The 288,358-nt window shown below is 42.7% G+C and overlaps 1 protein-coding gene across 1 annotated transcript; it reads left to right on the forward strand.

Annotated features, from left to right (window-relative positions):
* The first annotated feature begins 19,103 nt into the window (after nt 1-19,103).
* LOC126272460 (UDP-glucosyltransferase 2-like) lies at nt 19,104-233,305 on the forward strand. Its single transcript, XM_049975339.1, has 7 exons — nt 19,104-19,168; nt 31,155-31,433; nt 44,996-45,247; nt 57,295-57,615; nt 78,559-78,781; nt 87,004-87,223; nt 232,898-233,305. Exons 1-7 carry the CDS (start codon nt 19,163-19,165, stop codon nt 233,187-233,189), a joined length of 1,593 nt encoding a protein of 530 aa, XP_049831296.1. The 5' UTR covers nt 19,104-19,162; the 3' UTR covers nt 233,190-233,305.
* Nucleotides 233,306-288,358: the final 55,053 nt, after the last annotated feature.

Consider the following 288,358-nt stretch of genomic DNA (forward strand, 5'->3'; position numbering starts at 1 on the left):
TACTTTGGTTTATAGTTATATGTTAACAAATTCCTGACAGCTGAACAAGAGATGATATAGGTTTACAAACTTGCTTTATATGGGCAAAGAACTAAGTTGGTTAATCGTTTATTCTTTGCTGCTAAATTTCTCTTTGACTGCGAAATGTCCATGTTTATCCTACTTTAAGATTTCAGTAAAATATTCTATACATTTGTTACTTTTAAAATTTGTTTCACCTTTTAGTACAGTCTGTTGTTGTGATCTTCAGTCCTGAGACTGGTTTGATGCAGCTCTCCATGCTACTCTATCCTGTGCATGCTTCTTCATTTCCCAGTACCTACTGCAACCTACATCCTTCTGAATCTGCTTAGTGTATTCATCTCTTGGTCTCCCTCTACGATTTGTACCCTCCACGCTGCCCTCCAATACTAAATTTGTTATCCCTAGATGACTCAAAACATGTCCTACCAACCGGTCCCTTCTTTTTGTCAAGTTGTGCCACAAACTCCTCTTCTCCCCAGTTCTATTCAATACCTCCTCATTAGTTATGTGATCTACCCATCTGATCTTCAGCATTCTTCTGTAGCACCACATTTCTAAAGCTTCTATTCTCTTCTTGTCCAAACTATTTATCGTCCATGTTTCACTTCCATACATGGCTACACTCCATACAAATACTTTCAGAAATGACATCCGCACACTTAAATCAATACTCGATGTTAACAAATTCTCTTCTTCAGAAACGCTTTCCTTGCCATTGCCAGTCTACATTTTATATCCTCTCTACTTCGACCATCATCAGTTATTTTGCTCCGCAAATAGCAAAACTCCTTGACTACTTTAAGTGTCTCATTTCCTAATCTAATTCCCTCAGCATCACCCGACTTAATTCGACTACATTCCATTATCCTCGTTTTGCTTTTGTTGATGATCATCTTGTATCCCCCTTTCAAGACACTGTCCATTCCATACAACTGCTCTTCCAAGTCCTTTGCTGTCTCTGACAGAATTACAATGTCATCGGCGAACCTAAAAGGTTTTATTTCTTCTCCATGGACTTTAATACCTACTTCGAATTTTTCTTTTGTTTCCTTTACTGCTTGCTCAATATACAGATTGAATAACATCGGGGAGAGGCTGCAAACCCTGTCTCACTCCCTTCCCAACCACTGCTTCCCTTTCATGTCCCTCGACTCTTATAACTGCCATCTGGTTTATGTACAAATTGTAAATAGCCTCTCGCTCCCTGTATTTTACCCCTGCCACCTTTAGAATTTGAAAGAGAGTGTTACAGTCAACATTGTCAAAAGCTTTCTCTAAGTCTACAAATGCTAGAAACGTAGGTTTGCTTTTCCTTAATCTTTCTTCTAAGATAAGTCGTAAGGTCAGTATTGTCTCACGTGTTCCAGTATTTCTACAGAATCCAAACTGATCTTCCCCGAGGTCGGCTTCTACCAGTTTTTCCATTTGTCTGTAAAGAATTCGTGTTAGTATTTTGCAGCAGTGGCTTAATTAACTGATTGTTCGGTATTTTCACATCTGTCAACACCTGGTTTCTTTGGGACTGGAATTATTACATTCTTCTTGAAGTCTGAGAGTATCTCGTCTGTTTCATACTTCTTGTTCACCAGTTGGTAGAGTTTTGTCATGACTGGCTCTCCCAAGGCCGTCAGTAGTTCCAATGGAATGTTGTCTAATCCGGGGTCCTTGTTTCGACTCAGGTCTTTCAGTGCTCTGTCAAATTCTTCACGCAGTATCGTATCTCCCATTTCATCTTCATCTACATCCTCTTCCATTTCCATAATATTGTCCTCAATTACATCGCCCTTGTATAGACCCTCTATATACTCCTTCCACCTTTCTGCTTTCCCTTCTTTGCTTAGAACTGGGTTTCCATTTGAGCTCTTGATGTTCATACAAGTGGTTCTCTTTTCTCCAAAGGTCTCTTTAATTTTCCTGTAGGCAGTATCTATCTTTCCCTTAGTGAGATAGGACCCTACATCCTTACATTTGTCCTCTAGCCATCCCTGCTTATCCATTTTGCATTTCCTGTCGATCTCATTTTTGAGACGTTTGTATTCCTTTTTGCCTGCTTCATTTACTGCATTTTTATATTTTCTCCTTTCATCAGTTAAATTTAATATTTCTTCTGTTACCCAAGGATTTCTACTATCTCTCGTATTTTTACCTACTTGATCCTCTGCTGCTTTCACTACTTCACCCCCAAAGCTATCCCTTCTTCTTCTACTGTATTTCTCTTCCCCATTCCTGTCAATTATTCCCTTATGCTCTCCATGAAACTCTGTACAACCTCTGGTTCTTTCAGTTTCTATAGTTTTAATCTACAGGTCATAACCAATATTGTGGTCAGAGTCGATATCTGCTCCTGGAAATGTCTTACAATTGAATACCTGGTTCCTAAATCTCTGTCTTACCATTATATAATCTATTTGATACCTTTTAGTATCTCCAGGGTTCTTCCACGTATACAACCTTCTTTCATGATTCTTAAACCAAGTGTTAGCTATGATTAAGTTGTGCTCCGTGCAAAATTCTACTAGGCGGCTTCCTCTTTCATTTCTTAGCCCCAATCCATATTCACCTACTATGTTTCCTTCTCTCCCTTTTCCTACACTCGAATTCCAGTCACCCATTACTATTAAATTTTCGTCTCCCTTCACTATCTGAACAATTTCTTTTATTTCATCGTACTTTTCTTCAATTTCTTCATCATCTGCAGAGCTAGTTGGCATATAAACTTGTACTACTGTAGTAGGTGTGGGCTTCGTGTCTATCTTGGCCACAATAATGCGTTCACTATGCTGTTTCTAGTAGCTTACCCGCATTCCTATTTTCCTATTCATTATTAAACCTACTCCTGCATTACCCCTATTTGATTTTGTGTTTATAACCCTGTAGTCACCTGACCAGAAGTCTTGTTCCTCCTGCCACCGAACTTCACTAATTCCCACTATATCTAACTTTAACCTATCCATTTCCCATTTTAAATTTTCTAACCTACCTGCCCGATTAAAGGATCTGACATTCCACGCTCCGATCCGTAGAACGCCAGTTTTCTTTCTCCTGATAACGACATCCTCTTGAGTAGTCCCCGCCCGGAGATCCGAATGGGGGACTATTTTACCTCCAGAATATTTTACCCAAGTGGTCGCCATCATCATTTAATCATACAGTAAAGCTGCATGCCCTCGGGAAAAATGACGGCCGTAGTTTCCCATTGCTTTCAGCCGTTCGCAGTACCAGCACAGCAAGGCCGTTTTGATTATTGCTACAAGGCCAGATCAGTCAATCATCTAGACTGTTCCCCTTGCAACTACTGAAAAGGCTGTTGCCCCTCTTCAGGAACCACACGTTTGTCTGGCCTCTCAACAGATACCCTTCCGTTGTGGTTGTACCTACGGTACGGCTATCTGTATCGCTGAGGCACGCAAGCCTCCCCACCAACGGCAAGGTCCATGGTTCATGGGGTGGGGGGTTTCTATGTCTATGTCTATCTCTATGTCTATGGTTACTTAATGTTGGGCATATATATCACCATTTCTTTAAGAACGTTCACCATTAATCCCTTCCGTATTACTTGGAGGATTTTCGTCGCTTGTTCTATATGTTTTGCTTTGTGGTTCTCAATCTGTAATGTGCAGGAAAAAATGGATACATTACGCTCGTAATCTCTCACGCACTCTCAATATCTAATGTCAATATTTCCTCCTGTTCAAGATATTAACGTTTTTTTTACAAATTTTACTTTCGATTTTATATATGTATGGGGTGTTGTGAACTGGTAATTACGTTTTCCCTAAATGGATTCAATGTAATTTTTCGCTGGTTTGTTAAGAGAACTTTGCTGTTGTATTATTTAGTAATGCATTCAATATATTAGATATGTTTCCTAGATACATCATTTTTTGTGTGGGGTTTCCCGTTTCGTTGGTGATTATCTTACAAGTTTTATGTCGTTATGGATTTCTTTGTGTGTGGTTTAGTGTTATTTCATAGATTTGAACTACCATGTTTGGTATGAAATCGTTCTGTCGGGCAACATATTGGAGTACAGTAATTTATTTGTGTATGGTTGATTTTTATGGCTGTAAATTGATCATTCTATTAATTATTGTGTGGAAATATGCATATTTATGCGCCTTATGGCGACAGGATTTTGCATCTACTAATAGATAGTGTCTCCTGCTCTCAAAATCCTTCATCAATAGTATGTTATGCTCCTGTTATTCATTCGTAGTTCCAAGATCGGATTCCATATCTTCAGGTAGACGTGACCAAGCATCCGCTATTTGGTTGTGCTTCCCTTGAACATATACTACTGTGAAGTTATACTCTTGAAGTTCTAAGGTCCATCGAGAGAGTCTCGCATGAAGTAACTTGCATTGTTGAAGAAAGGACAACGCTTGGTGGTCGCAGTAAACAGCCGTTCTCCCTCTGTTGAGGATACTGGAATTTACGGAATGCCTACACCACCGCTGGTGCTTCTAATTCCGTTGTAGTGTACGATCTCTCCCAACACGATGACACTCCTCGCAAAAGGTTGGTTGTCCATCAATGTTCTTGTTGTTGAACTAGCACGCTCGCAGTCCAGTGGTCGACGAGTCAGACAACAATCCAAATTCGAGGTTCATATCAGAGTGGTGCAGTAGTCTTGCATTTACAAGAGCGTTCTTGGCATTCTAAAAAGCAGTTTGACATTCTCGCGTCCACCTGCACAGTCCATTCTTCTTCGAAACCTGATGGGGCACCTCCGCATTCATAGACTGATCTTGAATGAGACGGCGAAAGAATGACGTCAGACCGAGATAACATTTCAACTGTTTCAAATTGCATGGAGCCGGAAAATTCTTTATTGCACTTATCTTAGCTGCGTCGGCTAATATTCCTTCGTCGTCAATCATGTGTCCGAGGAACTTGACCCAATCGAGTGCGAAGAGAGTTTTTTGTAGGTTTGCAGTGGTTCTTGAGCCTTCAAAAGTTGTAAGGACTCTGGATAAGGGTTCTGTGTGGTCTTCCCATGATGATGTAGCTATTAAAATATCATCAACAAAACAATGCCAGCTCACTTCCAGTTCCGCACCTAAAACAGCAGCTAATGATTAAATAAATACTCCGGGCTGACATTCCGTTCAAAAGGTAAAACTTTGAATTGGCAGCTTCGCCCAGCATATACGAATGCAGTATATTGTCTGGAATGGGGATTTAGTTTGAGCTGCCAATTGGACATTTAGAGATCGATGGTGGTGAAGAATCTTTTCCTGTGAAACGTCTGAATGAGTTCTTCAATGTTTTCCGAATGGCTCCTAACTACTAATAATAAAAGGCAATAAAAGCTGGTAATAAGTTGAAGTAGACGACATTACAAATCTATATTGGATAGAATCATAACTTATCCAACCAATCACGTGAAAGAGTATCTAGAAAATGATAGTCCTTAAATAATTCAGTTCAAATAATACACACCTAATATTCAATTGCAATGAAGATCATGTAAATCTGCGTAATCACAATGGTAGAGACTTCCCTGAAATTGATAAATCATTTCTAGTTGTAAAAATAACAAGGTCCTGTGATTTTAACTAGGCACAATTAGCCCCGGGACAGCACGAGTTCACGTCAAAGTTCCCTGAAGCAATTCTTATGGTGATCGCTCACAGGTAAAGTTCGTACCAACTCAATGAGTCAAAGTCCAACTTCAGTCAGAAATCCATTAAATATGTAACGTATTCGCGACCTCTAGCTCAGAGTCCACACTCACTCCTTTGCAAGATCAACTCTCTCCTCTATCACGTCTCGACACGAAGCTCACTCTATAACCTCTCAACACCGTTTCAACACTCTACTTCTTACAGAAAACCCACCTTGCTCCCAAGAGCCATTCCTAGAATCCAAACGTCCCAGAGCGACACCGATCGAGCCAATAGCAAACATTCGCTCCCCTACAAATAGCATGATCTGCTAAAAGCCGTCATGGACTGTGCGGCTGGTCCCGACGGTGATTCGAGTCCTCCCTCGGGCATGGGTTTGTGTGTTTGTCCTTAGGATAATTTAGGTTAAGTGGTGTGTAAGCTTAGGGACTGACGACCTTACCAGTTAAGTCCCATAAGGTTTCACACACATTTCTTTTTATAGACCATAGTACACATATAACCAAAACACATCTATTACTAACAGTGTAAGGAAAAGACTAAAGTAAATTGTCGCTTTCGCTTGCTAGAGCGCAACATTGTAAATAGCGTTGGCTTCTTAGCGTTCCGTGATTTTTAACACATTTGTGTATTTCGTGATTTTACTAAAGATTTTCTACTCTAAGCTGAAACCTAACTACAGAAGAAAGTATTTTAAAAGGAGGGGTACTTCTATTGTTAAAAAGGAAAGGACAGCCGCCATTGCTGCACGATATAAGATAATATTAAATTTTGTCAGCATACGCTTTTGTAAGAAGATGAATCTCGTGGTAGTTGTGCATTGGGAAGAACGTTTTATGAAATAATAATTTTTATCTTAAAAGGTAAAATTCGCAGTTGTGGTTGGAGAGGTTTAAAGAAGGTGATTTCTGTCTAGTGGACAATTCACGATACGGTACACCATCGACGGCAGTGAGAGATGTGAGTAAGGAGACCATTGATCAGATCATACAAAATGACAGATGTGTGATGACACGACCGCTTGCTGAAATGATTCGTTGGCCATTGGGTAGTATGGTGTCACTAGTCTAGTCAGTAGCGTACAGAAAAATCTGTGCATCTTGGGTTCCTAGGTTATTAACAAGAGAAATGAAAACGACGAAGAAGAATGTGTGCGATGGTCTTATAAAGACCTTTACTGAAGAGTGGAAACTGTTTTGACGGCGTCATTACCCAGGATGGAACATGGTTTTATTTTGTCCGAACATGAGAGCAAAACCCATCCATGCAGTGGCGTCATATGGGTTCCCTGGGAAGAAGAAACCAAGATTTTCACGAACAGCAGGCCGAAAGCTGATGGCCTTCTTCCTCTGGGATCAGTGTGGTGTCATTTTCATTGACTTTTTGGAACCTGGCTCCACAATTAACCGGGACCATTACTTTCTGTCTTTGAACAAGTTGTGACGTGCCATCAAGAGCCACAGACCACAGCTTCAGGGTCACCTCATCAGACTATACCATGACGCAGGAGAAAATGAGGAAAATGGGTTGGAAAATTGTTCCTCATCCTCCCTACATTCCGGACTTGGTTCAAATGGCTCTGAGCACTATGGGACTTAACTTCTAAGGTCATCAGAGCCCTAGAACTTAGAGCTACTTAAATCTAACTAACCTAAGGACATCACAAACATCCATGCCCGAGGCAGGATCCGAACCTGTGACCGTAGCGGTCGCGCGGTTTCAGACTGAAGCGCCTAGAACCGCTCGGCCACCCCAACCGACTTCCAGATTTGGCTCCATCTGACTTTTACCTCTTTGGTAAAAGGCCCACCTGCGCGGTAAAACATTTGATAGTGAGAAAGGCCTTATTTCCTGAGTCAAGCGATGTTGTAAAAGTCAATCCCCAGAATTTTACCAAAGTGCATTTGCATCATGGAAAGAACGTTGGGCCAGATCCGTCACAGCTGATGGAAGCTACATTGAGTACGCTCAACGTATAGCTAAATGTTCCAAGTATGTTCACAAAAAATTTTATTCTCCTCCTGCAAAAACTAAAAAAAATAGAGACGTCTGTGCAAAAGTGTCTGAACGCCCTTTGTATATACCGGGTGATCAAAAAGTCAGTATAAATTTAAAAGCTGAATAAATCACTGAATAATGTAGATAGAGAGGTACAAATTGACACACATGCTTGGAATGACATGGGGTTTTATTAGAACCAAAAAAATACAAAATTTCAAAAATGTCCGACAGATGGTGCTTCATCTGATCAGAATAGCAATAATTAGCGTAACAAAGTAAGACAAAGCAAAGATGATGATCATTAGAGGAAATGCTCAATGTGTCCACCATCATTCCTCAACAATAGCTGTAGTCGGGGAATTATGTTGTGAACAACACTGTAAAGCATGTCCGGAGTTATGGTGAGGCATTGGCGTCTAGTGTTGTCTTTCAGCATCCCTAGAGATGGATTACGATACATTTGCGACTTCAGGTAACCCCAAAGCCAATCATCGCACGGTCTGAAGTCCGGGGACGTGGGAGGCCAAGCATGGCGAAATTGGGTGGTTCTAATAAAACCCCATGTCATTCCAAGCATGTGTGTCAATCTTGACCTGTCTATATACATTATTCTGTGGTTTATTAAGTTTTCTAATTTATACTGGCCTTTTGGTCACCCGGTATGTCTCGGTTCGTTCGAGAACATTCGCTTCCAGAATGTTGGCATGCAGTCTTTTATGGAGTACGCATAAATACACTCCTGGAAATGGAAAAAAGAACACATTGACACCGGTGTGTCAGACCCACCACACTTGCTCCGGACACTGCGAGAGCGCTGTACAAGCAATGATCACACGCACAGCACAGCGGACACACCAGGAACCGCGGTGTTGGGCGTCGAATGGCGCTAGCTGCGCAGCATTTGTGCACCGCCGCCGTCAGTGTCAGCCAGTTTGCCGTGGCATACGGAGCTCCATCGCAGTCTTTAACACTGGTAACATGCCGCGACAGGGTGGACGTGAACCGTATGTGCAATTGACGGACTTTGAGCGGGTGCGTATAGTGGGCATGCGGGAGGCCGGGTGGACGTACCGCCGAATTGCTCAACACGTGGGGCGTGAGGTCTCCACAGTACGTCGATGTTGTCGCCAGTGGTCGGCGGAAGGTGCACGTGCCCGTCGACCTGGGACCGGGCCGCAGCGACGCACGGATGCACGCCAAGACCGTAGGATTCTACGCAGTGACGTAGGGGACCGCACCGCCACTTCCCAGCAAATTAGGGACACTGTTGCTCCTGGGGTATCGGCGAGGACCATTCGCAACCGTCTCCATGAAGCTGGGCTACGGCCCCGCACACCGTTAGGCCGTCTTCCGCTCACGCCCCAATATCGTGCAGCCCGCCTTCAGTGGTGTCGCGACAGGTGTGAATGGAGGGACGAATGGAGACGTGTCGTCTTCAGCGATGAGAGTCGCTTCTGCCTTGGTGCCAATGATGGTCGTATGCGTGTTTGGCGCCGTGCAGGTGAGCGCCACAATCAGGACTGCATACGACCTAGGCACATAGGGCCAACACCCGGCATCATGGTGTGGGGAGCGATCTCCTACACTGGCCGTACACCTCTGATCGTCGAGGGGACAGTGAATAGTGCACGGTACATCCAAACCGTCATCGAACCCATTGTTCTACCATTCCTAGACCGGCAGGGGAACTTGCTGTTCCAACAGGACAATGCACGTCCGCATGTATCCCGTGCCACCCAACGTGCTCTAGAAGGTGTAAGTCAACTACCCTGGCCAGCAAGATCTCCGGATGTGTCCCCCATTGAGCATGTTTGGGACTGGATGAAGCGTCGTCTCACGCGGTCTGCACGTCCAGCACGAACGCTGGTCCAACTGAGGCGCCAGGTGGAAATGGCATGGCAAGTCGTTCCACAGGACTACATCCAGCATCTCTACGATCGTCTCCATGGGAGAATAGCAGCCTACATTGCTGCGAAAGGTGGATATACACTGTACTAGTGCCGACATTGTGCATGCTCTGTTGCCTGTGTCTATGTGCCTGTGGTTCTGTCGGTGTGATCATGTGATGTATCTGACCCCAGCAATGTGTCAATAAAGTTTCCCCTTCGTGGGACAATGAATTCACGGTGTTCTTATTTCAATTTCCAGGAGTGTATCTACTGTGAAAGTGACAAGCCAATATATACCTTACGACGTTTAATACAAGAGCGAGTTTCCACTGTTGACCTCATCTGGCAATTTAAATGTGTGGAACTTTTATTGTCGATTCCGTTTCTTCCTAGTGCATTCGACAGAGGGCATTAATAGTAACATTGCGTTTTTAGGAATCTTCTCGAAAGTCACTGTTACCGGAGATATACGCATCAATGGTTTCCAATACCTAAGTCGTATTACGTGTTAGGTATGGCTAACTATTGTTATATTATTAGTAAGAATATTGTTACTGTGAATTACTATTATTAATACTTCACAATCAACTGATCAATCACACTCTTGACTACACTACACACTTTTACTTGCACTTGCTGTATATAGGAGATTTTACTTATTCATTCTTCAGTCTTAATATTTCTGCTTCTGAATGTAAGCTAGCTTCCTACGGCGAATAGTCCGTATTTAGTAACACTACGTATCGAAGGTTCTCTGTACAAGGAAACAGCAGAATATTCGCGATTTTTCTCGAACAAACGCCAGACAGAATAACGTATTAATATCACTAGAATGGCCGCGACTTTTATCGTAGGTATGTGTTAGCTATCTATGTGCCAGACAGAAATGTAGAAAATACGATGACGCGGACGTTCGTGCTACGTAGGAAAGTACAACTACTCGATAACTCGATCCAGTCGAGTCGACTGAATAAAGAAACGAACGAATGGTGTGTGGGCTGAATGGTGGTAGCGGCGCGGGTGGCACTGCAGGTGGCCCCGCAAGGGGGGTCGCCCCCACCCCCCCTCCCCCACGTCTATCCACCACTGCATAGTATGAATAATTGTTTCGCTTTTAAACGTCCATCGACAGCAGAAAATGTTTTGACGTTTGAGAGACCAGTAACTGGGTATCTCCCGATGTTGATGACTTACCTCGTTCTCTCGCAGAGCCTATATCGTGCGTAAGCAATGTCCTCTTTCCTGTTTTCGACGTGCGTAGCCATCGAAGCGTTACGAAGATAACGAGTTGCGTTATTTACTGTCTCATATCTCACTACACGTCAGCATAGCGCATTTATAATGAGCAATTACGTCGCTTTCGCCTGACGTCAGCTGAGACAGGGCGGAACGAAGTTTCCATAAATGTAGCGTTAAAATTCACCACCTTCGCTACTCTGAACTTCCGTGCATTTTACGACCAACATTCACATACTCCATTTCTTATTTGTTTTAGACACAATTACAGAACAGTGATCGTTAACGTTTGTTAAATTGCCAAATAAGTGTGTAATGTGTCAGTCGCTTTTCTCTGGACATGGAAGGTCAATTTTTCAAAACTTTTACTATGGCAGACGTACAGTGATGTTCATATTAGTCGAAGAGTAAAATTAGGACATTGATGTATGGATAACACTAATAAGAATTATTTTAACTTTAATGACTAAGTATGCCAACGGCCTTGCGCCAGTGATCGCACCTGTTCCCGTCAGATCACCGAAGTTATGTACTTTCGGGCTGGGCTAGCACTTGGATGGGTGACCATCCGGTCTGTCGAGCGCTGTTGGCAAGCAGGGTGCACTCAGCCCTTGTGACGCAAACTGAGGAGCTACTTAATTGAGAAATAGCGGCTATGGTCTGGTAAACTGACATACGGCCGGGAGAGCTGATCACAAGGCCTTCCATATCCACATCCAGTGACGCCTGTGGCTTGAGAGTAACACGGCGGCCGGACTGTTCAGTCGGAGTTTAGTTTTAATGACTAAGAATGAAAAACTGTTGCTGTTAGTGTTCAGTCTGAAGACTCTAGCCTACCACGTGCAAAGTCCATTCATTTTCCTATAACTATTGTGATTCTTGTCTAATACAATAGAAAGAAATGTGTAATATCCTTCACTTTCATCAGTAGACAGGATGTCGTTTGCTTTAAAGAGTCAGTTCAACCATTCGGGTATAGCTTACACCTTTGACCACAGGGCTGATTTGTGCCAGGGAGAGAATAAATGATGTAATTATTTTATTTAAAAATTACTATGTTTTTACTTTTATTTTCTGGATTTGAGAATGGTAGAGTTTAGTAAAGCATTGGTTTGTAATCACTTCTAGGTTGTGCAAAGTACATTGTGACTCATCTATGTATGGCATCTCTGAAAACCAGTTGGCACATAACTAGACATATAATGTTAAACACGTTGGCGCCTGGTGTCAATTCCGTACATAAATACCTGTGAAATTGTCTGCAGCAAGAAGGATACACCAGAGAGGAATGAACTGCGTATTGCAGAGTGTCTAAATGAGGGGAGTGGGGTTACAGATTCGTACGTATCGAACTCTGAGAATTAGATTCTGCTTGCAGCCACTACATCCTGCGGCCAGGGCTTCAAATCTTTGTGTGGTGTGATCAGAGAGCACGCAGGTACAATTCTGGAAAGTGATTGTCCATATTGTTCCCATAACAGTCTGAGGAGCATCAACAGTTACTTGAGGACTCTAATAAAGTAGTTCCTGGCGAACCGTTTCCATGACATGGCCCATAAACGATATGTTACACAAACATGCTTGCAAGGGAAGTGATGATTCTTCGTAAAAGCTTAGGATGTACGTCGCCATATGAGGACAGTAATACGTCAGCTGAAATATGTTGTGCAAAAGTACCTCAAGGACTGCTCAGTCATAAACCTTCCTCGCGTTTCGACTGATGCTGACATCGCCCTGAACATGTAGGAGTTGAGATAACATATTGTATTCCAGATTGCCTCAAACCAGCACAGTAATGTACACGTTTGTTCACTTGTATTCTTTATGAACGCTGCATGCAGCATTACATTCACCATGGCGGTTCTATATATATCATAGGAACTGCATAGCTTTGATTATATAGTTGGTGATTCCCAGTAGCTTTGTCATCTGCACAACTTGCAGCTCAGAAATATTGCTGACACTGTTGGAGCAGTACACCTCTGAGCCAGAAGTTCTCACACAGGACACAGTATGATATTGAACTGGAGGTAATTGAGGTAACAGAAGTAAGTGCAGCTCCCCAGCATTTGCATTTCACTGGGAAGAACGTTAGCAAGAAAAAGAGAACAAGTGCTTTGTGGATGCTTTGTTTTTTGAGTAAGAGATTCGCTTCCGAAAATCTGGCTCATGATTTAATGGTGGATACATACTTATTCCACAATTTAGTAAAATGATTTGAGTGTTTCATAAAAACAATATGTACTACAATCTGCAAGGCCAATACCAATATGAAAAAATGTATGCCAGTTACAACTGGATACGCGACAACCCTTCAGAGTTTGGCTACTGTTGATTCATAGAGACGTTTGGTGTACATCTTTACTAGGCGTTTGCAGTTTCTGTTGGAAGGACTATAGCAAGTCATTAAGGTAATCTAAAATAATAATAAGTAGTAAATGGGTAAGTTGAGCGAACTAGAGGATTATTTAATAAGAAAATCCACCCAACCTACAAAAATAAAAACAAAAATTTGCTCAGATAATGAACTCCAGATTGTGATATTCGCATCATTCCTTTATATTACTATCTTTGAAAAATTGGAAACCCAATTAAATTTTTAAAACTATGTAAATGTGAGTAATGTGATTGATGAATTACTATTAGTCATCTTTGTTAATAGAAATTATAAACCAAGAGAGAGGCTAGTTGAATGTAATATTTGCAAAAAACGTTTTAAACCAACTGTAATTATAGAAAATTTGAAAAGTCAGGATAATAATGACGCTATTATTGTATTTATGCAAATTTATAAATAAGAATACAAAATGAGAGTCAATAGTTATGCTGAAACTGATATAGAAATATGAGAGGATGTAGGAAACTCAGATTCCCTCTTTTTGATGACTGTAAAAAAGCAGCAAATTATAATTTACCAATCAATAAATTACCAAAAATATTACAAAATTATGTCAAAGCCTATTCCTTATTATTAATAGTTCCTCGGCCAATAATTAGAGAAGTAGAAGATAGAGAATGCAGTAAAAAACAACTAATAAATGCACATCAATGGTACAATGAATACGATATGAATTTTATTCTTATATTAAAAGATACAGAAAATTATTTTAATCTTATTAAAATATATTGCCCCCCCCATGAACCATGGACCTTGCCGTTGCTGGGGAGGCTTGCGTGCCTCAGCGATACAGATGCCCGTACCGTAGGTGCAACCACAACGGAAGGGTATCTGTTGAGAGGCCAGACAAACGTGTGGTTCCTGAAGAGGGGCAGCAGCCTTTTCAGTAGTTGCAGGGGTAACAGTCTGGATGATTGACTGATCTGGCCTTGCAACATTAACCAAAACGGCCTTGCTGTGCTGGTACTGCGAACGGCTGAAAGCAAGGGGAAACTACAGCCGTAATTTTTCCCGAGGACATGCTGCTTTACTGTATGATTAAATGATGATGGCATCCTCTTGGGTAAAATATACCGGAGGTAAAATAGTCCCCCATTCGGATCTCCGGGCGGGGACTACTCAGGAGGATGTCGCTATCAGGAGAAAGAAAACTGGCGTTCTACGGATCGGAGCGTGGAATGTCAGATCTCTTAATCGGGCAGGTAGGTTAGAAAATTTAAAAAGGGAAATGGATAGGTTAAAGTTAGATATAGTGGGAATTAGTGAAGTTCGGTGGCAGGAGGAACAAGACTTCTGGTCAGGTGACTACAGGGTTATAAACACAAAATCAAATAGGGGTAATGCAGGAGTAGGTTTAATAATGAATAGGAAAATAGGAATGCGGGTAAGCTACTACAAACAGCATAGTGAACGCATTATTGTGGCCAAGATAGACACGAAGCCCACACCTACTACAGTAGTACAAGTTTATATGCCAACTAGCTCTGCAGATGATGAAGAAATTGAAGAAAAGTACGATGAAATAAAAGAAATTGTTCAGATAGTGAAGGGAGACGGAAATTTAATAGTAATGGGTGACTGGAATTCGAGTGTAGGAAAAGGGAGAGAAGGAAACATAGTAGGTGAATATGGATTGGGGCTAAGAAATGAAAGAGGAAGCCGCCTAGTAGAATTTTGCACGGAGCACAACTTAATCATAGCTAACACTTGGTTTAAGAATCATGAAAGAAGGTTGTATACGTGGAAGAACCCTGGAGATACTAAAAGGTATCAAATAGATTATATAATGGTAAGACAGAGATTTAGGAACCAGGTTTTAAGTTGTAAGACATTTCCAGGGGCAGATGTGGACTCGGACCACAATCTATTGGTTATGACCTGTAGATTAAAACTGAAGAAACTGCAAAAATGTGGGAAATTAAGGAGATGGGACCTGGATAAACTGAAAGAACCAGAGGTTGTACAGAGTTTCAGGGAGAGCATAAGGGGACAATTGACAGGAATAGGGGAAAGAAATACGGTAGAAGAAGAATGGGTAGCTCTGAGGGATGAAGTTGTGAAGGCAGCAGAGGATAAAGTAGGTAAAAAGACGAGGGCTGCTAGAAATCCTTGGGTAACAGAAGAGATGTTGAATTTAATTGATGAAAGGAGAAAATATAAAAATGCAGTAAATGAAGCAGGCAAAAAGGAATACAGACGTCTCAAAAATGAGATCAACAGGAAGTGCAAAATGGCTAAACAGGGATGGATAGAGGACAAATGTAAGGATGTAGAAGCTTATCTCACTAGGGGTAAGATAGATGCTGCCTACAGGAAAATTAAAGAGACCTTTGGAGAGAAGAGAACCACGTGTATGAATATCAAGAGCTCAGATGGCAACCCAGTTCTAAGCAAAGAAGGGAAGGCAGAAAGGTGGAAGGAGTATATAGAAGGTTTATACAAGGGTGATGTACTTGAGGACAATATTATGGAAATGGAAAAGGATGTAGATGAAGACGAAATGGGAGATACGATACTGCGTGAAGAGTTTGACAGAGCACTGAAAGATCTGAGTCGAAACAAGGCCCCCGGAGTTTACAACATTCCATTAGAACTACTGAGGGCCTTGGGAGAGCCAGTCATGACAAAACTATACCAGCTGGTGAGCAAGATGTATGAGACAGGCGAAATACCCTCAGACTTCAAGAAGAATATAATAATTCCAATCCCAAAGAAAGCAGGTGCTGACAGATGTGAAAATTACCGAACTATCAGTTTAATAAGTCACAGCTGCAAAATACTAACGCGAATTCTTTACAGACGAATGGAAAAACTGGTAGATGCGGACCTCGGGGAGGATCAGTTTGGATTCCATCGAAATGTTGGAACATGTGAGGCAATACTGACCTTACGACTTATCTTAGAAGAAAGATTAAGAAAAGGCAAACCTACGTTTCTAGCATTTGTAGACTTAGAGAAAGCTTTTGACAATGTTGACTGTAACACTCTCTTTCAAATTCTAAAGGTGGCAGGGGTAAAATACAGGGAACGAAAGGCTATTTACAATTTGTACAGAAACCAGATGGCAGTCATAAAAGTCGAGGGGCATGAAAGGGAAGCAGTGATTGGGACAGGAGTGAGACAGGGTTGTAGCCTCTCCCCGATGTTATTCAATCTGTATATTGAGCAAGCAGTAACGGAAACAAAAGAAAAATTTGGAGTAGGTATTAAAATTCCTGGAGACGAAGTAAAAACTTTGAGGTTCGCTGATGACATTGTAATTCTGTCAGAGACGGCAAAGGACTTGGAAGAGCAGTTGAACGGAATGGACAGTGTCTTGAAAGGAGGATATAATATGAACATCAACAAAAGCAAAACGAGGATAATGGAATGCAGTCAAATTAAATTGGGTGATGCTGATGGAATTAGATTAGGAAATGAGACACTTAAAGTAGTAAAGGAGTTTTGCTATTTAGGAAGTAAAATAACTCATGATGGTCGAAGTAGAGAGGATATAAAATGTAGACTGGTAATGGCAAGGAAAGCGTTTCTGAAGAAGAGAAATTTGTTAACATCGAATATAGATTTATGTATCAGGAAGTCGTTTCTGAAAGTATTTGTTTGGAGTGTAGCCATGTATGGAAGTGGAACATGGACGATTACTAGTTTGGACAAGAAGAGAATAGAAGCTTTCGAAATGAGGTGCTACAGAAGAATACTGAAGATAAGGTGGATAGATCACGTAACTAATGAGGAGGTATTGAATAGGATTGGGGAGAAGAGAAGTTTGTGGCACAACTTGACTAGAAGAAGGAATCGGTTGGTAGGACATGTTTTGAGGCATCAAGGGATCACAAATTTAGCATTGGAGGGCAGCGTGGAGGGTAAAAATCGTAGAGGGAGACCGAGAGATGAGTACACTAAGCAGATTCAAAAGGATGTAGGTTGCAGTAGGTACTGGGAGATGAAGCAGCTTGCACAGGATAGAGTAGCATGGAGAGCTGCATCAAATCAGTGTCAGGACTGAAGACAACAACAACAACAAAATATATTTAAAAAAAATAATTTTTAATATCCACAAGGCAATGTAACATAATTTTCTAGAACTACTGTTTTATCATACTGAAAGGTGAACTCTTTCTTAGCCTGTTTGTTGTCTAGATTTTTAATATCAGCATCTCTAGTGATTTGATTGTATTCTAATTCTGTCTTTTCCTTTATTTCACTTTCGATTACTCTTATGAAAGATGTGTCATTCAGCTTTATAATATTCTTATAATGTAAGATGACTCCCTTTACTATTATCCATCTTTTTTTACCATTTATCTCATCATAATAACTTTTTGGGCCAGTTGAAGCCCATTCTGTAACTCAGTTATTTCCTGAATCATCAGTTCCTCGACCTAACTTACAATCGGTTTCCACAATATTTTCACCATTATCAAAATATACTACACTATCCATTCCATAAAATATAACAGATCCTCTTAGTTTATCTAACATATCACACAATCTAAGCTTTGCATTTGATGTAGTGAATGCAGCTATAAAAATATTTGTAGCTGTATTTTTTTCCACATAATAGTCCCAGAAACAGGTTTTATCTGAATTATATCGTTTTTAATGAAATTATCTATATTATCTAATCGATCATCGAATGATATATCATAAAATCGCTGTAAATTTGTTATGTATTCTTTTTGACTCCTACTTTGCCTTTGCCCATATTTCCCACATAATGAATTAAGACATACCTTAGCAACAGCTCATTTTCCTGATCTAGGATCTAAGTCAATATCTAATTTCTCTTTAACTTTTTCGATATACTCACTATCAGTTTCAAAATAATGTGGACTGGTTTCTAATTTTATTTTCATAAAATTTTTCACATAATTTTTGAACATGTTGCTTTTATTTCTACAATCCCATTCTTCATAGACACCTGAAATTTTATATCCTTTTTCTACAGCTTTCTTCATCAGTTGTCCAAATTCCAATAGAACTTCTTTCATCATCATTGTGATTGCATTTATTTTTTGAATACATATGACACAGAGAGGAAACAACAGCTTTCCATTTATGGTTACTCATAAAAAAGGGTGATACAATCTTTTAGGTGGCACTACTTTACATTTTATTATACCATACTATTTTTACAATAATATCTTAGTCTATATATTTTTCTTGGGTGCTGCTCAGGATAAAAATCATAAAATTGCACAGTAGGATAAAGACTACAACGTCAATATATTTTATTTCGGTGTTAACACCGTCTTCTTTAGCTCTTAATTTTACTGTATTTGATTGACCACCATAAAAGGTTTCTCTTGGATTCAATGGTTCGATCACTTTTGGTAATTGTTTTTTTAAGCATCTTATACTCTGGAGAGATAAGCCAGTTACTTTCCTAGATTTCCACCAAATTATATCCTTCATTTTGTATTTCTGCACATCTTGTTAAGGTCTTTTGATAAAGATCATCATTATGGTTTCTTTATTTTTATTGCTAATCGTCTCACTTTTAAAACATTTTTACAACCATTTAAAAACCAACCATTGCATAGATAAACAGTATTATTTTCTTCATGAAATCCATGTATATCTTTGGCCTGGTTATTTTTACTCTTCTGCCATTAAGACCATGCAAGATGATATGATTGTTGAAACCTGTTTAACCACCACATGGATTCTATACTATAATTTTCTTTTTGTATTTATCGAATACAGTGATAGTATTTTCAGGTAATTATGAGATCTGTAAAGAGCTATACAAACACCTAAAATTGTCAAATAATGGAATGGATCAATATTAGTTATCTCTAGAAATTGTTTTCATAATTGTGAACTACCCCTTCCCAATATATCTATTGCAGAATTACAGAACTCATTAATTTCTTTCTTCATATTGAGTGCATAATTTTCTTTAACTCAGGACCTATGTAATTTCAGAAATGCTTCAATATCTTTCGGTTTCATAGTGTCAACACAATAATGCTGAGTACGTGGAAATGGTCGTAAGTAATTTTCATTTGCTTGTGTATTGAATAAATGTGGAAAATATCCTTTCTTCAGTTCATTCAAATCAAATGTTTTTGGAAACTACTAAATGGATCTTGTTCAAAATTACTGCTGTCTATAATTTTTAGACCTAAGTGTTTTATCTCTAACAAGATCAGCTTACTTCCCATGTACATGGTATATGGTTTTATTGAATTTTCAACACAGTAAAAAATGTTCACATGTGTGAGAATTCCTAAGGAACCAAACTGCTGAGGTCATCGGTCTCTAGACATAGACACTACTAACTTAAACTAACTTATACTAACAACATAACACACACACGCGCACACAAGCACTCACACGCATGCGCGTGCTCGCTCTCACACACTCACACACACCTAGGCTTGAGGGAGGACCTGAACATCGGCAAGAGGGGCCACACATTCCCTGATATGACGCCTCAAGCTGCATGGCCACTCTACACGGCTTCAGTACTTGACAATGAACTGTGAATCATAATTTTAGCAAAGTCAGCTATGAACCTTTAATACTTGTTTTCCAGATATTACCCATTTACAGAATTCACCACTTGTCTTAAATTTATAAACAGTATTTCTTTGAAAATTGTAAACTATTATGAGATTATGAGATTATGAGATGTAGAATATGTATACCAGTCATAATCAAACCACATGTATCTTTCTGTATAGGTACAATTCAGTCTCTTAGGCAATCCATCTTCACAACACTCAAACTATTTACCGGCAACCATTTATTCACATTCCCAGCTTGGTAAACATAAAAGTCTTTAAATTCTCCGTTAATATAACAACCATGCTTATTACAATTTCGACAACCTTGTACCATAAAATCCTCAACCAATTTTTTCACAAATACCATCTTTTTGCAATCTGTTTTGCAAGCAAAATACAAGATTTTCAGTTTTTTACTAGTTGATTACAGTTGCTGCAAAGTTCAAAGTTATGTTCATGTTCTTTAGATCTCAAACAAATCTTTTTAATCCTTCACATTTATAAGTGGTATCACAACTTCTTGGTGAATTTTTAAGCATTCTTCATTGTAACTGTATCTATTGCAAGTTTTCATAGCATATCTTGTTTTCCACAGTTTTGTGTCCTGGGCCATTGCATGGTATACAGATTTCTCTCTATTTTGAAATTATGTTTTAATTGTTGTTATATGGCTTATTACATTTACCACAAAAACATACTCATCCAGAGAAAGCCTTAATACTATTAATTACATCAAAAGTGTTGTCATCTTTATACTGATACATCTTTATTTCTTTCTAAGGCCATTATAGAAAGCTAATTGAAATTCTCAGCATGTTCAATATTTAGTTCAATATCCAACAATTCTTCAACATTACCTCATTCTCTAATTTGTGTAGTTAGTTCTCAACCCAAAATATTATTTTCATAGTATGTTAAAGCCACTGTAATTGCTCTAGGACAACACAAATTATCACCACTATTAATTCTTGTGCTATGTCTCTTAGTGTCTTCATCTTCAACTAGATTAATATTTTTTTACCTGCACCACCTCTGCCTCTAGGACTTGCTATCATCTGAATAATAACTGAAGTACCTGCTTTATCACTAGTCTCATCAGATGTTAATATATTTCTGATTTTGTCACACAAAACTTGAGCAGCTTCTCAAGTATTATTTGATGTCTTATATCCTACAGAAATTGTGAAAGACGTTTATGGATTTTCTGATGTTATATTCAGCTTATATCCTTTTCTAAAATTAATCTTATTTTTTGCTACTTCAACTATAGAATTGAGTGCTTTCGTTATGTAATCTTTTTTCCACTAACAGTATTCAGTTTACAATATCGGCATCATAAAAACAGTTTTATAATCAATAGCATGAAATTTTTCATTACATCTCGCTTTTATTTCTTTAACCTCAAAAAAATACTTTTCAGATGTCTCAGTCTCTTTTCCTTGCTCGGATAGTTTGCTACTCAGTGGATAAGTTTGATCTAGTATCACTATTTTTTGTTCTCTAGGTAGTCGAGTTTTTCCAGTAACACCATGAAATTTGTAACAATAGCTTATATTAGGTACATGTTTTGTTCTTTACGTGGTGTTTCCAAATAATTCTTGACGAAATTGAAACTCCTGTAGCCCAATAGTACTAACTAACTCTGATTTCTATAAACATATACTCATTTGTATAGTTTATAATCAATTATATTCATTTTTCTTTTAACTTTAAAAACATTATAGCTTCTACTTACTTTAAAAATGATCTTCAATTCTTTATGAATATTTTTAATTATGTTAAATGTTTTTGAGTCTACTGATTATTGAATAGTTTTGATAACTGAAATAAATTAACTATCAGTTTTTGGTTCTAGTGATGCAATTCTTTTCAAACTCATAATTGGCCTTATTTCCAAAAATGTCCATTTATTTAGTCAAAATATCATTAAACTTATATTTTTCTGGCTGCATACCAAAGCTTACTTCAGCTGCTGGTGCAAATAGTTTTAAACAAACAAGCATAAATGGCCGCAAATTACTCCATTAAAATTTTGTAGTCTCTCAGCATTGAAGTACAAATCATACTTTCCCAATTTATTAAGGTAATATTCTAGCTTAAATAAGTAAATTATTATCTATTGTGATCTATATATTGAAGGCTTGTCTTTTACAGCAGGTATGTTTTGTGGAAAGGTAACTGTTCTAAAGTGCCGCTGTTGGCATGGGTTTGTTTTCGTTATCGACCACAGTAAGTTGTGTGATTATTCAGTAATATCCAGGTAGTGTCGGTGTGGCTTCGTTTTGAAGAGTATTGTGCATGTATAGTTTGCATTCGGTTCATGTTTTCTGTGTCTATACATCTGTATAGTCAGTTTTACATGTTGTTCAGTAAAGTCGTTAAGTGGAATTTTTGTTTTAATCAGAGTACTATACATATTTCAGTGTACCCCTATTCAAATTTGTCATTAGTAAATATGAGCCTCTTCAGTTTCTTACTCTTTTTGTGATTTACGCCACTATAACCTACGATACCAATTAACTTAGCACTGTTTACATTCGCCTGCTGCTACATTCGCCTGATGCCCAGAAGTTCTCTGCTCATCTCACCGGAAGATAAGTTACTTTGTACTAATTATTAACTGGTATAGTGGAATTGTTTGTAGTGTAATTTGTATTGTTTAATCTGTCATCATGTGTGACAAATGTGGATGTTATCATAGATTAGTGAGCATGGGAGTGAAATGTCAGGGTTGTGGGTTGGTGTTTCACTGGGGTGATTAGAGCAGGGAAGCTGTTATAGTGCCAGATGAGGTCCGTCATTGGCGTTAGAGGTTATGTGCCCATGACATGAAAACTGTAAAATGGGGAAAAAAGATATGTGCCCTTAAGGCTGAACTAGAAATGGCATACTTAGAATTACACAAGTTGAAGGGGGAAAGAGACAGTGAGAGCTTGGAACAGGTAACAAGTCGTAGTCAGAAGAAGAAAACCCCAGAAATCACTTTTCAGATTCCAATGAGCAATCAATTTGATTTGTTAGCTGAAGTAGAAGAGCCTCAAAAAGTTTTTGAGCAAACTAGGGTGCATCAGACTCGTAGTAACAATGGTAATGCTAGGTCGGGAGCAAAGTCAAGCAGAAAGAAGAGAGTCCTGCTGTCATGTAGCATTCATGGGAGAGGTGTAGGCCAGTTGCCATGGGATAGGCTAGGAGTCGAGTACCAGGTCACAAGCGTTGTGAAACGGAGTGGTAAGCTTAACCAGATTACAGAAAACCTAGGGGTCTTGAGCAGAGATTTTGATGGCGAGGACCATGTTCTTACAGTAGGAGGAGCAGGGAGCAGCGTTCAGAGTATAGTATTAGGTATTACCTGCATGTAATAGGAGCAGCAACAGCTCACACTCGTGTGAGGTTTCTGGATGTTTTGCAGCGCCATGACCAGCCTTGGGTTAATACAGCTGTCAACCATATTAACAGAGAGCTGGGGGGATGGGGTGTTACTGTTGGCAGAAACTGAATCTCATATCTGTGCTGTGGCGTTACACTAGTCATGGCCTGCACCTGAATAGGGGGGGGGGGGGAGGGGCAGGATAGATTAGTTGAGCTTCTAGCAGAAAATGTAAGAAGGGCCACATGCACATATGACAAAATATCTGTGATTACTGGAGTCAGAGGTAACGTTTTATTGGTTAGGGGCATGTTATAGACAGAGAGTATTGAAAGAGATTAAAAAAGAACAGTGCCATAATGTCTGTAGCAATATCCAAAGAAATAAAATTTGTGTGTTTCATTAGAACATTAGAGAATTGAAAAATAAGATAGATGAGCTTCTTGTATGCTTAGAAAATGGCGTAAATTGTGAAGGTTTAGATATTTTGTGTCTCTCTGAACACTATATTACTGCAGGGATGAAGAAGTTGCATTTAACTGATTACAGATTAGCATCTTATTCATGCAGAGTCAACATGGAAACAGGAGGAGTTGCTACTTATATAAAAACTGTACACAAAGTCAAATATATTGAAACAAATAGTTTTTGTGTAGGTCAGGTCCTTGAAGCATGTGCTTGTGAGTTTCTACTCCAATATACTTCTATAGTAATTTAAGAATCTACAGATCCCCTCAAGGTAACTTTCAGCTATTCATGAAAATCTAGAGGCAATATTGAGCTTCCTGTCAGACAAAAGGAAGCAGTTAGTGGTTTGTGGTGATTTTAATGTAGATTTATTAAAATATACAGATAGGGAAAGTAAGCTAGAATCTTTGTTTGGTTGTTTCAGTCCAGTATCTGTAGTCAATTTTCCAACTCATGTGCAACAGGATAGTAGGTTATTTATCAATAACATTTTCCTAGACAGTGCTCATGCAGAAACTGTTAATGTGTATCCAGTTGTTAATGGGCCATCAGATCATGATGGTTAATGGAAATAACACATATAGTACCCTACAGGCTTGAGGCAGATTCATACAAGGCTGGGAAGCTTATTGATGCAAACCAGGATACAGAGTCTTAAGAGCAGTCTAGAAGGGGTATTATGGGATGAAGTACACCAGAAAATGATGCTGATACCAAATTCAATTTATTCCACCCTAAATTTGTCTCAATATTTGAGAGTTGCTTTCTTGAAATGTTATCCAAAAAAGCCATGGATTACTAGGGAATTAAGGCACAGAGTAAGACAAAGAGGGAAATATGTACAGACCAGAATAAGTCAGGATCCAACATTACTTGCTTGCTACAGAAGATTCTGTAATATTTTAAGGAATGTCATTAAGAAGTCGAGAAGTTTATGTGTCCTAACAGAAATTAATAATGCAGATGACAAGATTGAAACTACATGCAATATTGTCAAATGCGAGACAGAGCAGCCTGACACTACACAGCATACCATCAAAATAAAGCAAAATGATAATGTTGTGAGTGATAATTCACAAATTACAAACATTTTTAACAATCACTTTCCGAATGTAGCATCAAAAATAGGATGAAAGGGCTCAGTCGAAGAAGCAAAAAAATATGTTAATATGTCGTTCCCCAGGACTTTAGGTCTTTAGAAATAGCAACAACATTCCCCACTGAAGTTAAGGGAATTATAAATATACTAAAAAACAAGAGCTCATTTGGTGTTGATGGAGTCTCTAGCAGAATTTGAAGTGTTGTTCTGATTGAATAAGAGGAGTCCTTAGTGATATATGTAATGATTCGCTGGCACAGGGAATTGTTCCAGACAGATTGAAATACACCATTGTTAAACCTCTTCATAAGAAAGGGGACAAGAGAGACTTAAATAATTGTGAACCAATCTAGTCACTGACTTCATTTTCTAAAATATTCGAAAAAGGTATGAATTCAAGAGTAGTCTCACATTTAAGTGAAAATAATTTACTCAGCATGTCACAGTTCGGATCCTCGACTGTGAATGCTATCTTCACATTTACCCATCAAATAGTACAAGCTCTAAATAACAAATTATCGCCAGTTCGTATTTTCTGTGATCTTTCCAAGACTTTTGACTGTGTAGATCATGTTACACTCTCATAAAAACTCAGGTTTTGTGGAATTGAAGGCTATATACACAGCTGGTTGGAATCATACTTAACAAACAGAAAGTAAAAAGTTGTGCTAAATAATACAAATAATGTTTGGAGGGTGGTAAATTCTAGTGAACAGGAAGTTATGACAAAGGGAATCCCACAGGATTCGATTTTGGGTCCTCTGCTGTTCCTTGTTCATGTGAATGACCTCTCATTTAACGTTCAGCAAGCAGAACTAGTACTTTTTCCAGATGATGTGAGTGTTACAATAAATCCCATTCCAGAAAAAGGAGCTGAAAATATTGTTAAGGATGTCTTCCAAAGAATTATTAACTTGTTCTCAGAAAATGGACTCTCCCTTAATTTTGAAAAAACTCACAATATCCAGTTCTGTACACCGATTAGAGTCACACCGATAATTGATGTAGCTCACGAATGGGGCTCAGTTAACAATGTAGATATCTACAAATTTTTGGGTGGTCACATTGATGACAACTTGAACTGGATAAACTATATTACTGAGCTTCTCAAAAAATTAAGTTCAGCTTCTTTCGCTCGTCATATAATCGGTAGATTGCTGTTAAGACTCTGTATCCTTGGTAATAAACAGATCAGCCTCCTAACATACTTTACACATTTCCACCCAACAATGTCTTATGGAATAGTTTTCTGGGGCAACTCACCACTGAGACACAAAGTATTTATTGTAAAAAAGAGAGAAGTCAAAATAATTATTGTTGTTGATCTAAGGACATTATGTTGGCACCATTCAAGGAGCACTAATGAAATTCGTTATAAATAATCCATCAAGTTTGCGAAGAACAGTGATGTTCATACATATAACACTAGTGGGAAAAATGACGTTTACTATCCATTACTGATGCTGTCAGTTGCTCAAAAAGGAGTACATAATTCAGCAACAAAAATCTTTGATCATTTGCCCAACATAAAATGTCTGGTAGGTAGCAGATCAAGTTTTAAATCTAGCTTAAAATCATCTCTTTTGGACAACTCCTTCTATTCCATGGATTAGTTTCTGTTTCAAAACTGGTAAAAAAATTGATCAGTCCTATGTAGTTGATCCTTATTGGCTTTAATTTCAATTCTATTTGCTTTAATTTTGCCACTAGTAGGCAAGGAATAATAAATTGTAAAGTTATTTATTTATATAGATTATTAAGGACAAATTTTTTTACACTTCTCAACCATTATCATTCACACCTAATACCATACCTAATTTTCTCTTTCTGTACATTATTCCCCTAACTGCAACTGCCACTAAGTTTTCTGCAAATGAAGCATCCTTGCATACATTTTTTCTTTTGCAGCTAAATGAAATTCTTTGTATGCTTTGTGTCTTTTTTGTAAATTTTTATTATCTTTACATTGTGTTTTCTACATTCTTCATCTGACTTTCTTATTCCTGGATCACCACATGCTAGTCTTCCTCCTAGCTCAGTAAAAGGCTCACAGAACTAATACCCTGATAGATGCATGTCTGACATCGGTAAATTATTTACAACCTATTTGACTAAACCATCACAACGTGTTTCACTTTTCCAAAAGGTGTGTGGAAGATTATTCAAAGTTCTGAACAATTACACAATTCCTTTTGGATTGTTGATGACAAGATAACTATATTTAATTTGTCAACATTAGAGTTTTCGAACTTTTTTATTGCAATAATTTTTGTTTCTGGCTTATCTTATCCTTGAACTACCGATTACCTATCAATTACTTGACAGACATCTCGGTTTTTATGTATATTTCTTTATTAAACCTTCACCAATTGTTTCTTCCTTAGTTTGTAGTGAATAATCTAATTTTTCCCCCCATTGCCAGACAGAGTTATCAACAATTTCTTTTATCATATTTTTATATTTACTTCCTCTATTCCATTTTATTTTATTTGGATTATTACCAGAATATAATGTTCCCAAATGGATTATATATCTGCATAATTTAATAAATCAGAACCAGGAAATAGTGTATTCATGTCTTTTGTGGTTATTCATCTTTTAGTTAAAAGATTCATTAATCCATCTGTAGCGTCATATGTCCCATCGACAATAGTTAATTAATCACCATCAAATTTTACTTGTAAGTTACCACTGAATTTAAAACTAGTGGGTCTCAATCCAAAAACATTTTCACAATGGTTATATATTTTAGCATTCTTTCACTTACAATTTTTTTTAGTTTCATCCTTTTTTTCTCTATTCTCCATACTTACTTAATAAATCTTGAGTTTGATTCACTTAAATCATAGTTACGCTGTGGAATTTCATATTGTTTGGTTGCTGTTATATCATTAAATTCTTCTAACTAATAGTGAGAAAAAGGAACCATTTGTTTTTCAAGTTCTCTATTTTCTTCACTCACTTTTAAGGCATTATCACCAAATCCTAGAATTAACTGTTTTACTAATTCATTGCAATGGTAACTGGTTGATTTTCTTTTGTATATTTTTCGTGATGTGATCATTCTCTTTTTCCCATTTTTAAACTTTTTTGTAATTGTTCTTTTACTCTTCTGTTTTCTATAGCTTTTCTAACAACTTATGGATCGTATTTGACAGACATTTATCAGAAATGGAAAAAAAACATTAACTAAACATCCTGGCAGATTAGAATTGTGTGCCACACTGATACTAGAACTCGTTGCAGAGTGAAATTTTATTGTATTAAAAAAAAATTTTTTTTTGAATTATGAAATTCTGTAGTCAATTTCTGAACTTATCTTCATTCTGTTTTGTAATCAAGTCTCTCATAAAAAATCTAAAGTGATCTTTCAAATATTACACACACATTTCTTTTAAAATCATCGAACTTATGATAAATATGGTTTAAATTTGTGTAATCTTGTTTGCAAATATTCAAAAAATTAAGAGTAGCTCTGACTAATTGTTTTGGTATTTCTGAGTATGTTTGACCTAAATAAAACTTTTCTTTTATGTCTTCCTGTAGTAAAATACACTATTGGCCATTAACATTGCTACACCAAGAAGAAATGCAGATGGTAAAAGGGTATTCATTGGACAAATATATTATACTAGAACTGACATGTGACTATATTTTCACGCGATTTTGGTGCATAGATCCTGAGAAATCAGTACCCAGAACAACCACCTCTGGCTGTAATAACGGCCTTGGTACTCCGGGGCAATGAGTCAAACAGAGTTTTGATGGTGTGTACAGGTACAGCTGCCCATGCAGCTTTAAAACGATTCCACAGTTCATCCAGAGTAGTGACGTGCTTTTGTGACGAGCCAGTTGATCGGCCACCATTGACCACACGTTTTCAATTGGTGAGAGATCTGGAGAATGTGTTGTGTTGGCAGAAGAGCCAACACCGTGTTACGAATGGAGGCCGAAATGCACGCGTTTTAGATCACGCAGGTTGGCGTGAGGAGGGAAGAACTATACTGACGTGAGGTCTGGAAAAGGACAAGGAATTAGAATTCAGAAAGCGGACGTAATTAGTTTGATACTTAACTTTAATCCATTAATGAGGAACGTCGCTCTTGACGGTACGTGATTCACTATATTATCTGTTCAGAATAGTAACTGAATATGGCGCCTTGCTAGGTCGTAGCAAATGACGTAGCTGAAGGCTATGCTAAACTGTCGTCTCTGCAAATGAGAGCGTATGTAGTCAGTGAAACATCGCTAGGAAAGTCGGCTGTACAACTGGGGCGAGTGCTAGGGAGTGTCTCTAGACCTGACGTGTGGTGGCGCTCGGTCTGCAATCACTGATAGTGGAGACACGCGGGTCCGACCTACACTAACGAACCACGGCCGATTTAAAGGCTAACACCTAGCAAGTGTGGTGTCTGGCGGTGACACCACAGAATGTGCTGTCCAGGGCAGCAGTCTAACATTTTTCTGTATCCAGAAAGGCCCGTACAGGATCTGCAACATGCGATCGGGCATTATTCAGCTGAAATATAGGGTTTCGCAAGGATCGAATGAAGCGTAGAGCCACGGGTAGTAACAAATCTGAAATGTAACGTCCACTGTTCAAAGTGCTGTCAATACGAACAAGAAGTGACCGAGACCTGTAACCAGTGGCACCCTACACCATCACGCCGGGTAATAAGCCAGTATGTTGATGACGAATACACCGCGACTTCGCCAAACACGGATGCGACCACCATGATGGTGTAGACAGAACCTGGATTCATCCGAAAAAATGACGTTTTGCCATTTCTGCACGCAGGTTCGCCCTTCAGTACACCATCGTAGGCGCTCCTGTCTGTGATGCAGCGTCAAGGGTAGCTGTACCCATTGTCTCCGAGCTCATAGTCCATGCTGCTGCAAACGCACTCGTACTGTTCGTGCAGATGGTTGTTGTCTTGGAAACGTCCCCATCTGTTGATTCAGGGAAAGAGACGTGGCTGCACGATCTGTTACAGCCACGTGGATACGATGCCTGTCATCTCGACTGCTAATGATACGAGACCGTTGGGATCCAGCACGGCGTTCCGTATTACCCTCCTGAACCCACCGATTCCATATTCTGCTAACAGTCATTCGATCTCGACCAAGGCGAGCAGCAATGTTGCGATACGATAAAGCGCAATCGCGATAAGCTATAATCCGACCGTTATCGAAGTCGGAAACGTGATGGTACAAATTTATTCTCCTTACACGATGCATCACAACATCGTTTCACCAGGCAACGCTGGTCAACCGCTGTTTGTGTGTGAGAAAAGCGGTTGGAGACTTTCCACGCGTCAGCACGTTGTACGTGTCGCCACCGGGGCTAACTTTATGTGACTGCTCTGAAAAGCTAATAATTTGCATACCACAGCATCTTATTCCTGTTGGTTAAATTTCGCGTCTGTAGCACGTCATATTTGTGGTGTAATAATGTTAATGGCCGCTAGTGTATTCTCTAACTACATCTTTTCTTTTCAAGAACTAAATCATCAAATACTGCTACTGAATTACCTTCACATTCTTCCAGTGGTATAATTTCATCATTATTTTCATAGAAGTATCAATTTTTTGTTACACTTATCTTCAATTCTTTCACATCTTTTTACAAATTCTCGATATTTTGGTTGATCTAAAGGTTTTGGATAAACGTACAAATGATTAATTTTCTTCCAGTTCAACCATCCAGGTGCTAGAACATAATTAGCTGTTATTAATGTTGTTTTTCCTTTGATTGTGGTAGGAAGGGCGAATGGTCTACTTCGGTTTATTGGAAGAATTTCTTAAAAGTGTGGTTCATGTGAAAATGAAACTGCATATAGGACGCTAGTGCGACCTATTCTTGAGTACTGATGGAGTATTTTGCACCATACACAGATTGGACTAAAGGAAGACATCGCATCATTTGAAAGGTGGGGTGCTAGTTTGGTTACTGGACGGTTTAAACGACACATAAGTGTTATGGACGCGCTTGGCGAACTCAATGCTCTTTTCGAGGAACGCTATTGAGAAAATTTAGGAATACGTCATTTGAAGCTGACTGCAGAACGTTTCTACTGCTGCCATTTAACCAAGAAAACGTGAGAAATTATCTGCTGGTGGAATGGGAAAGGAAATGATAGTAATGGTAAAGAGAACCCTCTGCCAAGCACAGAACAGTGGCTTGTGGAGAACATATGTAGATGTAGATTTCCGTCCTGGAGCATACAATGGATTTAAACTCAGAGAGATGCTCTCTTTTGTGACATGTGATATTTTTCTATATGTCTCACACATTTAAAACTATCGCCTTTTGATGTCACAGAGATACATACGAATAACTTTGTATACAAACGTTCAGTTCTCTGCAGCAAGCAGCAGCAAGATGGAGGAAGCGAGAGTAAGCAGTCTGCTCAATGCGTCAGAGTCTTGTTGTGCGCTAAAAGGAACTTGCAAATAGTGTATGTGTGCTTAGTACCGATAAAACTTGCTTACAGTCGGGCGGCTGGTACTACAGGCGCCGCCAGTTGTTACAGATGTTGCTGGCTCCTCTCAACCCCACCTTACTGCGCCTGGCGCTGGTCCTGCTACTGTGGCCTGTGGGCGCGCCGGTGGAGGGCGCGCGCATCTTAGTGGCTCTGCCGCTACGCGCAGTCAGCCACTTCCGGCTGCTGCAGCCGCTGTTGCGCACGCTGGCCGCCAGGGGTCACCAGCTCACCGTCATCTCACATTTCCCTCAGCAGCCGCCGCCACCTAATTACACCGACATCAGCCTCAATCGCGGCGACTACCAAGGCCACGTTCCACCGCCTTTCGTAAGTTCTCTGCACACGAGTCGCATGAAAAGTAAGCCATGGCGCGTACGTCACAGCATGTGCCACTATAGGTCTTACAGTACAGATTTCTGGCGGGAAGCTGATCATCCAGAACATTATGACCGCAGACCAACCATTAATATGAATCCTTACTGACGACAGTAGCGTTACCTGGTGAGGAACAACTACTAGTCAGACACACATGCAATAAATGTAGTATGCGTAAGTGTGCCTGTGTCTAGAATGAGACTGACTGAGGGCAGATGGCCTGGAGGCTTTGCAGGAGCATTTCAGAAACTACAACACTTGTCGTGTGTTCGAGAAGAGCTGTGGTGAGTATCATCAACACATGGTGAAAGCAAAGTGAAACTATGTATAGACGTCGCACGGTTGGGCAACCACCTCTCGTTACAGATGTTGGACGTCTTAGGCTGGTCAGACTGGTAAAACAGGAGACCCATTTAACTGTGGCGGAACGAATATCAGAATTTAATGCACTACTGGGTACAAGTGTGTCTAAACACAGAGTGTACTGAAAACTCCTGTTATCTGTTCCAAAGGTGGACATTCTGGCTGTTAGGTAGGTGGTCATAATTTTCCAGCTGATCATTGTATTTCAGCCAAATTTAATAATTCATGACTACATTTCAACGCATGCAAGATATCGGTAGCATATAACAAACGCCTTTAGCGGGTACCTTGTCAATTGCATATTGATTTCTTGTGGGCCCTGCATGGAGCCGAGCATTCGCGATGTATGGGAGGCAGGCAGACTACGGTGACTTCAAAATTTCGTTGTGTGGACCGTCTTTGTCGTTGACATACTCTCTCTAGCATGGTGGCCTGCTAGACTGCCCCACTTTGCACAGATCGGGCAAAATGACGTGACACTAGTACAAAACCGCTTTCTGTCGTGAGTAGTAGACGATTCCATACTGAGGCTAACTCAGTTGACTCTGGCCTACTGACCTGAAGACTTCGAGTATTCTCGTTACTCTCTCTTTACTACAAAGCATGCCATTGCAGCCTTAGTGCACTGTAGAGTCAGGGAAAGTTCTTCACAATCAGACACGTATGATTGTATGCAATGCCATTAAATTTTTGTCGGAAGAGACAGACCAGGAAGACGAAATGTCATTAAAAATATTGTCATGGAGAGTCACAGGAACCACTAGTTACTCCAGTCACCCATAAACACAGTAAAGAGAAAGGGTGAAAATGTAGCTAATTGTATGAGTGTAAGCCGAGGCTTCATTCCTTCAGAAAGATGAAGGAGAAGGAAAATTTAATTTTTATATAATAGTCCTGAAGAACGTATTACAGGACTTCGCAACTTCGACATGACACATGTTTTTTATTTTACACTGTCAGTGCTGTAATAAGTGATATTGTCTGCTATACTAAATTTTTACCCCTTTTTTGTGAGATTTGCTTCTGGTAGTGCCTGGCCGATCTTGTCATCCTTTGGTTGATCCTTTCTTTATGCGCGTATTTCTTTTTCAGAGCTCTTAGCTAGAAACTATATTGTATCAACTTCTCATGGCACTGACATTACACATTAATACTATTGTACGTGCACCTGCTAGCTGTAACTTAAAAGTTAGGACACATGTGCATTCATGCATAAGTTTCAGCTGTTGAACCACACTTCCCCTAACCTGCAGTGGGCCCCAAAACTACCGTATTATTTCCCTCCCCCCTTCTACCACATAAGAATCTCGCTGTATGCACTGCTACAGTGCTAAGTAATATGATGCAGTTACCAAAAACACTGGACATTATCGACTTTGAGGTTTCCCACAAGCAGTTAAGAACAAAATGTTTCAGTCTATTCAGCCAAATTGTCCCTAACAAAATTATATAGCTGTGGAGACGAAATATGCTGTGGTATCATCACTTTTGATTCCCCCCCCCCCCCCCCCCCCCCCCAGGAACCATAGACCTACCCGTTGGTGGGGAGGCTTGCATGCCTCAGCGATACAGATAGCTGTACCGTAGGTGCAACCACAACAGAGGGGTATCTGTTGAGAGGCCAGACAAACGTATGGATCTTGAAGAGGGGCAGCAGCCTTTTCAGTAGTTGTAGGGGCAACAGTCTGGATGATTGACTGATCTGGACTTGTAACATTAACCAAAACGGGCTTGCTGTGATGGTACTGCAAACGTCTGCAATCAAGGGAAACTACAGCCGTAATTTTTCCTGAGGGCATGCAGCTTTACTGTATGGATAAATGATGATGGCGTCCTCTTGGGTAAAATATCCTGGAGATAAAATAGTCCCTCATTCGGATCTCCAGGCAGAGACTACTCAAGAGGACGTCGTTATCAGGAGAAAGAAAACTGGCATTCTACGGATCGGTTCATGGAATGTCAGATCCTTTAATCAGGCAGGTAAGTTAGAAAATTTAAAAAGGGAAATGGATAGGTTAAAGTTAGATATAGTGGGAATTAGCGAAGTTCGGTGTCAGGAGGAACAAGACTTTTGGACAGGTGAATACAGGGTTATAAATACAAAATCAAATAGGAGTAATGCAGGAGTAGGTTTAAAAATGAATAAAAAAATAGGAGATCGGGTAAGCTACTACAAACAACATAGTGAACGCATTATTGTGGCAAAGATAGACACAAAACCCACGTCTACAACTGTAGTACAAGTTTATATGCCAACTAGCTCTGCAGATGAAGAAATTGAAGAAATGTATGATGAGATAAAAGAAATTATTCATATACTGAAGGGAGATGAAAATCTGATGGTCATGGGTGACTGGAATTCAATAGCAGGAAAAGGAAGAGAAGGAAACGTAGTACGTGAATATGGATTGTGAGAGAGAAATGAAAGAGGAAGCCGCCTGGTAGAATTTTGCACAGAGCACAACTTAATCATAGCTAACACTTGGTTCAAGAATCATAAAAGGAGGTTATATACATGGAAGAAGTCTAACAGGTTTCAGATAGATTATTTAATGGTAAAACAGAGATTTAGGAACCAGGTTTTAAACTGTAAGACATTTTCAGGGGCAGATGTGGACTCCCACCACAATCTATTGTTTATGAACTGTAGATTAAAAATAAAGAAACTGCAAAAAATGAGGGAATTTGAGGAGATGGGACCTGGATAAACTGAAAGAACCATAGGTTGTAGAAGTTTCAGGAAGAGGATGAAGGAAAAGTTGACAAGAATGGGGGAAATAAATACAGTAGAAGAAGAATGGGTAGCTTTGAGGGATTAAGTGGTGAAGGCAGCAGAGGGTCTAGTAAGTAAAAGACGAGGGCTAGTAGAAATCCTTGGGTGACAGAAGAAATATTGAATTTAAAAGCAGGCATGGCTAGAGGACAAATGTAAGGATGTAGAGGCATATCTCAATAAGGGAAAGATAGATACTGCCTACAGGAAAATTAAAGAGACCTTTGGAGAAGAGAGAACCACTTGTATGAATATCAAAGACTCAGATGGAAACCCAGTTCTAAGCAAAGAAGGGAAAGCAGAAAGGTGGAAGGAGTATATAGAGGTACTATACAAGGGTGATGTTCTATTGGACAATATTACGGACATGGAAGAGAATGTAGATGAAGATGAAACGGGAGATATGACACTGCGTGACGAATTTGATAGAGCACTGAAAGACCTAAGCCGAAACAAGGCTCCCGGTAGTAGACAACATTCCATTGGAACTACTGACAGCCTTGGGAGAGCCAGTCCTGATAAAACTCTATAATCTGGTGAGCAAAATGTATGAGACAGGTGAAATACCCTCAGACTTTAAGATGAATATAATATTTCCAATCCCAAAGAAAGCAGGTGTTGACAGATGTGAAAATTACCAAACTATCAGTTTAATAAGTCACGGCTGCAAAATACTAACACAAATTCTGTACAGACGAATGGAAAAACTAGTAGAAGGCGACCTTGGGGAAGATCAGTTTGGATTCCGTAAAAATATGGTAACACGTGAGGCAATACTGACCCTACGACTTATCTTAGAAGCTAGATTAAGAAAAGGCAAACCTATGTTTCTAGCATTTTTAGACTTGAAGGAAGCTTTTGGCAATGTTGATTGAATACTCTCTTTCACATTCTAAAGGTGGTAGGGGTCAAATACAGGGAGCGAAAGGCTGTTTACAATTTCTACAGAAACCAGATGGCAGTTACAAGAGTCGAGGGACACGAAAGAAATGCAGTGGTTGGGAAGGGAGTGAGACAAGGTTGTCACCTCTCCCCGATGCTATTCAATCTGTATATTGAGCAAGCAATAAAGGAAACAAAAGAAACATTCGGAGTAGGTATTAAAATCCATGGAGAAGAAATAAAAACTTTAAGGTTCACCGATGACATTGTAATTCTGTCAGAGACTGCAAAGGATTTGGAAGAGCAGTTGAACGGAATGGACAGTGTCTTGAAGGGAGGATATAAGATGAACATCAACAAAAGCAAAACGAGGATAATGGAATGTAGTCGAATTAAGTTGGGCGATGCTGAGGGAATTAGATTAGGAAATGAGACACCTAAAGTCGTAAAGGTGTTTTGGTATTTGGGGAGCAAAGATACTGATGATGGTCGAAGTAGAGACGATATAAAATGTAGACTGGCAATCGCAAGAAAAGCGTTTCTGAAAAAGAAAGATTTGTTAACATCGAGTATAGCTTTAAGTGTCCGGAAGTCGTTTCTCAAAGTATTTGTATGGTGTATAGCCATGTATGGAAGTGAAACATGGACGATAAATAGTTTATACAAGAAGAGAATAGAAGCTTTTGAAATGTGGTGCTACAGAAGAATGCTGAAGATTAGATGGGTAGATCACGTAAGTAATGAGGAAGTACTGAATAGGATTTTGGAGAAGACGAGTTTGTGGCACAACTTTACAAGAAGAATGCATCGGTTGGTAGGACATATTCTGAGGCATCAAGGGATCACCAGTTTAGTATTGGAGGGTAGCATGGAGGGTAAAAATCGTAGAGGGAGACCAAGAGATGAATACACTAAACAGATTCAGAAGGATGTAGGCTTCAGTACGTATTGGGAGATGAAGAAGCTTGCACAGGACAGAGTAGCATGGAGAGCTGCATCAAACCAGTCTCAGGACTGAAGACCACAACAACAACAACAACATATAAATATATATTTGCCTATTGGATATAATTTCAAGGATGTATTGACTGTGATAAAGTCTTACATCAACAGTTTTACAATACTGTAGTTCATTTATTTCAGTGGAATAAAATATTTCAATAAAAAAATTAAGCATAAAGCTTTCATGCCTCGTAAATCTTAGATTTTCGCTACAGGAAGTTTTTGAAATTTTCATTAAAATTCGATATTTATATTATCTAATACAAATGAAATTTCACAAATATTGTACCATAATTTAAAAATAGATTTTCTCATGTCCCATCAGGAAAGAAAGCTTTTACACATAGCAGATCAGAATCTAATACAAAAATGGGAATCATCTTATATGGAAATCACAAATAATTTACATAACAACACATATCAGTTATGTTATTATTTTATTTCATTATGTATTACTAGATCCTCATTTGGAATTCATGAGCCATATTTGTTGGAGTTTGATTATTGTTCTTAAATCTTCTGTTAATTGTGAATGAAAGAAAGCTTATACAAAAGTAGAGGAAATTTGACTTCCAAGGGAACATACGCTACTCAAAATTCTCATTTGGCTGTTCACTTTTGAATGTCGCATTTATACTCGAAATGTAAGGTTCTTTTATTTGGTGTTTCCCATCATTGTTGCAAATTGTAATTTATCAAAAATACACTTTTTCATACAAATAATACCTAAAAAGGAAAATTTATTTACATGATGTGTGACTCAGACAATATTACTGAAGTAAAATAAAACTAAAAATCTAACTCTAACACAGAATTTCTCTTCCTAATAGCTCTTGAGAAATTTCAATGTACATCTTTTCCAGTATTTTTGAGAACTACATCTTATTCCTCTTGAAGTCATCCTGGGAAATGAATTTCATATCCTATAAGAACAAAGGAAATTGATGGTCTCCTCGTAAGTGCTCTTTAGTTATTATCAACTAGTATGCATACTATGTTCAGAGACAAAAAAAGAGAAAAGTTATATGTTGCCCATGAAAGTGACAAGGCGGCCAAACTCTCAATAGTTTGTCTTGAAAGGAATATTATATGCTGTGATTTAATATACTGAAACATGTCCAGTGGAGCAAAGACCATTTAATGATATGGGTAAAATGTACTGGATCATATAAAAAAATTATAAACCGAAGAGTATGTTGTGGTTGACTTTACATAAATACGTCTCTTTCTAAAGCCTAACAAATCTCACATTCAACATTTGCCTAACGACCATTAGCCTACCTAGAGTCATGAAATAGGTTGCTTAGTTCATCTTTCCCACACACATCGAAAAAGATCTCGAAAACCCCTTCTCATGACAGTCACCAACTTCCCTGTCCATTCAAATATCTCTCTGGATGCCCAATTCTGGCATCTACACTACTTTTCTTAATAATGCTGTAACAGGTATCAATGTCCTCTTTTATATCTCTGGAGATATGAATGACAACAAGCATGAGTGCCATTCAGGACTCCCAAACAAGCTTCACTTCCAGTCAGCTACTTCCTCCAATCTCTATTCTTTATTTTTTTTTTATAACTAACCTTGCCCCCCACAAAACTAGCTGCTATACTCATTACTCTAGTTGACATTTTACCGCTAGTGTGCATGAAATTCCATTCTATTGCTACTCCTTTATCTTTTAACACACAGTGAATGTCCCAAGTCCATCTCCTCATCATGTACCTAATAAGATGATGTCACCAATCTAGGTTTCCTTCACCAAACTGAAATCTTACACATATTCTGACACCAATGCCTCATTCACGAGTGAAATCATTTTTATGCATTGGTCCTTGAGTTCTACCACACATATGAGTGCTATCCACAAAGTACATTACGTTTTGGAATTAAAAATAAATAAAATATTGGAAATATTTTTTTATTATATACAGACGAAAGCCACACTTAAACACTACTTTTCTACATAGTTGCCATTAAAATTAAGGCACTTATCGTAGCGATGGACGAGCTTGGAAATTCCTTCGTTGTAAAATTCAGCCGCCTGCGCCTTCAACCATGTGGTTACCTCTTCTTGAAGCTGAGCGTCGTCATCAAAACGCTGCATAGCCAACCACTTCTTCATTGCTGGCAATAAGTGGAAGTCGCTCGGTGCCAGGTCGGGACTGTACGGCGGATGAGGAAACAACTCCCACTTAAAAGATTCGAGAACTTCACGAGTGGCATTTGCTGTGTGGGCCCTGGCATTGTCATGAATCAGCAAGATCTTTGAGCCCAACTTTCCCCTGCGCTCCTTTTGTTTTGATCTTCTGGGGTTGTGCAGAGTTTGGCAATACCTTTGAGAGTTTATTGTAGTGCCTCTTTCCAGGAAATCCACAAAAATCACACCTTTTCTTTCCCGAAAGACAGTCGCCATCACCTTCCTTTCCGACATTGTCTGCATGCATTTCTTGGGGGTTTGGGGGAATTTGTGTGCCCCCACTGCATTGACTGCAATTTTGTCTCGCAGTTCACATGCTTAACCCATGTTTCGTCACCAGTAACGATGCAATCGAGTAATGAGTCCCCATCTTTCTCGTAAGCACCCAAAAACGTTAACGCTGCAGCCATTCACTGATTTTTGTGAATCTCTGTAAAGATTTTTGATATCCATTTTGCACAAAACTTGTGGTAACCAAGCTTTACGGTAATGATTTCGTGCAACAAACTTCGTGAAATTTGTGGATAACTCATAGAGAGTTCCGTTATTGTGAAATACGGACCGCAGCATCGACTTTTTCGACAAGTTCGGCAGTCACTATGCTGGGTCTTCCACTTCGCTCTTCGTCGTGAGCGTTATTTCGGCCATTATTAAATTTTATGTCTCATTGACGCACTCCACCTTCAGTGATTATGTTGTCCCCATACACTTCACAAAGCTGCCGATAGATTTGTATCGGTGTACAGTTTTTCTCAGTCAGAAATCTTATTACAGCACACACTTCACACTTCGCGGCATTTTCAATTAACGCTGACATATCAAACTCTCACAGTAACTCAACGGAGTACATCATGAACCTCTCACTAGCACGGTAGGATGCCGACTGAGCGGCGGAATGCCATCACACCAAGATGGCCGCGCTAACACCGCCCCTAACGGACACAAACGAAAACGTAATGTACTTTGTGGAGAGCCTCGTATTTAAAGTAGTCCAAGGCGCCGCCAACACAGTTGTAGCTATCAGATATAGATCGATGTGCATCATGACAAAAACAACAAACGCGAATAATTGTACCTGGTGACTAGGGGCATGGAAGGTCACATTAACACATCTCAAAAATGATGGTTGTAATGTTTGAGACCTGTGATCTCAATAGTTTAATTATCTCTGAAAGTAGGGAGTAAAACACATTAAATAAAAAAAAGGTTATGTAAGGAAATGTTAAGAGAAATGCGATAAACACATTCCTGGAGCTGGAAATCGGAATCACTATGCACATTTCCAGGTAACCGCCAGTCTTTATTTTTTAAACAGGTAAATAAATGTCTGATCTTAAGGTGTACTAAAGTTTTCCTTTTTCTTCTTTTTTCCTGTTTTCCCCAGAATATCAGAAAATCACAACAAAAGGCATCAACAGAGTCATTGAATAAGACTAGGCGTTTCTTCGTAAATCTTCATCACATTTTCATTATTTTCCGCGTACTTTCATTATTTTGCGAATATTTTCACTGTTTTTCGAAACTGTTTTCTAATGACAGCTGTTTTGGCTTCCATTTCGTCAAATTTTCTACCACTTCCCATGATATTTACCTGAAATTTCATGAGTTTCTCATTTTCTTGGAAAGTGAGTCAAAAAGTTCCAGCAGCTTGTTTAGTCAGTTGCTGCACTCCCCAAGCTGGGCAAGAGGTGTCAGACAAAAAAATTATACGTAGTTCCAAAAATATAGTTCAGATATTAGACTACAAAAATACTAAAAATGCCATTATAGAACATTAAGATTAGGAAGATAAAATTAAGTAATTTACAGAGGTCACAGATTATGACCACTGAAATATTGATGAAAGAAGTGCATTCATTACCGATTCTGGCTTATATTGTCTCATTTTATCGTCTAGAAAAGAAGCAGCATAGTAGTTTAAAAATGTTAACAAAAGATATTTTACCGTTTGCCATTAGAAAATATGGTGAATATAAAGTGCAAAAAGAAAGAAGAACGACTTCGATTCCGAAAATGAAATAAAAATTGAAGGAAGGCACTAACAACAACTGGCTATAGAGCTCTAAAGAAAGTCATTGATACTGGGGAGAAGAGGAATATGTGGCACAACTAGACTAGAAGAAGGGATCGGTTCGTAGGACACGTTCTGAGGCGTCAAGGGATCACCAATTTGGTCTTGGAGGGCAGCGTGGAGGGTAAAAATCGTTGAGGGAGACAAAGAGATGAATACACTCAGCAGATTCAGAAGGATGTAGGGTGCAGTAGTTACTTAGAGATAAAGAAGCTTGTACAGGATAGAGTAGCATAGAGAACTGCATCAAACCAGTCTCTGTAGCGAAGAGCACAACAACATCACTACAAAAAATTAAATACAAAAAAAGTGAGACCTGTTTAACTACTTCTGAGGAACTTTAAGCAGAACGCTGAGAAGAGGTACTCTAATGAGTTTCTATAAGGTTTTGGCCAAACCAGCCCCACTCTGTGGATGGGAAAACTGGACTAATAAGAAGAGAGATAAAAGAGAACAGAAGAATGTGAAGCGAATTTCCTCAGGGATTTGGTTAGTCGTACATGAATGGATAAAAACAGAAATTATGAGTTCCTAGCTAAAGTGAATATACAAAACATAACTGACATTATAAAACAATGTAAGACATGAGTCTCTCCTGGCGTATACAACTTTCAAATAACTTCCGGGAATTCAGCTAGGTAACACTTTCAGCGACCGCTGATATTTCAGCAGGAGAACACCCCGCCATTTTCAAGGCAAACTGCAACGGACAGGCGATGTACATGCAAAATTAAAAACCTCGGTTCTCGGATTGATGCATGAAAGATAACACATACACTGAACACAAGTGCCACCAAAGATAACCAAAGTCCGAACTATCCATAGTGAGACTTCGAACTCGCATGTGAGGTAGCATTGACTCTGTCCCTCTGCTTTTTGACAAGGGAGAGAGCCGGAAACCAAACAGAGTTTAAACAAAAACCTCCATCCCTATTAACGAGGTTGCTCGCTAATTTAATCTCAACTGCCTCCTTAATAACAGTGTCCCAATAGCTGGATGTGCATTCCAATATCTCAGTGTTACTATTCAACATGGGGTGACCAGTTTGCAAGCAATGTTCGGCAACAGCAGATCTACTTGCCTGCTGTAATCATGTGTGCCGTTTATGCTCAGTACATCGGTACTCCACTGTCCTGATTGTCTGATTTCACTTGGGATTGGTTGGACGGTGCCTCATGGGCTCAAGCTGACTGGGAACACAATTCGTTACTGCCCGGCATTTGGAAAAGTTTGAACGTTTTCATTGCGTGAAGTCTGATGTTATACCTCGATGTTGTGTGGTAAATCTCACAGAGATATCTTTTGACGACGCAACCTTATCCGTGCTTGGTAAGGGTTTAAATTTGCACCCACTCCGAAGAGTTTGCCGGGAGTTGATTTTATTAGTTCAATTGAACAGGCAGTTTGCAAACTACCTCCTGACGCTGCAGAGGAAGTTAGGAGGGAGGCATGCCGTGTGTTGACTAGGGTTCGTCTACCCAAGAGTAATGTAACAGTAGCAAAGAGTGGTGCTTTACGCTCTCTCAGAGTTGATCCTGATATTGTTATTTTAACTGCGGACAGGGGCAATGCCACCGTTGTTTTAAATAAACAGGATTATGTGCAAAAGATGCAATGTTTATTATCTGATTCAGCGTATCGCAGAATCGATACTGACCCCACAAAACGTGTTGAGAGAAACACCAACAGCCTCATGAAGAAAAGTGGTTTGTCGCAGGACACTATCAAGAGTCTGCTGTTCCCCCTAGGCTATATGGCCTTCCGAAGGTTCACGAGAAAGGGGTTCCTTTCCATCCTATAGTGAGTAACATCGGTGCTCCGATATATCGTTTAGCTAAGCATCTTGCTTCTCTGTTGAGTCCACAAGTAGGTCGGTGTGAACATCATATCAGGAACTCAGCTAATTTTTTAAGTCGCTTGGAGTGACTGCGGTTGAATGACTGATATTTTAGTGAGTTTCTATGTGGTCTCTCTCTCCACTCGTGTTCATCTGTTTGATTCGTTGCGGTTAACAAGGTTTAGTGCTGAATTAACTAATCTCTTTCGGCATGTGTTGACATCCATTTATTTTTTTATTTAGTGGCCAGTATTACGAGCAGACAGATGGAGTTGTGACGGGTAGTCCGTTGTATCGTGTGATCGCAAATTTGTTTATGGAAGACTTCGAGGAATGAGCATTGGAGTCGGCGCCTTCCAAACCCACCTGTTTATTTAGATATGTTGACAATACCTTTGTTGTTTGGCCTCATGATAGGAAGAATTTGAATGCCTTTCTAGGACATTTGAACTCGATCCACCCGAACATTCGTTTTACGATCGAGGTGGAAGAGGATGGTTGCCTTCCCTTTCTTGACGTGTTGGTTAGGAGGAAGGGTGATGGATCATTGGGACATGCAGTCTACAGGAAACGTACTCAAGCCGACTTGTACTTACAGGCTAATAGTTGTCACCATCCGGCTCAGCGTGAAGGGGTACTTCGTACCATGGTACACAGGGCATATGTCGTTTCTGACGCTGAGACTTTGCCAGCTGAGCTGTCCCATCTTGAAGTTACGTTTCGTCAAAGTTGTTATAGTGACAGACAGATTGAACGTGCATTGCGCTATCGACCAACTGTACATCGGGTGGTTGATGATAATTCTGAGTCAACACCTAAGTCTACTCCTTTTAGACTTACGTAGGAAACACTTCCAACAAGATCGGTCGTATTGTACGGAAATACGATGTGAAATGTGTTTTCCGACCTCCATTTAAAATAAGAGCGCTTTTGAGTTCTGTTAAGGATGATCTTGGTGTGTGTAAGGCCGGTTTATATCGCATTCCTTGTAGCTGCGGCATGGCATATATTGGTCAAACTATCAGGACCGTGGAGGACGGATGCACTAAGCATAAACGGCACACACAATTACAGCAGCCAACGTACCAGCCATTGTGACTCATTGTGTAGACAAATAGCACATCTAACTCACATCCACCATGGAGCTATGGTTCGATATGAGCCCTTCATATACAGGGTGAAGAAAAAATACTGCACTTGGAAGTGGGCATGCGATTCCTGAACCAGATTCAATGGAGAAGTTTACCTAGCAAAAACAGATTAGATGCATCTTGAAAACACATGTATGAAAATGAGGAGCTGGGGACACAGTCACATCACACAGCACATCAGAGTATCACCCCACACTAACGTGGCCGGCGTTTAGAGATATCAGCGTGTCTTCTATTACTACCACAGGTCGCATGCAAGCACAGGAGAATGTCTCCTACATCATAATGCTGCTCCCACCAGCCTGCGTCCATGGCGCGTTGCGTGTTTCGAACAGCCGTTCACCTCGACGACAGCGTTTTTGGAGGCGACTATCGACCTAGTATAGCAAAAATGTGATTCACTTGAAGAGCCGACACATTTCCATTGATCGACGGTCGAATATGGACGGTCCCATGCCAAGTGCAATCATAACTGACGATGTTGTTGATCGGTGCATGAACACGTAGGGGAGGTTTGCTGTAGAGCTCCATGTTCAGCAACGTACGATAAACAGTGTGCTCTGAAACTCTTGTGCTGTTTCGGCAGAGATGTCACGGATCACCATCTATCCTACTTTACAGAGGAGACCATCCTCCAAACACCATGTTCTGTGAAGAGTAGTGGACGTCCAGCCATTTGGTGCCTAGTGGTGGTTTCGCTATCCTTCTACCTCTTTCCATAGATGCTCGCGACATTAGCACATGATCATTGGACCAGCTTCGCCGTTTTCGATACACTCGTTCACAGGCTAGGCTTAATAACAAACTTCTCTTTGTCAAAGTCGCTTATGTCAATGGATTTGCTCATTTACAATCCTTATCTTTGCTAGGTTGATGCCGTCCGTGTCTGCCGTGTTGCCACGTGTCTGTAACACCACCAGGCTGCATCGGACGTCTCATTGGGCAGTGGTCATAATTTTTTGGTTGATCGGTGTATCAATATTGCAGGAGTTGGCCTTTACCACAGCTGTGAACACTATTGATTATGAACAAATTATACATATAGGTGATACCGTGGGCACTGCCGTTTTGCACATTAAAAAGGGTCAATTCCGAGCCACTCTTACATCCTGCATCAGAGTACGACATGCTGAACTTTGTCTTTGTCAGTGAATGTGCTGTTCGTCGAATGTGCTGGAGTAGCTCTGGTACCACGCGACGCTCTAGTACAGTGTCGCCGCGATTCCTGCGCAGCTGCCGGTGGAGGAGGCCACCCTGGTGTCCGGGGTGCGGGACTGGACGAAACTGTGGTCGGTGACGGCCGACCACTGCCGCGCCGCGTACGGCGCGCCCGCGGTGCGCCGGCTGCTCGCCTCGGCCGCCCAGTTCGACCTGCTGCTGGTGGAGGTCTTCTCCGGGGACTGCATGGCCGGCCTCGCCCGCCGCTTCCGCGCCCCGCTGGTCGCCATCGCCTCCTGCGTCGCCCCGCCATGGGCCCGCGACAGGGTCAGTACCGCCGCGGAGCGAGCCGGCGCGTGAATACGTGTTGTTCCAAAGCACCGGCACATTGATAAGAGCTCGAGAACGCGTCGTTTTCGGTACGACTGGTGAAAGTTAAAAATTGGTTAATGACATATCGCTCGTTAAATTATTCAGGACACGTTAAGGGAAACACGAGGAGAAAATCCGTCGAAATAACGATTTTGTTATTGTGTTAACTTGTACTACAATCCTTTCTGAACCACAATATGTGTTTTCTTGGATGTTTCGAGCGTATTAATGGGAAAACAGCGTCACTTCCTTTTCTATCTGCTGTCAACTGAGTTGTTTATACCAGCTGGAACAGTCGTTCTTTGTCTTCATTTATTATTTGAACACATTTTTGCAAGTTGATCAACACAGTTAAATGCGGTGGCTCGTTTTATTTTACAGGTTATTATTCCTTGCTGTAGGGGCTGTGATTTTTGATATTTTTTTTCTAAACCAGCAAGGTAAAACAGAGGCCACTACTTCCACTACGTCAAGTGGGTTTTGTGCTCACGTACTCACACTGAGCCGTGAACACTTCCCAACTGGGGAATAGTTGGACATGATTACTACTGTTATAGGTGCCATGCGTGCAATGGTCGTGCCAGGCGCGCGATATTCAATCTTTATACTGTCGTTAGTGGCGCGAGACCTGCACGACCTTATAGCAACCGTTATAGTTCTGCATTATTCTGTTACACTACGGGTGAGTTCACGTAAGAAAAGAGAGAGAATGTACGATTAACGGACTTATTTATTAAAAAGTTGAAAATCGAGCAATAATACAACAAAATGGGGGTTGGGGGAAGAAAGATTCGAGTTCAGCAGCCTGCCCCAACGTACGTTCATAACCAACCACGATACCAGCAGGAAAGGAATTTTAGTAACGATCGCCGTATTATCAAATAGAATCCAATTTAGTAAAGTGAGGGGTTGCAGGCGTGCAACAACCACCACCATGTAACAGCTAAAGACCAAGAAAGATACTACTGTGCGTGAATTGCTAGGTAGCTTACCGTACTGAAGGAATAAAACCCGCAAGACGCGAAACTATTCACAGTGACCTATCAGGTTCCCTCTGGGCCGCAGGGCGCGTTTCTACAGTGCACGTCGGCGCTCATGCTTACCGAACTTCATCTCCTGGAAGAGCAACTCCGGTCTCCGGCACGGTCACACTAGAACTGCCTCTACTGTCCCTTTGTCCGGCATCTATCCGCGGAGGGCGGTTGGCGCCCGCCCGCGAAAACCGGCGTGCACCTGAACTGGCCAACCACAGGGCCGGAATTTCAGAGGGAGGCAACCTCGCGACGTTAAAATTGAGCAGAAATAGCGGTTACAAGGTTGGTAAGGCAGGTTGGGGAACTGAGAACAGGAGAAACTTTGGCCACTACTGAATGTTCAAACGACGTGCTACCCTGGCGACCGGAAAAGTTATGGGAAACGGGAAGCCTTCGTGGCTGCTAGGAAGACTGCTGCCCTCGCCCATAAATAAAGAAAATTTCCAGCGCCAAGCTCCTCTCACAGATAAGTGTGAGACAAGCTGTAAAAATAGTCAAATAAATCTGGCAACCTATAGGACATATTAATATTGCATGAATTATTATTTTACCAAATACCCGAATGCTGGGATTAGAAATATGAAATGCGAGCACTGAATGGTGAATGAAGTGCGCGTTTTCACAGCGCTGAGCAGGCGCAGGCAACACCTAAACATCGGTTCAGCCTCGTGTTTTCGTTTCACTCATCGTAGTAATCTAAAATATTACTTCATTTTAGGAGATAATCTTATTGTGTTTATAGTTATATTTTATTCATGAAAATCGTAAATATGTGCAGAATAAGGACGTGTAACAGTAGCAAGAGGATTAAAGATAGCAGAAGATCCCGGTTTTCCACTTTGTCCAAAAAGTACTGAGTCATCGTTTAGATATCAGAGAGCTAGTGTTAGTGAATGAATGTAGACATAACCAGCCCCTACCAATGCCAATAGCACATAAAAGCTATCTACAGAGACTTGCTTGCATGATGAATCCATGGGAAAACTCAAAATCACAACCAAAGTTTCCGTAACCGTATGTGGGAACACTTGCCTCAAACATAATTTTTCGCTCTCAAACTCCTAAAAGCTGGTGTCATGCATGAAGTATTGTGTTTCAGTGATGGATCATCCAGCAAGCTAAAAGTTTTCAGTGATACACATAGAGTTTGCGGTGAACATGAAGAATATGGGTCTGTCAATTGACCAGCTGAGGGTGTGCCCTACAAATGAAAAAACAGCCCAGAACTCAAAAGAAGACCCCAAACGTAAGCTCGAGCATAGAGAAACACGCGATGGGGACAATTTTAACTGTGTATGTAGGTTGAAAAATTGGGTGAAAACTTAAAATCAATTTTTTCAAAGTATGACATTATTAGTTTTAAATACAATTTCTCTGAAAAAATACATCTAGATCAATGAAACTTGGTACAGAGATTAATGACACAACTTTCATTAAAATGCATTAGAACTGTGGCAATAAAACAAAAGGATTGAAAAATATTTAGATTTTTTTTGTAAATGCCAATTTTTGATCACATGTCCGTTTTTGAGTTTATACTATAACAACAATCCTACTACCACATAAGCTCTACACTTTGATGAACATATCACAACCATTTGTTCAAAAGAAACGAAATTTGAATTATCAATAATTCAAATTTCGTTTCTTTTGAACAAATGGTTTTAGAGAAAAATGTACCAACCATAGGGAACTCGCTCACGACCAGGTCCCCTTACAATAAAAGACTTAAACTGTAAGGTGAATAGAGACGATAGCTATTTTCTATAACTTTGACATTTCGTGTCCTTTCTGTGTGCACATTAATCTGCCAGAACATTATGGTCACCAATCTACTATAGATATAAATCCGTCCAGGCGATATCAGCGTCACGTGGCAAGGGATGACTGCTAGTCAGAGACACATGGTGCATACAGTATCAGTGAGTGTGCTGTCCGTGTGCACAATTCGGAAGGCGTCTGATATATCTGACTTCGACTAAGGGCAGATTGTGATGGACCAGAGGCTCAGTCCGAGCATTTCGGAAACTGCACGATTTGTAGGGTGTTCGAGGTGTGCTCTGGTGAGTGTGTTCAGCGCGTGGCGGAACCGAGGTGAAACCCCTTCTACATGGCGGATGTCGGACGTCATAAGCTGAAGTAAAACAGGACAGATGGTGCACTGTGGCGGAACTGAAATCAGACTTTATTTCTGGGCAAAGTCCAAGTGTGCCTCAACACACAGTGCACCAAAAACCCGTAACGATGGGCCTCCACAGCTGACGAGCCATTCATCTGGCAGTGTTAACACCACGACATCGGCAACTAGGACTGAAATGTGCACGTTACCACCAACACTGGACGAAACAGCTCTTTGAGACCTGTACTGCGGGATGGAGACAAGCTGGCGGCGGCTCGATTATGCTCTGGGCATAACGGGCATTCTTTGCTCAAGTGGAGGCATCATAAAAGCCAAGGAGTATCTTACACAGATTGAAATCCACGTAACCACTTCATGACGATCATTTTTCCCTATGGCACTGGCGTTTTTCAACAACATAATGCGCCTTGCCACAAGGCCAGGAATGTAATGAAGTGGTTTGCGGAACACTGTGGAGAGTTTCGATTCATATGGTGCCCCACGCCCTCTGCCCAACTTGGAATTTACGGGGAATAGGTGACTTGTGTGTTCCCTCCAGCTGCCTATTAAGGCCTCACTGCTTGCATGCTATGATGCACATCACCGCTGATGTATGTGCCAAAGGTGGACATACCCGCTGTTAGGTGGGTGGTTATAATCTTCTGGATTTCCGGTACTCTAAATCAACTTTGGAATTTATTGCAAATTTAAAAGATATGTTTTATGTAATATTTTATGTGATGTACGTAAAAGAGAGTTCTCCATTCAGGACTTAGTTTGTTCGATTTTATGAACTTGTCAAGTAACGTGGACCAATGTACTGAAAGATTCCAGTCAACGAAACACCTAGTTCGCTAGCAATTTGTATTTATTTGTGCATCCATTTGTTCTTAGGGTACATAATGCCTTCGTAAAAGTTCTGTAAGAATGTAAACACACACACACACACACACACACACACACACACACACACACACACACACACACACCGCACTCTTAGAAGGACCACAGAAAATTTACCATAAATACTGCACATATTAAGTTATTGCTCTCTGCGTTACGTACAAGAGAACTTACATTTCTTGCAGTACGTGATTTTTCACTTTCTTGTTACAAATCTATCTTCTTGAAAAAATTCTGCTAAAGGACAGAAGCACAGATCTAATAACAATAGCTTTAGGCTTTTAGTAAAAAGGGACGATGACGAAGTAATTTTTATTCTTTGTGGAAGGTTATTATATATTTGCATCGCACTATTTGTAATTAAAGTTTCAAAAGCTAATGTCGTTCCTGATGCCACATGGAACTTTTCATTTTGGCTTGTACCATGTTCACGAACATGGAACTCTTTATGTGTACTTTAGACAGAAGAACATGAGCGACTTTGAAGGAGCTGACCTAGTAATTTTACGTGCATCCATTTTCTAGAAAAACTGTTCTTTACTCGCCATACGTAAATACGAGGGTGGTTTGAAAACTTCTCGGAATCAGCACGAGAAGTCACCGCTAGGGCAACGAATTGTTCACGTGATATTCATTGGACTGTTGCCCAATAAACACGTGCCACGTCAGTGCTCTGTGGCGGTGACGTAACTCTGTTATTGTTCCCGTGTAGTGATTTGCGAAGATGGAAAAAATCAAGATTTGAGCAGTGATTAAGTACTTCGTAAAGAAAGGTGTGAAAGCAAAGGCCATTCATGTCGGTTTTCAGAATACACTGGAGGACTCTGGTCCTTCATATTCAACTGTTGCCAAGCGTACAAATGAATTAAAAGTTGCTCGGCAGAGCTTGGATGATGATCCGGGCAGTGGTCGGCCAAAATGTGTCACTACTCCAGAAATCATTGCAAAAGTGCAGAAAATGTTCATGGAGGATCGCCGAATGGTTCAAATGGCTCTGAGCACTACGGGACTTAACTTCTGAGGTCATCAGTCCCCTAGAAAGTAGAACTACTTAAACCTAACCAACCTAAGGACATCACACACATCCATGCTCGAGGCAGGATTCGAAACTGAGACCGTAGCCGTCGCGCGGCTCCAGATTGTAGCACCTAGAACCGCTCGGCCACTCCCGCCGGATCGCCGATTGAAAGTGCGTGGAACTTATCTCGCTTGCCAGCTGCCATCTGAAAGGATATATCACATTTTAACTGAAGAATTAGAAACGAAAAAATTATCAGCAAGATAGGTGCCTCAACTCATGTGCCGTCGCCATGGCAAAATAACACGAACTAAGGTATGAATTGTTGCCACACTCGCCCTATTCACCTGATATGGCTCCATCAGACATCTGTCTCTTCTCAAAACTGAAAATATTTTTTTGGTGGACGAAGATTCACTTCAAACGAAGACTTGATAACCGGAGTTGACAGCTATTTTGCAGGCCTGGAGGAAACTGATTTTCGAGATGGGACCAAGGCACTGGTTCATCGTTGGACCAAGTGCAGGACAGGAGACCACATTGAAAAATAAAAAAAAAAGTTTCAATGATATAAGTACTTTTTTTTCTATTCCGTTCCGAGAACTTTTCAAACGACTCTCGTAAGAACTGGCCCTGGAGATCGCAAACTATGATGAGGAGCACTTTACGTTCCACGTCACGTGTCAGCTCCTTTCTGAGTGTGTATCACGATGAAAAACACGTCTCGTTTGAGGACGGCTTTACTAGATAAACTTCCAGGGTATGAACGTGGCACATACGCGCTAGCCTAGCAGAAGCTAGAGAAATGTCGTTTTCCAGAAACACACTGTCAGGTTTACCTTTCCATTCACTAGTAATTAAACATGTGGAGTTGAGAAATTTCGTGAAAGCTGTTCACATGCTTCCGTAAGAGATGTTGGTTGACGATTTGCGCGAGGCACTTCTCGCCCCATCACATCCCACAGGAGCTCCGCTGAAGCGAAGTCCGGATACCGTGCTGGCCAGGGAAGTTGCTGCACGTCTGGCAGAGCACATTGAGTTTCAAGGGAGGTGTGTGGGTGAGCGTTGTCCTGTTGGAACGACACAGCGCCTTTGCGTTGGAAGACCGGCAATAGAACGGGCGTAACAACGCTCCGCACGTACCGAAGGGTCGTTAGCGCACGCTCCATAACATTAAAGCTTAATGGGAGTTGTAGCTTATCGCACAACAGACTGTAACGCGTGCGGTAGGGCCAGAGAGCCTTGGACAAATGCAACAGGCCTACGTTGCATGCGCAAACGACCATCACTTGCGTGCAGGCAGAACGTGCTTTGGCAGCTGAAGACCGCGGCGCGCCGTCCCATCTTCCAAGTGGTCCTCTGACGGCACCAGTCGAGCCGTGCCGCTGTGGAGTGAGCGACCCGTGCACGTCGACGCTGTGGCGTGAGCGCTAGACGGGCTACAGGTGTGCGCGCCGGTAGTCCCAGGACTAGTAACCGGTTCGCAGCAGTTCGTGTTGTCACGTCTGTCTCCACAAAGAATCTTAATTCTACGCTCCTGGCAATTAAAACTGCTACACCAAGAGGAAATGCAGATGATAAACGGGTTTTCATTGGACAAATATATTATACTAGAACTGCCATGTGATTACAGTTTCACACAATTTGGGTGCATAGATCCTGAGAAATCAGTACCCAGAACAACCACCTCTGGCCGTAATAACGGCCTTGTTACTCTTGGGCATTGAGTCAAACAGAGCTTGGATGACGTGTACAGATACAGCTGCCCATGCAGCTTCAACACAATACCACAGTTAATCACGAGTAGTGACTGGCGTATTGTGACGAGCCAGTTCCTCGGCCACCATTGATCAGATGTTTTCAATTGGTGACAGATCTGGAGAATGTGCTGGCCAGGGCAGCAGTGTAGCATTTTCTGTATCCAGAAGGGCCCGTACAGGACCTGCAACATGCGGTCGTGCATTATCCTGCTAAAAGGTAGGGTTTCGCAGGAATCGAATGTATGGTAGAGTCACGGGTCGTAACACATTTGAAATTTAACGTCCACTGTTCAAAGTGCCGTCAATGCGAACAAGAGGTGACTGAGACCAAATGGACCCCATACCATCACGTCAGGTGATACACCATTATGGCGATGACGAGTACACGCTTCCAATGTGCGTTCACCGCGATGTCGCCAAACACGGATGCTACCACCATGATGTTGTAAACAGAACCTGAATTCATCCAAAAAAATGACGTTTTGCCATCGTGCATGCCGGTTCGTCGTTGAGTACACCATCGCAGGCGCTCCTGTCTGCGATGCAGTGTCAAGGGTAACCGCAGCCATGGTCTCCGAGCTGATAGTCCATGCTACTGAAAACGTCATCGAACTGTTCGTGCAGATGGTTGTTGTCTAGCAAAAGTCCCCATCTGTTGACAAGGGATCGAGACGTGGCTGCACGATCCGTTACAGCCAAGTGGATAAGATGACTGTCATCTCCACTGCTAGTGATACGAGGCCGTTGGGATCCACCACGGAGTTTCGTATTACCCTCCTGAAGCCACCGATTCCATATACTGCTACCAGTCACTGGATCTCGACCAATGCGAGCAGCAACATCGTGATGCGATGAACCACAATCGCGATAGGCTACAATCCGACCTTTATCAAGGCCGGAAACGTGACGGCACTCATTTCTCCTCCTTACACAACAACGTTTCACCAGGCAACGCCGGTCAACTGTTGTTTGTGTATGAGAAATCGGTTGGACACTTTCGTCATGTCGGCACGTTGTAGGTGTCACCACAGGCACCAACCTTGTGTGAATGCTCTGAAAAGCTAAAAATTGGCATATCACAGCATCTTCTTCCTGTCGGTTAAATTTCGCGTCTGTAGCACATCTTCGTGGTGTAGCAATTTTAATGGCCAGTAGTGTACTATGATAGCTGTGCGGTCTGCCGTTGGTACCCTAACAATACGTCTGATCTGGCGGGCGTCCGTGCTGTGTAGCCGTCCAGAACCTCATCTACGGGTGTGACAATGTTCTCGTGACCATACTAGCATCGCTGCACAACTGACATACCACATCCAACTTATGCGGCAGTTCTCCGAAAAGAAAATCAATCCCGCCACTCAGAGATCCACAATACGGTCCCTTCGAAGCTCGCTCATTTGACTGTAGGAAGCACAAGTGCATCTCTGTGGCCTGGTTGCCTGTCTGCGGCACGCATCTGTACCACACTGAGCCTCCTGCCTCCGGTGGGTATGCAACCACGCTATCTGCTGGCGCACGACGCTGACGCCGTTGTCAGTACATCTACTGCCCCCCCCCCCCCCCCCCTCCCCAGGTGGTACACGCTGTCGCCGGGTCAAAAACAACGTCGTCTTCCCAGGAGCTCTATTTTTTTCCAGTGGTTTATTTTTTCCCTGTTAATTATCAGACATTTCATTTCCATCTCTTATGCCATCGTCTCTCTTTTGTCACATCTTCGTGCCGAGAGACTAAAGTTGTCGCTGGATCCCACGGTTCATAATGCTTTTCACATCCACAGTCCCTTTACTTCAAGCTTCATTGCAAACAATTACAATTTCATAGTACCCTTGAGTGTGAGGTCGCAAAAGGCCAATATTTCCGGCATTCGGCAGCCCACGTACTGTCTGCCACGCAACCAACATAATGGCTACTAATAGCAACGGGGGGCGAGTTTAGATTTGTAACGGGGAAAGAACGGGCCTAACAACCGACGAGAAACTCACAAAAATGCTGCACTGGTAGTGGTGTTGATACAAAGCACAGCATTGTCAGCGATAAACAAAACACGCATTGTATTATATCTACAACACTTTCAGAAGTTCTCCACTGAAAAATGGTAAGGACGATAGAAGTCCAAGGAACAGGTTGTTGTTGTTGTTGTGGTTCTCAGTCCTGAGACTGGCTTGATGCTACTCTACCTGTGCAAGCTTCTTCATCTCCCAGTACCTACTGCAGCCTACATCCTTCTGAATCTGCTTAGTGTATTCATCTCTTGGTCTCCCTCTGCGATGTTTACCCTCCACGCTGCCCTCCAATACTAAATTGGTGATCCCTTGATGCCTCAGAACATGTCCTACTAACCGACCCCTTCTTCTAGTCAAGTTGTGTCACAAACACCTTTTCTCCCCAATTCTATTCAATACTTCCTCATTATTTATGTGATCTACCCATCTAATCTTCATCATTCTTCGGTAGCACCACATTTCGAAAGCTTCTATTCTCCTCTTGTATAAACTATTTATCGTCCACGTTTCACTTCCATACATGGTTACACTCCATACAAATACTTACAGAAACGACTTCCTGACACGTAAATCTATACTCGATGTTAACAAATTTCTCTTCTTCAGAAACTCTTTCCTTGCCATTGCCAGTCTACATTTTATATCCTCTCTACTTCGACCATCATCAGTTATTTTGCTCCCCAAATAGCAAAACTCCTTTACTACTTTAAGTGTCTCATTTCCTAACCCAATGCCCTCAGCATCACCCGACTTTATTCGACTACATTCCATTATCCTCGTTTTGCTTTTGTTGATGTTCATCTTATATCCTCCTTTCAAGACACTGTCCATTCCGTTGAACTGCTCTTCCGAGTCCTTTGCTGTCTCTGACAGAATTACAATGTCATCGGCGAACCTCAAAAATTTTTTTTCTTCTCCGTGGATTTTAATACCTACTCCGAATTTTTCTTTTATTTCCTTTACTGCTTGCTCAATATACAGATTGAATAAAACTGGGGAGAGGCTACAACCCTGTCTCACTCCCTTCCCAACCACTGCTTCCCTTTCATGCCCCTCGTCTCTTATAAGTGCCATATGGTTTCTGTACAAATAGTAAATAGCCTTTCGCTCCGTGTGTTTTACCGTTGCCACCTTTAGAATTTGAAGTGTTCCAGTATTCCAGTCAACATTGTCAAAACTTTCTCTAGGGCTACAAATGCTAGAAATGTAGGTTTGCCTTTCCTTAATCTTTCTTCTAAGATAAGTCGTAAGGTCAGTATTGCCTCACGTTTTCCAATATTTCCACGGAATCCAAACTGCTCTTCCCCCAGGTCGGCTTCTACCCGTTTTTCCATTCGTCTGTAAAGAATTCGTGTTAGTATTTTGCAACTGTGATTATTAAACTGATAGTTCGGGAGTTTTCACATCTGTCAACACCTGCTTTCTGTGGGATTGGAATTAGAATATTCTTCTTGAAATCTGAGGGTATTTCGCCTGTCTCATACATCTTGATCACCAGATGATAGAGTTTTGTCAGGACTGGCTCTCCCAAGGTCGTCAGTAGTTCTAATGGAATGTTGTCTACTCCTGGGGCCTTGTTTCGACTTAGGTCTTTCAGTGCTCCGTCAAACTCTTCACGCAGTATCATATCTCCCATTTCATCCTCATCTACATTCTCTTCCATTTCCATAATATTGTCGTCAAGTACATCGCCCTTGTATAGACCCTCTATATACTCCATCCACCTTTCTGCTTACTCTTCTTTGGCTGGAACTGGGTTTCCATCTGAGCTCTTGATATTCATACAAGTGGTTCTCTTTTCTCCAAAGGTCTCTTTAATTTTCCTGTAGGCAGTATCTATCTTACCCCTAGTGAGATAAGCCTCTACATCCTTACATTTGTCCTCTAGCCTGCCCTGCTTAGCCATTTTGCATTTCCTGTCGATCTCTTTTTTGCCTACTTCACTTACTGAATTTTTGTATTTTCTCGTTCTATCAATTAAATTCAGTATCTCTTCTGTTACCCAAGGATTTCTACTAGCCCTCGTCTTTTTACCTACCTGATCCTCTGCTGCCTTCACCATTTCATTCCTCAGAGCTACCCATTTTTCTTCTACTGTATTTCTTTCCCCCATTCCTGTCAGTTGTTCCCTTATGCTCTCTCTGAAACTCTGTGCAACCTCTGGTTCTTTCAGTTTATCCAGATCCCATCTCCTTAAATTACCACCTTCATGCAGTTTCTTCAGTTTTAATCTATAGTTCATAACCAATATTGTGGCCAGAGTCGATATCTGCCCCTGGAAATGTCTTACAATTGAATACCTGGTTCCTAAATCTCTGTCTTACCATTATATAATCTGTCTGAAACCTTCTAGTATCTCCTGGGTTCTTCCATGTATACAACCTTCTTTCATGATTCTTGAACCAAGTGGTAGCTATGATTAAGTTGTGCTCTGTGCAAAATTCTACCAGGCGGCTTCCTCTTTCATCTCTTAACCCCAATTCACATTCACGTACTACGTTTTCTTCTCTTCCTTTTCCTAATGTCGAATTCCAGTCACCCATCACTATTAAATTTTCGCCTCCCTTCAGTACCTGAATAATTTCTTTTGTCTCATCATACATTTCATCAATTTCTTCATCATCTGTAGAGTTAGTTGGCATATAAACTTGTACTTCTGTAGTAGGCATGGGCTTCGTGTCTATCTTGGCCACAATAATGCGTTCACTATGCTGTTTGTAGTAGCTTACCCACACTCATTACTACGGCGTATGTAATGTATCCCAGTAACATTCAAGTTTATGATTGAGAAAGTAGTTCGTGTCCATTGAAAGTACTTATGTTGGCAGCATCCTATCCAGTCAACGCAAAATTAATTAAAACAGTTTGTGTTTTGTAGTCTCCTGCCAGATAGTTCCAAATGTAAGGGAACAAAATAGTGTTTATAAATCAATTAGGTTTTACTAATTGAAAAAAAATCTGTCTTGGAGAAAAATCTTCTGAATCATGACATAAAATTCAGTAAAGCAGTTTTGTTACAGCTGTATGGGTGTTTTAGCTATTGATATTAACAAGAACCACAGTTAAACCTAGCTTAAAAATGTTGGCATTCAAATGAATGTTGCTCGATAGTAAATGTCAGGAGACATATTGGTGTTTGTATCGTTATTGGGTAGCTGTGTGTTGCAGATGGGCACCCCTGACCATCCAGCCTACATGGAGAACTTCTTCCTGCCACTGGTGGCACCGCTGGGCTTCTGGGAGAGGACGGCCAACACGGCGTTCCACCTGCTGGCGAGACTGGGCAACTGGTGGCTGTCGGAGCGGGAGATCGACGCCGTGGAGCGGGCTGCCCTGGGCAGCGGGGCGCCGGCCACCAGCCAGCTGGTCCACAGCACCGACCTGCTGCTGCTCAACAGCCACTCCAGCGTCAACCAGCCCGTGCCGCTCACGCCCGGCGTCGTCGAGGTCGGGGGTCTCCACATACAACAGCCTAAGCCCCTGAGAAAGGTCTGTGCCACTGTCTCACCTCCGGAGTAACTGTCAATTGTGCCACTCAATACGTGTAAGATTTGTTTTATTTATTTCTCTAATCCTATCGCTTCCCTCTTATCAACTTTATTTCATCATGATTATTACCTCCACTACCATCGACTGCTGGTTTACACACTCTTTCACCATCCCATTAATTAGAGCTTTTAGCAGTCTCATATCTTAAAAGATGGAATAAAGAAAGTCAAATATACACTTACAGTATTTTTAATTTTAGAGAAAATGTTTGATTAGAGCATTGTCTTTCAATTTAAGAAAGTAGTAGGTTTAAACTACAGGCAGTGAAAGGTTATTCACAACAGACTACAATTATAGGAATAATATGATATGATAGAGGAGTTGCAGTTACGAAGGAAGTGGGACGGATTGTAGCCTATCACTGATATTATCCAAAATTTACATTGAGGTACCAGTAAAGGAAACATAGAAAAAAGTATAGGAAACAAATGAATCTCTTTTGAATGAGAATTTTCTTATATCTTAACAAATCAAAAATGTAAGACCGCCACTGGCAAATTGTGTATACAATTATTGTTTAAAATTACATATAAGGAGAAAGAATACATATGGGAGAAATAATCTGTAAAATGTTTAAATTTACTCCTGCCGTAGGTAAACTAGACACTAAGAATGAATGGAAATTACACTTTTTTTCAGCACAGAATGTTACTTTTCACAATCGGTATTAACAGGAAACCTGTATGCTGTTGTTTACAAAATATACAGCTGCCTGAACATTTATCAGACTATCGCGTAAAAATGTGAAGTAAGTTGGTCAGAAAATTTGGAGACTGTTGCTAACAGTTTTTCTCTCTTAACAGATCTTATACACACACACACACACACACACACACACACACACACACACACACACACACACACACACGTAAGTAAGTTAGGAACATCGAGATTTCTGCTAACTAAGGTTCTCTTTTATATATTATGTAAACGTATATACACGATATACATACTTCACGAATATAGAGCCTATATCAGTCCACATGTTTATTAGAGTATCAAGTAAAAATCTGAAGTAAATCCGTCGAGAACTGTTGAAGATTTTCGGTAACAACGTTAGAGGTGGCAAAGAACTTGCAAGAACATAAGAAATGGGCGTGTATGGAAAGAAGATTATAAGATAAACACCAATAAGAGTAAAAAGCTGTGTTTATTAGATTATCACGTAAAAATTTGAAGTATCTCGACCAAGAATTTTGGAGGTTTTCGATCACAAGTTTTTCTGTACTAATATGTTATATACATTTAAATGAGTAATATATGTAGGCAGGCAGTGCTGCACATACGCACTGCGAGAGCTGTGCCAGTAAGCAAGCCGCCTCAGTGCCGGGCCGTAGCCCCCATTTCACACAGCACCCGAACTCCGCGACGCACTTTTGGCCTCTGTACACCAAGGAATATGTCAAAGGCCATGGGCAAGGACAGGTCGGGAGCGCTGAATAATAACTGTACATTTCTCGCCAGAACGTTACTTATAAATGTTCAGTTTTCCAATTCTTCATTATGTCTGAAGTTCAGTTCACGTTTGGCGCGTTTCTTAGGTCGTACACTGGCACATGCGGAGTGTTGGAAGCATACAGGAGCAGCTAGGGCTTGCGCGTCATTGTGCCACCAACGTGGGTAACCTACAAGGTACTAAAACAATCGCACGCAGTCATCTACAGCGAATCGTATGCTACCGCATGGTTCTGCGATCCGTCTTGTCTTGATATAGCACCCTTGGAAATAAAGTGGATGCCAATTCTGTCTACATTTCACTTCAATTCTGAACAGTCTATACCAGTTGTCTCACAGGCTTAGGCAGAACACCGATTGGTAGTTAGGATCAATATCATCTCGTTTTCTCCCCACAAATTTAGACATTTTTAAAATGTATTTTTTTACATCTACCAGCTTAGTTAGTATGGGCAGAGGTTACGTTTGACAAATGGAATAAATTAATGACTTGCTAATTTCACTCACCTCCCGACTCAGATAATACAGTTGCTGAACATTTCAAAGAAAAACTTGTATTTCTTTTCAAATAGGTATTCCACCAATACAAATATAGTTGGTGGTGACTTCAATCTGCACTCTATAAGTTGGCGAAAGTACTTGTTTAAAGTGGGCGGTAGACATGAAACGTCATCCAAAATCGTAGTGAATCTCTTCTCAGAAAATTGTTTTGAATAATTAGTTCAGAAGCTCAACCATACGGTAAATGGTTGCCAAAACATGCGTCACCTGTTAGCAATGAATAATCATGACCAGACAGGGGGCATCATGACAGACACGGGGATTGTCGGCAGCAAGGTTGCTGTACCTCGACCGACTACCGTAACATCCGAAACCACCAAAAATAAACGCGTAAAACGTCTACTTGAAAAAGCAAATGAAAATTCTTTTGACACCTCCATAAGAGACAGTCTCCACTTCTTTCAGTTTACGTAAGGATTTACATTTAAAGAAATAATATCGACGGCAGTTGAGAGCTACTTAACAAATAAATTAAAAAGAAATGGTACTAGTCCGACATGGTACACAAAACAGTTCAGAAGAGTGCTGCAGAAGCAACGAGAAAAGCATGCCAAATTTAAAAGAATATAAAATTCACAAAACGGCGAAGTTTCACTGAAGTACCAAATTTAGCGCAAACATCAGCGCGAGGTGCTTTTAATAATCTCCACAATGAAACTCTGCCTTGAAGTCGGCAAAAAACCGAACGAGATTCTGGTTGTACAGAAGCGCAAACAATACCTTCACTACGCGATGACAGTGGTGACACTACTCACTACAGTGCCATTAAAGCAGAGTCACTAAACACGGTTTTCGAAAATTTCTTCACGAAAAGGACGAAGTCAGTATCCAGAATTCTAATCAAGAACAACTACCAACATAAGTAACTCAACTTTCAAGGCAAGGCCTCTGGTCCAGAATTTACACCACTAAGGTTTCTTTCAGATAATGCTGATTCAGTAGCTCCAGACTTAGTAATCAAGATTGTAAAGTTGCAGAAGTGATACCAATACACAAGAAAGGAAAAAGGAGTAATCGGCTGAACTATAGATATATATTACTAACGTCTATTTGTCGTAGGATTTTGGAACATATACTGCTCTCGAACATTATGAATCACCTACAAGAAAAAGATTCGTTGACAAATAGCCAACTCGGAATCAGAAATATCGCTCTTGTGAAACAACTAGGTCTTCACTTTCACGAAGTAATGAGTGCTATCGACAGAGGAGGTCAAACGGATTCCATATTTTTCGATTTCCTGAATGCTTTTGACATCGTTCCTCACAAGTGACTTCTAATTAAACTGCGTGCCTGTTGAGTATCGTCTCAGTTGCGTTACTGGATTCGTGATTTCGTGTAAGAAAGGTCACGGTTGATAATAACTGACAGAAAGTCATCGAGTAAAACAGAGGCAGTATCTGGATTTCCCCAAGGAAGTGTTATAGGAACTTTGTTGTTCTTGGTCTACATAAACGATTTAGGAGACAATCTGGGCAGCCTAATTAGATTGTTTGCAGACAAAGCTGTCATTTATCGTCTTGTCAAGTCATCCGATGATCAAAACCAGTTACAAAATGATATTTGAGCTACACGATAAACGATACAGATCTCTGGGCTGTAAACTCAACACCATATTTAGGGTCTATAATTACGAAGACCTTAAAATGAAACTCACCACATAGATAATGTTGTGGGGAAAGCGATCCAGAGCGATTTATTCGCAGAACCCTTAGAAAAGTAACAGGTCTATTAAAGAGACTGCTTATACCACGCTTGTTCTGCCTCTTCGGGGGTATTGCTGTACGGTATGGAAAACACATCAGATATGATTGACGGAGTACACCAAGAATTTTTGAGAAAGGGAAGCTCGTTTTGTATTACCACTAAATAAGCGAGAGAGTACCACGGATATGGTACATGAATTAGAGTAGCACGCATTAAGAGATTTAAGAGTTCGTTTTCTCGTGCTCTGTTTGAGAGTGGAACGGTTGAGATGTAACTTAAAAGTGGCTCGATGAACCCTCTGCCAGGTACTCAATCGTGAATTATAGAATAATTATGTGGATGTAGATGTAGTTGACTGATGGTTCCTCAGAGAATGATACGTCCAGTCCACCTCACCAACCCTACCAAACCCGCACTTGTGCTCCTTCTGTTGTTTACATCAGGCAACTTCGTATACTCAATAAAGCTTTTGTTAGACGATACCATTGTCTGTATGTAGACCGTACTGAGAATGAGATGCATAACAACTGATTATCACCTTATGGTGTGTGATGGGGAGTAAGTCGGTAGCCCCAACATTTAACGCTCTTCCCTCCTCCATCTCAGAAAGGCGCGGGGAATGAAAGATTGTCGGTAACCTCTAATTTCTCGGATTTTGAGTGATCTGTGTCCAGAACATAGTCTCTCAGATTTTCAACGGTTAACCTCTCCGTGGTGCACATCGACTCTCTTATAGCGTTTACCATTGCAGCTGTTCAATATCTCTGTGACACTATCACCCCAAACTAAATGATCGCATGTTTGGTACTGTGTCGTCGATCTAGTATATTTATTCTATAAGTGCGGCCTAGTAAGTATCTGATATTGATGAGCAATACTAAAAAGTCGATAAAAAATATTTTGTAAGCCGCGCCTTTCGTGGATGATTTAAATTTACTCAAGATTCCAGCACTGAAGCTTTGCTGATATCGGTTTTTTTCCTGCATTTCGATTTATGTGGTCATTCCACTTCAGGTCACTTCATATGGTTACTTCCATTTATTTTTATAGTGAGATCGTACAGGACTGCATTTCTCGGTCTCCTTATGTATACTAGGTATATTACAGTGAGTTACATTCGGTGTCAACTCGCAGTTCCTGTAGGGCAAATTGTTGTTTTGCTTGGTTTGATAGTATTAATTTATAATTTAAATCTACACCACGATGCATACCTAAAACGTATGTTCTAGACTTCTGATATGTACCTAATTTGCCGGCCGCGGTGGTCTCGCGGTTAAGGCGCTCAGTCCGGAATCGCGTGACTGCTACGGTCGCAGGTTCGATTGCTGCCTCGGGCATGGGTGTGTGTGATGTCCTTAGGTTAGTCAGGTTTAAGTAGTTCTAAGTTCTAGGGGACTGATGACCTCAGATGTTTAGTCCCATAGTGCTCAGAGCCTTTTGAACCTAATTTTTTCCTGTAAACTATCTACCTTATCCTGTTAACAGTTATGTCTGTTTCTTCTTGCAGTTCTTCAAGCCGACAGTGTTGTTGTTTAAGCATGCCACATTCTCTTGGTTGTACGTTGGCAACTCTCCTCCTTCACATTTCTGTGTAATTTCCATATAGAACTTTAAGTTTACGATTTCTACAAATGAACTATCATTAAATGTACTCATTCCATCAGTTATACGTTCCACAAACGAATTTCCTGTTGCTAGATGCACGACATCCAGTCCACCACACTAGAAACAATGTAACCAGCCATATAGACAGTTGTTTCTTCTTCGCTGTATTTGCAATTTTAACAGGAAAGGAGATGACTATTAGTTGTACAGGGTGCTCTTTGCTACACAACATACGGTGGCTTGTGGAATGTGAAGGTGGATACAGATGTTGTGAAGCAAAACCAGATAGGAATGGAGGTTTATAAATAGATTTTTCGTGTATCCTTTAACATAAATTAATCGTATTCATTATTTAACTACATACAACCGCTATCCATTGCTGCAGTTGTGTCTAAATTTCTCCATGTAATGTACTCAAAGTAATTTGTAACCTTTGCTTGCATATCTGCAGTAACCTGCCTTTTTCCTAGTAGCAGATTATTTCTTTCTTTCATGGCTGTTTTTGACATATACTCCAGTTTTCGTTTTTTGACTTGACCCGCTTTTTTCTAGTTTTCGTTTCCACACACATGATACATAAACTGTACTCTAGGAAATAATTTATTTGGTAGATAACGGGTTTTAGTCCATTCAGTATGTTGCTTCTGTTTCCTAATACGCTTGGAGTAACGTTATTCGTGGACACCAGTCGTAATTCGGTAACATACTTATTTCACATTACTGTGGAGAACAGTGCCGTAGGTTGAGAAACACATGTTTCTTCAACTTGAGTGCAACACTAATGTATAATGCTTACATTGTCTTCTTCAGAGTCTGTATTAACAATCTCCGTTTATTTTACAGGTAAGTAATTAAAACTATAGGCACTCGGAACATATCGGTATTTATAGTCTTTTCTCGATCTTGATTGTCCAGAAGTTTCACTAGCACACCAGCCAACTTCTGTGTGCTGTTATTGCCCCCGTGGACAAATTGCGTAACACTATTTAATACAACGCAGTAGGTGTTTTATGAGCTATCTGATAATTTACACAACGTAGAAGTCACTGGAATACAGTACAGTAGAGCATACTGTAAAGAATGCTTATTAACATTTGATACACTTAGGTATTTTTCCACAGGATCAAATACATCATTCACACCATAGTCATAAATAAGCTTCATTCTGATAGTACCACGTACTTTAGCTAAGGAAGACTACAAAACGATATCAGAACACTTTATAAGATAGTTGAGGTGGTTAATGATAACTTTGTTCACTCCTGGGTTTGTGATATGACATAAAAATTTGTTATACATGTGTACTTTACGATTGGAGCTCATTGACATCGAACAGTTTGTTCCAACTTTATTATCGTTTTTTACATTCACGTTTTTATCTTTTGGGTAGTCTCCTGACACATAGAAATCGTGAGTTGATGTTAGATTTCCACACAACTCCATTTTCTTAAAAAATCCAATAAAATATTGCGTTATGTCCAGATCCATTAGGTACACGACTTTGTTGCAATATTCCTGTCTTTTGATCTCTTAGTACACCTGCTTTAATACTGGCCAATTTCATATTATACGGTATAGCGACAGGATTATTACATTTCCTCTAAATGGTTTCCAGTGTTTCCTTGACAGTTTTTTCCAATACGCCACTTTCTGTTTATATTACGGTTCCCATGCAGAAGAAATTGTGGTTTTACCTTGACACCCTATCTCACCGAGATACACTTGGAGTATCTGCCACATATATAACTGTTAAACACACCACAAATATTCTTCTTTAACATTAAACATCTTCCCTCCTTTAATTGTTCTTGACAGTGAACGTGATCACATATTTTAACCTCCATAATGTTGTCACACAGCAGTTCTGTAATGAATGGAAACATCGTGTACCGTGCAGCTTTTTTACATGTACCAGATTAGTAGTGCAAGTCTGCACTTCACAAACAACTATGCTCTCTAGTGTCGATTTAAATATGATTCTTTTAGTTCGGTTTACTACATTTCTGCTCCATAAGACTGAGTTGAGCATCCCAATGACCTTTCTTGCACTGCTAATTCTTGTATTAATTTCTACCTCTGATTTTCCCTCCATCTCTAAAATGGATCCCAAATAACAGAAAGTACTGTCCTTCTTATATTTCTTTCCCTGTATGTATATGTCACCTGGATCATTAGTGAGGTATTCTGGTTTTTGATAATTAATCTTTAATCCCCAGTTTCTGTATTCCATTGCTGACTGGTTACATATATAATTTACATGCTCCCTGTCTTTTGCTATAGCTACTTGATCATCGTTGAAACGATTCCTTGACAACCATCGCCTTTTCGCTGTATGTTCGTCCCATTTCTCGTCTACGTGAACAGCAAGTTTACATGCAAGACGTCTAAATTTGTTCAGAACACGAACAAGCGAAGCTGCTGAAGTCACTGTTCCCGCTCCCCTAGCCGTGTATCCTCGAGTCAGCACACGGAGAACTCAACATGAAGCTGATGTCTCCAAAAGATGTGCACATCCCGTTCTGAAACGTCATAAATTCCATCCTTACCATGTTCATTTGCACCATGAACTTCATGGAAATGACTTCAGTAATATAGTTCAATTTTGTCTGTGGGCTTGGCAACAAATTCCGACTTATCCTAATTTCTTCTCAGATGTTCTTTTTACTTACTAGGCTTCAGTCTCCAACAGAGAAACTGTCAATATGAGAATATTAATATTTGGCGATGGCTCCGACAGGTAGAGCATCAACGTCCTTCGAACTTTAATGTTTGGTGCGGAATAATCTGAGATACTATTAGCGTGCGTTTCTTTGTGAGTGGCAACCAAAACGTCAGACAGGTATGACCAGTTTTTAAGACACACTCTTCCTGTTCTCTTGGACACCGTACCTCTGAATCAGAGTACAGAGGATGATCATACGGTATGTCCTGCACATAACGCCTTACGAGCCCGACGAATTCTGGACCTTAAATACCCTGGTACGTGGACTGGAGGTGGTGGGCATGCCCGATCTCCGGATCTTACACCGTTCGATATTTATTTTTTTTGTGGGGAGTAGTCAAGAATGCTGTCTACCAAAAATGTTCCAACAACACCAGAGAACATGCAGCAACGCATTAATGAAGCTTGTACAGGTGTCACAGAGGAAGAAGTAGCCTGATGTAGGGTGTGTTTCATTCACAGACTGACCCTATGTGTGAAAGCCAACGGTCACAAGTTTGGGCATGTGATGTTTTTCATGTGGTGGTAATATCTCAGTAAAAGGTACCATAAAGGGCGACATTTATTCTGCATTGTCACAAGTACTGTAACACGGTACTGTAAAATAACAAAATTAAGTTACTGTACAGTGCAGTACTGTTGCATTCAGTGTTTATTGGTAACATGTAAAATGTTAAGACGCTGTTTGAGAGGTTAATTGATTTAGTTAATAAAATGCGTTCATGTGATATTTAAGCTAGGGAAGTTGTGTATTATTTATCATTTCCATAGCTATTAGTTTCGTGGACAAAATAGCATAGTGTGACACATTTCTGAGTAGCTCTTGGAGAGTGTCAGTGTATTCTTGAATAAAATGTGCCTGGTTCCAGGTGAAAAATTTAAACTCTATGCTAGTAACTCGTACATCTGTGATGATAAATAAAACGTGCACTGGCGAACCAGAACATTATGACCACAGCCACCCTAAACGTTAGGCGCCGCATGGTGGCGTTGCGGGCACGTGACGCGGAAACAAAAGTACGTAAGTGTAGCGGACACGGGCAGGGGATCATCCTAGAGAATATATGGGCTGCAGATCTGGAAACCCATTGAGATAATGGCTGATTATTACTGTAAGAGACTGTAAACGAGTATCTCGAAAACGGCGTAGCTGGTCGAATATTCACGCGCTGCTGTCGTGAGCATCTACGGAAAGAGGTAGAAGGACAATGAAACTATCACTTGGCACTAAATGGTTGGACGTCCACGACTCTTCATTATATCGTATATACGCAATGCCAGACATGTGAAAAGTATTTAGTTCAATTCTCATGACGTGATGGGTTTAGACATCAAGTCAATCTGCCTTAGCGCTCGTAAAAGTGTAGAACAAACTTTGGACTGAGTCTTAGCAACGCAGTTTGACCACCAATAGGAAATGCTTTCTATTAACCATGATCATTCACTCTAGTAGCAAAGAACCATCGAGTATAGATCACAGTGACAATACTTCTAGTCCCCTAATCTTCTAAATGTAATTGAAGTTGCACTCTATGTTGTGCACTGTGATCTGTGTTTCCCAGAGTCACGGGCTGGGGGCGAGGAGTCCAACTATCACGAGCAACGTGCGTATTGCTACCCAGAAGACCAGATACGCACACGTTATTGTGTTTGTTTATTAAAGTGTTAGTTCTGGTGTCTGAGATACAACGTCCAAGCCCGAGAAACACGTGGAAGAACATAATAATGCACCATAACATGGGGGGTCGCTAGAATATATTGTGTCGTTTTAAGTGGAACTAAACTAAGACGTCTTATCGATAAAATAACACACATAATCTAGTCTCAGGTCCTCAGTTCACCGATTATGGGCTCTCTGTAGTAGGAAACGGCTCAGAAAATATTTCTTTATATGTGCACACACGAGCAACGTTTTTGATTAATCAATTTCCACATTACATAATTAAAATTCTAGACAGATAGGAAGTATTTTGCACATGCCAGATACAATTAGTAGAAGATCTGTATAAAAATCTGGATAAAGGCTTAAAACCCGCTCGGTTATGACTTCTAAAATATGTTTGTAATTACTTCATTTTATGTGCATGCTGCGATGTGGATATCCTAGTCGTGGGTAGGATAGATGTCATTCTTCTTTTTGTATACATAACGTTACTGATGGAGCAAATTCACTTTCAAGGCACCCACACCATTTTGAAAAAGATGAGTAATTGTTTACTTAAACTATAACAACGCACGACGGTATAATGTAAATCAGAGGAGGGACGCAGGAGGCCGCAGGCAGGCAGATGTAGCTGTCTGGACGACCAGACGCTTCGGATCACACTAACCTACCGCACAGCGCCGCAGTGAGGAGATACGAAGGAGAACCAGCGCTGATGGCTTCTTAGACGATCCATCGCTAATGTAAATTCACTCCCCACCAAAACCCTCCAATGTACATGTGTCGAAAACTGTAAATTTTTCACAGCTCATACCACCAGAAAGAAGAATCGAAAAGATGGGTTTAAAAATAAGACAAATGCCAACAAGTAGTATCTGGAGCTAATCTAAGTCATATAGATAAAAATTATGTCATCCTTATTTTCAACAGAGCACCTTTTTATCCTCTATCATCAAACTCCGTCGTTGATTTCTAGACCTTTCGCATTATATTTGTGACACCATGTTTTAAGACTTCTGTCTACAGAGATTTTAAATAATGTTGGTGACATGGGGAAGCCTTGTAACAGACTCTTGCCCATTCTAAATTTCTCTGAAAGTGTGCTACCAATTTTCATTTGACGTATGTTATCTTTATACATGTCTTGCATTATTTTAATGTTCGCGGTATGTAATGCTTTCCAAAGTAGTTTCCTCAGGACAGTATTGTAGGCCTTTTCTAAATCTATGAAAATTAATCCTATGTTTTTTTGATTTTTTCTCTACGTTTCCCTAAGATCTGTCGTAATATGAAAATATAGTCTAAGCTTGATCTACCAGTTGTGAAGCCACTTTGATCTTCCTGGGCTTTAAATCTATTTCCAGCTTATTTTTTCTTATTTTCTCAAGAATTCTCATTAATGTGTTTATAAGACAAATATCTTGACAGTTTGAGCAGCTTTTGCGAACCTCTTTCTTCAATGTAGTACTCTACATCTACATTTACATGGATACTCTACAAATCACATTTAAGTGCCTGGCAGAGGGGTCATCGAACCACCTTCACAATTCTCTATTATTCCAATCTCGTATAGCGCGCGGAAAGAATGAACACCCATATCTTTCCGTACGAGCTCTGATTTTCCGTATTTTATCGTGGTGATCACTCCTCCCTTTGTAGGTCGGTGTCAACAAAATATTTTCGCATTCGGAGGACAAAGTTGGTGATTGTAATTTCGTGGGAAGATTCCGCCGCAACGAAATGGTTCAAATGGCTCTGAGCACTATGGGACTCAACTGCTGTGGCCATCAGGCCCCTAGAACTTAGAACTACTGAAACCTAACTAGCCTAAGGACATCACACACCTCCATGCCCGAGGCAGGATTCGAACCTGCGACCGTAGCGGTCGCGCGGTTCCAGACTGTAGCGCCCACATCCGCTCGGACACTCCGGCCGGCCGGGCGCCGCAACGAAAAACGCCTGTCTTTTAATGATGTCCAGCTCAGATCCTGTATCATTTCTGTGACACTCTCTCCCATATTCCGTGGTAATACAAAACGCACTGCCTTTCTTTGTCCTTTTTCGTTGTACTCCGTTAGTCCTACCTGGTGAGGATCCCACACCGCGTAGCAGTATTCTAAAAGAGGACGGACAAGCTTGGTATTGGCAGTCTGCTTAGCAGGCCTGTTACATTTTCTAAATGTCCTGCCAATAAAACGTCATTGGTTAACGTTCCCCACAACAATATTAATATAGCCCAGCTTTATTTTCGAGGGCATTCAATCTCCATGCAACATTATATTGAAAAACTGTGTTATTATTTTCACAATTTTGTCATCACCACATTTTAAGAAATCTAGATTGATACTGCTTGATCCAGATGATTTATCATTCTTCCCTGTTCCTAATACCTAACTCACCTCACTTTCTAAAATTCGGATGTCCTCCTCTTCCTGTTCCTTTTCTTCCACTATTTCTTCCTCCAGGTATTCTCTACTCTCATGTACTAACTCCTGGAAACATTATTTCTTTTCTTTTGGTGTTAACAGTTGAAGATTGATTTTGGCTTTGTCTCTTGTCGATGTCCTAATACTGATCACGTTTCTTTCGCTCTAACAAATCCAATTCGCTATTGACATTGGCACATGTCTGTTCCCTGTTTCATTCTTTGCTATCCTGTTTTTTATCACTTTACTCTTCGTTTCTTTATAGATTTTTCTTTTATTTTGGATTTACCATTCAACCACTATTTGAATTTGTTCCTCTTTTCTTTAACTGCCACCTCCATTTCTTCCTACCACAATTCTGTTGATGGCTGTGGTTGTTTCCCTATATGCCCACCACCTCTGTTTTGCTATATTTACAACAACTGATTTTATGTTTTCATATCTTTCCTTTATGCTTCTTTCAAATGTTGCTTCCAAAGTTCTTCTTATTCTGGCAGCAAAGAATGTTCGTATACTTTCGTCTTGCGTATTGTCAATTTTGATGTGTATGTTTTGAGATGTCTCAGCGCAATTCGTTTTAATGTTGTTAGAATCACTTTTTGCATTCTTACATGGCCAAAAACTCTTCTTTTTTAGTAGATAATGGTCTGATCGACACTCGGCCCCTCTATAAGTTCTAACATCTGTCGCCTTGAAACTACTTGTTTGTCTAATTAAATTACAGAACGATGTTCTCTAGTAGTCTGTTGCCAAGTATTTTACTAATATCCTTGTGTTTAAAAAATGTGTTGGAATTTTCAGATCAAACTGTTCACAAATTTCAGTTAGTCGTTCTTCATTGTCGCTGTATTCTGTCTCTCTATGTTTTCCCAATGTCGGGCATGATTCTTTAATTCCTCCTTATCCGTTCATATGCCCCATGATCATCAGTTCATTCCTCCTTGGGATTTTTCCGTAGTCTCCCTAAGTAGTCCAGAAAGTATCTTTCTCGTGGTCTCTTGCATCATTCGTGGGTGCACATACACCAATAATTACAACTACCCTGGGACATGGAGTCACTTCCACCACAATAATACGATCATTAACAAATTCCCAATTTGTGATTCTCTTTTTCCATGCTTTCTTTGTCATAATGGCGACTCCTGCTTTCGCTCTTACCGCTTTGGACATCCCTCACCAAATATGTACGTAATTACCAAGTTCTCCTTTGCCTGTTCTCTTGGTCTCAGAGAGTATGACAATATCCGCTTTGAACCTGCCAAGTTCTGTGGATAATATATTCAGTTTTATGGAGATACCGTGCACATTCCAGCATCCAAATGTCATTTTTCTTTTTTCCTCGCCGTTTCGTCGACTAAGATTCAATTTTTTCCGAGACATATTATTAGGTTTTTTAGCATTTTAATGTTTTCACTTTAGTGAGGAGCTGGCCCGTGCACAATCCCAACCTGGGGGACCAGGTAATTTATTCTCATGCCCTTGATTACCAATATCCCGCTACAAGGTAGCAGCCTCTAGTTTTGGTCCACCCCGGGTATTTTATTTCCCCAGTGCCCACCACACCTGGTGAGCATACCCCTACCTGCCACTTGTGGAGGCCCCTGATGACAGACCAGCAACTCCACACGGGAAGTTTACGTTATTATTATTTAATTGAACAGTGCTTTAGGTCATGTTATATGAGTTTGTTTAAGCACTGATTAATTAACCTAAGATTAAACTGTGATTTTCCTCATACATATCTCCCTTGGTAACATAAAGGCAGCTACTCTTTACATGCGTATAAAGTACACAGTGTGCCCACTCGTGCTATGAAAGTCAGTGCACCTTCTCGACAGTTAACAGTTGTTTGGTGTTTCCTAGATTTTTACTCAGTTATTCTATACAGTTGCCTGGGTGGGACATCTTGAATTAAAAATACAATTAGGCTGATGCTTTCATAAACATACATCACTGAATTTTGTTTCTGTGTAGATGCTTTGATATGTCGAGTATTACTGAGCATATAAAAACACATTTGATTGTCATAATACACATATGTGATTACAGTTCACTGATGGTAGATCACAACCATTAGAAACGTTGCAAATAGACTTGAGCTTTAACATTTTACTACACAAGGATGTAATGTAGCTGTCAGGCTTCTGCAATGAAGCAGATAACATCAATGAAGTGTTTTACAGCTGATTCTGATACATTTGGCAGAGTTTCACATGGTGGTACCATATTATATGGCAAATCACAATCATCAAAAAAATTTGCAGATACGCGGGCTATTCGGAAAGTAAGTTCCGATCTGTCGCGAAACGGAAACCACTGTGAAAACTGAACCACCTCTCTACATAGTAGCCGCTCCAACTTAGACATTCGTCGTGACAGTGTACTAACCTTCCACTATCCTCGTCATAGAATACAGCTACCTGTGCTTGCCACCAATTCTCTATACTTATCTGCGGCTTGTTGTCTGCCTTCATAGCCAGCGGTTCATGTGAGCAAAGATGAAACTCAGGACAAGCCAGTTACGGTCCGTGTTGTGAGTCATCATCAATGCCGCAGCAGTAAGCGGACGAGAATTGTCGTAAAGGAGAAAACGCATGACAGTTATGTTTTGAGGGCTGCACAACATCACTCGTAATGTCTCACCAGGCCCTCATATTTGGCGGGAGACACTATTCTGTAGGCATTTTTACGTGTTCATTGTGCTCTCAGCCATGGTAGAGACTCTACCCTAACAGATCTGCGCAAAATAATCAGATTTTCACAGTGGTTGCCATTTCGTGACTGATCGGAACATACTTCGCGAAGAGGCCTCGTACATACAGTTTTGCAGTAGGAATCACTTTACTGTGTGATGATGCAGAGTGGCTATCAAGCTATAATACAGAGTGTCCTTTTAAACTACCCAAATTTCAAAGGCGCAGGAAAAAAACAACAGTACTTATGATAATGAAAGTGCACTGTATGCTAGAGCATCTCAAAGAATTTATTTAATAATCAGCAGTGAACTTTAACATGTGAATTCTTTGTAGCCATATTGCTTGTTTCATGTCTTCGGTCACTGTTGCATTCGCATCAGTGGTACGATATCTTAACACAGGAATATCGTCCACTTTGGTCTCATACATACAGTTCTTCACGAATCCCCACAAGAGTAGCTCTAGTGGGGTAACGTTGCGGTACCGTGGTGGGTAAACAGTGGGACTAATCCAGCGAATGGGAATTTTCGTATCCAGTACTTTCCATTAGCGGTTTATCAATATTGCGGAGCTCCAGCTTGCTGAAAGAAGACGTTGGGACGGAAGTCTTAATCTGAGGATATGCGGAATGTTCCAACATGTCCAGGTACATTGATCCATTCAGTGTGTTTCCTGCAAAGAAGAACCGTCCGACAATCCTCTCGTGCCTTAATGCACACCAGATGTTCAGTTTAGGCTTATCACAAACATGTTCGATGACAGTGTGTGGACGTTGCAAGAACACAACAGAAACATTATGACGGTTAACTGTTCTTGATACATGATAGATTGCTCTACCTGACAATAAACATTTGTGCAAGCAGCCAGCATTCATTTCAATACGCTGCAGCATTTCTGTAGCAAATAGCTGTTAGCACGGTTTGTCATTCGGCATCTGGTGTTGTAGAATTTGCACTTTGTAAGCATACAGTCGAAGACGCTGGGGTACATTAAACTGTCTAGATGCTTGCCGAATCGACTTACACGAAGTCCTGAAAAGCTCTTGTGAACTTTGTGTCTTCTGTAGCACTACCATGTGCAGTGCTGGAATGTTTCGGAACACTTTCAGCAACCAGAAACGTACAATACCACTCTTCAATTGCTTTCACATCACGTGAATCACATCCATCCAGCCTACGATAATTTCTTTGAACAATGGTCGGCGGTTTTGTTTCTGCTAATTACACTATTGCTAATCACTGCTTGTGCGCACAGCTCTGCAGTTGCCATTTCCACTGTATGTGATCGTGCTGCCCTCTGGCGACGACTGAATATAAATTGTTTGAGTTGCCATACGGCGCGATATCATATCTACAGTAATTGTTGTTCCTGTGGTTTTAAATGTGGGAGGTTTGAAAGATACACTATGCATAACTTTGGGGTGACATCACATTGAGACATATGCACCGCCAAATATACATGTCTCTAAGTAGGTTTTGTACACTGCATATCGCAACACGCTAGTACAGAAGTTTGACTACAGATCTCTGATCGTAAACTATAAAAATGCGCCTCGTGTCAAAATAAAATTACTAATTAATTAAGTATAATTATTATCACAGCTCTTAAATTATTTATGAAAATACATAATATGTGACACAAAACTGACATAGATTTACTATTGTAACTTGATTGTTCTACAGCAGTAGAAAGACACGCTTGGATCACAAAGTGCCACCACTGATAAAATTGACACGGAGCAGTCGCACCAATATAAATGATCCGGGAGACCGTGTTGGCAGCTCCTTGATAATGGTAACAAACGATACGATTGTCAATAAGAAGATAACAACGCCAGAAGTCTGTATCGAATTGGATGATAACCTCCCCAGAACCTATGGTTTGTGTAAGGACATGAACTGAGTCTGAATGTACCTAAACATGACGTAGTGCACGTAAATAGGAAGATAAATCCAGTTCTTTACGATTACGCTACCCACACGAAATCATTAGAAATAGCAACTATTGCAAAATACCCGGAAGTAACAGTATGGAGAGAACTAAAGTAGAATAATCACAGTAACCACAATGTGGGGAAAAACAGATGTGAGGCCTAGGTATATTAGAGGAAAAACAATTCATCCATGAAAGAAGCAGTTCACAAAACAGTTCTTCAACCGACTCCGAGTATTGCTTATGACTGTCGGACTCATGTCGGGCCACAGGTAGACGAGATCCAACACTGAGCGACACTGAGACAGTGATTTAATCACCACGAGAGCAATATTGAGAGGTTAAAGGATCTCCATTGATAGACGCTATGTGAGAAGCATTGTACGTCACGCTGAGGTTTACTGTTGAATAAAAGGGAGAACGTACAAGGAAGGGTTCGGTAATGTATTACTTTATCTATCATACGAGTTGCAAAATGACCACAACGAGAACTTAGAGTCGATGCTGGTAGGTGTTATATCTCAGCCTGTTAGGAAACGGCTGTAGACTGTACAGTGTTTAAGTGAACTGAAAACGTAACGCCATCCTCATAATGTAAAGGCACACTGAAACAAGACAATAATCGCATCGCAGTCTACATCACATGGTGCGTGATTTCCTACGATGTCATAGCTCCCGAACACTGTGCCGTGACGCCTCACAAACTCTGCCGAGCGGTATGTGTGTCGTGATCTGGTTGCACGTGGTGTCGTGTGGACTGTGATGGGCTCAACACCTCCTGCAACACTTGCACTGCCAACGTACAGCGTCACTCGTAGTGACGGCAGCAGGGGAGGCGACGGCCCTGCCAGCGTGTGCGCTCGCTGGTCGCGTGTGGCAGCTAGAGCCGGTGAGTGTTCGCGCAGTAAAAAGGTTTTAATCGTACTCTTCCTTCCTACAACATTTAATGTAACGCCACGACCACATAATAAGCACCTATGCTAGTTCTTAAACATGAAATTTGGTACTATCACTGTAACAAGTTTAAACATAATTGAGCCTGCAACCTATCAATATGGTTGTTACATAGCAAAATTGTACTTTGCTTAAAACAAATAAATCCGTACATTTCTACAGTGTAATTTTTATATAGCAAAAGTGTGCGTTGCTACATCTCCACAAAGCACTTTGTAAATTAGCAAGAGTGTAATTTCAATAAAAAACGAACCACATCTCGGCAGCGTAATTGTTATGTATCAGGAGCGTACTTTATTTTAAAAAAAGTTTCTTGCATGTTCAAGTGAGGCAATCAATAAAATACCTGGCCCTTTAGGATAGAGGGGGGGGGGGTGGAGGTGAGAGGAGGAGGGGGGGGGGGTGATATCTATCCTGAAATACACCATACACAACCAACACGTTAACTGCCCCCCTAACTGGGAAACAAATTATACAAATAAGGGTAATAAATTGTGCAATAAATTATATCGATAAATATTCTAAATAAACAACCTTATCTCTTCTCCAGTCAGCAAGATAACATTTCTCCATTTATATGTAAAGCAGTTGGTGTAGGCGGGTCGGTGAGAGGGATGAGGTTAATCTTGGGTTTGACAAGGTGGGATGGGTGACCCAAATCACTGGGCTCGCACCAGCACAGCCCTGTACACGCATCCTGAGGCAGGAAGACGTCGTCACTTTGGTAATGCAGGTATATGTTCGTGCCGTGAAACCTATAGAGTATGACGAAGGCTGAGTTACAGTAACCAGTTTCATATGGAAGGAGTTCACAGCATATATGCAGAGATGAAGAGGCTTGTACAGAATAAATTGTCATGTAGAGATCCATCAAACAAGTTTTAAGACTCAAAACCAATATAAAAACAGCGGATTCATGTCACCATATGTGCCAAACCGAACTATCTCTTCCTGTTTCGTTAGAGCAACTTTTTTCTTCCAGAAAGACCCCAGAGCGTTTCCTGATATCTACTTTATGTTTTTGTGTGGACCGTACCACCCTGTCACAATGCAGCAAATGAATTTATGAAATAATTTGACGGGCGCTGTGTGACTATTTGCTGAAGACTCGAAACATTGGAGTCCACGTCCACAATGTCTCACTCCAGCATCTGCTATGCGGTGCTCTTGTGTGCTGTCGTAACTTCTTGCTGAAGATTCGAGACTTTGGAGTACAAATGCAAGAGTTCCTGACGTCAACAACCCCTGTGTCCTACATTAAACGGATGCACCACACTTCCTCACAAGTTTTCCAATGAACCTAATTCTCTCATTCTCCGTTCTTCATACTGGTTATACGTACTCGTCACATGTCATTATGCATCATAGTGTTCACCCTGATTTTTGAAATGACGAGACGGGCTCTGGAATGCTACCACTGTAGATGTGACAGTACGCTCTCTGACTCTTTCTCTTTGATATGGACGTTATATTCCATTTATACACATTCAAAGAGAACTGACTTTCAGCTCACTAAGCGAGAGTACAATCTAAGCAGCACTGCATTTCCTTATGACCTTCTAGCGACGATTCTTCCCAGCCCACAATAATACTGTCAACGCCAGTGTGATAACGATGCTGATACTACATGATAAATCAATTATGTATAGTAAGAACAAAATTATTAGGAGTTTAGTGACCACTTGTTGACAAGCTGCTTGTTGCCTTATGTCAGTTGATGTTTTTCTAAAGTTTTTCCAGCACAAGTAAATGGAATTGTTAAAGTTTCACCTGCCATTCATGGTCAATCCACCACCAGCTGTAGGCGATGAGCCTTGAGAACGCCAGCCACTTGTGCTGGGGAAGTGTGACAAAAATGATCAAACAAACGGCGGTCGAGGAACCCGAGACAGAAGCATATATACTGCGAACATTAGCAGTTATGGTACTTTTCCTTGGAAAAAAACAGAATGTACTTTCATTTCTTGTCAGCATTCACTATGTACAATGTGGTATGAGTCATAAATTCTTCCAAATATTTTTGAAGTTTCTTTAAATGAGAGTATATTTGTGGGAAATGTTTAAGGTTGTACAGTTTCGCAGCCCTCTCAGACATCTATGGAGATGAAATTTACCTGTTTACCAGCATATACTGTTATCAAGGAATCGTACGAGGAAAAAGAAGAAAAAGAAAATGAAGCGTTAATGATTCTTTGAGAGAAGTATCCTCTCCTTCAAGAATACTGTAAAGCCAATCGTGCTACGTACTCAAAGGTCGTAGAAACGTACGAAGGTTTTGATACTATGCTGAATTCCTGTACATGCGTTAACATACCTTACTTCGGAGAGAGGAGACGTGCACTCTTTTCCAGGCATACCAATGTTTTCCGTGCCTGAAATACTCTTGACGAATATGAACTAGGTACGAGAGTAGTCTATAGCGTTGTATGGATTCAACAGGTTCTTCTGCAGAGTTAAATTTAAGAAGGCTTAACTATGTTTCAGTGGAAAGAATTGTTCATTGTCTCTTATTTGTGAGTGCGTAAGGTAGAATTTAGTACTTCGACATTCTGTCAGTTGTCTTCAGTATCAACGTCGGGCTGAACTGTGCTAGACTGAACTCAAGAGTTGATCTACTAGTTATAGTGACCCATTTCCAAATCTGTTTTCGTCAACACCACCTGATTTAATTGAACTACACTCTTACACTCTTGTTTAACTTCCCATCTCTTTCCAGACCATTATGTGTTGCACTGAACTAACCTTCCAAGTGCTTTGCGATCTCTGACAGAATTACGATTTCATCGGCAAAGCTTAAAGGTTTTTATTTTTCCTATCTGAACTTTAGTAATGTTTCCAAATTCCTCGTTGGTTGTTTTCTCTCTTTAACCTCTGGGTGCTATACAGAAACATTTGAGGTTGCCTGCGATCCTTTCACACTTCATTCCCATTTACTGAGTCCATTTCATGTACTTGTACTCTTAGAACTGCTGCCTGTAACTAAATATGTCACCAAAGAGTAACAAATTCTCGAAATTTTCGCCGCCTCCGTTCCAGGTAAAGAGAAAGTTTCGACATTATATCCCATCATGTGTCTCAAGAGAAACGATGCTAATGTCAATAACTGTTGTATCTTCGTTACGTGTGGTGTGGTTGGTGCAGTCTGTGTCGTGGTGGTGACAGGAGCTGCAGCAGTTGTTCGACTCGAGCGAGCGCGGCGTGGTGTACTTCAGCACGGGCACGCTGCTGCGCGTGGAGAGCCTGCCCCGGGAGCAGCTGCGCGGAATACTGCGGGCGTTCGCGGCGCTGCCGCAGCAGGTGCTCTGGAAGGCCGACCGCACGCTGCTGCCGCCGCTGCCGCACAACGTGCACACCTCCAACTGGCTGCCGCAGAACGACGTCCTCAGTGAGTCCGACAGCTCGGCACTGTATTGATTTCAGTGTGAGGGCGCGGCTTTGCTAAGTGGAGGCATGCTCCTCAGCAGCACTTGCCGTACATCGCTACAGACTCGTTGCTGTCTGTCGCATCAATTTACATTGGCAGCTTCGGTGTAGCGACGCGATCTCCTTATGATACCACAGTTATGGCCCAGTTATCAGCATCTGGCATCTGATGGTTTCTCACCCCTGTCCATATGTGCACAGAGGAGCCTATCAGCCCAGAGCAGACTGGTGTGATGAGGTGTAGAGCTGCAGCTAGCTGCGACAGTGGTGAGGGAACACGGAAACAAGATCTGTTTAAAAATCGATGAACATATATCGATGAGCCAAAACACTGTGACCGCGGTTCTACTTGATACGGATTATACAAGTCCTCGACAGCACTCCAGGGATATGTAGCAGCAGATGTGTAAGCACAGGTAAAGCAATTCCTGCAAATTATGGGTTGGTGGTTTACAGGCACAGAGCTCGTACACGGTATGTGTTCCATTGGGTAACGATCAGGTACATTTGCTGACAAGAGGTCAATGTGATTTCTTTATAATGTCCCTCAAAGCAGTGTAGCACAATACTGACCTTGCAACACGAACTTCTGTCCTACTAGAAGAAGTGATCGTCGTGTGGGAAGACTTCAGGTCTGCAGAAAGTTCACTGCTGTCACGATGCCTTTAGGTATCACCACACATCTCATGGGTCCCCAACTCAAGATATTCCACAGCTCGATTCAGCTCTCACCAGACTCACTGCACATGTGACACTGTGCATGTTTCGTGCAGCCATTCGCCTCGGCAACGGCTAGTAGGGACCCAACCATCGATCTCGTGTAACACGAAGTGCGATTCATTCGCCAGGTGACACGTGCCTATTGATATACGGTGAAAACTCAGTGATGCTCACTGAAATCATAACTGAATATGTCGTTGTGTCAATACACGAAGAAGTTGGGGTCGCGTGATGTGGAGTTCCATGTTCAACAATGGCCTTTGAAGGATGCGTTCTGCAACACTTGTGCCTGCACCAGCAATGTACCCTGTCGTCAGATCTGCCACAGATCGCTGCCTATCCTGGATTACACGGTGGGGGGTCTTTGCAAATGTGTTTTTCGTGATGAAACGTGGTCGTCCACGCTACTCGTTATTTCACCATACTTCAACCACCTTCCATAGGTGCTGACGACAGAAGTACATCAGGCGACCAGCTTCGCCATTTCAGATATACTCGTTTCCAGCCGTAGCGCCACGACAATGTGTCCTCTGACAAAACCACTTATGTAACTGGATTTCTGCATTTGTGGCTCGTTTCTTTGATGTAATGATTGCCCATACGTCTCTCTTCCTTACTGCGTCACGTTCCCACATTACCACCAACAGGCCTCAACCTCACGGTGGACTGTGGTCACTATGTTTTGTCTTATCTGTGCATATGATATGTGTGTATGTTGCTACGTAGCTGTGGACTATGTGGGCAAATTTAAACCAAACTTCATACATACAAAACTCAGTGTCCAGGAAAAATGCTTATGGATAAGACAATCCTAGCACCCCCATAGGAGGAATCGTGTGACATCCAAAAGTTACCGAAACTGAGTGCTATTAGTGCTCAAGTGTTTCTCATCAGTATATGATATTAACAAGGCAGCATTGTTACAGAAAGTAAAGACCCACAAAAATTCTTGTGGATTCATTTAGCAAGCCCGAAAGCGTTTCTGCGATGCTCGTCCACTTACATTGGCGCCTGCTACAAGAAAGGCATTCCACGTCAAGGTGTGGTTTAGTACCGAAATTCCGAAAGGGAACTTTCCTAGAGGAGTCAGTTTACGGTGCTTCCTCATATGAACATATCGCGAGAAGAGCAAATATTTATATTTTGACAGCTTTGTGCACAATATGAGAGATATCAACAGTTGTTCTTCCCATGCACCATTCGTGGGAGCGAAGCAGTTGGTGGAAATGACAGTGGGTTGTACAATTTCGATGGAAACATCAGGATTTGTAGGACCATTCGTCATAGTCCAGAAGACGGTGTAGCGGTAGGAGCAGGCGAGATGAGGTGTAGAGCTGCAGCTGGCTGCGACAGTGGTGAGGGAACACGGAAACATTGCGAGAAACGCATCCTACAACATAAATTCAGATGATAGCCATATCTTCAGGTAGATATGTTGTATGTGACTTTGAACCACACCTGACCAAGGTGTCAACCATGATCAGAGCAGTGTTCTGTGCAGCTGTGAGTGCATTACGTCGAAGCTAAGAGAAACTGAATACCAGCAAATAATCGGTGCTCTATGGTGTGTATTTCCGTGACCAAGACAGCTAGTGTGTTTGTTACTTCAAGGAGCATCATACGAAGATTTATACCGCATACATGGGAAGACGAAAAAATATCTTCCTCCATGTCACAAAACGGACGAAAGTGCAAACTGGGTGATCGTGATTGACAGTCACTGAGGGGGAAGCGCGACAAAAAATTAAGGGTCTGAAGAACTGGACGACGCACTCGCCAACCGTGTCAGCACCAAAATAACACGAAGGGCGCTCCATAAGCAGCGAACTGCAGGGCGAGCTCCTATTCCAAAACCAAAGATCGGAGATGGAAATGACCGTAATACGAAAATTTGGTTCTGAAGCCATACGAAATAGCCTATGGACCTATGCAAGCAATTCGTTTGGTCATATGTGTCTTGCTGCACGCTGTTTTCAGCTTATCACCGAGTTTACATCACAAGAATGGAAGATGAGGATGGGGTTGGGAGCTCGGTGACGAATTGGAACACATATCGTGGTATTCTATGAGCTCCACGGATACCCTGCAAGGTCACATTACTCACAAGGAATGTCCAATGTACAACATTCGTTCCTCAATGCTGATGCTCTGTTCCAAGACAACTGAGACCTGTCCATACGGCTTGCATCGTCCAGGACTGGTTTTGAGAGCTCAAGCACAAACTGTCACCCCTCTCCTGGCCACTGAGTCAACAGATACATCCATTACCGTCACCTGAATATGCCACAATTTCGAGGGAGGAATAGTATGAGATTCCCCTGAAAAGTATACAGAGCCCGTATTTACCCACTCCGAGACGACTGGAATCTGTTTCGAATGTTAACGGTTTTCCTACACTGTATTTGACCGGGTAATGTGTTTTGTTTTTGGTATTTCAACGTTTTAGTCCAACCTCTGTAAGTCTGAACATTTAATAGTGTGATTTGCGTGAAACTATTTTTACCTTTCCATTACACAGTAAAAGCGTAATATGCATTCCATAGCTCAACAATTAATATGTCTGGCGTTATGCATGCCTTTTTTGTCATAAACAGTCTCATGATGTATGTAAAATCATAAATCAGTTGGAATAATTAATATGTACTGAGAAATGCGATCCTTAACAGTACTAGTGATTGCCAGTAGCTGACTAATCTAACTCACAATTCATTTACTATTTCATTCTTATTTTGATGCGTTATATAAAATAAGTGGACGTTGAAAGCAGATTAGGATGAGGCGGCGGAGTTGTGGAGTCTAGTAGGCACTACCCCAGGAGCAGTTGTCTGTTCTATGAGGGGAGAGCTCGGAGGTACGCAGGTCAATGGCTCGCAGGCCACCACACAGTGTTTTGCAGTGCCACTGTTGGGTGCCAAAGCAACACTGGCAAACACAGACAATATCTTCTGTGGGTGGCGCAAGGCACCATAACGTGACCGTTATTACAGCCAAGAAGTGGAATGGAAAGAAATGCCGTTTTTGGCAAATGCCGAGAAAGCTGTGTTTTCTGGGAGATGCCAGATGCCACAGATGCTATCTGGAAAATATTTTACTGACGTGAGATGTTGTGGAAACTGACTTCATAAAAACCAAATTTTATGCTACGTAAGAACTGCCATGGTTGGCTAATGTGAATGAACTGGAGGTCAGACAGAGAAACGCGATTGTACAGATAGCTGTCATAGCTTCACCTCTGAGAGTCTTAACCACTAAGGTCCACCATCAAAGCGGGTGTACCCAAGGACTTGGAGAGATTTCTGGCTGATTTGCACTTAGTCAGTGGCAAGAGTCGTTGGTGAGGTGCCAGATTCAACGACCAATTTCCTTTTTCAATTCTGACCATAGGTTCAATGCATTTTCTTCTTTAGTACTATCGGTCTTTTGTACTAACATCGTGGTAATCGTGGTACAACTTCAATTGAACCGTTTACGCGATTATTAGAATCTTATTCCAGACACATTCATCAGATGTCCGAAATTTTACTAGGATAATTGTTTCATTGCTCGTCAAATGTTTTCTCTAACATAACAAAGCCAATTAATTGTAATTCTTGTTTCATTTCACAGTCGTTTAATTCCTAATTCATTATTCTGGATGGTGTGGCATTAACGTATGACAGTTACAGGGCTCAAGGTCCACACTTCCAACTTTGAATCACACGAGCGTAGGCTAGCACTGGGTGTCATGTGGAGGACCAGAATTGAATCTGTGGTACTTCCAGAGACTTCTCCGTGGTGCAACTACAGGACTGGGGTACACTTCCTTTCGTGAAGGCAATTGAGGAGCTAGACGAACGTTAAAAATTGGCTGCAATATTTGGAAAGCTTATAAGAGCTGGTAGGCGAATGTATGCACTCACTATATCTGGATGACGCCATGTGGCACTGGATGACTCGGCGGCCAAAGTTCGCCAAGCGTTCAACAGAATCAGAACGAGGAGTTCGTAAAACTTCGTATTGTTCATGCAGACTTGGCACAACTTCTATACTTGTATTCTCAGTAAGTCTTGTTACTGATTATTTCACCTGGCAGTACTATTGCACGCCAGCTCTCTCACTCACATCTAAGCAGGTGTCCTTGATAAGTCAATATCAAATATGTACAGTATATTAGCAACTTATAATCAAAATGATAATTAATTGTATTAGCGGTAACAATATGTACAATAACGCGTATGTGGGATTTAAGAAATTTCTGTCTTACTTCCTGATTATTTTCTTGTGGAATATAAGCAGTGATGTCTAACAGGAACGTGAGGTAACAATGCAGAAGAAATAAATGGTGGAGAGTCGACAGGACAGACGAAGGGCGAGAAATAATAGGGTAAGATTGGCAGATGAAATAGAGAAAACAAAACATAAATGGACAGGACTGAGAAAGTCATAGATGGTGTGTAGTGCGAGAAGGGCACTGGCTCCATGTTTGACAGAAGAAAAGCAGCCGCAATAAGCACAAAGAGAAGCTATGGCGATGACAAGAGGGAGAGATCCAATCTCTTCTTGAATGCAGGGTGGTTTCAGGCACGATGTATGTTACAGGGTGGACAAGTATATGAAGAAATATTTGATGTTGTGCAAAGTACAGCTAAGATACCTCCTGTATCCATTATGGCACTGCATGCGAAAATCATATTGCTTATCCAGTCTCATCGAAACTACGTTTAGGAAGGACTGATGTGATAAAACTACGAATGTTGCAGGCATATCCTACAGTAGCATTTCCAGCTAGCCCTACAAGTGGCGTGCTGAGCTACATCACGGTAGTAAACATTTGACAGGTGTAAAGATTGGATTACTTTTTGTTCAATTTGAGATGTAAGAATTTCCCAAAACTTGGATGGCATAAAAGCAGGACGGATATATCGCGTCCCGTAACAGTGAAAAGAAATCTAAAATGTCTGTAAAAAAGTAATCTTTAGTTTGCGACACTATTGGTAGGGATACTTCCCTTAAGACACTGTCGATAAAATGTTTAGTAGTGGTTGTTTTTCGAATCATCAATCTTCTGATTGGTTTGATGCCGCTCCCCCACATATCTCCTGTGCCATCCTCTTCATCTCGGCGTAGCCCTGGCAACATATATCCTCAATTATTTGTTGCATTAATTCCAATATCTTTCTCTCACTACTGTTTTTACGCTCTACAGCTTACCTAGCACTATGAAAGTTACTCTGTGTTGACTTAACACATGTCCGATCATCCTTCCCCTTCTCGTTGTCAGTGTTTTCCAAATAGTGCTCTCTTCGTGGATTCTGAAGAGAACCTCCCACTTCTCACAGGTCCTCCTAAGTTTCAACATCTTTCAATACCACTACATAACAAACGCTTCGATTCTTTTCTTTTTCAAGTTTTCCCACAGTCCATTCTTCACTACCACACAATTTTGTATTCCAGGAATACATTTTAAGAAATATTGAAATACTGCAGATCCTTTGGATTCGCCTTTCCTTTCACTTTTGTAGCAGGCTATGTTACATTATTCCAGAGGGCAGTGATACAACGTTTCACAACTGCTTTAGCAGACCTTCGACGGTCCGACACGCGGACACCTGTTCTCGACCAAGGAGAGTACATTCCTCCGATTCTTTGGGTGTTTTCGTGATGTCTTCTGTGGACCTTCCTGTAATATCAGTATCACCTAGGCTTGTGAAAACATTTCGCCTCAGTGGCCGAAATGGGCCAGCACTGCACGATTCCCAATACTATGTCGCCGGGACAGCTGTTGCGTTTTTTGGGGTGACTTAGGCACCCAAGCTGTGCTACTTCCCTAGTGGGAGAGCAGCAGCGTTTTAATTGTGACGCTGGCTGTGATGTCAGAAAGCATAGTGGTGGCTGCCTGTTCAACGACGTGAGACGTGTTAGGATTGGAGGAAAAAATTTTGCACGTCTTCTGGAGGGAAGCAGGTTGGAACACAGATACGTCTGAGACTGGTACATGAATGTCGTACCGTTTCCGACTGGCGATTTTTAGCTCTTGGTGCGTGTCCCATGTGTATTTTACTGATTTGAGAGGAGTGTGAGGATACTATTATTGGTGTGATGGATGTGAAGGAGAGAGGAGTGTTGGAGAGTAATTATCCATGGACGCAGTGAAGGAGAGATTAGTTTTGGAGAGTGGATCCTTGCTGAGGTCTTGAACAAATAGGTGGATTCGGACGAGAGTAAGAAATGGAGATCCACACTGGAGCCGACGCAGAGGCCCACTGATCACCACATTCTAGAAATCTACATGCACGTGGTGAGCAGTTCGGAGCAGCGGCAATAGGAATCTTTAAAGTGAATTTCACCAACTGCACTGTGCTCTTTCAAAAGCAGGAATCACTGATTTAAATATATGGTTCTAGCTTTGGTATTATCAGCTACAATGAATTAGTTACAGTAATGGCGCATAATTCACAATTAAAGTGAGAAGCAGAGTCGCTTTTCCACTCTCTTTGCAATTTTGTCAACTGTGCATCAGTACACACTTAATTTTATTAAACAGGAGCATGAATATAACCGACATGTTTTGCTGCTCTGTGTCCCATGTCTTCTGGAAATAAATATGTCGCTATCTTGAATGTCATCTGTTTTTCAACTAGGCATCATTACTTTGGCAAATTTTATAAATTACGTTAACCTATGTTTGGAGTAGTACGAGTAATCTTGAAGTAGAGAACATGATGCCTACCTCAGTTTCACTGCTCATCGCAGAAGACTTTTTTCATTCGTGTTTAGATTTCGTTGGGTTTAATTTTACAATAATAAGACTGAGGGGTGTTTCTGTGTCGTAGAAATCATCTGATGAAGAGGCTCATAGGCAGTAGGCACATTCTTTAAATTAAGGCCACTGCTTATTACTAATATATTTTTTCAACCAATAATTCCCTTTTTGCTTTGCTAGGCTGTTTTCTATGTCCTCCTTGCTCCGTACATCATGTTATTTTGCTTCTAATGCAGCAGAATCCCTTCACTCCTTGTACTTCATTGTCCCATAAGTAGACGTGAAGTTTATCAGTAGAGTAATAATCTTGTTTCTACTACTCCTCATTTCTTTCTCTTTCTTCACTTTCTTTCACACTGCATTCTATATTCATTAACCTATCCATTCCATTCACAAATCCTGTGACTCAACTTGACTTTCACTGATGATAGCAATGTTGTCAGCGAGTTGTATTGTTATTTTTTCACCCTCAGTTTTAAACACACTTTTGAAATTCTCTTTTATTCCCGTTACTGATTCTTTTATGTCGTGACTGAACAGTAGGGAAAAATAATGCGTTTGCAGTCTTACATCCTTTTCAATCCGCGCACATTGTTCTCAATCTCCATGATGTCTGTCACAAATATCACTTGAGTCTAGCGTTGAAATGCTAGTACCCATGCGCCCGGTATCTTCGAGTCAAGAGTGAGAGACGATACTCTGTGACTGTACTTGTGTGGCAGACCACCCCAAGACGGTGGCGTTCATCACGCACGGCGGGCAGCTGGGCCTGCAGGAGGCGGTGTGGGCGGGGGTGCCGCTGCTGGTGGTGCCCGTCAGGTCCGACCAGCGCTACAACGCCGCCGCCATGAGCCGCCGCGGCGTCGCTCTCACCCTCACCGTGGGCCAGCTGACGGAGCACAGCCTGCGAGACGCTCTGGACAGGCTCGTCAACGACACCAGGTGAGCACGCGTGACGAGCTGCAGGTTTCTACAAAACCCGGCCACGAGTCGCGTGACAGGTCACAGCATGCGCGAAGCTCTTTGCCGTCTCGCCAATGACACTATGTGCTGGCACCATGAACGGCCACGGTGTAGCCTCCACCCTGACCACGTGACAGCTGACCGACCGCAGTGTGTATGAAACTCTGGGCAGTAATCACAGTGGCGCTAACATCCGACAATTTGGTCGATTGTTGATATGGTACTACGGAATTGTTGATAATTTCATGACCACTTGTTAATGTCTTGCCTGTTAGCTTCAGTCTCAGGATATTCTGCCAACGTTTGTTTAACGATTTTCCCGAAGTTTAGCTGAATCGGGTGCCTGTCAAAGGTTAACGTCCCATTGCTGGTGGTGTACTCAATCTCGTGGCCACAGATTTTCTGTATCTGTCATACCAACGCCTGAGGGCTTTTCCCATAACAGCTGTTGCCCTGACTTTGTTACTTGCAACGACCCATCGCTGCAGAATGGGACCTCAGGATCCGTTTACCTCGAGGCGTTCTTCTTGTTAAGTGTGGCGTTTGTGTCATACATTTCAAGGGTGCGGCATATAATCGGCCATATCTTTCGCAAACGTAGTATAAAGAATATTTACAATATGACCAAGAAAATCGAAGATTGCTACAGACCAGGAAAAGAGATCCACTTACAACGTTGGGAATTTATTACATACCGAGTACATGTGGGAAAGTCTGTACTGCAATGACTGGAGAACCCATCAAAACCAGGATCATCGAATACTAACAATATTACTGGTTGGGCCAGATGAGGAAACAAGCTACTGCAGAGCATATGCTGTCTGAAGCCAGTTGCACAATAAAATTAGCTGACACATAGGATCCTACTGTGAAACAGAAGCCATAGAAGTTCACAAACCTGACAATAGATTCAACGAGATACAAGAAAGCCTTTGGAGAAACGGATACTGTATTCCTGTGCTACAGTGAACGACCATTGCCGGTAGCAAGGGGAGAAGCACAGTGGTAACGATGACGTGTCCCACTGACAAGTCCTGAGAGGCAGTGGAAGGACTGCAAGAATGCGAGTCAAAAAACTTACTTGGCAGAAGGTCTAGTCGTCGTGGGCTGCCTTCTGTGCATTTGCTCCACTGAAAAGAGGGCTGTAGGGTGAGTTAGAATACGGAACTCGGCTGCGATCTCAGGATACACTGGATGCAATAATAATTCATTGCATGAGGATATGTACATCGGAAGCACCTCTGGCACATCCGTTTTATAAACAGTTATATATACAAAGTCTACTAACTGATTTCTTAGTAGTGCAACTTCTCATTGCTCCCTGAGTCTAAGTCCCAATATAGCAGAGGTGGGCGCACCAGACTGTTGACTACATGGAAACGAGTCTAAGCCCCTAGTGGTTATGCAACACTGCACTACAATCTCACAGCATCATAACTCCAGCTAAACCATAACGGACCACCTGACCAGCTGCTTCATTACTGCCATCACAGCCGTCACTGCCATCACTCTATGGCGGCTAGCCTTTTTATAGGTCGCAGTGCACTTGGCACCACTTCTTTCTAGAAATTTCCATTACTCTCGAGCATTGCGTGTTTCTTACGCGGCAGCACGTGATGCCTAGGTGACGAACAGTCCTTACTCCGTTATGTTCGCTGTGTCCAAGGGTTGCAGCTTGTAGCGGCTCTGGAGCCTCGTGATGCAGCATAGTCCGCTCTTGTTAAGGGAGTAAACATTACACATAAGCTACGTCCGGCCACGTCCGATGCGGACGAATTCCTGGTAGCAGGAATTTCCAAGCCTACATCTAACTTGATTTTTAACCCTGTTTTCTATCATTCGCGACAATGACCAGCGTAAAGCTCTCAGACGTTGGCATACGTGTGGTCTCTGGCTACGGGTTCGACGCTAGTCCGCCAACGGAAGTCGAGGGTGAACCGTTGGCGATGCCAGCCACTTTTGCTGGCGAACCGGCATGAAAATCTGTAAATAAAAGACATCTAAAGAACCCGAGACAGGCATCAACAGACAATCTACAAGAATGCCTTGCAATTCACACTCAGGTGCCTAGCAGATATATTGGATGATAGTATCATTTAGTGAACAAAATACAGTGCAATTACTAACTACCGGACGAGATTTATGACTTAATACAGGACTTCCTAGCAAAAACAAAACTCAAAACATCGTTCTTGGCAGTACGTAATTGACAACCGTGAAATAAACTACATGGCTACACCGAGCTATTCTATGGGACTACTATTCATTACAATGTATACAAATTAGGATGCGAATGACAGTAGAAACTCCATGAGGCTGTTTGTAGACGATGTTGTTGTCTATGGGCTGCAATGTCAGAAGAGTGTAGCGAACTGCAGATGGCTGTACAGATGACTCCCACTTAGCACTGAGGGTAAAGAAATGTGACAAACTGATCATTTGCAGACGAAGTGGACTGTTACTCTTCGATTACACTATTGCATATAAGTCACTGAAACCAACCATAAAATAGCTAGGAGCGACCTAAACTGGAGTGCTCACATAAAACTGATAGTGTGGAAAGCAGACGCAAGCTGCGATTGATGGGAAGAATAGGCAGGAAGTGTGATTCGTCCATTAAATGAATGGCTCACGAGCACTTGTTTGACCGATTCTTGAATGCTGCTTGCCAGTGGTGGAGCCCTAAAGGTTGAGCTAACTGAGGAAGAAGATCCAACGAAGGGCGGAGTCTCTCGTCACAGGATCGTTTAGTAGCCATAAGAGCATTACGGAGTTACTCAACAAACTCCACTGTCAGAGGCTAAAGGAGAGGCGTCGTGCAGAGAATGTTTTTAAGCGACCCAGAAACGTTTACCGTTGAAATTCCGAAAGTAAGCTTCCGCTGAGATTTTGGAAACCTATTGCTTCCTCCCACAGAAGTACATCTCGCTCTCTGGTGACAATGAGAAAATAATACTAGTCAGAGGTCGCACGGAGCCTTATCGACAGCCGTGCACATCAGGGACTACTCGCGAACGGAACAGGGAAAGCTAGAGGTGACGTTAGCGCCAAACGTACCCTCCGCTACACTGTCATTATGAATGTTCTTTATTTTGCAACGTATTTCTGACTGCTGTCGGATAGTATAAGTATCCTCGCATCTGACTAGGGTTTGCAGATTCTTGGCTGGAATACTGGAAATACCAATATTTTATTTTCCTTTCTTAAAAAAAATGCATTTGGCTGATCATTCCGAAATGTTATTACTAACAGTAGGAAATCAGCTGAACCCAACTGATATGTGTTTTGAATGTAGTTGTTATATAAGACGGCGATAGAGTAATTAATAGGTTCATGAATTTTAATGTCAGTGTAATGTGGGATCCCTGACTGATGACCTATATCTGGCTTGGGTTTGGTTACGTGTAGTTTGAGTTCTTTGGTAAAATACTGGCTGATGGTATTTTATGTAGTATATGATTAATTTGTGTGAACGGGGCAAATAATGTCACTTCATCACTCGACATTGACTGTACTGGCAGAAACTTCAGGATCTAACATAGTACCAGAAACTGTGGTTTCCAACATACTAATAAAACTGTAGTGTTACGTAAGGTAGCACAAACTGTGAGTTCCAATGACCTAGCAAAAACTGTGATTGTATCTCACTTGCAGAAATTGCTGTTTCCAAAACACCAGCAGAACCTGAGGGTTCTATCGCTTTAGCAAAAACTGTGGGTTTTATCAATCGCAGAAGTTGCACTTTCCCATTTAGTAGCAGGAACTGAAGGTTCCACTACACTAGCTGAAATTTCGGTGTAATATAAAAATCTGTTGGTTCCATTCTGCCAGTAGAAATTGCGGGTTCCAAAGTATTAGCAGATACTGTGGACTCCATCATGTTGAAAGAAATCGTAGATTCCAGGGTGCTAAGAGAATCTGTGGGTTTCAATGTATTAGAGGAAACTACATCTCAAATATATTAACAAAAACTGTGGGTTCCAGCAACCTAGCGGAAACTGCATGTTTGATAGTAGTATCAGAAATTGCTCTTTGCAGTAGGCTAGCAGAAACAGCGAAGTTCAGCATGCTGACAGAAACTGTGTGTTCCATTGTGTTATGAGAAACTGCCTGTTGTAATGCACTAGAAGGAACTAAGGGATCAATTGCACTAGTTGAAACTGGGACTGTGGTATCAGAATCTGCAAGTTTCTTTGTGCTACCAAAAACTGCACATTCCAATATACTGTCAGACACTGTAGTTTCCTTTCTGATATGACTTTAACAAGGATGTTAATTAATGAGATGACACCATCACCAGGTCTTAATGTAAGGACTGGGTAACAATTTGAACATCCTTGGATTCTTCAAAATAACATTTTCATAAATTTATTAGTAGAATACTGCAAGTTACTAGAATACTACAATACTAAAAATTACTACAATACTACAAATTTTCGTTAATTCCTTTCTTTTGAGAAAAAACATTTACTAGCAGTAAGAACTAAACCTTGCTACAGCGATGTAACTCTACGATAAGGTTCATTTACGCCAAGAAACCAATTTTCATCATATTCCAAAAGTTGTACAAAAAGCAATTTACTAATTTAAGGCATTAAATCTATTCTTACTAAAAGAGTGCAACTATAGAACACAGTTCATTTACATTAAAAAACCGAATTTGCATTATGTTCCTAAGGATTACGGAGGTAAATTAGTTACTTCAGGTATTAAATATTTTCTTATTAAACAGTGCAATGTGTATAGTCTCTTTATGCTTCCAGAATTTCAAGCAAAACAATTTACTCAAAAAGGTTCCTTAGGCGACAATAAATCACGTGGATCCGGCCCGCGAACAACACGTATCACTCCGAGGTAGACATAGGGCACCCGATCCGCAGCGACAAGGCATGGAGATAGTTAGCATTAGATCAACTACGACATACATAAAACCTCTCTTAACACTAGAACGGTGGGCGGCAAATAGTTTCAAGATTAGTCGGAGTGCGTCTGTGGGACCCACTAAATAAAAGAAAACAAGTGAGGAACAGTATATTTCCATGAAATGACAAATTTTTATTTTGTTAAGGTACTAGTTAATGCTATATTTACATTATTTTAACCTTCTGAATTATACAATAACTGTAAAAAAGCAACTGAAAAAAATTTCACCATATACAACGAAATTGTGAGTATAATGAATAGTTTGTGAGATATCTTCCTCTAAAATCATCATTTTTCAAAACAGTCGCCGCAAACCATTTCAGCATGTGTCGAGCATAACCATTCCTTTCAAACTTTGCAGAAGTGTTTGGTTTTGCATCTTCGCCTTCCCTCTGGTTGTCGATCTTCGACTAATTTTTTTCTTTGGTGCCGGAGTGGTTAGAGGCAGGGCTGCGAATTTGTCACAGGAGGTTTGGCTGGGTTGCACGCATCGTCAAATATAGTGTTATGAGAGACTTTCCTAGGGTTCTGAGGTATTCTCTTCTAGCTCAAATCTTTCAGTTTGCTTTGAATACAATGCAGCCATTGAGAGCAGCAAAGTTCAGCAGCTGAAAAAAGAGTGAAATTCCAACGTCTTGTCCCTCTAGCAACAGTATATTCACCACACGTAGCATCAACAACATCAACACCGCCCTTTGTAGTACATTATTACACTTCGTTTTTTCTTTTCACAACTGTCACTGTCAATTTCATCACAATGATACATTGACGAAAAAGCAGTACTGAGATGTTTCGTTTTGGTACATATGAGAGTAATGTGACATCTTCCTAAAATCTTAACATACCTGGGTATTCTTTTTCAGACTCACCTGGAATTTCGGGTTTATTTTTTAACGTACCAAGAACAGTACTAGTCTTTACTTCTGACGAGTGGGTAGGCAGTAAATCAATTACCTATTATCAGGTTTCTTCGAGACCCTTTCACTGCATCTACAAGACGCAAAACAACATCATCTGCCTTATTACTGACTTTCTATTGTCCTTGTGGTTGTGCACATCGATAGACGTCCAAATATTTTGCATAGCATGTTTTAGAAGAAGCCAAGATCAGAACCTTGATCCCATACTTGGCCGGTTCATGCTAGAGAAAAATATGCACGGAAGTTAGATACATCAAGAATGAATCTTATGGCAGCAAGAATATCTTATGCTTTTCTTTCTTTCCTCGTTTGGATGTTGTCAAATCTGATATGAGTAAAAAATCTGAACCTTTCCAATGACATACTTGCTCGAAAGGTTTCTATTCCGGTCGCATCTGTATTCCAAACGTCTTCGACATACATTTTACCGCCATGCAATGTTCCAGCTAAGTAAAATAGGACAAAATATGCCTTCTAGTCATCAAAACTTGTGACGTCTTGTTCGACAATTTGTGGGAAACAATTTTTTCTCCAGGTAGTTGCTCCAGTCCTTCCTTCATAAAATCGCATAGGTTATGTACCTGAGTCAGTTATGGCACATGTGCCTGAATCAGCAACAGTAGGTGCATCGGTGCTGGTGGAAGACTGAACATCTTTGACTTCACCAACACATATTTCCCTATTACTGTCCTGATCACGGTATATTTCGAACTCTGGGTCCTTGTCAGAATCGTGTACTTCACTCTCACCATCAGACAAAATTCGGAAATCTCACTGCATGAAAATATTGTCTTACCATTTCAAACTGTAAACTATTGACAATGATAATTCGGTTTTAGAACATCACAAATAGTTCGCAAAGTAACTAAGTGCCAGATTACACCATCATAATAATGGGATAGTACTGACAGAAATGGGTAACGTAAATTGGCGGGCTGGATCTGACAGACCTATGCGCTTTTTGGAAGACTGCCAAACAATAACTAAAAGGAAGAAAACCTTCATTCACGACGTGAATGTTTTCTTTCGGATATTAAAAGAAGTTACCACAGTGCTCGAGTCAAATGGGCAACTACAAGAATATAAGTTCAGTGAAACAAAAATTAGTGGGTCTCACACACGCAGCCCGACAATTTTAGGGTCAAATAAGGCTGGGATCAAACAGTAGTTTACTGGCACATGTCAGAAAACATGTTCTCGAGGTTAGAGCAGAAGCTGGCACGAGAAATTTAATAGCATCTCGAAAAAAATTTCATATTAATCAGGCGTGCCGAACAATGTAAGCCTCTATCCTGGGTGCAGCTCAAATGCTACCGGTTGCCTCAACCGTGAACAAGTGTTTGGTTAGACAATTTGAGTTACACACGCTAACAAGTATCGAGCACTTCAGTACGACAGAAGGATCACTCAGGCAACTATTAACTAAAACTTAACAAGAATTACAAATCACTCATACTTTCGCACAACTGTTGTTATCGTCACCTTCTTGATAAACAAAAGCTGAACAGTTAAAGTAAGACAACACATACAGGTCGCAACATCCTTTAAAAGAATAAAAACGAATAACACTAAAAGACTGATCTCCCTGCAGTATTTGGCTTTTTAGTTTAAGAGTGATCAGCTATAATAGGTCCAGTAGTTTGCTTGCGAGGAAGAAGGTTGAGCATACGTGACAAAAGTTCAGAGATAGACTTTATGAAAGCAGGGCAGCAAAACGGGTAGCGGAGAATTAGTCACTCAAAAGCCACCGGCCGGAACGAGTGTCGTAGAAATGCCAAAATAACGGTCACCATTAAAACAGGTAGCGGCAGACCCCAAACTTTGTCTTCGACCGAGCATGGCACGCAAGTAGAGTAAACGCCCGCTCCGAATGCTCGTCAAACGGCCGCCACGGCGCAGGAAGTGCCGCAGAGGTGTCCACCGGCAGCGCCAGAAGGCGCGCACCGCTGCTGGAACGTGATCACACCGGGCAAGCTGCCTCGTGCGCCGCCCTCCCCAAGGCTCTGCACGAGCCTTCGCCCGACTGTCGCTTCCATCATCCCCCCGTCAGAGAGTCCTAGCTCTGCACATACTCCGAATCAGTTCTCAAGTTCGCCAGGTAGGAGGTATTTGTCTCGCACACGGTTCACATTGTACAGGAAGGAACTCTACTTCGCAGGATACTGACAGAAACTGTGGGTTCCGAATATTAGCAGAAACTCCATCGTGAAATATGTTATCAGAAACTGCCGGTTCCAACATCCTGGTAGAAACTGTTGGTTCCACGGTACATCAGAAACTGTGGGTTCCAGTGCCTTTACAGCAACTATTGGTTCACTGGTATTTCACTGCTGTCCCTTACCCGTGGTCTAGGGGTAGCGTCTTTGATTCATAATCAAAACGTTTTCGGTCCCGGGTTGGATCCCCGCCACTGCCTAAATTTTGATAAATAATCAGCATTGGCGGCCGAAGACTTCTGGCATAAGAAGTCAGCCTCATTCTGCCAACGGCCTTGTCAAAGAGGGCGGAGGAGCGGAAGGAGTTTCAGGGCACTCTCTTGTCCTAGGGGTGGGAAATTGCCCCTAAAGGCGGAAGAATCAGCAATGATCAACGACATGAGGATGCAGAAGGCAATGGAAACCACTGCATTAAAGACACGTAACGTGTATCCACAGGACATGTGGCCTGTAATTGAAGAAGTGTTATGATGATCTCTCCATAGGCAAAAGATTCCGGAATAGTCCCCCATTCGGATCTCCGGGAGGGGACTGCCAAGGGGGAGGTTACCATGAGTAAAAGATTGAATAATAAACGAAAGGATAATGTTCTACGAGTCGGGGCGTGGAATGTCAGAAGCTTGAACGTGGTACGGAAACTATAAAATCTGAAAAGGGAAATGCAAAGGCTCAATCTAGATATAGTAGGGGTCAGTGAAGTGAAGTGGAAGGAAGACAAGGATTTCTGGTCAGATGAGTATCGGGTAATATCAACAGCAGCAGAAAATGGTGTAACAGTGAAACGTCCCCTTTGAACAATTATACATAACTGTGCTTAAACTGACACATATTATTTTTAGCGCAACGCAATCTGACTTTCAAAAATCCCAAAAAAAATGGCCCTGACTAACATTAACCTATACGTTTCACATATCACTTACCTCACAAAAATCTTCGTTACTCGAACTACTGCATTACAGCGAGCACCACTACTGCGAGCTAAATAAAAGATTCAAACTACGGGAGGCACTAACTACTGATAGGCCTAGTTAGCGAATGAAAGATTTTAATAGAGAACAAACAATGTATTTAAATTAATAGTCATAATATATATAGCAGTTCATGACATCCAGTCTTACAAATTTCAAAACTCCGCCATTTCTCTCCCCACATCCACCACTGCTGGCGGCTCACCTTCAACTGTGCAACGCTACGCGCTGTTAGCATCCAGCTGCCGCTGCCCAACACTACAATGGCAGACAACAATGCAAACCAGCCACAGACTGCACACGGCACAGCCAGTGATTTTCATACAGAGCGCTACGTGGCGGAGTTACCAATAAAAAAAACCAAAACAGCCTACTTACAACAGGTGTAGGATTCGTTATGAATAGGAAGGTAGGGCAGAGGGTGTGTTACTGTGAACAGTTCAGTGACTGGGTTGTATTAATCAGAATCGACAGCAGACCAACACCGACAACGATGATTCAGGTATACATGCCGACGTCGCAAGCTGAAGATGAACAGATAGAGAAAGTGTATGAGGATATTGAAAGGGTAATACAGTATGTAAAGGGGGACGAAAGTCTAATAGTCATGGGCGACTGGAATGCAGTTGTAGGGGAAGGAGTAGAAGAAAAGGTTACAGGAGAATATGGGCTTGCGACAAGGAATGAAAGAGGAAAAGCCTAATTGAGTTCTGTAACAAATTTCAGCTAGTAATAGCGAATACCCTGTTCAAGAATCACAAGAGGAGGAGGTATACTTGGAAAAGGCCGGGAGATACGGAAAGATTTCAATTAGATTACATCATGGTCAGACAGAGATTCCGAAATCAGATACTGGGCTGTAAGGCGTACCCAGGAGCAGACATAGACTCAGATCACAATATAGTAGTGATGAAGAGTAGGCTGAAGTTCAAGACATTAGTCAGGAAGAATCAATACGCTAAGAAGTGGGATACGGAAGTTCTAAGGAATGACGAGATACGTTTGAAGTTCTCTAACGCTAGAGATACAGCAACAAGGAATAGCGCAAAAGGCAACACAGTTGAAGAGGAATGGACGTCTCTAAAAAGGGCCATCACAGTAGTTGGGAAGGAAAACATAGGTACAAAGAAGGTAGCTGCGAAGAAACCATGGGTAACAGAAGAAATACTTCAGTTGATTGATGAAAGGAGGAAGTACAAACAGTTCCGGGAAAATCGGGAATACAAAAATGCAAGTCGCTGAGGACTGAAATAAATAGGAAGTGCAGGGAAGCTAAGACGAAATGGCTGCAGGAAAAATTTGAAGACATCGAAAAAGATAAGATTGTCGGAAGGACAGACTCAACATACAGGAAAGTCAAAACAACCTTTGGTGACATCAAAATCAACGGTGGTAACATTAAGAGTGCAACGGAACTTCCACTGTTAAATGCACAGGAGAGAGCAGATAGGTGGAAAGAATACCTTGAAAGCCTCTATGAGGGTGAAGATTTGTCTGATGTGATAGAAGAAGAAACAGGAGTCGATTTAGAAGAGATAGGGGATCCAGTATTAGAATCGGAATTTAAAAGAGCTTTGGAGGACTTACGATCAAATAAGGCAGAAGGGATAGATAACATTCCATCAGAATTTCTAAAATCATTAGGGGAAGTGGCAACAAAACGACTATTCACGTTGGTGTGTTGAATATATGAGTCTGGCGACATATAATCTGACTTTCGGAAAAGCATCATCCACACAGTTCCGAAGACGGCAAGAGCTGACAAGTGCGAGAATTATCGCACAATCAACTTGACAGCTCATGAATCGCAACTGCTTACAAGAATAATATACAGAAGAATGGAAAAGAAAATTGAGAATGCGCTAGGTGACGATCAGTTTGGCTTTAGGAAAAGTAAAGGCACGAGAGAGGCAATTCTGGCGTTATGGCTAATAATGGAAGCAAGGCTAAAGAAAAATCAAGACACGTTCATAGGATTTGTCGACCTGGAAAAAGCGTTCGACAATATAAAATGGTGCAAGCTGTTCGAGATTCTGAAAAAAGTAGGAATAATCTATAGGGAGAGATGGGTCATATACAATATGTACAACAACCAAGAGGGAATAATAAGAGTGGACGATCAAGAACGAAGTGCTCGTATTAAGAAGGGAGTAAGACAAGGCTGTAGCCTTTCGCCCCTACTCTTCAATCTGTACATCGAGGAAGCAATGGTGGAAATAAAAGAAAGGTTCAGGAGTGGAATTAAAATACAAGGTGAAAGGATATCAATGATACGATTCGCTGATGACATTGCTATCCTGAGTGACAGTGAAGAAGAATTAAATGATCTGCTGAACGGAATGAACAGTCTAATGAGTACACAGTATGGTTTGAGAGTAAATAGGAGAAAGACGAAGGTAATGAGAAGTAGTAGAAATGAGAACAGCGAGAAACTTAACATCAGGATTGATGGTCACGAAATCGATGAAGTTAAGGAATTCTGCCACTTAGGCAGTAAAATAACCAATGACGGACGGAGCAAGGAGGACATCAAAAGCAGACTCGCTATGGCAAAAAAGGCATTTCTGGCCAAGAGAAGTCTACTAATATCAAATACCGGCCTTAATTTGAGGTGGTAGTGAAACATGGGCTGTGGGAAAACCGTAACAGAAGAGAATCTAAGCATTTGAGATATGGTGCTATAGATGAAAGTTGAAAATTAGGTGGACTGATAAGGTAAGGAATGAGGAGGTTCTACACAGAATCGGAGAGGAAAGGAATATGTGGAAAACAGTGATAAGGAGAAGGGACAGGATGATAGGACAATTGCTAAGACATGAGGGAATGACTTCCATGGTACTAGAGGGAGCTATAGAGTGCAAAAACTGTAGAGGAAGACAGAGATTGGAATACGTCAAGCAAATAATGGAGGACGTAGGCTGCAAGTGCTACTCTGAGATGAAGAGGTTAGCACAGGAAAGGAATTCGTGGCGGGCCACATCAAACCGGTCAGTAGACTGATGACAAAAAAAAGAGACAATCTGCACAGCCGCCACAGGATGTTTGTAGATTGTGCTGTCATTTACCGTCTACTAAAGCCGTCAGAAGATAAAAAAATTCAAAACGATTTAGAAAAGATATGTATCTGGTGCGAAAAATGCCACTTCACCCTAAATAATGAAAAGTGTGAGGCCATCGACATGAGTGACGAAAAGTACACGTTAATCTTCGTATTGTTGTTGTGGTCTTCAGTCCTGAGACTGGTTTGATGCAGCTCTCCATGTTACTCTATCCTGTGCAAGTTTCGTCATCTCCCAGTAGTTACTGCAACCTACATCCTTCTGAATCTGCTTAGTGTATTCATCTCTTGGTCTCCCTCTAAGATATTTAACCTCCACGCTGCCCTCCAATGCTAAATTTGTGATCCCTAGATGACTCAAAACATGTCCTACCAACCGGTCCCTATTTTTTGTCAAGTTGTGCCACAAACTCCTCTTCTCCCCAGATCTATTCAATACCTCCTCATTAGTTATGTGATCTACCCATCTAATATTCATAATTCTTCTGTAGCACCGCAATTCGAAAGCTTCTATTCTCTTCTTGTCCAAACTAGTTATCGTCCATGTTTCACTTCCATACAAGGCCACACTCCATACAAATACTTTCAGAAAAGACTTCCTGACACTTAAATCTATACTCGATGTTAACAAATTTCTATTCTTCAGAAACCATTTCCTGGCCATTGCCAGTCTACATTTTATATCCTCTCTACTTCGACCATCATCAGTTATTTTGCTCCCCAAATAGCAAAACTCCTTTACTACTTTAAGTGTCTCATTTCGTAACCTAATGCCCTCAGCATCACCCGACTTTATTCGACTACATTCGATTATCCTCGTTTTGCTTTTGTTGATGTTCATCTTATATCCTCCTTTCAAGACACTGTCCATTCCGTTCAACTGCTCTTCCAAGTCCTTTGTTATCTCTGACAGAATTACAATGTCATCGACGAACCTCAAAGTTTTTATTTCTTCTCCATGAATTTTAATACCTACTCCGAATTTTTCTTTTGTTTCCTTCACTGCTTGTTCAACATACAGATTGAATAACATTGGGGAGAGGCTACAACCCTGTCTCTCTCCCTTCCCAACCACTGCTTCCCTTTCATGTCCCTCGACTCTTATAACTGCCATCTGGTTTCTGTATAAATAGTAAATAGCGTTACGCTCTCATATTTTACCCCTGCCACCTTTAGAATTTGAAAAAGAGTATTCCAGTTAACATTGTCAAAAGCTCCCCTAGTCTACAAATGCTAGAAACGTAGGTTTGCCTTTTCTTAATCATTCTTCTAAGATAAATCGTAATGTCAGTATTGCCTCACGTGTCCCAACGTTTCTACGGAATCCAAACTGATCTTCCCCGAGGTCCGCTTCTATCAGTTTTTCCATTCGTCTGTAAAGAATTCGCGTTAGTATTTTGCAGCTGTGACTTATTAAACTGATAGTTCGGTAATTTTCACATCTGTCAACACCTGCTTTCTTTGGGATTGGAATTATTATATTCTTCTTGAAGTCTGAGGGTATTTCGCCTGTCTCATACATCTTTTCATCAGATGGTACATTTTTGTCATGACTGGGTCTCCCAAGGTCGTCAGTAGTTCTAATGGAATGTTGTCTACTCCCGGGGCCTTGTTTCGACCCAAGTCTTTCAATGCCCGGTCACACTCTTCACAAAGTATCTTATCTCCCATTTCGTCTTCATTTACATCCTCTTCCATTTCCATAATATAGTCCTCAAGTACATCGCCCATGTATAAACCCTCAATATACTCCTTCCACCTTTCCGCCTTCCCTTCTTTGCTTAGAACTGGGTTTCCTTCTGAGCTCTTGATATTCATACCAGCGGTTGCCTTCTCTCCAAAGGTCTCTTTAATTTTCCTGTAGGCAGTATCTATCTTACCCCTAGTGAGATAAGCCTCTACATCCTTACATTTGTCCTCTAGCCATCCCTGCTTAGCCATTTTGCACTTCCTGTCGATCAAATTTTTGAGACGTTTGTATTCCTTTTTGCCTGCTTCGTTTATTGCGTTTTTATATTTTCTCCTTTCATCAATTAAATTCAATATTTCTTCTGTTACCCAAGGATTTCTACTAGCCCTCGTCATTTTACCTACTTGATCGTCTGCTGCCTTCACTACTTCATCCCTCAAAGCTACCCATTCTTCTTCTACTGTATTTCTTTCCCCCATTCCTGTCAATTGTTCCCTTATGCTCTCCCTGAAACACTCTACAACCTCTGGTTCTTTCAGTCTATCCAGGTCCCATCTCCTTAATTTAGCACCTTTTTGTAGTTTCTTCAGTTTTAATCTACAGTTCATAACCAATAGATGTGGTCAGAGTCCACATCTGCCCATGGAAATGTCTTACAATTTAAAACTTGATTCCTAAATCTCTGTCTTACCATTATGTAATCTATCTGATACCTTTTAGTATTTCCAGGATTCTACCATGTATACAACCTTCTTTTATGATTCTTGAACCAAGTGTTAGCTACGATTAAGTTATGCTCTGTGCAAAATTCTACCAGACGGCTTCCTCTATCATTTCTTCCCCCCAATCCATATTCACCTACTATCTTTCCTTCTCTCCCTTTTCCTACGGACGAATTCCAGTCACCCATGACTATTAAATTTTCGTCTCCCTTCACTACCTGAATAGTTTCTTTTATCTCATCATACATTTCGTCAATTTCTACATCATCTGCAGAGCTAGTTGGCATATAAACTTGTACTACTGTAGTAGGTGTGGGCTTCGTATCTATCTTGGCCACAATAATGCGTTCACTATGCTGTTTGTAGTAGCCTACCCGCACTCCTATTTTCCTATTCATTATTAAACCTACTCTTAATCTTCATGTACAAGATAAATCAGTCAAATCTAAAGGCCGTAAGTCCAGGAATTACAGTTACGAACAACTTAAATTGGAAACAACACATAGAAACTGTGGTGCGAAAAGCGAACCAAAGACTGGGTTTTATTGGCCGAACATTTAGCAGATGCAACAGTTCTACTAAAGAGAGTGCCCACGCTACACTTGTCCGTCCTCTTTCACGGTACTGCTGCGCTGTGTGGGGTCCTTGTTCTTGTTGTTGTGGTCTTCAGTCCTGAGACTGGTTTGATGCAGCCCTCCATGGTACTCTATCCTGTGCAAGCTTCTTCATCTCCCAGGACCTACTGCAACCTACTTCCTTCTGAATCTGTTTACTGTATTCATCTGTTGGTCTCCCTCTACGATTTTACCCTCCACTTTGCCCTCCAAGACTAAATTAGTGATCCCTTGATGCCTCAGAGTACGCCCTAACAACCTTCTAGTCAAGTTGTGCCATAAATTTCTCTTCTCTCCAATTCTACACAATAGCTCCTCATTAGTTATGTGATCTCCCATCTAATCTTCAGCATTCTTCTGTGGCACCACATTTCGAAAGCTCCTATTCTGTTCTTGTCTAAACTATTTATCGTCTACATTTCACTTTCATACTTCCTGACACTTAAATCTATACTTGATGTTAACAGAGTTCCCTTGTTTCAGAAACGCTTTCCTTGCCATTGCCAGTCTACATTTTATATCCTCTCTACTTCGGCCATCATCAGTTATTTTGCTCCAGAAATAACAAAACTTCAAGGGTCTCATTAGCGTCTCATTTCATAATGTGATTCCCGCAAGCATCACCCGATTTACTTTCGATACACTGTCCATTCCGTTCAGCTGCTCTTCCAGGTCCTTTGCTGTCTCTCACAGAATTACAATGTCATGGGCAAACCTCAAAGTTTTTATTTCTTCGCCATAGATTTTAATTCCTACTCCGAATTTTTCTTTCTTTTCCTTTATTGCTGGCTCAGTATACAGATTGAATAACATTGGGGATAGGCTACAACCCTGTATCACTCCCTTCCCAACCACTGCTTCCCTTTCATGCCCCTCGACTCTTATATCTGCCATTTCTGTACAAATTGTAAATAGCCTTTCGCACCCTCGGTGTGCCGACGCCCCACCTTTACTATTCGAATCCTCCACTGAGGATGACACAGTGGTCGGGCGGTCCCGGTAGGCCACTCGTGGCCTGACGACGGAGTGCTTTAGTGCGTGCATTTGCTCCCTGCCACATTCAGAATTTGAGAGAGAGTATTCCAGTCAACATTGTCAAAATCTTTCTCTAAGTCTAAAAATGCTATAAACGTGTGTTCGCCTTTCCTTAATCTACTTTCTAAGATACCTCTTATGGTCAGTATTATCTCACGTGTTCCAACATTTCTACGGAATCCAAACTGATCTTCCCCGAGGTCGGCTTCAACCAGTTTTTCCGCATGGAATTTGTGTTAGTATTTTGCAGCCATGACTTATTAAACTGATCGTTCGGTAATTTTCACTTCTGTCAACACCTGCTTTCTTTGGGATTGAAATTATTTTATTCTTTTTGAAGTGTGAGGGTATTTTGCCTTCCTTATACATCTTGCTCACTAGATGGTAGAGTTTTGTTAGACCTGGCTCTCCCAAAGCTGTCAGTAGTTCTAATGGAATTTGTTCCGACTTAGATCTGTCAAACTCTTCACGCAGTATGGTATCTCCTATTTCACCTTCATCTACATTCAATTCCATTTCCATAATATTGTCCTCAAGAACATCGCCCTAGTATAGACCCTCTGTATATTCCTTCTACCTTTCTGCTTTCACTTCTTTGCTTGAAACTGGGTTTCCATCTGAGCTCTTGATATTCATGCAAGTGGTTCTCTTTTCTGCAAAGGTCTCTTTAATGTTCCTGTAGGCAGTATCTATCTTACCCCTAGTGATATGCGCCTCTACATCCTTACATTTGTCCTCTAGCCATCCTTCCTTAGCCATTTTGCACTTCTTGTCGATCTCATTTTTGAGACGTTGGTTTCCATCTGAGCTCTTGGTATTCATGCAAGTGGTTCTCTTTTCTGCAAAGGTCTCTTTAATTTTCCTGTAGGCAGTATCTATCTTACCCCTAGTGATATGCGCCTCTACATCCTTACATTCGTCCTCTAGCCATCCTTGCTTAGCCATTTTGCACTTCTTGTCGATCTCATTTTTGAGACGTTGGTATTCCTTTTTGATAGCTTCATTTACTATATTTTCTCTTTTCATCAATTAAATTCAATATCTTTTCTGTTACCCAAGGATTTATATTAGCCCTCGTCTTTTTACTGATTTAATCCTCTCCTGCCTTCACTATTTCATCTCTCGAAGCTACCAATTCTTATTCTACTGTATTTCTTTCCCCCATTCTTGTCAATCGTTCCCTAATACTCTTCCTAAAACTCTGTACAACCTCTGGTTCTTTCAGTTTATCCAGGTTCGATCTCCTCGAATTCCCACCTTTTTGCAGTTTCTTAGTTTTAATGTATAGTTCATAACCAATAGATTGTGGTCACAGTCCACATCTGGCCCTGGAAATGTCTTACAATCCAAAACATGGTTCGTGAACCTCTATCTTACCGTTATATTATCTGTCTGAGAGCTTCCAGTATCTCCAGGCTTCTTCTATGTACATAACCTTCTTTCATGTTTCTTGAACCAAGTGTTAGCTATGATTAAGTTATGCTCTGTGCAAAATTCTACCAGGTAGTTTCCTCCTTCATTCCTTACCACCATTCCATATTCATCTGCTTAGTTCCCTTCTCTTCCTTTTCCTACTGTCGAATTCCAGTCACCCATGACTATTAAATTTTTGTCTCTCTTCACTATCTGAATAATTTCTTTTATCTCATCATACTTTTCATCAATATCTTCGTCATCTGCAGAGCTATTTGTCATATAAACTTGTCACGAAATATCAATCACCAATTTTCTCCTCTGAATGTGAAAATATTTTTTTGACGCCATGTTACATTGGGAGAAACGATCATCATCATAATAAAAGGAGAATCAGAGGTTGCACGTAAAGATATAGATGTTCGTTCATACTGCCTGCGTGGAGTAACAGGGAATTATTGTGAAGATGCGTCGACGAGTCATTTGCCAGGCACGTATATGCGATTTGGAGAGTAACAATGTAGGTGTAGATGTAGAATTATTTGCCTCCTCTCTTTAGTAGAACGTAAAGCGACCAATTCGCCGTCACTCGTACCGGTGCTGTTTCAGCTACCGAGAGCGCATGAGGGAGCTGTCTGCGCTCTTCCGGGACCGGCCCCGGCCGCCGCTGGAGGAGGCGGTCTACTGGCTGGAGTACGTGCTGAGGCACCGGGGGGCGCCGCACCTGCGCCCCGCCTCCCTGGACCTGCCCTGGCACCAGCTCCTGCTGCTCGACGTCGCCGCACTCGCCCTGGCCGCCCTGCTGCTCGCGCTGGCGGCCGCCTACGCCTGCCTGCGCTGCCTGCGCTGCCTACTGGCGGCTCTCTGGAGGGGCGACGCAGCGCGGCGGAAGGAGGTCAAGAGTGACTGAGCGACACGCGACAGAGCTGGTCCTAAAACATCCAGGGGCGATGCCTTGCATTCTATGTGCAGTGTTACTTGCTGGTTGGACGTGTTGTGGTACAGAGAATTATCACCTGAGATGTTTTCAACACCAGTTCCGAAGAACAGTTATACTTTCGGAAAGTATTTGGCAGGGTAACACTTTGTAATACTGACTGACTAAGTTCCCCTGACAAATAAGTAAACTTGAAATCTAGCCCGTCATATGTATTATGTAAGATTTTTTCCATGCAGCATCATGGTTCATACATTTTGTTTTTAATTTTTTTCTCAGTAAGTACAATCATTACCACACCAAATGAAAAATATATTTTACAGAATCCTTAATCTAAATCAGAGCGATACGTGTCTTCGTGTGAAAACGTTGTGTAAACGTGATATGTCCAAGTAAAGGGTGAAAAACACTTCCTGCCTTTTACTTGATTTCAGTTTTCTGCGAATTAAAAATAAATGCTGATCCATAGACTACAGAAGGTATTCTATTCAAGAAATCTGTGTAATAAATTGAGAAACAGCAAAGTCTGAAATTTTATGTGTTGAAACACACAATGAAACTTATATCAAAAATGTAAAATATGGCCGGCCACGGTGGCCGTGCAGTTGTAGGAGATTCAGTCCGGAACCGCAAGACTCCTACAGTCGCAGGTTCGAATCCTGCCTCGGGCATGGATGTGTGTGATGTCCTTAACTTAGTTAAGTTTAATTATTCTAAGTTCTAGGAGACTGACGACCTGAGATGTTAAGTCCCATATTGCTCAGAGCCATTTGAACCATTAAATTTTGTAAAATATTCAACGTAGTTTCTAGTGAATGTATACGATATTCTAACGCCAAAATGAACATCGTGAACCACTGCTCCCCGTAATTTTTTTCCTGTGATGGTGATTTGTCAGCGCAAAGAATGTATGAAAGAAAAATTTTGGAAAATTAACCGGGGAGGTCGGGGACCTGGATGGTGTTTACGCACGAAACTCTCAACACAAGAGAGTTCTGCTGCCACATTTGTTCAGAAAAAATTTTTATTTAAGTTTCACAGCTCTGCTATCTCATGTTTTCATAACAACGACAAATTGCGCATTGAATAATGATATCTTGCGAAAGAGAAAATATAATTGAAAACAATAATTCAGTGTGTTAGCGGTGTCACATCTTTGGCGTGTTGTAAAGATTCAACTGATATGACTTCGTGGAAATTTCCTGGGTTGCGGCCGAAAGTATGCAGGGGAACAATGGAACAAGTCTCTCTGCCAAAAGCTGAAGAACAACGTGACAGAAGAAACGGTAATTGTAGGTAAGATCAAAAGCGAGTATGTTCTGTGTCCAACCGAATTGCCTTTTCAATTTAAGCATGTCCAGTTCCTGGTTGGTCTCATATTTGTAGTGATCATTAATAAATCCTCAGGCTAGTCGTTGGAAGAGTGTATATTATTCCTTGGACTGAATTGTTTTTTTCCTATGGGCAGTAGTGTGTGGTTTGGTCGTGATTCAGTAAATCATTCGTTTTCTCTCTGGAAGTTGGATAAATGCCTGCTCAACTAACTGACTGTCAGCAGTGGGGTAAACTATGTTCTGCACCACTTTTGATTTCAAATGTATCAGTAAATTAATTAAATTGTGACAGCTGATTGATTTATGATCTTACACAATTGTTCTGCTTAGTGCTTTTCATGCAACCTCTCCCCTTCCCCTCAACCTACATCGCTGTAAATTAAAGTTGTATTCTTGTTAGAAGAATTCCGTGTGTGTGCTCACCTTGACGTGCAGGCATCGACTGAGCTAGTGCACAACGCCACCACCAGAAGATGCCCCATCCCCAGCCCTCGCTCCTACCCTCCCCACAACCCAGACAAAAATGGCAGGAAGGAGAGTCAGGCAGTGCTGGAGAGGAAGCATCTCACAACACGAAATTCAAATCAAGGCTAGTAAGATACTGATGGGTATTTTCATTTAAACATTTCCCAAGAGAACGGGCTCCCCCACTTAGACTTCATGTATGATCCTCGATTACCAGCCCCGCTTTCCATGAGGTAATAACTGTAACCACAAAGGTACAGAATGAAGTGCAGTATAGTAGCCGCCGTGTGGGATCTCCTGCACGTCTCTCTGTCGTTCGGGGGCCGTCACGGAGGTCATAAACAGTGCAGTGGCCCAATTAGAGATCATGATACTAAATACCACTCGCCATGGGCCGGATGTCGGCCTCCTATAATCTTGCGACCTGCAAAACAGCATGCAGTGGCGGCGTTGTGTTGATCGAGAGATTCCAGACACGCTTCCTGTCCCTGTCTTCCTCAAGTGGTCACTCCCTCTTTGTGTGGTGAAGACACGTCTCCTAACAAACACATGGCCATTTTTATCTCGCCTCGGAATGCTATGTTCCTATCCGATAACACTGGATACAAATGGGGAGCTAGTGCAATTTGGGTATCAGAAATAGTGGGAAATATTCCATTTACACTACGCTATCCAATTAATTTTTAGCAATTTACAGGAGTCAAACAGATCGCTTAAAGCACTCACTACCACCTTAGGATGATCCTACTTGATAATAAAACATGCTTTCATCGTTTGAAAATCACTCACATACACTCCTGGAAATGGAAAAAAGAACACATTGACACCGGTGTGTCAGACCCACCATACTTGCTCCGGACACTGCGAGAGGGCTGTACAAGCAATGATAACACGCACGGCACAGCGGCTACACCAGGAACCGCGGTGTTGGCAGTCGAATGGCGCTAGCTGCGCAGCATTTGTGCACCGCCGCCGTCAGTGTCAGCCAGTTTGCCGTGGCATACGGAGCTCCATCGCAGTCTTTAACACTGGTAGCATGCCGCGACATCGTGGACGTGAACCGTATGTGCAGTTGACGGACTTTGATCGAGGGCGTATAGTGGGCATGCGGGAGGCCGGGTGGACGTACCGCCGAATTGCTCAACATTTGGGGCGTGAGGTCTCCACAGTACATCGATGTTGTCGCCAGTGGTCGGCGGAAGGTGCACGTGCCCGTCGACCTGGGACCGGACCGCAGCGACGCACGGATGCACGCCAAGACCGTAGGATCCTCCGCAGTGACGTAGGGGACCGCACCGACACTTCCCAGCAAATTAGGGACACTGTTGCTCCTGGGGTATCGGCGAGGACCATTCGCAACCGTCTCCATGAAGCTGGGCTACGGTCCCGCACACCGTTAGGCCGTCTTCCGCTCACACCCCAACATCGTGCAGCCCGCCTCCAGTGGTGTCGCGACAGGCGTGAATGAAGGGGCGAATGGAGAAGTGTCATCTTCAGCGATGAGAGTCGCTTCTGCCTTGGCGCCAATGATGGTCGTATGCGTGTTTGGCGCCGTGCAGGTGAGCGCCCCAAGCAGGACTGCATACGACCGAGGCACACAGGGCCAACATCCGGCATCATGGTGTGGGGAGCGATCTCCTACACTGGCCGTACACCTCTGGTGATCGTCGAGGGGACACTGAATAGTGCACGGTACATCCAAACCGTCATCGAACCCATCGTTCTACCATTCCTAGACCGGCAAGGGAACTTGCTGTTCCAACAGGACAATGCACGTCCGCATGTATCCCGTGCCACCCAACGTGCTCTAGAAGGTGTAAATCAACTACCCTGGCCAGCAAGATCTCCGGATGTGTCCCCCATTGAGCATGTTTGGGACTGGATGAAGCGTCGTCTCACGCGGTCTGCACGTCCAGCACGATCGCTGGTCCAACTGAGGCGCCAGGTGGAAATGGCATGGCAAGCCGTTCCACAGGACTACATCCAGCATCTCTATGATCGTCTCCATGGGAGGATAGCAGCCTGCATTGCTGCGAAAGGTGGATATACACTGTACTAGTGCCGACATTGTGCATGCTCTGTTGGCTGTGTCTATGTGCCTGTGGTTCTGTCAGTGTGATCATGTGATGTATCTGACCCCAGGAATGTGTCAATAAAGTTTCCCCTTCCTGGGACAATGAATTCACGGTGTTCTTATTTCAATTTTCAGGAGTGTACATTGTTGTTGTTGTGGTCTTCAGTCCTGAGACTGGTTTGATGCAGCTCTCCATGCTACTCTATCCTGTGCAAGCTTCTTCATCTCCCAGTACCTACTGCAACCTACATCCTTCTGAATCTGCTTAGTGTACTCATCTCTCGGTCTCCCTCTACGATTTTTACCCACCACACTGCACTCCAATGCTAAATTTGTGATCCCTTGATGCCTCAAAACATGTCCTACCAACCGATCCCTTCTTCTAGTCAAGTTGTGCCACAAACTTCTCTTCTCCCCAATCCTATTCAATACCTCCTCATTAGTTACGTGATCTATCCACCTTATCTTCAGTATTCTTCTGTAGCACCACATTTCGAAAGCTTCTATTCTCTTCTTGTCCAAACTAGTTATCGTCCATGTTTCACTTCCATACATGGCTACACTCCAAACAAATATTTTCAGAAATGACTTCCTGACACTTAAATCTATATTCGATGTTAACAAATTTCTCTTCTTCAGAAACGCTTTCCTTGCCATTGCCAGTCTACATTTTATATCCTCTCTACTTCGGCCATCATCAGTTATTTTGCTCCCCAAATAGCAAAACTCCTTTACTACTTTAAGTGTCTCATTTCCTAATCTAATTCCCTCAGCATCACCCGATTTAATTTGACTACATTCCATTATCCTCGTTTTGCTTTTGTTAATGTTCATCTTATATCCTCCTTTCAAGACACTGTCCATTCCGTTCAACTGCTCTTCCAAGTCCTTTGCCGTCTGTGACAGAATTAGAATGTCATCGGCGAACCTCAAAGTTTTTACTTCGTCTCCATGAATTTTAATACCTACTCCAAATTTTTCTTTTGTTTCCTTTACTGCTTGCCCAATATACAGATTGAATAACATCGGGGAGAGGCTACAACCCTGTCTCACTCCTTTCCCAACCACTGCTTCCCTTTCATGCCCCTCGACTCTTATGACTGCCATCTGGTTTCTGTACAAATTGTAAATAGCCTTTCGCTCCCTGTATTTTACCCCTGCCACCTTTAGAATTTGAAAAAGAGTATTCCAGTCAACATTGTCAAAAGCTTTCTCTAAGTCTACAAATGCTAGAAACGTAGGTTTGCCTTTTCTTAATCTTTCTTCTAAGATAAGTCGTAAGGTCAGTATTGCCTCACGTGTTCCAACATTTCGACGGAATCCAAACTGATCCTCCCCGAGGTCCGCATCTATCAGTTTTTCCATTCGTCTGTAAAGAATTCGCGTTAGTATTTTGCAGCTGTGACTTATTAAACTGATAGTTCGGTAATTTTCACATCTGTCAGCACCTGCTTTCTTTGCGATTGGAATTATTATATTCTTCTTGAAGTCTGAGGGTATTTGGCCTGTCTCATACATCTTGCTCACCAGCTGGTAGAGTTTTGTCATGACTGGCTCTTCCAAGGCCATCAGTAGTTCTAATGGAATGTTGTCTACTCCGGGGGCCTTGTTCCGACTCAGGTCTTTCAGTGCTCTGTCAAACTCTTCACGCAATATCGTATCACCCATTTCGTCTTCATCTACATCCTCTTCCATTTCCATAATATTGTCCTCAAGTACATCACCCTTGTATAAACCTTCTATATACTCCTTCCACCTTTCTGCCTTCCCTTCTTTGCTTAGAACTGGGTTGCCATCTGAGCTCTTGATATTCATACACGTGGTTCTCTTCTCTCCAAACGTCTCTTTAATTTTCCTGTAGGCAGTATCTATCTTACCCCTAGTGAGATAAGCCTCTACATCCTTACATTTATCCTCTAGCCATCCCTGTTTAGCCATTTTGCACTTCCTCTCGATCTCATTTTTGAGACGTTTGTATTCCTTTTTGCCTGCTTCATTTACTGCATTTTTATATTTTCTCCTTTCATCAATTAAATTCAATATTTCTTCTGTTACCCAAGGATTTCTAGCAGCCCTCGTCTTTTTACCTACTTTATCCTCTGCTGCCTTCACTACTTCATCCCTCAGAGCTACCCATTCTTCTTCTACTGTATTTCTTTCCCCTATTCCTGTCAATTGTTCCCTTATGCTCTCCCTGAAACTCTGTACAACCTCTGGTTCTTTCAGTTTATCCAGGTCCCATCTCCTTAATTTCCCACATTTTTGCAGTTTCTTCAATTTTAATCTACAGGCCATAACCAATAGATTGTGGTCAGAGTCCACATCTGCCCCTGGAAATGTCTTACAATTTAAAACCTGGTTTCTAAATCTCTGTCTTACCATTATATAATCTATCTGATACCTTTTAGTATCTCCAGGGTTCTTCCACGTATACAACCTTCTTTCATGATTCTTAAACCAAGTGTTACCTATGACTAAGTTGTGCTCTGTACAAAATTCTACTAGGCGGCTTCCTCTTTCATTTCTTAGCCCCAATCCATATTCACCTACTATGTTTCCTTCTCTCCCTTTTCCTACACTCGAATTCCAGTCACCCATTACTATTAAATTTTCGTCTCCCTTCACTACCTGAATAATTTCTTTTATTTCATCGTACATTTCTTCAATTTCTTCGTCATCTGCAGAGCTAGTTGGCATATAAACTTGTACTACTGTAGTAGGTGTGGGCTTCGTATCTATCTTGGCCACAATAATGCGTTCACTATGCTGTTTGTAGTAGCTTACCCGCATTCCTATTTTCCTATTCATTATTAAACCTACTCCTGCATTACCCCTATTTGATTTTGTGTTTATAACCCTGTAATCACCTGACCAGAAGTCTTGTTCCTCCTGCCACCGAACTTCACTAATTCCCACTATATCTAACTTTAACCTATCCATTTCCCTTTTTAAATTTTCTAACCTACCTGCCCGATTAAGGGATCTGACATTCCACGCTCCGATCCGTAGAACGCCAGTTTTCTTTCTCCTGATAACGACATCCTCCTGAGTGTACATTATGCAAATCAAATAAATACATTAGCGCCACAAACAGATCGTAGTGCTAAATATATCCGGGCAGACGTCTGACAACACAAGCAGTCTCGTCCACCACAACGTTTCCAATGAACGTATCTGGTGAGAAAGATCCTACTGAACACACACGCGAAGAGCGCGCCGAAAGCCGTTCACCACACCATAAAGAAACAACTGTGCGCATCGAACGTGAAGCGTCAGTGTGCCGGTAGTCCCACGATGAACGTTGTTCCATTAAATGATTTTTGTCCTAATAATGTTTTAACTCTCGGCGGTCAAGCAGTCATCCGATCAATTTTCCTGGGGGGCTCACCACTCTTTGATGAGTTCATACTTGGCTACCATGAGGCCCCAGCTATTGAAGCACCACTTTCATTTGTGTGGTGCATCTCTATGCATGTCTATCATTCTGCTATTCTTTTTCACCTCCATTGGGGAACATGTCTAGGATATTTTTGGGAATGCGTTCTGAGGTTTTAAAAGCCTGACATCAGAACTGCTCTCATCCTTTTTTTTTTATATGTACTCCATCTCCCACCCTTCCTCTGCTTCAGCATCTGGGAGTCTTAAATTCCCACCTTTTTGCAGTTTCTTTAGTTTTAATCTACAGGTCATTACCAATAGATTGTGGTCAGAGTCCACATCTGCCCCTGGAAATGTCTTACAAGTTAAAACCTGGTTCCTAAATCTCTGTCTTACCATTATATAATCTATCTGAAACCTATCAGTGTCTCCAGGTTTCTTCCATGTATACAGCCTTCTTTTATGATTAAGTTATGCTCTGTGCAAAATTCTACCAGGCAGCTTCCTCTTTCATTTTTTTGCACCAGTCCATATTCACCTACTACGTTTCCTTCTCTCTCTTTTCCTATTACCGAATTCCAGTCACCCATGACTATTAAATTTTCGTCCCCCTTCACTATCTGAATAATTTCTTTTATTTGATCACACATTTCTTCAATTTCTTCGTCATCTGCAGAGCTAGTTGGCATGTAAACTTGTACTACTGTAGTATGTGTAGGCTTCGTGTCTATATTGGCCACAATAATGCGTTCACTATGCTGTTTGTAGTAGCTTACCCGCATTCCTATTTTCCTATTCATTATTATACCTACTCCTGCATTACCCCTATTTGATTTTGTGTTTATAACCCTGTAGTCATCTGACCAGAAGTCTTGTTCCTCCTGCCACCGAACTTCACTAATTCCCACTACATCTAACTTTAACCTATCCATTTCCCTTTTTAAATTTTCTAACCTACCTGCCCGATTAAGGGATCTGATATTCTACGCTCCGATCCATATAACGCCAGTTTTCTTTCTCCTGATAACGACATCCTCTTTAGTAGTCCCCGCCTGGAGATCCGAATGGGGGACTATTTTACCTCCGGAATATTTTACCCAAGAGGACGTCATTATCATTTAATCATACAGTAAAGCTGCATGCCCTCGGGAAAAATTACGGCTGTAGTTTCCCCTTGCTTTCGGCCGTTCGCAGTACCAGCACAGCAAGGCTGTTTTGGTTGTTGTTACAAGGCCAGATCAGTCAATCATCCATATTGTTGCCCCTACAACTATTGAAAAGGCTGCTGCCCCTCTTCAGGAACGACACGTTTGTCTGGCCTCTCAACAGATACCCCACCGTTGTGGTTGCACCTACGGTACGGCTATCTGTATCGCTGAGGCACGCAAGCCTCCCCACCAACGGCAAGGTCCATGGTTCATGGGGGGAGGGAGGAGCATAGCACTTAATTTCACGTGCCAGATGCCGCTGCTATGCGTTTGTTAATTCCTTCATAACTTATTGTCGTTTCATGTATTTCCCTTGCTGACGATAATTTTATAGGACTGAAGCGAGCATAGCATATTTTCTGGACCGTAATCGGATGTGAAAAGTGGGTGCAGTATGCCTAGGGAGACAATATATTGCATGCATACTTTTCTTTTTTATGTCCTTTGGTGCAGTGGGTAGTAGTTTTGTGATCTTAAATTTTCTCATAGTAGTGAGTGTGATAGAAAACTTGCAGGGTGAATGTACTGAAACGTCCACTTTGAACAATTATACAAGAACTGTGCTTAAACTGACACACAATATTTTTAGCACAACGCAATCTGACTTTCAAAAATCCCTACAAAAGAATGGCCCAGACTAACATTAACCTATACGTTTCACAAATCACTTAACTCACAAAAATCTTTGTTACTCGAACCACTGCAATACAGCGAGCGCCACTTGTGCCAGCTAAATAAAAGATTCAAACTACGGAAGGCACTAACTACTGATAGGCATAGTTAGCAAATGAATGATTTCAATAGAGAACAAACAATGTATTTACCTTAATAGTCATAATATATATATCAGTTCATTACATCCATTCTTACAAATTTCAAAACTCCGCCATCTCTCTCCTCACCTCCACCACTGCTGGCGGCTCACTTCCAACTGCGCAACGCTACGCGCTGTTAACATCCAGCTGCCCAACACTACAATGGCGAGTATTACAACAATGCCAACCAGCCACTGACTGCACACACCCCAGCCAGTGATTTTTCATACAGAGCGGTATGTGGCGTTACCACTAAAAAAACCTAAACAGCCTCCTTACAGTACGTCATGTAGTACATATATATTCCCTGTATTGGAGTATTTACAGTCTTTCATTCCACATGAGTAATATACCAGAAACCGCACTGCTTTAACTGCTGAACTGTGCAGCGTTACTGGTGAGTGTTTACGTTCTACAATCACTTCTCTCTTCCCAGTACCTCTTTGGAATGGAATCCAAACACTACAACAATTCTACAGAATTTTGTAAAACAAGGCATTTACGTAAAACGTCTCGAACTCCTTCACGTTCGAGCTTCATAAAGCATAAATTATATGTTCCTTCTTCCTCTTAATCGTCTTTCAAATAAATTAGGCTCATATCTACTATACACAAATAAGGAGTACTAAACTCATCAGCATGGAAGCATCCAGAGAGATCACGTGTAATTGGATAGGTGATGTAAGTAAGACTAGTAGATGTACAGGTACCCTCCCATGCACATCGTATGAAGGCTCGCGAAGTAAGCGTATAGATGCAAACGTAAATTTAGTCTATCTGTTAAGATATCACTCCATCCATGTACAGGCACACAAAAGTTACAGAAGAATGTTGCTTATTACTTATCGAGAAAACAAAATATGGAATAGTTAGATGTCGATGAAGAAAGACCACGATGTAGCAGGTTGGTGTCATCGCGTAGCCGCATCTGGTCTCCCACTTACGACGACCTGGAATCCGACTAGGACGACGGAATGACACCCACTCAAACTCTCTCGCGATGTCGTGGCCGAGAGTATCTCGGTCCCCAGAACCTTCTTACCGGCGGTTCACTATACCACAGAGAGGATAATGAGCTGAAATCACTCGCTGTACAGTCGATGCAGCGTTCTGTTGCACCTCCAGTAGAGACTTTCTAAGAGGTCGTTGCACTGGAGCGGCGCTGGCAGGTGTGGCGATGCAGGACGTCACAGTACTGCCAGGGAAGGCTCAGATAGTGACGGTCACTCAAGCAGTCACTGTCCTGCTCAGCAGACTCTGCTCTATGAAGAAGCCAGTATACTGCCGCCATCAGCCCTGCGAAACATGCCTCCACAAGAGCTCTTCTGGCTGCTGCCCAGCCAGTCATTGCAAAGTAAGATGCCATGGACCTGTCTGAAACAAATCTGATGATCCTGATGGTTTTTTTTCTGACATGTGCGTCCCACGAAGTCGACCACATGGAAGTTTCATAGGTCTGGTACAAGTACTCAGCAGCGACAGTTGAAGATTACTTTTTTGCATCCACCTCTGCCACATGGCAGCCAAAGAAGAGAACAGATAATGTGACACTGATGGTGAAAAAAACTTCGTCCCATCCTCCGGTCGTCATCCAGTGGTGGGAAGTGAAGATTTACGATTGATGATCCATAGGTTGGCAAACATCAAATTGATCTGTGCCGCCAGTGATGACTTTTATAAGATGTACCTGGCGACCCCACCTCGCTCATGGCCTACATCTGCATGGAAGGGCTAAATTGCTTCATGCACATTGCAGAGCCTCTCAAGCTGTTGAGGTGTTCTTCTGCTACATCCCACTCAAGATGGACCACTTCAAAGAAAACCTAGTGGCCATGGGATATGGTGTATGGGATACTGAAATCATATCGTCACTTAGGACTTGCAGTAACATGCCAATGTTACGTGTCATCCTGGGGCACAATGCTGACAACCATAACATCTTGCTGGTTATACATGTTGCTGACATCACAGTCGACGTTGCTACTTCTTCCGTCACGGCCTTGACCATATGCCATAATACTGTTGCGTTATCTACACTGGATCAGAGTAGAACTATAAGTACATGAAGAAGAGGGAGGACCCGCTATGGTGCAGTAATTGCAGCATGCGACCAGTTACTAAGGCTGCACAGCGTTGAAACATCGTCACTGTGGCGTCAGTTTGTTATGCTAGGTGCAGCCCAGCACTAGTTTTGCCGACAATGCCGGTGGGCATCGGCCCCCTCCCACCTTCACCAGCGCCTAACGCCACCGCATTTGTCCTGCCACATACACCAATTGCCACTTCATCAGTGGAGGTGACTGCCAGCTACCCAGTCTCATCAGCTGCCCCTAGGACTTCTTGTGGGCGTGGCCACTGTCTGGACCGCCTCCCCCTCCCCCCCACCCCCACACCAATACTCAGCAGCCTGCCAGTAGCGTCTCTTGATAGGCGTTGCCTGCTGCTCAGGTACAGCCTGTCATCTTGGTCTGAGAGGCACCCATGGTCGCTGCTGTTCTGACTCCAAAGGTCGGCACAATCGAGGTGCATTCGCTGCTGCATTCGTCTACCACTCCTCTGAGCCAACTCCTGTACCTCATCACTCCTGCCATGTCTACCTTCCAGGTCGCCATTGCTGCTACACCGTAAGATCGTGGACAACGATCATATTTGTGGCCTTACTATCTGCATTTTCAACGCCATAAGTCTCCATCACAGCCTTTAGTTTCGCTAGTTTCTCCATGATATAATGATGTGGCCACTGACGCCTTGCTCATCTGAAAAAAGGTGGGAAGATCCATGTGAGAAGCCGGCTTCAGTACCTACTCTAGACAGGCCTACTGCAGGCTACATGATGGCTACCTCTGCCATAATGTTGCTACGCCACTATCAGGCCCACTTGCCGCAGCTGGCGCTTCTAGAGGCAACAGGTGTGGTGTTTACCACATCGACCAGTAACATTACTTTTATTGTGCCGTGCCAGCCGCCTAGGCAACTGAGACAACTGCTGAACGAGGCTGGCTATGAGGGACAGATTCTCGTTGCAGGTGACATAAGTGTGAAGAGCACATTGGAATACCCGCCTCACAAACATCAGTGGGATTTTCCTCCCCTACTCAACGCAGAGGCATGGCGCAATCATTCTTGTTCCCTTTGACCCTACTATCTACCCTGCCAGAGGCCAGCTAAATGTACACAATGTCATAGTTCTCAAGGTGATAACGAAGCACACGTCCACTTCTACAGTCACTATCATGTCCTTTAATCACCTCTTGGTGATCTTTGCAATGGATGTGGTCAGCGCAGGGACGCCACCTGGCACCCATCGTACCAGCAACTTGATGGCGAATGCTATTGTGTAGACGTTCGCGTCCTAGACGCAATGCACCAATCCTGGACTTGATGTGAGGTTTGGTTGTTCTCGCTCCTCTCACCAGGGGGCTACTTTGAGCAGTGGCTGCTGCCACTCCTGGTCGGCCGTTAGGCAAAAGGACAGCCTCCATTGCTTCTGTCCTTATCTCCAGGCAGAAAAGTGGGAGAAAAACTAGCTGTTTCATGAATGACTGTTCGCTCACCAGCCAGCCATCAAGAATAGTTTCGAAGGTTGTGCATGGAGGTCAAGTTCACTGCGGAGAAGCACCGCAACAGTGGCCGGGTGGCCCTCACCTGCACACTCTATCTCAATTATAGCAGTGCCTGGCACGTCATTCGGAGCCTTCTACAACGCCAGCAACTTATCCCACTGCTCTGGGACGTCCAGGAGGTCGTCTGAGAGTCAAACACGAAGGCCAGTGTCCTGGATAACGCCTGAGACGCCAATTTCTCCCTGTTAACGAATGCTGACTTCGACGACCACATCCAACTTTTCAATGAACGGTTGCCTGCCTTCCTGGCCACCCATGATAAGGGCGATGCCATCCACTCAATCTCTGATGAATAAGTTGCTGTACATCTACGATTTCTTGACTCCAGGTGGGTAGGGAGAGATGGCGCGATCACCAACATTCTCCTTAAGAACCGGCTGCCAGGGATCCATCAGCACCTGGCTGATATCTTTAGCCGGATTCTTCATTTATGGTTCTACCGTTCTGTGTGGCACCATGTAGAAGTGGACGCCATCCCAAAGGCAAAGTGGACCCTTAGCTCTCATGGACCTACCGTTTATCAGTCTCAAAGGACTTTGAGATGCTTTACCTGTGGCGCCAATAGGGGCCTGTCAATGAGGAGCGCCTCATGCTTGACGATAAGTCTGCCTTCAGCAGTGACCACACCACCTCTCACCAACTGCTACACCTACTGCAATGAGAGCGCTGGAGAGGTGGGTGTACCTTGGGGCGGTACTCTTGGACATGTCTAGGGCCTTTGACTCGGGGTGGAATGATACTCATTTACAAGCCCATTGTACGTAAGATCCTCCTGCAGTCCTACATTTCCGTAGGACCCTATACTTATGGGCTGGAAAAGGCAGTCTACCATGAGGTTAAGATGTGTAGCGGCGCCACAGGAGTTGGTGCTCAGTCCCTTGTTGAACTCTCTGTACACATCTGATTCGCCACAGATGACACATGCAGAACTGGTTCCCTATGCCGATGGCTCGATGTTTCACCCACAGTATGGACGTCGACAAATTAGGTCGCCACCTCCAGCTTGGCTGCATCACTTTGGGTACCTGGGCTACCAAACGGCTTCTCTAGTTCAACACTATGAAGAACCAAGCGATCGGCTTTATGTGACAAGAGGTGCAGCTGGCCCTCCTACCAATCACCATGGACCAAGACTCCAACTTACTGCAGGATTAATCTCTGTGATCACATCACCTGGCTCCCACATGTCCACGACATTTCGAACAGAGGAGATCTATGCTGTCGATTCAGTTCAGTCTCGGGACTTGTCATTCTGCCGTCTTGTCTTTGTTGTTCCTCCACCCCTGTTGTTTTCTTACTATGATTTTCGGCGAGTCATTGTCGATGCCCTAGCTCCATAGGACAGTGTACTCTGATCATGTCCAATTCCACTTACTATATTCATGCCTCCTAATATTACTTCAACATACAGGATGTTACTGGCAGTGCACATGAGTCCAGGCATCATCTCATCATTTAATCAGATCTCGAAACTGTGTTGGAGTGGGGAAAGAAGAAAACATTCACGTGGGTAAGTGGTGATGAGTATGCTTATTCACTGTCCAACATCTTCGTAACATAGAAAGAACAGCAACTGAATTTACTCTATCACGTAACTGCTACTGAACAGTGTTTCCTGGAAAACAGCAGTGTAGGATACAATCTTGGAGCAAATGAACGCCACTGCTCAACCTGAATGTGAACTGCTGCCACAGAGATGGTAGCTAAGCACGCCTGTGTGGTGGCACTTGACCTGGAGGTTGCTGTTGTTATCCTCACGTGCGTTGAAATTTTCACTTGCAGAATTTGGCCGACATGGGGAGGATGGTGTTGGCGTAACGTACCAGATGACGAGACGTTGTGGATATGTCGTGGTTTAGATTCCAACCTCTCTGCAGTGTCCAATGGTGTACAACGGCGCTTTTGGGGACCCATACATTGCAAGGGAATATTAAGATCTTCGGCTCCTTTTGACTGTGTGGCAGTAACAAGTTTCGCCCTCAATCTTCTCTCAGCATCATACAACACTAACAAGACACCACACCGTACACACCCATTAGAGTCGCCTGTACTCAACTGCTATATATATCGAGGAAAGTGGCCATTGCGCACAGTAGAAGGACAGCCTTTTCAGTTAGGTGGGTGTATCTCAGGGTATCCCATCCATCAAAGCCGCATCACTCTTTCTTGTATGTCGCTGTACACTGAGATAACAAAAAGTTATGGGGTGGTGGCATACACGTATACAGATGGCTCTAGTAACATGTAGACAGTCGGAGATCTCATTTGTACTCAGCAAATTCACACGAAAAGGTTTTGGCGTGATTATGGCTGCACTCCGGGAAATAACAGACTGAATGCGGAATGACACTGGGAGCTAGACGCATGGGACATTCCGTTTCGGAAATCGTTAGGGAATTCAATAATTCGAGATCCACAGTCTGCAAATTTCAGGCATTACCTCTCACCACGGACAATGCAGTTGCCGGCGGTCTTCACTTAACGATAGAGTGCGGAAGCATTTGCGTAGAGTTGTCAGTGCTAACAAACAGGCAACACTGTGTGAAATAATGGCAGAAATAGATGTGGAGCGTACGACGAGTTTGTGCGCTAGAACAGTGCGGCAAAATTTGTCGCCAGTGGGCCACGCCAGCAGACGAACGAAGCGATTGCGTTTCCTAACAGCACGACATCGGCTGCAGCGACTCCGCTGGACTAGTGACCATATGTGCTGGGTCTTAGACGACTGGAAATCGTGGGCTGGTCATATGAGTACCGATTCAAATTGGTGAGCGTGGCACAGACAAAAAAAACCATGGAAAAAAGTTGTCAACAAGGCAATGTACAAGCTGGTGGGGGCACCATAATGACGTGGAGTGTATGTACATGGAATGGACTGTGTCCTCTGGACCAACTAAGTCGATCATTGACTGCAAATGATTGTCTGGCAGCCTGGAAACCATTTGCAGCCATGCAACATAAGCAACATCGTACATAGGATGCAGTTATTTCTGATATGGAGTCCCCCATTTCACCCGCTCCTGTGTCAAGTACCTCTCTCGGTGATATAAAGTGCCTAGTAGACTTGTGTCCTCCAGTGAAGACTCTGCGAGCGGCAAATACAGGCATTTCTTGTGCTTGTGGAACGGATTTTATAGAGCCGCAGCAGAGATCGAGTATGACAGTCATCATCGTCGCCTCCTCCACCCCTCCCCCCTCCCCGTTCCCACTAAACCACCCCGGACATTACAGTCTGATGAGCAACGACGTCTTAATGGCTTCGTGTCTGCCACCATCGACCGGTTACGCAACCTTCGGAGTTCCTGCCATTGAATCTTGTACTGCAGACTTAATCCAGGTTGTTTCAGTCTTTCCCCCTGGCGAGCCTGATGTTCTGCTCCAGTCTGCCATGCTGGATGATCCAGGGGAGCATTTTACTTTTCCTTGTTCAGGGAGGGCAGATTCAAATCTTGTGCTTGATCCCTCTACCCTTTCGCTTTCTGAGGCGATTCTGCCTCACGGCTGGCGTACACAGCATATCGAACCGGATCGCGCAACAAATTATCGTGTAAGCGTTCTGCACGGAGTGGAACCAGTACCCCTCACTCGCACTCACTTGTGGTCTCGGCAGTCGCTTAGTGTCCTTTTCTAATGTAGCGCCTGAGGATTCGACGGGCAGTATTCTATTCTATCGTGAAGGTATTCCTGTCACAGACGCTGAAGTTCCTGCTTCTGGTCACGGGATCAGTTGTCTTACAGGGTGTGTAAATAAAGTATCGAGATTAATTTTTTCCTAAGCAGCGATGCATGCGCAGACCGGTCTCAGTACAGGTGAAAGGGGGTGTTGGCTAAGCAAGCCAAGCATCGGCCTTCGCTGACTAAACGTTGGTGTGGAAACATCGCGAGTGCAGGGAGCGTCTGTTTCGAGACGACGTCCAGAACTGAGAGTTTCCAAAACGCAGCGCCTCTTTGAGCAGCGGTGTTCGATCAAATTCTGTGTAAAACACAACACTGGTGCTGAAACATTCGAAATGATTCAAGAGGCCTATAAAGAATACACCATTTCACTTGCCCTGGTTTCCATGTGGCACAAGAGGTTCAAAGGTGGCCGCGAAGAATTGAATGATGATGTACGCTTTGGAAGACTTTCAACGAGCAGAACGGCGAAAATCTGGTCAAAGTGCGTCAAGTTCTAAACAGTGACTGACGTCTCAGCATCAGAGTGATTGCAGATGAGGTGGGTTTGAATCACCAAACTGTGTTTCAGCTAGTGACGGAAGATCTAATGGTGAGAAAAGTGTGCACCAAACCTGTCCCTGGAGTGTACTCGTATGAACAGAAGGAATGGCGCCTGGCGGTTCCATTTGAAGTGCTTGATCGATTACAGCCTGATATACTGCTGGGAAATCGGTGTGCTGACCACATGCACTCCAAATCCACATCCAATGCCGCCTGTGGCTGAGGATGACCCGGCGGCCAGTCGTAACGCTGGGCATTCATGGCCAGTTCGGACGGTGAGTTTATATGATATCTCGCAGATCTGCCTCCTTCCCAAAACGGTAGCGAACAAATTGAGGCACCTATGTTGCTGCTTTATGTGGAAACGCCATATAGTTTAACTACGTTACGAGATTCTGACGAAGCCGTGCACGGAAGGGGGCTGCATTGTATGTCGGAGGTAGGATAGTGATCGTTACATGTGAATTACATGCTATTATGTCAAGACTCTTCACTCTCGTACAGCCAGTCATTCTTTCTTCTTCTATTGACATACGCATTTCAAATTGCGTCACATTTCAGAATTTTATATTTATATGAGCTATCTTGACGCGGAAAATAGTCACGATACAATTCCTGCTTGCTCATGGGAACAGGGTGGTCTGGTTCAATCCCGCTGAACTGTTCTCACCGCGTGTGCATTCGAAGGTTGTATGGGTGCACATTAGTCTCCCGATTCACAGAATGTAAGTGGCTTCCTATTGGTACAAAGTAATTAATAACTTATTAGTTACCAATGGACTTAGTGATACAGCACATGTTGTAGATTTGGTTCCTTGAACTCTCTTCTGCATTTACCTACCTGCAGTGGTCAGCTGCGAACTGGCTCTAGCTGCAGAATCAACTTGGTTTTCGCACCAGGACTTCTGTCACTGCTTACACCAACGACATCACCATGTGGCTGGATTTTGTCTACTTTCCCAAATTGAAGACAAATTCCATGGTGTGATTAATTGTTCATTTTGTAAATTTTGTTGTTCGTGTGGGGGAATGTCTTTTCTACGTTTCAGCAGTCTGTGATTCCTGCATATAGGGACGGTACGCAATTGCGGAAATATCCGACACTTTTGCTAAGATGATGAATCTCTCTTTTATAGGACAGAATTTTGGTAAAGGTGGGCGCTTGGTGTGACCCTTATCTGGCAGAGATTTTGAGCTGCCCTATGTGGAATAATGACCTCAATCGTTTCTCTTCTCTATCACGGAGGGTTGTTTCGCCTGTTCTCTGTTATACTTAGGGGAAAAAACCAAGTTTGGGCACTGTTTTATGCTTTATTTATTCGTTGCTGCACTTTCAGTAAAAAGAAATCGATCTCACTTCAGACGGAGGTTCTCAGCAGGCATTAGTAAATCCTATTTACCCCTTGTTACGCAAAATGAACAACATACGATTCCATCCTGGTTACAAATTCACATTTAAAAAAAGTGGTAAGGCGGTCACAGAATAAAAGAAAGAAGTACAGAATGATAATCCGAGGGTCTTGGGTTCCAGGACGTGTGAGAGAACCACTTTGTTCTCTTCTTTTTATGTCACTTACACCGGAAACAAACCGAAATAATGCTCAATGCATTCCATTTATTAATATTTTACAGAAAACGAATGAAAAGAAAAGGCTGGATTGTACTTAGAGAGTTCAGAAGGACTCTGCGAATAATGTATCCAGAAGTCATTGTAATCAAAGCGTCTGATCAATTCTCGTTCATCGATGACACTCTCTCATATTCTCCTTGAAGGCAGCTGGTAACAATCGATTTGTAACCGAAACATGGACCAGCGAAGAGCAACAATAGTTCTCGTGAAACAGCAGGCTGAACTCTGTAGACCCTTCCCTTACAGCACAAGATGCTATAAACCCTTTTGAAAAATTATTGTCAACAGTCCACGTATGCCTACAAGAGGCTAGGGCCTCTTTTGGAACGACGATTCAAGGAATAATGGGTGACTACGAGGTAAAATACACGAAAGTCGTCGTTATCTCATGAAAATCTGAGTAACTTACTAGAGCCTTACACACACACACACACACACACACACAAAAATTGACTGATGCCGTGAAGCCCTACATGCACGAGAAAAAAATTGCTTGTAGGAACAAATCCACAACACGACGACGTTTTTCAGGATTAAGGAGGATTTCCATGGTGCAGTATTATGTGATTTCCGCAAATGCACTCCACTAATGGAACCACGAAAAGTCTATTTTTATGGTCAGACAAAGAACGTTATCAAAGATGTTCAGAAATGTAGGGTAAGCAAACCAATGTGCACTTCGTGTGCATACCGGATGGAGCCATTACAGATGTGGAAAGGGTCCTCCTGGATGCCATGAAGAGCACAGGGTGCAGCCAACTGCAGGTGGTTGCTAACATCGGTACCACTGATGTGTGTCACTTTGGATCAGAAGAGATTCTCTCTGGTTTCGAGCGGCTAACAGAAGTGGTAAAGGCTGCTAGTCTTGCTTGCAAGATGAAAGTAGAGCTGACCATTTGCAGCATGGTCGACAGGACCGATTGCGGACATCTGGAACAGAGCTGAGTTGATGGTCTGAATCAGTTGCTCAGACGGTTCTGCGACCCTGTAGGCTGCAGATTCCTCGACTTGGGCAAAAGGGTGGTTGTCTTTCGGGTTCCTCTGAGTAGGTCTGGTGCCCACTATACGAAGGAGGCGACTAAATGGGTAGCAGGGGCTGTGTGGCGAGGACTGCGCGGGTTTCTAGGTTAGCAGGTCTCGGGAAAACACAGGATAGGCTTCAGTCACAAAGTGTGCAGGCTGAACATAGGAAGAAAGTAGATACAGTAACCATTAGTATAGGAGTTGTAAACTGTTGTAGCTGTGTTGGGAAAGTATCAGAGCTAAAAGCGCTAATAGAAAGCACTGATGCTCAAATCGTCATAGGTACTGAAAGCTGGCTAAATCCAGATATAAGCTCAGCCAAAATTTTTGTGAAGAACCTAACGGTGTTCCGAAAGGATAGGATAAACACCGTTGCCAGTGGCGTGTTTGTTTCTGTCAGAAGTAGTTTAACTTGTCGCGAAATTGGACTAAATACTTTCTGTGACTTAGAATGGACAGAGGTCAATGTTGGCAACCGGAATAAAATAATAATTGGTTCCTTTTACCGATCTCCAAATTAAGATGATACAGTTCTGATAGGTTCGAAGAAAACTTGAGTTTGATTTCAAACACGTACCCGACTCATATGATAATAGTTGGAGGTGACTTTTATTTACCCTCGATATATTGGCGAAAATATTTAATTCCGGAGGTATGCATAGAATATCATTCGAAATTGTGCTAAACGCATTATCTGAAAATTATTTGGAGCAGCCCACGCAAATGGTAAACGGTTGTGAAAACACAATTGACCTTTTAGCAACAAATAAGCCTGAGCATCAAACCCGATTCAGGGATTAGGGAACACAGGATTTTCGTAGCGAGAATGAATATGGTAATCCCCAAATCCTCGAAAAATAAGCGAAAAATACACCTATTCAAAAAAGGAGATAAAAATGATTGACGCCTTCCTGAGAGACAATCTCCACTCATTCCAAGTTAATAATGTAAGTGTTGACCAGATGTGGCTTAAATTCAAAGAAATGTTATGGGCAGCAAGTGAGAGGTTTATACCAAATAAATTAACAAACGACGGAGCTGATACTCCTTGGTACACAAAACGGGTTAGAACACTGTCGCAGAAACAACGAAATAAACATGCCAAATTTAAACACACGCAAAATCCCCAAGATTGGTGATCTGTTAATGGAGCCAGAAATTTATCACGGACTTCAACTCGAGATGCCTATAACAGTTTCCACAACGAAACTTTGTTTCGAAACCTGGCAGAAAATCCAAAGAGAATCTGGTCGTATGTGAAGTATGTTAGCGGTAAGAAACAATCAATGCCCTCTGTGAGGGAAAGTAACGGGGATACTATGGAAGACAGTGTTGCCAAAGCAGAGTTACTGAACACAGCCTTCCTAGATGTCTTCACAAAAGAAGACGAAGTAAATATTCCAGAATTCGAATCGAGAACAGCTGCCAACATGAGTAACGTAGAAGTAAATATCCTCGGAGTATTGAAGCAACCTAAATCACTTAATAAAAGCAAGTCCACTGGGCCAGACTGTATACCAATTAGGTTGTTTTCGGAGTATGCTAATGCATTATCTCCATACTTTACAATCTATACAACCGTTCGCTCGATGAAAGATCGGTACCCAAAGACTGGAAAGTTGCACATGTCACACCAATATTCAAGAAAGGTAGTAGGAGTAATCCACTAAATTACAGATCCATGTCGTTAACCTCGATATGTAGAAGGATTTTAGAACGTATATTGTGTTCGAACATTATGAATTACATCGAAGAAAACGGTCTATTGACACACAGTCAACAGTCGTTTATAAAACATCGTTCCTGCGAAACACAACTATCTCTTTATTCACACGAAGTGTTGAGTGCTATCGACTAGGGATTTCAGATCGATTCCGTTTTTATGAATTTCCGGAAGGCAAAAGCCTAGTACCACACAAGCGGCACGTAGTGAAAACCGTGCTTCTGGAATATCGTCTCAGTTATGTGACTGGATTTGTGATTTCCTGTCAGAGAGGTCACAGTTCGTAGTAATTGACGGAAAGTCCGAGAGTAAAACAGAAGCGATTTCTGGTGTTCCCCAAGGTAGTGTTATAGGCCCTTTGCTGTTCCTTATCTATATAAACGATTTGGGAGACAATCTGAGCAGATGTCTTCGGTTGTTTGCAGAAGACGCTGTCGTTTATCGACTAATAAAGTCATCAGAATATTAAAACAAACGGCAAAACGATTTAGAAAAAATATCTGAATGGAGCGAAATGTGGCAGTTGACCCTAAATAACAAAAAGTGTGAGGTTATCCACAAGTGTGTTGAAAGAAACTCGTTAAAATTCGGTTACACGATAAATCAGTCTAATCTAAAAGTCGTAACTTCAACGAAATGCCTTGGTATTACAATTACGAACGCTTAAATTAAAAGGAACACATAAAAAATGTTCTGGGGAAGGCTAACCAAAGGCTGCGTTTTATTGGCAGAAAATGTAACATATCTACTAAGGAGGCTGCCTACACTACGCTTCTCCGTTCTCTTTTAGAATACTGCTTCCTCGGTGGGGGATCCTTACTAGATAAGACTGACGGAGTACATCGAAAAAGTTCAAAGAACGGCAGCACGTTTTGTATTATCGCGAAATATGGCAGACAGTGTCACAGAAATGATACAGGATTTGCGCTGGAAATAATTAAAAGAAAGGCGTGTCTCTTTGCAAAATTCCGATCACCAACTTTTTCCCCCGAATGCGAAAATATTTTGTTGACACCGACCTACATAGAGAGGAATGACCACCACGATACAATAAGGGAAATCAGGGATCGCACGAAAAGGTATAGGTGTTCATTTTTTCCGGCGATATGTTGTTGTTGTTGTGGTCTTCAGTCCAGAGTCTGGTTTGATGCCGCTCTCCATGCTACTCTATCCTGTGCAAGCTGCTTCATCTCCCAGTACCTACTGCAACCTATATCCTTCAGAATCTGTTTAGTGTATTCATCGCTTGGTCTCCCTTTACGATTTTTACCCTCCACGCTGCCCTCCAATACTAAATTAGTGATCCCTTGATGCCTCAGAATCTGCCCTACTAACCAATCCTTTCTTCTAGTTTCCGGCGCTAACGAGATTGGAATAATAGAGAATTGTGAAGGTGGTTCGATGAACCCTCTGCCAGGCACTTAAATGTGATTTGCAGAGTATCCATGTAGATGTAGATGGAAACATCACATCCCGGGCAGACTGCATCAAAATACAGTCTATTTCACATCAGCAGCTATCTTTGCCAATATTTAGCGTGATTTGCTGCCAAACTGTGTGATAAGAGAGAACCTTTCATGAATGTAAACCATGTTTTTGTTTCTACAGGATATTTGAAACAACCATCTAACTGCAAAGATGCCGAGAAAATTACGGCTTCCCTAAGTTTTTACGATAAATGTCACCACCGCACGTGGAAGCAACATGCAAAATGAAATTAATTTCATATATGATTTCCTGCAACTTTATTTGCAATGTCACATTTTTCTATGCATTTTACTCTCATGACTTTAGTGAAAATATTAATAAATACTGAGCATAATGTCAATTGATTTGCAGTGTGACGTAAAGGAGGAATGTAAAAAAATGTGGTTCCCTCAGACAGATTACAACCCACTATCCTTGGGTTAAGGTCTTGATACTCTTTCCACCGCGCGAATAACTTCCTGAAAACTCCGCTACTATAATATGTCTAATTTCCCTCCATCCCCTTGCCAAAAATGTTTTCTTCCAAATGTTTGGTCACCTGTAGATCTCACTTCTCTCACTAACATTTCAGACCAAGACCTGTACAAGCATATACCACGAATTTGGATGAAATCGATGATGACGAGTTGGCGCTGTCCCCTTGTGAGGAGGCACTGCTGGATTTCAGCTCCAGAAAGGGAGCCCACTCTAGCCAGTGGCAGATCAGATCGCCGTACTTGTAAGTGCGGTGAGCCCTGCTGGAAATTTTGGCACGCAAGAGATGCGGTGACGGTGGAGCATTCAGTTCCGTGAACACGCAGTGAGACGAAAACCTGCACTAGCACTGACTGCTGTGACGCACTAGAGAGGAACGAGAAACGCAAGTCATCGAGCCTAGTGATTCAGTACCTAGTGGTACTGGTGACACATAATGTCAGAATCAGCACAGCAGAAACTGTCTTTAGATGCCAAATCAGGTGGGAAAATATTTTTATGTTCTCTTTGATCGAGACGTTGAGTGAGTTAAAGTCTGAATTACAAAAGAGCAATGAAAATATAAGCTTTAATTTGAAACCGGAGTGTAACATTGGAGTTAAAAATGTAAAACCTGAGATCGGTAACGTTCAACACTATGTTTCAAAAGAAATTTCTAAATTGAAATCAGAAGTGAAGCAAGACACTGAAAATCGACTTGCCCAATATTGACTTTATCTGGGAGAACATAATAATTCGCTGCTGAAAAACAGTATTCAAAGGTAACCTCATAACTCTGTACTGTACACGAAAGATATGAAACACCCACACAAGCATCAGAGCTGTCGACTGTGAAAAGCTTGGAATCAAACGAAAAGGATTATCACATCTTCGCTGAATAGGTACGATGAAGGCAATCCGTCGTAAGGACGGTGTATGTAAAGAATTGTCTGAATAAACCGATACTGTCATGCATAAACTAATCTAGTCATCAGTGTGGCAGGGATGAATCATAAACTAGACACTGAGCAAAAAACGTGTGAGTCGTCTCAAAAGAAATAACTGGTGTATAATAATTTTGTGGATGAGAAATTTGTCAAAACTGAACCAGAAGTTACAATGATGACCCGGAGTGTAGGGCAGCGTTTCTGTGTAAACAGCCTTTATGGAATGTGGCAAGTATCACTATTTTGGTCTGTAACGAAATGTGCACCAGAACTGTTCATCAAAGAAGTGAAGGCAATATCATGGTCAGGACAGGAACAAATTCCTTTGTAGTATTCTTCTTTCTCTTCTTCCCTTCAAGATTCATCTCCAACTGAAAGTACATGCAGTTTGTGAACTCCGTTTCCTTCTTCAAGAACCCCACTAAATAATAATAATAATAATAATATTTCTAATAATATTACTTCTTTTCTTGTGCCACGCTCCAACAGAATTCGTCGTTCGGTGCCTTTTTCCATAGCAGTTCCGCGTTGTTGTGAGAATATTCTCATTCTGTAGCCATTTGTCCATGACGTAGTCAAAACGCTGAGGCAGCCTTTCGTTATCAGGAACCTGTAAATGAATCTCAAGCCATCGATTAGGGAAGTCCTCTGATTTTATAAATGTCAAAGTTGCACACACACTGACATGAAGTTTTAAATATACGGTCTGACATGAATCCTCTATTAGACTTCTCTATAAATTCTTCTTCACATAGAAATAACATCGAATTATGAAACTTCCTGGCAGATTAAAACTGTGGGCCGGAGCGAGACTCGAACTCGGGACCTTTGCCCTTCGCGGGCAAGTGCTCTACCAACTGAGCTACCCAAGCACGACGCACGCCCCCTCCTAACAGCTTTACTTCCGCCAGTACCTCGTCTCCTACTTTCCAAACTTTATAGGCCTTCTCCTCGTTACAGTTGGTACACGTATTATAAAGTAAAGGAATCTAAGGAGCTGTTTATACCAGAATGTCCTTATGCCAAAAATAGGATCACTGCAAGGGAAGGATACATTCGAAGAATGGTGAAGTGTTTAACATATAAAAATCTCTTTGGACCAGCAACTGATGGTGAAGCTTGGGAAGTCAAGAAACAAGTTGAGAGGATGAAAAGCAGGGCTCATGATCCACCTGAAACATACGTGGATGCAATGGTAAATCTACAAAGTAAAGGTTATGACATCGTTATAGTGATATCTGTCTGAAAACTTGTGAAGAGGACGTAATAATTTCCATATTGATGATCACACTACGAACTTTAGAAACAATGTCAGTATAAGCGCTTGTGTTTCCACCAGTGTGGCGTTATGTCTTCGGTGTAGGTAGAACCACAAGTGCCTGGACACTGTCCAGGGAAATTCCAGAGCCTGGACGCTGGAGGAGGGCGGAGCTAGGGTACCCAATACTTCAGAGTGAGTAAAACCTCAAATGAAGACACTTTTCCCATAAGCTGCTCCGCACGTAAACCTAACTTTAAAAATCTGGCCCTAGACCGCAAATGTAACTTCTTCCATTGATACTTGATTACATTTATGCCTATTGCTGTTCATATTATTTGTTAGTGAAAATAAAAATAAAAATTAGTAAGGTGTACAAGTTTTTTCTTTTGACCTCCATAACAGTCTTCAAAAGTATCCGGACCCTGCCTAAATTTATTTGCCGAATTCTGTTCTTGAAGCACTAGAGAGGTCGCTGTGTTAAAGTCCACCCATCCGCAGTTGTGTCCTCCCTCTGTCTTGTAATTTTCTAGAAGTCCTTACCACCTCTGACACCCTTTGTTTACTTTTTTACTTTAGTTTTCGAGAGGTAACCCATAAAATTAGTAATCCATTCACATAAAAATATATATTCTTACGAAATTGGTATTTGGAGGAGGTCATGACATCGCTCAATTCCCTCTTTCATTGAATCCGGTGCTGTTCAGGTGCAACACAGAGAGTCCCACTAATCTAAATAATCGAAACACATGTATGTAAGAAAAGGAAATAAAGCTTTCAAGGTTTATCTTTGTTAGGCTAACTATGATTTGAATTAAACAAATGCACGAGTAAAGACAGACTTCGGACAGTTCTCAAAAGCGGAAACAATTTGTTCAAGAAATCAGTTGGAGAAAGAAAAAGGTTCAAATGGCTCTGAGCACTATCGGACTGAACTTCTGAGGTCACCAGTCCCCTAGAACCTACAACTACTTAAGCCTAACTAACCTAAGGACATCACACACATCCATGCCCGAGGCAGGATTGGAACCTGCGACCATAGCGGTCGGGCGGTTCCAGACTGTAGCGCCTAGAACCGCCTGGCCGTTCCGGCCGGCCAGTTGGTAAAACAATCGAAAATAAATGTACGAACCATGCATAAAAAGAAGCCATGTTCTGAAAAAAGCCCGCTGCATTAAGGACAGAAAGGGTATTCAGCAAGTCCCACAAAAAGTTGAAGGATGTGTTTGCAGTGTACTTCCTCGAGTGTGGGGGCAACCTTAGTTGCAAATAACTACATATGACGTCCAGTTGTGACAAAAATTTCGCCCCAAGAAATCTTTGAAGCAACTTGTCGAACGAAACTGGTCTGTCGCCATATCATTAAACTTTATTACGTCTAAAAATTCGACTATTTACACATAACTCTAAAAAAATTTCGGACGAACGTAGGATATGTATTTTTGAAAGATATTAATGTATATACATCATATAAGAGACATAATGTTGCTAGTAAAAGTCTCTAAAAAAATTCTTGACCAAATTTTTACACGATGCTCTAATAAACGTTCAGGTGGGCATGGGATATACACTCCTGGAAATTGAAATAAGAACACCGTGAATTCATTGTCCCAGGAAGGGGAAACTTTATTGACACATTCCTGGGGTCAGATACATCACATGATCACACTGACAGAACCACAGGCACATAGACACAGGCAACAGAGCATGCACAATGTCGGCACTAGTACGGTGTATATCCAACTTTCGCAGCAATGCAGGCTGCTATTCTCCCATGGAGACGATCGTAGAGATGCTGGATGTAGTCCCGTGGAACGGCTTGCCATGCCATTTCCACCTGGCGCCTCAGTTGGACCAGCGATCGTGCTGGACGTGCAGACCGCGTGAGACGACGCTTCATCCAGTCCCAAACATGCTCAATGGGGGACAGATCCGGAGATCTTGCTGGCCAGGGTAGTTGACTTACACCTTCTAGAGCACATTGGGTGGCACGGGATACATGCGGACGTGCATTGTCCTGTTGGAACAGCAAGTTCCCTTGCCGGTCTAGGAATGGTAGAACGGGTTCGATGACGATTTTGGATGTACAGTGCACTATTCAGTGTCCCCTCGACGATCACCAAAGGTGTACGGCCAGTGTAGGAGATCGCTCCCCACACCATGATGCCGGGTGTTGGCCCTGTGTGCCTCGGTCGTATGCAGTCCTGATTGTGGCGCTCACCTGCACGGCGCCAAACACGCATACGACCATCATTGGCACCAAGGCAGAAGCGACTCTCATCGCTGAAGACGACACGTCTCCATTCGTCCCTCCATTCACGCCTGTCGCGACACCACTGGAGGCGGGCTGCACGATGTTGGGGCGTGAGCGGAAGACGGCCTAACGGTGTGCGGGACCGTAGCCCAGCTTCATGGAGACGGTTGCGAATGGTCCTCGCCGATACCCCAGGAGAAACAGTGTCCCTAATTTGCTGGGAAGTGGCGGTGCGGTCCCCTACGGCACTGCGTAGGATCCTACGGTTTTGGCGTGCATCCGTGCGTCGCTGCGGTCCAGTCCCAGGTCGACGGGCTCGTGCACCTTCCGCCGACCACTGGCGACAACATCGATGTACTGTGGAGACCTGACGCCCCACGTTTTGAGCAATTCGGCGGTACGTCCACCCGGCCTCCCGCATGCCCACTATACGCACCCGCTCAAAGTCCGTCAACTGCACATACGGTTCACGTCCACGCTGTCGCGGCATGCTACCAGTACTAAAGACTGCGATGGAGCTCCGTATGCCACGGCAAACTGGCTGACACTGACGGCGGCGGTGCACAAATGCTGCGCAGCTAGCGCCATTCGACGGCCAACACCGCGGTTTCTGGTGTGTCCGCTGTGCCGTGCGTGTGATCATTGCTTGTACAGCCCTCTCGCAGTGTCCGGAGCAAGTATGGTGGGTCTGACACACCGGTGTCAATGTGTTCTTTTTTCCATTTCCAGGAGTGTATATGTAAGTATTATCCAAGAGGACGCCATGATAATTTAAGCATACAGTAGAGCTGCATGCCCTCGGGAGAACTTAGTTTCCTTTGGTTTCAACCGTTTGCAGTACTAACACAGGTAGGCCGTTTTGGTTGATGTTACAAGGACAGATCAGTCAATCATCCTCACTGCTGCCAGTGCAACTATCGGAAAGGCTGCTGCCCCTCTACAGGAACCACATGTTTGCCTGGCCCCTCAACAGATAGCCATCTGTTTTTGTTGCACCTAAGGTATGGTTCAAAAAGTATGGCAATATATTTTGTTCTCGGCCAGTTTCGGCTGAGAAAATGCTCGATTTGTAGTGGGACATCGTGGAAATTTCCCATTTCAGACGCTGTAGTTTCATGAAGTTCCGATAGGTGGAGACGCCTTACGTATCCTTTAACATGGCGTCTGTAGCGGAGGTGGGTTTGAAGCATACTGCTATCACTGAGTTTCTTCTGGCGGAAAACCGGAGCACCGTAGATATTCATTGACACTTGCAGAAAGTCTAGGGAGACATGGCAGTGAACAAAATGACAATGGGTCGTTGGGAGGGGCGTCTGTCATCATCGCAGCAAGGTCGCGCAAACCTCTCTGATCTCTCGCGTGCTGGCCGGCCGCCAACACAGCTGTGACTCCTGCATTACTGGAACGTGCGGACACTCTCATTCATTGTGATCGATAGATCACAGTGTAACACCTCGCTGCTGAACGGGGCGTCTCTGTTGGTAGTGTTGATACAAGTTTGAGCACCCGAAACTTTACAGTATTCTCTCTCATCCACAAGGCTTTTGGCAGTGTACTACACAAGTAGCTTGTAGTGAAATTGTGTGCTTATTGAATATCGTTTTAGTTACGAGACTGGATTAGTGATTCCCTGCAGAGAGGTCACAGTTCGTAGTAATTAACGGAAAGTTACTGAGTGAAATAGAAGTGATTTCTTGCGTTCCCCAAGTTAGCGCTATTGGGTCTCTGTTTTTCCTTAGCTATATAAACGATTTAGGATACAATCTGAAAAGCCGTCTCAGGTTCTTTGCAGATGATGCTGTCAGTTATCGTCTAGTAAAGTCATGAAAACATCCAAACAAATTGTAAAACGATTTAAAAATGTATCCATATGATGCGGAAGTTGGCAGTTGACCCTAAATAATGAAAAGTGTGAGGTCATCATCACGAGTGCTAAAAGGATTCCGCTAAAATTAGGTTACACGATAAAACAGTCACGTATAAAGACTGCAAATTTAACTAAATACCTAGGGATTACAATTACGAACAACTTAAATTGGAAATAATATATAGAAAATGTTGTCTGGAAGGCTAACAAAAGACTGCGTTTTATTGGCACAAATGTTACAAAATGTAACTGATGTACTAAAGAGACTGCCCACGCTACGCTTGTCTGTCCTCTTTTGGAGTCTGGGATTCTTACCAGATAGGATTGACGGAGTACATCGAAAAAGTTCAAAGAAAAGCAGCACGTTTTGTATTATCGAAAAGTACGGGACAGAGTGTCACTGACATGATATAGGATTTGGGGTGGACATCATTAAAACAAAGGCGTTGTTCGTTGCGGCGGAACAATTACATACTTCGAATGCGAAAATATTTTGTTGACGCCGATCTACATAGGAAGAAACGATCATCATAAAAATAAAATCAGAGCCCGCACGGAAAGATATAGGTGTTCGGTTTTTTTCCGCTCTCTGTTCGAGATTGGAATAATAGAGAACTATTGTGAAGCTGGTTCTATGACCCTCTGCCAGGCAATTAAGTGTGATATGTGGAGTATCCATATAAATCTAAGTGTAGCTCCACTATAGAGCCGTCTCTGACGCCCTCCGACTTCGATGTGTTTGATCCAGTGTAGAATGCACTCCATAGGAAGCAGTACGTAGATGATGCACGAAGACGTTGGCTCGGAATTCGACCAATAGGGTGGTAGCGTGCGGGGGTACAGTCTCTCCCAGGTGACGTGCGGCCGTCGCATTGAACAGAGATTATGTTGAAAAATACGGTTTTGTAGCTAAAAGAGTGGGGAATAATAGGGTGTATTGGGACCCTGCATAAAACTAACCTAATTTCAGATGAAAATGTGTTGCATTATTTATTGAACGCGTCTCGTGAAATGTAAAACGCCATTTACTATAACTGACCATGTGTTAGACATCATCGTATGATGTACCATCTGGTATGAGTTTAATTCACAGCTCTTACTGACTGAGGGAAATGTGACCCGAAAACGGTACGTCATGGTGATCTGCGTCTTTATCCTTTACTTTTTGTACCATAGTACCGTGGTGCCATTTTCCAAATCCACAATGCTCTTCCACATGCGACACGTATCTCTATGAAATGTCTATGTGGTTTTGAGGAACACTCGTGGGCACAAAGATCATCAGATCTGTACCCGATGAAACTTGTGTGTTGCGGGTCTGGATGTCAACTGCGTTCCAGGGGCAGCATCGTGGACATGAATGACCAGTTACAGTATTTATGAGCCTGCTTGCTTCGGGAGACGAGGCAACTAAATTCATGGCTCTGAGCACTATGGGACTTAACATCTGAGGTCATCAGTCCCCTAGAGCTTAGAACTACTGAAACCTAACTAACCTAAGTACATCACACACATCCATGCCCGAGGCAGGATTCGAACCTGCGACCGTAGCGGTCGCGCGGCTCCAGACTGTAGCGCCTAGAACGACTGAATTAGAGCATGATTCCGAGTCGAAGAGCGTGTAACGCTATGCTGATAAGTAGATTCATACAGAAAAGTATTTTTGTAGATTTGACTCGATTTTGTAATCGCTTAAATAAAAGTAGATACTCTCTCGATCCCTGAAATTTCGTTTCGCTCCCTTCTCCTTTCCCAGTTACTTGACTTTCGGTGTCATACAGCGTATTTCAGGTGAGTATTATGCGCTACTGCCAATTTCTATTTTGTATTCTATTGACCACCATCAGTTACTTTGCTCTCAAATGACAAAAAAAAAAGAAAGAAAATTCATCTAGTACTATATTTCATTTCCTAATCTAATATCTTCTCTGTTATTTAACAAAATTTGGCTGCACATTATTTCCCTAGTGTTGCATGTGTTGATGTTTAGAGGGCACTGTTATAAACTGGCTCTCCAAGTCCTTTCCTGCCTGTGACAGAATTACAGTATCGTTGGAAGAGGTCTAAGTTTTTATTTCTTCCTTAAAGTTTCGCTTGTCCTTTCCCGTTAGCTTCTTCATTGCTTGTTCTATGTGCAGATTAAACAACACGGGGATTGACTGAACCAATATTCCCTTCTCTACTACTGCTTCCCTTTCATGTGCTACATCTCTTAAAACTGCAGCCTACTTTGTCTTGTAGATACTCTATGACTCCCTGTACTTTATGCCTGGTAACTTCAGGGGTTGAATTCGTCACTCACCTCAACTGGCCGAGCACACGGAACTGAACACGTCCCGTTTTCCTTCTACGGACCCACGCACGTTCCTTCGCCCCTCTAACTGTGCGGACAGAAAAACCTGTTCCGGGCCCTGACACGCGCCATCGGCCGTGGTCGCCCAGATAGCGGCAGCCCCGCCGCCGGCGACCGCGCCCACTGTGCAGACAGGAGCCGCCGCACTGCCTCACTCCGACAGCTACCGCCGGCCGCGAGCCTGCTCCCGCTGTCCACTCACCGTGAGTACTGCGTTCCAAGTCCTTCCGCGTCACCTCCAGTTACTTGTTACTGCTTCAACTAGTTACGGGACTTTTATAGAGTCCCAGGTTCTTACAGCACTCCGGACAGGTTTACTTGAGTTTCCACCACCCTGCTTAGGTATACGATTAATACGACGTCACTTCTTGGAATTACGCTGCAGTGTCTGCGTAGCACCCTAACGGAGCAGTTATCCTATCTGCGAGTGCTGAAATCGCAGTGTGATCACAAATATCCGCACACCACTGTGTAATGCGGGAGTGACCACTGTACGTCACGGGAGGCGGACCCGCCAGTATTAAAGGAAGCGGGCAGTACTGGGTTGCTAGTGGAGAAGCTGCAGCGCCAGAACGGGTATGTCAGGAGGTCTTATTGACTTCAAAAGTGGACCAGGAATTCGGTGTCAGGCGAGTAAGAGCTCCATCAGGGGAATCTCAACTCTTCTAAAGCTACCAAAGTCCACTCTTCCTGATACTATTCTGAACTGGAAAAGCGATGGAACAACCACCGTTCTAGCACCACTAGGCAGATCTCATGTACCGATGAGCAGGAACCGTAGAGGAAAGAGGACCCTGGCTAAAAAGAAATCTCATGAAATCAACAGAAAGATAATGTAGATTCTTCTGGGCCTCCATTGTGAAATTTGTAGCTGGTGACTTTATACATGTATTAATCCAAGTTCTGTGCTTCAGTTCTATTTCTTTATTCTAATTGGTCTATTCTGCCTACAACTACCACCGTCAGTATATAGTATTGTATCATTAGTCCCTTCACATTTTTTAGTTACGTGCTACGTACTGTGTGTATACGTTCCCTTACATCTAGTTATTCTGGACTCCCATTTCCCATCGGTAGGCGTTGTCGCTTGTTGAATTGCTGTCTATGATTCGGTAATCTATGTTTTTGACAATTTGTTGGTCCTTTTTCACACCAATGGATGCTGTCGAAGGTACTTTAGTCTATAATTATATGTTAACAAATTCCTGACAGCATGTTTGGCAGCTGAACAAGCGATGATATAGGTTTACAGACTTGCTTTGTATAGGCAATGAAGTAAGCTGGTTAATCGTTTAATTTTTGCTGCTAAATTTGTCTTTGACTGTGAAATGTCCACGTTTATCCTACTTTAAAATTTCACTAAAATATTCATCATACTGGTTACTTTTAAAATTTGTTTCTCCGGTTAGTACAGTTTTTGGTTATTTAATGGTGGGCATATACATCACCATTTCTTCAAGAACGTTCACCATTAATCCCTTCGACATTAGGTCGAGGATTGTCGTCGCTTGTCCTATACGTTCTGCTTTGTGGCTCTCAGTCTTTAAGTTGTAGGGAAAAATGGAAACGTTAATCTAATCATCCTTCGTTCGCTCTCGACGCCTAATGTCAAAACTTCGTACATTATTTTTTTACAAATTTTACATTCGATTTCATATTTGTGTGGGTTGTTATGAACTGCTAATAGCGCTCTCACTGAGTGGTTCATTGTAATTTATCGCTGGTTTAGTGAGCGAATTTTGCTGTTGTATTGTTTAGTAATGAATTTAATATATTAGATATGTTTTCTACAAGTATCTTTGATATGTACGAGGTTTTACGTTCCATTGGTGATTCTCTTAAAAATTATATGTCCTTATGGATTTCGTTGTGTGTGGTTTAGTCTGATTTCATAGACTTGAGCTACTACGTTTGGTTTGTTCGGCTACACATTGGAGTATGGAAATTTCTTTGTGTATGGTTGATTTTTATGGCGGTAAATTGATCATTCTATTAATTATTGTGTGGAAATATGCATATCTGTGCGCTTTAGGATGAGAGGATTTTGGATTGGTAATGTTACCTCGCAAGGTGGATTCCTGAAAATTTCACATTTGGTGCTAACTGCTAGGTCTAGAACGTTTACTGACTTATTTTTTAAGATTCCGTTATAAAAATCCTTTTCGATAAGTAGCTGATTTTTCTTCTGAGGTATAGAGGAAAATCACGAACGCATCAAGAGATCGAAAACAAACTCAACCACAAAATTCACATAAACCAAGAATTGTAAGTAGCTCGTTTAAATATATGTAATAGTGCTAGTCATTTTATATATGATTATATAATTAGGTTAATAAACAAAAATTATTGCCACATTAGTCAACTAAGATGAACCACCCACAAGAAGAAATTTCGAAACCTGATGTGCCGGAAAATTACACAAAAAAACCAGAACAAAACTATACGTACCAGATCAAACTTTATACAGGACCCAAATTACACATTTCATCTAATAAAAACGTAACAGCGACAACAAAAGTGGCTATTGACACAGAAAATCTACCAATTAGACAAGAATTACACCATAAATAAACCTTTAGTGAACAAGATAAAACTCATCACAATACTGTAAAAAACATAAACCATATAATCTTAACAAGTAATGTAATAGTCAACACATCAGTCACAGGGAATAAACTATACATAACAAACCAGAACGGATATGTCAAAGAAGTAAATTACTTTTTCACAGCTAACAGCATCAGAGAAATATCAAGGGATTCAACTAACAAAAATTCAGCACAAACTAAGAGGATTATTAAAAATTTCGAGAGATTACTCACTGATTACAATAGGGAGAGATACATTCTCAGAAACCCTAGAGCACTTAAATCAAATGGCCAGCCCAAAATACACAAAACACGTATCCCAATACACCGACTTGTTAGTTGCAGTGTTAACCCAGAAATCTCATCACTAAAAAACTAAATAATCTACTTACAGAATTATACACATATTAAACACAAATTTACAACAAAAAACTCACATACATAGCCAAACAAAATTAAAGATACACTCCTGGAAATTGAAATAAGAACACCGTGAATTCATTGTCCCAGGAAGGGGAAACTTTATTGACATATTCCTGGGGTCAGATACATCACATGATCACACTGACAGAACCACAGGCACATAGACACAGGCAACAGAGCATGCACAATGTCGGCACTAGTACAGTGTATATCCACCTTTCGCAGCAATGCAGGCTGCTATTCTCCCATGGAGACGATCGTAGAGATGCTGGATGTAGTCCTGTGGAACGGCTTGCCATGCCATTTCTACCTGGCGCCTCAGTTGGACCAGCGTTCGTGCTGGACGTGCAGACCGCGTGAGACGACGCTTCAGCCAGTCCCAAACATGCTCAATGGGGGACAGATCCGGAGATCTTGCTGGCCAGGGTAGTTGACTTACACCTTCTAGAGCACGTTGGATGGCACGGGATACATGCGGACGTGCATTGTCCTGTTGGAAAAGCAAGTTCCCTTGCCGGTCTAGGAATGGTAGAACGATGGGTTCGATGACGGTTTGGATGTACCGTGCACTATTCAGTGTCCCCTCGACGATCACCAAAGGTGTACGGCCAGTGTAGGAGATCGCTCCCCACACCATGATGCCGGGTGTTGGCCCTGTGTGCCTCGGTCGTATGCAGTCCTGATTGTGGCGCTCACCTGCACGGCGCCAAACACGCATACGACCATCATTGGCACCAAGGCAGAAGCGACTCTCATCGCTGAAGACGACACGTCTCCATTCGTCCCTCCATTCACGCCTGTCGCGACACCACTGGAGGCGGGCTGCACGATGTTGGGGCGTGAGCAGAAGACGGCCTAACGGTGTGCGGGACGGTAGCCCAGCTTCATGGAGACGGTTGCGAAGGGTCCTCGCCGATACCCCAGGAGCAACAGTGTCCCTAATTTGCGGGTAAGTGGCGGTGCGGTCCCCTACGGCACTGCGTAGGATCCTACGGTCTTGGCGTGCATCCGTGCGTCGCTGCGGTCCGGTCCCAGGTCGACGGGCACGTGCACCTTCCGCCGACCACTGGCGACAACATCGATGTACTGTGGAGACCTGACGCCCCACGTGTTGAGCAATTCGGCGGTACATCCACCCGGCCTCCCGCATGCCCACTATACGCCCTCGCTCAAAGTCCATCAACTGCACATACGGTTCACGTCCACGCTGTCGCGGCATGCTACCAGTGTTAAAGACTGCGATGGAGCTCCGTATGCCACGGCAAATTGGCTGACACTGACGGCAGCGGTGCACAAATGCTGCGCAGCTAGCGCCATTCGACGGCCAACACCGCGGTTCCTGGTGTGTCCGCTGTGCCATGCGTGTGATCATTGCTTGTACAGCCCTCTCGCAGTGTCCGGAGCAAGTATGGTGGGTCTGACACACCGGTGTCAATGTGTTCTTTTTTCCATTTCCAGGAGTGTATATGAATACCATGAAACGAAAAATGCATATCATTAGACGTGTTGAGTCTGTACACTAACATATTTGTCCAAGTTCTTATATTAACTACAGAAAATAACCTATCCTAATACAGAAAAATATCTATTACAATTGCTCAGAAAGTCACAGAACTACTGAAATTCGTTCTAATACTAAACCAGTTCGAATTCGACAGTAACGTTTGTACACATAATGATATAGTAGCTATGGGATATAACATTGCCCTTGCAATAGCAGACATCTTCTTAAATACCTTACAAGAACGATTTTTAATGCCACAAAACCGTTAGTGAAAGAAATACACAAAACACTAAATCAGTTACTTCCAAAAATGAAATGTACAATGGAATATGACATCAGCAAATCAATAAACTTTCTCGAACTGTTGATAAGTAACATCAACAACATTCGCAAATTTGAACTGTAATGGAAACCCACAACAACACATAACATTTCCATTAATAATTCTGTCATTCTAAATCATATAAATATGAATATTATCACACAGTAATTAATAGGGTTATCAATTCACCGTCCGAACAGTCAGACATACGTAAAGAAATTGCAGTACTCCAATATCTAGCCCAACAGAATATATCATCCCACATACGGTACTTTAAGTCTATGAGAAGCACACTAATATCTTACTCAACGAACTCCATGAGTTCATAAAATTTGTAGAAGGACCACCAATGAAATATAAAACCTCATTCATACTGATGATGTATCTAGGAATTTAATAAATGGAATGCATGACTGAAAAATACAACAGCAAAATTAGCTTACCAAATGAGGGATAAACTGAAACAAATCCACTCAGTTCACACCAACCCAGACATATACAGGGGGTGTCACCTAACTCTGCCACTTCAAACATCTCTGGAACAACAAAGATATTCAAAAACGATTTTCACCAACATGAACGTACGGCAGGAGCTTAGGAAACCAAATACTATATAAAATTTTAAAATGTAACAAATACTATTTTCAATACAAACATGTGTATTTTTAAATGGAGACCTCCATATTATTTCGTATGAAAACAACAGCATGATATTTTTTTAAAAAAGAAATGCAGTAGGTTGCATCGCAATACGTCCATTACATCCAGAGAAATTGCAAAGCGAAGTTGACTCTTGAAATAAATGAAGTGCACAGCTAGCGCACGTCCTGAGACTCAACCGTGCATCTCACTCTACCTGTGTCAGGGGCTCACACAATGAGAAGTTATGCACAAGCCACAAAGATAAACAAGTAACACGTCCAACGCAAAGTTACGTTTTTCAAATTGTAAATGTATGTTTATTCTAGAGAAATGACAACTAGAGCTACAATTAGAGATAACACACTTGAATTCACTTTGCTGAACACATTTACTAGTGGCCTGAAGCTCACAAGAACTATATTGTTGTGCATTACATCCAGCAAAGAAAGTATACCCAAATCTTGACCAAGGAAACTGTGTCACATCAACATAAGTTCAAAGTGCCCTCCGTTTGCATCAGTACATGTTTGCAGACGGCTGGCGAGAAAGTGTTGCATAGATTGTGGAGTCTCTGTTGCAGCACACGACGCAGTAATACGACGTTGCATATTTTCTACTGTCGTTGGTTTTTTTGATACACTCTGTCTCTCACTACACGTGGTGCATTACGTCAGAAACTGTGGCGCCGTTGCTATCCTTTAGAAGCCACATATTTCAGAACTTATGAAGTTTAGAAAAGTGAAACTAAGTGTGTTACCACCAATTGTACCTCTAGTTGTCATTTCTCAACAATAAATATCGTGCGCAGGACATCCATTACTTCGATGCCGAAATATTAGATATATTATAAGTGGTAGACCGGTTCAAGTAAGGTACAGCTGAAGAAGGGGCTGAACTCTCGCCCTTTAGGAGTGCCATCAATGAAATATGGGGCATTGATGTGTTGTCATACAATACTACACCATACATTAACACTCCACTGACGTCGTACGTCAATTACATCACGATTACCGGCAGCGTGAGTGGCACGCTTGAATCTCAGGACGTGCGCTAGCTGTGTGCGTCAACTTCGCTTCGCAGTCTCTCGGGATGTATTTGACGTATTGCGATGCAACCAACCCCATTATTTTTGCGATTTTTCACACTATTGATTGCATACTAAATAATATGGGGCGTCTATTCAAAAAAATGCACAAGTTTGTGTTAGAAATACTATCTCTTTACGTTTTGAAATTTCGCATATTATTTGGTTTCCTAAGCCCCGGCCGTAGCTTCATGCTGGTGAAAACTGTTTTTGAATACCTATTGTTGTTGCAGAGATATTTGAAGTGACAGAGTTAGGTGATACACACTCTGTATATAGAATTGAACATGAAACATGTAAAAAAATGCTACATAGGTCAAACAGAACGATATTTTGACATTTGTTGTAGAGAGGGCACTAGAGATTACGAGAGTAATGGTTTCACTTTTTCCTTAGAGGCTGAGAACCACAAAGCAGTACTTACATAAAAGCGATAAAAGTCTTCTACATAAAACCAAAGGGTTTAGGGATGAAAGCTATTTAATATATATATATATATATATATATATATATATATATATATATATATATATATATATATATATATAGGGACACATTTAAGGAACCAAAAAATATCATAAACAGATTTTAAACACAAAAAGTATATAGAAAATTTTATTAACCAACTTCCTTCATTGCCTATATAAATTAAGTTTCTAAACCTTACTTAACTTATAAGTTTAAGGTAAAGTACCTTTCACAGGATCTTATGATGTGATAAAGGACCAACAAACGGTCAGGAACATAGATCACCAAATCATAGACAGCAGTTTAACAAGCGACAGTGATATGAGGTCAAGAATAGCTAGACGCAAATACAACAACACAATGTAGCCATGACAAGTAACTACAAAAAATTCAAGCAAATAGTGATAAAATTCAGCGTGTTATTCACAGACACCATGACAGTGGCAGCTGTAGCCGAAACAGGTCTGTCGCAATAAATAGATGGAACACAGTGAAACATGCGTATTTAGGGTACTTGGGTTGATATAGACATATACGTCAGCAGAAGGAATCACTCATGAGTCTCAAGGCAGCAGCCAGCACTGTAACAGGGACTTCTACTGACCTAGCCCGGCTCACGCCGACGTCGTCACCCGTCTGATGACCCGAGAAAGCCTGCATCTTGCAAAATGGAAAGTGTGTTACTCCATTAGCTTCCTCACAACAACGACCAACAAAGGTTTATGGAGCTATAACCTAGTTAATATAAAGAGGTATTCTCCAGAAAATACATACTGAACGCTCTAAATATCTACAACGACTTACATGACTAAACGCTGAAGGTAAATTATGTCCAGCTTCGAACATTTATTTAAAAAAGGATTTTGACATTTGAAACGAATCTGGAACGTCTAGTTCAACTACAAATAATGTCATTTTCCAAAACAGGAAATCGATTGTGCGTAGCGCCGTCGAAATTTTCTGAGGTCGACAATTTAGATGTTATTTATGTTGAAATATGTCTTTATAATATTTTACGTTTTAAGAATTGTTTTACGATTTTCAGAATGAATATACTATGTTGTCTTGTTCATGTTACGCTTTAAATTTAGCTGTAGTAAGACGGAATAAATCTATCATTGTCTTAAGACTCGTCAAAATATCTGTAAAGGATAACCGTGAAATTGTTGTTGTTGTGGTCTTCAGTCCTGAGACTTTTTTGATGCAGCTCCCCATGCTACTCCATCCTGTGCAAGCTTCTTCATCTCCCAGTACCTACTGCAACCTACATCCTTCTGAATCTGCTTAGTGTATTCATCTTTTGGCATCCCTCTAAGATTTTTACCCTCCACTCTGCCCTCCAATACTAAATTCGTGATCCCTTGATGCCTCAACACATGTCCTACCAACCGATCCCTTCTTCTAGTCAAGTTGTGCTAGAAATTTCTCTTCTCCCCAATCCTATTCAATACTTCCTCATTAGTTATGTGATCTACCCATCTAATTTTCAGCATTCTTCTGTAGCACCACATTTCAAAAGCTTCTATTTTCTTCTTGTCCAAACTATTTATCGTCCATGTTTCACTTCCATACATGGCTACACTCCATACAAATACTTTCAGAAATGACTTCCTGACACTTAAATCTATACTCGATGTTAAAAAATTTCTCTTCTTCAGAAACGCTTTCGTTGCCGTATTATATTTAAATCCACATGTTACGGCTTTATGCTACGAAAGGTTTATTTACGGAACGTGTCTATTACAAATACTGGGCCGATTCCTAATTTTGTGACGTTTCAATTAGCGACAGCTACACTGATAGTAAAATACTACGCGGAAGGCTTCTTGCTTGTTCTAGACTGCAGTTTGTATACTATATCATTATCGATAGCTAAAATGTGGCTGACTTCAAGATGTACGGTGCAATGAACAAGAAAAGCTATTAAAAATTAAAGAGGGTAGGAACCTGACCAGCGATGAGAGGCAAGATGACCGGGCTTCTCTCTTTCTTTGCAGAAGAATACAGGGAGACCTATGCTAGTCTATGGAAGGAGGATCAATTGACATAGGTTGCATTAGCTGTGATGAAGATACCAAAGTAGCATCAATGCAGTCGATGGTCTGAGTTCCACAACAATATGGAAAGTACAAAACAATTAAGGAGAGCTGTACTCCACTGCTTCAATGTTCTTGAAAAAAATCAATGAATTTCGTAAAAACGGCATTATTGTCTACGTCATTCGTCGGACCTAGTTCCAGTCGGATGATCAGCTTCAATTGACGAACTTTCTTGTAGGAGTGAAGCTTACAAGGTGAAATCTCTCCATTAATATTTTATAATTTTTCGTCCAAGGTTTTTGCCTTTTAACCTTCGCTACTAAACCAGAACATCGTGGACTGAAGAAAATAGGTGACTGAGACCGGATTCGACAAATGAAGAAGAGGGTACAGCACATTTTGGCGCAATACAGTGAAGTTTTTTTTAAAATGGTAATCTGTTTGAGAACTGTCTTTGCCAAGGTATGGGATGTACCAAACTGAAGACATTACAACTCTTTAGGTTGTCCTTTGGCTTACATTTTTGAACATATTGTGTATCACACTCATGTCACTTTCTTTAACAATGTCAGTATAGGAAACGATGTGAACGCTTGTCGGGGGCGTTTATCTACCTCATATACCACATTCTCTTTCGTTGGTTGTATGCCTTACGGGCCTAAATGTACATAGTACGAATAATTCTTTCGTTCTTAAACGTCCATCGATAGCAGAAAATGTTTTGACGTTCGAGAGACCTATATTTGGGCATCTCTCCCTGTTGATATCTCATTTCATTGTTCTCTCGCAGACCTTATACCATGGGTACGTAACGTCCTTCTTTCCGTTTTCGACGCGCCCAGTCCTCGAAGCGTCACGAAGATAACGAGTTGCGTTGTTTACGGTCTCATATCTCACTACAGGTCGGCAAGCACGTTTTTAATGAGCAATTGGGTCGCCTTCGCCTGGCGTCAGCTGAGATAGTGTGGGAACGAAGGTTCCGTAATTGCAGCACCAATACTCTGCCACTTTTGCTACTCAGAACTTCTTACATTTGGCAATCAGTATTCGCACACTCCAGTTTTATTTCTTTTATGCACAACTACGAAACAGTCATTGTAAATGTGTGTTAAAAATGCAGAATTCATGGAAGGTCAATTTACTTATAAACTTTTCTAGGATAGGCGTACAGAGGAGTTATACAACTCTGAATATAAAATTAGGACATTGGTGTATGGATACCAATAATAGCTATTTTTAACGTTAATGACAAAATATGAAAACTTTTGCTTTTATAATCTTCAGTCCAAAGACTCTAGCCTACCATGTGCAATTCTATTAATTTTTCTATAAGTACTGCAACCTACATCCATTTTTAACCTTCTGTGCTCCCGTAGGTTACCAGATTGACGATCCTTCATGCCCTAGGATGTGTGATATCGACTAATTTATTTTTGTAGTCCACGTATTTCTTTTCTCCTACTTCGGTTCAGAATCTCCTAATTAATTATTAGACCCTCAGCATTCTTCCCCAGCACCTCATCTCAGAAGCTTCTAATCGTTTCTTATCTAAACTGTTTTCCGAACACATTCCACTTCCGTACAAGAGAATGCTCCTGACAAATACTTCCAGAAAAGACTTTCTAAAATTTAAATCTATTATCAATGTTAAAGTAGTTTCTCTTTCTCAGAAACGCTTTCCTTCATGTTATAATCTTATATTTTGAATCCTCTCTACTGCCACCAGTATCACTTGTTTCCTGTCCTCTAAACACATGAGTGATTCATCCCAAATCTAATTCCCTAAACATTAGCTCACTGTTTCGCTCTTCTTGGTGACCATCTTCTAACCTCATTTCAAGAAACAATCCATCCTACTGAACTGCTATTTCGCTTCTTTACCATGCCCGATAGAAATTGCCATCAAACCACAAAGTTTTTGTTACTTTTCCTTGAACTACATTTCCCTTTCCAAAATGTCACGGGTTTCGTTTACCGCTTACTCAGTGTACGCACTCAATACCATCAGAGTAGGTTACAACCCAGTTCGACCCTTTTATCAACTTCTGCCTCGCTTCCATATGCTTCTACGGCCGCAGGATGGTTTCTATGCAAATTGCGGGTAACCTTTTCTTCCCTGTGCTTTATCCCTGCTTCCTTCACAAATAACTTCAAAGAGTGTAGTTCAGTCAACATTATCAAAAAATTTCCCTATACCTACAAATACTATGAACTTAAGTTTGTCTTTCGGGAACATACCTGTTGAGATACGTCGTAGTGTCAGTATTGACTCGAGTGTTCCTACATTTCTCCCGAATCCATAGTGATCTTCCACATGGTCGATTTCTATTTATTTCGCCATTCTTCTGTAAACATTTTCTGTCTACTTGTGCAATAATAACTTATTAAACTGGTAGCTGAGAAATATTCACAGCTATCAACTCCTTTTCTTGGGAATTTTATTTATTACAAACTTCTTGATGTCCAAGGGTGTTTTGTGCGTCTCATATCTTGCACACGGGGCAGAATATTTCTGTCATGACTCGGTCTCCTAACGGTCTTAATATTTCTGAGGGCATATCGTCTGGTCTACAGGCCTTGTTTGTAAAATATAAGATAAATTATCTGTGATTCACGTCTAAAAGAAATAGAGAGATAATAGCTTTCACTTTCATCCATAGACAGAAAGTCGTTTGTTTTAAAGAGTCAGTTTGACCAATTGTTTATAGCTTACACTTTTGACCAAAGGGCTGATTTGTACCGGAGAGCAAATAAAGATAAACCATGTAGTTATGTTATGTAAAATTACTTTGTTTAAGCATTTAGCTTCTAGGTTTTAGAATGGTGGAGATAAGTGAAGCACTGGTTTGTAATCCCTTCTAGGTTGAGCATATTACAGTGTGAGGCATCTATTTATGGCATCTCTGAAAACAAGCTGGCGCGTATTTGAACGTATAACGGTAAACACTTTGGTGTTTGGTGTCAGTCCCATACATAAAGATATGTGAAATTGCCTGCTCCAAAAAGGATACACCAGAAAGGGATAAACTTCGTATCGCAGGCTTTCTACTAGAGAATGTAGAAGGGACCTGGGTTACAGATTCATAGGTACCGAACTCTGAGAATTAAGTTCTGCTTGCAGCTGTTACAGCCTGCTGCCAGGGGTTCAAAAATTTGTGTTTTGGGATTAGGGGGCTCATGGGCACAATTCTGGAGAGTGATCCTCCATGCTGTTCCCGTAGCAGTCCGCGGAGCACCAACGGCTACTTGAGGACTCCAGTAAAGAAGTTTCTGGCTAACCATTTGCCAGGCATGACCCATGAGCGATATGTTAAGCGAACACGCTTGCCAGGGAAGTAGTTATATTTTGTAAGAGTGTCGGACGTATGTCTCCACATGACAGCAGTAACTGTTCATCTGAAATACACTGTGCTAAATTACCTCAAGAGCTGCTCAGTCATAGGTCCTCCGCACGTTTCGACTGCTGTTGACATTGCCCTCAATACGTAGGAGTCAAGGCAACATGTTGTATACCGGAGCACCTCAAACCAGCACAGTAATGCACTCGTTTGTTCTCTTATATTCTTCAGCAGTGGCGCCAGCAATATGACAGTCACCCTGGCAGCGTCTATAAATATAATAGGAATTACATAGCGCCAATAACACGACTCGTCAAGTTCCCACCATCATTGTCATCCACACAACTTGCAGCCACATGTTCAGCAATATTGCTGACAATGTTTACGGCAGTAAATTTCCGGGCCAGAAACACTCTCATGGGCCATGGTATGGCGTCGAACTAAACGTAAATGAGGCAGCAGAGTAAGTGAAGCTCCCTTGGATTTGTATGCCACAAGGAAGACCGTTAGCAACAAAAAGAGAACAAGTGCTTTGTGGATGGTTTGTCGTTTAAATAAGCGAATCACACCCGAAAATCTGGCTCGTGAATTAATGGTGGATACTTATTTTTTCACAGTTTTGAAAAATGATTTGGGCTGTTTCGTAAAATCAATACGCCCTACAAATCGGAAAGCCAATACCAATACGAAAAAATGTATACCAGTTAGAATCGAACAGCTGACAATCCTTCAGGGTATGGCTACTGGTGATTCATAGAGAAGTTTGGACTACCTCTTTACTATACATCGTCACTTTTCGTTGGCAGGACTCAAGGTAATTTGAAACAACAATAATAAGAATAACAAAGCGTTTATCTTATCTGACAGTGGGTGACCAGTACAGTGAGATAACTACAGATATCGTAAATTTGATGAATCTATCGCCAGCCTTTAGGAAGCCATAAATAACTTGTACAAAAAAAGAAAGAGAGAGAGAGACAATTGGCACGATGCTTCCCATGAACGTGTAAACGCTCATGAAGCATTATTAAAGTGTTGAGAGCCTACGTAGAATACAGTTACTGCTTACTACTGCAGATGTGATACAATCGTAAGGGCGAGAAAGTCCTTTTAAAGGTTGCAATATATATCTGTTCCACAGATATCATGGTGGATCTGGACATAACATTTTTTGGAATTCATAGTTCTCTCTTCTTACCACTTCTACTTCCTCGTAGACGAGAAACAAGTCGAGTGCCGTCTTTCGAACTGAAGAGAGTGTCTGACAAAAAAATGAAACATCCGGAATAGGTGGAGGAAATGAAAGGAAATGAAACGTCTTCGCCGGTCATCGGGACTCAGTTCGAAAACGGACAGACAGTCCTACTCCAGTCCACGTGTGTCCAGGTTGAAGACAAGTCGGGAGACACCCGAGACAACGGTGGGATGCGAGCCTTACTATAGCCCGCCATACGGACCGACAACCAGGAGTGTTGATCTGGCGTGGCGTTTCTTCTCACAGCAGGACCCCTTTGATTGTCATCTATATTCTCTATATTACTAAATTCCTGGCCGAGAGCGGACATGTTGCTACTGACGGCTGCAGCACCCTCGTGGCTATCCTTCAATAAGAAAGGAATTAAATGTCATTCTCCCGTAGCACTGTTGTTATCTCTTGGATAAAGTTCCTTTCTGCTCTCAATAATACTCGCATCGAGCCAATTGTCATTTTACAGAAAAGCTGCAGATCCTCTTATGGGGTAGCTGGAGAAGTTACTTCTGGCGGACTTCAGGTATCGTGAACGGCTTGCACAACCTGTAAAGCATGATATTATAGGGAGGAGGGGCCGGTAGAGGAGAGGCTACTAATTGCGAGATCAAGTGACTCTACATTTTTTCCCATTATTCTTTTAACACGGCATATACTTCATTTCAGTTCTGAGACGGAGATGGGTGGATCGAAATCAGGTATGAGAAAGAGCCCTCTCTGCGCTGCGTGCTTCGGGAAGAGGTCCACGAGCTCATCTTCTTACAAGTTTTGGTGAGCAGGTACGTGTTAAGCTGCATTCACACGGACCACACTTTTCCGAAATGTGTGGTCGCAGTAGGGTTGACACGAATGTTGCCGCAAAGTGGCTACAATTGACGGCAGCATTTCTGGACAGTACTGCTGATAGTGTAGACTGTTGCAGGTGATCGCTCAGATATGGCTTACGTGTTGCTGCTCTTGTCTGCCAAGGGTGGAGAAGTTACGAACGGCCGGGTAATATCTACGTCTTCCCCTTTATGTAATTGCTTACCTCCCAGAGTCATGCTGATTTCCTCTTTCTTACGCCAATAGTGCTGCAGTGCCAAGTCACATAATGTGAGTGGTGAAACAACAGCACACTGCCTAATAAAGAAAGAGAAATATGCACAAGACATGATCGGATGCACTTGCAACTTCTTACGTGTACACATCTTCGGCGGAATGTAAACGATTAGAATTAAAATTATGTTTGAGACGTAGAATGCGCACGAGATTGCATTAATGTTGTTCGTGTTTAGTATTGTCATCACTTGTGGCAGGTTATATAATGAGTGTGAACAGTACATTGAGGCGTCGTATCCTTGAGTGAGACAGAGTTGTCAGCACCTGACAGTATTTGAAAGGGGCTCATCGTGTGTCTGCATTTGGCCGGTTACCGGAATGGTGCTGTATCCAGATTTTTGGGGCATTCAGATGAGGTAATGACCCGATGGCGGACTGCATCGGAACGTGACGCACGCAATCTAAACCATTTAATGGACTCAGTCCAAAGGTGTGTGTAATCCCGCACCGTTGGCCGGAGACTAGCAGCAGCTGCACGAGGGAATGAGCGTCCCGTGCATAGACTGGCGTTAACACTACAGCATAAACCGCTTTGTTTGGAGCGGTGCGATGACCAGGAAGTGTTAACACTTGATGAATGGAACTGCATTGTGTTCAGCTATGAATCGCTATTCTGAAGTATTCAGAATGACTATCATCGGCGAGCATATTGGCGACCTGCGGAGAGGTCCGACTATTCCAGCTCTTTGGGGAGGCACAGCGGTGTTACTCTTGGCATCTGGGTGTGCAGTATCATCAGGTATGACTTCAGGTCGAGGCTTATAGTGACTGCGAGAACTCTGACGGCAAAACGGCACGTCACTGGCAACCTGCATCTCCATGTGCTAGCTCACACGTGACAGCACCGTGGTGCCATTTTTCATCAGGACAATGCTCGTCCTCACGTCACATGTGCCTCCATGAACAGTCTGCGTGATGTCAGAGTACTCCAGTGGCTGGGCAGATCCCCGATCTGTCCGCGACAGAACGTGTGCTGCACCATCTCGGACTTCAGCATTATCCTGGTGCCAGTATCCAGGATGTCAAGGAGCAGTTGTGTTCCAGCTTACATCAGGAGGAGGCGCAACGGCACCATGACGTTCTTCCCACTGTATCAGTACATGGGTCCAGGGCAGAGTGGCTATAACTTTTTTAATCTCAGAGTCTATTAAAATTGGTAGATGAGGTTCGCTGCTTGGGCAGCAAAATAATAATATCCAAAGGACAGAGGATATAAAATGTAGACTTGCAAGAAAAGAATTTATGAAAAAGGAATTTGTTACTATCGAACATTAAATGTTACGAAATCTTTCTGGAAGTATTTTGTCTGGAGTGTAGCCTTATAGAAAAGTGAGGCGTGAAGGCTAAAAAATTCAAAGAAGAAGAGGGAGACTGTTTGATGACAGTAGCCAGTTTTGAGTGAGTGTATGTTGTGGTAGCTAGAGAGGTGAACAGACTTGCACACGGTGGTGCAGCGCGAAGAGCTGCACCAGACCAAAGACCACAACATCAAAGTGGAACTTATTTTTCTTTCTCCAGCCTTAACCGTACTGATTTTCATGAGAGAGTTACACCAGACTTGTTTTCATTGACGAAGCGTCATCAGTAAATATCACTTACATAATATGTTTTAACATTTTATTATAATATAGCAGTAAACAGAATTCCTTATGAACGTGGTACGCAATCAACTAACACTATGTAGGAATCCTTTCTACACGTTTTATAGAGGTGGCTTTTCCCTCGTTACTAGCAGACTCTGTAGTAAAGAAAAGCATGTCGCGTTGTTTCCGTCTCTATGAATCCGCTTTTTCTTTTGGTGCGTTTTGTTTTCTTTGTACTTCTCTTTGGCTTCCATAAACTTCGCACAGGTAGCGTTCACACAACTTTTAGCGTGCTGTCAATTTGTTTTGGACTGACTTTCGTGCGTTTATTTGTGGTGTGTGTAGCGCGAAGTTACAACAGTGGGAATACAGTATTTTTAAGCACATTTTCGTACTGGTGTGTATGCGCGCTTACTCACGTGCTCTTGGCGCGCGCGCGTGCGCGCGCGCGCGCGCGCGCGCCTGTGTGTGTGTGTGTGTGTGTGTGTGTGTGTGTGTGTTTGAGAGTTTGGATCTTATGGACGCCTAATGTCGAGGTCATCAACGCTCTTACACTTATGAAAAGGAAAGAATGTGGAGATGAACTAAAACTGTTTTAGACTCATGTACTAGAAAAGACCACACAGTTGCTCTGTCTCACATCGACTAGAACCAATTAGGAGGGAAAATAGCTATATGTGAAATCAAAACACAGAGGAATCAAAGCACAGAAGAGCTTAAAGGAAAATACAAGTAAATGTGAGTCCATGACCACTTGCATAAAAAAAAGAAAAAAAGAAAACTTAGGTGAAGCAGTCACTGTACTGACACATTAAAAACATCACCCTAAAATCTTGTTAGAAATGTTGGACAATTCGAAACACTGTAAAACTTGAACCACATTCCTTTGAAGACTGCTTAAAATAGAGGGAAGATTCCTCAGAAAATTGCCCGCAGTCTGCTGGTGGCAAATAAAACGCAGTCCAATAAAATTTGGAGCGCAATGATCGGCACCCAACAAACACCACACATTGGGAGGTCCTCTCGCCGGAGTAAGAGTCAATGTGTGATGGGCCTGACGCCTGTGAGGACGAGTAAGAAGGAGTTCGTCCCGTCGATGTGGCTGGAAGGGCGTAAAGCACGGCCGAGTTGTGGCCTGTACGACACGGAGCTTGATGCACGTCTCTTCCAGCCACTCGTTTTCCTCGGACTGACGTTAGCTCCTCGCAGTTCCCATGTGCCCAGGCACCCAGTAGACAGAAACCTCATTTTGAAGTCGTTGGACTTGGAGGAGAGCATCCTGGGCAACCATGTATGCTGAGTGCAAACGCTGGAGAGAGTAAAGCTCCCTCAGAGAATCTGAACAGACAAGAAATTTAGCGCAGGAAGGTCGTATCATCTGCTCCAGTGTCCTAAAGATTGCATATAATTCTGCATCGAACATAGTAAATTCTTGAGGCAGTCGGACCTTGAGGACAAGATCCAGGAAAATGACAGAGCAACCAGCAGAGGATATCGAATTATAAGCAGAAGTGCAGTCTATCCTGCACTGCACTAAATCTGAAAAACGCTGGCCATCTGCAGTAACCAGGGAAGCATACGATTAAAATCCTTGACTTGGAGTTGCACTTCCTGAGACACGCGCACCTCCCTACAATATTTCAACAAAGGCTAAATCAGTCTTACATCAAACGATTAAATATTATGTGCGGACGTAGGAAATCACGGAAACAACTGAAATAAAGCATCATTTCACTGAAATTTGCATTTATTGTAACACTCGATAACAGACCAAGAAACTGCCGCGCGTTATACTTGAAAGATAATAGCACTAGAAGAGTAATAAACCTCTGATTCAGTTTTCTGCTCTTTAGTTAAAGTTCAACAGGCGAACTCAATTTAAGTTCTCCCATTAATATAAATACGCGCGTAGGCGTGTTAGAGAAGTGGTTATGAAACAGTCACTTATAACATCAAGGCAGGCACACTCCATTTAAAGGGAAAATAATTAGCAAGTTTAAACATTGATGAACATTTAGGTAGATAACAGGCAAGTGCACCGTCCACAACACCTTACGGCCGCAGTTAACCTCCAATAACTTCCTTTGTTTACAATATGACATTAATTACAGCTCAACAGTAATAAAAACATATAATTCCACTGATATATATATATATATACATATGCGCATAAGCACGATTAGAAACAGGTGGAAGAGCAATAAATTGGAAATTGTCAAATCCATAGTCAAAAGAGGCTCACTGAATCTAAACACCCCAAAAATGGCTACCTACAGTAACAAAATTAAGAATAGCATGCTTATAGATAGACTAGAATAAAGGAATAAATAACACGTACACGGTTTCTGACGGCCGACAAACTGTGTTAGGTTACTGAGCAGTGGTTAATTAAGGCTAGTCACAACATACGCTAACAAGGTTAGCGGCGTTTTTAAAGACAAGCGTCGAGCAAGAACAATGGTCAGAAGGTAATAGAACAAGTACTAATTTAGAACTAACTGCAGCATTGAAACCAACTGATGACAGGTTGACCATTACCGATGTAGCTTACGATGGACAGTCAATAGACTGAACCCTCCGCAGAAACCCAAGTACACTACTGGCCATTAAAATTGATAGACCACGAAGATGACGTGCTACAGGCGCGAAATTTAACCTACACGAAGAAGATGCTGTGATATGCAAATAATTAGCTTTTCAGAGCATTCACACAAGGTTGGCGCCGGTGGCGACACCTACAACAAGCTGACATGAGGAAAGTTTCCAACCGATTTCCCATACACAAACAGCAGTTGGCCGGCGTTGACTGGTGAAACGTTGTTATGCCTAGTGTAATGAGGAAGAATGCGAACCATCACGTTTCCGACTTTAATAAAGGTCGGATTGTAGCCTATCGCGATTGCGGTTTATCGTATCGCGACATTGCTGCTCGCGTTGGTCGAGATCCAACGACTGTTAGGCGAGTATGGAATCGGTGGGTTCAGGAGGGTAATACGGAACGCCGTGCTAGATCCCAACGGCCTCGTATCACTAGCAATCGAGATGACAGGTATCTCATCCGCATGGCTTTAACGGATCGTGCAGCCACGTCTCGATCCCTGAGTCAACAGGTGGGGACGTTTGCAAGACAACAACATTCTCCACGAACAGTTCGACGTTTGCAGCAGCATGGAGTATCAGCTCGGAGACCATGGCTGCGGTTACCATTGACACTGCATCACAGACAGGAGCGCCTGCGATGGTGGACTCAACGGCGATCCTGGGTGCACGAATGTCAAATGTCATTTTTTCGGATGAATCCTGGTTCTGTTTACAGCATCATGATGGTCGCATGCGTGTTTGGCGACGTCGCGGTGAACGCACATTGGAGGCGTGTATTCGTCATCGTCATACTGGCGTATCACCCGGCGTGATGGTATGGGGTGCCATTGGTTACACGTCTCGGTCACTTCTTGTTCGCATTGACGGCACTTTGAACAGTGGACGTTACTTTTCAGATGTGTTACGACCCGTGGCTCTACCCTTCATTCGATCCCTGCGAAACCCTACATTTCAGCAGGATAATGCACGACCACATGTTGCAGGTCGTGTACAGGCCTTCCTGGATACAGAAAATGTTCGACTGCTGCCCTGGCCAGCACATTCTCCAGATCTCTCACCAATTGTAAACGTCTGGTCAACGGTGGCTGAGCAACTGGCTCGTTACAATACGCCAGTCACTACTCTTGATGAACTGTGGTATCCTGTGGTATCGTGTTGACGCTGCATGTGCAGCTGTACCTGTACACGCCATCCAAGCTCTATTTGACTCAATTCCCAGACGTATTAAGGCCGTTATTACGTCCAGAGGTGGTTGTTCTGGGTACTGATTTCACAAGATCTATGCATCCAAACTGCGTGAAAATGTAATCACATGTCAGTTCTAGTATATTTGTCCAATGAATACTCGTTTATCATGTGCACTACTTCTTGGTGTACAAATTTTAATGACCATTAGTGTATAATGTTGAGGGGCGAAACGCCCAGCTCAAAGCATGTTTAGCGCCAGAGCCCGAATATAGCCTTACCCAAGGTAGGACTAAAACACACTAGATTATCTCTAAACAAAAGTTTAAAAAACAATCAAAAGTAGCAGGATTCCCTTACACGGCAGACGTGTCAACACTTCCGTTCACACCCCAGAATCTACTAGCGCAATACATTTCAGATAATATTTTAAAAGAACATACTAAATACCTTCGTATACCACAAGCCTTAATTAGTTAACAGGTTAGGCTATGTTATTGATGCCACGCAAATGTAGTAGCAAGTTAAGGTATACAATTTTACTTTGTAACTTAACACGTGTCGTGACGAGGAAAGAAGGAATCCAGCTAATTGATTGAAAGTCACTACTTGGATTCAGTATTTGACGATGCGCTCAAAATCAACAGACCAAGTTTACACTCGCAAGCAGCACACGCAAACACAGGCATAACGTGAACATTAAGTAAACTGCTCCTTGTTCATTCATATACACACCAACGAAACAAATAATCTTCGCCGAATCACTGCAGACGCCGGAATCCCCAGTTGCTTGAAAATTACGCTAATAATGGTCAAAACGTCTTAATTCACGTCCGATGACATCAATAGGGTAGGAGTTTCAGTTTAAAACCAGGCCTCATCCGTTTGGATCCCTCTGCGACCAAGACAGTAACATTGGCTGCTATCACCGCTTTAACGATGCATCACACCTGACACGGGTCACGCCAAACAATCAACAAAACGGCGTGGCCTCCTGTATGCTCCCAGCCGTCTACAAGCAGAGTTTTTCCTCCCGACCGATGCTCTCCCGCAAACAAGGCAGGCAGCCGTTCGCAGCAACGCCACAGCGCCCTCTGGCTAGAGCAGGAAAACAGCAGAGCACGAAGCGGGAATTTCAAAATGAACGCGCTACAGACAAGGAGGAAACGCAGAGATCCAATCGTGACATTTCGTCACGGTTCACTTCCTCCAGACTGAGTGACTGCAGCACACGCTGCACGCATATCCCAAACGGTATTTTGGCCTGTGGACAGTTGGAAAAAAGGCATTCGAGAGGTGGACGAACAATAATAGTACGGTGTGCGTGTGAAGTTGGAGCTGTGAGGACCTTATATGCCTAAAGCACCATGAGGAGCTGTTGGCGAATAGTAAGTGGCGGATCCTCGGCTTCAGCACAGAGGCCGTGTATCGAACTGGTCCTATGAGTACTCATGGCCAGCCGAGTATCCTAATAGTTGATAGCGTCAAAGATCTTCAAATAGGAAGGCCTCGCTATCCATACACTGTGCACCCATAGTCCAGTCGCGAACGCACGAAAACCCTATAATACTGGAGGACACGCACCCTGTTCGCTCTCCAAGACCTGTGGCTAAGGGACTTTTAAGAGATTCAATGCCTTCAGGGTTCTGGCTTTCATGTCTCTCAGGTTTGGCAACACCGAGTAAAAAATGTGGCTCAGAAACCACACTCGGTGTCTAAAATGTGGGATGGTGTCCCCCATGTGCAAGACAGGCAAATTAAAAATACGACAAAGTGATTAATATCCGCAGGAAACTGAAAACCCGTCTTTACAGCCCACAGCCCACTTCTCCCACATCCGCACAGTACGTTGCAAGTGACAGCTTGCTGTTGCAACCCTGGAGGAAGAATAGAAAACAGAAAATCATCCTCAAATAAGAAGCACGGTCCAGGACTCCTTTCCATATACATGACACTGGTTATGGCTATCAAAAAGAGGGTAACACTTAAAACACTGCACTGAAGGACACTATTTTTCTCTCAAAACGATCTGACAACGACTCACCAACCCGGGTACGAAAAAATGGGTGAGACAGGAAATAGTATATGAGGGGAGGTGGCCACGAAAGCTCCATTGATGCAGTTGTGCAAGATTGCAGTGTCTCCAAGTAGTGTCGTATGCCTTACTGACATCAAAGAATATACTGATACAGTGATGGTGGCGCAGGGAAGACTCCTGAATAGCCAGCCGCCTCCAGCAGTGTAGACAGTGGACCAAAATCCCCGGAATCCACAATGAGAGCGACAAGAAGTTGTCTGGTGTCTAAAAACCATTCCCTCCAGGGCCTTTCGTCTTTAAGGTGATACTCCTGTAACTACTGAGAGATATACAGACATTTCGTCGAGTTGACCACTCAGCTTTCAGGGGCGGACGTTTGTATTGCTCAGGTCCAGAAGAGGATGGGCACCAGACTGAGGAGATTGAAAAAATGTTTGAGAGAAAAGAAACTTTCTGATGGTAAAACCATAAGAGGCAGGCTGACAGACAAAATGATTGATGAACTACAGCAGTATTATGGGATGGCCTCTAGAAATAATACTGAAGATTTCTTGAAAATGAAAAGGACAGTATGGGCTACCTTCTCTCACAGACTGTCAACTGATTAAAAATAAGTATTTCATAGGGCCACAAACATTCTATCCTAGCAGCGGTCATGGATATCATAAAACCTATTTACACAGACCTGGCAAATCCTGAATTCCTGAAGAATTTTCTGCTTGGTCAGACTCAAAATCCCGATGAGTCGTTCAGTAATGTTATATGGACTTTCTTACCAAAAACTGTTTTTGTTGGAATGAAAACACTAAAGTGTGGGGTCAGTGATGTTATTGCTTGTAATGATGGAAACAATGGTAGAGTGAAAGTGCTACACCTATGAGAATTAATCCTGGAGCGAACTGCATCAGAGAACTTATGGATGGACAAGGTTCGCATTAATAAAGCAGAGTATGCAGCACAGTTGACCACTAAGGAGTCCAGAAAGAAGAAAAGAAGGAAAAACTTGCAAAACGACCAAGAGAATGATATACAGTATGGTGCAGGCTGCTTCCGAGGGACTAAAAATAAAAATAAAATTAAGCATATATTGACTTCCTGTCTTTTGAAACTGTAGAAGCCATTCATGAAAATTTACATTTTCTGTTGCATTTTTCACTAAATCTCAGAAACCACTTCGAGTACAGTATTCGAATATTCCGAGGGGAATAACATACATATCCTGAGTTTACTGACCTAAAGGAAGAACATAAAGTTATGTATAATTAAAATTATTTAGGATAACGTACAAAAAAGCACACAAAATTTTATGTGTGTTATTAAAAAATAGTATTTCCGAAAGCAGTGGCTGAAATGCAATTATTATATTTCAGTAGACTCAGAAACGCAGTTTAACGTCCTGTAAGAGTTTCATGTCAATGGCTACAGTGGTTCCTGAAACAGAGGGAAGCCATGTCACTAAATGTAACATTGTCCCCTTAAATATCTAGGTGTAAAGGTGGAAAGTGACATGAAATGGAACTGTAGCGTAGGAAAGCGAGTGGTCCACTTCAGTTTATTGGGAGGACTTTTTTTTGAAAGTGTGATTCATCTTAAAAATAAACTTCATATTGGACACAAGGGGGACCTATTCTTAAATAGTGGTAGATGGGATGGTACCAGGTCGGATTAAAGGACGACATCAGAGGAGTCCAAAGGCAGGTTGATAGATTTGTATCCAGTAGATTCAAATAATTCTTAAGTGTTACAGATATGCTTAGCGAACTTGAATGGGAAACAAATCAGTGCTCTTTCCGAGGAACACTACTGAGCAATTTTAGAAATCTGGCACTTGAAGCTGACAGCACAACGGTTCTACTGCCGCCAACATACATTACACATAAGGATCACGAAGAGACGAGACATTAGGGCTCATATGGAAACATTTAGATGGTCAGTTTTCCCTCGCTCTATTTACAGGTGAAACAGGAAAGGAATTGACATTAGTGGTAAAGTGTACTCCGCTTGCAGACTATCTATGTAGATGTAGCTGGAGATGTAGATGTGCATCCAGGAACATACGATTTAATACGATTTAAACTTGGAGAGATGCTCTATTCAGTGACATGTGACATTTTCTCTGTCTCGCACAATTCGAGGTGACGTATTTGATATCCCAGAGATAGATAACTTTGTGTACAAGCCTTCAGTTCTGTGCAATGAGCACCATCAAGATGGTGGAAGCGAGATTAAGGAGCCTCCGTAGCGCACCAGAGTCTTGTTGGCCCTAAAAGGAACTTGCAGATAGTGAATGTGTGCTCAGTCCTGGCAATGCTTGCAGCCAGGCGGCCTGGTACTACAGGCACCGCCACTTGTTACAGATGTCGCTGGCAGCCGCCAGCCCCGCCTTACTGCGCCTGGCGCTGGTCCTGCTACTGTGCCGTGCGGGCGCGCCGGTGGAGGGCGCGCGCATCTTAGTGGCGTTGCCGCTGCGCACAGCCAGCCACTTCCGGCTGCTGCAGCCGCTGCTGCACGCGCTGGCCGCCAGGGGTCACCAGCTCACCGTCATCTCACACTTCCCCCAGCAGCCGCCGCTGCTCAACTACACCGACATCAGCCTCAATCGCGGCGACTACGAAGGCCACGTTCCACCGCCTTTCGTAAGTTTTCTGCACGCGTAGCACGAGCAAGAGAGGCCGTAGTACCTACGCCTCAGCATGTCAGACTACAGAGTCAGTACAATTTCTTGCTGGGGTGCACTGATCGGCCAGAACGTTATGACGCCGACCTAATATCGCCATAAACCCGACCAGACGATATTAGCGTCACCTGGAGAGGGACGACTACTTGTCAGACACACGCATGGTGCATGTAGTAACAGTGAGTGTACTGTCTGTATGTAGAATGGGGGAGTGTCGAGATCTATCTGAGTCTGACTGAGGGAAAACTATGATGGTTTAGAGGCTCGCCACGAGAATTTCGGAAACTGCATGACTTTTTAGGTTTTTGAGGAGTCCTGTGGTGAGTGTCTTGCACACATGGTGAAACCAAGGTGAAACCACCTCCAGATGTCATGCGGTTTGGCGGCAACCCCTCATTGCAGATGATGGACTTCTTAGGCTGGGCAGACTGGTAAAACAGGATAGTTGGTGAACTGTGGTGGAACGAACATCAGGCTTTAATGCTTTGTATCCCACAAGTGTTTCTGAACACACAGCATACTGAACACTCCTAACAATGGATATCCTCAGCCGACAACCCAGGCATACGCTAATCTTACCACAATGACATTGGCAAATACAACTTATAAGGTCGCGTGGCCATCGGCACTGGATGTTGGCGCAGTGGCAGAGCGTTGAATGGTCTTCTGAATCGTTATATCTTCTACATCATGCTGACGTGAGGGCGCGAATCAGTCATTTTCTGGAGAAACAGCTCATTGACACCTGTAATGTGGGATGGAGAAAAGCTTGTGGCAGCTCCATTAAGCTCTGGGGAACATTCATGTGAGCATACATAAGACCAGTAGAGCTTGTAAAAGACACCATGATATCCAAGGAGTATCATAAGCTAGTTGAACACCACATACTCTACTTCATGATGATTATGTTTTCCCATAGCACTGGAACTTTTCAATAAGTTAATGCGCCATGTCACAAAATCAGAAGGTGGTTATAAAAGCACAGTGGCGAGTTCCAGTTGATGTACTGCCTTACAAACTCGCCAGAGGTGACCTGATCGAACACATTATTCTGGGATGTGACTGCCGGTGGCATGTGTGCAGATGTGGTGCCAACTCCCTCCGTCAACCTACCAAGGCTTCATTGCTTCCATGCCACTATGCTTCACCACTGTTACCCATTCAAAATTTTCATATACCGTTTATTACGTAGGTAGTCATAATGTTCTGGCTGATCAAGGTATTTCAGCCGATTTTAATAATTCATTACCACACATTTAAATGCATGCAAGCTCACGGTATCATAAGACCAAGTTAAACATGTAGCGGGTGCTTTTTCAACTGCAAATTGATTTCCCATGGGTCCTGCATGGAGCCAAGCATTGGTAATGTGTGGCAGGCAAGCCGGCTATTGTGACATCACAGTTTTGCTGCATGAACGGTATTTCTCGTCAGCTCCGTTTCCATGACACACTCTCTCTAGTAGGGTGGCCTGCCAGGCGGACCACTTTCCTACCACACGCAAAAAACAGGTGACAGTGACTCAGAAACTCTTTCCCATCGTGAGTACTGTGCGAGTCCACCATGTCGTCTCGAAGTAGTGGCTATCGCAGCTGACTGTGGCGTCTGCTTATCTGCACACATCGAGCTATCTCGTTGCTCTCTCCTTACTTCGAAGCATGCCTCAGCAGTCTTCATGCACTGTAGAGTCGGGGAAAGTTCTTTATAATCAGGCACCTACGATTGCATGTGCGACGCCCTGCTAAAGCCGCAGGACAGGACAGGTAGTTGAAACGTCCTGCTAAATCAGCAGGACAGGACAGGTAGTTGGAATTGCGGAAAGGGGCCAAAGTGAGCGGCTGTCAGTTACACTAGAACACTTATAACTTTATTTATTTGATCAAACATTACAGTACGAATTCTTGAACTTGGTTATCGGCTGATTACGCCACACTATCGTATGCCTTAAGGGCACAGCCATTTTAATTAAAAAAAAGGCTGAAAGCCATTAACTCAAAAATCAGAAGCTAAAGAGAATATTTATAGGGCAGAAGGCCTCATGTTATGTAAGCTCTACAATTTGGCTGAAGGCACAAAATCTAACACCTTAATTTAAAGATTGCTGAATGCCGATGATTTAAGACTCAAGGTAAAATTAAATAAAAGAACACAAGGCAGAAGGCCTTATCTTCAATTTGGCTGAAGGCCTCAAACAGTCTGATGCATGAAAGACAAAGATCCTTAATTTAAAAACGGCTGAAGGCCCCATGAGTTAAAACTCAAAATACAATAAATTTAAACAACAAAGCCTTATCTTAAATTAGGCTGAAGGCCCCAAACAATCTGCACTGATGAAGGCCAGTCACTTAAAACACAACTAAAATAATTTTTACTAGGCAGAATGCCCAAGGCTTTTTCTTTAAACAATATATTAATCAGACTGAAAGCCCAAGAAATCGAACACTTGAGCGGCAGGGAATTTTAATTTTAAAGGGGCTGAAGGCCCATGAGTTAAAAACCACTAACAAACAATTTAACTTTAATTCAAAACCATCGTCTATGAGCCATAAAAATATACACAACAGAAAATAAGAAAAGGCAGTGCATCTAACGGCACTCAGAAGTTTCTGGGGTCGACCAGCACTTGAAATACTAATGATCACTTAGGTGAGACAAGCAGTGGGCCCAACCATTCACGATTCGACAACAACCCAACCAACAGACAGTCAACGGACCCACCGACAAGGTGTCTTGTGCTCCACTCGACCAGCACACAACCGGAAGTTCAATAGAAACGTAAAAGGAATAGACGCCCACAAGACTGCATACATTAAGCTGTCGCTCTACACACCATGCTGGACAGCGACCACACAGTAAGGTAAGGACAATGCCTAAATTTACGTCAACGTCCAGGGCAGGAAACCGAAACGTCAACTACCACAAGGCAGAAAACTCCGTTGGTGCACTTCAATTGCAAATAACCAAATACAGTTAGACTCCACTGGACAGTGGCTAAACCGTCGCCAACTCGAACACACACGTTGTTGCTCGCGGGAATATCCCAGTAGCCAACAGTGAGAACCAAACGGCACATTGTGAACAGTCTTGACTTGCTGGTAGATTTAATCAAAACTCAACTTTCGTGTCCAGGATCGGTAAGCCACAGTCCTCGTAGCAATGGGACCAGCCCCACACACTCCAACACTGCATAGAGACTGCCAGCGGCCCCAGCTGAACTATGCCCCGTAGAGAATTCCTCGCTGCTCCACGCCAACCGACCGACTGGTCGCACACCGCCCAGCAGGAAACTATAAGCGCCAGGTCAAAGATGGGCCAACATGCGAACATTGATACACACTGCTGCTGCCATCTGCGAAATGAGAGGATAACAGCATAATCGTGATAACCATGGTAGACTAAACACAGAATCGCAATGAAAGTTTAATCCAGCGCATAGCATGAGGCAGCCACAGCTCAGTATGCAATGCCATTAAATTATTGTCGGAAGAAACAGACCAAGAAGCCAAAATTTCTTTAAAAATTTTGTTATGGAGAGTACAGAAACCGGTAGCTATTCTAGTGAACCATGAGCAAAGTAAAGAGGAAGGGCGGAAATGTAGCTACTTGTACAAGTATAACCAGAGGTTTCACTACTTCATAAAGGAGAAGGAAAATTTAATTTTTATGTAATACTGCTGAACACCTTATTACAGAGCTGACATAGCTTCCACATGACACTGTTCGTATCATAATATGTGATACTGTCTGCTCCACTGAATTTTTACCCCTTTTTGTTGTGTGAGATTTGCTTCTGGTAGTGCCTGGGCGATCTTGTCTATCTTTGTTTGATCCTTTCTTTACGCGTATATTTCTCTTTCAGTGTTCTTAGTGAGTAACTATTGACTCTGAACGACTATATTGATCGATATGTCATAGTACTATCATTACTTGTTAATATCATCATATGTGCACCTGCTAGCTATAGCTTACAAGTTAGGACAGATCTGCATTCTTGTGTAGGTTTCAGATGTTGAACCGTCTGCAGCATGTGGTCTTGCGGTAGCGTTCTCGCTTCCCGCACACAGGGTCCCGGGTTCGATTCCCGGTGGGGTCAGGGACTTTCTCTGCCTCGAGATGACTTGGTGTTGAGTGTCTTTCATCATCATTTCATCATTACTGACTCGTAAGCCGCCGAAGTGGTGTCAGCTAAAAAGGACTTGCAATCTCGGCGGACGAACACCCCGCATGGGGTCTCCCGGCCAACAATGCCGTACAATCATTTTATTTCAGCTGTTGAAACACACCTGTCCTAGCATCCAAAGAGGCCCAATGCTACTGTTCTAACCCCCCTCCCCCCTTATTCCTCAGAAGTACCTCACTGTCTGCAGTGCTACAGTACAATGCAATTACCAAACATACTCGACATAATCGACTTTGAGTCTTTCCAAGTGTTGTTAAGAACAAATGTTTCAGTCTATTCACCCAGATTGACACTAACAAAATTACACAGCTGCCTATACAAAACATAGTGTGATATCGTCACTTTTCTATTTCTATAACAAAAAATGTTTTTGCTTATCGTATACAGTTTCAAGGATGTATTGATTGTGAACAAGGCTCATAATAGCATTTCCACAATATTGTAGATGATTGTATTTCAGCAGTATAAAATATTTCAATAAAAAACTTAACATGAAGTTTTCTAGTCTTGTAATCAATAGGCTATTGTTCGAATTTCGCTATAGGCATTTATTTCAACTTTCGTTGAAATTCAACATTTTTGTTATCTAAAGAAAATGCGCAAATACTGTTCATAATTTTTAGAGAGTAATATTTTCGTGTTTAATCAGTAAATAAAGCAACTTCATATAGCAAATCAGAATGTAGTATAAAAATGTAAGAACATATAGGGAAATAACAAATAATCTACATTAACAACGCATTTCAGCTATGTTATCCTTTTATTTCATCATGTATTATTAGCCCATTAGTTGGAATTCATGAGCCATATTTGTTGAAGATTGATTATTGTTTTTTAAATCTTATGTTAATTGTGAATAAAAGAAAGGTGTACAAAAGTAGAGGAAATGGGAGTTCCAAGGGAACATATCCTGCTCAAAATTTTCATTTTGCTATTAACCTCTGAATATCATGTTTGTATTTTTAATATTAGATTTGTATTTAGTAGAAATATATAGAATAAAAGTATATTTGGTTTTTTATATGATGTTTCCCTACCTTGCACGAACTTCCATTTTATCAGGAATATACACTTTTTCATAAAATTACTAATTAGAAATGAAAGTTAAAGCACTACGGCTATTCGCTACGCAGTGGCCGTTGTGAACATTGAGCTGCTGTGCAAAGCGGATGGCGTACTATTGTTTCCATCGAATTCAGTCAGCAACTAGCGGAACAAAGCTATCGTACTGAATCAAGAGGCACGAGTGCAGTGCAGTGCATGTGGTGGAACAGTTTGAGGTTTGGGTTTCCCTTTGATTGAAGTGAACCTAGAATTTGTAAGACAGTGACTAGTTTTGATGTTTATTATTGTTGCTGTTACTGATGTAACGGCATTACCTTTTTATTCTAGCAAAATGCAATGTTTGCAAAGCTGAGCTCCGAACTAACACATTTCAAGAAGTTTTTGGGAGAGGACTAGGTTTACACACTACTCGTGTTTGCATCTTACCTTTTTAAATTCAAGATGAACAGATCCAATTGGTGCTGACAAATAATGGTAAAGTACTTCACGTTCAAAAGGGAGTAATTGACAACGATCTCTCACTGTAAGGTTCATACACTCTGTATGGGACACTTGAAGGTGGGAGCCCATCTACCCAGCTGTCATGGCTACTGGCCGGTGTCCTGTAATTGTGTGGGGCTAGGTATCTTAATATTACTCAAAAGCTCCAGAATGAAGGAAGATGAACAGATAAATTTAAGAAACCTTGGGGGGGGGGGGGTATATTACAGAGTTCGAAGATTGTGCAAGTAGAAGACAAGACAAAGCATACAAAATAATGAAACATTTAATCAAAGAATATAAGGACAATCTGTAAATAAACACAACACCTGTTTGTAATTGATGCAGTACCATATAACACTCTGGACATATGTGCAAGACACACAGATCGTTCTGTCTGAACCAGATAAGACACACACTTAAAAACGTTGGAGGAACTAAAGGATGCGGTAACTTATAGCAAGATCAGGAGGTCAATACTGAAGCAGAGAATGGACATGTAACGATACCAGAAGACTTAGAGTATGATTCTGACATGCAATGGACTGATGATGATGGAATATAACAAACTGAACAACGTATTACAGACGCTCCATAGAGCTACCAAGAGTGCTGACAGAATTACATCCGTAATAAAGATACCATGATTGAAGAAATAATTATAATACACAAAAAAGGATGTAGACTGATGAGCCAAACCATTATGACCTCTTGCTTTATAGTTTATTTGTCCGTCTTTAGAACGAAATACAAGACTGATTTCGCTGATCAGGGACCCAGCAGATTGTTGGTAGGTTTGTGGAGCTATGCGGCATAAGATCTCTACGCACAAGTCATGTAATTCACGTAAATAACGGACCGCTGATTTATGTAAGTGGTAATGGCGCCTGATAGCGACTCAAATGTGTTCCAATAGGATTTACATAAAGCGAATCTGGATGCCGAGGCCTCATGCTCCTCTCAAACTACTGTAGCACAGTTCTGACACCGAGACACAGACAATTGTACTGATGAAAGATGATATCAATCGGGGAAGACGTCAAGCATCAAGGGTTGCACGTGGTTCGCAGCTTTAAGCGTGTCTTCGATTACTTCTATTACATATTTCCATTGATCGATGTCCGAATCTCGATGGTCCCATGCCCTCTGCAATCATAACTGACAATGTTGATCAATGCATGAAGATGTAGGTGTGGTCTGCTGCGGAGCTCCTTGTTCAACAACGTATGATGACTAGTGTGCTGCCAGCCGCTGTGGCCGAGCGGTTCTAGGCCCTTCAGTCCAGAACCGTGCTGCCGCTACGGTCGCCTCGGGCATGGATGTGTGTGATGTCCTTCGGTTATTTAGGTTTAAGTAGTTTAGAGGACTGACGGCCTCACATGTTACGTCCCATAGTGCTTAGAGTCATTTGAACCATTTTGAACTACTGTGCCCTTAAACACCTGTGCTCTTTCGGCAGAGAGTCACGGATCAGCGTGTATCCTATTTTACAGAGCAGACTAACCTCTGAACAACACGTTCTGTGAAGAGTCGTGGACATCCAACCATTTAGAACCTAGTGGCATATTCGCTGTCCTTCCATCTCTTCCTGTAGATGCTCACGACAGTAGTGCACGAACAGTTGGCCAGCTTCACCGTTTACGAGATACTGGTTTACAGGCTCTGCTTAATAAAAATCTTCCCTTTGTCAAAGCTGTCAATTGATTTCTGCATTCGCAGCACTTATCTTTGCTAGGTTGACACCACGCTGCCAAGCTGCATCGAATTTCTCGATGGTCAGTAGTCACAATGTTTTGGCTAATCAGTGTAACTACACTCCTGGAAATGGAAAAAAGAACACATTGACACCGGTGTGTCAGACCCACCATACTTGCTCCGGACACTGTGAGAGGGCTGTACAAGCAATGATCACACACACGGCACAGCGGACACACCAGGAACCGCGGTGTTGGCCGTCGAATGGCGCTAGCTGCGCAGCATTTGTGCACCGCCGCCGTCAGTGTCAGCCAGTTTGCCGTGGCATACGGAGCTCCATCGCAGTCTTTAACACTGGTAGCATGCCGCGACAGCGTGGACGTGATCCGTATGTGCAGTTGACGGACTTTGAGCGAGGGTGTATAGTGGGCATGCGGGAGGCCGGGTGGACGTACCGCCGAATTGCTTAACACGTGGGGCGTGAGGTCTACACAGTACATCGTTGTTGTCGCCAGTGGTCGGCGGAAGGTGCACGTGCCCGTCGACCTGGGACCGGACCGCAGCGACGCACGGATGCACGCCAAGACCGTAGGATCCTACGCAGTGCCGTAGGGGACCGCACCGCCACTTCCCAGCAAATTAGGGACACTGTTGCTCCTGGGGTATCGGCGAGGACCATTCGCAACCGTCTCCATGAAGCTGGGCTACGGTCCCGCACACCGTTAGGCTGTCTTCCGCTCACGCCCCAACATCGTGCAGCCCGCCTCCATACGACCGAGGCACACAGGGCCAACACCCGGCATCATGGTGTGTGGAGCGATCTCCTACACTGGCCGTACACCTCTGGTGATCGTCGAGGGGACACTGAATAGTGCACGGTACATCCAAACCGTCATCGAACCCATCGTTCTACCATTCCTAGACCGGCAAGGCAACATGCTGTTCCAACAGGACAGTGCACGTCCGCATGTATCCCGTGCCACCCAACGTGCTCTAGAAGGTGTAAGTCAACTACCCTGGCCAGCAAGATCTCCGGATCTGTCCCCCATTGAGCATGTTTGGGACTGGATGAAGCGTCGTCTCACGCGGTCTGCACGTCCAGCACGAACGCTGGTCCAACTGAGGCACCAGGTGGAAATGGCATGGCAAGCCGTTCCACAGGACTACATCCAGCATCTCTACGATCGTCTCCATGGGAGAATAGCAGCCTGCATTGCTGCGAAAGATGGATATACACTGTACTAGTGCCGACATTGTGCATGCTCTGTTGCCTGTGTCTATGAGCCTGAGGTTCTGTCAGTGTGATCATGTGATGTATCTGACCCCAGGAATGTGTCAATAAAGTTTCCCCTTCCTGGGACAATGAATTCACGGTGTTCTTATTTCAATTTCCGGGAGTGTATGTTGCAAGGGTTGACTTTTACCACAGTTGCAGACATTATGGATTACTAGCAAATTATAAGTATAGGCGACTCACGGGCACTACCATTTCAAACATTGAAAAGGGTCAGTTGCAAGCCAGTCTTACAAATGTCTTCGGGGCCTGTTTTACTTTGCTCATCCTTCTTCAGAGTATGACATGCTGAACTTTGTCTTTGTCAGTGAATGTGCTGTTCGTCGAATGTGCTGGAGTAGCTCTGGTACCACGCGACGCTCTAGTACAGTGTCGCCGCGATTCCTGCGCAGCTGCCGGTGGAGGAGGCCACCCTGGTGTCCGGGGTGCGGGACTGGACGAAACTGTGGTCGGTGACGGCCGACTACTGCCGCGCCGCGTACGGCGCGCCCGCGGTGCGCCGGCTGCTCGCCTCCGCCGCCCAGTTCGACCTGCTGCTGGTGGAGGTCTTCTCCGGGGACTGCATGGCCGGCCTCGCCCGCCGCTTCCGCGCCCCGCTGGTCGCCATCGCCTCCTGCGTCGCCCCGCCATGGGCCCGCGACAGGGTCAGTACCGCCGCGGAGCGGGCCTGCGTGTGAATATATGTCGTTACAAAGCACCAGCACACTGATAAGAGCTCGAAAACGCGTTTTTTATACGGTTAGTTATAGTTAAAAGTTGGTTAACCACATATCGCTGGTTACACTTTGGCTGCCGCAGCTGTGTGTCTGGCTGGCTGTGTCCAGCACACCCTCGAGGCCACCTGATCCCTGTACCTGCGCCGATAGCCGCCTCCGAGGCCTGTCGTCTGTGCCTGAGCTCTTCGCTCGGCTGACCTCGCCCTGTGCTGAGTGTTTCTGGAGACAGGGTGGAAGCGAGTGTCTGGAAGTCTTAGTCTCGTCACCGACGTTACAAATATACACATTGTATATGGACACTTATTCCATAGCCTTGAATCGGGAGATTAACTGCTCGACAGACATAATGTACACTGAAACTGCCAATGCTGATAACATGTAACTACCCATCAAAGGCTTTCTTACATCTGCAATAAGTTCTTGCGAATCATAATAACATCATACGGAGTTTCATTTGACATACTGATACTTGATTATCAGCTTTTACTATGTAATTTAGACACAAATGGAGGAGAATCCACAACGAACAAATACTGACGCTCGTCTGTGCTAGTGCAATAATTCACCCGCAGACAACTTTCGAGATAAGTGTCTGGATGCCAAGATATCCTTTCGAAGCTAATCACTATGTATTTTGAACTCATTAACCCAATAAATTATCCCCAGAGTAACTTCAATGCCAAGAAGCCAGTGCTTCCGAATTCTTTTTATATGGGCAGCAATTTTTATCATGCATTAGAAATAAACGGTGATATATAACTAATCTTTATGAATTCCATGAGGAAATACTAAACATTCTATAGCATCTAACATCACATTTAATTCCTTATGAACAGGCGAGTGTGTGCAAGTGACCATCATCTAATATAGTTAACCTTCATACTGTATGTAACATCACTGTAGAAAAAAAAATGAACTGCTGTGCGTTAGTCTAACTAAAACCCAAAATGTCTTAACTGATTTGGATGATTCTGTTTTCGTTGTATTCGTAATTATTTAGGAAAGGTTTACACGACAGAAAAGCTTGGAAAAGTTGCCTAGAGAACTGGAAAATTGTGGAAATACTGAAAGAGCTTTCTTCTACAGAATTTTCAAGATTTTCGTTATTCACGAGCTCAAATGATCGATATGAGTAATTCATTTTTTGTTTTGTCCATAAAGGTCTTATGTCAGCACAGACTGAATGTTTCACATATTTGTGCATAAGATGTTTGTCAGCACAGTAATTCATCTGGACAGACTCTACTCTCTACTCTCTTCTGTCTTTTCATTTATTTTCACACATCAAAATATGTTTTTCATCGTGTCGGTAGCGAGAGTTCCGGAACCTGTACAGAAATTTGGAATAGAGATGAACATAAACATCATTTCCACCCCTTTTATTGCTCATTGAAACCACACATTGCATGTTGTACCACCATACAGCGAGACCATCAGAGGTGGAGGTCCAGATTGCTGTACACACCGGTACCTCTAATACCCAGTAGCACGTCCTCTTGCACTGATGCATGCCTCGATTCATCGTGGCATACTATCCACAAGTGCATCGGCGTGGATCCCTTAGACTGGTTGGTGGGACACGTCATCCATAAACAGCCCTTTTCGGTCTATCCCATGCATGTTAGACAGGGTTCGTGCCTGGAGAACATACTGGCCACTCTAATCGACCGATGTTGTTATTCTGAAGGAAGTCATTCACAAGATGTGCACGATAGGGACGCGAATTGTCATCCATGAAGACGAATTCCTCGCCAATATGCTGCCGATCGGGTTGCACTATCAGTCGGAGGATGGCATTCAAGTATCGTACATCCATTATGACACCATCCATGACCTCTAGCGGCGTACGTCGGCCCCACATAATGCCACCCGAAAACAACAGGGAACCTCCACCTTGCTGCAGTCACTGGACAGTGTGTCTAAGGCACTCAGCCTGATGGGGTTGCCTACAAACACCTCTCCAATGATTGTCTGTCATATGCAACACTCATCGATGAAGAGAAGGTAATGCCAATACTGAGGGGTCCATTCGACATGTTGTTGGGCCCATCTGTACTGCGCTACATGGTGTCGGTAGCGGTCATCCGCTGCAATAGTTGCCCTTTGGCAGCCTGAGCAAGGCATGTCATCGACAGTTACTGTCTCTCTGTATCTCTTCCATGTCTGAACGACATTGCTTTGGTTCCCTCTGAGACGCCTGGACACTTACCTTATTGAGAGGCCTTCCTGGGACAAAGTAACAATGCTGACGCGATCGATCTGATGTATTGACAGTCTAGGCACGGTTGAACTACAGACAACGTGAGCCGTGTACCTGCTTCCCAGTGGAATGACTAGAACTGATTGGCTGTCGGACCCCCTCCATCTAGTAGGCGCTGCTCATGCATGGTTTTTACATGTTTGGGCGGGTTTGGTAGTGACATTTCTGAACAGTCACAGGGACTGTGTCTGTGACACAATGTCCGCAGTAAACGTCTATCTTCAGGATTTCTAGGAACTGCGAAGACGCAAAACGTTTTTTTAATGTGTGTTTCTTTATTTTTATTTATTTACTTTGCTCTTGTTATATCTCCCATCATTCTTCCTCCTCCGGGCTGTGGACAGGCATTGGCAGTGATTTCGTACTTATTTTTCATTTTTTGTTTTTATTTTTATTTTCTAAGTTTTAAATACTTATTTCAGAAGGAAGGATTTTATTTCATCTTTCAGATGTAGCAACTCGGCTAAAAGTTCTTCGTTGTGTGGTGTGATTCAAAATGTGGTACAACACATAACGGAACGCTGCATGGTTGGTATTCATATTTCGTTTTGTGTAACACATTCTGTTTCGAGCAGACTGTACATCTAAGGAATAGTACGTGTTTCTTATGCTGTTCACTTGGGATGACACTTGAAACGTGCCTTCCACTAAAGCGCAGACAATTCTCGTGATCAGAGGTCTTCCTTTTCTGCCTCTTATTCGTTCTGTAGCAAATTCTTCCACGAGTTCTCGTACCAGACACAAATGAAAGTCTCCAAATGGTATTTTTCTCCCTGTGACCGATCTGTGAAGAGTGTGAGCATTCAACACACAAACGCCCACAATATGAAAAGAAGCTTTTTGTACCATCTAACCTATCTACCCACAGATTCAACTGAGCTTAATAGAATGTCAGAGAGGTCTACTGCGCCCATACTTGCAGTATAGTCGACGACGCATTGCAGCTTCATTACTTTCTCGCCTCCTGTTTCTCTTTCCCGTGTCACGCATTCCTGTAGTGTTGCAGGTAATCAACATCAACACTTCTCTCTTGTCGCACCACTTGACAGCAAGCATTGTATCAATTGAGTTATATTCAACTACTCCTCATTTCAATTTCTTTTGTAGTTTGGCAAATTGCGCCTGTTGCTACGTACAGAACAGCATGCTGCTGTTATGGTTGTGAAGCCAGAGGAAGAAGTCTGGACTTGTATACCAACTCTCGACACACTAAGCACGTCTACGTTCAGAGTACTGTATCGCCGGGTTTCCCCAAATTATGGACTTCAATTTCTGATGCTGTGCTTGTGTATACAATGAAATCCAAGACGTATCCAGTTTTACAGTAGCACAACACAAACGTCTTGAATCCAAATCTACTTTGTTTCGAAGGAATGAACTTTTTAAAGGATAAATGACCTAGTCTTCCATCGACACAGAGCTTTTTGTATGGACTGAATGGACTGTGGAATGCCGTACAAACTGTATCAATTATTTTTCTAGTCTTAAACAAACTGTCATCTGCACGTTTGGCAGAGTTGTCCCTAAAATGCAACATGCTCAAAAGCAACATAAAACGGTCACGGGACATACCTGCGCCGAAAAATGGAATGTTCAGAAATACATCTCTGGACCAACATTCCCATATTCGCAACATTTTAACACGGAACATGAAAAGCCAAATACCAACGAAGATATACAGTTTCTCAGAACCAGTATCTTTCCAAGTGGACAGTCGAAACGAACTTATTCTGACGTATTTGCCATGGCAGAAGTGTATAATCAGTGCGTTTCTAGTGCTATAAATTTCATCAAATTTTCTGATTGAAATAGCATGAAAAATAATGAAACTCTTGAATCAGGCAGTAGTTGGCAATGAGTCATCAAATGCACACAGTGCTGAACTGAAATAACTCTTTTACCGATCAAATTTGTCACTGAGGTGTGACATTTTACGGATCGATTCGTCTTCACCTTCAGAATATGAAGTAGAACTATCTTAGTGAGGCCTACTTGGTGAAGCTTTCTCTGAAGAGCCATCATCATCACTGCAGTCATTGAAGATGCCACACTCTGTATCACTGTCACTTCTTGGGAGTATCTCCAGTATGTGTCAGTGCAACCACGCCGACGAGCCGTTGGTTTGTCTACCTCAAAAGTGACAGCATTCTAAAAATCCTGATCAATAGGCAGAAAGCTAAACGACACTACAGAAACAGAATGCAGATGATCACAGGGACAAGCTACCACGAATGTTGAACAGCAAATATGAATTCCGACATAAATACCGATGAGCCGCTATGGACGTCTTCAGCTTGTGATACCACTACCCGAATTTACTGTATTATGATTAGACTATGCGGCATTGGACTTCCGGAAAGCGGCTCTCGCGTCTAATAGGTTTGAATCGATCCAACTACTACACGGAATTTTTGGAATGAATAATGATAATGGCACGTAACCAGCTTATTTTTACGTCTATATTTGATTATTAGTAGCACTGATAATCTCTTTGAAGTTTTGAACAGGGAGCACTTCATTCTGTATGTCTGATATTGCCTAGCAGGAGGACATAATTAATTTAAAACACTACCACAGCCTGAAATCGTTTCACAATACTTAAACACAGATGATAAACACTTGAACTTGTTTTAAGTTAATGTAAACTACAGAATTAAAATTACTGAATTTAATGTTATTGACCTTGCATTGTCCTGAAGGCACAATGTGGACTGTGGTGGCAGCAATTTCCTTGAACGCTTAATTAAAGAATAATATAGATCTGCTTGTCAATATAGTTATTGAAAACACTAATTAAGAATCTACATCTACATCTACATCTACATCCATACTCCGCAAGCCACCTGACAGTGTGTGGCGGAGGGTACCCTGAGTACCTTTATCGGTTCTCCCTCCTATTCCAGTCTCGTATTGGACGTGGAAAGAAGGATTGTCGGTATGCTTCTGTGTGGGCTCTAATCTCTCTGCTTTTATCCTCATGGTCTCTTCGCGAGATATATGTAGGAGGGAGCAATATACTGCTTGACTCTTCGGTGAAGGTATGTTCTCGAAACTTTAACAATAGCCCGTACCGAGCTACTGAGCGTCTCTCCTGCAGAGTCTTCCACTGGAGTTTATCTATCATCTCCGTAACGCTTTCGCGATTACTAAATGATCATGTAACGAAGCGCGCTGCTCTCCGTTGGATCTTCTCTATCTCTTCTATCAGCCCCATCTGGTGCGGATCCCACACTGCTGAGCAGTATTCAAGCAGTGGGCGAACAAGCGTACTGTAACCTACTTCCTTCGTTGTCGGATTGCATTTCCTTAGGATTCTTCCAATGAATCTCATTCTGGCATCTGCTTTACCGACGATCAACTTTATATGATCATTCCATTTTAAATCACTCCTAATGCGTACTCCCAGATAATTTATGGAATTAACTGCTTCCAATTGCTGACCTGCTATTTTGTAGCTAAATGATAAGAGACCTATCTTTCTATGTATTCGCATCACATTACACTTGTCTACATTGAGTTTCAATTTCCATTCCGTGCACCATGCGTCAATTCGCTGCAGATCCTCCTGCATTTCAGTACAATTTTCCATATTTTCCATTGTTGCAACCTCTCGATACACCACAGCATCATCTGCAAAAAGCCTCAGTGAACTTCCGATGTCATCCACCAGGTCATTTATGTATATTGTGAATAGCAACGGTCCTACGACACTCCCCTGCGGCACACCTGAAATCACTCTTACTTCGGAAGACTTCTCTCGATTGAGAATGACATGCTGCGTTCTGTTATCTAGGAACTCCACAATCCAATCACACAATTGATCTGATAGTCCGTATGCTCTTACTTTGTTTATTAAACGCCTGTGGGGAACTGTGTCAAACGCCTTGCGGAAGTCAAGAAACACGGCATCTACCTGTGAACCCGTGTCTAAGGCCCTCTGAGTCTCGTGGACAAATAGCGCGAGCTGGGTTTCACACGACCGTCTGTTTCGAAAACCCATGCTGATTCCTACAGAGTAGATTTCTAGTCTCCAGAAAAGACATTATACTCGAACATAATACGTGTTCCAAAATTCTACAACTGATCGACGTTAGAGATATAGGTCTATAGTTCTGCACATCTGTTCGACGTCCCTTCTTGAAAACGGGGATGACCTGTGCCCTTTTCCAATCCTTTGGAACGCTTCGCTATTCTAGAGACCTACGGCACACCGCTGCAAGAAGGGGGGCAAGTTCCTTTGCGTACTCTGTGTAAAATCGAACTGGTATCCCGTCAGGACCAGCGGCCTTTCCTCTTTTGAGCGATTTTAATTGTTTCCCTATCCCTCTGTCGTCTATTTCGATATCTACCATATTGTCAACTGTGCGAAAATCTAGAGCAGGAAGCACTGTGCAGTCTTCCTCTGTGAAACAGCTTTGGAAGAAGACATTTAGTATTTCGGCCTTTAGTCTGTCATCCTCTGTTTCAGTACCATTTTGGTCACAGAGTGTCTGGACATTTTGTTTTCATCCACCTACTGCTTTGACATAGGACCAAAATTTCTTAGGATTTTCTGCCAAGTCAGTGCATAGAACTTTACTTTCGAATTCATTGAAAGCCTCTCGCATAGCCCTCCTCACACTACATTTCGCTTCGCGTAATTTTTGTTTGTCTGCAAGGCTTTGGCTATGTTTATGTTTGCTGTGAAGTTCCCTTTGCTTCCGCAGCAGTTTTCTAACTCGGTTGTTGTACCACGGTGGCTCTTTCCCATCTCTTACGATCTTGCTTGGCACATACTCATCTAACGCATATTGTACGATGGTTTTGAACTTTGTCCACAGATCCTCAACACTATCTGTACTTGAGACAAAACTTTTGTGTTGAGCCGTCAGGTACTCTGTAATCTGCTTTTCGTCACTTTTGCTAAACAGAACAATCTTCCTATCTTTTTTAATATTTCTATTTACGGCTGAAATCATCGATGCAGTAACCGCTTTATGATCGCTGATTCCCTGTTCTGCATTAACTGATTCAAATAGTTCAGGTCTGTTTGTCACCAGAAGGTCTAATATGTTATCGCCACGAGTCGGTTCTCTGTTTAACTGCTCAAGGTAGTTTTCAGATAAAGCACCGAAAAATATTTCACTGGATTCTTTGTCCCTGCCACCCGTTATGAACGTTTGAGTCTCCCAGTCTATATCCGGCAAATTAAAATCTCCACCCAGGACTATGTCATGGTGGGAAAATCTACTCGAAATATTTTCCAAATTATTCTTCAGGTGCTGAGCCACAACAGCTGCTGAGCCTGGGGGCCTATAGAGACATCCAATTACCATGTCTGAGCCTGCTTTAACTGTGACCTTCAACCAAATCATTTCACAATTCGAATCTCCGTCAATTTCCTTCGATACTATTGCACTTCTTATCGCTATAAACACGCCTCCCCCTTCACTGTCCAGCCTGTCTCTGCGGTATACATTCCACTCTGAGTTTAGCATTTCATTACTATTTACATGTGGTTTCAGCCAACTTTCTGTCCCTAGTACTATATGGGCGTTATGACCGTTTATTAATGAGAGCAGTTCTGGGACCTTTCTATAGACGCTCCTGCAGTTTACTATTAGCACATTAATATTGTTATTCCCTGTTGCATTTTGCCTACTCCTACCTTGCCGCGTCTCAGGAGGCGTCTTGTCGGGCCTAGGGAGGGAATTCTCGAACCTAAAAAAACCCCATGTGCACTCCACACGTACTCCGCTACCCTTGCAGTCGCTTCCGGCGTGTAGTGCACGCCTGACCTATTCAGGGGGACCCTACATTTCTCCACCCGATAGTGGAGGTCGAGAAATTTGCACCCCAGCTCTCCGCAGAATCGTCTGAGCCTCTGGTTTAAGCCTTCCACTCGGCTCCAAACCAGAGGACCGCGATCGGTTCTGGGAACGATACTACAAATATTTAGCTCTGATTCCACCAAGTGAGCGAGGCTTTCCGCCTTCACCAACTCCGCCAACAGCCTGTACGAACTGAGGATGACTTCTGAACCCAGATGGCAGGAGTCATTGGTGCCGACATGAGCAACAATTTGCAGTCGGGTGCACCCAGTACTCTCTATCGCCGCCGGTAGGGCCTCCTCCACATCTCGGATGAGACCCCCCGGCAAGCAGACAGAGTGAACAGTGGCCTTCTTCCCCGACCTTTCCACTATTTCCCTAAGGGGCTCCATCACCCGCCTAACGTTGGAGCTTCCAATAACTAATAAACCCCTCCCCCCGTGTGCCTGCTCGGACCTTGCTGAAGGAGCAGCCACATGTCCACTCACAGGCAGAACAGGCTATGCCACACGGCCAGCCTCCACATTGACCCTCCGCCTCGTGCGCCGCGAACCTCGCTGAATCCACCACTCCCCTTGGGGAGAAGGTGGCCCAACCGCGCCCGGTACCCTCGAAGATGTCTCGACAGCAGGGACAGTGGGTGAAGCATGTAACACCTGGGGTGTACCTTGCGACGCACCAGACTCCCCACTGCCGCTACACTCCGAGGCAGCAGCATGAAGACAGCTGACCGCAGCCATCAACACTCTCAGCTGTTCGCGAAGAGTGGCCAGCTCCTCCTGCGTCCGTATACAGCAGTCACACATCCTATCCATCCTAAGGAATCAATTTACTGAAGAGACTTAATCAACTTTTAACTAGACTGCTAATTCACTAAAGGCGGCTGATTATTGACTAAACTGTGATTGCTAACCACTTCTTGTAGAAAACAATGAAAAAAGCACTAGCTGTCTCTGGACTGTATTGAAAACAAACACTAGCGCTACTGGCACTATGGTTGACTAAAGAGACTCTTTCTGACTGTATTCAAAACAAACACGAAATCTATGGAAGACTATTACTAGCACGCGACAGTTAAAGCTTCCTAAGAGCAAACACACACCGAAGAAGAAGTGACAAGTAAGAAAAATACAGTTCATACTTAAATTAAGGTAGCTCGCTGCACAGCAGACGTGAAGCAGACGGCGGTTAGGGCGACACTGACAGGTTGCTTGGACGGAACCGAGTAGCTTTTGCCTATGGCAATGTACTGAATAGCCACCACATAGAGCTGAATAGTAATTAAGGTGGGACAGTACCTGGCATCTCCCAACCGTTGTATGAAGCGGCGTCTGCTAGCCATTTCGGAGTTAATTCCGACTATTTTCTCTTGCAATATAGCTACGCCGATACTCACGCACCATAACTTTTCACTGATGTTGCAGCACATAGAAATCACTGAAACCATTTCCTTTAAATAATTGATTACACTCGGGGAATACAATTTAAATCACAAAATTATTATTGCCTCCAAACATTACACACTGTAGACAACCTGGTTTCACGATTAAACAAACTGATTCACAGAATACAAATGTACTGGTAATGGCGTCGGTATAACCACCACTGTTTATACACTCCTGGAAATTGAAATAAGAACACCGTGAATTCATTGTCCCAGGAAGGGGAAACTTTATTGACACATTCCTGGGGTCAGATACATCACATGATCACACTGACAGAACCTCAGGCTCATAGACACAGGCAACAGAGCATGCACAATGTCGGCACTAGTACAGTGTATATCCATCTTTCGCAGCAATGCAGGCTGCTATTCTCCCATGGAGACGATCGTAGAGATGCTGGATGTAGTCCTGTGGAACGGCTTGCCATGCCATTTCCACCTGGCGCCTCAGTTGGACCAGCGTTCGTGCTGGACGTGCAGACCGCGTGAGATGACACTTCATCCAGTCCCAAACATGCTCAATGGGGGACAGATCCGGAGATCTTGCTGGCCAGGGTAGTTGACTTACACCTTCTAGAGCACGTTGGGTGGCACGGGATACATGCGGACGTGCACTGTCCTGTTGGAACAGCATGTTGCCTTGCCGGTCTAGGAATGGTAGAACGATGGGTTCGATGACGGTTTGGATGTACCGTGCACTATTCAGTGTCCCCTCGCCGATCACCAGAGGTGTACGGCCAGTGTAGGAGATCGCTCCCCACACCATGATACTGGGTGTTGCCCTGTGTGCCTCGGTCGTATGCAGTCCTGATTGTGGCGCTCACCTGCACGGCGCCAAACACGCATACGACCATCATTGGCACCAAGGCAGAAGCGACTATCATCGCTGAAGACGACACGTCTCCATTCGTCCCTCCATTCACGCCTGTCGCGACACCACTGGAGGCGGGCTGCACGATATTGGGGCGTGAGCGGAAGACGGCCTAACGGTGTGCGGGACCGTAGCCCAGCTTCATGGAGACGGTTGAGAATGGTCCTCGCCGATACCCCATGAGCAACAGTGTCCCTAATTTGCTGGGAAGTGGCGGTGCGGTCCCCAACGGCACTGCGTAGGATCCTACGGTCTTGGCGTGCATCCGTGCGTCGCTGCGGTCCGGTCCCAGGTCGACGGGCACGTGCACCTTCCGCCGACCACTGGCGACAACATCGCTGTACTGTGGAGACCTCACGCCCCACGTGTTGAGCAATTCGGCGGTACGTGTGATCATTGCTTGTACAGCCCTCTCGCAGTGTCCGGAGCAAGTATGGTGGGTCTGACTCACCGGTATCAATGTGTTCTTTTTTCCATTTCCAGGAGTGTAATAATACTCCTCTAAGATAACTTCTAGTTCTTTGCTACCGAAGTGAACTCACCAATCCACCTCATCAGTTATTGAGATCACAATACGTCGTTGGATGTGGTTACTGGTCACTTCACACCTCATCGTTGGCACAAGCAACTGGTTGCAATTAAGACAGCATTGCACCATGCAGTACCATCTACCCCAGAGCAGGAAACCGTACTATTTTGGCGCTCACAGTCCATCTCCGTCGAAATACCGCATCTTACAAGCCTTAGTGCCCATTTAGCTTGTAGCCATACGATAAACATAGTCCATATCTGTTTTCAGCTCACTTCTAAATAGTCTGTTAGCAACGTTACCGTAGCACACACCGGCAGACACTCCTCAGAGCTATGTCAACTTACTTCTACCGCCAACATTACGCGCCAGACTGTACATTTTTCTTATTCTCGGGGATTCCCTCCACACCTAAACATCATTTTACATTACGCCAAGTTCTTTATTTACGATTAAACATACCATAGCAGTACAATACTCAATTACAGTCATTCTCATATATTAAAGTAATATTACATTTATATCTTTACTATGCGTAACAATTATTTAGTTTAATTCTTATGTTATTTCGCTGTCAGAGTGCAGCACAAGCCAACACAGTCTCCCGCATAGCGTTCTTTAATTTAGCTGCCACCATTCGGAAGCACTTCCGCATTGCCTTCGATTCTGGCCCACAGATGGCATAAGCGTCCACTTTCTCTACAGTTGCGCCTTGGCTATGTCCGGCCTTCACTAAAAGGCACATTGTCACATTATAAGCTCCACAGATAGCAGAACAGGATGGCAGTAAAAGCCGTCATTAGGACTCAGGTACGGCCACGCCGTGACGGTGAATGCCGTCTGCAGCGCCCATTAGAAATACTAATGCAGCTGCTAGCGACGTTTGCAGCCCTTGCGAAAGGGTGGTGCGTGGCGGGAATACACGTCTGCAGCGCTCAAAGGGTAGAATCATTCAGGACACCTTAAGGGAACCATGAAGTGAAAATCCATCTGAATAACGATTCTATTATTGTATTAACATTCAATATAGTCCTTCCTGAACCAGAGTATGTGTGGGTTTTAGATGTTTGGTGTATATTAATGGGAAAGAAAGAGAATTTTTTTAACAGCGTCACTCTCCTTTCTGTCTGCTGTCAACTGAGCTCTTTACACTGGCTGCTACAGAATTTCTTTGCCTTTATTTATTCTTTGAATACTGTTTTGCAAGTTGATCAAGTGGGTGCTAAGCGGATGCAGGTAACAGCAGAACATCGGTTCAGAACTGTGTTTTCATTTTACTTTTCGTAATAATTAGAACGCCCCATGAACCGTGGACCTTGCCGTTGGTGGAGAGGCTTGCGTGCCTCAACGATAGAGATAGCCGTGCAGTAGGTGCAACCACAATGGTGGGGTATCTGTTGAGAGGCCAGACAAACATGTGGTTCCTGAAGAGGGCCAGCAGCCTTTTCAGTAGTTGCAGGGGCAACAGTCTGGATGGTTGACTGTTCTGGCCCTGTAACACTAACCAAAATGGCCTTGCTGTTGTGGTACTGCGAGGGCATGCAGCTTTACTGTATGATTAAATGATGATGGCGTCCTCTTGGGTAAAATATTCTGGAGGTAAAATAGTCCGCCATTCAGATCTCCGGGCAGGGACTACTCAAGAGGACGTCGTTATCAAGAGAAAGAAAACCGTCGTTCTGTGCTTTCATCAACCTATATATTACTGTTTTTCTATCTCCATCTCATCCAATAATCCCAATATTTCTCACCCTTCATCTGATCCGTCAACTCTCCACCATTTATTTCTTCTCCATTGTTACTTCACATTTCTGTTATATGTTACTGTTCATATTCCATCCATTAGAAAGTAATGAGGAAATTACTTCATCTTCATAAGATAGGCATTCCGTTAATCCCACATATTTGTTAAACTGGCGTTCTACAGACCGGAGCTTCTAATGTCAGATCCCTTAATTGTCAGGTAGGTAAGAAAATTTAAAAAGGGAAATGGATAGGTTAAAGTTAGATATGGTGGGAATTAGCGAAGTTCGGCGGCAGGAGGAACAAGACTTTTGGTCAGGTGAATACAGGGTTATAAATACAAAATCAAATAGGGGTAATGCAGGAGTAGGTTTAATAATGAGTAAAAAAATAGGAGTTCGGGTAAGCTACTACAAACAGCATACTGAACGCATTATTGTGGCCAAGATAGACACGAAGCCCACGCCTACTACAGTAGTACAAGTTTATATGCCAACTAGCTCTGCAGATGTTGAAGAAATTGAAGAAATGTATGATGAAATAAAAGAAATTATTCAGGTAGTGAAGGGAGACGAAAATTGAATAGTCATGGGTGACTGGAATTCGACAGTAGGAAAAGGAAGAGAAGGAAACATAGCAGGTGAATATAGATTGCGGCTAAGAAATGAAAGAGGAAGCCACCAGGTAGAATTTTGCAAAGAGCATAACTTAATCACAGCTAACACTTGGTTCAAGAATCATAAAGGAACGTTGTATACATGGAAGAACCCTGGAGATACAAAAAAGTATCAGACAGATTATATAATGGTAAGACAGAGATTTAGGAACCAGATTTTAAATTGTAAGATATTTCTAGGGGCAGATGTGGACTCTGACCACAATCTATTGGTTATGAACTGTAGATTAAAACTGAAGAAACTACAAAAAGGTGAGAATTTAAGGAGATAGGACCTGGATAATCTGAAAGAACCAGAAGTTGTACAGAGTTTCAGGGAGAGCATAAGGGAACAATTGACAGGAATGGAGGAAAGAAGCACAGTAGAAGAAGACTGGGTAGCTTTGAGAAATGAAATAGTGAAGACAGCAGAGGATCAAGTAGGTAAAAAGACGAGGGCTAGTAGAAATCTTTGGGTAACACAAGAGATACTGAATTTAATTGATGAAAGGAGAAAATATAAAAATGCAGTAAGTGAAGCAGGCAAAAAGGAACACAAATCTCTCAAAAATGAGATCGACAGGAAGTGCAAAATGGCTAAATGTAAGAGGACAAATGTAAGAATGTAGAGGCTTACCTCATGAGGAGTAAGATAGATACTGCCTACAGGAAAATTAAAGAGACCTTTGGAGAAAAGAGAACCACTTGTATGAATTTCAAGAGCTCAGATGGAAACCCAGTTCTAAGCAAAGAAGGGAAAGCAGAAAGGTGGAAGGAGTATATAGAGGGTCTATACATGGGCGATGTACTTGACGACAATATTATGGAAATGGAAGAGGATGTAGATGAAGACGAAATGGTAGATACGATACTGCGTGTAGAGTTTGACGGAGCACTGAAAGACCTGAGTCGAAAAAAGGCCCTGGTAGTAGACAACGTTCCATTAGAACTACTGACAGCCTTGGGAGAGCCAGGCCTAACAAAACTCTACCATCTGGTGAGCAAGATGTATAAGACAGGCGAAATTCCCTCAGACTTCAAGAAGAATATAATAATTCCAATCCCAAAGAAAGCAGGTGTTGGCAGTACTGAAAATTACCGAACTATAAATTTAATAAGTCACAGCTGCAAAATACTAACGTGAATTCATTACAGACGAATGGAAAAGCAGCTAGAGGCTGACCTCGGGGAAGGTCAGTTTGGATTCCGTAGAAATGTTGGAACACGTGAGGCAATACTGACCCTACGACTTACCTTAGAAGAAAGATTAAGGAAAGGAAAACATACGTTTCTAGCATTTGTAGACTTAGAGAAAGCTTTTGACAATGTTGACTGGAAAATAATCTTTCAAATTATGAAGGTGGCAGGGTTAAAATACAGAGAGCGAAAGGCTATTTACAATTTGTACAGAAACCAAATGGCAGTTATAAGTGTCGATGGACATGAAAGGGATGCAGTGGTTGGGAAGGGAGTGAAACAGGCTTGTAGCCTCTTCCCGATTCTATTCAATCTGTATATTGAGCAAGCAGTAAAGGAAACAAAAGAAAAGTTCCGAGTTGGTATTAAAATCTATGGAGAAGAAATAAAAACTTTGAGGTTTGCCGATGACATTGTAATTCTGTCAGAGAGAGCAAGGGACTTGGAAGAGCAGTTGAATGGAATGGACAGTGTCTTGAGAGGAGGGTGTAAGATGAACATCAATAAAAGCAAAACGAGGCTAATGGAATGCAGTCAAATTAAATCAGGTGATGCTGAGGGAATTAGATTAGGAAATTAGACACTTAAAGCAGTAACCGTAGTTTTGCTATTTGGGGAGCAAAATAACTGATGATGGTCGAAGCAGAGAAGATATAAAATGTAGACTTGCAATGGCAAGGAATGAAGAAGAGAAATTTGTTAACATCGGATATTGATTTAAATGTCAGGAAGTCGTTTCTGAAAGTATTTGTATGGAGTGTAGCCATGTATGGAAGTGGAATATGGACGATAAATAGTTTAGACAAGAAGAGAATAGAAGCTTTAAAAATGTGGTGCTACAGAAGAATGCTGAAGATTAGATGGATAGATCACATAATTAATGAGGAGGTATTGAATAGAATTGGGGAGAAGAGGAGTTTGTGGCACAACTTGACTAGAAGAAGGGACCGGTTGGTAGGACATGTTCTGAGGCATCAAGGTATCACCAATTTAGTACTGGAGGGTAAAAATCGTAGAGGGAGACCAAGAGTTGAATACACTAAGCAGATTCAGAAGGATGTAGGCTGCAGTAGTTACTGGGAGATGAATAAACTTGCACAGGATAGAGTAGCATGGAGAGCTGCATCAAACCAGTCTCTCGACTGAAGACCACAGCAACAACAATGATTAGAAATAGTACTTGATTTTAGGAGATAATCAAATGGTTTTTTTAGTTACATTTTATTCGTGCACATCGTAAATATGGGCGAAATAAGCATTTTTAACGGAAGGAATAGGTTTAAAGGTAACAGAACATCCCTATAATTCTCTCTGCCCAAGAACCTTGAGTCATGATGAAGTCTACGTTAGTGCCGCTGGTGATGAATATAGACGTAACCATCCCCTACCAATCCATATGTTTTAAAAGCTATCTACAGAGACTTGATTGCTTAATTCGTCCATGGAAAATCTCAAAATCCCAAAGAAAGTTTCAATAACTGTATGTGGCATCGCTTGCATAAAACAGGATTTGTGTGTCTCAAACCCCTAAAGGCTGGTGTCATGGTTGCAGTATCGTGTTTCAGTCATGGATTATCCAGCAAGTTGAAAGTTTTCAGTGATACCCACAGTGTCTCAAAAGGACATGAAGAATGTGCGTATGTCAATTGCCCATGTGAGGGTGTGGGGCGCAGAGGAAAGTGCCCTACAAATGACGGAAGAGGACAGATTTCAAGAGAGGGCCTCCAAACGTAATCTCGAGCATACAGAAACCCGCAACGACGACAGCTTTAATTGTCAATGTAGGTTGAAAAAATATATGAAAACTTTAAAATTTTTAGTTTCAAGTACAGTTTTCTCTGAAACTAATTCGTCTATACCAGTGACCCTTGGTACAGAGATTAATAACACCAATTCCATTAAAAGACTGGTACACATCTTTCACCGTGTGATGAGAGCAACAGCGGACGACGGCAGTCGACAACAGCCAGGCAATTGCGCTTGCGTATTTGAAACATGTGAAGATGGCACCCTGCGTGGGAGCTCGCAGAAGCGGAATTCTGTTGTTGTCATCAGCTATCCGGGGAGCGAATCAGACATTCAGAAAAGGTATAATTCACAGACGGTGACGAAACGTCAGGTTTTAAGGTGAAATACATTCGACCACGGCATAATAACACTGCAAATTTTATTAATTGTGACATTTCCGGCCGTGAATGTTTACTTATCACAAAGAGGAGTCTTTGAACTGCACTTCGGAAACTCGGGGACGTCCGATTGGTGCTTCGTACGTCGATTTATCCTCTATGTGGTGACTTCAGATTCACACTAGCTGCCTATGGAGTTTCCGTTTTGTTCTTATTCCTGCAGTTCATTATTTAGTCTTTAGTATACGCAGTACTTGTCTCATATATTCGTTCGCCTACCTGTCTAGTGCAGTACAACGTTTCACTATCCGCCTTGTGAAGTTTCCCAATAGACTTCGAGCAACACAATGAATACCAATTAATTTATAGTCTCCTAGATACATCACTAGACTGTAATTTTTAAGGTATGACGTACGATTTGTGCACTTTAATATAAAGAAGATCAAAAAGGAGATGGAAGTTGTACGTACTCTTGTTTTCTTATCAATCTCGTACCTAACCTCCTTGTGAGACATGACCCTGTGTGCTGACTGTAATGGTGTACCTTCGCTGGACAAGAAACACTAATTTTGACTGAAAAGAGAAGAGCCATTTCGCTGATTCTGTTGGGATTGGCGATATAAAATTACTCAGAAGAAACGGAGCTTTATTACCCACCCACATCAAGGCAGTCAAACTACTGCTCCTGAGACCATATTTCTCCTCTTTACATACCTTCATCGAGAGGCAATGGTTTTGGCAAAAATTTACTTTTGGTGCGTGCTGCTCCGAGTTATTTAATATTCTCAGCCACATAAAATAGCACAGTCGGAGAGTTAAAAAACGTTGTCTGGAAGAGTCCTAATGAGGTTTTAGTTAGCTGAAGAGTTGCAAACTCGATTACTCCCTACACTATTTTTCCTGTTTAAGAGTTAAAGAGTACGTTCACAGCACAGTTTAAATCCCAACTTATGGGTTGATTTTGAATGGATAGTCCCACATGTTCGTCAACAAACTGAAACATTGTGTTAGTCAGAGATGCCTGAAAGTTTTTATTTAAAAAATTAATGACAGGTCTAATTTTAAAGGCAGCATCTTCTGTGCTGACTGGATTGCATTGTTAGCAAAATCCTAGTACTTCCGAATGACCTCAAACCTATTAAGATATATTACTTGTGCAAGATATGGAACTGCTAGGAAGAGTTCTGTAGACCAGTTCCTTGTGAATGTTGGCAGACTGCGATACCCCATATCAAGATTCATGCAAACATAAGCTTTCGTGTCAGTTTCGTCAGTAGTGAACACAGTTCCCTTTTGTTCAGTACGTTAAATTATAATATCAGTTATAAGCATTTTGAGGTTTGTTTTATAACAGAAAATGTCGATTGGCATTCGCATTTCTCCGCTATAGTCAATGTCGAGCAAAAGGAGTGTGCAAAACTGATTCTCGTCTTTCTAGACGCCATTCCGTAGTTGAAATTTGCACTTTGCAAGTTCAGGGAATCCAAGTATACCGTCATTATCGTCCAGTACTTCACTCTGATCTCCTATAGCATTTTCTTCCTGCTCTTTCATAACATCTGTAGCTTGTATCGCATAATCAGCTTTGCTTCTCTTTGAGTCGGGAGAAACAATGTTTTCGGTATTTTTCACCAAAAAATTTTCCTCATCAGTGTGTTATTGTACCTCCCTGCGTTCTTGCTTTTGTAATAATGGACTGGGCTAGATATTGAGCTGTCTTTTTCTTTGTGCTGGATTGGAACCCTTTTCAGGTTGTTCTATCAGGAAATGATTCTTATCACTTTGGGCATTCTGTTTCAAGAATACTATATTATCTAAAAGAAGGTTGTCTACATAATCATCATCAGCAACTCCCATTTTCTGTAGGATATGAGAAAATATATTTTTAATGTGGTGTTTCATATTCTAAAAGTGTTTTGCTGCTTAAATAAATAATTAATTCAATGGGGATATTTGATCATTGGTTTACTTTGCGTTCTGATTTAAAAGAAATAATATGTAACATATTAATAAGACTGTGGAATGTCGTTTTCGCCGATTGGAGGTCATTGTAATGCATAGAGTATGTGTTAAACGCTGGGGATTGGGCTGGTAGGGGGTGGCTAATTTTGTGTCTAGTGTGCTTATAATCATCCACTTTTTTCAGCACAGCTACCTATTCTTTTTTACTCGTCACTTTGTGGCATGTAATGTATGCCAGCATCATTCAAGTTTGTGATTGGGAAAGCAGCTCATGACCATTAAAATTATTTATATTGGTAGCATCCTATCCAATCAAACCAAAATTAACTAAAACAGTTTATGTTTTGTATTCCGCCGCCAGATAGTTCCAAATGTTACCCAGCAAAATAGTGTTAATAAATCATCTAGATTTTACTAACTGAAAACAAAATCTGTCTTGGAAAAAAATCTTATGAGTCTCACTGCGTAAAATTCAGTAAAGGAGTCTTGTTACATCTGTATGGATATTTCGGTTACAGACATTCACAACAGTCACAGTTAGACCTAGATTACAAATGTTCGGATTCAAATGGATGTTGCTGGACAATAAACGCAAGGAGACACGCTGGTGGCATTATTGGGCAGCTGTGTGTTGCAGATGGGCACCCCTGACCATCCAGCCTACATGGAGAACTTCTTCCTGCCACTGGTGGCACCGCTGGGCTTCTGGGAGAGGACGGCCAACACGGCGTTCCACCTGCTGGCGAGACTGGGCAACTGGTGGCTGTCGGATCGGGAGATCGACGCCGTGGAGCGGGCTGCGCTGGGCAGCGGGGCGCCGGCCACCAGCCAGCTGGTCCACAGCACCGACCTGCTGCTGCTCAACAGCCACTCCAGCGTCAACCAGCCCGTGCCGCTCACGCCCGGCGTCGTCGAGGTCGGGGGTCTCCACATACAACAGCCTAAGCCCCTGAGAAAGGTCTGTGCCACTGTCTCACCTCCGGAGTAACTGTCAATTGTGTAAGATTTGTTCTATCCATTACCCTCTTTACTTCATCACGACTGGTACTTCCACTACAATTGACTGCTGGCTCATACACTCATATTGAGGCTTGTTCCTGTCGTTCTCTTCTTTCACCATCCCATTCATCACAGCTTTTAGCAATCTCTTGTCTTAAAAGATGGAACAAGGAAAGACAAATATACACTTTCAGTATTTATAGTATTAGAGAAAACATTTGACAATATTGACTTGAGCAATGTCAGATTTAAACTACAGGCATTGAAAAATTATTCACAACAGACTGCAAGTGTAAGAATCATGTGACATGATAGAGAAGCTGCAGCTGAGAAGGAAGTGAGACAGGGTTGTAGCCTGTATATCGAGATTGCAGTAAAGGAAACATAGAAAAAGGTAAACGAAAAACAAAAAAGCTTTTGAATGGATATTTTGGTATACGTTAACAAAAAAATATTGTATATGCATTTTTCTTTTAATTACATATAAGGAGAAAGAATACATATGAAAGAAATAATCTGTAAAATGTTTAAATGTGCTGTTATTGTAGTTAAAGTGGACAGTGGGAAAGAAATTGAAACAACACTTTTTTCTTCAGAACAGCATAATACAGTCGGTTTTAACAGAAAACCTGTACACTGTTGTTCAAAAAATACACTGTTATCTGAATGTTTGTTCAGCTATAATGTAAAAAACTTAATAGCTTAAATTAGTTGGTCAAAAAATTTGAAGACTATTGCTAACAGTTTTTCTCCATTACAGGATGATACGAAAAGGTACGGCCAAACTTTCAGGAAACATTCCTCACACACAAATAAAGAAAAGATGTTATGTGGACATGTGCCCGGAAACGCTTAGTTTCCATGTTAGAACTCATTTCAGTTTCGTCAGTATGTACTGTACTTCCTCGATTCAACGCCAGTTGGCCCAATTGAAGGAAGATAATGTTGACTTCCGTGCTTGTGTTAACATGCGACTCATTGCTCTAAAGTACTAGCATCAAGCACATCAGTACGTAGCATCAACAGGTTATTGTCCATCACGAACGTGGTTTTGCAGTCAGTGCAATGTTTACAAATTCGGAGTTGGCAGATGCCCATTTGATGTATGGATTAGCAAGGGGCAATAGCCGTGGCGCGTTACGTTTGTATCGAGACAGATTTCCAGAACGGAGGTGTCCCGACAGGAAGACGTTCGAAGCAATTGATTGGCGTCTTAGGGAGCACGGAACATTCAAGACTATGACTCGCGACTGGGGAAGACCTAGAACCCCGAGGACACCTGCAATGGACGAGGCAATTCTTCGTGCAGTTGACGATAACCCTAACGTCAGCGTCAGAGACGTTGCTGCTGTACAAGCTAATGTTGACCACGCCACTGTATGGAGAGTGCTACGGGAGAACCAGTTGTTTCCGTACCATGTACAGCGTGTGCAGGCACTATCAGCAGCTGATTGTCCTCCAAGGGTACACTTCTGCGAATGGTTCATCCAACAATGTGTCAATCCTCACTTCAGTGAAAATGTTCTCTTTACGGATGAGGCTTCATTCCAACGGGATCAAATTGTAAATTTTTACAATCAACATGGGTGGGCTGACGAGAATCCGCACGCAATTGTGCAATCACGTCATCAACACAAATTTTCTGTGCACGTTTGGACAGGCATTGTAGGTGATGTCTTGATTGGGCCCCATGTTCTTCCACTTACGCTCAATGGAGCCCGTTATCACGAGTTCATACGTGATACTCTACCTGTTCTGCTAGAATATGTGCCTTTACAAGTACGACACAACATGTGGTTCATGCACGATGGAGCTCCTGCACATTTCAGTCGAAGTGTTTGTACGCTTCTCAACAACAGATTCGGTGACCAGTGGATTGGTAGAGGCGGAACAATTCCTCGACCTCCACGCCCTCCTGACCTCAAACCTCTTGACTTTCATTTATGGGGGCATTTGAAAGCTCTTGTCTACGAACCCCGGTACCAAATGTAGAGACTCTTGGTGCTCGTATTGTGGACGGCTGTGATACAATACGCCATTCTCCAGGGTTGCATCAGCGCATCAGGGATTCCATGTGACGCAGGGTGGATGAATGTTCGCTAACGGTGGACATTTTGAACATTTCCTGTAACAAAGTGAAGTCACGCTGGTACGTTCTGTTGCTGTGTGTCTCCATTCCATGATTAACGTGATTTGAAGAGAAGTAATAAAATGAGCTCTAACATGGAAAGTAAGCGTTTCCATACACACGTCCACATAACAAATTCTCTTTCTTTGTGTGTGAGGAATGTTTCCTGAAAGTTTGGCCGTTCCTTTCTGTAACACCCTGTATATCAGTCCACATGTTTATTAGAGTATTGTTTAAACACTGCAAGCATTCGTTTAGGAACTTCGAGTTGTCTGTTAACTAAGTTTCTTCTTTATATATTATGTAAATGTTTATACACAATATACATAATTCACAAATATACAGTGTATATCACCCCAAATGTTTATTAGAGTATCAAGTAAAAATCAAAAGTAAATCCATCGAATAATTTTTGGTAACAACCTTAGAGGTGGCAAAAAGCTTGCAAGAACATTAAAAATATGTGTATATAGAAAAGAGATTACAAGATGAACACCAAAAACTGTAAAAAGTGGTAACGGAATGTAGGTGAATTAAATCAGGTGATGCTGATAGAATTATACTGAGAAACGAAACACTTAAAAGTGTTAATGTGTTTATCTATTTGGGTGGTAAAATAAGTGACAATGGATTAAGTAGAGAGAGTACGCAAACAGCATAGCAGTTGCAAGAATAGCTTTCCTGCTAAAGAGAAGTTTCTAACATAAAATATAAACTTCAATTTTAAGAAGTCCGTTCTAAAATAATTCTATACAATGTAGCCTTCTAAAAAAGTAAAAATGGATGATGGACACCACAGACAAGAAGAGAATAGAAGGTTCTGAAAATTCGTGTTATAGAAGACTGTTGAAGATTAAATTGGAAGATCAAACGAGGAGATAATAACTGGGGAAAGAAGAAATTTATGGCACAACCTGACTAAAAGAAGGGTTTGGCTCATAGAACACATCAGTATGATGGCTGTACAGGTATAAGCCCAAATTGTCTCTGACGCCCTCTCCCACCTGTTACCCTCCAGTTCAACCCCTTCCTTCTCTCCCTACCCTCCACACATAGCTGTACATACAAATAGTGAAGTGCTATGCAACTGGCTAGAGGGCAGAAAAGAAATTATTTAGGAACCTTATCGCTATAATTTATTACGTAATTAACAAAGCTAGCAGTGTTTCACAATCGCCAAATATACATGTGAGTCGGATGTAAGTGCTCATGTCTTTCTCCCTGCTCTCTCTGTCTATGTCCTCCACCCCCTATCTCTGTCCACATCCTCGTCCACTTTATATCTCTCCACCTCCTACTTAGCTGCTCCTCCTCCTCATCCTCCAGAATCTTCCTATGTCCTTTCCCCCTTTGCCCTCTCTGGCCATTTCTGTTTCCACTTCCCTTGAGGCTTGTATCTTATTATTACCAATGAAACCTCGACTGGGAATTGAAGTCCCTTAAATTAAATGGCTAAACTAGTTGAGGTCATTAGTATATGGAGTATGAGAGACTGATCCTGCTGCAGGGTTTGTGACGATATCAGCTTTAGTGACCAGTCTCTCCCACAGTTTCAATCTGCAAATAATATAAAGTTCCTTTTTCTGTTAAAACAGACTGTGGGAAAGAGTACAAAACAGTACATAACTCTTTATACAATTTTTGTTTAAAATTAGATAACAAGAGAGAGAATGCACATGGGAGAAACAGTCTGTTTATTGCTTAAGTGTGGTGCTACCGTAGTTAAAACCAAAAGTGAGAAATAAAATGAATGGGTGTTCTGTCTACACTTTAATTAAACTAAGAACAGTCTACACCAGTTGCCACACAGGCTTAGGCAGAACACCTAGTGGTAACTAGAATCTGGTTTTTAATCCATAGATGCAGACTATTTTCTCAGCTGCAACAATATTTTTATTATATCTATCAGCTGACACCACTGGTGAGTTGGCAAATGGTATCAGCGGCATGACGCTGACTTCTGCTTTTACATTAAGAGCATATCCTGTTGTCACTAGTACAACTTAGTGTCACTTCTCTCGCTTAAGTTAGTAATAACTATGTAAAGCTTAATGCGTTTCGTAGTCTAAAAAAGATCTCTACATACACATGAATTTGGCAAACTATGGTGATTATCCTCTACAACAAAGTCTAAGTCGTGTGGAAGGGAGAAGAGTGCATTTTATTACTAGAGTACGTATTATATGGATCAGATCTACTAAAAGACATTTGATACACAACAACTGTAACTCTCTGTTTTGACTGTTACTGAACGGCAGAGAATCATTACTAGACAGTGAGCAGACATGGAAACAATCAATATTGTAGCTATAAATTATGGAAGCTGTGATGCAAAAGAACCAGAGCTCAAAGAGCTTACAAAATAGCACAGAATCTCAAATCGTTATAGGTACGGAAAGCCGGCTAGAGCCGAAAATTAGTTCCATCGAAAGGATAGATTATATACTCTTGGTGTTGGAGTGTTTATTACTATCAGATGTAGTTTACCTTATAGCGAAACTGAAGTAGATAGTTCCTGTGAGTTAGTATGGGTAAAGGTTATGCTTGTCAAATGGAAAAGAAATTATGATTTTTCATTTTACTGACCTCCCGACTCAGACAGTTCCTCAACAGTTAAAAGGAAAGCTTCAAATTCTTTCCAAATAGGTAGCCCACCCATACAATTATACACTTCTGGAAATTGAAATAAGAACACCGTGAATTCATTGTCCCAGGAAGGGGAAACTTTATTGACACATTACTGTGGTCAGATACACCACATGATCACACTGACAGAACCACAGGCACATAGACACGGGCAACAGAGCATGCACAATGTCGGCACTAGTACAGTGTATATCCACCTTTCGCAGCAATGCAGGCTGCTATTCTCCCATGGAGACGATCGTAGAGATGCTGGATGTAGTCCTGTGGAACGGCTTGCCATGCCATTTCCACCTGGCGCCTCAGTTGGACCAGCGTTCGTGCTGGATGTGCAGACCGCGTGAGACGACGCTTCATCCAGTCCCAAATATGCTCAATGGGGGACAGATCCGGAGATCTTGCTGGCCAGGGTAGTTGACTTACACCTTCTAGAGCACGTTGGGTGACACGGGATACATGCGGACGTGCATTGTCCTGTTGGAACAGCAAGTTCCCTTGCCGGTCTAGGAATGGTAGAACGATGGGTTCGATGACGGTTTGGATGTACCGTGCACTATTCAGTGTCCCCTCGACGATCACCAGAGGTGTACGGCCAGTGTAGGAGATCGCTCCCCATACCATGATGCCGGGTGTTGGCCCTGTGTGCTTCCGTCTTATGCAGTCCTGATTGTGGCGCTCACCTGCACGGCGCCAAACACGCATACGACCATCATTGGCACCAAGGCAGAAGCGACTCTCATCGCTGAAGACGACACGTCTCCATTCGTCCCTCCATTCACGCCTGTCACGACACCACTGGAGGCGGGCTGCACGATGTTGGGGCGTGAGCGGAGGACAGCCTAACAGTGTGCGGGACCGTAGCCCAGCTTCATAGAGACGGTTGCGAATGGTCCTCGCCGATAGCCCAGGAGCAACAGTGTCCCTAATTTGCTGGGAAGTGACGTTGCGGTCCCCTACGGCACTGCGTAGGATCCTACGGTCTTCGCGTGCATCCGTGCGTCGCTGCGGTCCGGTCCCAGGTCGACGGGCACGTGCACCTTCCGCCGACCACTGGCGACAACATCGATGTACTGTGGAGACCTCACGCCTCACTTGTTGAGCTATTCGGCGGTACGTCCAACCGGCCTCCCGCATGCCCACTATACGCCCTCGCTCAAAGTCCGTCAACTGCACATACGGTTCACGTCCACGCTGTCGCGGCATGCTACCAGTGTTAAAGACTGCGATGGAGCTCCGTATGCCACGGCAAACTGGCTGACACTGACGGCGGCGGTGCACAAATGCTGCGCAGCTAGCGCCATTCGACGGCCATCACCGCAGTTCCTGGTGTGTCCGCTGTGCCGTGCGTGTGATCATTGCTTGTACAGCCCTCTCGCAGTGTCCGGAGCAAGTATGGTGGGTCTGTCACGCCGGTGTCAATGTGTTCTTTTTTCCATTTCCAGGAGTGTATAATATATTACAGAACGAAATTATCTAGTATTCTTCTGTCAAGTATATTTACGAATATACCTGTGTTTAAAAAATGGGTTGGTAATTTTGATATAAAACTGTTTACAAATTTCAATAAATCGCTCTCCATTGTGATTATATTGCGTCTGTACACGTTTTCCCGCTATCGGACATGATTCCTTAATTCCTACAGTTCCGTTCATATACCCCATGATAATCCGTTCCCTTTTCTCTGAAATTTTTTCTACAGTCTCCCTAAGAGTTGTCCAGAGTGTCTTCCTCCTCCTGAGGGTATTTTTGTTCTGTCTTTTCAGTTAAATAAATGAGTGATTTTTCACTAGACGCATTTCGTTTTACTGACGTAAAGCTTCATCATTCGTCTGTAAGGAGGCTATTTACATTTTGATTTGCTTTTAGATCGAAAAACAGTTCGTTAAGAATATGTTGATTTGTACTTAATCAAAATGTATATAGCTTAAGGAGGGATGTAACGGAAAATGTAAACATTTATTTAAAAAATCATTACAGCGATATTTATTAATGTACAAATCTAAAATTATGCATACGTAAAGCAAAAGAACTCTGTTTTAACGGGAAACTCTAATAAAATATGCAGGATTATTATTTTGCCATAAATTTGAATTTTTACTGTTTTCTATCGTTTTCTTCTATAAGAAGCCATAAATCAAATTCTAATCACGCAATTAAGATGAAAATTGTATTGTAGTGATTTGAGATGGCTATAAGCCCACTGAACTACAGTTATTAATTTATGACACAAATTGTATCATTAACACAGCATCTAATTTTGCACATCCAAAATTAACTTTTTTTCTACATACAATCATCTAAAAATCAGAATGTATTTGCAGGATCTCGTATTTTTTAGTTCTAGGAAGACAGCAACACGTTGTGAACATTTCCTAAAAATTTCATTGCATTAGCACATATACGTTTTGAGAAAATACTTCTGATAGAGCAAAAACTGTAAAACAGAGAAAATGAGGTTCAAAGATTCTCTTCTCATACTTCTATGTGTAATAAGCTTATCTCAATTTTAAAATCCTCCATACTGATACTCCTCATCCTCTAGGTGTATCTTCTCTTCTTTTGGGATCTGCCTGGCCTGTATATTCAGCTAAGACACTAATTTGTTAACTCTCTTGACCCTGCTCTCGTCGATGGTGTAATTTTTTTTAATTGTAAGCACTCCATGATCTATATCAACTCTCTTCAGTACTTCAGTTCTGCCATTATTTCCGTTATTGTAAAATAAAACTGCATTATAGACACCTATAATGAGTTCGTCAAGTCCACAGAATGTCCTTTTTGAGCATCTAATCCAAATTAAATTATTGAGACTTTTGTGTCTTTCCGTGAAGATACTTCCTCAATAAATCAGGGTTTGCAACAAACCTGAATGTGGGCTTAATTGCATTCACAACAGGTTCTGGAAATGAGCGTTTATGTGAATATGTCTCATTTCTGTCAATCGTCTTTCAGACACAGATTGTGCATTGGTGTTCGGTCAGTGGATAGTTCATGGAAAAGAACTGCCCACACAGCACGCCTTGTTGCCTCTAAATTACGTTTATTTTTCCTCATATGTCTGTCATCAAATAACTGAAGAGAATCAATTTCTTTCAGAGTAAGCCTGCCTTTTCCTGCTAGTGGTTTTGCCTCCTCAAGATCTTTACCTTTCTTCTGTTTCAGCAAGCGACGAAACCTACCATTCTAACTTTTCTATTGTTGTATTCTAGGGATTTTTATCTGTTACAGCTTTGAACGAAAAAAAATCCCCATCACCAAGGTATTTAGTATATTTAACTCCATACTGGTCCTCAGATCTGGAGAACATCCTCACAACTGCAGCAGCCTCCATGCCTCCACTTGAGCCACTATAATTTTTAAAGCATGCTACTGCATACTTTTCTCGCCATTTCCATCACCATTATGTATAAATCTTATCTTCCACTGAAAGGTTTGCGAATTAAACCTACTAATATGTGTTAGTATTGGCAAAACGTAAATAAACCACATGCAAGGGAGTTTTCAGGCAAAGATATAGATGTAAGCTAGATATATAGATATCAGCCAAAGACATTGGAAGCAAATAGCCTTCAAACTGATAAAAATTCCGCTGAAGCAAGCAGTTTCCCAAATGTCGGGAAAGGTGGGAGTGGCCAACAGCGCAGAGTTAATCAGTTTAACAATTTAAAGTCATTTCTAAAGCTGCTATCACGATAAAATTCACACCAACAAAGATTAAACTATGTAGATCAAGAAAATAATATTTTTGAAAAATCGTTTCTTTTTAACCAAAATCCATTACATCCCCACCCCCTTATTCACAGACCACTGATGATGCTTTACCTCAATAAGGCGAAAGGCGTCTGGTAAAATACATCACGCTCTTTTTAAGCTGCAGGGCAGAACAAAAATATACTCAAGAATTGTAAAGCACTATGGACACTATGGCCCCACAAGTGAAAAATCTTTCTCCTGGTCTCTTGCACTATTCGTAGGTGAATGTACACCAACAATTGCAACTTCCCTGGAAAATGGAATCATATTTACCACAGTAATACGTTCATTAATAAATTTCCAATTTGTGATTCGATTTTTCCATGCATTCTTTATCATAGTGGAGACTCCTGGTTTGGTTCTTACCGATTTAGCCACCCCACTCCAAATATGTACATAATTACCAAGTTCTTCTTCTCCTTTGCCCATTCTCTAGGTTTCAGAGAGTTTGGTCACATCCATTTTTAACCTGTCAACTCCTGTTGATAATGTATTCAGTTTTATGGAGATAAGTTGCACATTCCAGCATTCAAATGTAATTTTGCTTCTTTCTTCGCCAGTTTGTCGTCCAAGATTCCATTTCTTCGAAGGCGTATTATTAGGGCGTTTAACATTTTCATTTCTTCACGTGAATTAGATGCTCGCCCATTGCACAACCTCCAATCTGGAGGACCAAGTAATTTATTCTCAAGGTTTTCTTCCTTTATCCTTTGATTTGTCAATATCGCGCTACAAAGCAGAAACCGCTAATTTTGGTGCACCGGGGGTATTTCATTTCTCTAATTACCGCCATACCCGAGTAGGATTCCCCTACCTGGCACATGGCCCAATGGAAAACTAGCAACTCCAGACGGGAAGTTATTGTTTGATTAAACAGTGCTTTAGATCGTGATACGGAAGTTCGCTTAAGCATTGATTAAACTGTGATTTTGCACATAAGTGTTACCTTGATAACATAAAGGCAGCTACTCTCTACGTGTGTACGAATTACGCCGTGCGCCCACTCGTGTTGTGAACGACGGCGCACCTACTCGATAGTTAATTGTTATTTGACGTATCCTAGATTTTTACGCAGTTATTCTATACAGTTGTCTGGCTGTGACATCTTGCATGAATAAGGCACTGAGGCTGACGCTTTAATAAATACGCACCACTAAATTTTTTCCTTAAGCAGGTGCTTTGGTACGTAATGTACTAGTAAGTACATAAAAACACATTTACTTGTCGTAATACAGACATCTGATCACAGTTCAACGATCGCAGATCACAACTACAGCAACGTTGTAAACTGATTTGAGCTTTGAGAGCATGTATCATTTTACTGCACAAGGATGCAATGTAGCTGTCAAACTTCTGCCATAAAATGTGTAACACTGATGAGGCATTTTACAGCTGATACTGATACATTTGGTAGGGTGCCACATGATGGTACCACATAATAAAGCAAATAACAATTATCAAAAAGCTTTGAAAATACGAGTGCTATTCGGAAAGTAAATTCCGATCGGTCGCAAAATGGAAACTACTGTAAAAATCGAAAATATTTTATTTGCAGTAGTAAGCTATACCTTACAGTACTTGTCTTCATAGTCGCAGCTCCGAAATGACATTTGTAGTAACGTTGTATAAACTTCCCAGTGCCCTCTCATAGAAGGCAGCTGCCGTGGTTTCCACAAATTCTCTACGCTGATTTACAGCTCGTTGTCTGTGCCAAAATGTTGTCTTCATAGCCAACGGCTCATGTGTGCCGAGATGAAACTCAGGACTAGTCAGTTAAGGGCTGTATTGTGGGTGATCGAACACCTTCCATCGGGAACGCTGCAGGAGCATCTTAAATGCCCCCTGAACAGTTCAGACAAGAATTTTCACGAAGGACGAAACCCATGACAGTTATGTTACGTGGGCTGCACGGCATTAGGCGAAATGTTTCACCAGGCTCTCATACTTGGCTGGAGACGCTATTATGTAGGAATTTTTACGTGTTCACCTTGCGCTTAGAATTGAAAAGAGCGACTTGCCACGGTCGACAGTCGTGGTAGAAACACTACCCAACACACATGTGCAAAGTTACATCAGATTTTCACAGGGGTCTCCATTTCGCTACCGATCGGAACATATTTCCCGAAAAGGCCTCGTACATACAGCTATGCAGTAGGAATCACTTTACTGTATGATACAAAGTAGCTGTCAAGCTGCAATAAACAGTTATCTTCCAAAATTCCCTAATTTGAGAGGCACGGGGCAAAAACCACAATAGTTACGAAAACGAAATTGCACATATACTAGAGTCTCTCAAAAAAATTATTTAATAATCAGCAGTAAACCTCAACATGTGAATGATTTGTAGCACAAAATATATTGAGTCTGTTCAGTTTCTTGCAGTATTCTTTGTTACATGTCCTCTATTACTGTTGCATTCGCGTCAGTGATACGATATCTTAACCTAGAAATCTAGTGGGGTAACATCGGGGGAACGTGGTGGCTAAGCCGTGGGTCTGATCCAGCGAATGGGAAATTTCGTATCCGGTAATTCTGATCAGCGGTTAATCAACATTACACAACTCCACTTGGTCGAAAGAAGTTGTTGGGTTGCCAGTCTTGCATATGATGATATACAGACTTTTACAACATTTCCAGGTACACTAACCCATTCACTGTGTTTTCCGCAAAGAAGAACAGTCCCACAATTCTCTGGTGCCTTGGTGCACTGCAGATGTTCAGTATAAGCCTATCAGAAGCGTGTTCAATAAGAGTGTGTCGATGTCGCAAGCCCCAAATCGGAACATTATGCCTATTAACAGTTCTCGATACGTGAAAGATTGCTCAATCTAAGAAGAAACATATTTCCAAAAAGCTACAACATATCTGTAGCAAATGGTTGTTGGCATGTTTCGTTATTTAGCATCAGATGTTGTAGAACTGACACTTATCAAGCATACAACTGATGACGCTGGTGTACTATATCGTGAAATAATGCTCGGGGTACATTAAATTCCCTAGACGCCTGCCGAACTGACTTACGCAATTACTGAAAAATGCTTGTCCATTGTCTGTTCTGAAACACAACGATGTGCACTGCCAGAATGTTTCAGAACAGTTTCACTTGCCAGAAACGTACAATACCATTCCTTAATTGCTCTTACATTAGGCTCAGATACATACAACCTACGGCAATTTCTTTGAACTGTAATCGGCGATTTTGTTTCCACTAATCACACCATTGCTTGTGCTCATAGGCATAGCTCTGGGGTCAAAATTTCCACATGATCGTACTGCCCTCTGGCGACGGTAGTTGGCGTCCGATGCCAGAAGACGAGTATAAGATATTTGAGATGCCCTGCCATGTGGTGTCATATCATATATACAGTAATTATCGTGCCTGGTGTTTGAAATATGGTAAGTTTGGGAGATACACTGTGTATAAGTGGAGGGTGATGTCACTTTAACAAATATACACCACCGAATATACACCTACTTAAGTAGGTATTTTGGGATGGAGATTAACTGCATGTGAACAAGACATCTGCAGGTGACATATTGCAATATGTAACTACTGTAGAATGTTTACGGATCACAGAGAGCAAACTATAAAAATGCTTCTTGTGTTAAAATAAAATTATGGATTCATGAAGTATAATTATTATAACTATTAAATTATTTGTCAAAATACGTAATAAATGGTAAAAAACTACTATGGTAACTTGGTTGTTATACAGCAGTGAAAAGGTACAAACAGATCATCAACTGCCACCGCTGATAAAATCGCCATGAAGAAGTTGCACCAACAACAATGATCCGGTGGACAATGTCGGCAGCTGCTTGATGTTGTTCACAAATGATGTGTTTGTTCATAAGGAGATAACAACGCCAGAAAACCTGCGCATAATATATGATTTGTATGAAGATATGAAATGTAACTAAATCTGGCGTAGAGCACGTTAATAGCAATACAAATCCAGTTCTGTACGTTTACATTATTGAAAATATCATTAGAAACAGTAACAATTGTAAAATATATGAAAGTAACAGTACGGAGCGAACTAAAGTGGAATGACCACAGTGACCACAATGTGGAGGGAAACAGGTGACAGGCTACATACATTGGAGGAAAAGCAATTCATCCATGAAAGAAGTGGTTTACAAAACACTTCTTCGACCGACCTTGAGTATCACACGCCAGTCTCAGACTTCTAGTGAGCCGCCTAAGAATAGCTGTATGAGATCCAACACTGAGCGACACGCACATGACGATTTTGTCACACGAGAGCATTATTGAGAGGCTAAAGAAACTCCATTGATAGACGCTACGTAAGATATGTTGTACGTCACGCAGAAGTTTACTGTTGAAAGAAATGAGAACGTTCCACGAACGTTATCCAACATACTAGTTGCAAAATAACCACAACGAGAAATTAGAGGCGATACACAATTTTACTGACGATAACATTTTCCTCAAGCCGTTCTTGGAAGAAGGAGCAACAGGAGTTAAATGATGGAGATACGAGAAATACTCATCTCCACATACCTTAACTTGACATGTGCGTGTTTGGCATCAGCTTTTCAGAACATTCTTCGCATTGACGATGGAATTCTGTGGGGAGAAGCTTTATAGAGCATACGCTGTTTGACTGCAGCAAACAGTAGAGGGAGTGCTAGCGCAAATAAGTAATAGGTAGGTGGAAAATCTGTCGTGGTTCAGATGGTTCAAATGGCTCTGAGCACTATGGGACTCAACTGCTGTGGTCATTAGTCCCCTAGAACTTAGAACTACTTAAACCTAACTAACCTAAGGACATCACACCCATCCATGCCAGAGGCAGGATTCGAACCTGCGACCGTAGCAGTCGCACGGTTCCGGGCTGTGCGCCTAGAACCGCGAGACCACCGCGGCCGGCAATCTGTCGTGTCCTATAAGTATCTGTCAGTGCTATTTGGTAAGGATTCCTTACTATGTAGCAGTACAGTAAACGAGAAATTACGTATGTCGTATCGACAATCTCTTTCAGCAAATTTCCTGCATCTTTTAAGTGTTCAGGGAACAAAAATTCGTCTTCCGCTGTCTCTTTCCCTTGACCTAAACACTGTTGTACAGGACAATCAGGATGTTCTGCCACATTTTTGTGTAATCTTATTTAGGACATGAAACACACTAAGGAATCTACATTTATTTATTACTAACTTAGATGAGGAAAGTTATCACTACTGACAAAAGGTTATACTCTCAGTGGAATACAAGAAATCTATGGTATGCACCTGATCCCATTTTCCATCTGATCGCCATTGTTAGCCGTTGGATACAATGGAAGTTATAATTCAATTACAATTGAAAGGACCTGTCTGAGTCTCTTCATATAAAACGGAGAAACACTCATGCCGTGTTACTGGAAGGTGTGATTTGTCAGCCTGCGTGGAAACTGCTGAAGACTGTACTGTTCTTAAGTAGAGTGTAAACGTAACAACATCCTCTTTATGTAAAAGCACACTACACTGAAGTACGAAAGAAACTGGTGTAGCCATGCGTATTCAAATACAGAGACATGTAAACAAGCAGAATACGCCGCTGTGGTCAGCAACGCCTATATAAGACAACAAGTGTCTGGCGCAATTCTTAGATCGTTTACTGCTGCTACATTGACAGGTTATCTTGATTTAAGTGACTTTGAACGTAGTGTTATATTCTGCGCACGAGCGATAGGACACAACACCTCCGAGGTAGCGATGAAGTAGGGATTCTCCAGTATGCACGTTTCACGACTGAACCATGAACATTAGGAATCCAGTGTAACATCAAGTCTCTGACATCGCCGTGGCTGGAAAAAGATCCTGAATGAACGGGACCAACGACGACTGAAGAGAATCGTTCAACGTGACAGAAAAGCAACCTTTCCGCAAATTGCTGCAGATTTCAATGCTGGGCCATCAAAAACTGTGAGAGTGCAAACCATTCAACGAAACAACACCGATATGGGCTTTCGAAGCCGAAATACCACTCGTGTACGCTTGATGACTGCACGACACAAAGCTTTACATCTCGCTTGGGGCCGTCATCACCGATATTGGACTGCTGATGACTGGAAATATGTTGCCTGGTCGGACGAACGTCGTTTCAAATTGTATGGAACGGATGGACGTCTACAGTATGGAGACAACCTCGTGAATCCATGGACCCTGCATGTCAGAATTAGATTATTCAAGCTGGTGGAGGCTTTGTAATGGTGTGGGGCGTGTGCAGTTGGAGTGATGCAGGATCCATGATATGTCTAGGTACGACTCTTCACAGGTGACACCTACGTAAGCATTTTGTCTGGTCACCTGCATCCATTCATGTCCGTTGTGCATTCCGACGGACTAGGGCAATTCCAGCAGGACAATGCGACACCCCAAACGTCCAGAATGGCTACAGAGCGGCTCCAGGAACAATCTTCTGAGTTTAAATACTTCCGCTGGCCATCAAACTCCCCAGACATGAACATTATTGAGCATATCTGGTATTCATTGCAACGTGCTGTTCAGAATAGATTTCCGTCCCTTCGTACTCTTACGGATTCATGGTGCCAGCACTACTTCAGACAGTAGTTCAGTCCATGCCACGTCGTGTTGCGGCACTTCCGTGTCTCGTGGGGGCCCTACATGATATTAGGCAGGTGTACCAGTTTCTTTAGCTTTTCAGTGTATAAGAAGACAATAATCGCGTCACAGCATACATTTCAAAGTGTGTGACTTCCTGCGATGTCATAGCTCCCGAAGACTGTGTCGTGAGGCCTCACAGACACTGCAGGGCGCGGTGTATGTGTTGCGATTTGGTGGCAAGGTGATGTGGACTGAGATGGCCTCAACACCCGGTTCAACACTTGCACGGCAAACATATAGCATCACTCGTAGTGACCACAGCATGGGAGAGGACAGCCGTGCAAGTGTTTGCACTCACTGATTGTTAGTGGTAGGTAAAACACAGCGAATGGTCATATAATAAAAAGCTTGTAATCATATCCTTCCTCCCTACGACATCGAGTGATACACCACGACCACATAAAAAGCACCAGTGGTAATTCTTAGATGTGAAGTTTGCAGCTATTAGTGTAATACGTTTAAAAAGAATGAAGCCTGTAACATAACATTAAGGTTGTTACTTTGTTTGTTGTACTTTACTTAGAACAAATAAATCCCAACATTTCCACAGGGTAATTTTTATATAGTAAAAGTGTGCTTTAATAAAGCAGCAAAAGTGTAATTTCAATTAAAAAAATGAACCATAACATCTATGAAGCATAATTGTTATGGTTCATGAGTGTACTTTGTTTAAAAAAGTTTTTTTTCATGTACCACTGAGGCGATCAATGGTATAGAGGGGTGAGAGAGGGGGAGGGGGAGTGTGTAAGAGAGGGGTAGTAAGTTATAGACATAGGTATCCTAAATATACATCACACCCAGCGGAAACGTTAATAGCCCACCCTAACTGGGGAATAAATTATAGAAATAACGATAGTTAATTGTGCTATTAATTATATCGATAAAGACTCTAAATAAACAGCCTTGGGTGTTCTTCAGTCAGTAGAATAACAGCTCTCCATTTATATGTAACGCAATAGGTCTGGACGATTGGTGAGAGGGATTAGGTTAACGTCGGTGGTGACAAGTAGGATGGTACTCCTAAATCATGCTCACACCAGCGCAGCCCCTATACCCACATCCTGAGGCATAAAGAAGTCGTCACTTTGGTAATGGAGAGATGTGTGTGTGTGCAGTAGAAACACACACAGGCTCAGTTAAAGTAAGCAGTTTCAAGTGGATGGAGTCTACAGCATATATGCTGAGGTTAAGAGGCTTCTGCAAAATAAATTGTCATGTAGAGCTCCATCAAACCAGTCTTCAGACTCAAAACCACAACAACAATAGCAGATACGTGTCACCATCTGTGACCGACCAAACTATCTCTTTCTGTTTCGCTAGAGAAACTACTTTCTTCAGAGAGGCCCATTCAGTTTAGGCTTCCTGATACCTGCTTTGCATTTTTGTGTGGATTGTACCGCCCTTTTATAATACAACCACTGAATTTCTGAATTAATTTCGCGTGTGCTGTCGTGACTACTTGCTGAAGACCCGGAATGTTGAAGTATACATCCAAAATTTCCCATCTCCTATGTGGTCCTTATGAGTGATGTTGTGACTACTTGCTGAAGATTCGAAACCTTGTAGTACACATGCAGAATTTCTCACTCCAACATCTCCTATGTCGTTCAGTTAACAGATGCACCGCACTTCTTCACGACCTTCCCAGTGAACCTAATTCTTCCATTCTTCATTCTTAATACTGGCTGTGCGTGTTCATCTCACTCCATCATGACCAGTAGTATTAACCCTGATTATTGCAATGAGGAGACAGGCTCGAGAATGTTACCGCTACAGATGTGATAGTACACGCTCTGGTTCTTTCTCTTTGTTATGGACGTTATATTCCGCTTATCCATATTCAAAGAGTATTGACATTTAGCACACTAAGCGAGATTACTATCTAAGCAGCTCTGCATTTCTCATGACCCTCTAGTAACGATACTGTCCAGCCCACAACAACACTGTCAGTGTCAGTGTGACAGCGATGGTGATACTACATGATAAATCTATTAAGTATAGTAAGAACGAAATTCTTAAGGCTTTCGTGACCACTTGTTGGCAAGTTGCTTATTGGCTTCTGTCTCTGGTTTTTCGGCTGACGATTGTTTGATGATTCAAATGGCTCTGAGCACTATGGGACTTAACATCTATGGTAATCAGTCCCCTAGAACTTAGAACTACTTAAACCTAACTAAACTAAGGACGTCACACACATCCATGCCCGAGGCAGGATTCGAATCTGCGACCGTAGCAGTCGCGCGGCTCCGGACTGAGCGCCTAGAACCGCTAGACCACCGCGGCCGGTGTTTGATGATTTTTCCGATATTTTGTCAGCACAAGTGAGTGGAGTTGTCAAAGCTTCGCCCGCCATTCTTGGACAGTCCACCAGCAATGGCGGATGAGGCCTGATAATTCCAGTCACTCGCGCTGGTGAAACGCAAGAAAAGTCATCAAGCAAATGTGCAAATATGCAAGGTAATTTACTAAGAATATTAGTAGATACGATACTTTTCCTAGAAAAACAGTTTCTAAACCCTTCCAGACATCTACGAAAACGAAATTTATCTGTTTACCTGCATGTACTGTTTTCAAGAAAATATATGAGAAAAAATAAGAAAAAGAAGCATTAATGATTCTCTGACAGACGTATACTCTCCTCCAAGAACACTCTAAAGCCAAGTGCACAATATACTCAAAGCTCGTGAAAACGTATCTTCAGTCTACAGCTCGTGGTCGTGCTGTAGCGTTCTCGCTTCCCACGCTCGGGTTCCCGGGTTCGATTCCCGGCGGGGTCAGGGATTTCCTCTGCCTCGTGATGACTGGGTGTTGTGTGATGTCCTTAGGTTAGTTAGGTTTAAGTGGTTCTAAGTTCTAGGGGACTGATGACCATGGATGTTAAGTCCCATAGTGGTCAGAGCCAAAAATGTATCAAGGTGATGATACTAAACTGAATTCCTGTACAAGCGTTATTATACTTGACTTCAGACAGAAGGAACGTGCGCTCTTTGCCCGTCATACCAATGTTTTCGATTTCTGAGATATACCTGACTAATATGAGCTACATCACCATCATCATCATCATCATCATCATCATCATCATCATCATCACCTTCCTTTCAATGATTAAACTGTTGCCTGTTCCGAATTCACAAACAAATTCATTCCCATATTTTTCTAGGCCTTCCAATATCTCTTTTTCCCATTCAACTTTTAATTCAGGATCTTCTGAGGAATTGTGTGCCCTGATAATCTCATGAGGTCCTGTTTCCAATCTTCACGGCATTTTTTAATTTTTTCATTCAAGCTGAAAATGTTTGTTGTAGTATCACCGTTTCTAATCAGATCTCTTCTTGTGCAGCCCTTCGTCTTAGGAAGTTCATCTCTGCTGTTTGAATTTTTTTCTGTACTAATCCAGCTTTCCTTTACAGAATTTCAATATGGTTTCTTTTTGTGCTTTATGGCCCATTGTTCTGCTAATGTTGGCGCAGACGGCTTGGAATTTGGATTTCTGCTAGGTAAGAGAGTAATTTAAACTGTAGAATGGATTCCATGGGATCTTCTGTAGAATTAAATTTAAGAATGCTTAACTATTTTTCATTAGATGCAGTGCTTCATTGTCTATTATCTGTGAGTTTTACTAGTTATAGAGCCATATACACTATGTGATCGAAAGTATCCAGATACCCACAAAACCACACTTTTTATGTTAGTGCATTGTGCTGCCACCTGCTGCCAGGTACTTGATATCAGCGACCTCAGTAGTCATTAGACATCGTGAGAGAGCACAATGGGGCGCTCCACGGAACTCACAGACTTCGATCTTGGTCAAGTGATTAGGTGCCACTTGTGTCATACGTCTGCACGCGAGATTTCCACACTCCTAAACATCCCTAGATGCACTCTTACCGATATGATAATGAAGTGGAAACGTGAAGGAACACGTACAGCACAAAGGCGCAAAGGCCGACCTCCTCTGTTGACTGACAGAACAGCCGAGAGTAGAAGAGGGCAGTAATGTGTAACAGGCAGACATCTATCCAGGGCATCACACAGAAATTCCAAATTGCACCAGGATCCACTGCAAGTAATGTGACAGGCAGGTGTGTGGTGAGACACTTGGATTTCATTGTCGAGCGGCTACTCGTAAGCCACACATGAAGCCAGTAAATGCCAAATGAGTGTGGAGTGATGAATCACGGCATACAATGTGGCGATCCGACGGCAGGGTATGGGTTTCACGAATGCCCTGTGAACATCATCTTCCAGCGTGTGTAGTGCCAACAGTAAAATTCGGAGGCGGTGGTGTAATTCTGTGGTCGTGTTTTTCATGGAGGGGCTTACGCTCCTTATTGTTTTGCGTGACACTATCACTATCAGGGCTACATAGGTGTTTTAAGTACCTTCTTGCTTCACTCGGTTGGAGAGCAATTCGGGGATGGCGACTGTATCTTTCAACACGAACGAGCAGCTGTTCATAATGCAAGACCTGTGGTGGAGATATTACACGACAACGTCTCTGTAATAGACTGGCCAACAAAGAGTCCTGACCTGAATCCTATAGGACACATTTGGGATGTTTAGGAACGCCGACTTCGTGCTAGGCCTTTCCGACCGACGTCGGTAACTCTCCTCAGTGCAGCACTCGGTGAATAATGAGCTGCCATTCCCCAAGAAATCTTCCTGCACCTGACTGAACGCACCGCTGCGAGAGTAGAAGCCGTCATCAAGGCTGTCGGGGTACTTTTGATCACATGTTGTAGTAGTACGACTCTCATGCCCTTGTACATCACTGCATTCTTAAATAAAGAATTCAATATTTCCACGATCTGCCTGTTGTTGTTAGTATCAATGCTGGACCGACCTGTGATGGACTGAACTGAAGAACTGAGTTCTACTCATTGAATTTACAGACGACCAGGTTTTCCAGATAGATATTCGTTTAAGATCTGAATTTGGAACTTGTTGCAGAATTCACTCATTTCCCTTTTTACTGATGTGCGAGTTCCATTAATTTTGAGCCTTTAGCTCCCCGGGATTATCTTTTATAGCGGTAGTGTAACAATATATATGTTGGCATCCTTCGATTAGGTCCGTCAAAACGAATTTAGATGTTTACTGTGTTTTTGTGTTTTAAAGTCAAATATTTATATAGAACTTGTTGTATAAAGTGTTTTAGCTTTAACCATAACTATTGTGCGCATATCAAATTTCTATGAAATTTTCTTGGTGTGACCTTTAAGTAGCATGTTAATACTGTCTATTGCTTACAAGCAGGTCTTCGGATGAGCTTCTTGCGTTTGGTCTCTCTGATAGTTTTAAGAAAATTGTTGTTGTTTGGGTCGTCAGTTTCGAAGTTTAGTTTAATACAGCTGCATCCTGAGTAGATTTATTCATATCTGCATATCTACAACCACTTACACCATATGGGCGTGTTTAATGTAGTGGAGTGTTGGCCTCCTAAAATTCTTATTTCTCGTCTGTCCATAATCAAATTATGTATTTCCTTGTACCTCAGTAGAGATTCTACTTGTCACTTTTTACCGTAAGGGTCTTTGCCGCTGTATCTCGATTCAGTATGTCTATGTATCACTCCAGCACAAGACGACATTGGAGACAAATGCTTGCAGAGAACCATGTCACAATTATTCGCTGTTCGTCATTCACTTTTATGTAATATATTTTCGTAAATGTGTTATATATTCTGAGGAAAGTTTTTATTTCTTTTGACAGGTTACATAGTGAAATGTCTGTACTTGTCCCATTTTTTGGTATTTTTCTTTCAACAAAACAAAACTGATCTACTATTTGTAGTGACCCATTTCCAAATCTGTTTTCGTCAACACCACCTGATTTAATTGAACTACAGTATTACACTCTTGTTTAACTTCCCATCTCTTTCCAGGCCATTATGTGTTGCACTGAACTAACCTTCCAAGTGCTTTGCAATCTCTGAGAGAATTACGATTTCATCGGCAAAGCTTAAAGGTTTTTATTTTTCCTATCTGAACTTTAGTAATGTTTCCAAATTCCTCGTTGGTTGTTTTCTCTCTTTAACCTCTGGGTGCTATACAGAAACATTTGCGGTTGCCTGCGATCCTTTCACACTTCATTCCCATTTACTGCGTCCATTTCATGTACTTGTACTCTTAGAACTGCTGCCTGTAACTGAATGTGTCATGAAAGAGTAACAAATTCTCGAAATTTTCGGCGCCTCCGTTCCAGGTAAAGAGAAAGTTTCGACATTATATCCCATCATGTGTCTCAAGAGAAACGATGCTAATGTCAATAACTGTTGTATCTTCGTTACGTGTGGTGTGGTTGGTGCAGTCTGTGTCGTGGTGGTGACAGGAGCTGCAGCAGTTGTTCGACTCGAGCGAGCGCGGCGTGGTGTACTTCAGCACGGGCACGCTGCTGCGCGTGGAGAGCCTGCCCCGGGAGCAGCTGCGCGGAATACTGCGGGCGTTCGCGGCGCTGCCGCAGCAGGTGCTCTGGAAGGCCGACCGCACGCTGCTGCCGCCGCTGCCGCACAACGTGCACACCTCCAAGTGGCTGCCGCAGAACGACGTCCTCAGTGAGTCCGACAGCTGCGCTGCGCGGCTGCCGCGCCTGCTCACAGGCGTCGGGTCAGCGCTGTACAGTCGTATAGCACATTCCAGGCCAAGCTACATTCGTCTGGACACAACTGTGGGTTCTTTGATTTCTCTGGGTCAATCGTCGTCACACTAGACCACGTGATGTATTAGATCAAATAAAAGATTTACTTAACTTTGACACACTTCTCTGCCACAGGAGTACTGCAATATTTACAGCTGATACAGGCAACTAAACCGTCACTTGATTCACTAATTAACAAACTGTTCTACAATATTCGCCATTTCCAATACAAGTTCATCTGAAGCTTTAACTACTTGTTAGTCCTAGATGAAGACGTCGAAAGCTTTAGCTGACATCTCGAACTTGGCAGTGTCCTTGCTAGCTGGACACTACATTGACCTCAGTGTGAGGGCGCGGCTGTGCTGAGAGTAGAGGGGTGGTCCTCACTAGCCCTTCTCATACATCGCTGCAGACTGCAGTGGGCCCTCATTGCTATCTGTCACATCCACTGACGGTGCCGACTGTGGTGTGGCAATGCGATCTCTGTATGATACCACAGATATATTCCAGTTTTGTGCATCAGATGTTTTCTCACCCCTGTCCCCCTGTGCACACAGGGACCTGTCAGCTCGTAGCAGCCAGGATTACAAGTTCTATTTAAAAGTCGATGTACATACACCGATGAGCCAAAGTATTATGATCATCTGTTTAATAGTGTGCTGGTCCACTGTGCGAACACAATAGACATAGGTAAAGCTATTCCTGCAAGTTATGGGATAGTTGTTTACCGGCCCACAACTGATACACGTTATGTTCAAATGGGTACAGTTCAGTCACATTTGCTGACCAAGACATCAATGTGAGTTCATTATAATCCCACTTAAATCAGTGTTGCTCAGTCCTGACCTTGCAACACCGTTATCCTACTGGAAGATGTTATCATCGTAGGGGAAGAGTTCAGGCAGTCTGCAGTAGTCTCCAGGTAGTACAGTGCTGTCATGGTGCCTTCAGTTATCACCACAGATCCTATGGGTCCCCAACTCAAGGTGTCCCACAGCGCAATTCTACCCTCTCCAGACTGCATCTGTGACAATGTGCACGTTTCGTGCAGCAATTAGCCTAAACGACAGCGTGTAAGTACTCAGCCGTTGACCTTGTACAGCAAGAAATTCGACTCATTCGACAGGCGACTCATTTCTATTGATTTATGGTGAAAACTCAGTGATGCTCTCAAAAATGGTTAAAATGGCTCTGAGCACTATGGGACTTAACATCTATGGTCATCAGTCCCCTAGAACTTAGAACTACTTAAACCTAACTAACCTAAGGACATCACACAGCACACAACACCCAGCCATCACGAGGCAGAGAAAATCCCTGACCCCACCGGGAATCAGTGATTCTCTGCGCACTGCAGTAGTAACTGACGATATCGTTGAGTCAACTCAGGAACACACAGCGGTCGTGTGATATGGAGCCCCATGTTCAACAATGGCCTTTGAACGGTGTTCTGTAACACTTGCGCCTGCATGAGCAGTGTACTGGTCAGATATGCCACAGATCGCTGCCTGTCCTGCAGGGGATCATCCGACATCATGTTTTGTGATGAGACGTGGTCGTCCAGCCCATTCGTTATTTCACTATCCTTCAATCTCTTTCCATAGGTGCTCACGACAATAGTACTTCAACAGGCGACCTGCTTCGCCATTTCAGAGATATTCTTTTCCAGCCTCAGAACCACAACATTGTGTCCTTCGACTAAACTGCTTATATCAGTGGATTTTTGCTATCGCGGCCAGTACCTTTACTATAATGATTACTCATTCGCGTTTCGTCAGGTAACACTGTTCGCTTACTGCGTCAGCTACTCACACCACCACCACTAGGTATTCACCCTCGCGGTGGGCTGTGGTCGTTATGTTCTGCCTTATCAGTATATATGTTATGTGTGTATGTTGCTACACAGCTTTGGACCACCGAGGTAAACTTAAACCAAACTCCATGCATATAAAAGTTAGTGTATGAAAAGAAAGCTTTTTGGTAAGACAATCCAAGTACCCTCATAGGAGTAGTGGGGTGACATGCAAAACGTATAGGAAACGAATGTTATTAGTGCTCAAATATTTCTCCTCGGTATAGGATATTAAGCAGACAGAATTGTTAGGGAAAGTAGAGAGCCACGGATCCGTGTAGTGAACCCGAAAGCGTATTTTAGGTGCTTGTCCAGGTCCAGTGGCGGATGCTACAAGAAAGGCATTACGCGACACTTTGTGGTTTACTTTCAAATTCCGAAAGCGAACTTTTAGAAGAGTCAGTTTACTGCTTCCTCAAACCTATATCTCGCGAGAGGACCCTATAGATATATTTTTACTACTTAGTGCACAATACGAGACTTAGTAACAGTTTTTCTTCCCACGCACCATTCGTGGGAGCGACGCAAATGGAGGAACTGAGAGTGGTACACGCAGAACCCCCACCAGACACCATAAACACCTTGCAGAATTTACATAGAAACATCAGGGTTTGTAGGACCACTCATGACAGTCCAGAAGACAGTCTAGCGGTAGGAGTAGGTGAGATGTTGTGAAGAACTGCAGCTGGCTGCGACAGTGGGGAGAGAACACGGAAACATCACCAGAAGGGCATCCTACAACATAAATGCAGATGAAGGTACGCTGTTGTATGTGACTGTGAACGACATTTGTGCAGTGTGTCAACCATGATCAGAACAGTCTTCTGTGTGGTTGTGAGTACATTATGTGGAAGCTAAGAAAAATCGAATACGATCAAGTTATCGGTGCTCCATGGTATGTATCTCCGTGACCAAGAACAGAGTGTTCGTTATTTCAAGAAGCATCTTACGACAATTTATAGCGCATACTGTGAACGAGGAGAAAAGGTAATCCTCTGTGTCACAAAACGGAAGAAACTGTAAGCTGAGTTATCGTGACACAGACAGTCATACAGGAGGGGAGGAGTGCTAAAAAAAAAAAAAAAAAAAAAAAAAAAAAGGGGGGGGGGGATTGCAGGTCTGTAAGTCGCACTCGCGAACACTGTCAGCACTAAAACAACACGAAGGGCGATCCATAAACATCGAATTTCAGGGCGGTATCGAATTCCAAACCCGTAGATCAGAGGTGCCAATGACTGCAATAGGAAAATTAGATGCCAAAGCCATAGGACATGACCTACAGACCTATGTAAGAAAGTTATTTGGCTAGATGCGTCTGTTGTCAACTTATGGCCGGAATGTCTATCTTATTAAGATGAAGTAATTTCCTCATTACTTTCTAATGGAATATGAATAGTAACATCTAACAGAAATGTGAGGTAACAATGGAGACGAAGTAAATGGTGGAGAGTTGCCGGATCAGACAAAGAGCGATAAATAATGGGATTATTGGATGAGATTGAGAAAGCAAAACAGAAATAGGTTGAGGAAAGCATATATATGTAGTGTATACTGCGGAAAGGATACTGGTATCATGTTTGACAGAAAGGAAACAGCCTGCATGTGCAGAAAGAGATGCTACGGCGATGATAAAAGGGAAAGCTCTAATCTCCTCTTGAATGCAGAGTAGTTTCAATCAGGATACATGTCACAGGATAGTTGGCTCTATTAGTCGTATGGGTGAATAAAGAAGGAGACGAAGGAAGATTTCATATTATGCGAAGATATAGCCAAGATTCCTCTTTTATCCGTTATGGTATTGCATGCGAAACTCATATTGCTTATCCAGTCCCATCGAACCTTACTTTAGGAAGGGCTGATGTGATCAAACTACGAATGTTGCACAAGTATATTACATAAGCGTTCGTACCTACCTCGATTCGTCTTCCACTACGTGTACTATGTTGAGCTGCATCACAGTAATAAAAATTTGGCAGGACTAAAGATTGGATTACTTTTTGTTTAATTTGGGATGGAAATATTTTTTTCCAAAATTTTGGATGCCATGAAGGCAAGAGAGATACATCGTGTGTGCTGTAACAATGAAAAGAAAGCTAAAATATCCATAAAGGAGTAACCCCTATCTTGTGATACTATTGATAGCGATACTTTCCTTAAGAGACTATCGATAAAATGTTTGGTAGCGGTTGTTTCTTGAGACACCAGTGTTCTGAATGGTTTGATGCAGCCCGCCGCACATTCCTTTCCTGTGCCAAAGTCATCATCTCAGAGTGGCACTGGCAACCTACATCCTGAGTAATTTGTTGTATTTATTTCAATATCTGTCTCACCCTACAGTTTTTACCCTCTACAGCTTACCTAGTACTATGAGGGTTACTCCATGATGTCTTAACACATGTCCAATCATCCTTCCCCTTCTCCTCGTCATGGTTCCCATTTGTTCCTCTCTTCATCGATTCTCTAGAGAACCTCCCATTTCCTATTTTATTGGTCCTCCTGAGTTTCAGTATCTTTCAATACCAGTACATAACAAATGCGTCGACTCTCCTCTTTTTCAAGTTCTTGCACAGTCCATTATTCACCACCAAACAATATTGTGCTCCCGGAATATAGTCTTAGAAATTCTGGAAGTCCTTTGGACTCGCCTTTCCTTCACTTTTGCACTAGGCTATGCCACAGTGTCCCAGAGGCCAGCAGCTGAACGTTTTACGACGCCGGCACGACACCCGGACACCTGTTCTCGACCAAGTAGAGTACATTCCTCCGATTCTGCGGGTATTGTCAAGATGTCTTCTGAGAACCTTCCTGCGACATTAGTATAGCTAGGCTTGTCAAAAGATTTCGCCTCAGTGGCCGAAATGGGCCACATTGCATGACGGTCAACACTATGTCGCTGGGATACCCATTGCGTTTTTTCCGGTTCACTTAGGCACCCAAGCCACGCTCCTTCCCTATTGCGCATAACAGAAGTGCTTTAATTGGGCCGCTGCTTGTTATGCCAGAAAGCATGCCGGTGGCTGCCTGTTCAATGCAATTAGATGTGTTAGAATTAGAGGAACGGCTTTTGCACATCTTCTCTAGGGAGACTGCACGATCCATGGAGACATAGGCGACTGATGCGCTACCGTTTTTCGACTGGTGACGTTTAGCTCTTTGAGAATGCCTCATGTGGATTGTTCTTCGGACTTTAGAAGAGTGTGAGGATACCAGTAATGGTGAGACGGATGTGAAGGATAGTCGGAGGGTCGGTGAGTAGACTCGGCAGTGGCCTCGAACAGGGAGAGATCGGTCGAGACCCAGGACGCGAAGGTGGATTCACGTGAGAGAAAGTGGTGGAGAGCCGACGCAGAGGCTCACTATAGTCACCACATTCTGTGCATCTACATGCTTATGGCGAGCAGTTCGCAGTAGCGAATTTTGCCAACTGCAACGTGCCCTTACAACAGCAGCAATCACTGTCTTAACTTAAAGATATGGTGGTAGCTCTCCGATTGGCAGTTCACAGACACTTCAAATGAATTAGTTGCAGTACTAGCCCATTATCCACAGTTAAAGTGACAAGTAGGTTCATTTTACCTCTTTGAATTTTTGTCAACAGTGCATCGATACACACTTCATTTTATTAAACGGGAGCTTGAATATAACCGACATGTCATGTCGAGCTATCTCCCATGTCGTTCATGTCTTTTGGAAAAATGTCGTTATGAATGTCATCTGTTTTTCAACTAGCCAGCATTCCTTTCGTAAATCTTATAAATTTCAGTAATCTATTTTTGGGGAACAGTAGGAATACTCTTGGAGTAGGGTAGATGATGTCTACCTCAGTGCCACTGCTCACGGCCAAAACCTTTTTTCATTAGTGTTTAGGTTCTGTTGCGCTTAATTTTACAATATTGTAACTGAAAGGTGCGGAAATACTTCGATGCAGAGACTCATTAGAGGTACGCAAATACATGCACACCAAATGGGTGATTTCTTCTTCAAATTAAGGCTAATGTTTGTTATTAATAGACTTCTTACAACCAAGAATTCCCTTCTTTCCTGTGCAAGCCTTCTTTCTATGTCCTGCTTGCTTCGAACAACATGTTATTTTGCTTCTAATTTAACAGAATGCCTTCACTTCTAGCGCATCGTGTTCCCCCATGTAAATGCGAAGATTATCACTAGAATAATAACCTCATTTCTGTTTTATGTAAGTCTGCACGCTTTCGTGGCCGTTGTCACTGCAGTTAAAATCTTCTGGGTTATTAGGCCGCGTCATCTTTCTTGTAAAATATTCGAAGTTTCGACCCCTCTGCTGGATGTTCCTCAGGATGTTTTGGTGTCCACTACTGCTAGAACACTGTTCCGTTCTCATGACTTCCTCTTTCTTCATTTTCTCTTAAGTTGAAATCTGTATTCATTAACTTGTCCATTCTATTCCACTGGTCTTATAGTTCAATTTCTCTTTCACTGACGATGACAATGTCATCAAGGAGTCTTATTGCTATCTTTCCACCCTCAGTTTTAGGCTCTCTTTTGGTTTCCCAGTTTTACATGCTTTTCAATCCGCGCACATTGTTCTCAATCTCCATGGTGTCTGTCACAAATATCACTTGAGTCTAGCGTTGAAATGCTAGTACCCATGCACCCGGTATCTTCGAGTCAAGAGTGAGAGACGATACCCTGTGACTGTACTTGTGTGGCAGACCACCCCAAGACGGTGGCGTTCATCACGCACGGCGGGCAGCTGGGCCTGCAGGAGGCGGTGTGGGCGGGGGTGCCGCTGCTGGTGGTGCCCGTCAGGGGTGACCAGCGCCACAACGCCGCCGCCATGAGCCGCCGCGGCGTCGCCCTCACGCTGACCGTGGGCCAGCTGACGGAGTACAGCCTGCGCGACGCTCTGGACAGGCTCATCAACGACACCAGGTGAGCACTCGTGACGAAAAATGGTTGAAATGGCTCTGAGCACTATGGGACTTAACAGCTGGTCATCAGTCCTCTAGAACTTAGGACTACTTAAACCTAACTAACCTAAGGACATCACACACATCGTTTCCCGAGGAATGATTCGAACCTGCGATCGTAGCAGTCGCGTGATTCCGGACCGAAACGCCTAGAACCGCTCGGCCACAACTGCCAGTACTCGCGACGAGCTGCCGCGTTCTACTAAACCAGGCCCCGCGACACGCGACCTTGCACAGTGTGTACAAAGCTCATTGCAGTCTCGCCAATGGCACTATGTGCTGGCACCATGAACGGCCACGGTGTAGCCTCGACCCTTCCCTCGTGACAGCTGGCCGAGCACAGAGTGCATCAAACTCTGGACAGGTTCGACCACGACTCCAGATTACTTTACTCTGTTTTTGGGGCACCATCGCTACTTCATAAAGCTGCCATCGCAGTGACGTCAACGTCCGATGATTTGGCCGTTAGCTGATATGATACTAAGAAACTGTTGACAGTTTATTGATCACTTGTTAACGTGCTGCCTGTTAGTTTCAGTCCCAGGACATTCTGCCAACGTTCGTTTAACGATCTTCCTGTCTTTTCGCTTGATCGACTGGCTGACATTGTCAGAGATTAGTGCTCCGTTGCTGGTGGTATGCTAGACTGGATCTCGTGTCCAGAGATTTTCTGAACCTTTCACACCGATGTCTCCTGGCTTTTCCCTGATCGTTACAGCTTTTTCTCTTCCTTTGTTTCTTGCAATGACCCGGCACTGCAGAATGAAACCCTAGGACCTATTTACCCTTAGGCGTTCTACTGGTCAGGGGTGACAATTCTACCACACACTCCCCAGGTGAGACAAATAATCGGTCGTATGTTTCGCAAACGTGGTATAAAGACCGAGAAGATCAAAGAGTGCTTCAGATCAGTAAAAGGGGTATGTTGGGAAGATACCACATACCGAGAGCTTGTGGGAAAGTCTGTAATGCAATGCCTTGAGGTTCCATCAGAAACAGGTTCACCGAATATAAACAGTATTAAAGGTTGGGGCAGGCAAGGAACAAGCTACTGTAGAGCATGCACTGATTGAGGTCGACCGCAAAATAAAATTTACTGACACAGAGGTTCCCACTGTGGAGAAGAGTTAAACGCCCACTTGTTCACGGAAGCAGTAGAAATTCAAAAACATAACAATAGTTTCAAAGAGGTGTAAGAAAATCTCTGGGCAAAGGAATCCTGGTTTCTTGTGCTACAGAGAACGATTGTTGCAAGTAGCAGGGCGAGAAGCACAGAGGTAATGATCAGCGAAAAGCTATCGGGCGTGGTTGTACGTATTACCTGTAGCAGTGGGTTCGAAACTGGTCAGCCAGCAGAAATAGAGGATGAATCTCTGGAGATGCCAGTCACTCATGCAGGCGAACCGACAGGAAAATCTGTAAATGACATTCAGCTGTAGATCCCGAGACAGGCGCCAACAGACTATATACAAGAATACACTGCAATTCACACTCAAGTGTCTAGCAGATATAACAAAATAGGGTGCAATTCGTATTGGACGAGATTTATGATTGAATTCAGGACTTCCTAGCAAATGAAACTGTAAACGTAGTTCTTGACGGGACGAAACTGACAAACTGGAAAGAAAGTACGTGGTAACTCCACGCTAGTCTATGGGACCATTAAAAAATATAAGTTCTGTGTGACCAAACTGCTGAGGTCTTCAGTCCCTAAGCTTACACACCACGTAATCTAACTTAAATTGACTTACGCTAATGACAACACATACACCCATGCCCAAGGGAGGACTCAAACTCCCGATGCGGGGGGGCACACTAACTGCGATAAGGCGCCTCAGACTCCGCAGCTATCCCGCCGGCTATGGGGCCGTAATTCATTATATTATAGACAAATGATTGTGCGAATAATATCAGAAACTCCATGAAACTGTCTGCAGACGTTGGTGTTGTTTGTGGGCTACAAAGCCATCTTAGTATAGGCAGCTGCCGATGACTGTACAAATTACTGTAAAGATGACTGGCAGTTGATGCTGAGGGTAAATAAATGTGGCAAACTGACCAGTTGAAGACAAAGAGGTCTGTTACTGTCCGATTACGCTACTGAACGTAAGCCACTGAAACCAACCATAAAACACCTAGGAACCATCTAAACGCGAATACTCACATAAAACTGATTGTGTGAAAATCAGGTGCAAGCTGCGATTGGTGGGAAGAATCGGCAGTAAGTGAGATGCGTCCGCTAAACAAATGGCTCACGAGGCACTAGTTCGATCGATTCTTGATTGCTGCTCACCATTGGTGGAGCCCTACCAGGTTGGACTAACGGAGGAAGAAGATCCAACAAAGGACCGAGACTTACATCACAGGTCCGTTTAGCAGGCACAAGAGCATTATGAAGATGCTTAACAAACTCCGAAGGCTGATGCTAAACGAGAGGAGTCATGCAGTGAATGTTTTTATGCAACACAGAAACGCTTACCTTTGAAATTCCGAAATCCGCTAAGAATGAGGAAACCTGCTGGTTCTTCCCACAAAAACACATCTCACGTTGTGGGCCCAACGAGAAAATCGGATAAGTCAGGCTCTCACAGACCCTTATCGACAGCTGTGCATTGCACGGACTATTTACGAATGGAACTGGAAAGGCGACAGATGCTATTAGCACAAAAAGTACCCTATGATACACAATGTAAGATGGCATCTACATTTGACATAAATTTACACGTTACAGTATGTGCTTATCTGCGTACCATCAGCTTTGTGGGCCAACGTTTCCGACCTAGGGAGGTACCGGCTGGATTCAGATTGGTTAACCTTCTCAGCCGATTCATACGGCATTGCTTCGTAGCAGCGGCGAATTTGCGAAAACTTTATGGCACAAAAGCATTCTTTTTAGAAACTCAGACTATGCTGCACCTTCGTATCTCTCATTTAAAAAAATGAAAAGAAAATTTGTGTGGCTTGTGTGATGGAAATAATGACAAATCTTAGTCTATTGTGGGACGGAAAACGAAGTAGTATGACCTTGATGACGTCACTCCCGTGTCAGCGTCCTCTTCTTTTGAAATTCAAGATCACATCCATTGTTGAAGTGTTCCCAGAGCTGTCATCATGCGCGGGGTATGTCCCTGACAGTTATACAACCAACACTGTTGCACTTACTCGTGTGAAGAGATTCAAGACTATGGATGTAAATAAAACCTGCTGGTCCTATTGCACTAGCAGAAGCTGTGGGTTCCATCATACAAAAAGAAACTGCAGGATTCACTGTATTCGCAGAAGTTGCACTTTCCAATTTACTAGCACAACCTGAAGGTTCCATTATAGTAGCTGAAATTGCGGCTGTACTATAAAAATCTGAAGATTCCATTCCGTTAGCAGAAACAGCGGATTCCAAGACTTAGCAGCTTCTATGGGTTCCATCTTACTGAAAGAAACTGTAGATTCCAGTGTACTAAGAGGCTCTGTGGCTTTTAACGTATTAAAGGAAACTAAGGAAACTACATCTCAAATATATCATCAGAAACTGTGGGTTCCAACAACTTTGCAGAAGCTGTATGTTCCATTAGAGTATCATAAAGTTGTGTTTGCAGTGGGCTAGCAGAAACAGCGAGGTTTAGCGTGCTGGCAGACACTGTGTGTTTTACTGTGTTATGAGAAATCGCGTGCTGCAATGCACTAGCCGGAACTAAGGGTTCCATTGCAGTAGTTGAAACTGCAAGTTCCTTTGTGCCAGTAAAAACTGCACATTCCAATACACTAGCAGATACTGTGCTTTCCGTGGTGGTATGGCTTTAACAAGGACCTTAATGAATGGGAGGACAATTGTCTTAATGTAAGAACTGGATAACAAGTTGAACATCGTTGGATGCTTCAAAATAACATCTTCACAAATGTATTACTACAATACTGCAAATAAATATACTACAAATTTTGGTAAGTTACTTTCTTTTGGCAAAAATCATTTAATAACTCCAAGAATTAAACTCTGTTTCTTTTCCTACTGAAACAGCGCAACATTAGGAAAGGTTAACCCACAGTGTAAATCCAAATTGTGTATTTGGTTCCAAAAGTATTACAAGAAGAAGTACAAGAAGAAGTTTACCAATTTCAAGCATTAAATATTTTCTTGCTAAAATAGTGTGACTCTACAATGAGGCTCATTTACATCAAGAATCCAATTTGCATCATGTTCCAAAAGTTGTGTAAGAAGTAATTTACTAAGTTTAGGCATTAGATCTATTCATACTAAAAGAGTGCAACACTAAAACAAAGTTCATTTACATTAAGGAATCTAATCTGCGTTGTGTTCCAAAGGATAGAAAAGAAATTTACTCACTTCCAGTATTACATATTTCCTTATTAAACAGTGCAATATATATATTGTCTTTATCCTTCCAAAATTTCAGGTAAAATAATGTACAGCAAGAGGTTTGTTAGGTGACAGTAAATCACGTGGATCTGGCCCGCGGACGGCACATATCACTCTGAGGTAGACCTAGGGTACCCGATCCGCAGCGACGAGGCGTGGAGTTAGCATGAGATCAACTACGACATACATAAAACCTCTTTTAACCCTAGAACGGTCGGGCAACAAATAGTTTGAACAATGGTCGGAGTCGATCTGTGGGACCCATTAAATAAAACAAGTAAAAAAACAGTATATTTACATCAAATGGCGAATTTTTATTTTGTTCATGTACTACTTAACGCTATATTGACATTATTTTAATTTTCTGAAACATAAAATAATTGTAAAAAAGCCGAAGAACATATTTCCATATTGTACTAAATCTATGTAAACTGGAAATAAAAGTAAAATTTATTCAGATACGACTATAAATGAGAATAAGTTGTAGAGCTGTAAAGCAAAAATTTTGAATTTTCATCGTATAAATGGAAATTGTGAATATAACGAACAGTTTGTGAGATATGTCCTCTAAAATCATCACTTTTCAAATTAACCGCAGGAAACCACTTCAGCATAACCACTCCTTTCAAACTTTGTAGAAGTGTTTAGGTTTGCTGTCCTAGCATTTGTAGCACCTTCCCCTTTCCCCTGGTTGTGGATCTTCAATTCAATTTTGTTCTTTGGCGCCGGAGACGTTAGAGGCAATCCTGCGAATATGCCTAGGTTTAACATATTGTCGAATATGGTGATGTGGGAGACTTTCCTAGGGTTCTGAGCTATTCTCTTCTAACTCAAATGTTTTTGTTTGTTTTGAATATACTGTAGCCATTGAGATATGCAATGCTCTACGACTGAAAAAGAGACAGCGAGGCTACCGTGTAGTCCCTCTAGCAACAGTATATTGATCAAACGTAGCATCAACGACATCTAAGTCGCCCTTTGTAGTACATTATTATACTTGGTTTTCTTCTTTTCGCCGCAGTCACTGCCAATGTGCCAGAATGATGCTTTGAGGAAATAATCAGTACTGAGTTGTTTCGTTTTGGTGCATATGGGAGTAATGTGAGGTCTTCCTAAAATCTAAAGTTATTTGAGTACATTTTTTTAGATTTTTTAGAAAAAGATCAGCTGCAATTTCCGCTCATCTTCTTAACATACCAACAATAGTAAAAATTCTTTTCTTGTAGTACATTTTTGATCACTGAGTAAGTAGTAGACCAATTATCTATTGTCAGGTTTCTTCCAGACCCTTTTACTGAGTTTAAAAGACGCAAAACAACATCATCTGTCTCATACTGTTTTTCTACGGTCCTCGTGGCTGTGCACCCGCACAGACTTCCAAATATTTTTCATCGTATGTTTTATAACAAACCAGGATGTAAAACTTGATCCCATAACGGGCAAGTTTATTTGGCATATACAATGTGAACCACCTGCACCTCCCTCTGTATGGAACGTGCATTTCGTTTTCTGATGAAGCAAAATATGCGTTGAAGTTAGAGACAGGTATATTAAGAACGAAGTAGCACGATTAGTCTATCTGGTGCTTTTCTTTCTCTCCTCATTTGGCTACAACGAGTCAAAAATCTTAACCTTTTCAATGACATACTTGCTGGAAAAATTTGTAATCCGTTCTCATTTGTACCGCAAAAGCCTTCGATATTCATTTTATCCCCATGCAATGTTCCAGCTAAGTAAAGTAGGCCCAAATATGACTTCAATTCATCAAAACTTCTAGGCCTACTCATATTTAGTCCACTTGAAGATTTGTTTCGAACTGAATGACGATAGATATTAGTTGATTCAAGAACTAAATCAATCAGTAGATTGATTCTGACGTTAAATGTAGATCCATTACAGCTCGAATGCTTCCAGGAAAATGGATGATAACTATGTTCTGACGTCTTGTTCGAACACTTTGTGGGAAACAACTTTTTCTCCAGCTAGTAGCTCCGTTCCTTCCTTTATAAAATCGCATAGGTGATGCATCTGAGTCAGTTATGGGAGATGTAGCTGATTCAGCAACAGCAGGTGCATCGATGCTGGCGGAATTAAAATTCACCACCACTTATTTCACTATTACTGTCATGACCACTGTTTATTTCGAAGTCTGGGTGAATGTCAGAATCGTCTATTTCACACTCATCATCATAAAAAAATTTGTAAATTTCACTGTATGAAAATTTTGTCTTGCCATTTCAAACTGTCAACTAATTACAATGATAATTCGGTTTTTGGATATCACAAATAGTTCGAAAAGAAACGAAATGACATATTATACGAAAATAAAAATGAGACAGCACTGGCAGAAATCAGTAACGTCAACGGTCGGGCTGGGTCTGGCAGACCCGTGCGCTTTTTGGAAGCAAAGAACACCTCATTGAGGAAGTGAACGCTTTCTCTCGGATAGTACAGGAAACTAGCAGAGCGCACTAGTCAAACCGGCAACTATACGAAAATAAATTCAGTGAAAGAAAGAATAGTGGGTCTTACGGACCAAGCCCGACAATCATAGGATCAAATAAAGCAGGGATGAAACTGAGACATGTCAGAAAACAGCTACTCAAGGCTAGAGCAGAAGCTGGCACGAGAAATTTAACAGCATCCAAACCTAAACTGTGATTTCCAAGAAATTTCATATTAATCAGGCATGCCGGACAACGTAAGCCTCCGTCCAGGGAGCAAAACAGCTGCTACCGATTACTAACCGTGAACAAATGTTTGGCTAAAGAATCTGAATTAAATACGCTAACAAGTATCGAGCACTTGAGTACGTCCAAAGCATCACTCTCGCAGTTACTAACTAAAACTTCACAAGAGTTACAAATCACTAATGCTTCCGCCCAACGGTAGTTATTGTTGCCAATTGTAGCTCCCTTCCTGATAAACAAAAGCTGAACAGTTAATATAAGAGAACAGATACAGGTCACAACACCCTTTAAAATATTAAAAACGAATAACACTAACTGATCTCCCTGCAGTATTTGCCTTTTTAATTAAAGAGTGATCAGCTATAACAGGTCCAGTAGTTTGCCTACGAGGAAGAGGGTTGATCATACGTGACAAAAGTTCAGAAACAGACATTATCAAAACAGGTCTACAACACGGGTGGCGGAGAACCGAACACGGAGAAGCCAGTAATCGCACAAAAGGCACCTGCTGGAACGAGTGTCTTAGAAGTGCCAAAGAACGCTCACCATCAAAGCAGGTAGTAGCAGATCCCAAGGTCTGTCTTCGACCGAGTGTAACAACCAAGTCGGTCAAATTCTCACTCTGACTGCTGAAATCTCGATGGCGGTCGGTTGAACTCTGCGGGTATCCTTGTCAAAGCCAAAAAACAAGGTGTTTTTCTGGATGGTGGTAGACACGGCGCTGTAGCTGTAGGGAATTCGGTCAAGCCCGAATCCCGTACAAAATCGGCAAGTTGCTGAACACACAACGGCAAACAGTAAACACTGGCAAGGACATCGACGATACGGAGCAACCAGCTAGCACGTCCGACCGCGGCGACAGCGACTGCTCGTCAGGCGGCCACCACGCCGCAGTGACCTCCCCAGAGGTGTGCACCAGCAGCGCCAGCACACAGGGCCGGGTGCTGACACGTGCGCACGCCCGGGAAGCCGGCCACGCTGACGCCGAGACGAGTGCGCTCTGCCCCGTGCGCCGTCCTACTCGAGGCTCTGCACGAGCCTCCTCCCGACTCTCACCTCCACCGCCCCTCCGCCACAGCGACCTGGCTCTCCTCACACCCAGAGACAGCAGGTCAGGCAGGAAGCACTGGCCTCGCACACGGCTCAGGTTGTACAGGAAGGAAGTGTGGTTCCAGTGTACTAACACAAACTGTGGGTTCAGACATGTTAGCAGAAACTCCATCATCAAGTATAATATCAGAAACTGCCGGTTCCAGCAACCTAGTAGAAACTGTTGGTTCCATGCTGCTATCAGAAACTGAGGTTTCCACTGCCTTTGGAGAATGTGTTGCCAGCCGGTGTGGCCGAGCGGTTCTAGGCGCTTTAGTCTGGAATCACGAGACCGCTACGGTCGCAGGTTAGAATCCTGCCTCGGGAATGGATTTCTGTGATGTCCGTAGGTTAGTCACGTTTAAGTAGTTCTACGTTCTAGGGAACTGATGACCTCAGAGATGTTAAGCCCCATAGTGTTCAGAGCCATTTGAAGAATGCGTTGATTCAGTCTTACTAGCAGAAACTGCGGTTTGGAATGCACTGGCAAAAGCAGTAGGGTTCAAAATACTAGTATAAACCGCTGGTTTGGTCATATCAGCAGAAACTGTGGGTTCCACGTTCTAGCTGAAGCTGCAGTTTCCACTGTACTAGTGGATGCTACAAGTTCCCTTACAATGGTCAATAAATAAAGGAAAATACACAGTACAGTGTCACACAACATATTAGAACATTAAATAAAGCAAGTCTCCTAGTCCATACTGTATACCAATTAGATTACTTCCGTGGTACGTTGACACAATAGCTCCATACTAATCTGTCATACATAACCGCCCGCTCGACGAAAGATCCGTACCCAAAGACCGGAAAGTTGAACAGGTCACACCAATTTTGAAGAAAGGTAACAGGAATAATGCACTTCCGATTACAGCTGCATACCATAAACGTCGAAATGCAGGAGGATTTTGGAACATATATTGTGTTCGAACATTGTGAGTTATCTCGAAGACAACGGTCTATTGCCACTCAGTCAACGCGGATTTAGAAAACATCGTTCACGTGAAACACGACTAGCTATTTACTCTTATGAAGTGTTGAGTGCAGTCGACAAAGGATTTCAGATTGATTCAGTATTTCTAGATTTCCAGAAGGCTTTTGACACCGTTCCTCACAAGCGGCTCGTAATCAAATTCCGTCGCTGTGGAATATCGTGTGAGTTATGCGACTTGATTCCTGATTTCCTGTGAGAGACATAACAGTCTTTAGTAGCCGACGGAAAGTCATCGAATAAAACGGAAATGATATCTAGAGTTCCCCAAAGTAGTGATTTAAGCCCTCAGCTGTACCTCATCAATATACACAATTTAGGTCACAACCTGAACAGCCGTCGTATGTTGTTTACTACAGTATTCAGGTGCTGTCGATTATTCTCTAGCAAAGTCATCAGAAGATCAAAACAAATTGCAAAACGATTTACAAAATGTTCAAATGTGTGTGACATCTTATAGGACTTAACTGCTACGGTCACCAGTCCCTAAGCTTACAAACTACACTCCTGGAAATGGAAAAAAGAACACATTGACACCGGTGTGTCAGACCCACCATACTTGCTCCGGACACTGCGAGAGGGCTATACAAGCAATGATCACACACACGGCACAGCGGACACACCAGGAACCGCGGTGTAGGCCGTCGAATGGCGCTAGCTGCGCAGCATTTGTGCACCGCCGCCGTCAGTGTCAGCCAGTTTGCCGTGGCATACGGAGCTCCATCGCGGTCTTTAACACTGGCAGCATGCCGCGACAGCGTGGACGTGAACCGTATGTGCAGTTGACGGACTTTGAGCGAGGGCGTATAGTGGGCATGCGGGAGGCCGGCTGGACGTACAGCGGAATTGCTCAACACGTGGGGCGTGAGGTCTCCACAGTACATCGATGTTGTCGCCAGTGGTCGGCGGAAGGTGCACGTGCCCGTCGACCTGGGACCGGACCGCAGCGACGCACGGATGCATGCCAAGACCGTAGGATCCTACACAGTGCCGTAGGGGATCGCACCGCCACTTCCCAGTAAATTAGGGACACTGTTGCTCCTGGGGTATCGGCAAGGACCATTCGCAACCGTCTCCATGAAGCTGGGCTACGGTCCCGCACACCGTTAGGCCGTCTTCCGCTCACGCCCCAACATCGTGCAGCCCGCCTCCAGTGGTGTCGCGACAGGCGTGAATGGAGGGACGAATGGAGACGTGTCGTCTTCAGCGATGAGAGTCGCTTCTTCCTTGGTGCCAATGATGGTCGTATGCGTCTTTGGCGCCGTGCAGGTGAGCGCCACAATCAGGACTGCATACGACCGAGGCACACAGGGCCAACACCCGGCATCATGGTGTGGGGAGCGAACTCCTACACTGGCCGTACACCTCTGGTGATCGTCGAGGGGACACTGAATAGTGCACGGTACATCCAAATCGTCATCGATCCCATCGTTCTACCATTCCTAGATCGGCAACGGAACTTGCTGTTCCAACAGGACAATGCACGTCCGCATGTATCCCGTGCCACCCAACGTGCTCTAGAAGGTGTAAGTCAACTACCCTGGCCAGCAAGATCTCCGGATCTGTCCCCCATTGAGCATGTTTGGGACTGGATGAAGCGTCGTCTCACGCAGTCTGCACGTCCAGCACGAACGCTGGTCCAACTGAGGCGCCAGGTGGAAATGGCATGGCAAGCTGTTCCACAGGACTACATCCAGCATCTCTACGATCGTCTCCATGGGAGAATAGCAGCCTGCATTGCTGCGGAAGGTGGATATACACTGTACTAGTGCCGAAATTGTGCATGCTCTGTTGCCTGTGTCTATGTGCCTGTGGTTCTGTCAGTGTGATCATGTGATGTATCTGACCCCAGGAATGTGTCAATAAAGATTCCCCTTCCTGGGACAATGAATTCACGCTGTTCTTATTTCAATTTCCAGGAGTGTATTTAACCTAAATTATCCTAAGGACAAACACACACACCCATGCCCGAGGGAGGACTCGAACATACGCAAGGACCAGCCGCACAGTCCATGACTGCAGCGCCTTTGACCACTCGGCTAATCCCGCGCGGCCAACGATTTACAAAAGATTTTTCTTTGCTGCGAACATTGCCAGTTGACCCTAAATAATAAAAAGTGTTAGACCCACCCACATGAGTCATAAAAGGAATCTAAAGGCTGTACTTTCAAGTAAATGCCGAGGAATTACCGTTACAAACAACTTCAACTGTAAACGACACATCGAAAGTGCTGTGGGGAAGGCAAACCAAAGACTGCGTTTTATTGGCAGAACACTAAGAACATGCAGCACCTGTACTGAAGAGACTGCCTACTGCGCTCTGTGGGATCCTTCCCAAATAGGATTAACGGAGTACATCGAGAAAGTTTAACGAAGAGCAGTACCTTTTGTTTTATCGAGAAATAGGGGAAAGAGTATCACTGACATAGTACAGGAATTGGGGTGTACTGTATCCAGACTAAGCGCCTGCAACTCTCGCTTCCCACGAAGGAGACCGTTACAGCGAGCCTCGGACCGAGTAGGGGCAGCCTGGCTGGTCGTCCCGGAAACACAGACGCTTCCCAGACACCACCAGGAGGCGTCCACAGCGCCGAAAGAGGTCGCTACAGCCGCGGACCTATTTCCTTCCGCTCGACACGTGACTGCAAATAGACCCAGCCATATCTGTGCGCCGAGCAGCATTCAGGCTGGCGCAGGAGACTGGTGAGGCAGTTCACGCCGAGCGAGCCCACTGGAGTCATCGTAGCCGCGCCGTCATCGTCCACCGCCGCCAGCGTACCGGAGCCATCATCACAAGGCCTCTACTCGTCCTCGGACTCAGGTGACGGCAACGTGGACTCCGCGCCGCTCTTCACGAGACGCCCGGGGCTTGGTTTGGTGAAGTTGTATGGTTACTACAGGCAGTTTATGTTTGGAAGAATCTCTGATTTAGTTATTGGCAGGCTTGGAGGATCAGCCCTACCTCACGAATATTGTTTTGCAAATTTTGAAGAAAGACTTTAGTTTAAATAAAAACGCTATAACTCACACTCTGAGATTTTCCTATCCGCGGACGGCGGATATATCAGGGTAGACAACATTGAAATAAAGGCGTTTTTCGCTGCGACGGAATCATCTCATTAAATTTCAGTCAGCAACTTTCTCATCTGAATGGAAAAATATTTTGTTAATGCCAACCTATGCGTCATAATATGTTAATGCCAACCTATTCGTCATAATAAAAGGAGAATCGGAGCTCGCACGTGAAGATGAAGATACAGGTGTTCGTTCATACTGCCTGCGTGGAGTGACAGGGAATTATTGTGAAGATGCGTCGATGAGTCATTTGCCAGGCACGTATATGCGATTTGGAGAGTAACAATGTAGGTGTAGATGTAGAATTATTTGCCTCCTCTCTTAAGTAGAACGTAAAGCGACCAATTCGCCATCACTCGTACCGGTGCTGTTTCAGCTACCGAGAGCGCATGAGGGAGCTGTCTGCGCTGTTCCGGGACCGGCCGCTGCCGCCGCTGGAGGAGGCGGTCTACTGGCTGGAGTACGTGCTGAGGCACCGGGGGGCGCCGCACCTGCGGCCCGCCTCCCTGGACCTGCCCTGGCACCAGCTCCTCCTGCTCGACGTCGCCGCGCTCGCCCTGGCCGCCCTGCTGCTCGCGCTGGTGGCCGCCTACGCCGGCCTGCGCTGCCTGCTGGCGGCTCCCTGGAGGGGCGACGCAGCGCGGCGGAAGAAGGTCAAGAGTGACTGAGCGACACGCGACAGAGCTGGTCCTAAAACATCCAGGGGCGATGCCTTGCATTCTATGTGCAGTGTTACTTGCTGGTTGGACGTGTTGTGGTACACAGAATTATCACCTGAGATGTTTTCAACACCAGTTCCGAAGAACAGTTAGACTTTCGGAAAGTTGGCTGTATTTGGCAGGGTAACACTTTGTAATACTGACTGACTAAGTTCCACTGACAAATAAATGAAACTTGATATCCAGCTCGTCATATGTATTATGTAAGATTTTTTCCATGCAGCATCATGCTTCACATATTTTGCTTTTAATTTTTTTTGTTCCGATAGTACAATCATTACCACAACAAATGAAAAATATTTTTTATAGAATCCTTAATCTAATTCAGAGTGATCTGTGTCTTCGTGTGCATATGTTGTGTAAGCGGAACATGTCTAAGTAAAGAGTCAAAAACGCTTTCTGCCTTTGACTTCATTACTGTTTTCTGCGAATTTAAAAAAAAATGTTCCATGGACTGCAGAAACCATCCTATTCAAGAAATCTGCGTAATAAATTGAGATACAGCAGAGTCTGAAATTTTATGTGTTGAAACATACAATGAAACGTATATGAAACACGTAAAATATTTAATGTAGTTTCTAGTGAATGTATACGATATTGTAACGTCAAAGTGAACATCCTGAACAAGTGCTCCCTCTGAATTTTTTTCCTGTAATGGTAATTTGATAGGACAAAGAGTGTATGAAAGAAAATTTTTGGAAAATTCACCCAAGAGGTGGGGGACCTGAATGGTATTTACGCACGAAACTCTCAACAAAAGAGAGTTCTGCTGCCACATATATTGACAAAAAAAGTGACATTAAATTTCACAGTTCTGCTATCTCATGTTTTCACAACAAACTGTCCATTGAATATTGATGTTCTGCGATCACATCTTTGGCGTGTTGTAAAGATGGAACTGATGTGAGTTCGTGGTAATTTCCTGTGTTGCGACCAACACGATGCAGTGGAACAAGACCCGCTGTTAAAAGCTGATGAATAACGCGACTGAAGAAACGATAATTATAGGAAAGTTCAAGAGCGAGGATGTTCAGAGTCCAAGAATACCAATGATTGCAACCGACTTGCCGTTTCAATTTAAGCCTGTCCAGCCCCTGGTTCGTCACATATTTGTAGTGGTCATTAATGTATCCTCAGGCCAGTCGTTGGAAGAGTGTGGATTAAACCTTAAATTGAACCGTTTTTTCCTATGGGTAATAGTATGTCGCGTGGTCGTGAGTCGGTAAATCATCGGCACCATTCGTTTTCCCTCTGGATGTTAGATGAATCGCTTCTCGACTAGCTGTCAACAGTGGGGAAACTATGTTCTGCCCCACATTTGATATCAAATTTCTCAGCAAATTAATTGAATTGCGACAGCTGATTGGTTTATTATCTTAACCAATTGTTCTGCTTAGTGTTTTTCATCCAACCTCTTCCATTTCACTTAACCTACAATTCTGCTAAGTGTATCTCGATCCCCTGAGGGTTGATTGAAAACCGCCTTACGATAATCAGTCCTTCCCCCTCCATCTCTGCCCTTCCTCTGGGAAATCTCGAATCCGTCACCCTCCACGTCGCTAATACAGACACACGTTTGATATCAAACAATTGACTAATTAAATAAATTGATCAATTAACTAACCCATCCCCCTCTTGAAAATTCCCCATCCCTTCCCCACTCCCCTCACTCTCCCATATCTGGGAATTGGCGGGAAAATGACTTTCTCTGTGATTGAGAGGAAGGGTTTCTAAACTGAAGTCAGTGGCAATTAAATAGCAGAAGATATACTGTTTATTTAGAAAATACGATTTTCAGAGGCTGAATTTTTTATTTGGCTGGAAAAGCACACAACCAGCAGCTACATTTCCTAATTACATAACTCAATCGGCAGTTGGAAGAAGGAAATAACTCCATAAACCTGTTTGTTGGGAAATTAAAAAAAACTGTATATCTTAGGCATTTTTCAGTGAAACGAAAGTTATTTTTTACTGCACATATGGAACAACATTTCCATCCGTTTGCAGTGTTCCGACAATTTTCAGATATTGTACTTTGACTCGTAAAATAAAAAAAAATTGGTGGATTTGTTTCTTTCTTCCAACTGATTGAAAGTGTGACTAAAAATAAAAAAATAAGTCAATAATGACTTTCAAATTTTATCCAAAATTGTAAAAACATAACATTATAGGCCATCGGAAAAATGTATACAGTTGAAAAGTTTAAAAGGGCATCCATTTTTTGACCCGAAGAATGCGCAGAAGGCTTTAGAGAAAAGAACTTGGACACAAAAATCACTCATCATGATAAGCTGGATCTGAGGTGGTAGGCCAGGTAGTTAAGTCCTCGTATAAGTCTTTCTTTTCTGTTAGGTATGTAGGTGATTATCATCTCTACGTATTAATTTTTATTCATTTACGGGTATTTTTCCTGTGTATGCAGCCTCTGTAGGAAACGTTATTTCATCCAATAACTTTTCATGTGTATGCAGCCTCTGTAGGAAACGTTATTTCATCCAATAACTTTGGTTTTTGAAGGAGAAATCTTGTCTGAACGATGCTATAAATGAATACGGAGGCTATTATAGAACCCTTCAAGTCTTGAAGAACTTTGGCCACCAATCCTTATATATCGCGGTTTGTTCTGTAGTCTTTCTCACAGAATATCCAGATTCTCTCGCTGTTTGTATCAGCTCTCAGTTCTCGTCCTGAGTGTATATTCTGTCCGTTTCCTAATCTTACACTTGGAGATACCAAAGATCCCATCAAAATTGCAGGAACGAATGTCCACGAATAGGAAATATTGGTGAATTGTAGCAAAACGGCCAAGTGATACAAAGGCAAGTTGAAACCTGGCGACAGTATTATTTCGGTTTTGTCCACCGCAAGCGTCACTAAAAATGTGAAGTTCTTTAACAGTTGGACTCGTCCTGAATCTTCAACCAAAGTAGGCTACTTATCTCATAATGGCCTCTTTTAGCCACACCTTCTGGATATGTGTAGAAATTTGCTGATCCTGTTTTCACGTCAAGGATACAGAAAACGTACAACCAAAACTTTCTTAGATAGAACATCTCTTGCACCGGAATTTTCGGCAGTGGAAGATTTTACATGTAGTCAAAGACGAGGCACCCTACTTCTTTCTCATTGCATAGTTGCAACACTTCTTTTTGTTTGGAGTAAAATTTATTGGCTCGTGTCGTTGAGAACTGGTGATTTAATGTTCATGTCCAATTCCTCATATGTGGTACAGACGTCAATTTGGAGTCTCCCAAATCTATAACCATGGTTCTTATTATAATGTTTCCGACAAAAAAGTATTTGACGCTAAATGCGTAATGCGGATATTTCTCGCAGAACAGGTGGTGTAGAGTTTTTATATTCCGCTCAGCACCTAGATATTTAATTTCCTTACTGCAGTAAGGAGAATGATGTATAGGGGACTCATTTATATGATTATCAATAGCACCTAGTATTTGTGGAGGTAACACATTACCCCAGTTCATATTGTCACCGAGAATATCATTTGCAGATTTTCCAGAAGCAATTAAAGTAGTCAAACGGAAAAGCGCTTTATTTTTGATGACATATAAAACAGAAAATGCACTCATACAAACTTGAATTCTTTTATTGGCATTGCTCAGAACAAATAAATAGAGAACGTTGTCTAGTTTTTTAGGGTTTTCGTTCTTTGAACTGCGGCGTTTTGCATCACGTCGTATTATCAGATCCATTAGGAATGTATATTGTTCATTTTTTGTTTCGTCCACCATATAGATTATCTAGAAAATATTTCTTCTCTTCAGAAGGTGTAAGGTGTCAGGCAAATCCAACACCTTCCATGAAAACCCTGACATAAGCAAATCCAATAGTATGTCATATAGCTCCGAATAAATCGTGACATTAAATTAACCAAAGTAATACGAGTAACGAGTGAGCAAATGGAATACCACAGACTAACACAAGAATGCCTAAATACAAGTCATACCTTCCCACCGTGAGACAGACGCAGTTCCAAGGAGAGAAACGAGAATAGAAGCCGAGAGCAGACCCGTGCTAAGCTGGAAGGCCCTACGATAAGGGACGGACTGGACACCCACGTCGCCAGCTGACCGCTAGGACCTCCCCGGACGCAAGTTTTAGTGTGAGACTTTTTTGGGTCTCTGTTACGTTAGGACCACCCCCCAACCCATGTTAAAAGCTAGAGCCCTCCAGAAGAACAGTATAGATCTTACGATAACGCTGAAAGGACCACACCAGCTGCAAGTTTTAGCGTGAGACTTTTTCTAGTCTCTGTTACATTGCAAACTTTAAAAACATTGCCCCACCACGAAAAGTATAACGTTTCTCATTGGATCGACAGAAGTTTTGTAGGCGGAACTTAAGGTTAACATTTAGACTCTGATTGGTGAGATGAAAACACAGCCAGATAGTTTTTTTTAAACCAACTTCGCTAAATTGTAGTAAGGAGAAGTTAGGAGGAGAGTTGCTTGCGAGACGGTGAGGTGAGCGGAGCTGTGCTGCCCGCCGCCCCCTGACGAACACCGACAACGTAATGAACGCACGCAATGCCGCATAACAGCGCATAAAGCTTCACTCAGAACTGCAGAAATTTCATCTGTTACATCCCCTTTTTGCGTAATACTAGTGTCGATCGTCAATTAAAGCTCATGGTGTTCACATTTGCCACTTGAAGTAAAAACCTGAAACGGAATGATTTTTCTGTTATATAGTTATTGAGAAGCCACCTACGACAAGTTAGGTAAGTAATTAAAGATGATTGAGGGTCACTGTAGACCATTATGATAGTTTTTTCTTTTGTGAAACTTAATTTAAACCTAGATTATAGATGTGATATGGCATAGGTCATCCTTCGATCCATTGTAGAACTTGGAAACCCCTTCAGGGAATATTCGTTCACATTTTTGTTGAACGCAGTTGGTTTTTACCATCCTGTATTAAAACATTTCCTTTTATCAATAGTGCAGTTTATAAACAATGTTTTGTGAGTAGAGTAAAATTTCCAATGGTAACCTTAACTGCTTTGTCGACGTTATTTATCAGCTAACTAAAAAATAGGAAAGACTTGAACCCCTTCCACTAAATTTAGTTAGTATTAAGGTTCTTTTACAGGGAGTGCAGTGGAGCTGACGCTGAAATCAACAAGTATTTGGTTATATCATCGCTAGTCTCACTGAACTCTTGTGAATTCTACATGTCATGTGTGGTCTGGCGTCTCCTTACCTGCAACAGCTCCCAGGTTCAAACTAGTCAATTCCCTAAAAAAACACGCTCAGAGCGTTGTTGCGCAAAAGTGGTAGGGAGACACGATATACACTCCTGGAAATTGAAATAAGAACACCGTGAATTCATTGTCCCAGGAAGGGGAAACTTTATTGACACATTCCTGGGGCAGATACATCACATGATCACACTGACAGAACCACAGGCACATAGACACAGGCAACAGAGCATGCACAATGTCGTAACTAGTACAGTGTATATCCACCTTTCGCAGCAATGCAGGCTGCTATTCTCCCATGGAGACGATCGTAGAGATGCTGGATGTAGTCCTGTGGAACGGCTTGCCATACCATTTCCACCTGGCGCCTCAGTTGGACCAGCGTTCGTGCTGGACGTGCAGACCGCGTGAGACGACGCTTCATCCAGTCCAAAACATGCTCAATGGGGGACAGATCCGGAGATCTTGCTGGCCAGGGTAGTTGACTTACACCTTCTAGAGCACGTTGGGTGGCACGGGATACATGCGGACGTGCATTGTTAGAACAGCAAGTTCCCTTGCCGGTCTAGGAATGGTAGAACGATGGGTTCGATGACGGTTTGGATGTACCGTGCACTATTCAGTGTACCCTCGACGATCGCCAGAGGTGTAGGAGATCGCTCCCCACACCATAATGCCGGGTGTTGGCCCTGTGTGCCTCGGTCGTATGCAGTCCTGATTGTGGCGCTCACCTGGACGGCGCCAAACACGCATACGACCATCATTGGCACCAAGGAAGAAGCGACTCTCATCGCTGAAGACGACACGTCTCCATTCGTCCCTCCATTCACGCCTGTCGCGACACCACTGGAGGCGGGCTGCACGATGTTGGGGCGTGAGCGGAAGACGGCCTAACGGTGTGCGGGACCGTAGCCCAGCTTCATGGAGACGGTTGCGAATGGTCTTCGCCGATACCCCAGGATCAACAGTGTCCCTAATTTGCTGGGAAGTGGCGGTGCGATCCCCTACGGCACTGCGTAGGATCCTACGGTCTTGGCGTGCATCCGTGCATCGCTGCGGTCCGGTCCCAGGTCGACGGGCACTTGCACCTTCCGCCGACCACTGGCGACAACATCGATGTACTGTGGAGACCTCACGCCCCACGTGTTGAGCAATTCGGCGGTACGTCCACCCGGCCTCCCGCATGCCCACTATACGCCCTCGCTCAAAGTCCGTCAACTGCACATACGGTTTACGTCCACGCTGTCGCGGCATGCTACCAGTGTTAAAGACTGCGATGGAGCTCCGTATGCCACGGCAAACTGGCTGACACTGACGGCGGCGGTGCACAAATGCTGCGCAGCTAGCGCCATTCGACGGCCAACACCGCGGTTCCTGGTGTGTCCGCTGTGCCGTGCGTGTGATCATTGCTTGTACAGCCGTCTCGCAGTGTCCGGAGCAAGTATGGTGGGTCTGACACACCGGTGTCAATGTGTTCTTTTTTCCGTTTCCAGGAGTGTAGAACAAACAGACACCACACGGAATGTTAGAAAGGGAAGTTTTCTGTACATTTCAACTTGCAACAACACGAAATGTTGGTGTTTGATTTTCCTGGAATGGTGTTACCTGTGGATGTACTCACATATTGTTGACCAAGAAGACCCTGTCGCTCTTGTACTTCGCGTTCATAGCAGTAAACATTGGAAACTCCTTTTTGACATTTTTTTCTGAACGATGAAGCCACTTCAGAATCACTCTCGGAAATCGATGACATCATATAAGTATGTTGTAGTACGAAGAAACTAGTGATTAGTAAAAGCTCAACACGAAGAGGTAATCACATTAACCAACCGTTTGAAAACTAACTAATTAAAAAGATATACAGCAGATGGAGCAAGAACGAACCTGTTCTGTGCCCTGCTCCCATCTCTTGGCCATGCATGGCAGTAGTTGAAAGATAAAAACAAATTCGTTATGTGGCACCTCGTGGATGGAAGCGATGGCTAGGATATCATGGATATGACTTGGGAGTTGGAGTGCTAATCAGGCGTTTGTGAGGTGCTTACAAACAGCTATCCGAAGGTAATAACCTCTATATTTCGTCTCATCTCGCTTAGTGATGTGGTAGATGTCTCTATTTTCATAGAGAGCCAGAGCATTGATTCCTCATATTGGTGGTCAATATTGCTTTCAGGACTGTGACTGCAGTTTTGGTGTCCTAGGTGGTAGTCATTCTGACTCCCAAATCTTTGGACACTACCTCGTTCGTTTTGACAGCTTCGAGTGCACAGTCACATGTGGATCAAGGAGGTATTCTTCAGGACTTAAACCTATAGAGCACATATAGTAGCACTGTGTATACATTGTGTGTGGAAGAGATTTTGTTCTATTCCTGGGGTTAGAGGAGCGTAGCGTTTAATTTCACGTGCCAAATACTGCTGCTATTTGTTTGTCTATTCCCTCATAAGTTGAGCGTCGTTTCATGCATTTTCCGTTGCTGACGATTGTTTTATAGGACTGATGCGACCATAGCACAATTTCTGAAGCATAATCGGATGTGATCAGTGGGTGCTGTATGCCTATGGAAACAATATATGACATGCATAATGAAGAATCTATATTTTCTCTTTTTCTTTTTTCCTTTTTTATGTACTTTGGTGTTGTAGGTAGTAGTTTTATGATCTTAAATTTTCTCACCATAGTGAGTGTGATAAATAACTTGCAGGATGATTGTATGTTACGTAGTATATATATATTTCCTGCACTGGAGTATTAACAGTGTTTCATTCCACGTGAATGATATATCAGAAACCACATGGATTCAACTGCTGAACTGTGCAGCCTTACTAATGAGTGTTTACGTTCTACAATCATTTCTCTCTTCCCAGTACCTCTTTGGTATGGAATCCAAACACTACAACAATTCTACAGAATTTCGATGAAGAAAGACCATGCTGTAGCAGGCTTGCATCGTCGGCGGCCACATCTGGTCAACCACATACGGCGAACTGGCGTCCAAACACTGTACACGACTAGGACGACGGAATGACACTCACTCACGCTCTCTCGCGAAGTCGCGACCGAGAGTATCTCGGTCACGCAGAACCTTGCTACCAGCGGTTCACTTTACCACAAAGAGGACAATGAGCGCAAATTACTCGCTGTACAGTGGATGCAGCGTTCTGCTGGGCCGCCAGTTATGGCGATGCAGGACGCCACAGTACTGCCAGGGAAGGCTCAGAAAGTGGCGGTCACTAAAGCAGTCACTGTCCTGCCCAGGCAGACTCTGCCAGTGGTGGCTCGCTGTGAAGAAGCCAGTGTACTGCCGCCATCAGCCCTGCTAGTCATGCCTCCACAAGACCACATCTGGCTGCTGTCCAGGCAGTCGTTGTAAAGGAAGATGCCATGGACCTGCCTGAAACAAATCTGATGTTCCCGATAGGTTTTGTTCTGACATGTGCGTCCCACAAACCTGACCACATGGATGTTTCACAGGTCTGGTGCAAGTAGCCAGCAGCGAAAGTCGAGAACGACTTTTTGTCTCCATCCACCTCTGCCACATGGCACCCAAAGAAGAGAACAGATGATGTGATGCCTATGGTGAGAAAAACTTCATCTCATCCTCCAGTTGTCATCCAGTGGGGGGAAGTCAACAAAGATTTACGATTGATGATCGAGAGGTTGGCAAACATAAAATTGATATGTGTTCCCAGTCATGACTTCTACAACATCTACCTGGCGACCACACCATGCTCATGACCTAAATATGCATGGATGGGTTCCATTCCTTCATGTACAATGCAGAGCCTCTCCAGCTGCTGAGGTGGTCTTCTGCTACATTCCACTCAAGATGAATGTGGACCATCTCTAAGAAAAACTAGTGCCTGTGGGCTATGGTGCCTGGGATACTGAAATCATATGGTCTCTTAGGACATACAGTAACGTGCCAAAGTTACTTGTCATCCTGGTAGAAAATGCTGACAACCAGAACATCTTCCAGGCTATGCATGTTGCTGACATCGCAGTCGACATTACTGCTTCTTCTGCCACGGCCTTGACCATTTGTCGTGATGCTGACCTGTTGTGTTATGTGTACTGGATCGGGTTAGAACTGTAAGTACATGAAGATGAGGAAGTACCCGCTGTAGTGCTGTAACTGCGGTGAGCAGGATATGGCCAGCTACCAAGGCTGCACAGCCTTGAAACATAGCCACTGTTGCGTATCAGGATAGCGCAGAAGATGCAGCTCAGCACTAGTTTTTCCAACATGGATATCAGCCCCCTTCCCACCCTGACTAGCGCATAGCGTCAATGTATTGGTCCTGCCACAATCACCACTTACTACTTCATCGTTTCAGGTGACTGTCAGCTAGCCAGTCGCGTCAGCTGCCCCTAGGACTTGTGGGCGTGTTCACGGCATGAACCACCTCTGCCCCCTTCCTCCAGCACTAATCAGCAGCCTTCCAGTATTGTCCCTAGCCAGGGAGTGCCTGCTGCTCAGGCACAGCCTGCTATCTTGGTCTCAAAGGCACCCATGGTCGCTGCTGTTCTGATCCCAAAGGTCGACATAATCGAGCTGCAGTCTCTGTTGTGTTCGTTCGCAACTCCCCTGAGCCAACTTCTGGACCTCGTCACTCCTGTCATGTCTACCCTCCAGGTCGCCATTGATTCCACACCATAAGACCATGGAAAACAATCATATTGGGGGTCTTACTATCTGCATTTTCAACACCGACATTCTCCATCACAGCAGGCTCAGTTTCGCTAGTATCTCCATGATATAATGATGTGGCCACTGACGCCTTCCTCGTCTGGAAAACTCACATCAAGGCAGAACGCTCCATATGAGAGGCCAGCTTTAGCTGCTACATTAGAGACAGGCCTACAACATTCAGCAGGATGGCTATCTCTGTCAGGACATTGCTACACCACTACAAGGCCCACTTGCCACAGCTGGAGCTTCTAGAGGCGACAGGTGTGGTGGTTTCCACATCAAGTAACATTACTTTCATTGTGCCATGCCAGCTGCCTAGACAACTGCTGAACGAAGCTACCATCGACGCCGTGCTGACTAGGTGGATTCATTGTGAAGAACACGAAGTGGAATTCCCACCTCACCAACACCAGTGGGTATTGCCTCCCCTTCACAACGCAGAGTTATGGCACCATTATTCTAAAACCCTTTGACCCCACTATCTACCCTACCAGAGGACTGCTGGACGTGCACAATGTTAGCATTCTCATGGGGACAGGGCAGCACATGTCCACCTGTACAGTCACTGTCATGTTCGCTAATCACCTCTTGGTGATCTTTGATATGGATGTGGTCACCACAGTTACGCCTCCTGGCACCCATTATACCAGCACCTGGAAGGCGACTGCTACTATTTGGAAGTTCTCAGCCTAGACACAATGCACCAACACTGGACTTTCGGTTTGGTGGTTCTCACTCCCCTCATCAGGGCCTACTGTGAGCAGCAGCTGCTACCGCTCCTGATCGGGCTTTAGGCTACAAGACTGCTTCTGTCCTTATCTCTTGGCAGAAAAGTGGAGAAAGACTGGCTGTTTCATGAATGGCAAGTCACTCACCAGCCGGCTGTGAAGAATGGTTTCAAAGGATATGCAGGGAGATCAAGTTCGCTGTCGAGGAGCACCGCAACAGTGACTGGGCAGACCTCATCTCCTCACTCTGCCTTAATTATAGTAGTGCCCGGCACATCACCTTGAGCCTTCTTCAACGCCAGCAACTCGTCCTGCTGCTCTATGACGGTCGGCTGTGAGTCAAACAGGAAGGCCAGTGTCCTGGCTGACGCTTAAGAGGCCAATTTCACCCTGTTCACGAATGCTGACTACGACGACCACATCCTACTCTTCAATTAACTGTTGCCTACCTCCCTCGCCACCCATGATGAAGGCGATGCCATCCACCCAATCTCTGAGGAGGAAGTTGTTGTGCGTCTTCGATTCCTCGTTTCCAGGTGGGTAGGGGGAGGTGGTGGGATCACCATCATTCTTAAGAACCAAGTGCCAAAGATCCATCAGCCCCTAGCTGATATCTTTAGCCAGATTCTTCATTCAGGGTTCTACCGTTCTGTGTGGAAAAATACAGAAGTGGTCGCCATCCCAAAGGCAAAGAAGGACCCTAATCTGGCATAGATCTACCACTCATCAGTCTCCTCCTGTCCATTCAAAGGACTTCGAGATTCTTTACCTGTGGCGCCAATTGGGGCGACAAGTGTGGCTTCAGCAGTGACCATACCACCTTCCAGCAACTGCTACGCTTCGTTGAACTGCAATGAGGGCGCTGGAGAGGCGAGTGTGCTCATGGACATATCTACGGCCTTTGACTCGGTGTGGAACGATAATCACATGTACAAGCCCATTGTACATATGATCCTCCTGCAGTCCTAAATTTCTGGCAGGACCTTCCACTTATGGGCTGAAAAAGGCAGTCTATCATGAGGTTAACATGTGCAGGGGCGCCACAGGAGTTGTTGCTCAGTCCCTTGTTGCACTTTCTGTATGCTGCTGATGCAACACAGATGACACATGAAGAACAGGCTCTGTATGCTGATGACTGAATGTTTCGCCCACAGTATGAAAGTCGACAACGTGGGTCGCCACCACCAGTCTAGGGTGCCACACTTTGGGTGGCCAAACGGCTACTCAAGCTCAACGCTATGAAGAGCCCCGCGATCAGCTTTATGTGACAAGAGGTGCAGCTGGCTCTCCCACCAATCACCATGGACCAAGACTGCAACTTATAGTGGGATGAAATTCGACGAACACCTCACCTGGCTCCACATGTCCACGAGATTTGGAACAGCGAAGGTCTATGCTGTCGATTCGGTTCAGTCTCAGGATTTGTCATTCTGCCGTCTTGTCTTTGTTGGTCCTTCACCACTGTCGTTGTCTTTCTATGATTTTCGGCGAGTTAATGTCGATGCCCTTTCCATTGGATAGTGTCTTCTGATCATGTCCAATTCCACTTACTGTATCCATGCCTCCTAATATTGCTTCAACCTACAGGATGTTACTGGCAGTGCACATGAGACCAGGCATCGTCTCATCATTTACACAGATCTGGTAAGTGTGCTCGAGTGGGAAAAGGAGACATTCAGGGTAAATGGTGGTGAGTGTGCATATTCCCTGTCTAACTAAAAGAGCGCATCTTCGTAACATAGAAAGAACAGCAACTGAATTTATCTATCATATAACTCATACCGAACAGTGTTTCCTGGAGAACATCATTGTAGGATACAATCCTGGACCACATGAACGCCACTGCTCAACCTGTACGGGAACTGCTGCCACACTGATGTGTGTGCTAAGGGCTCCTATGTGGTGGCACTTGACCTGGAGGTTGCGCTTGTCATCCTGATATTCTACGAAATTTTCACTTCCAGAATTTGGCCGACGTGGGGAGGAAGGTGGCGGACTAACGTTCCAGATTCAAACCTCTCTGCAGTGTCCAGTGGTGTATAGCGGCGTTGATGGCGACCCATATATTGCAAGAGAATATTAAGCTCTGCGGCCCTCTTTTGACTGTGTGCCAGCAACGAGTTTCGCCCTCTATTCTCTCAGCGTCATACAATACTGACAGGACATCACCCCATACACACACCCATTACAGTCGCCTGTACTCAGCAGATGCACTTAAGATTCAACTGCTATACAGAGCAAGGAAAGTGGCCATTGTGCACAGGGGAAGGACATCTTTTTCAATTAGGTGGGTGTATCTCAGGGTATCCCATCCATCAAAGCCACATCACTCTCTCATTATTTCTTTCTTGTATGTCGCTGTACACGGAGATAACAGAATATTATGGGATGATGGCATACAGATATACAGATGACTGTAGTATCATGTAGACAATATAGAAAAGGTCAGTTCACTGTCGTAGATCTCATTGATACTCAGGAAATTCACGTGGAAAGGTTTCGGCGTGATTATGGCTGCACTCCGGGAAATAGCAGACTGAATGCGGAATGGTACTTTTAGCATCGGCACTCGCTGACGAAACGTTGCTGTGAAAACATCGAGTGCAGGGAGTGTTTGTTTCGAAACGTCGTCGAGAAATCGGAGCTACCAAAACGTAGAGCCTCTTTGAGCAGCGGAGTTCGATCAAATTCTGTGTAAAACACAACAACACTGGTACGGAAACATTCCAGATGATTCAAGAGGCCTATAAAGAATACATGACACTTTCCATGGTTTTCATGTGACACAAGAGGTTCAAAGGTGGACGCGAAGACGTGGTGGATGAACGCTTTGGAAGACCTCCAACGAGCACAACGACGAAAGTCTGGACAAAGTGCGTCAAGTTTTAAACAGTGACTGACGTCTCAGTGTCAGCGTGATTCCAGATGAGGTGAGTTTGAATTACCAATTCGTGTTTCAGCTAGTGACAGAAGATCTAACAGTGAGAAAAATGTGCGCTCTCGGATGAACAGAAGGAATGCCGCCTGGCTGTTTCACTTGAAATGCTTGATCGTTTACAAACTGAATTTGATTTTTGGACAAAGTGGTCACTTTTGATGAGACCTGGGACTTCGAATACGATCCAGAATCGAAGAGGCAAAGTTTGGAATGGCATACCTCAGCGTTACCAAAGTCGCAGAATGCCCGCATGCGCAAGTCACGTGAGAAAAGGATGCTTATTGTTTTCTTTGACTCAAACGGACTGATCCGTAAAGAGTTTGTGCCTGCAGACAGACCATCGATGGTCAGTATTATACTCGAGTTTGAGGGACCGAGTCCATCGAGACTGCCCAGAGAAGAAAGACGACTGGGTGCTCCACCATGACAGTGCGAGCGTTCGCACCTGCTTCGCCGTCGCTGAAGTTTTGACACGGTTCTGAGTGGTAACGCTGCCGCAGCTACACTGTAGCCCCGACCTCGCCTCCTGTGACTTCTTTCTGTTCCCCCGGGTGATGAGAGGCCTGAAAGGGAAGGGTTTGAGAGCATCGCAGTGATCCATAAGCCTTCGACAAGAGTTTTGAACAGCATTGTGATTAAGCAATTTCAGGGTTCTTACCAGCAATGGAAATCTTGTTGGCGGGGGTGTGTGGATTCTCGAAGCACCTATTTTGAAGAATTTTAGTCCGATGTATCAAAGTATAGAATAAACATTGTTTTCTGAGACTAGTGTTGAAACTTTATCTACACACCCTATATTGTACACCGTACTCTAGTTGTGGTTTATGCACCTTTTGCCACAGGTTAAACGGTGGCGTGCTCGAAGTTTTACGGAGAGGAGTCCCCTTGCCTTTTCCATAAGAGCCGTCGGGCACTGCTCCATCTCATAGTGACGCCACTCCCGTCACTGACGCTGAAGTTCTCGATTCTGGCCGTCGGAATGGTTATCGTCTTGTTGACACTACCGTAGTTGTGCTTTATGCACCGTCTGGCATGGCTCAAACGGTGCTGTGCTCGAAATTTAGAGAGAGTATCTCACTTATCATCCCTGTAAGAGCATCACTTTTGTCACTGCGACATTTAGTGGCAGATATGATACGCGAATTGGGATGGAAGTCATTACAGCAAAGACGTTTTTCACCGCGGCGAGATCTTTTTACGAAATTTCAGTCACCAACTTTCTCTTCCGAATGCGAAAATATTTTGTTGAGCCCAACCTACATAGGTAGCAATGATAATCAAAATAAAATACGAGAAATCAGAGCTCGAACAGAAAGGTTTAGACGTTCGTTTTTCCCGCGCGCTGTTGGGGAGTGGAATGGTAGAGAGATAGTATGATTGTATTTCGATGAACCCTCTGCCAAGCACTTAAATGTGAATTGCAGAGTAGTCATGTAGATGTAGATGTAGATTTGATACAGCAACAAGGAATAGCTCAGTAAGCGGTACAATTGAAGAGCAATGGACATGTCTAAAAAGGGCAGTCACAGAAGTTGGAAAAAAAAAAAATTCATAGCTACAAAGAAGGTGGCTGTGAAGAAACAAATGTTCAGGGAAATCCAGGAATACAGAAATACAACTTATTGAGGGATGAAATAAATAGGAAGTGCAAGGAAGCTAAGGCTAAATGGCTGCATGAAAAATGTGAAGAAATCGAAGGAGAAATGATAGTCGGAGGGACTGGCTCGGCATGCATGAACGTTAAAGCAACCTTCAGTGATATTAGAGCGCAACGGGATTTCCAGTGTTAAATGCAGATCAGAGAGAGGATAGGTGGAAAGAGTACATTGACGGCCTGTATAAGGGGGAAGATTTGTCTGATGTGGTAGAAGAAGAAACAGTGGTCGAGTTAGAAGAGATTAGGGATCCATTATTAGAAACAAAATTTAAAAGATGTTGCTGAAGGGATAGATAACATTGTATCAGAATTTTTAAAATCATTGGGGGAAGTGGCAACAAAACGACTGTTCACGTTGGTGTGTCGAGTGTATGAGTCTGGCGATATATCATCTGACTTTCGGAAAAATATCATCCGCACAATTCCGAAGACTCCAAGAGCGGACGAGTGCGAGAATTAATGTACAATCAGATTAACAGCTCAAGCATCCAAGTTGCTGTCAGGAGTAATATACAGAATGATGGAAAAGAAAATTGAGGATATTCTAAATGATGATCACTTTGGCTTTACAAAAGGTGAAGGCACCACAGAGGTAATTCTGACGATGCAGTTGATAATGAAAACAAGACTAAAGAAAAATCAAGACACATTCATAGGATTTGTCCACCTGGAGAAAGCGTTCGCTAATGTAAAATGGTGCAAGATGTTCGCAATTCGGAGGAAAATAGGGGTAAGCTATAGGAAGAGACGGGTAATATATAATATGAACAAGAGCCAAAATGGAATAATGAGAATGGACGACCAAGAACGGAGTGCTCGGATTAAAAATGGAGTAAGACAGGGATGTAGTCTTTCCCTCTACTGTTCAATCTGCATATCGAAGAAGCAATGATAGAAACAAATGAACGGTTAAGGAGGAGAATTAAAACTGAAGGTGAAAGGACAGCAATGATACGACTCGCTGATGACATTGCTATCCTGAGCTAAAGCGAAGAAGAATTACGTGATACGCTACATGGAATGAACAGTCTAGTCAGTACAGAATACGGACTGAGAGTAAATCGATGAAAGACGAAATTAATGAGAGGTAGCAGAAACGAGAATAGCGAGAAACGTAACATCAGGATTTATGGTCACGAAGTAGGAGAAGTTAAGGAACTGTGCAACCTAGTCAGCAAAATAACCATTGACGGACGTAGCAAGGAGGACATCAAAGCAGACTAGCACAGGCAAAAAGGGCATTCCTGGCCAACATAAGTCTACTAGCATCAAACAAAGGCGTGAATTTGAGGAAGAAATTTCTGATAATGTACATCTGGTCCATAGCATGGTATGGTAGTGAAACATGGACTGTGGGAAAACCGGAACAGAAGAGAATCGAAGCATTGGAGATGTGGTGCTACAGGCGAATGTTGAAAATTAGCTGGACTGATAAGGTAAGGTATGAGGAGGTTCGGCGTAGAACCGGAGAGGAAAGGAGTACGTGAAATACTCTGACAAGGGAAAAGGACAGGATGATAGGACATCTGTTTAGACATCAGGAAATGACTTCCATGGTACCAGAGGGGCGTGTAGAGGGCAAAAACTGTAGAGGAACATATAGGTTGGAATACAGCAAATAGTTGAGGACCTGGGTTGCAAGTGCTGCTCTGAGATGAAGAGGTTGGCACAGGAGAGGAATTCGTGGCGTGCCGCAGCAAACCAGTCACAAGACTGATAAGAAAATTAAGGAAACAAGGAAAGCATGAATTGGGATGATCGAGTAAAGAGTGAAGCCTCCATCTTTCCGAATACAAGGCCAGACTCTGTAAAGCAGTGATACGTCATTCACTTTATGCCTAGTGTACAATACTATTTTGAAAGAATTTACTGAATAATGTAGAAGGCTGGTGTTAGTTCCTCATTCATTTCTAATTCCAAGTCACGACTCACACTACGCAACCTATACACATACTGTTTCATACCGTAACACTACAAACATTATCAGTTGACATCAGGGTCATGGTGTCGATGTTTACGTTCCATTTTGTGTACCACGACTTATCCTTTTCTTCGCCTGAAAATTTGAGAGTGCGATGCTGGACTCAGAAAGAAAGTAAGAAGTTCGTGTTGTTGCACAGTTTTGGGAGTAATCTATTGAAGAACAAAAAAAGAAGAAAAGAAAATGAGTAAGAAACATAGTGGCAAGCTGTTTTGTTAAAAGGTAAATGTTTAAATATTACCATAGTTACTGTTATTGACTTTCGGTTCTTTGTTATCTACTCGATCTTTGTGTTATCTTAGTAACCCTTCACGGTATAGAAGGTCTTGCTTAAGTGGTATTTTTCAATTTCAGAGACCAGAAAAAGAAGGTGAAATGGCAAGTCGCAGCCTGTAGAATTATATTGACACTGATTATGGTGATTATGGAAGAGCAGTTGAAAGGAATGGACAGTGTCTTGAAAGGAGGATATAAGATGAACATCAACAAAAGCAAAACGAGGATAATGGAATGTAGTAGAATTAAGTCGGGTGATGCTGAGGGAATTAGATTAGGAAATGAGACACTTAAAGTAGTAAAGGAGTTTTGCTATTTGGGGAGCAAAATAACTGATGATGGTCGAAGTAGAGAGGATATAAAATGTAGACTGGCAATGGCAAGGAAAGCGTTTCTGAAGAAGAGAAATTTGTTAACATCGAGTATAGATTTAAGTGCCAGAAAATCATTTCTGAAAGTATTGGTATGGGGTGTAGCCATGTATGGAAGTGAAACGTGGACGATAAATAGTTTAGACAAGAAGAGAATAGAAGCTTTCGAAATGTGGTGCTACAGAAGAATGCTGATGGGTAGATCACATAACTAATGAGGAGGTATTGAATAGAATTGGGGTGAAGAGGAGACTGTGGCACAACTTAACAAGAAGAAGGGACCGGTTGGTAGGACATGTTCTGAGGCATCAAGGAATCACAAATTTAGCATTGGAGGGCAGCGTGGAGGGTAAAATTCGTAGAGGGAGACCAAGAGATGAATACATTAAGCAGATTCAGAAGGATGTAGGTTGCAGTAAGTACTGGGAGATGAAGACGCTTGCACAAGATAGAATAGCATGGAGAACTGCACCAAACCAGTCTCAGGACTGAAGACAACAACAACAACATGGTGAACGATGCTACCGTTATCTGGAAACCCGCTACGGTCGTAGGTTCGAATCCTACCTCGGGCATGGATGTGTGTGATGTCCTTAGGTTAGTTAGGTTTAAGTAGTTCTGACTTCTAGGGTACTGATGAGCTCAGATTTTAAGTTTCATAGGGCTCAGAGCCATTTGAACCCTTATCTGGAAACCAAGACAGAAGGCACAACACAAACATAGTCTGTTGTTAATGAATTGGTTACGAGCTGGTAACGTATGCGGCTTACCTCGTAATGCACCAGAAAGAGTGGCTGCTGACGTAGAGCCGGCCGCGGTGGTCTCGCGGTTCTAGGCGCGCAGTCCGGAACCGTGCGACTGCTACGATCGCAGTTTCGAATCCTGCCTCGGGCATGGATGCGTGTGATGTCCTTAGGTTAGTTAGGTTTAAGTAGTTCTAAGTTCTAGGGGACTAATGACCACAGCAGATGAGTCCCAAAGTGCTCAGAGCCATTTGAACCATTTTTTTGCTGACGTAGAAGTTGTGAAGTGGAGCGATGGTGCATTTGACTGGATAGCAGGCGAATCCGAGAAATTAGATACTTATCAAGTAATTTCTTAAGTAGACTGTGTCGGTCTGCTTAGCTGGGTGGTAACGTGGTCGCCTCCCATGCAAGGGGTCCTGGGTTCAGCCCCCGGCCGTGTTGGAGATATTCTTCGCTCGGAGAGTCGGTGTTGTGTTGTCCTCATCATCATTTCATCCTCATCAATGACGTGCAAGTCGCAGAATGGGACATCTACTGAAATAAAACTCGCGGTTGGCGTCCTATCTTATCCGGATGGAGCCTCGCAGGCAACGACCCGTACATTCGTTTCTAATTAAACTGTGGACTCTAGTGTGGCAACTGCAGTTAAATCTGTAAAAACTAATTGGGTACACCAGACGTATAACGGGAACTGACAACTACATTGCTTTTAGGTGAACGTATTTATATTTGAGGCATGGCTCCATTTTATTGCAGTATTCGAACTTAGAAAAATTGAAATTATATCGGAGTGAATTAATTGTTAATAAAAATGTGCAATCTACTGGAAAGTGCTGTGGGTCGCGTTTCATTGTCTGTTAACGCATTACGGCTCAGAAATAATGTTGTGAACTTTGGCAGGCGCGTAGTGACTGAGCACAGGTACGGCGAGTGGTCGCCCTGGCGCGACGTCGCCGCCCGCTCTGCGTGGCCTGGCAGGCGGTGCACCGGCGCGACAGCGGTCGTGGCCGGCGCGACGCACTGGGCTCAGCACAGAAGACGTCAGGAGCAGAAACCCAGCTACCAACTGTACATCATTTGCACCTTGTACATTTATTTCCGCCAGAAGAAGTATGTGTTAAAAACGTGAATGGTCTACTCATCGTGACCATCCCTACACGCCATGTTGGTCCACCTTTGGAACGCAATACGACAGTGATCCGGCATGGCATGGACTCGGGAAGTCCTTCATACGCTTCCAGAGGCACGTCGCAGCATATGTCAAACAATTCACGAAAATTACTACAGCGTGGTCGGTGAGTGTGTAGCTTTGTAGGCGCCCCGGTGGTCCCGGTCGTCTACGGTGAACTGGATAGCCTAGCGGTGACCTCTCCAGTTGTCAGGATGCTAGGAAATGGCTGTAGAAGGGTCAGAAGCGCCAAAGAAGCATTATTTATTCATAACACCTTTATTCCTGCCGAGTACAATGTGGCTTGGTGATGCCAACGACCTTCCCCGAGTCCTCGCTGACTCGTAGCGATGACACCAGATCCGATCCGCGCAGTCCTGCTAGCGCAGCGCCGCGTGCTGTGACGTAGCGGAGGAGTGCCCTTACTTCGGTCGCGCGTGGCTGGCGGCGTCCGGCTGGCCGGCCGGCTCGACGGCCGACAACAGGAGGCTCCGGGTTGGAGTCCCGGTGCTGTCTGCAAGAGAAGCTTTCTCGTAGTGCGGAGAGTACTCTGTCCCACCCCGTCTTCTTCCCTGCTCCTCCTGGTGGCTCGTCCGCGGTGGGCGCGCGGAACGGGCTGCAGTCCCCCAGTGTCGTCGGCTCACCCGGTTGTGACGGCGGATGCACGGGGCCTAGGCACCGCACGATCTCGACGACGGCTCACTGATGTGGTCAGCATTGGCTGCGAGCGAGTCTGCCGCGATGTCTGCTAATCCTGGGTGGATGATTGACAGCGGTAGCAGAGAGGACCACAGCTGGTACGGTATCCTCACGTTGCTGCTGGATGGGCCGCCCTTACTGCAACATCTCCTTAATAAAGATTAACATGTCGATCACCGAGCTGAGCGCTACGCAGCGACACAGTACACATCTCAGTGCAAGTCTAACTGCGAATGCGAGTGCCTTGTTACTATCAAAGCTGACGTGTTTAAAGGAAGCACGAGCGACGTCCTGACGTCATGCTCGTTTGTAATGACCGCATTCGTTCCACTTATACTGCTGATTCATCTGTATTACTCGCCCCTTAGGTGTTCTTGCGGCAGATTACGTATTGTTACGGCAGGCTTACGTGAAGTTGTGAAATGCAGTACAGCTGACGCTATACCTCTGTCTTGCACTCTACAAAAGTCTCCGTCTAACACAAACCCGTATGCTAAGCAATTCTCTTTCGCCTGTTGTGTGTAACCAGGCCATTGCCCCTCCGTGACGACACATTCCGATATATGTGCAATCCTCTTACTTCTTGGCCAACCTACTGCCTCTGACTCTCGGCATAGGCAACGAAACTTTGGCAATATTCCACGTTTCCAACTCTTTACTATTCTGCGACACTACAGCTTGCTCCTTGTAATGTTCCAATTGTGTTCGATTGGGATCAGAGCAGACTAGTATATTTATCATGACCCCGAAATCCCTGCAGCGTGTAATACGGATAGTGAGGCTGCTGGGAGATCCGACTGCCGTCTCGGAAGATATCAAGTTTGAAGGTGCGCAGGCGGTGTGCAGTAATGCTCACATAGTCCACAGCCGTCATCGTGCCATCGATTGCTGCCACAGGCGCCATGGAACCCGAGGTGAATGATTACCCTAGCGTACTACTGCCCCCACAGGCCTGCGGTGCAGATTTCGAACACTCATCCACGTGGATGGCGTCACATCTGGACACGACCGCCGACCCACTGTGAGAAGAGACGTGATTCATCAGGCAAGGTGGCGCGTTTTCAAGAATCCACGATCCCATCTTGATCGTCACGTGCTTGCAGCAAACAAAACTGACGATGTCATCACGGAAACACATTGGAGCGTCTGCTACGAAGTCCCATGTTCAACAATGTGCGCTGAACGTTGTGTTCAGGAAAACTTGTGCTTGCACCTGCATTGCTCTGTCTCATCGGATCGCCACCTATCGTGTTTCACGAAGCAGGTAGTATGTCCACCAATAAGGCATGAACGTGTAACAGTTTACCGCCTCCTCGTGAATTCAGTGCCCCTAAACCACTCTCCACAGAGGTTCAAGGCAGTAAGATGCGAATAGCCTACCACCTTCGCTATTTGCGAAATGTTCGTTCGAGAGATGACAGCCTTTCACGGATGTGAAAATAATGGAACCATGAGTGCAATAAATCATGGTTACTGCAAAATATCGACACGAATTTTTTACAAATGAATGGCCAGTATTGTAGAAGGCTTCCTTAGGGACGATCAGTTTGCATTCCGTAGAAATTTTGGACCACACGAGGCGGTACTGACCTTACAAATCACCATAGAAAATAAACTAAAGAAACAAAAACTTTTGTTTGTAGGATAAGCAGACTTAGAAAAGCGTTCGAAATCGTGCCTGGGACACTGTCTTTCAATTTAAGAAGGCGTCAGAGATTAAATACAGGGAGAGAAACTTACCTGCAAGTAAAAAAAAGTTAAACAAAGACAATATATTGTAATAGAATCAAACAAGCCGGCGTTAAGGGAAATGGAGTATGAAATGGAACACTAGAACTAGGTAAGCAGAATTACTACTTCTAGGGCAAAACAACTGATGATGACCGAAGTGGACAAGCTATAAAATGCAGATTGGCCACTGCGATTGATTTGACTGAAAATAAATGGAATAGTTAAGTGTTCTTTTATGAAGCTATTTGTCTGAAGTCGTGCACAAGAGCCGGCCAGAGTGGCCGTGCGGTTCTAGGCGCTACAGTCTGGAACCGAGCGACCGCTACGGTCGCAGGTTCGAATGCATGGATGTGTGTGATGTCCTTAGTTAATTAGTTCTAAGTTTTAGGCGACTGATGACTTCAGAAGTTAAGTCACATAGTGCTCAGAGCTATTTTGTGCACAAGAAGTGAACAGAGACCTTTTAAAGTGGTGCCACACGAAAATGCTGAAGATAATATGAATGGATCGAATAACTGGTGAGGAGATTAAGTGGAACTACCGGGAAATTTTATGGTGCAGCTAGCCTAAAAGAGCGGATCGGTCCGTGGGACACAGGATCAGGCAACGAGGAAAAGTTAATTCGTTGATGGATGGCAAGCTGCGGGTTGAAAATTGTAGGAGGACACCAAGACTAGTACAAAATAAGTAGGTTGGCATGGGTGCCGGTTGCAGTAGTTGTGCAGATATGAAGACTCGTGCACAAGACAGGCTACCGTGGACGGCTGCGTCAAACCGCTCACACTAGTGAAGACCATCACGACGACGGTACCCACTACTGTAAGTTGTCAGAACATTCAGGTGGGAGGACTCCCAGCTCAGGCACATACATCGCCTCCGTCTGTATTATCCAGAGCATTTGTTTTGTCTTCTACCTACAAAATATATCCCAAAATACGCAATGTACAGGTAAGGAAGCGTTATTCCATATGAAGAGTAAAATACTCAGGGCGACATCTGGCTGCGATAAAACCGGCCAACCTCTAACACCCTCTTCCCCCAATGCGATGGATCACCTTTTTATTAGCAAATACGAACGTCCGGTTTCTGTTACAGATTCGAATTCTATGCAAAAGATACTTAGGGTTTCACCATTTTCTGTTCCCATTCTTGATAAATGGCGCTGTAATACATAAAATCCAATTTTTCCGGTTTTTGTAATCAGAAATCAAGTCATTTGATTCTACATTATTTTTACTATAAAATATAACTTTTTTCCTTAGCAGTTGTATGTTTCTTCAAATGTAGTTTAGTTTTGCGAATTTTAAAGCACACAGAAATTATTACATTCACACCGAAAATCTGGCAGGTTAGCTACATTCACCATGATGCAGTATTTTGTTGCCCCCGCATTGATTATGGTGAGTGCGGACAGCATCGGGAGCCCGATTTCAATGAGTGCGGCTATCCATGGAATACGACCGACAAGCATTGTAAGGAACAATGTTCACAGTAATAGTGATAGCCGCCGTCGCCACGGGTGCACAGGTCCGGTAGCGGGTGATCCCTGATCCCTCACACACACACACACACACACCCACACAGAGACAACACGAACCCCCTGCCCCCTGCTAAGCTCGCCAACGCGCGACGCGTCGGTTCTCAGAGCAGCCCCGGAGCCTCTGTGAGCAAAAAACCCCAAAACGACTAAACGACTCAGCACCGCTCCTCTTCAAAAACCTTTCTGGCACATTTGAAGTAATGGATGTTTTACCTCTAAAAGAGAAAATCAAATGAGTCGGTTCTTAATTTGCAAAAGTCGGGAAAACTGATTACAACCTCATATATCACGAATGGAAAGAAATGTTTCGGAAACACCCTAACCATATTTTGCAGTAAAAGTCGAAACTGCGATGAAACTGTGGTGTGGGCGGGGGGAGGGGGTGGACAAGGTAACCAGTTTCAAAATAAGGAGCTGACCCACTATTTTGGTGGAGGGAGGGAGGTTGGGGGACAGCCAGTTACAGCACAAGTGGATGTCACATTTGAAAATACTAACTCTTCATCCGGGACAGATTTTTTTCCTTACGATGTGCATTTTTCGAGATATTTCGTTGTTCCAAGTTAAAAAAAAAAACACCTTTATTGAATGCTCAATAACCGTTCCATCAGTGTCAAGTGCTAACTCGTTTTGATGTACACCCTCTCGTAACTTGTACTTCATTCTTGATCCTACGAGACAACATGTATCTTGAGCTGATTACAATGTTTGACTTGTTTATTTCGATGTTCCCCTACCATAGTTCCCAGAGGTGTATTCTCGCTCAGGTGTTGGTCATCATATCCGTTGGGATCTTTTACAATCTTTCAGTTACTAATTGATGTCTTCTTACTTGACCTGTATCGAGTTCAACATTTTCAAGGACGTCTGTGTTTATAGGACACACCTGATCAATGTAGATTGTCTCTACATTTGGTTCAAATGGCTCTGAGCACTATGGAACTTCTGAGGTCATCAGTCCCCTAGAACGTAGAACTACTTAAACCTAACTAACCTAAGGACATCACAGACATACATGTCCGAGGCAGGATTCGAACCTGCGACCGTAGTGGTAGCGCGGTTCCGGTCTATAGCCCTTAGAACCGGTCGGCCACTCCAGCCGGCTGTCTCTACATTTTTGAGATATTAAAATGCATCCTTAAGCTGCACCGAATCCATCTGCTTCATATCCGAGTGATATGAAGATCGCAGCCTGATTCGACAGAAGGTACGCGGGGTTCCACGTTTCTGGAATAAGTAGTTGTTCCAGAATCCGAAAGCAATTTTCTGTTTTAGTACGGTTGGTGGCAAAGACGTGTACACATTTCGTGGACAGACCAACCTATGCAAAGACATATTTTCGCATTAATCAGCGGTTGGCAAATTGTCTCCAGAAACGCAGACACAATGACTGTCACATGCAGACATCGTTGACGTACTAAACAAGATGGAGACGAGTGTAGTGAAAAGAGGTAGAATGAAAAATTTGGTAGTGTTACTATAAAGTCCTAATCGGGCACACACTCTCATTCTCGGTCTCTCTCTCTCTCTCTCTCTCTCTCTCTCTCTCTCTCTCTCTCTCTTACACATACACGTCATTTACACTTGTAGTAGTAGGGTAACGAGATGGTTTTATAGGAATGTACAACACAAAGGTAAGAAGAGTAGAAAATCTGACAACATGCAGGATATTATCCGTCAATGCAAACTTAATGTAGGATTATAATATTATAATATTTATATACATCCACATTCCTTAAAATGCTCAAAGATATAATGTTAAATGTTATATTGACGGCAGTCAATTATACTTCTCTGCAAATATAATATTGCGCAAAAAATGTAGCATGTTTGAAATAAAGGGCTATTCAGAAAGAAGGAAGAAAGAAGGAACAGATTGCAAACATTTATTGGTTCCAAACTACAAAAGATAGAAACGCAATTCGAACGTCCCCGGACAGGGAAAATTTAAGATTTTTATGCATTCATTGTGAGCACCACGTGTTATACGACAAATATCAAAACGGTGAATCACATCCTGCCACACACGAAGCGGCTGTTCTCTTCGTTATAAAATTCACAGCTTCAACAATGAGATGTCGAAAACTTCCAAGAGGGTTACACATAGAGGAGATAAAAAGACTGTGTTTTACATAGCGCGCAGATAATAGTCACAAAGTACTGCGTCTGGAGTCGTGGCAGGCCACCGGCGATGAAGTTCCTCTTCTGTTCCTTCTCTTTGAATCCAACGTCCTCGAACGGATTTATTCATGTAATGTAGGACGTGTTCAAGGAATTTCTCTAACCTCGTCCGACGTTACCTCAATGACACCATTCCAGGACGTTGGATTGGAAGATATGACTTGTGGGCTGCAAGAATGTTTTGTTACAACACATGATCTTTGTAAGTATTTACAGCGGTCTTTCCCTAAGCTCCTCAATGGCCGCAAAAATCTAAGAACTCACAGGATGCCTGTGACCGTTCTAGTTTATCAGCAGAGCAGAGGGAGGAAGCTCCGTTGATTCCCGGAGTGTTCGCATGCGGGACGTATCTACTCCAACTACAGGATACTGAAGCATGTGACTCAGCCAGTTTGTGCTTCCATAGCGTGAGAACTTCTCGTTCTGTGAGAACTCCAGCAGCCGCCCACCCTATTTTTGGTTTGTCCAACAAGCAGCGAGATAGCAATCGGTGTTCAAAACCTAAAGACAGCTACCAAATACGCAGTGGGCGTTATTCAAGATTTTTTTATTCATATGACCGATTTCCGTTCATTCAGAACCATCTTCAGATCTGACATTTCAGTTACAGGAGTTGTTGTTGTTGTTATGGTGTTCAGTCCTTAGACTGGTTTGATGCACCTCTTCATGTTACTCTATCCTGTGCAAGCTTCTTCATATCCCAGTACCTACTGCAACCGACATCCTTCTGAATCTGCTTAGTGTATTCATCTGTTGGTCTCCCTCTACGATTTTTACCCTCCACGCTGCCCTTCAATGCTAAATTTGTGATCCCTTGATACCTCAAAACATGTCCTACTGACCGGTCCCATCTTATTGTCAAGTTGTGCCACAAACTCCTCTTCTCCCCAATTCTATTCAATACCTCCTCATTAGTTATGTGATCTACCCATCTAATCCTCAGCATTCTTCTGTAGCACCACATTTCCAAAGCTTCTATCCTCTTCTTGTCCAAACTAGTTATCGTCCATGTTTCACTTCCATACATGGCTACACTCCGTACAAATACTTTCAGAAACGACTTCCTGACATTTAAATCTATACTCGATGTTAACAAATTTCTCTTCTTCAGAAACGCTTTCCTTGCCAGTGCCAGTCTACATTTTATATCCTCTCTACTTCGACCATCATCAGTTATTTTGCTCCCCAAGTAGCAAAACTCTTTTACTACTTTAGGTGTCTCATTTCCTAATCTAATTCCCTCAGCATCACCCGATTTAATTTCACTACATTCCATTATCCTTGTTTTGCTTTTGTTGATGTTCATCTTATATCCTCCTTTCAAGACACTGTCCATTCCGTTCAACTGCTCTTCCAAGTCCTTTGCTGTCTCTGACAGAATTACGATGTCATCGGCGAACCTCAGAGTTTTTATTTCTTCTCCATGGACTTTAATACCTACACCAAATTTTTCTTTTGTTTCCTTCACTGCTTGCTCAATATACAGACTGAATAACATCGGGGATAGACTACAACCCTGTCTCACTCCCTTCCCCACCACCGCTTCCCTTTCATGTCCCTCGACTCTTATAACTGTCATCTGGTTTCTGTATAAATTGTAAATAGCCTTTCGCTCCCTGTATTTTACCCCTGCCACCTTCAGAATTTGAAAGGGAGTATTCCAGTCAACATTGTCAAAAGCTTTCTCTAAGTCTACAAATGCTAGAAACGTAGGTTTGCCTTTTCTTAATCTTTCTTCTAAGATAAGTCGTAAGGTCAGTATTGCCTCACGTGTTCCAACATTTCTGCGGAATCTAAACTGATCTTCCCCAAGGTCCGCTTCTACCAGTTTTTCCATTCGTCTGTAAAGAATTCGCGTTAGTATTTTGCAGCTGTGACTGATTAAACTGATAGTTCGGTAATTTTCACATCTGTCAAAATCTGCTGTCTTTGGGATTGGAATTATTATATTCTTCTTGAAGTCTGAGGGTATTTCGCATGTCTCATACATCTTTCTCACCAGATGGTAGAGTTTTGTCACGACAAGCTCTCCCAAGGGAGTCACTAGTTCTAATGGAATGATGTCTACTCCCGGGGCCTTGTTTCGACTCAGATCTTTCAGTGCTCTGTCGAACTCTTCCCGCAGTATCGTATCTCCCATTTCGTCTTCATCTGCATCCTCTTCTATTTCCAGTACATCGCCCTTGTATAAACCTTCTATATACTCCATCCACCTTTCCGTCTTCCCTTCTTTGCTTAGAACTGGGTTTCCATCTGAGCTCTTGATATTCATACAAGTGTCTCTCTTTTCTCCAAAGGTCTCTTTAATTTTTCTGTAGGTAGTATCTATATTACCCCTAGTGAGATAAGACTCTACATCCTTACATTTGTCCTCTAGCCATCCCTGCTTAGCCATTTTGCACTTCCTGTCGATCTCATTTTTGAGACATTCGTATTCCTTTTTGCCTGCTTCATTTACTACATTTTTATATTTTCTCCTTACATAAATTAAATTCAATATTTCTTCTGTTACCCACGGATTTCTATTAGCCCTCGTCTTTTTACCTACTTTATCTTCTGCTGCCTTCACTACTTCATCCCTCAGAGCTACCCATTCTTCTTCTACTGTATTTCTTTCCTCCATTCCTGTCAATTGTTCCCTTATGCTCTCTCTGAAACTCTCTACAACATCTGGTTCTTTCAGTTTCTCCAGGTCCCATTTCCTTAAATTAGCACCTTTTTGTAGTTTCTTCAGTTTTAATCTACAGTTCATAACCAATAGATTGTGGTCAGAGTCCACATCTGCCCCTGGAAATGTCTTACAATTTAAAACCTGATTCCTAAATCTTTGTCTTACCATTATATAATCTATCTGATACCTTTCAGTATCTCCAGGATTCTTCCATGTATAGAATCTTCTTTTATGATTCTTGAACCAAGTATTAGCTATGATTAAGTTATGCTCTGTGCAAAATTCTACCAGACGGCTTCCTCTTTCATTTCTTCCCCCCAATCCATATTCACCTACTATGTTTCCTTCTCTCCCTTTTCCTACTGACGAATTCCAGTCACCCATGACTATTAAATTTTCGTCTCCCTTCACTACCTGAATAATTTCTTTTATTTCATCATACATTTCCTTAATTTCTTCATCATCTGCACAGCTAGTTGGCATATAAACTTGTACTACTGTAGTAGGCGTGGGCTTTGTGTCTATCTTCGCCACAATAATGCGTTCACTATGCTGTTTGTAGTAGCTTACCCGCACTCATATTTTCCTATTCATTATTAAACCTACTCCTGCTTTACCCCTATTTGATTTTGTATTTATAACCTTGTATTCACCTGACCAAAAGTCTTGTTCCTCCTGCCACCGAACTTAGCTAATTCCCACTATATCTAACTTTAACCTATCCATTTCCCTTTTTAAACTTTATAACCTACCTGCCCGATTAAGGGATCTGACATTCCACGCTCCGATCCGTAGAACACCAGTTTTCTTTCTCCTGATAACGACGTTTTCTTGAGTAGTCCTCGCGCGGAGATCCGAATGGGGGACTATTTTACCTCCGGAATATTTTACCCAAGAGGACACCATCATCATTTAATCATACAGTAAAGCTGCAAGCCCTCAGGAAAAATTACGTCTGTAGTTTCCCCTTGCTTTCAGCCGTTCGCAGTACCAGCACAGCAAGGCCGTTTTGGTTAATGTTACAAGGCCAGATCAGTCAATCATCCAGACTGTAGCCCCTGCAACTACTGAAAAGGATGCTGCCCCTTTTGAGGAACCACATGTTTGTCTGGCCTCTCAACAGATACCCCATGTTTTGTGGTTGCTCCTATGGTACGGCTACCAGTATCGCTGTGGCACGCAAGCCTCCCCACCAACGGCAAGGTCCATGGTTCATGGGGGAGTAACCCGTCCAAATCCAGCATCTTTCACATGTGACGTAGCATGTGAAAGATGCTGGATTTGGACGGGTTACTCCTGTAACTGAAATATCTGATCTGAAGAGGGTTCTGAATGAACGGAAACCGGTCATATGAATAAAAAAAATTGCAATCAAGACGGATTTTAAGTAACATTATAAAATCAGTTATTGGTGTTATACCATAATACATTATGTATGTTTTTTCAACGTTATTCAAGAGTTGTAACACTTTCTTCCCAGCGATTTGTACTGGAAAGAGAAATCCCCAGTTGTCGGGCTGGCAACTGTGATACAGTCTTCCCACGGGGATGTGGTTTTCTGGACCACAGGGATGTGGCTGTAGAGAGAGTGGAGAGCGGCACGTGGGTCCGCGAGGTCAGACTTCCGAACTCCAGGACGCTGGTCTACAGGGGCGGCCTCCGACCTGTTTGCTATTTGAGTGACTGCCGCCATTTCGCAGCGGCACAGTCCTTGTACCTCTCAACAACTTGAAACTTGTGTGCCCTTTAACTTCAAAATTGGATTGCATTTGTATTAATTCAGGGTTGGATTTAGTATTCAGCAGTTCCTTTTAATTAAATCTGTAAGTTGGAACGCCAGTTGCACATCCACTAACAGTCTTACTTATTCCTAGTTTCAATACGTGCTCATCTGGAGATAGCTTGGGTCGGAAATTGAACAAAAGCTAGCGGTTTGAAGTGCAGAGGGAAAAAAAAAGTGCCGAGGCAAGAGTTATGAAAGAAAATCTCTCCGATAGTTGAATCGGGTTGTATGACCACTAGCGATTTGGTTGCTGCTACGACAGGTCGTGCAAGGGTATGCTTTGTTAGTAGTGGGTATCACGCAGGCCGATACCTTTGTCGTTGCTCGGCCGTTGCCGCTGGATGCTGGTGTTGATTTGTAGGTCAGCGTCAGCATACCTTTTGCAGTTAGATTCATCATCGTCTTATGTCCGACAGGCCTTTGTCAAGAATCCTTGTTAATAGTTAGTTTAACGGTGTTACACACCCAAGTTTATAAATCTGCAGTAACGTCCTGGATAGTAAATACTCTGGTTTTTAGAAAGAGGGTGATCAAATCCTTTTTCGTATTCCGATGCTAGGGCTTGTAGTATTGTATTATAAATTCACTCTACTTTCTGACTAATTGGTATATACACGACATATTTTTCTGTAATTTTTTCATAAATTTTTTATATACTTATGTGTAAGTGATCTTATTCTTGATAACATAGGCTGTCTCATATGTTTTTGCCACTCTTCAGTTTTTCCTTTTCCTTTACATTTTACAAAGAATCGAAAGTTAATATATATATAATTTTTTGTATATATTTTATTGACCAATAATGTATGTCACCTGCTTCACTATTTGTCATAGATACCTGTTAATTCCTTCCCTGATCACAGATACCTGTTAATTCCGTACCTTACACTGTCATTGTTTTATTCTTAGTCTTCTAGTACTATATTTATATTTTAACTATATTTTTGTTTATAAGACTGGCATGTAAAATAAGACATAGCAATGCCGGTTAATATTGTGACATGCAAAATTTGCGGTATGTACAGGAGCGTTATAGGCAGTATCTGAAGAATACGCACAAGTACTGTCCCCTCTCGATTACTTTCTTTCAGTTGTCATCTGCAAGAACTAATTATTATCTATCCAATAATCTACAAAAATGGATGTCTCTTGTTACACGCAGAAATTATATCGCGCAGCATCTACTACAACATATCTGTTAACGATTTTTGCACCTTCCTTGATGGAATGCGGGCTGGTAGAGCGTCTATCGTTTCAATAACAACATGCTGCTGTTCGTGGTACGTCGTCTGATGTGACAGTGTTTGCCTATAGATATTACAACAGCTTCGTTGGAAAGTAGCCTGCTGCCACATCTTTGAAATGGCGTCTGTACTTACAATGGCAACCATAAGCTTCTACATGGTTCTTCAACAGGCCCGGAGAGGGCAACCCTTTTACTGACGAAACGATTTTTATTTATCTCATTTGTTTAATATTTTTATATATTTTATCTGACAATAGCTGACCAACCAGCTATCTCCCATGTATTTATATTTTTCAATCTTTCATTGTTCTTTTAGTTACGAAATTCTATGTTGTTATTTGCCTTTTAACCCACTGGCTAGCGATGGCATCATTCTGTCAAAAGTGGGCGGAGCCTCGAGTATACAGGGTGTTACAAAAAGGTATGGAAAAACTTTCAGCAAACATTCCTCACACACAAATAAAGAAATGATGTTATGTGGACGTGTGTCAGGAACCGCTTAATTTCCATGTTAGAGCTCATTTTAGTTTCGTCAGTATGTACTGTACTTCCTCGATTCACCGCCAGTTGGCCCAATTGAAGGAAGGTAATGTTAACTTCGGTGCTTGTGTTGAGATGCCACTCATTGGTCTACAGTACCAGCATTAAGCACATCAGTACGTAGCATCAACAGGTTAGTGTTCATCACGAACGTGGTTTTGCAGTCACTGCAAAGTTTACAAATGCGGTGTTGGCGGATGCCCATTTGATGTATGGATTAGCACGGGGCAATAGCCGTGGCGCGGTACGTTTGTATCGAGACAGATTTCCAGAACGAAGGTGTCCCGACAGGAAGACGTTGGAAGCAATTCACCGGCGTCTTAGGGAGCACGGAACATTCCAGCCTATGACTCGCGACTGGGGACACCTGCAATGGACGACGAGGACACCTGCAATGGACGAGGCAATTCTTCGTGTAGTTGACGATAACCCTGATGTCAGCGTCAGAGAAGTTGCTGCTGTACAAGGTAACGTGGACCACTTAACATTCCCTTCCTTCAATTGGGCCAACTGGCGGTGAATCGAGGAAGTACAGTACATACTGACGAAACTGAAATGAGCTCTAACACGGAAAGTAAGCGTTTCCGGACACATGTCCACATAACATCTTTTCTTTATTTGTGGGTGACGAATGTTTCCTGAAAGTTTGGCCGTACCTTTTTGTAACACCCTGTATAAGTAAGACGTGCACTGCTGTATCTAGCAGCGATTTACCACCAGAAGGAAGCTCCTGCTTATACTGCATTTTGGTAGTTTATCGTTTTATAATTTTGTAGTTTTATGTAATTTTATTTAATGTATATAGTCGTCTGATTAGACTTTGTATTTGATTTGTAGGTCTGAAGATGACCACAGTCGTGATCGAAACCGGTCACCAGAATAAATAAATTTGTGATCAAGACTGATTTTAATAGTAACTATTAGTAATAACATTGACCACTGTCTGCTCCCACGATATATTCAAAAGCGATCCGTTAGCATCGTTCACGCCTTACTTCAGACAGCTTCGTCCTTTTGCTATTGCATGAGTTGCACTACATTTATCACTCCATTGTTTGTAGCGACCTTCCTTAGGCTTGTAGAAATACAAAGGAAGTAAACCTATTGTTCACTGTATTTTCTTGTTCGCTAATCATTTCTGCTGCTGTCCAGCTTTGCTACGACTACAGTTTCTGCAACACTCTGTAGCGTCCCTCTAAGTACCGTCGTGTGTGATGTCGTACACAATAGATACCAACGAGTGGAGCATGCATTACTGACCTTTGCTAAGAAGACATGTAGATGAGTAGAGATAACATACGTTTCGCACAGGAATGAAGACCGCAAGTCATTCCTTCTATGCTGCAGTATTTCGCAAAGAACCTCCAGAATAGGGGTGTGATTCAGGGTGGAATAAATGCCGGAACTGAAAGAAAATGGCAAGACATAAGAAGCGCAGAAAAAGTCTTGCGTAATGCTTTTAATGATGACAGTTGTTGGTTATTTCCAAAATCACGGCATAACAGCAAAGGCTTATTTCTGAGACATAATTAGACGTTAAATGAACTCTGGGAGAAAATGAAACTGATTACAGTTTACGAGGCACAGAATCGTTAGCTAACGGGGACGGTTCACGGCAGGCTGCGTGGCCTATTAAATTTAATGCGCAGCGTTTTGCAAGTTGGCCCCCTGACGGCGCGCGGCGGCGCTGCCTCCTGGAGGCATCTTGCGCAGACCGCTCATTAGGGGCAAGACGGCCCGCCATTAATCAGCGCGCAGCTGGGGGACGGGGAAGCAGCGGCGCCTGCTCTGTTGTTGTGATGGTCGCCGGCGGCGGCGGCAGTTAACGCTTGTAAATTAGCCTGACCAGAGGGGCACTAAATCAGCGTCGCCGCGAATCCTGGCCGCCGCCCGCTTTCAATAGGGTGGCTCCGGAGTGAGGCGGCGGGTGCGTCATCGCTCCTGGGTCCTTCCCCACGCAAAGCTGTCCATTCGTAGGCTGACGAGTCGGGCAACCCATCCACCGAGCGTCTGACAGCGGGTGGACGCACTGTGTCTGGTGGGCCATACCTGCTCCCACTCACGTGGCAGCTTTCACCATGCCAAGGGAGAAAACCGAAGTCTGACGTCCCCGGTAGTTGGCTCGGCTAACAGGCAGTGGCGCACACGCGGAGCCAATGCACTGGGCCCGGGAACCGGTCGCTATAAAATCTTACACCACAAAGGCGAGCTTGTGGGGGAGACCTGCTCACCAGGGGGCACTGGCTGTCCGGTCGGCCTGTGAATGGCCACTTGGAGTCAGCAGCCAGGCGCAGCTGGTTCTGCTGCTGGGCAGACCACTTCCACAGTCGCGCTTGTCACTACAGATCACTTTTTCATGAGGTACTAAAACGCCTCATCCCTGACTACGTTCAGGGAAAAACACCAGCGGCCTCCCCCGAGCATATCCCACACATGGTGAAAGTATCTTAGAGTTTTCGGAAGACTACTTTGTGAAAACTGCAAGGTGCACACAACATGCCCACATATCAGCAGCTGGAGCGTTTCTACATATTTCAATTCATAATATGTGCCACGCTGTAGCTGCAGAGCACCACTAAGAAGCAGCCATATCTGAACATGTAGACAGTTCATCCACTCCTTAAAGTCGCAACAAAGCAGTTTACACCGAAAGATGGACAACTCAAAGAGGGCAGCTGTCGTTGCACAATTCTGGGCAACAACTGTAACAATTTCAATGATGAATTTCACACACTTTCTTCTCCATCTATACTGACATTTCCTGTGCTGCAGTGTCAATATTGGGCACCTGTAATATGAGCTCAAGCTTGCAGAAATTCACACTGTTGTAACGGCGACCGGAACAGTGACGGAAAACGCGGCGAGATCCGCGGAACGGCCCGCGAACAACAACACAATGGGAGACGACGAACACGACCAATGAACGACCTTACGACAACAACAAGAACGAAACAACAGAGTCAAGAAAACCTAACTAGAGAACACAGTGTCTAAGGCGAGGCGACATGTCCTGAGACGTACACAAGGTTACACTCGCAGGCTGAGCGCGAGGCAGGCGCTTAATTACTCTAGCGGGGGCGCCGCTATTGGCCGCTGGGACGACGTGTTCCAGTGTGGCGCCCCCACTCTAAATGCGGGCCAGGAGGCGCGCGCCGCCACAGCTAACGGAGCGATGGTGCAGAGACCTCTAGGGGTCTTTGACGCCCATGACGTCTGGCGGGGATTCAAATTCCGCGGCGCGCAGTACCAGACTCTCTCCACTGACTTTTGAGACATCATCTTCAGAAATCCTGGAAGTGGTCACGAATATTTCTTTGCATTCCTCGAAAATATAATCTCACCATCCAACTACTGCATTGTCCTATGATTTTCCTGTACAGATAATAATTTGAAAATGTTGAGATGTGTCTGATAACCCAACCATACAAATTATTCATCAGTAAACTTCTATACTAGAAGGCAATCAACTACAGGAGTTGTTGACCCTAAAGGCCCCAGTAGTGATGGGAACAACCAAAGGGAAACAGTCGATTCATTCGGCTGTTGAAAAACAATCTACTCATTTGGTTGTAGTCATACATATCAGTTGAATTATTTATTTATTCTTTTGAATGAAACTAATCTATGGGAGCAACCAAATCAAAACAACCGATTCATTTGGTTTCACTAGTCATTCATTCTGCTCAGACTATTCATTCATGGTTCAAAAATGGCTCTGAGCACTATGCGATTTAAATTCTGATGTCATCAGTCGCCTAGAACTTTGAACTAATTGAACCTAACTAACCTAAGGACATCACACACATCCATACCCGAGGCAGGATTCGAACCTGCGACCGTGGCAGTCACTCGGTTCCAGACTGCAGCGCCTAGAATCGCACAGCCACTCCGGTCCGCTACTCGTTCATTCTTTTGACATTCATTTGTCTGGTGAGAGGGGGCAGTTACAGTGTATTTACAGTGTATACGAGCGTGTGGAAAAGACACGGTGTTCCAAAGTTGTGCTTATAACTTTGATCACATATATCAGAAATGGGGATAGTTAGAAAACTGCAGTTTGTGGAATAGTGTTCATATACAACTAAGGTTCTAGGAGTCGGTTATCAGAGTTGATTGTATTAAGGCGACCATATTTTACACAGTCAAATTCTGGAGGCATTAAAAATTTTTGATATTTCAAAAAAAATCTGAACTGAACATAATAAATGCAAAGTAGCATTTTTAATTTGTTACAAAAAGTATTTGATTTTTACTTAATTAGTACCGTCTAAGGTGAAAGAATGCGAGCAGGCATATAATATTTATCAGTGCAGAAAAGTTTCGTCGGCATGTCTGTATTCTTCAACAGTTTTATGAAAATATTCAACTCAAGTCTTATAACAATTTACTCCAGTCAGTAACATTGCTTTCGTAGTTTCTAGAATATACTATATTTTGTCACTGCTGGATACGTTACTCATCTGTGAAAATAGCCTTTCAGCAAGAGCATACCAATATAGGAGAAATGGACATACAGTTTGGGATATATTGTTTCATAATTGTTAAATCTGTGACAAATAGGTGTCCCGAATTACTTTTGAAGAAACTCAGGACAGAGGTAGAACAATCTTGGCGGTCAGGGATGGTAAACTGCCATCTCCAACAAACAGACTATCTAAGTGATATTCCAGTTCCAAGTTCGGCGTAGGGTGTCTTCATTAAAGCATGCTGTGATGCAAGTTCAAGTTCGTGCAAGTCCCACCTGAAGAAAAGCAAGTATTGGGATTCTGCAGGACTAGGGTGTAAAATCTGGTCTATACAAAGCACTCCACACCTGTGCTAGCTGATGGTGGGTGGTCGGTCAATAGCAAACACGGGGAAATAAGAAAAAAAACTGCTTTAGGTTTGTGTGAAAACATTATTCTCCAAACCGAACCTTTCTACCTACTCCCATTCCGAAAATAAACACGATCAAAGTTGTAAAAACAATTGAGGAGTGTAAGAGTGTTTGCCGCTGCGTATGTATTAGACTAAAACGTGATAACTATCTAGTGTTACATCCTCCTTTAATGAATTTTAAATGAGGTTTATTGCAGTCTACTGCCAATCACACAAATTTCCACAGCGATGGACCAATGACCTCGGCAGTTTGGTCCCATTGTAACTCGCCACCATCTAGCATCTACACACATAGAAATAGGCCCAGGTTAACCCCAAACAGTTGTCTAAATGTCCCTGCAGCATGAATCTTTATACCCTACAAATTAGGACCAATTCAGCGAAATCTCGAAGTATTGAACCCCTAGTTGGGGATCTAAAGGCGAGAGCAGTGGTTCCCTTACGGACATACAAAGAAGAAAGAAAGTTTGCCTCGTTTTATCGACAGTTTGTATTCCGTTTATAGGCAATGCTTGATGATGTCCACAAATGCAAAATCATTTGAATATTCAGCCACTTATTTGCGTGGAAACCAAGTAATTTGTACAGAAAACATCTCCACCTACATACGTAAGTAGTGGGATAAAGGGGTTGCTGGAGCATCTTGTTAGTGTGGGTTGCATACAGTCAGGTGCAGACTTACTTGATTTATAACCCCTTCTCCCTCCCCTCGACATATTGTCCTGGTAAGAGGACTTATGACCTCCTGGAGATAATCCATCCTTCTGAGAACACCCACCTGTCCCCTCCCCCTCTTCCACCACTACTCCTCTGGGAAATCCATAACATCCCCTCACCAACACAAGCAAACTTTTGATATCAAATTAGTTGACTAATTAATTAAATTGATAAATTAATTGCTACCTCCACCTTTGAGAAATCAGTCACCACTATCCCTCCCTAGTCTGAAGGTTGGTACAATAAGGACTCAATCTCTGTTTGAGAGGAAGGATCTCATGATACACAACTGAAGTCAATGTAAATTGCAGTGAAGAGGGTATACTGTTTATTTTATTTACAAAACTCAGTTTCCAGATGTAGAGTCTCTTTTTTATTTCATTGGAAAAGCTCACATCCAGCAATTACATGTTCTAATTACACTGCAATGGATCCACCCACGACTTCTATCCTGGTCCTGACCTAAAACTACTTTGTGCAATGTTAAACAATTTCTGGTAGACCATGCTATGTGTGGAATATTACTTAAACAATATATGGGATACAAGGCAGTGTATGGAATATAGTTTATTTATTTAAAGAATTTGGCAGTAAAGCGATTGCAGTGTATGGAATATTGTTAAACAATTATTGGTATTAAGGAAATGTGTGGAATAATGTTTATTTAAACAATTTATATGATAGAAGGCAGTGTACAGAAGATTGTGTATTTATTTAAACAATTTCTTGTGAAATTGGTTTCAGTAAACGAAATATTGTTTATTTAAACAATTTTTGGGATGCAATGCAATGTGTGGGACATTTAAATAATCTGCAATGTTTTTTCTGATTGCACAAGAAATACTGTCAACACAACTCACAACACTAATTAACACAACTAAAAAGCTTTCAGTCACACAGCATGCAGTGTCTGTTGTCTGCTGGGCCACACCACATGCCATCCATTTCCCATATTCCCACATGACCAGGGTCTGTGACTGCTGTCGGCTGCCATATTGACAGGCAATTCATATGCTGCACAGAACAGAAGTTGCACTAATCCCGCAAACAAAATCTTCAGCTGGCGGCGACCCTTTGATATTTGATAGCTGTGAAGTTCCTGTCGAACTACAAGCTCTCTCTTTCTCAAGTGGCCAAGTCATATTATGTGTGACTGCAAGGTTGCAAAAGCCATCGATTGGGGTCACACCAATCTGCAAACAAAGCATCGTTCACCTGGTAAACCCAAGTGTGGGTGTCTTGGAAATATTCCCACAGTGAATCATATTGATTAATTAATTAAGTCGTTACCCTACAGGTGGGTCAGTTTTACCTTGCTTCATGTTGGTGTATACTAGGATTATAATATTTGGTGGGGTTGGATCCTGCAACCATCTGGTTTCCAAAGCCTACTGGACCTCTTTTTCCTTTGCCTCATATCAGTGGATACTGCCGCAGTTAGTTCATTTGGTAGGAACTCCATTATGTTGGAGGTAGCTGAAAATATCGAATTGCAGCTCAGCTGCATGCTTTGCCGTTAAACAACTAGATGAAGCCTTGGTTGGTGTGTGTGTTCTCAATAGAACTACTGGAAACAATAAATTGGTCAATGGGGAATTTGATGTTGCCATTGGCTTTTTAAAGCATTAAATAGCCTCTAAGTTCATTCTGTCAGCAATACAAGGATGATGAATCAGCAGGAAGAGGACAAGGAGGAGGAGGAGGAGGAGGAGGAGGAGGAGGAGGAGGAGGAGAAAGGGTGTACCACATACTGGAATAGTAACAACAATAAATACCACTGCCGCTTCTCTGCTTCAAGATAGAGTCCACTGGGCTGTATTGAGAAGCAGTAAACCCCACTCATTTAAACCTTGTTCCATTATATTGTAGTAGTTGTCATGGCTAGACGGTGGACATCGCTAAAACATTTGTACATACCCGGCTGTCATGTCCTGATGTCCACAAGCGATTCCCTAGTCGTGAGAGTCGCTCACCACTAGTTGCGGCAGTATACACATGTCTAAGTGATTGTATCAGGTCAGCAGCCAGACTTGCCCCCCCCCCCCTCCCAGAGATGAATGCCCAGCCTTGGAGGACGTCCAGGGATTTTTGGAGTGGCAGGAATTTGGATGTAATCAATACATCCAGCGCCACACTTGTCAGTGATAGATAGTGAATCTTCTCAAATATCCACTTAAAATTCGGAGAATACTCGGAGTACACGCTATCGTGAAGGCTGCTCAACACATACTGAGTATTAGTTCGCTATTTAGGTATGAGCGCCGCCTCTGGGACTTGCCCCTGCATCTGCAGGCAAGAAGCGACTAGGCAGCCAGTCAGAACTTTCCTGTCTAGCTGCTGTTAATGAGAGCCTTAAGCAAGAAATGTAAATTCATTCCAGACACAGGCTAACTCCGCCACGCGCCCCACTCGACAAACGCTTTGTCCTAGGAAACCAGCCACATATTTATCACTCTAATTACAGTTAAATATTACTACTGCAGCCCCAATCTGGTGACACTGAACAAAGAGCGAAGTATCGGAAATACCTCCTTGTGACGGCTCTGGCTCTATAAATATCGATATCTATATCCTTCTTGCGACAGGACATAAGTTTCACGTCAAATCTTAATCCCCTTTACGGCTATCAGTGCATTGAAATCGCAGTCTTCAGTGTCAAATGAGAACCCCTCTTACGACCGTTGTTGTTGTTGTGGTCTTCTGTCCTGAGACTGGTTTGATGCAGCTCTCCATGCTACTCTATCCTGTGTAAGCTTCTTCATCTCCCAGTACGTACTGCAGCCTACATCGGTCTGAATCTGCTTAGTGTATTCATCTCTTGGTGTCCCTCTACGATTTTTACCCTCCACGCTGCCCTCCAATACTAAATTGGTGATCCCTTGATGCCTCAGAATATGTCCTACCAACCGATCCCTTCTTCTAGTCAAGTTGTGCCACAAACTTCTCTTCTCCCCAATTCTATTCAGTACCTCCTCATTAGTTATGTGATCTATCCATTTAATCTTCAGCATTCTTCTGTAGCACCACATTTTGAAAGCTTCTATTCTCTTCCTTACGACCATACATAGTCATTTTCAATGCAGACACCAGAACAATGCCCACAGTAACACTAAACCCCACACAAACTTTATAAGTCTTCCAATCACAGTATAATACTTAGCAAATAACTAAATTCTGATTTCACCAGGCAGTAATGAGGAAGATGGTGGGAAATTGAGGATGAATGAGAGTGTACATGCATGTCCTTTGCTCAGTGCAGAGAAGTTGTTGTACATGGGGAAAAGTCTGTGACAGCAAGAGGAATACGAGAAAAAACTGACATCGAAGCACTGGGAACCAGGAAACAGTTATATTTTGTCAAAAGCAACATGACGGCTAGAATAGGATGTTTAACGTGAATGACCACCAAATGTAGACTAATATATTTATATACGCCAGATCAAAGGCCAGGTGTGATCCCAAAGTTATTGGCAACCACATTATAGATTTTTATAAAGTATCCTAAGCGAAAGAGCATTGTATTATCAGTTGGTTGATTGCAATATACAACTACAGAATGGGTCACATGTTTTGACCCTGTGAGGGACTGTTTAGGTGTATTTACCCTACCAAACAGTATTTACAATGTGCTTCGCTATACTCTCTTCCAGTCACAAACACACAGTGTCAGCTAATAAATACCTTACGGAACAATTGCTGTATGATTTTAACAAAATTCTACATTATTTCTGTCGAAGTAGTAGTGATATATGCAAATTGACTCCTTTGTTGCTTTCGTGGGAAAGACAACCATGTACATGGATCTGCATTAAAGGAAGATGGAAAGTGAATGGAGTGGTCGTTTGAAAGGGTTGTAACGATATATGACTTAATGGTACATTTATGATGTGTTCTAGAGAGAGGGAGATGTTGAAACAGGTCATTTATCAGGCATTTAAACACTTTTTTCCGTTATTCTCTTGAGGTGCATCATTTGTGTGCTATAACCTGCAATCGACTTGCATACAATGTATCTACTTTCAGTCATTCACAGCAAACATCTGTATATCACAGTCAGCAGAGGGCTACCAATGCACATGTGATGAATCACATCCAATGATGGAAAACCTATTTGAGCACCCTCATCTACATGGACGAAGATGTATGCAAAATACTCCATTTCCCTGTCACATCTAAGCATGAATGGAGTGTTCAGTTTAATAACTGAAGTGATTCTGAGTTAGTGACAGGTGTTTGTGAGTTACTGTAAGTCCTATGCGTACTTTTACTTGACAGTTGCCTTGTTTATGGAGTTAGTGCAGCATTGTATGTGATTTCACATGTCAAACACCACTACTATGTACATTTCTGTATCCTCATAAGATGCATTTTCCAGTGCTGGTGATTATTTTATAGGACTGATGTGGTCACATAATTTCTGAACCATAATCAGATGTGAACAGTGGGCACTATACACCTCCAGAAAGCTGTATTGTGCATGCATCACAAAGACTCTATGGATTTGTCTTTGGTGTAGAAGGAAGTATTCTTATCATCTCAAAGTTATCAGCATAGTGAGTGGATTTGAAACTTGCAGGGTAATTGTATGTCAGATGATGGACATACATGTCCTACATTAGAGGATTAAGAGCATTGCACTCCACATGACTAATTTTTCAGAAACCACATGGCTTTCACATTACAGCATGTTTCAGAGCAGAACAGTGTAGCCTTAGGACTGCTTGTGTTTATGTTCTACAATGATTTCTCTCTTCCCAGAACCGTCTTGGTACTGATCCCAGACTCTAGAACAACACTTAGAATTGATAGCACTGTTGATTAACGTAAAATGATTCAAACTCTGTCTGTCCAGAGCTCCATCATGCATAAACAACACGTTTATTCTTCACCATATATTATATAATCACAACACTCTCATATTTACCAAACAGAGGTAACAGGTGCTAACTCCTCGACATTCATGCAGCCCTCATCTCGTGGTCATGCGGTAGCGTTCTCGCTTCCCGCGCCCGGGGTTCGATTCCCGGCGGGGTCAGGGATTTTCTCTGCCTCGTGATGGCTGGGTATTGTGTGTTGTCCTTAGGTTAGTTAGGTTTAAGTAGTACTACTTTCTAGGGGACTGGTGACCATAGATGTTAAGTCCCATAGTGCTCAGAGCCATTTGAACCATTTGACATTCATGCATCTGGAGAGATCTTTTGCACTTGGATGGGTGCAACGTGTAAGACTAGAATTCACTGAACAGCAGTTATGGACTCACCTCACTTTGTTTGTTCATAAGACATGGAATGTAATGGATATAGCTCTCTACTACTTGTGGTCAGCTGTAAATTAAATCAGTGATTGTTGAGGGAGTGTTGGTCAGAGACAATGCATGGAGATCCTTCAGTCTCCAACTTTATCCTAAGAATGCAGGAATGCTCTGTGACCGCCACCCACAGAGGGAAAGAAGGTCAATCATAAATGTAAATTATGCACTATAATCTAAGAGCTAGAAATATATAGATAACCTTACCGAATCGCTGTAGCACTCTCTCTGGTATACTTTGGTATATATATGTTCATGGATTAATCATGAATGGATGGACTGCACATTCACCTGTCGACATTCACAATCTAGCATATGATACACACAAAGTAGTGGAAGAGTTGTGTAGCAGTGTTACACAAACTGGAAAACATGCTGCTGTGTGATTATTCAATGCTGAAACTACAGAAATACTGGTAAAATTTCTACAACTGATCGCAGTATCAGCTGTGGTGATTGTTACAGTACATTGTCACATCTTGATGCTGTCTTTTCCACACCATCCTTTTACTGGTATGCTGCTGATTACCACATAATTGCTAATACCACTTGTCTGAGATGATGAGAGTCTTGTGGGACCAACTCTTTCTGGGGATGCGCAGCACCAAAACAGTGATCAAGTCCATGCCTCCAATACCAGGAATGAATGCTCTTCATCTCTTCAGAATGGAACACCTAGACATCTGCTACCATATCATTGTGAAAGATGGGATTAAATTTAGAGGTCATCACCTTCAGACAGCTGTTTGGAAACGATCAACAAGCCTAAAAATTCTTCCAGTTTCCATATGTTGTGACATCTTCCACATTTTTGTCAATAAGAAACACTGCCTCTTTCTTTTATATCAACTATCCAGTATGTTGAGGGAGCAGCATGGTTTACACTATGTGATGTCCACTTTTCTGTAAGAGCTAATGGATCGAAACCTGTTAATGTTGGTTTAGCATCTGACCTAGAAGTCATGATGGAAAAACAAAATGTATGGCAGTCTACAAACTAGTATCATACGCTGCTTGGATGTGTTATAGCAAAAAACAATGTACCAAACTGCTTACAAAAAAATAACACAGGGACACATTCTTGCAATTGATAGTCTGTGGGATATTGTCCTTCTACCATACAGGCAGTGAAATGACTTCGAACGCTGGTCATCTGCCACAATGGACTAATACCTGTGAATTTTAATATGACTGCCACATATGCTCGATGTCAGCACACAGACAATATTTGCTATCGATATATCTGAAGAGAGAGACATGGCAACATCTTAGTGAGTTCTGTATTGCGTGATGTTACTGGAGACCTTATAGTTCGTAGGTTTTCTCTGTTGAATGGTACAAAATAACGAGGCTAGAGAGAATATTTGGGTGACAGACATTAACGCACCCTAAGGATGCAGATCTCCTTCAGAATGCAGTACCTGCATGAAGTGTGAGAATGCATTGCAATGCAGTAGTAAAATCCACGTCCTTCTTCCAATTCTCATATCATGTGGAGTCTTCCTATTTTTCTCAATAAGGAACACCACCATAACTGCATGTATTGTCTTTTCTACTGGCACATATTTAAGAAGATAGCTTCGTTTGGCACTGGCCTGGTGGGGCTCAGACAAAATGTTCGCATTGCCAACAAGCAGTCAAAATACAGTCCTGTTGCATTAACCCAGCTCACCCTGTTTCTCCACAGGATGTAGAACGTGGTAGATATAGCGCATATCGACGTCTACTCAGTTCAAACTTAAATTTTGATGGTCATATGGATAAAGCTGCAGGGGCAGGGGGTGGGGGTGGGGGAAAGGACTGAGGAAAAGTCTCAAGAAACAGAGGGACTGTCTCAGATTACGTTTGAGCTTTGCTGTATTTGATTTTTAGGAGATAAGTTCGAAAAAGGTGACTCATTTCGTGGTATGGGAGTGCCACAAATATGATTCACCAGTGTCTCTAATTATTAAATGACATCTCCATGGGATGCAACCAAGTATGACGTTGAATGGAGAGACTTGACTCCAAACTGCTGACAGAATTTCTACCAGAAAGCGTAACACTATAGATCTGAAGAGCCAGTCTATTGGTCATACTATTTTGTACATTTCTTTCAAGTTGAATCCAGCATCGCATTTTTAGTGATTCCTCACATACCATACCATACCATGTAACATATGTGATCATTCTCAGTCAACCACAATCCTTTGCGTATAACCCCAATAATATATTGCAGAACTTTTGTTCCACTGTCTATTTGGTATCAAGATAAAATGCATTTCAAACATTGTTTGTTAGCTTGGGAAATATGTAGCAATGGCATGAGGCAGTTGTAAATATCGGCTTAATACTGCATTACTTAGCTGAATCACTTTCTAAATTCGGTGATAAGGGTGATTTTATTATGAGCTTATAATGCTTTGGTCTGTTAAGCACACCACGTGATAGCCATATACATTCAGTGCCATAGTATTTGTGTGGAAGATCACTTGATCCGGAAGCAATACCATACCTCGATATATAATATTATATATAGTTTTTAACTTGGATATCATTAGCGACGCTTGTGTCATCATGTAGAACAAAGATTGATTTTTATGCAGGGTAAATGCAACATGGTCGTTGCGATTCTGTTTTTAACAGCTGGTATCTCTTCCTAAGACTCTGTGGCACCACTCGCAGTTAAAACAGATGATGCATGTGAACCCGTCGCAGATTTTCGCTCAGTATTGTTTGGTGCAACAAGCATTCAGTTAGTGTCGATGTATTGTACTTAGCAGGGGACTTGTGATAGATTCGCTGTGGTTGGCAGGCTTATAAAGTATGAGTTGGGGTGCAATATTAGTGTGGGCATTGCTCCAGTGTGTGGAGTGAAATGACTTTGTGCGGTCATAAGGGAGGTATGGATTTGACGTGGGAGACTGTGATTTCAATGCACTGATAGCCTTAAAGGGAATGAAGCAATTTACATGGAAAATTATTTCAGTCACTACCATCAGGGTGAGGTATTTCCAGTACTTTCCTCATTGTTGGATATCACCATATGGGGGCTGCAATAGTAATATTTAATTGTAATTAAAGTGACAAATATGTGGCTGGTTTCGTAGGGCGACGTCCGTCTCGGGCGGGCAGTCCTCTCTCGGCGGACCGTGTCTGGCTGATGACCTGGCGTGGTCCCTGAGAAATGCACACACTGTGGCAGCTGGTGCTGTGTGACTCTCTGGCCTGAGATGCTGCGTGTGGACGTCAGGACATGAGTAAATGTTTCAGCGATCTTCATCATCTATCCATGACAACTTCTACAACGGAATGGAACCTGGTTTAAGTCTGTGGTGTTTACTGCTGCTTAGTACAGTCAAATGAACTCTGTCTTGAAGCAGAATGGTGGTAGTGGCATTTGTTATTGCTACTATGATATCATGCGGTAGAACCTTTCACTTCCTCCTCCTCCACCTGCTCATTATTCATTCTGGTGTTGCTGAGAGAACTAATGTTATGTGGTGATTTAAAAATCAAATCCCCGACTGATCAGTTTATGCTTTCCAACAGTGCTCTTGCTCGCACACGCACCGGACTAATACAGTCGTTTACGACATGGCTTTCAACTGAACTGAAATTTGAAATTTTCAGCTACCTCCAGCGTGATGGATTTCCTGCCCAAAGAGCTAACTTTGTCGGTATCCACCAATAGGATACAAGGTGGAAAAATTCCAGTAGTGTTTGAAACCTAGGCGGCTGCAGGATTGAATCTATCCAAATAGAAGCACCAATAGGAAGCAAGGAAAAACTGTCCAAAACAAAGGGTATCGATTCTATTAATTAGTTAATCAGCCTGATAGAGAGGGGGAATATTTCAAAGACTTTCACAGCTGGGGTTTATCACGTAAATGCTGCTTTGTTTGCGACCGATGGCCCACCGCCAGGGCTTACGCCAGTCGAAATCCTGGGAGAACCTATCCCATGGAGTGGGACGGGAAATACCTATGGGTCACCCTAGACCGCAGGCTCACCTGGACACCTGGAAGCATCACATCCGTGATGTCTCAGTATTCAATATGGTTTCCTATGCACTGTAGTATTGCTACCCATTAATATTCTATGCTGGGTCATTGATGTTGCAGGGACAGGTCCTGCTGTGTTAAATAGATCTGCATCTCGTAGCAACAGAGCTTCCCCAGAAGGCTTATATTTTCCAATTAAATGTTTCTCATAAAACGCAGATATATCGATGGTTTGTTTGTCACCAGAGGCATCTTGTGAACTGCCCTCATTCAGAACATCCAAAGTGGCAAATAGTAATCCACCATGTAGTAATTCCTTGGAAACATCTTTATCTGTAAATGCTTTATTTGTGATCCGTTTCGAATAATCACATCAGATTAGTGTGATCAAAACTAACCCAAAAGACAAAATTAGGAAAGCTTATATATAAATACCACAAGACCAGTGTAAAGTCAGAAAAGAAAGTACACAATGAGTGTAAGTACTTAGAATATACTTAAGAAAGCTCATGCAAGTGAACAATACAAGAAAAATGTACACCCTCCTGTTCAACTGTCGTTAAGTGTATTTGAAAAAGATGTTACTTTGGGACGCTGCACGCCGGAATGGAGCCAGTAAACTTGCGAACCGTAATACTTCAATATGGAACCAGATTGCATTGATCTCAAAGATCAGAACATACCAAGACATGGCGTTTACAATTTACAAAATATTGAAATATCCTTTACCACATTCATCTGCATTTTAGAATAAGAGTCATATCGTCAGTGAAGGAATGTATCAAAACAGCTCGCGTTATGAATAAAATTTATTATGGGACATGTACAAAAAACACACAGCACACTCGGCGCAATTTACAAATATTCCATCAAGAGACAACAACGTAAATGATATCACTTTGAAGGACGGTAATGTGGGTTACTTATGTGATGTGAATACCCCAGAGTGTGTCATAACCGATCCGTGTTTGATATCTACTGTCCGTAATTTTCTGACAAGAAATCAGGCTCAGTCTTCTCTCAATCCTGGTAATTATTATAAGAAATTCGTGAGGGAATTTCCTGAAATTGCAGAACTGCTGAATTGGCTGCTTAGAATAGTAGTGAAATTTTGGTGGTTAACTAACTGTGAAAAAGTGTTTCAAAATCTGTAACAGACATCAACAACTAGTTAGGTACTTGTATTTACAGGTTTTAGTAGATAGTAGTAAGAAATTTATTTTATTGTATGACGCAATAATGTAGCAGCATATGGATGGTAAAGAACCAGCAACGCCATTTCAAGGCAGCTGAACAGAACTCTTCTGCCACAGAGAAAAAGATACTGGCTGTTATTTATTGGGTGACGTGCTTCTTGTGTTACTTGTATGGCAGAAAGAATAAAGTTTATACAAACCACACTGCATTAAAAAAGTTACTAGGGCTAGAGGTATCGTCGAGCAGCGAATTTGACCACGAGGTGAAACGTATACCTCCAAAAAGCATAGCAATGCTGATAGCTCAAGTACTGGGTAAACCAGTTATTTTGGATTAGCACTGCTGCAGTCTTACTTATGCCCTAGGACAGCCATCTTGAATTCTACCGCTATCGCTGACTAACTGGACTACTATCTTGGATTGTGATATGAGTGACATGAATATTTCCAGTAAGTGGAGAAAAGTTAGAGGTGACAAGATTGTGAACACATATGATATGCCGTGTCCCACGTTCTTGAGATAGCTCTGACATCATTGTAACTGTAGCCGAGGTCTGCAATGCCACGAATCGGTCATAAAACGAAACATACATACATCTACAATTTAAAGAAGACTACACGATATTTTCACCAGTTAAATCCAAAATGTGTGCAATATCAAATGCCGTGATGCCGCTTGACACTGCGAATGGCATTCCATTCGTTAGATGCGTAATTCGCACAGCAACTGGTGGAGAGGGAACTGGAAACGTCAGCTGACTTCGGTTTCGTAGCATCAGCAAACAGATATTTCCCGAACACACGTCCGTGTCTTAATCTTCGTCCATTACATCACCGCTGTAAGTTGTAAACATTGTGTTACAGGAACCGTGGAATAGCATGTATATCAGATCATTTCATGTTGCCATGCGTGCCCACAAAAGAGTGTACTCAACCATTTTAAACACCTGACTTCGTTCGTGTCGTTTGGTCGCCCCGGGATAGTGCAGGGGCTGACTGCTCACTGACGTGACGTCAGTGCGGTCTAGCGAGGTTACCACCCTACTCCTGCCGCCACAGCCGGATATCGTAAATGCAGGCACTGTGTGAGGCTGGCGAACATCGTAATGCTTGAGGTGGTGCGTCTGGTGGCCCAGCTTCCCTGCTGATGCAGACACTGAGGTATTTTGCCCTTTGGAACTAACATTTAGTCCTTGGCTGTTACAGTTCTGTGGAGAATGTGGAAGAAAGTCAGAGTTTCTGACTAATGGCACGAAATGCGTTAGTGACTGGTACATTTTTCACTCATATTCTTCCGGTCTCAGCCCTCTGTTGCCGGATAGGAAGCCTGTTTCTGATCAATAATCCCAAAGCCGACTGAGGTAAATGGCTTCACTATTTCTTCCAAAAAGAGATCTACATTTTGCCTACCTGTCCTTCGACAACAGAATTTCAATCTCTGTGTCTAATGGGACGTCAAACCTAAATCCTTCGCTTACGCGGTATCAATGTGGTGGGTAGTATTGTAAGTATGCTGTTTAGGTTTTTATGTTGGTTACGTCACGTAGCGCTTTGTATGGAAATCACTGGCAGTGCTGTGAGCAGTCTGTGGCTGGTTGGCATTGTTGTGGAATATTCACCATTGTAGTGTTGGGCAGTTGGCTGTTAACAGCGCGTAGCGTTGCGCAGTTAGAGGTGAGCCGCCAGCAGTGGTGGATATGGGGACTGAGATGGCGTAGTTTTGAGAGCGGATGATCTGGACGTGTGTCCATCAGAGACAGTAAATTTGTGAGACTGGATGTCATGAACTGATATATATATATATATATATATATATATATATATATATATATATATATATATATATATATAATGACTTTTGAACACTATTTAGGTAAATACATTGTTTGTTCTTTATCAAAATCTTTCATTTGCTAACTATGCCTATCAGTAGTTAGTGACTTCACTAGTTAGAATCTTTTATTTAGCTGACAGTATTGGCGCTCGCTGTATTGTAGTAGTTCGAGTAATGAAGATTTTTGTGAGGTAAGTGATTCATGAAAGGTATAGGTTATTGTTAGTCAGGGCCATTCTTTTGCAGGAATTATTAAAAGTCAGATTGCGCTGCGCTAAAAATATTGGGTGTCAGTTTAGTGATGATCAGACTAAGTAAAGAGAGAAATGTCTGAGTACGTTCAGTTTTGCTCAGCTGTTTGAAAATCAAATAACGTAAGCGGTTTTCCAGCACAGTAATTCACTAATTTTTCTAAGGGGACGTTTCCGTATTATGGCGCAATTCATATTTAATGTCCAACAGATAGCTTTTGTCTGTCGAAAGTCCGAATTGCCATGGCCGGACGGTGATTTCAACGAATACCTTCCCGGTTGAGAGTCAAGTGTTATAAACACTGCAGCATCTCGCTGCGTAAAGAAATGATGCACACGAACTATGTGATGATCGTAAGGGCTTAGACTCTTTCTTTTTTTGCAGGAGTTAGTGAAATATAACTTCATTGAGAGATTCCAGATACCTCATTTACTTAATCCCAGAAGTGTTACGGAAACCACTTGTTCAGTCCTCTCGGCGTCATTATAAATCAGGATGATATCGTTTAAGAAGTTATGTATGGCAGGTTAAACGTTTTTTGTTTTATTTAAAACTGATTGGGGGGGGGGGCTTACTTGATCCAAACTAACAGCCGGCCGGTGTGGCCGAGTGGTTCTAGGCGCTTCAATCTGGAACCGCGTGACAGCTACGATCGCAGGTTCGAATCCTGCCTCGGGCATGGATGTGTGTGATGTCCTTAGGTTAGTTAGGCTTAAGTAGTTCTAAGTTCTAGGGGACTGATGACCTCAGATGTTAAGTCCCATAGTGCTCAGAGCCATTTGAACCGAACTAACAACTGTGACCTATGTATATTACTGACAGTGCTCAAATTTTTAATGTCCGCGTTTACATTCTCTTAAGATCGCAAAGTGTGTTTCTTCCCTATTTTCTCTCTGCTAGCTGATGACAAATAAGCATACAGCTGTGTGGGCGCAATTTCACGAACGCGCAAGACGAGTAGCCGATTTTGACTGCAATGTTGCTCGTGTGAAGCAATAGCCACCAAATATAATACGAGGAAGGAAGAAGGTCTATGAATAATGTACCAGTCACTAATCCACTTTCTGGGCTCGGTCAGCCACTCTCACCCCTAAATGTAGATATTTGATATATCTGGACGAGACTGTTTCAATTCTTGCAGTTCTCCGAAGTGTGGAGAGTTCATTGTATGATCTTTGCAAAGTTACGAGGACAACCAGACGAAGCGCAGTTGGGTAACAGCGTAGTCCAAGGCGCCGAGGCCCTGTCTGCGAGACGCTGGGGGTCACGCAGTCGGTGCACGACCGCGGGTGCACGCGCCTGCGCCCTTCAAACTGCGCTCCTTGGCATCATCTTTGCCTTTCCAGGCCTCCCAACACCATTCTGGAAACAAAGCTGTTCTCTCGAGGAGACTGTAAAGCAAACTTGGTGCTCCATTTGGACGGCTGCTGCGACGGCCGCAGTAAAAACATATGTTTACTTAGAAAGAGCACGCGCCTCGCTCTCTAATTAAATTAAAAGACTCAGTCGACTCGCAGCGGCGAGAGGCAGTGCGGCGGAAACGGCGTCGCCCCCCCCCCCCCCCCCTCCCATACCCCAGGGGCCTCCAGCATCTCTGCTTTGCTCTGCCCACAGGCAGTTCTCATCTTTGTTTCCGTACAAGTTGGCTTCTTTGTTAATTTGAAGGAAACAATTTCCGTGGAAAACTGTCAGAGGCGCAGTGAACTCAGAAAACAGAAGGTTCATTCGCTCTTGAAAATGCCGTCGACGGAGCTGGCTAAGATAAAATTCCCTTGGCGAAGACTGTAAACATATCGATATTTCTCTTAAAATTATGACTGTCTAATTGATTAACATACATTTATTAAAAAAATTGTTGGAGGAAACAATATAATAAACATCACAAGAGCGTCACCGAATGCGGTACACTGAAGTACACTGAAAAACGAAAAATCTTAAAAACGTGATTTTCATCCTTGTATTTTTGTCGCTTTGGCGTACTCCAAATGATGACTGCTTAATGACGTGATGCCAGTGTAGTATTGCGAGGTTACCACCCTATTGACTCCCGCCACCGATGGCTATCATAAATGAAGACACTGGTTAATATCGTAGTAGTTGAGGTGGTGCGTCTGATGCCAATAGAAGGCCATCGTTATAAAGGAAGAGAATACTAATTTTTTAAATTATTTTTTCAAACAAATCAAGCACCTTTTCACCTACGTGGCCCATGTCGAAATAACAAATTTTCAGACTGTGCTACGATGGACTGGGAGAGACACACACAGGAGAAGGAGTGAATGGGGACACTGAGGGCAGGGAAAGGTAAGATGAGGATGTAGTTGGGAGGGGGGGGGGAGGTTGGGAGGGAGAGGTGAGTAGTAAATGGGCAAGAGGTGGAGGAATAAAGAACTGGAAGGAAAGGTAACACGAAGGGATGAAGGGGAACAAAGAACGAATGGGGAGAATGTTACACAAATGGTACATTTTAACTGGATTTTGTAATACACATTATAATATTGTAAATTATGCTCAAATATAATAGCTATGTTCCTTTTTTGCTGCACAAATCCCCAGGTATATAAATATATTTTTTTATCCAAGAGACCTACAGGGACCAATACATGAAAACATCGTTAGCGTATTTCGATACATTGAATTTTTCCAAGTAAATAAGCATTTTTTATTAGTGTGACTTGCAAAAAATGCAGAAAGTCTTTATTTTTAATGACGGAGTTTACACTTCTGTTACTAGATGGAATATTTGGACATTGTGCTTAGTGTGGTATACGTTTTTTTTGTTAAAATGTTGAAATGTGTGTGAATTCCTAAGGGACCAAACTGCTAAGGTCATCGGTCTCTAGACTTACACGCTACATAATCTAACTAATGCTAAGAACAACACAAACACACCCATGCCCGAAGCAGGACTCGAACCTCCAGGAGGGTCTGCGCAGTCCGTGACGTGACGCCTCAAACCACGCGTTTACATTCTTTTTATACATTTATAACACATTTTATTCATAACGTTCGCTATGTTGTTATATTTCTATATTAACGATGTGATGCACATTCTAAGAAACAGATGTTACGTCTTAAGGATTATTTTAGATGATTTGTATATTGTAAACGTGATGTCGTGGTATGTTTCAGTCTTTGAGATCAATGCCATATTGCTCCAAGTTGATGTAATACAGTTTTCCAGTCTGCTGTCTCCAGTCTGGCTTACGACATCTTAAAGAATGTCTTTTGAAAAAGAAAATTGGCAGTATATTTTGTATGAGGCTGTGACCTCATCTGTAAAATGGCAGCTATAATAACCACTTTGGTGAACTCCATGTCATACATCCCAAAATTATCTATACTCATCGGAATCATGTTATGCCTATATGCTTCCCTTTCGTGTGCTATACGTCTATGCACAAATCAGTGCGACTACTATTTATCCCTGTCTGAACTGTGTCTTAGCCAGAAGTTTTTAAAGTGTTTCTAGCGTGGTTGCTTCACTTTCTATTTCCCAATTAGGTACACTTTCTTGGTCCACTATTTTAGACGTTGTGTTGTTATAGTCAATGTTTTTTCTAACACACTGTCCTTAGGCATCCGCCTTTTGCTATTTTGTATGACAGTGTGAGTGAGAGGTTCTCAGGGTAGCTGCGAATCTAATTTTTTTTTATTATCTGAGTACGGGCGCTGTACAACGCACTGTTGAGCGCCTTATACAAACCATCACCACCAGTGTGACACATACATCTTGTTACTGCAATCAGAATCTCGATAACTGCACTAATCTTGAGTAATTGCACAGTGCCTTTCGGTACTTCATCACGTGAATTCACATTTGGTGCATACGTCTGCAGTGTACTTCGTACCAACTTCATGACAGGTCGACTTCGTGACGATGTAACAGTAGCTGTGGTCGTTCCCAGCTGATATAATGTTACGCTGAGTACTGCAAAAGCCCAAATTTTAGTCACGTGCGTTCAGAAAGTCATGTTCCAGAATGGTACAGCATTCGTCACCGACATGTGGCAATACCTCTACGTACCCCCGAAAATTCCGTGCCCCTGTGCTTACGTTGAGTATTGCGATCCCAACGGTGCCACAGCCTTGCCACCCACTCCACATAATGTATATCGTGGAGCCGTCAGCCTGCTCCATCCTAGGAGGTCCAGACTAGCTACCGGTACACCAGCAGATGTGTGTTTACTAAAAAGACTGTGTATGTTATTTTCCATTAGTTATGGCCACTACACAATACTCCGACTCTTGCAGTATTCGGTTTTACTGAGAATGTCATCTGACGAACGTCTGTCCTGACACTGTCCGTGTTGCTTTTTACTGTGACACTCAGGCGCCTAATTGGCTACTGCCGTACAATCACTACACTGGGGTTGCCAACATTGCTTTTTAAGGTGGCTTGTGTACCCATGTCTGTAACAGTTACATCATTTCACCTCGGACGAAAAAATATCCCTATTGTCCCGTCCTCATGTTGCGAAATCTGCATCCTCAAGTTGTGTAGTTACCACGATATCAGGAGCTAAGTGTGTTGTGGTTGGCAGGAGAGCCAACACCGTGTTACTAGAGGAAACCGAAAGGCACACGATTTAGCTCACTCAGGCTGGCGTGAGGTCTGGAACAGAACAAGGAAATTAGAATTTAGAAAAAACGGACGTAGCTGGTGGAATAATTAACTTTAATCTATTAATGACGAACGTCGGTCTGGACGGTACATGATTCACAATATCAATAGTAACTGATAATGGCGCCTTGCTAGGTCGTAGCAAATAACGTAGCT

Source organism: Schistocerca gregaria, chromosome 5, assembly GCF_023897955.1.
Source record: "Schistocerca gregaria isolate iqSchGreg1 chromosome 5, iqSchGreg1.2, whole genome shotgun sequence".
In the NCBI taxonomy this organism is placed as follows: Eukaryota; Metazoa; Arthropoda; class Insecta; order Orthoptera; family Acrididae; genus Schistocerca; species Schistocerca gregaria.

Excerpts from the sequence above, each read along its gene's own strand:
- LOC126272460 (XM_049975339.1), top strand. Across the intron at positions 57,616-78,558 it reads AGCCTAAGCCCCTGAGAAAG|GAGCTGCAGCAGTTGTTCGA; the intron begins GTCTGTGCCACT and ends TGGTGGTGACAG. Across the intron at positions 87,224-232,897 it reads AGGCTCGTCAACGACACCAG|CTACCGAGAGCGCATGAGGG; the intron begins GTGAGCACGCGT and ends GTGCTGTTTCAG.